The sequence below is a fragment of the Hypanus sabinus genome, chromosome 15, assembly GCF_030144855.1.
Source record: "Hypanus sabinus isolate sHypSab1 chromosome 15, sHypSab1.hap1, whole genome shotgun sequence".
NCBI classification, from domain to species: domain Eukaryota; kingdom Metazoa; phylum Chordata; class Chondrichthyes; order Myliobatiformes; family Dasyatidae; genus Hypanus; species Hypanus sabinus.
The window spans coordinates 86,111,676-86,400,033 of NC_082720.1; the positions used below are offsets into that span (position 1 = coordinate 86,111,676).

The 288,358-nt window shown below is 48.3% G+C and overlaps 4 protein-coding genes across 8 annotated transcripts in view; 3 read left to right on the forward strand and 1 right to left on the reverse strand.

The window, feature by feature from the left end:
* Positions 1 to 1,437, forward strand: part of anxa6 (annexin A6) — a 143,743-nt gene extending 142,306 nt beyond the window's left edge. For all 3 annotated transcript variants that reach the window (XM_059990661.1, XM_059990662.1, XM_059990663.1), the window contains one exon: positions 393 to 1,437. In XM_059990661.1, the coding sequence (XP_059846644.1) occupies positions 393 to 452 (60 nt within the window). In that variant the 3' untranslated portion in view covers positions 453 to 1,437. The remainder of the gene's footprint in view (positions 1 to 392) is intronic.
* Positions 1,438 to 61,425: 59,988 nt separating this feature from the next.
* On the forward strand, positions 61,426 to 198,351 carry tnip1 (TNFAIP3 interacting protein 1). Of its 3 annotated transcripts, none has more exons than XM_059990665.1 (18): positions 61,426 to 61,565; positions 102,588 to 102,792; positions 105,496 to 105,639; positions 116,291 to 116,385; positions 121,954 to 122,022; positions 134,342 to 134,536; positions 135,602 to 135,696; positions 139,999 to 140,113; positions 146,995 to 147,084; positions 147,864 to 147,929; positions 152,356 to 152,487; positions 176,564 to 176,692; positions 178,494 to 178,613; positions 182,373 to 182,498; positions 187,514 to 187,594; positions 191,983 to 192,156; positions 195,415 to 195,499; positions 198,151 to 198,351. In XM_059990665.1, the coding sequence occupies exons 2-18, from the start codon at positions 102,630 to 102,632 to the stop codon at positions 198,186 to 198,188; spliced, it is 1,917 nt and encodes a 638-aa protein (XP_059846648.1). In that variant the 5' UTR covers positions 61,426 to 61,565; positions 102,588 to 102,629; the 3' UTR covers positions 198,189 to 198,351. The 3 variants fall into 3 exon arrangements, with proteins under 3 accessions (XP_059846648.1, XP_059846647.1, XP_059846649.1); XM_059990664.1 differs by lacking the exon at positions 61,426 to 61,565 and adding an exon at positions 61,849 to 62,005; XM_059990666.1 differs by lacking the exons at positions 61,426 to 61,565; positions 187,514 to 187,594 and adding an exon at positions 61,850 to 62,005.
* Positions 198,352 to 213,136: 14,785 nt separating this feature from the next.
* On the reverse strand, positions 213,137 to 250,960 carry gpx3 (glutathione peroxidase 3). The gene is made up of 5 exons (XM_059990669.1): positions 250,817 to 250,960; positions 227,371 to 227,524; positions 224,629 to 224,746; positions 221,655 to 221,754; positions 213,137 to 214,206 (listed from the first exon to the last, which is right to left on the reverse strand). Exons 1-5 carry the CDS (start codon positions 250,886 to 250,888, stop codon positions 213,988 to 213,990), a joined length of 663 nt encoding a protein of 220 aa, XP_059846652.1. The 5' UTR covers positions 250,889 to 250,960; the 3' UTR covers positions 213,137 to 213,987.
* Positions 250,961 to 256,557: 5,597 nt separating this feature from the next.
* Positions 256,558 to 288,358, forward strand: part of dctn4 (dynactin 4) — a 139,312-nt gene continuing 107,511 nt past the window's right edge. Inside the window, exon 1 of the mRNA XM_059990668.1 lies at positions 256,558 to 256,742. The gene's annotated coding sequence lies outside the window, so the exon portion shown is untranslated. The remainder of the gene's footprint in view (positions 256,743 to 288,358) is intronic.

The window sequence follows — 288,358 nt, forward strand, 5'->3', positions numbered from 1 at the left end:
GACCAATAAACCGAAGCAATTTTCTTCTCTGGAGAGGGAGCAGAAGAGGTTTAGCAGGAAGATGCCTGGATTAAAGATTAAATTTGATTTTATTAGTCACGTGTGGAATCATTGAAACCGGCAGTGGAATGCATTGTTCTTGTCAATGGCCAACACAGTCTGAGGATGTGCTGGGGCAACCCGTAAGTGATGCATGGTTAGGGATGGTGAGTCGTGAACGTGTTATGTAGGTGACTCTTGCAAAATCCTCTCTGGTTTGATTTGACGCAAACAATGCATTTCACTGTAGGTTTCAACATGTGTGTCAAATAGAGCTAATCTTTCATCTTTGAAGGCATCAATCTCATCTGCATGGTGTGTTAAATAAATGCCCTTTCTGTGTTCGTTCCTAGAGTGATACGTCGGGGGACTACAGTAGTGTTCTTCTAGCGTTGTGTGGTGGAGAGGACTAGAAATGGTGCTTCCATCCTGTCGTGTTGGTGATGTCCTTGGCCGCAGGCAGAACGTCAGTACAGGAGCATCGTGGGACGAAGTGCCATCGTTTCCAATCCACCCCTTCCCGACCCCACAACCTATCCCCGCGGCAGGAGCCTAGGTTGGGGTCTTGCTGACCCCACGTGTGTCACTGTGCATGTGATTCTGCTCTCTTTGTTCCCAAAGCACCCAAATCCCCACCGGGACTCTGCCAGGAGGTCAGAACTCTCTGAACCGGCCCCAGTCCAGGAGTCGTCAAACTGCAGGGTCTGTGGATCGACCCCCTCTGGATCTGTCCAGGATCTCGCTCCTGCCATTGGTGGCCTGCAGTACCTGACCTTTGATCACTGCTTTTCATTGGTGGATTTTACCCTGTTCCTTTATCCCATGTCCCATCAGAAGACTGGACCCAGCCTTGCCCTCTCCGTAGGATCCCTGTTCTCCAACGGTCTGGGGTCATATTCTGCACCCTACTCCTGTGAAGACAACATGCTTCTCTCTCAGTCTTACATCCATTCCCCTCACCCTCATTCAGAATCCCACACATTCCTTCCTCAAAGTCCCCAACCCTTGGTGCCCCTGGTTCTGATGTCCCAGTACTTCATTGAAAGGAAAAGCTCTGTGAGTTAACTATCGGAGGTGATGGAAGATGAGGAAGGAGTGGGGAAGGCAGGTGAAATGAAGGAGTGAGATTCTGCAGCCACCTTTTTGGGAAATCCATCCATTTGGACTGGGTATCCCTTCTTGTCCCCGCCCCCAAACCTGGAGTTCTGAGTGCCTCTCTGCCTCTGGGATGACATCACCACTGATACCCCCACCCAATCCTGCTGGTGCCCCCCCAGCCGATTTCCCCATGGCTGTCTTCTGCACGCAATCTATGTTCCTCCTAGTGCTCCTTGAGCTTGCAAATCCGCCTGAGTTGTTTTATAAAATGGAAGAAGCCAATAAACATGTAAAGATCCACCTTGACTTTGCCTTCTATTTCTCTAAGAGGTCAAGAAGTAAAACCTTTTTCAAATGAGGGGACACAGTGGTCTATCTGTGTTAGCTATCAATTTCTCTGTCTTTCTGATCATCTGTCTATACGAGCTATATATCTGTCTGTCTATCCATCCTTCCTGTCTGTCTGTCTGTCTGTCCATCCATCTACCTGTCTGTCAATCCTGCCTGTCCATTCAGTCTGCTTGTCCAATCTATCAACCTGTCTTAACTGTATATTCTAACTACCTACCCTACCCTGCCTGCCCTCCCTAGCCACCTACCCTACCTACTCTCTCTGTCTATCTGACCTACCCTACCCCACCTACCCACCTACTCCACCTACCTATAGGTAGGGCATGAGAAGCACTGTCGACGTTTCGGGCCGAGACCCTTTGCATCAGGTAAGGGCCTCGGCCTGAAACGTCGACAGTGCTTCTCCCTATAGATGCTGCCTGGCCTGCTGTGTTCCACCAGCATTTTGTGTGTGTTGCTTGAACATCCTAGTAAATCTCTGCACCCTTTCTATGGTTTCCACTTCCTTCCTGTAGTGAGGTGACCAGGACTGAGCACAGTACTCCAAGTGGGGTCTGACCAGAATCCTATATAGCTGAAATCTCAATCTCAATCTCATGATTAATGAAGGCCAATGCACTGTACGCCTTCTTAACCACAGAGTCAACCTGCGCAGCAGCTTTTAGTGTCCTATGGACTCAGGGCCCCAAGATCCCTCTGATCCTCCACACTGTCAAGAGTCTTACCATTAATACTATATTCTGCCATCATATTTGACCTACCAAAATGAACCACCTCACACTTAACCTGGGTTGAACTCCATCTGCCACTTCTCAGCCCAGTTTTGCATCCCATCAATGTTCCGCTGTAACCTCTGACAGCCCTCCACACTATCCACAACACCTCAACCTTTGTGTCATCAGCAAAGTTACTAACCCATCCCTCCACTCAGTGGGAAGTTAAAACAGAAGACACTAAAACCCATAAGGGCATGGGGGGGGGGGTTAAAGATGGAATACAAAGGTAAGCTTGTTATCATTATCAAAGAGGATATATAAAGGATGAAAGAGAGGTGAATAGATATCAGACCACTGGAAAATGATGTTGGAGAGGTATTATGGGGGACAAGAAAATGGCAGATGAACTGAATCAGTCTTCACTGTGGAAGACACTAGCAGTCACCCAGAATTTCAAGAGTGTCAGGGAGCAGAAGTGAGTGCTGTTGCTATTACAAGGGAGAAAATGGTTGGGAAACTGAAAAGTCTTGAAGGTAGGTAGATGGACTACACCCCAGTTCTAAAAGAAGCAGCTAGAAGAGACTGTGGAGGCATTATTGGTGATCTTTCAAGAATCACTAGTTTCTAGAATGATTCCAGAGGACTGGAAAAATTGCAAATACCAATCCACTCTTCAAGAAGGAAAAGAGGCAGAAGAAAGGAAACTATAGACCAGTTAGTCTGACCTCAGTGGTTGGGAAGATGTTTGAAGATCTTGCCTGATAAATCTGTCAAAATTCTTTGAAGGGATAACAAGCAGGATAAACAAAGGAGAATTGATTGATGTTGTGTACTTGGATTTTCAGAAGACCTTTGAAAAGATGCCGCACATGAGGCTGCTTAGCAAGCCACGAGCTCATGGTATTACAGGAAAGATTCTAGTATGGACAGAGCATTGACTGACTGGCAGGAGGCAAACAGTGGGAATAAAGGGAACCTTTTTTGATTGGCTGCCAGTAACTAGTTGTGTTGCTTAGGTATTGGTGTTGAGACCACATGTTTTTACAAATGTTAATGATTTGGATGATGGAATTGATGGCGTTGTGGCCAAGTTTTCATTTGATACAAAAATAGGTGGAGGGACAGGAAATGGAGAGGAAGCAGGGAGACTAGAGAGGACAAGGACAGATCAGGAGAATGGACGAAGATGTGGCAGATGGAATAGAGTATCGGGAAGTGTATGGTCGTGCACTTTGGTAGAAGGAATACAAATGCAGACTATTTTCTAAACAAGCAGAAAATTCAAAAATCTGAGATGCAAAGGGAGTCCTTGTGCAGAATTCCCTGAAGGTTAATTTGCAGGTTGAGTCTGTGGTGAGGAAGGCAAATGCCATGTTAGTGTTCAGTTCGACTAGAATATAAAAGCAAAGGTAGTATCCTGAGACTTCATAAAGCATTGGTGAGGCTTCACTTGGAGAATTCTGAGCACTTCTGGGCTCCTCATGCTGACTTTGGAGAGGGTTCAGAGGAGGTTCACAAGACTTCCTGGGAATGAAAGACTAATGAAAAGTGATTGATGGCTCTTGGCCTTTCCTCACTGGAATTTAAAAGAATGAGAGGGATCTCATTGAAACCTATCAAATGTTGAAAGGCCTTGAGTGGATGTGGAGAGGATCTTTCCTATTTTGGTGGAGTCTAGGACCAGAGGACAGCATTAGAACAGAGGAATGTCCATTTAGAATGGAGATAAGGAGGGATTTCTTTAGCTAGAGAGTGGTGAATCTGTGGAACTTGTTGCTACGGGTGGCTGTGAAAGCCAGGACATTGGGTATATTTAACGCAGAGGTTGATAGATATTTGATTAGTCAAGGAGTGAAAGGTTACAGGGAGAAGGCAGGAGAATGGGGTTAGGATTGAAATGGATCCCCTGTGATGAAATGCTGGAACAGACTTGATAGGCTGAATGGCCTATTTCTGCTTCTATGTGTTATGGTCTTATGGTTGATCTATCTATCCACTCTCCCCTTTGCTACCTATCTACCAAGCATCAAATTCAATGTAAATTTATATTCAAAGTACAGTACTTGACTACAGATGTTGCATACCAACTGTCTATGTGATACACAAGTCAGTATGCCAGCTAGTGCAGTTTGATATGGAGAGCGAGCTGTTGCCCATGTAGCAAGCTCCCTCTCGCCCTGAACCTGACAAATTCAAAGGAATGGCAGAGACCTATAGGTTTCGGCACCAGTGGCATCGCAAGAGTTGCCGCTCAGCATTGAACTCAATGTAGGACTGCTTCAGGGACTCCAGCTCCATTTTTTCCTCGAGGTTTACTCCGGAATCCTTCCCCATGAGTGGGTGTAGCAGAAGATTGAGATCAGAGTTTTCCCTCTCCCAGATGATCTGCCAACCACAGCTGATGAGCCCATCTACCCGAAGCGACTGTTTAAGGCGCCAGTGACCTGTGTTTGTCCGTTCTCCTGTCAGTGGAAATGGATAGTTAAGACACACGTGAAGGTGAGCAGATACACTTAGATATCAGAGGCTATTTCAGACACAAGATGCATTTTAATAGGTAGTGGGAGCTTATTCCCCACTACCTCCCCTGGCTATGACAACCTTAAGGAACAGTTGTCTAACAGCCTCTTTAACACCACTATCATATCTGCTTCCACCACCTTCCCTGGCAGCACACCATTCTCTGTGTTTTTTAAAAAAACTTTCTCCTCAGATCTCCTTTAAACTTTCCACCTCACACCCCCTGATGTTTGACATATCTACCTTGAGAATAGGATTCTGTCCACTCAATCTACACCTCTCATAACCTTATAAACCTCTCATTAGGTCTCCTCTCAGCCTCTGATGCTCCAGGGAGTATAACCCAAGTTTGTTTTATATTTTATATATTTTTAATTTTTTCATAGAGATACAGCATGGAATAGGCCCTCTGGCCACACCACCCAGCAATTCCCTGATTTAAACTCAGCCTAGTCACAGGACAATTTACAATGAGCAATTAACCTACCGACTGGTATGTCTTTGGGAGAAAACCAGAGCACTTGGAGGAAACCGGCATGGTCACAGGGAGAACGTACAAACTGCTTACAGAGAGCAGAGTGGGAATCGAACTCGGGTCACCTGTAGTGTAAAGCATTGTGCTAACCACTACACTACCGTGCTGTCCATAATCCATCTAATCCAGGTAGTATTCTGGTAAACACAAGATGCTGGAAATCCAGAGTAACATGCACAAAGTGATCAAGAAATTCGGCAATTCAGGCAGCGTGCTGGTGAAGGTTAAACTGCCAAGAAGTTCATTGGGGTCTTCCTCCACCTATTTGTGACATTTACCGGGAAGGGCCCAAAGTATTGTTGAGGATCCCTACCACCATCCCACAATCTCTCTGACCCACTACCGTCAGGAAGGAGGTACAGGAGCATCAGGGCTAGGACTGCCAGACTGGGTAACAGCTTCTTGCCCCGGGCTGTGAGACGAGTGAATACCCTGTCACCACTGAGGTCTCGTCACTCGGACAGCGAGCTGTTTACTGTTCACTATAGTGTTTACTGTTTACCTATGCTACACCTTACTACATGCATATTGAGTTATAATGTATTTGTGGTAATATTTTGCTTTATTTGCTGTGTGTAATGTATGCGTTGTAGGTGCACTGCAATACAGAGAAATGTTAATTTGTTTGGTTGTACGTATGTACAGTCCGATGGCAATAAACTTCACCTTGAACTTGAGCTTGAACTTGGCCTGACATCGAATGATTATTCATTTCCATCGATTCTGCCTGACCTGCTGAGTACCTCCAGCACTTTGTATGTGTGTTGTTCTGAATTTCTAGCATCTACAGAACTCTGGTGTTCATGTTTAAAATAATGATTTCTGGTTGCCCCTCTGAGCTAACAGCAAGTTTCAGCAATAGAACATGGAACAGTACAGGCCCTTCAGCCCACAGTATCGTGCTGACCTTCTAACCTACTCTAAGCTCATTCTAACCCTTCTTTCATCCATGTTTCTATCATTCAAATGCCTGTCTAAGGATCTCTAAAATGCCCAACCTGCCAGAGCATTCCATGTGCCACCGCTCTGTGTTTAAAGCAACATACCTCTGATTTATTTTCCTCTAATCACCTTAAAATAATGCCCCTTCATATCAGCCAGTTCTGCCCTGGGGGAAAAAAATTCTGACTGTCCACTCTGTCCAAACCTCATATCATCTTGTACACCTCTATCAAGTCACCTCTCATCCCCCTTTACTCCAAAGAGATGAGCCCCAGTTGACTCAACCTATTCTTAGAAAGCTTCCACATTCTTCCTATAATGAGATGGCCAGAACTGAATGCAATATTCCAAGTGTGATCTCACCAGGGTTTTAAGGAGCTGTAACATTACCTCATGGCTCTGGAACTCAGATGAAAAGAAGAGATGATTATCAGCCCAGTGAGTTGCAATGTTCTGGGAGTGGGTTAACAGGAGATTGCAAAAGAAAATTGGAGAAGGAACATAGTGAAGAGAATGGGGAAAGAACATTGAGTCACATGATAATCACAATGTGCTGGATAAGGCTACGATTCTGTCATTGGTGAACTTCAGCTGAATCTTCACAGGCAAGTTCCAGGAGGATGAGAAAAAACAGAATTATGATTAAAAGTACTGAGGGTTTGCACACAGCTCAACAGGAAGTAATTTTTTTGTATCAGATCAGTTCTGCAAATTGCTAAACAGAATCTTTTCACACGTGGAGCTAATCTTAACTCTGGAAAGCCCCAAATGACGAAATGTCCCATCCTTCACCTGATGGTCTTGTCTGTGTCATTCTGTGGTGGGCTGAAGCACTTAGGTTTGAATTGTTTCTCAAGCTCTGAGAGATGCCTTTTGTCTTTAGTGTATTAAAATTCTTGACAAAAGGGAACAGGCTGTTCAGCCCATCAAATCTGTGCTAGCTACTAGAGAGTTCCCAAAGCAGCAGCCGCTCAAAGATAGCGTCCCCCCTGTAGTTTTAGGACTATTGGATGTATGTAGTGGTTAGCACAACAGGTTCAATCCCAGCCACTGCCTGTAAGGAGGTTGCACTTTCTTCCCATGATGGCATTGTTTCCGCTTTGTGGTCCTGTTTCTTCCCACATTACAGAGACGTATGGGTTAGGGTCAGTGAGTTGTGGGCATGCTGCCGCAAGTATGGTGACACTCGTGGGCTGCGCCCAGCACATTAATTTCATTTATTTCGAGCAACCGAGTACAAAAGGCCCTTCTGACCCACCCAGCAGCCCGCCGGTTTAGCCCCAGCCTATTCACAGGAAAATTCACATGACCAATTAACCTACGAACCTGTATATCTTTGGACTGTGGGAGGAAACCAGAGCACCTGGAGGAAACCCAAATGGCCAAAGGGAGGACATTCAGACTCCTTACAGACAAAATCGGAACTGAACCCCAAACTCCAATGCCCTGATCTGTAACAGTGTCACTCGAACCCCTGAGCTATTGGAACACCACATCCTCAGACAGTGTGGGTCATTGACACAAATGATGCATTTCACTGCATGGTTTGATGTGTTGAGCTGAACTTTATTAATATGATGAAACAGATGCTTGACCTCACAATCTACCTCATTATGACCTTGCACCTTATTGTCTGCCTGCACTGCACTTTCTCTGTAACTGTGACACTTTATTCTGCATTCTGTTATTGTTTTTCCTTGTTCTACCCCAATGCACTGTGTAATGATCTGATCTGTAGGAACAGCACACAAGCACCACGTTTTTCACTGTGTCTTGGTACATAAGCCAACTAACCAACTTGTCCTAGGTCCGTTTTCGTACAATCCTACAACCATGAGGCATCGAATATCTTCGGAGATGCAAGTAAGTTCAGATGCTGGAATCCAGAGCCACAAACAAATTGCTGGAGAAACCCAGCAAGTCGGGCAGCATCTATGGAGGAGAATGAACAGTTGACATTTTGTGTGGAGACTCTGTCTTCATGGATAGTATTTTGTGTCCCACTCCAAAACAGAAGGACATCAAGACACACTCAGCAGCCTCTTCATTAGGCACGTAGAAACATAGAAAACCCACAGTACAATATAGGCCCTTCGGCCCACAAAGTTGTGCCGAACACATCCCTTGTGTAACGGTGTTGACTTGTGCCGAACAGGTAACCGGTTTGTTAATGAAAATATACAACCAGCCAGTCGTGTGGCAGACTTGGTCAACCATGCAGACGTGGTCAAGAGGTTCAGACCAAACATCGGAATGTGGAAGAAATGTGATCTAAGTGACTTTGACTGTGGAATGGTTGTTGGTATCGGGCAAAGCAGTTTGAGTATCTCAGAAACTGCCGATCTCCTGGGATTTTCACTCACAATGCTCTAGTTTACAGAAAAAGCTATGAGAAACAAATCATCCGGTGAATGGCAGTTCTGTGGGTGAAAATGCCTTGTTAATGAGAGAGGTCAGAGGAGAATGGTCAGACTGAAAGGAAGGTGACAGAAACTCAGATAACCACGCAATACAACAGTGGTGTGCAGAAAAGCATCTCTGAATGGACTAACCGTTGAAACTTGAGGTGGATGGGCCGCGAACACGCACTCAGTGGCTGCTCTATTAGGTATAGGAGGTCCCACATAAAGGGGCCACTGAGCGTATGTTTCAGTTGTGTGGCCGCTGTTTATCTGACACTTCGTGTCTCTGATGCTGTTGCAAGAAAGTTTTTCATTGCACCTGTGCACACACAGACTTGTGCAGACGATATTAAGAGAACTCAATTTTAACTGACATATCTGGCACTCGGCCAAGATTTCTAAAAAGAGAAAAAGCACTTTGTTGTTGGCAGATTGGATGATTGTAAAGAACATTTATATAGTTGGTGGTGTCTTGATAACATGCCAGCCTTCAATTTCTGAATACCTAACCCATTAGAGCACTTCCTAAGGGGATTCCCACCAGTACTACCCAATAATGCCTGCCAGGTGCATATCACGAGACACACACACTCACGATGCTGTGTGGACCACAGGGTGACTAACTCAGACGGTTCGAGTCTCTCGCTGGATCAGATCATTTAACTCAGTTCAGTTCAGTTCAGTTCAGTTTCATTTATTGTCATTTAGAAACCACAAATGCAACGCAGCATCCCCTCTCCTCAGCTGCGTTGCAGGCCTGTAGTTTCACCAGGAAATTGGCTGTGTTGGAGGCCTGTACTTACACCAGGAGATCGGCTGTAATGAAAGCCTGTAGTTTTACAGGAGGTTGGTTGTGTTGGAGGCCTGTAGTTTCACCAGGAGACTGGCTGTGTTGGAGGCCTGTACTTACACCAGGAGATCGGCTGTAATGAAAGCCTGTAGTTTTACAGGAGGTTGGCTGTGCTGGAGGCCTGTAGTTTTTTTGTAATTTATTTTTTATTGAAGTTCATCATCAAATAAACATTTCCATAAGATGTATTTCAGATATTGTACATGTATATTATATAATATATGCCACAAATCTCCACAAAGTATTTATCTGAGGTATACTCTTATAGAAAAGAGAGGAAAGAAAGAACAAGCAAAAGGAGAAAGCTATGTACAAGTAGGGAGTGATCTTTTTTTTTACAACAGATTCATTGATTTGTGAGAATAAAATCAGGCCTATGAGGCATTATGTAGTTAAACAATTTTTCCCAGTATGAGGCAAATTGTTCCAACTTATGAGTAACAGATGCTGTTATCTTCTCCATTTTGTAAATGTCCATTGTAATTTCCATCCATGTATTTAAAGTTGGGCTCTCCTGTGATAACCATTTCCTAGTAAGAGTCTTTTTACCAGCCACCTGCAGTGTATTCATTAAATATTTATCTCTTTTCAACCATTCTTGAGGTATATACCCAAAATATATGGTCTTACTTTCTAAGGGTATTTCACATTTAAAGATGTCTTGTAGGGCATTGTGTATCCCACTCCAAAAGTCTTTGATAATGGGGCACTCCCAGAAAATATGATAATGATTTGCATTTTGATTTCCGCAATTACACCAGCAAACAGGGAGGTTACTATCATAATGGGATTTCTGAGAGGGTGTAATAAAATATCTTATCAAGTTTTTCCATCCAAACTCCCTCCATTTCTGTGAACTGGTACACTTCCATTGATACCTCCATATTATTGTCCATTCTTCCTCAGATATAATTATCCCTCCTTCCTTCTCCCATTTTGCTTTAATGTATGAAGTCGAATGTGTTTTAAGATTTGACAAACCCTTATACATGCTTGAAATGATTCTACTAGCGTTATCTGAATTAAATGCTTTTCTAAATAGCTCCATCAAACATGTACTTGCCTTGGTTACATTTTAACTGTCCTATTAACATATTGTCACAACTGTAAATACTGATAAAAGTCTTGTTTTTCTAATAAGTGTTTCTCTTTAAGTGTTTCAAAACTGAACAGTGTTCCTTCTTTCATTATATTGCAAAGAATTGTTATTCCTTTAGCTGTCCAGTCCTTAAATCTAACATTCAGCTTATTCGGCGTAAAATTCGAGTCATATGCACACCATTTAAGAATTGCAATATCTCCCTCTAGTTTATATTTTTTTTATAATAGTTTTCCAAATTTTAAGAGTCAATTTCACCCATGGGTTATCAATAGTATTTATGTACCTTTGCAGGTTGTTATCAGCCAAAAATTGCTTGTATGGGGATGGGAAGTACCCGCTCCTCAATGTTTTTCCATTGAGAGTCATATGATGGGTTACACCAACACATCACAGCTCTCAACTGTGCTGCAAAATAATAATCTCTAAGAGAAGGCAAGCCCCATCCCCCCCTTTTCCTTGGCTAATTAAAAAGTTTTGAGATGAACTCTAGGCCTTTTACCCTGCCAAATATACCTTGATAGCATCTTGTTCCATTCATTGAATTGATTTTGTTTAATCTCTATTGGTAGGGTCTGAAAGGGATATAATAGTCTGGGCAGTATATTCATTTTAATAGACTCAATCCTTGAACTGAGACTGAAAAAAGGAATTAGGTTCCATCTTGTTATATCTTCCGTTATTTATATATATATATAGTCTGATAATTGCATTCTGATAATTTTGCCAAATCTTTTGGCATAATGATACCCAAATATTTGAAAGACTCTGTTTGCCATGACCAGGGATATCTACTTTCAATTTCTCTTGGTGAGCTATAGTTATATGAAAGTAGTTGGGTTTTATCTATGTTGATCTTGTATCCTGGTAATTGACCATATTATTCAAACAATTGCATCAATTTAGGTAAAGAGTACATTGGTTGCCCTAGATAGATCAAAATGTCATCTGCGTAACAGGCCAATTTATGCTCTGACTCTTTAATAGTAATTCCCCTGATATCTTCATTTTGTCTGATGTATTGAGCTAATGGTTCCAGATGTAATGTGAAATGTAGTGGTGACCATGCACAACCCTGTCTCGTGCCCCTTTCTAGGGTAAGACTATTTGATAAATATCCATTGATTTTAATCCCAGCAGTAGGGTTGTCATACAGTGCCTGTATGGTTTTAATAGTTGTGTCATGGAAACCAAATCTATGTAAAACTCTATAAAGAAAATACTAATTAACCGAATCAAATGCTTTTTCAGTGTCCACGCTTATCACTATTGCTTCGATTTTATTTTTTTGTATATGATCCATAATGTGAAGTGTCCTTCATATATTGTCTTGAGTCTGGCGTTGTCGTATAAAACCTGTCTGATCATTATGTATCAGTATGGGTAGAAACTCTTCTAATCATTTGGCCGTGATGGAGGTAAATAATCTATAATCTACATTAAGAACAGATATTGATCTAAATGACCCACATTCCACTTTATCCTTGCCTTCTTTCGGTATAGCTGAGATTATCACTTCCTTCCAACTGGGTGGCATTTGTGCCTTTTTTAGAGCCCAGTTCAGTGTGGGGAGTAAAGCAGGAATTAACTCATTTTTAAATTCTTTGTTCCACTCTGCCGTATACCCATCTGATCCTGGTGACTTGCTTAATTTAAGCCTACTAATTGCAGCTTTTAGTTCAACTTCGGTTATGTCAGTAGTCATCATTCTATTGTGTTCTTCATTTAAAGTGGGTAACTCTAGAGAATCAGGAAGGTGTCAATTTGAGTTATGCTTCCGCCTGGAACTTTGGAATATAGAGTTTTGTAAAACACTTCAAAAGCTTCTTGAATTACACTTAGCTTTTTTTTATCATTTTCGTTCCTGGATCCCTAACTCTACGAATAGGATTTTCTGCTATCTTTTTTTTCAGTTTCCACACCAGTGTTTTTATAGACTTAGATCCACTTTCATAATGTCTCTTTTTCAGAAACATTAAATTTTCCTGATTTCTTGCATAGCTGAACTATTAATTTCATTCCTAATTTTTAAAATTTCCTCTAATGTATCCTGTGCCAAATTCAATTTGTGTCTTTTCTCTAGTTCCTTCTGCCTATTTTGTAATTCCTCTAACATTTTAGTCCTTATTTTTTTCTTAGATGAAGATATCGCTATAATTTACCCTCTTAAAACAGCCTTCAGAGTATCCCATAGAATGGGCGGTGAAGCCTTTCCCTTATCATTGAATTCTAAGTAAAGACCAATTTCTTTTTTAATTTGTTCCTTAAAGTAGGGACTATTGAGTAGACTTGGATTTAGTTTCCAAATAGCATTCTTTGGTTGTAGGTCAAAATCAACAGATAAATATAAAGGTGCATGGTCACTTACATCTATTGTCCCAATTCCACAGGTGTTTATTTTGTCTTTGTCTTTTCCAAATGTTATGAAATAGTCTATCCTTGTATATACAGAATGGGGGTCAGAATAATGAGTGTAATCCCTACTGTTGGGGAAAAGGTTCCTCCATATATCAATTAGACCAACATCCTCAAAAAGTGTATTAACTTTCTTATGTAAGGATTTTGTTTCATAGGTTCTTCTATTGGGTTTTCAAAATTTAGCTTGTTTGAGATAAGAATAGCAACTCCTCTCCTATGTCCTGATTTATATGAGGAGAAAATCAAATTAGTGAAGCCCATTCTCTTTAGTTTTCCATGCTCATTATCACTTAAGTGAGTTTCCTGTAAGTTTACTACATGGGTTTGTTCTTTTTTTATTTTGGATAGAATTTTACTGCATTTGATTGGATTTAACAGCCCATTGACATTAAAAGAAATGAATTTTACTTTGTCCTTAGCCATATGTATTTATCTGTCAATATATAATTGAGATTAGCAGAATAAAACTTAATCGATCTGCTCCCTGAACAAATAAGAACCAAGAAACGCAAATAATTTTAAAAAAGGCAACAAAGGTGTAATTCCAAGGCTGAGGTCTCTAGTAAATGACCCTGGGTTGAGCTAGAGGAAATGTCTAGCTGTGGGGGATAACCCCTCCTACTTGTGAGTTGAGGGCCCCCATTGCAGTACCCATAAAAGTAAGTGAACAAATCTGTGTCCATTACACAGAAAAGATTTCCCTGTGTTTTCCTCCCATATATATATATTCTCATTTAGGTGGGGAGAAAGGAGTGAATGAGTGAATAAAAAAGAATAATTGAGTAATATAAAATCCACATTATAATAAGTATTTCTTGTGATAGGTATAGCACTGGCTATTTTTGCTTCTGTTTAGCTTCTCAACACTTTTAAAGTTAGCCAAACCCTACAGCTCTTCTGGAGGGGGTGAAGGCAGTCTTCGGAAAACTCACAGTCTCTTCCTGATATACTTCTCCTGCCCTCCTCCCATTCCCCGCTTTCTCGATTCTCTCACTATTTCCCAAGCAGAGCGGATAACTGCTCAGCCAGGCTTTCCCTCGGTTTGATCACGCTGACGGGCAACCCTCTGTCCTTCATGTCTGTAGTCGCCTCTTCCACTGTCTGATACAGTTGGATCCCATCTTCATAAAACACTCGCAGTTTAGCAGGGTACGGAGTTTGGAATCTAATCTTTCCTTGCTTTAATATTCGCTTTACTTCAGAGTATCCTTTATGTAGGACTGGCAGGGGGTAACATCAATCAAAATATATTAATTTCCTGTCCACAAACACCCTTTTCTTTCCCCAGCTCTTCGTAGAATCTCCGCCTTGGTATTCTATCGAAGGAATCTAATTACTATTGAGTGTGAGTGTGGCTTATCTTCTCTGTCTCCAGTAGACCTCGGGATGAGTGCATGATGCACCCTCTCAATTTCAAGCTCCATAGTCGAAGGAATCTTCAGTGTGTCTCACAGCGACTTTCCTACAAACTCCATTATAGACAAACCCTCCATTGTATATCCTGATATTTTTCTGCCTCTGCCACCGCTATTTTTTGATTGACATTGGCGAGCTCTGACTTGATATCATTTAGTTGCTGTTTTATATCTTTTTGGAATCTCCGTATCTCTTTCAGAATTTTTTTTATATTTGCCGCTTCGCCTGAACGAGGCCCAACGTCAGCCTCGCTACCACACGTTTGGGTAGGAGAGCCGCTCGCTGCACCCTTCTCGTCCACAGGCTCCGCGCTGATGCTTTTTTTAAATCTCCATTCTCTTTCACCATTCTTGCCCCCCCTTATCAATTCAGATATTTTCGAAAGATCTTATATTTGATGGATTAACGGGGCAAAATATGCGTTTTTCCAGAGGAGCTATTGATTTAAGCTGCCATTCTGGATGATGACATCACCGGAACCTCCTGTAACTACAGGCCTCCAATACAGACAAACTCCTGGTGTAACTACAGGCCTCCAACACAGCCAGACTCCTGGTGTAACTACAGGCCTCCAACACAGCCAGACTCCTATGGGCCTCCAGGAGGTTCCGGGATAATAAATCAGCCACAATGGAATGAAGGAGCAGGTTTGATGGGCCAAATGGCGTAAAATGCTATTATATCTTTTGGTGTAATGGTGTGGGCCCAAAGTGCCTGTTCCCATGGCTGTACAGTTCTCTGAGCTTCTGATGACATGCAGCGACAGAGAAAGGTCAAAGTGTGAAGTGCATGACCTCCAGTTATAAGAAAACTAGAAACGCTGTGATGTCTGATGGCGACAGGAGGCCCATGTGGGAGAGTTTTTAAAGTGGAAAAGCCATTGCGCTGCGACAGTTACAATCTCTCGATCTCGGAAGTCTGGCTCCAGTGGTGCAAGGAGTCAGAACAATTGTGGCTTCCTTGGTTGCAGTCTGTACCTAGTCATGCTCTTCGTTCTCCGCGGGGCATTGCAGAGCCATTCCTGGCCTTTGGATCTCACTAATGGCCTCGTCCGCTGGACCGTGGCTCCGTCTCACCGGGGGATGAGGCCCTCCAGCTATCCTCACCTGGTTTAGGCTGCCTGTCGAAGTGAGAGCTGAGTACCCGGTGAGCGCTCTGTCCCGGAGTGGACGCCACAAGCCCCTTAACCAGAGATGCCACCCCACCAACACACCCGAACTAGAAATAAGAAGGGGTTTACATATCAGAGGGGGGCAGCATGGGCAAAGTGTGGTGAAGTGAACGGACAGAATGCCTGGGAGAGGCTGGAACCCGGCTTGCTGCACAGTGACACGTAAAGTTAAAGGGTGTTGGGTTTGTGATCCAGACGTTCTGCAAAAGTCAAGAATGAGGCATAATACATTGCCAGCAATTTTAGGTGAACAACAAAAGAGGAGCTGAGAAGAAAGAAATGACAAAAGATGGGTGTCTCTCATACTGGAGAGAGCATTCCAGTGGCATCAATTAGCCTATGCAGCAGCCAGGTTTAAGTAGCATAACATTTGCTACTGAAAGCTAAGAAGTTTCTAGAAAAATACAAAAGCAACTGCACTATAATTATGTCACTGAACAATTCCATGTACTTAGGTTATTATATAAAAATACAAGCAAAGCAAAGTTAAGCTCCAAAAGAAACAACCATTCTACACTTCCATCCAGCAAGGCCATAGGACCAGAATTGGGCCATTCGGCCCATTGAGTTTGTCCACCATTCCATCATGGCTGATCCATTTCCTTCACAGTCCCAGTGTCCTGTCTTCCTCCCTGTACACCGTCAGACAGACAGACGTACTTTATTGATCCCAAGGGAAATTGGGTTTCGTTACAGTCGCACCAACCAAGAATAGTGCAGAAATATAGCAACATAAATAAAACCATAAATTAAATAATAATAATAAGTACATTATGCCAAGTGGAAATAAGTCCAGGACCAGCCTATTGGCTCAGGGTGTCTGACACTCCGAGGGAGGAGTTGTAAAGTTTGATGGCCACAGGCAGGAATGATTTCCTATGATGCTCAGAGTTACAACTCGGTGGAATGAGTCTCTGGCTGAATGTACTCCTGTGCCTACCCAGTACATTATGGAGTGGATGGGAGACATTGTCCAAGATGACATGCAACTTGGACTGCATCCTCTTTTCAGACACCGCCGTCAGAGAGCCCAGTTCCACCCCCACAACATCACTGGCCTTACGAATGAGTTTGTTGATTCTACACAACAGCAAACATGATAGCACTGGCCACCACAGCCTCATAGAACATCCTCAGCATCGTCCAGCAGATGTTAAAGGACCTCAGTCTCCTCAGGAAATAGAGACGGCTCTGAGCCTTCTTGTAGACAACCTCAGTGTTCTTTGACCAGTCCAGTTTATTGTCCATTCGTATCCCCAGGTATTTGTAATCCTCCACCATGTCCACTCTGCCCCCTTGGATGGAAACAGGGGTCACCGCCCTGACCAATCAAGAACCTATCAACCTCTGTCTTTAACATACATAAAGACTAGGCCTCTACAGCTGCCTGTGGCAACCAATTCTACAGATCCACTACTCACCGGGTAAAGAAATTCCTCCTTATCTCCATTCTAAAAGGATGCCCCTCTATTCTGAGACTATGTCCTCCTGTCTTAGACTCTCCCACCATAGGATACATCCTCTCCATGTCCACTCTATCAAGGCCTTTCAACATTCGCTAGGTTTACATGAGATCTCTCCCCTCATTCTTCTGAGTTTCGGTGAGCGCAGGCCAGGAGACATCAAATGCTCCTCATATGATAAGCCCTTCAATCTGAAATCATTCTGCAGCCTCACTGCTGCCTCAAAACTAACTGCCCCCTACCTACAAACTTGGCCACAAAGCCATCAATTCCTTAACCCAAATCATTGACATATAATGTAAAAAGAAGCAGTCCCAACCACTAGACACTGGCAGCCAACCAGAAAAGGCTCCCTTTGTTCCGACTCTTTGCCTCCTGCCAATCAGCCACTGCTTTATCCATGCTAGAATCTTCCCTGTAATAACATGGGTTCATAGCTTGTTAAGCAGCCTCATGAGTGGCACTTTGTCAAAGGCCTTCTGAAAATCCAAGAACACAACATCACCCAATTCTTTTTTGTTTATCTTGACTGCTATTTCTTCAAAGAATGCCAACAAATTTGTCAGTCAAGATTTTCCCTTGAGGAAACCGTGCTGACTATGGCTTATTTTAACATGTGCCTCCAAGTTCCCTGAAACCACATCCCTTAGCAATTGAGTCCTACATCTGCATAATCACTGAAGTCAGACTAACTGGCCTATAATTTCCATTCTTCTTCCTCTCTCCCTCTTGAAGAGTGGAGTGACATTTGCAATTTTCCACTCCTCTGGAGCCATTCCAGAATCTAGTGATTCTTGAAAGATTATTACTAATGCCTCCACAATCTCTTCAGCCACCTCCTTCAGAACACTGAGGTGTAGACCATCTGGTCCAGGTGACTTATCCACCTTCAGACCTTTCAGTTTCTGAAGCACTTTCTCCTAAGTAATGGCAGCTTCACACACTTCCGCCCCTGACACTCTCAGCACACTGCTAGTGATTTTCACAGTGAAGACGAATGCACAATACTTATTCACTTCACCCACCTTTTCCTTGTCACCCATCACAACCTCTCCAGCGTTATTTTCCAGAGGTCTGGTTTCTACTCTTGCCTCTCTTTTACACTTTATATATCTGAACAACTCTTGGTATCCTCTCAATAATATTATTGGCTAGCTTAACTTCATATTCCATCTTTTCCTTCTTTATGTCTTTTGAAATTACCTTCTACTGGCTTTTAAAAGCTTCCCAATCTTCTATCTTTCACTAATTTTTGCTCTATTGTATGCCCTCCCTTTGGCTTTTATGCTGACTTCTCCTGTCAGACATGGTCACATCATCATGTTTTTAGAACACTACCTCTCCTTTGGGGCGTATCTATTCTGCACCTTCTGAATTGCTCCCAGAAATTTCAGCCTTGCTGCATTTCCATCATCCCTGCTAGTGTTCCCTTCCAATCAATTTTGGCCAGCTCTCCTGGTTCTATAATTCCTTTTCCTCCACTGTTATACTGATACATCTAACTTTAGCTTCCGCTTCTCAAATTTCAGGGTGAATTTGATCATATTATAATCACTTATCCCTAAGGGTTCCTTTACCTTAAGCTCTCTAATCAACTCTGTTTCACTTACCCACCCTCAATTCTCTTAAAGCCCACCAACGACAGTCATGAAGCAGAGAACTTGAAATATCTGTGACACCCTGGTTTCTCCCTACTCTGTCTCCTGGTCCAAGCTGACCACTTATTATGCCACTCTAACCTTTGTTATACATCAATCAATAGTTTAAGAGAATCTGTTCAACAAAGCCCAAGGATTAGACCCTCATACTCGGAGAATGTACGGGCCTCTGAGGCTCCACAAAACAGGACCTTAGGATTTAATATCACATTGGAGAGTAAATTGATTTATTACTGTCATAATTACTGAGATTCAGAAAAAATCTGTCTTGCATATTGTTCATACAGATCAGATCATTATAAAACCATAAAACATAGGAGCAGAATTAGGCCATTTGGCACATTGAGCCTGCTCCGCCATTCAATCATGGCTGATCCCTTTTTTTCCCTCCTCAGCACCTCACCCTGGCCTTCTCCCCGAAACTTCTAATGGCATGTCCGGTCAAGAGCCTATCAAGCTCCACCTTAAATACACCCAATGACCTGGCCTTCATAGCTGCCTGTGGTAATCAATTCCACAAATTCACCACCTCTGGCTAAAGAAATTTCTCTGCATCTCTGTTTTAAGTGGACACCCCTCTATCCTGAGGCTGTGCCCTCTTGTCCTAGACTCCCACACCATGGGAAACATCCTTTCCACATCTACTCTGTCTAGGTCTTTCAACATTCAAAAGGTTTCAATGAGAACCCCCCTCATCCTTCTAAATTCCAATGAGTGCAGACCTAGACCTATTAAATATTCCTCATATGATAACCCTTTCACTCCCAGAATCATCCTTGTGAACCTCCTCTGAACTCTCTCCAATACCAGCACATCTTTTTTTACAGGAGGAGCCCAAAACTGTTCACAATACTTAAAGTGAGGCCTGACCAGTGCCTTATTAAGCCTCAGCATCACATCCCTGCTCTTATATTCTAGATCTCTTAAAATGACCAGTAACATTGCATTTGCCTTCCTCACTGACAACCCAATTGCAAGTTCATCTTCAGGGTGTTCTGCACAAGGACTCTCAAGTCCCTCTGCATCACAGATTATTTGGATTTTATTCCCATTTAAAAAATAATCTGCACATTTATTTCTACTATCAAAGTGCATGACCATGTATTTTCCAACATTGTATTTCTTTTGCTACTTCCTTGTCTATTCTCCTAATCTGTCTAAGTCCTTCTGCAGCCTACCTGTTTCCTCAACGCTACCTGCCCCTCCACCAATCTTCGTATCATCTGCAAACTTGGCAACAAAGCCATCTATTCCATCATCTAAATCGTTGATATACAGCATAAAAAGAAGTGGTCCCAACACCAACCCCTGAGGAACACCACTAGTCACTGGCAGCCAACCAGAAAAGGATCCTTTTATTCCCATTCACTGCCTCCTACCAATCAGCTAATCCTCTAACCATGTCAGTAACTTTCCTGTAATACCATGGGTTCTTAACTTGGAAATCAGCCTCATGTGTTGCATCTTGTCAAAGGCTTCTGAAAGTCCAAATATACAACATCCACTGCATTCCCTTTATCCATCCTACTTGTAATCTCCTCAAAGAATTCCACCAGGTTCCTCAGGCAGGATTTTCCCTTAAGGAAACCATGCTGACTTTGTCCTATCTTGTCCTGTGACACCAAGTACTCTATAACCTCATCCTTAACAATTGGCTCTAACAGCTTCCCAGATAGGTCAGGCTAATTGGTTCATAATTTCCTTTCTGTTGCCTTCTTCCTTTCTTACAGAGTGGAGTGACATTTGCAATTTTCCAGTCCTCTGGCACCATGCCAGAGTCCAATGATTATTGAAAGATCATTTCTAATGTCACCACAATTTCTAGCGCTACCTCTTTCAGAACCCTAGGGTGCAGTCCATCTGGTCCGGGTGACTTACGTACCTTTAGATCTTTCAGCTTTTTGAGCACCTTCTCTCTCGTAATAGTAACTGCACCCACTTCTCTTCCTTCACACACTACACCATCAGGCACACTGCTCGTGTCTTCCACAGTGAAAACTGATGCAAAATATCATCTGCCATATCCTTCTCCAGCCTCATTTTCTAGCGGTCCTATATCCACTCTCATCTCTCTTTTTTTTTACATACTTGTAAAAGCTTTTATTGTCCACTTTGATATTGTTTGCTAGCTTGCTTTTATGTCTCATCTTTTCCCTCCTAACAACTCTTTTAGTTGCTTTCTATAGGTTTTTCAAAGTCTCCCAATCCTATTCACTTTTACTTTGTTGTATGCCCTCTATTTTGCTTTTATATTAACTTTGACTTCCCTTGTCAGTCACGGTTGTATTGTTTTGCTATTTGAGTTTTTCTTTGTTTTTGGAATACATCGATCCAGGACATTCCTCATTTTTCCCAGAAACTCATGCCATTGCTGCTCTGCTGACATCCCTGTCAGCAGCTCCTTCCAATTTACTTTGGCCAATTCCTCTCTCATTCCACTGTAATTTCCTTTACTCCACTGAGATACTGTTATGTCAACACAGTGTATTGAAGTAGAAGGTCAGATAATAACAGAATGCAGAATAAAGTGTTACCAATACAGTTGCAGTCCATCTTGTTGTACTAGGGTACCATTCAACATTCTGATAACAGTGGGGTAGAAGCTGTCCTCTAACCTGGTGGGACATGCTTTCAGGCTTTTGTATCTTCTGCCCGACGGGAGAGGAGAGAGAATGTCTGTGGCGGGTGGGGTCTTTGCTTCTGCCGGCTGCTTTACTGAGACAGTGGGAAGTGTAGACAGAGTCCGTGGAGGGGAGGCTGGTTTCTGTGATGTGTCCACGACTCTCTGTAGTTTCCTGTGGTCATGGGCAGAGCCGTTGCTATACCGAGCAGGGTGCGTCAAGATAGGATACTGTCTATGGTGTATCAAAAAAAGTTGGAGAAAGTCACTAGGGACATGTCTAACCTCAAATATGAGCTCAAATATTCATCGTTTCTGGCATTAAGTTCCATATTCTCAGCATTCCAGCCACATTCCTCTAGCTGGAATGAAACTAAACCCTATTTACCCATGTCTGGGATTTTGTTAACCTACCCCTGTTGGATTGGGGAGGGTTACCGTCTGGGGACTGATTGAAGCTCTGGGCCTGTACTCACTGGGGTGCTGAAAGATCTCACCCCTTGCTGGAGGTCAAGTGGGAAAAATAAAGTTCAGCTGCAGTGGATGCTGTTCTTGTTACCTCCAGGAAACATGACCTCAAAGTGTTGACACGTACCCGACACTATTGTCGAACTGTTGTTCCCACCAGGGCACGGGGGAGTGAGAGACACGTAAAGATGCACGCACAGACACACACACTGAGAAAGAAAGCAGAGTGAGAGAGATACATGGGGACAGATAGGCAGGCAGAGACAGAGAGGTAGACACACACTGAGACAGAGAGAGAAAACAAAACGGGGAGAAAGAGAGAGAGAGACAGACACGCGTAAGTGCACACAGAAAGACAGACAAAGAGAAAGAGAGGGGGAGAGAGAGAGAGAGAGAGAAAAAGAAAGAAAGAATGAATATGAATGAATGGATGGTTTGGAAATCCCCACCAGTCTTTAATTTCTAGGTATTTGGAAACACTTTGCATCCCTGTAGACCAAGACTGCCTCTCACTTGGGGGAGAGCTTCAGAAAAGAAACTCAGTTAAAAACAAGACCGTGGTGCAGGGGTTGACCTTTGGAGCAAATCTGTGGGCTGAAACCCCAGCTCTGTGTTAAGCGAACCAGCCTTCTGCACACCCCCTCAAACCTCCCCCATACCTTCCATCCCGTATCACCCGCCTCCCTACGTTTTGTGTGCTAACGTCACTCCGCCTCATGACCATTGGCTCGCTGGGTGTGTCAGAGGACATTGAACAATCAGACACAGGCACTTCAGCCCACAAAGAGGTGGCATGGTTAGCCTAATGCCAATGATCACGGGATGGGGTTCACATCCCCCTGCTGCCTGTAAGGAGTTTAGACGTTCTTTTTGTGACTAAGGGGTTTCCTCCAGGTGCTCCGGTTTCCTCCCACATTCCAAAGACGTGTGGGGTAGAGGTTAGTAAGCTGTGTTGGCACTGGAAGTGTGGCGACATTGAGGCCTGCGACCAGCACATCCTCGGGCTGACGCAAAAAGATTCATTTTACTGCATATTTCAATGTACATTTGACCAATAAGGTTAATCTTTGATCTATCTAAACTTTTTAAGAATTACACCCTCAAGTCCCCTTCAAATCCTTCCTCTCACCATAAAACTCTCACCATAAAACCAAAAGGTATTGCTACCCTGCAAAGGAAAAAGAATGTAACTATTTATGTCCCTTGTTTTGTTAGATGTTCTCTCTGGCCACTCCTCAGCCTCCTTTGTTCCAGGGACAAGTTCACTCTATCTAATATTGAAAGGTCAAGATTGAGTGGATGTGGAGAAGGCGTTTCCTACAGTGGGGGAGTCCAGAACCAGAGGGCACGATAAATGCTCAATATGTTGCTGGATCCTCTCTCCCATTCTGATTTGTCTCCCTGTTTCTGGCTGCTGAGGTATCTCCTGACACACATCCATTCAAGGTGAGAGTGCTGGCATTGGAGAGGTTCAGAGATGAGATTCATAGGAATGATAGGGTTAATGAATAAGGAGCGTTTGATGGCTCTGGGCCTGTACTCACTGGAAGTTAGAAGAATGAGGGGGGAATTTCTTTGAAACACATGGGATATTGGATGGCCAAGAGGAGAGAGGATGTGGATTACAAATTACAGCAGGAGATAGAAAAGGCGTGTCAGAAAGACAATGCCATGATAATCGTTGGGGATTTTAACATGAAAGTGGATTGGGAAAACCGGCCAGTACTGGACCTCAATAGAGAGAATTTGTAGAATGTCTAAGGGATGGCTTTTTAGAACAGCTTATTTTGAGCCCACTAGGGGATTGAATGTGCTGGATTGGGTGTTATGTAATGTTCCCAAAGGGGATAAGAGAGCTTAAAGTTAAGGAACCCTTGGGGAACAGTGATCACAATATGATCGAGTTCACTTTGAAACTTCAGGAGAAACTAAATTCCAATGTGTCAGTATTTCAGTGGAATAAAGGAAATTAAAATGACACGAGAGGGGAACTGGTCAGTATTTACTGGAAAGAGACACCAGCAGGAAGGACAGCAGAGCAGCAATGGTTGGAGTTTCTGTGAAAAATGAGAGAAGTGCAAGAGATATATCCAAATAAGAAGAAATTTTCAAAGGGAAGAAGGACACTACCATGGCTGACAACTGAAGTCAGAGCCAAAATAAAAGCAAAAGAGAGGGCATACAAGGAAGTCAAAGTTAATGGGAAGGTTGAGGATTGGGGAGCTTTTAAAAACTTGCAGAAAGAAACTAAGAAGATCATTAAGAAGGAAAAGATAAATTATGAAGGGAAGCTGATGACTAATATCAAAGAAGATACTAAAAGCCTTTTTAAGGATATAAAGGGTAAAAGAGAGTTGAGGATATATATAGGACCAATAGAAAGTGCTGCTGGAAATATTGTAATGAGAGACGCAGAGAGGGCAGAGGGACTGAATGTGTATTTGGCATCAGTCTTCACAGTGGAAGATGTCTACAGTATACCGGACATTTAAGAGTGTCAGGGAAGTGAAGTATGTGCAGTGAAAATTACGACCGAGATGGTGCTCAGGGAGCTTAATGGTCTGAGGATGGATAAATCTCCTGGACCTGATGGAATGCACCCTAGGGTTCTGAAGGATGTAGTTGGAGAGATTGTGGAGACATTAACGATGATCTTTCAAGAATTGATAGATTCTGGCATTGTACTGGATGACTAGAAAATTGCAAATGTTTCTCCACCATTTAAGAAGGGTGGGAGGCAGCAGAAAGGAAACTAAAGACCTGTTAGCCAAACATCAGTGGTTGGGAAGTTGTTGGAATCAATTGTTAGGGATGATTTTACAGAGTACCTGGAGGCAATTGACAAGATAGGCCAAAGCCAGCATGGTTTCCTGAAATGAAAATCCTGCCTGACTAGAGCAAATGAAATCATGGGTGCATCATTGGCTATTGGCAGAAACCAGAGAGAGGGAATAAAGGGATCCTATTTCGGCTGGCTCCTAACTGGTTAGAAGAATGAAGGCGGGGTGGGGGATGTCGTTAAAATGTATTGACTTTCAAAAGGCCGAAGTAAAGTGAATCTAGGGAGGATGATTCCTACAATGGGAGAGTTTACAACCAGAGGGCACAGCCTGAGAACAGAGGGACACCATTTGGAACAAAGGTGAGGAAGACTGGCACATTGACTCAGGGCATGGGGCAGCTGGAATACATGGTTAATTAAAGCCTAGAATTCCATGCACTCAGTTTCTGAAAAAACTGCAACTCGTTTCTGCACGTATGCCGTCTGAGCTCCACTTGCAGTTTCTGTCTTACTGATTATTGGAAAACATCCAAGAAATTGCAAAGTAAAACAATAATCTGCAGAGAAGCATTTGGGAACTCGATCAGTGAAGGTTCTGGCATGCTACACCACCACAGGAATGACGGAATCAAAAGCAGAACTGTCCACCAGACTTCCCTCTGTCACCAGACCAGAACCTTCCACCCATCCTTCCCTCCATCACCATACCAGAACCTTCCACCTGTCCTTCCCTCTGTGACCACACCAGAACCTTCCACCCATCCTTCCCTCCATCACCATTCCAGAACCTTCCACCAGTCCTTCCCTCTGTCACAATACCAGAACCTTCCACCCATCCTTCCCTCCATCATCACACCAGAACCTTCCACCCATCCTTCCCTCCATCACCATACCAGAACCTTCCACCAGTCCTTCCCTCAGTCACCATACCAGAACCTTCCACCTGTCCTTCCCTCTGTCACCACACCAGAACCTTCCACCTGTCCTTCCCTCTGTCACCACACCAGAACCTTCCAGCCATCCTTCCCTCTGTCACCATTCCAGAACCTTCCACCAGTCCTTCCCTCTGTCACCACACCAGAACCTTCCACCCATCCTTCCCTCCATCACCACACCAGAACCTTCCACCCATCCTTCCCACCATCACCACACCAGAACCTTCCACCAGTCCTTCCCTCTGTCACCAGACCAGAACCTTCCACCCATCCTTCCCTCCATCACCATTCCAGAACCTTCCACCAGTCCTTCCCTCTGTGACCACACCAGTACCTTCCACCAGTCCTTCCCTCTGTCACCATTCCAGAACCTTCCACCAGTCCTTCCCTCTGTCACCATACCGGAACCTTCCACCAGCCCTTCCCTCTGTCACCATAACAGAACCTTCCACCTGTCCTTCCCTCTGTCACCATACCAGAACCTTCCACCAGTCCTTCCCTCTGTCACCAGACCAGAACCTTCCACCCATCCTTCCCTCCATCACCATACCAGAACCTTCCACCAGTCCTTCCCTCCATCACCATTCCAGAACCTTCCACCCATCCTTCCCTCCATCACCATACCAGAACCTTCCACCAGTCCTTCCCTCTGTCACAATACCGGACACGATCTCCCGGTGGCCACCAGCCAATCACGAAAGCCTCGATTTGAGTACATGTGCTACAACAAATGGTTGGACCAACTCAGGATGTTGTTTTTCTCTGGAGCAGCAGAGCTTTATAAAATTATGAGTGGCACAGATGAAGTAGACAGATGATAGCATTTTCTCCAGGGTTGAAATGCCTAGTATGAAAGGGCATGTATTTAATGTGAGAGAGGGTAATTTCAAAGGAGATGTGAGGGTCCATTTTTCTTCACACAGAGAGTGGAGGGTGTCTGGAATATGCTGCCTGGGGTCGGGTTAGAGGCAGATAATTAGGGACTTTTGAGAGACATTCACATCAATGTGAGGAAAGTTGAAAGATATGGACATTGTGTAGGCAGATAGATTGCTCACTTGGTTTCTCATCTGTACAACATTGTGGGCCAAATGTTCTGTTCTCTGTTCTCACAGGGCTGTGTAGTCGTACCGTGGAGAGAATTCACAGTGGTTATATCACCGTCTGGTGTGGAGGTGCCCATGGGCAGGATTGGAAAAAGTTGCAAACATTTTTAAACCCAGCCAGCTCCATCATGTGCACTCCCCTCTCCAGCACTGAAGAGCCAAACACAAGAGATTCTACAGACTGGCACACACAAAGTGCCGGAGGAACTCAGCAGGTCAGGCAGCATCTCTGGAAAGGAATAAACAGTTGAGGTTTTGCGCCGAGACATTCATTATGGAATTTTAACTCTGCCTGCCTCAGAAAGGGAGAATATTCATTCCTATCTCCTTTTGATCATCCTTTCTTTATTCACTCAAGAGAGGCAAATCCACTGTGACTGTAACTCGGGAGCCCAGTTACTGCACAGTACTGTAGGAATTTTATGTGTTACACTGTACTGCTGCCTCAAAGAAGAACAAACTCCATGACATATTTGAGTGATGATAAACCTGATTCTGATAGGGGTCTCTATGTTGGACTGAGAGTCGGAAGGGGGCAGGGAGAGGGGAATCATGTTTGGGAAAAGGGGAAGGGAGAGGGGAGGGAATGGGAAGCACTGGAGAGACATTCTGTAATTGTTTGGAATCAAATGACCTTGCCTGGTGTCTCAGGGCTGGGTGTGTTTGCACACACACCAACAGCCTCCCCTCATCATTCCTTCTCTGACACCTATCCCATACCCCTCCCTCATCATTCCCAACATCCTTACTTTCCTCTAGCTTTACAAACTTGCTCTCCGCTCCACATTGTCAAAACTCTTACACACCCCAGCTCTGTGTGTGTGTGTGTGTGTGTGTGTGTGTGTGTTCCTGCTCCCTCTCCTCTCCTTGCCTCCTTCCCACTCTCAGTCCACAATAGAGACCCATATCAGTATCAGGTTTATCATCACTCATGCATGCCATGATTTTTTTTGCAGCACAGTACTATGCAAAAGTCTTGAGCTCCCTGGCTATATCTATGTGCCTAAGACTTTTGCACACTATGTTGTGAAACTTATGGAGAGGAATAAACAGTTGGCACAGGATTATTCTGGATTTCTCGTATTGACATTGACAGCAGGTGTCAGAAGAAAAACTTGTTAAAGAATTGCCAAATATTAAGATTGTAGATTTAAGGCGAGAAGGGGAAAGGTGCTCCTGTTTTCTCCCACATTCCAAAGACGTATGGCTGAGGTTAGTAAGTTGTGGGCATGCTATGTTGGCTCTGGAAGTGTGGTGACACTTGCAGCCTGTCTCAATCACATTGTCAGACTGCGTTGGCCATTACCACAAATGACACATTGCACTATATGTTTTGATGTACCTGTGATAAATAAAGCTAAGCTTTAACTTTTTATCTTTGATAACTTCAAAGCAGATGTGCGGGGTTTACACAGAGAATGGTGCGTGCCTGGAACGTGCTGCCAGGGGAGAAAGTGGGAGCAGACACAATTGCAAATTTCCAGGGGAATTTAATTATATTTCATTCAGTTTATTGTCATTCAACTGTACACATATATATCACCAAATGAAACAACGTTCCTCCAGACCAGGGTGAATAACACAGTACATATAAACCCATCCACTGGACATAAAGTAATATTACCTACAGGAAGTAATGTAATTACTAAACACAAGGGATTCTGCTGGAAACACACACAGAAATGCCTCCTTTTCTGCCACGGTGGGGCAGCTCTCAGGGTGGAGGCCCCGTGTTCCATCTGGGTAGCCCCCAGCCTGGTGACTTCTCCTTCAGGTGTTTTATTTCCTGCCCCCTTTCCTCTTCTTCTGTCCCCCTCTCTGGCCTCGTGCCTCTTCTCCTCACTTGTCCATCAGCTGGGCAGAAGACGTGCAAAGAGCCACACACATAACAAGGGATGGGGCATTTGCAGTTAGGATCTGATTGTGGAGTAAAACAGAGGATAGATTAAAGGAGACTTGAGTAATCATGCTACTCTTTAGTGCAGTTCATTTGGGGCATCGTGGTGGCATAGTACAATGCTTTACAGTAGCAGTGGCCAGGGTTCAAATCCCGCCGTTGTCTGTAAGGAATTGTAGGTTCTCCCGGCAACACGTGGGTTCCTCCAGGTGCTCTGGTTTCCTCCCACAGTCCAAAGATGTACTGGTTAGTAGGCTAATTGTAAATGATTCTGTGATAGGAATAGGAATAAATCAGGGGTTGCTGGACAGTGTGACTCAAAATGGCAGAAGGTCTTGGTCCATGCTCTTTCCCAGGGCTGAAATGGCTAACATAAGGGGGCATAGTTTTACAGTGCTTGGAATCAGGTACAAGGGGGATGTCAGAGGTAAGTTTTTCACACAGAGAGTGCTGGGTGCGTGGAATGCACTGTCAGTGACGGTGGTAGGGTTTTAAGAGACTCTTAGATGAGTGAGCAACCTTAGCAAAATAGAGGGCAATGCAGCAGGGAAATTCTTGGCAGTTTCTAGAGTAGGTTACATGGTCAGCACAACATTGTGGGCTGAAGGGCCTGTAATGAGCTGTAGATTTCTGTGTTCTATGTAAATCTCAATAAATAAATATTTTTTCAAAGGGTTCCCTGAAGTTTAACTTGCAGATTTGAAGGCAAATGCAATGTGAGCATTCATTTCAAGAGGACTGGAATATAAAAGCAAGGATGTAATGCTGTGGCTCTATAAGTCATTGGTCAGAATGCACGGAGTATTGTGAGCAGTTTCGGGCCCCTAATCTGAGAAACGATGTGCTGGCATTGCAGAGGGTCTGGAAGAGGTTCATGAGAATGCTTCTGGGAATGAAAGGGTTAACATACAAAGAGTGTTTAATGACTCTGGGTCTGTATTTGCTGGAATGAAGGGGATCTCATTGAAACCTATTGAATGTTGAAAGGCCTTGACAGAGTGGATGCGGAGAGAATGTTCCCAAATAGTGGGGAAGTCTGGGACCAGAGGGCACAGCCTCAGAATAGAGGGACATCTATTTAGAACAGAGATGAGGAGGAATTTCTTTAGCCCGAGGGTGGTGAATCTGTGGAACTCATTGCCACAAATGGCTGTGGAGGCCAAGTCATTGGGTGTATTTAAAACGAAGGTTGATAGGTTCTTGATTAGGCAGGGTGTCAAAGGTTATGGGGAGAATGCCGGAGAATGGGGTTGAGAGGGATAATAAAACAGCCATGATTGAACGACAGAGCAGACTCAATGAGCTGAATGGCCTAATTCTGCTCCTGTGTCTTATGTCTAAACAGTGGAGGAACTCAGCAGGTCAGGCAGCATTTACGGAGAGGAATAAACAGTCAATATTACGGGCCAAGTCCCTTCATCAGGACTGGAAATGGAGGGGGAAGATGCCAGAATATGAAGGTGGGCGGAGGAGGAGGACAAGATAGAAGGTCAAAGGTGAGACCAGGAGAGGGTGGGAAAATGGATGGGGTGGGGGGGTTTAAGGCCTCTGTCAAATGCAGCTGGTCAGGTGGCAGAGAGAAGGCGTTGACCATAGGACTCTGACTAAATTATTCCAGGGACAACTGGAAAACCAGCTTCTACCTTCCTTGAATTCTGCAGATGCTTTGAAAATAACCAAAACGTGCAAAACACAAACTCTCCCGTCTTGGTAAAAACAAGAAGTTCTGCAGATGCTGGAAATTCAGAGCAACCTGCACATGACACTGGATGAACTCAGCAGGTCAGGCAGCATCTATGGAAAGGACGTTTCAGGCCGAGACCCTTCATGAGGACTGGAGAAGGATGAGGGAAGAAGCTAGAATAACAAAAAGAGGGAGAAGGGTTAGGATGACAAGCGAGAAGGTGGGGCAGCACAATAGTGGAGTGGTTAGCATAATGTTTTACCGTACCTGCGACCCAGGTTCAATTCCCACCATTGCCTGTAAGACATTCTTACGTTCTCCCAGTGACCAGTGGGTTTCCTCCAAGTGCTCCTGTTCCCTCCCGCAGTACAAAGATGCACAGGTTGGTAGGTTATTTGGTCATTGTAGATTGACCCTGGCCTGGGCAGTGTGGCTCAAAGGACCAAAAGGGACTGCTCCACATTGTACCTCAATAAAAATAAATGAATAAGCTGATAGGTGAAGCCAGGTGGGTAGGGGAAGGGAATGAAGTAAGAACCTGGGAGGTGATAGGTGGGGAAGGCAAAGGGCTGAAGATGAAGGAATCTGATAGGAGAAGAGAGTGGACCATGGGAGAAAGGGAAGGAGAAGGGGCACCAGCAGAAGGTGTTGGGCAGGTGAGGAGGTGAGAAAGGGTGAGAAGGGAGACAAAATGGGGAATGGGAAAAGGCAGAACATGATGGGGAACAAGTTAGATGCCCAACAATCTCAAGAACCACACGATGGGATTATTGGCCTGTGAGAGTGACATGGGTTTGTGAGTTAGTGTTCATGGGTTCAATGTCCATTCAAAAATCTGATAATGGAGGAGAAGGACCTGTTCCTGAATCATTGAGTGAGTGTCTTGTCCCTCCTCCCTAATGATAGCAATGAGTAAAGTGTATAATCTGAGTGATGGGGTCCTCAATGACAGATGCCGCCTTTTGGAGGCATCACGTTTTGAAGATCTGGCGGGACGAGTGCCCATGATGGAGCTGACTGAAGCTATAAGTCTCTGCAGCTTTTTCCAACCCTGCACAGTGGCCCCTCGACATCCAACAGTCGTGCAAGAGGTAGAATGGTCTCCACCGTAATCACTGATGAACTCACTCTCTCTAAGGGTGCTAGTCATTTCAGCACTTACAACAGATACAAGGTCAACTGCTGGTAAGTGGGGTTAGTATGCATGAGCTGGGCCAAAAGGCCTCTTTCTGTGCAGTACAACATCACTCTAGGAACAGTGAAGAGGAAAGGTTATTGCAAGGCCACGGGGAAAAAGGACTGGAAGCAAATTGATGAGATTGCTTTACCATGGGCTGGCATGGGCTCAAAGGGCCAATGAGACTCATCTTTTAAAGCAGGTGTATCAAACGGGGAGAAGGCAGGAGAATGGGCTTGGGGGGGGGGGATAATAAATCAGCCGTGATGCAATGATGGGGCAGATTCAATGGGCTGAATGGCCCAGTTCTGCTCCAATGTCTTGGGATATTTTATAATTCTTCATTTTAACCCAGTACCTTGTTACCAAAAACAACTCACATTGGCTCCTTCAAAGGCTCTAGAGGAATGTAAGATTTGAAAGGTGTTAGAGAAATACAAACTCTTTTTAAACAGAACATCTAATTAATTCAGGTCAAGTTGAATTCATCGGTGAGGTGCAGCTACAAAGAAAAACTTACTTGCAACAGCAACACAGGGCAGGTAGGTGCAGCCAACAGACTGAACAAAAATTATACACCCGAATCTGAATCAAGGTCAATATGTCATGAAATTTGTTGTTACGTGGCCACAGTTCATTGCAATACAAACTAATATAGAAAAAAACTGTGAATTACAGTAAGTGTGTGTGTATATATATATATACACACACACATACACATACAGTGCCTATAAAAAGTATTCACCTCCCTTGGAAGTTTTCATGCTTTATTGTTTTACAACATTGAATCACAATGGATTTAATTTGCAAACAAGAAAATCTGCAGATGCTGGAAGTCCAAGCAACACACACAAAATGCTGGAGGCACTCAGCAGGCCAGGCAGCATCTATGGAAAAGAGTCCAGTCAACCTTGTCATCCGAGACACTTCAGCATTTTGTGTGTGTTGCTTGGATTTAAATTGGGATTTTTTTTTGACATGGGTCAACAGAAGAAGCCTCTTTCGTGTCAAAATGAAAACAAGTCTCTATAAATATAAAATAGAAAAATAATTGAATGCATTCACACCCCCCATTTAATATGAAACACCAAATCATCACTAGTGCAGCCAATTGGTTTTGGAAGTCACCTAATTGGTTAAATGGAAATCTGTGTGCAGTCAAGGTGTTTCAATTGACTGTAGTGAAAAAACAGCTGTATCTGGAAGTTCCAGCTACCAGTGAGTCAGTATCCTGGCAAAAACTACACCATGAAGACAAAAGAACACTCCAAACAACTCCGCAAGAAGCTTATTGAAAAGCACAAGCCAGGAAATGGATACAAGAAAATTTCCAAATCACTGACTATCCAGTCATCAAGAAATGGAAGGGAAATGGCACAGCTGTAAATCTGCCTAGAGCAGGCCGTCCTCAAAAACAAGACTGAGCAAGAAGGGAACTAGCGAGGCATACAACAAATGATGGTCGCAGCTTTCTGGAAGAGTGGCAAAGAGAAAGCCATTGTTGAACAAAACGCACATGAAATCTCGGCTTGAGTTTACCAGAAGACATGTGTGAGACTCTGAAGTCAGCTGGAAGAAGGTTCTATGGCCTGATGAAACCAAAATGGAGCTTAAACCAAACACCGCATGTCAGCAAAAACCCACTGTTGCCGTTTGTCCGTCGTGGTCGTCGATGAAGACCTCGACACCATTAGTCACGCTGAGACTGGATGCGGTGTGTCCGAAGATGACCGGTTCGGGCACGGAATGTCCTGGCACATGTTGGGCAGACGTGTGTAGGCACTGCAGTTGTTGCGCTGGTGGCTCCGGACTTGCGCAACTGGCGTTTATGCGGCGCTTCAGCCGTGCGCCTCTCTCCGTGCGCTTGGCAGCCCTTGCCGATGAGGCCGCACCAGGTAGGGCAGTTTTGTGCCAGTGTCTCCCAGGTGGTCGTGTCCATGTCAAGTGACTTCGGGGAGGCCTTTAGTGTGTCTATGTAACGTTTCTTCTTCCCCAAAAAGGAACTTGGAATGTGCTCGTCCGGCATACGGATGACATGACCTGACTACCGGGTCTGTGCTCTCATCAGCAGTGTGTGGACTTGCTCTGGAGAGAACCTCAGTGTCTGGAACTTTGTCTCGCCATCTGATGCCTGATATTCTGCGAAGCCGAGTCGTGTGGAAATGGTTGGGCTGTCTTGCATGCCTTCGATACACAGTCCACGTTTCGCAGGCGCACAGGAGGGTAGTGAGTACCCCGATCTTCAGTTGTGTTGCTGGGCTGATTCCTCGGCGTTCCCATAGAGTGGAGCGCAGTCGACCGAAGGCAGAACTTGCTTTTGCTATTCTGCAGTTAACTTCTGTATCAATAGTCACTGCTCGGGAGAGGGTGCGGCCAAGGTTAGTAAACTGGTCCACGGCCTGTAGTTTCTCTCCTTTGATTGTGATTTTGGGTTCTGTGTGCGGAGCGTGAGGAGCAGGCTGGTGCGTGACTTCGGTCTTCGTGATGTTGATGGCGAGTCCAAAGTGGTCACAGGCCATGGAGAATTTGTCCATATTGACTTGCGTCTCTGGCTCTGAGCCAGCGTACAGGGCGCAGTCATCTGCAAAGAGGGAGTCTCTCAGAACAGTCTCCTTCACTTTGGTAACAGCTTGAAGAGCTTCCCACCCACTCTGTACTTGAGGCTGATTCCAGCGGAAGACGTCATTCAGCATGGCAGTGTGGGTGCGAGCACGCAGCCCTGTTTGACGCCATTGGTGACTGGGAATGCCTCGGAGGATTCTCCGCCGTCCAGCACTCTGGCCATCGTGAAACTGGCGTACCATCTGAGTGAATTAGGCGGGGCAGCTGAACTTTGCCACGATCCTCCACAGGCCTTGTCGGCAGACGGTGTTCGTGAGGTCCGCAGAAGTTGTGTAGAGTTCGGGATTCTGCTCCTGACACTCCTCCTGAAGTCAGCGCACGGCAAAAATCACGTCCGTGGTCCCACGACCTTTGCGAAGGCCACACTGTGACTCTTGGCAGCAGGCCCAGCTCCGGAAGGGTGACCAGGCGATTTAGCAGGACTCGTGCAAGAGTCTTCGTGCGATGCAGACAGCGAGATTCACGTACTTGAACAACTCGGCGAGTTTCTCTAAAGTACGGCACCACCGGCTTTGTAGATCTCTGCAGGTACGGTGTCTGCCCCTGGGGCTTTGCCACTGGATGGCTGGCTGACAGCTTTCGTGACTTCGGCTGCTACCGGTGGGTCCCACGGCGCTGTTGACATCGACCTGGGGAATCCTGTCTATCGCCGCATCGTTGATAGATGACGGTCGGCTGAGGACGGCCCATCTCTGCAGGATCTGAGCCTTCTCTGTAATGGAGGGGGGAGCTCCCGAGAGACCGAGGTCCGTGGAGAGTGTTGAGGGCTTCATAGAATCGTTTCAAGTGTTTCTGTCAGCGGATCCCTGTATTTCACCTGCATTTCACGCAGTTTATTCTGGACTGTCCTGCAAGCACTGGTAAAGGCGTTTTCCTTGGCAGCTGATGATGGGTCGTTCTGATGAAGGCGGTGCTTTTCAACAAGTGGAGCCTGTATCTCCTCTTCGTTCTCATCGAGCCAGTCACGCTGCTCGCGGGGAGAGGGCCCTGGTATCTTCAGTGCGGATGAACGGACCGCATCCCTGAAGCGTTCTCAGCCTGCAAGATGGAGGTCAGCAAGCTCGGTTTCTGAGTCTTCAGCCAGTGCTGAAGCAATGCTGGGGTTCTTCAGCCTGGCCACGCTGATTCTTTTCGTAGCCTTGCTTCCTCGTGGTCGCCTCCTGAGTCTGATGCGGAGCTTCATTTTGGAGACAATGAGCCTGTGCTCTGTCCAGCCGTCAGCGCCACACACGGCCTTGGTCACTCCGACATCCTGCCTGTCTTCTCTCCTCACAATGACATGGTCGCTGAGATGCCAATGCTTAGAGCGGGGGTGCATCCGGGAGGTCTTGTTACGGGTAGGCAGGCGGGAAGTTGCGTTGGTGATGAGATGTGTGCTGCACAGGTCTTCAGTAAGAGCAGGCCGTCCCTGTTAACACTTGCCCACTCCATGTTTACCAATGACTCCCCGCCGGGCTGCAGAATCGCACCCTACTCTTGCATTGAAGTTGCCGAGCAAGATCAGCTTGTCAGTGCCGCTCACTGCTGATAGCAGGGCGTCTAGTTCTTCACTGAACCCGTCTTTCCTCTCGTCCCGGTTGGTCATTGTGGGGACATAGGTGCTGATCAGGGTGGCTTGACTTCTGTAGCGTCATGATCCGGTCGTTCACACCCTTGGGGAGACTGGCAAGGTTCCCAACAAGGTGACTCCTGACGGCGAATCCAACTCCCGCATCATGACACCCATCGCTGCCGCGACCGCTCCAGAAAATAGTGTCTCCACCTCCGGTTTCAGTCAGCCGGCAAGACGAGCCTCACTCAGGGCTGCTTTGTCAACGTGTATCTTGCAATGTTGTTCTGTTCTTCTATCTGGTCGGTTTGCTGTGGGGTTGTCCAATACCATGCGCATGGTCCAAGTGCCAATGATGGGCGGTGTCACCCTGCGTTTTGTTGTGTTGGATGGGATCCCCGCCAGCCGCGGTAAACTGGCCAGGGTGTCATGAAGCAGGCAATGTTTAGGGCCCCTTTTCCAGCCCCTTCCTCATACTGCGGAGGTGAGCAGGGTATTCCTGAAGAGGGCTGCTCAGTAGACGCGAGTTTCACTGCTGCTTCCGTCAGACCTGAGCCGCCTGTGTGCAAGTCCGTGACTACAGCTCCTGGTGTATCCACGCCTGCCTCTTCGTCGCTCGCCCATCGCCAAAGGACTTCAAAGGTTAGAAGGTGGTGATAATGGTGTCGAGACTAGCGCTAGATTTGGATTTAAGTAAGGGAGAATTGCGCAGGGACTGCCTCACTCTCCCTTCCCAATTCCCATCCGGATCCAGTGGCAAGACAAGAGTCGAGGCGGCTGGAGATGGGACCAGGCACAGTGTCCTGTCCTGCTCTACGCGTTCCACGAAGCATGCAGAGACAGCCTTCCATTGGTCTCGTCCGCTCAACCCGCCAGAGTCCGCCTTCACAAACCGAGGGTTTGAGACCCGTCAGCTACCCTCACCTGGTTTAGCCGGCTTGTCGAAGCCGCTGCCCGGGGTGTGGCCGCTGTCGCGTGCAAACAGCTACGGGGAGCCACGGGTGAGAGCTGAGTGCCAGGTGGGGACCAAGGTGGACAAACCGCCTGAAAAGGACGCGACATGTTCCTCCACCAGAGGTGCTACCCCTCCCTGACACCCCATACACCCCTAAAAACCCACTACCCCTACCGTGAAGCACGGTGGTAGCTGTATCACGCTGTGGGGATGCTTCACTGCAGCAGGCCCTGGAAGACTTGTGAAGTGAGAGGGGTAAAATGAATGCAGCAAAATACAGGGAAATCCTGGAGGAAAACCTGATTCAGTCTGAAAGAGAACTGAGACTTGGGAGAAGATTTGTTTTCCAGCAAGACAATGACCCCAGGCATAAAGCCAAAGTTACACAGGAATGGCTTAAAAACAACAAAGTTAATATCTTGGAGTGGCCAAGTCAGAGTCCAGACCTCAACCCATTTGAAGATGTGTGGCTGGAATTGAAAAGGACTGTTCACTCACGATCCCCGTGCAATCTGACAGAGGCTGAGCAGTTTTGTAAAGAATGGGGGAAAATTGCAGTGTCCAGATGTGCAAAGCTGATAGAGACCTATCCACACAGACTAGAGGCTGTAATTGCAGCCAAAGGTGCTTCTACTAAATACTGACTGGAAGGGGAAGAATATTTATGTAAGCAATTATTTTGTGTTTATTAATTGTAATACATTTAAATCAATTTGTAGAAATATGTTTTTCACTTTGACATGAAAGAGTCTTTTCTTCAGTTTCAAAAAAGCCAAATTAAATCCACTGTGATTCAATGTTTAAAACAATAACACATGAAGACTTCCGGGGGGGGGGGTGAATACAGTGCATTAAAAAAGTATGTAGTTGGGTTGAGATGCCTCAGGTAGCATCTGCAGAGAGAGAAGCAGTGTTAAAAATTTAAGATCTGAGGTCCAGAGTTAACAAAAATGTCAACAGACGTACAGGAAAATTTTATCTCATTTGGCGATCACACAGTGCAGATCAGAGATGACATCTTCCCCCTTGTAGACAATCAACCCTGCATTCTAACTGGTTGCAGCACTGTCTGGTACGGAGGGGCCACTGCATAGGATTGGACAAAGCTTCAGAAAGCTGTAAACTCTGCCAGATCTCTCATGGCACCAGCCTCCTCAGCATCAAGGACAGCTTCAAAAGGCAATACCTCAAAATTGTAGGATCTGCCATTAAGAACCTTCATCACCCAGGACATGCCCTCTTCTCATTAAGAAGGAGGTACAAGAGCCTGAAGACACTCACTCAAAGATTCAGGAACAGCTTCTTCCCCTCTGCCGTCAGATTCCTGAAAGAACAATGAACCCATGAACACTACCTCACTACTTTTTCCTTTTGCCCTCATTTGCACTACTTGTTTAATTTTTTATATGCATTTCTTATTGTAATTTATATGTTTTTAATTATAATGTATTGCAATTGTACTGCTGCCAGAAAACAACAAATTTAATGACATATGCCAGTACTATTAAACCTGATTCTGATTTTGAATCTGAGCCAGATTTATCATCAGTGATCAGCTCCAATTTACCCACCAGTACAATGGGTCCACAACAGATGCCATTTCATTGGATTTTCAGTCAATCTTGCACCATCTGGACAGCAAAGATGCAAACATCAGGATGCGCTTTATCGACTACAGCTCAGAATTCAATACCATCACCACCCCCAAAACTAATCATTAAGCTTCAAGATGTTTCCTTCTGCAGATTGGATGTTGGATTTCCTCACCTGCAGACCCCACGCAGTTTGGATTGGCAACAACATCTCCTCCACAATCTCCATCAGCACAGGTGCACCATGGGGCTGCGTGCTCTGCTCACATTACTCTTATGACTGTGTGGTTAAGTACAGCTCCAATGCTGTACTCAAGTTTGCTGATGAAACCACTGTCGTTGGCTGAATCAAAGGTGATGACAAGTCAGCATATAGGAGAGAGATTGAAAACCTGGCTGAGTGGTGCCACAACAACAACCTCTTAGTCAATGTCAGCAAGACCAAGGAGCTGATTATCGACTTCAGGAGGCAGAAACCTGACAGGCGATTCTGCGGATGCGGGAAAGCAACTCGGATGGTAGTTTGCCTCCCAGGTGCCAGGGTCCAGGATGTTTCGGATCACGTCCAAGATATACTGTGGTGGGAGGGAAAACAGCCAGAGGTTGTGGTACACATTGGTACCAATGAAATAGGTAGGAAAAGTGAAGAAGTCCTGAAAAAAGACTACAGGGAGTTAGGAAGGAAGTTGAGAAGCAGGACCACAAAGGAAGTAATCTTGAGATGACTGCCTGTGTCACGCGACAGTGAGAATAGGAATAGAATGAGGTGGAGGATAAATGTGTGGCTGAGGGATTGGAGCAGGGGGCAGGGATTCAGATTTCTGGATCATTGGGACCTCTTTTGGGGCAGGTGTGACCTGTACAAAAAGGACAGGGAAAAAGCTCTTGAATCCCAGGGGGACCAATATCCTGGCAGGGAGGTTTGTTAAGGTGACTGGGGCAAGTTTAAACAAGGGTGGGAACTGAAATGAAGAGACTGAGGAAGAGGCGGTTGGCTCACAAATAGAGAAAGCTTGTGGACAGTGTGAGAGGGAGGCTAGGCAGGTGATAGAGAAGGGACTCAGTCAGACCGAAGGTTTGAGATGTGTCTATTTTAATGCAAGGAGTGTTATGAACAAAGCAGATGAGCTTAGAGTGTGGATCAGTACTTGGAGATATGATGTGGTGGCCATTACAGAGACTTGGATGGCTCAGGGACAGGAATGGTGACTTCAAGTGCCGGGTTTTAGATGTTTCAGAAAGGACAGGGAGGGAGGTAAAAGAGGTGGGGGCGTGTCACTGTTGATCAGAGATAGTGTCACGGCTGCAGAAAAGGTGGACGTCATGGAGGGATTGTCTACGGAGTCTCTGTGGGTGGAAGTTAGGAACAGGAAGGGGTCAATAACTTTACTGGGTGTTTTTTATATGCTGCCCAACAGTAACAGGGATATCAAGGTGCAGATAGGGAAACAGATCCTGGAAAGGTGTAATAATAACAGAGTTGTTGTGATGGAAGGTTTTAATTTCCCAAATATCGATTGGCATCTCCATAGCAAGGTGTTTAGATGGGGTGAAGTTTGTTAGGTGTGTTCAGGAAGGTTTCTTGACACAATATGTAGATAAGCCTACAAGAGATAGAGGCTGTACTAGATTTGGTATTGGGAAATGAACCTGGTCAGGTGTCAGATCTCAGTGGGAGAGCATTTTGGAGATAGTGTTCATAATTCTGTCTCCTTTACAATAGCATTGGAGAGAGATAGGAACAGATAAGTTAGAAAAGCATTTAATTGATGTAAGGGGAATTATCAGGCTATCAGGCAGGAAATTGGAGGCTTAAATTGGAAACAGATGTTTTCAGGGAAAAGTACAGAAGAAATGTGGCAAATGTTCAGGGGATATTTGTGTGGAGTTCTGCATAGGTACGTTCTAATGAGACAGGGAAGTTATGGTAGGGTATAGAAACCATGGTGTACAAGGGCTGTAATAAATATGGTCAAGAAGAAAAGAAAAGCTTACAAAAGGTTCAGAGAGCTAGGAAATGTTAGAGATCTAGAAGATCATAAGGTTAACAGGAAGGAGCTTAAGAAAGAAATTAGGAGAGCCAGAAGGGGCCATGAGAAGGACTGGGCAGGCAGGATTAAGGAAAACCCCAAGGCATTCTATAAGTATGTGAAGAACAAGAGGATAAGACATGAAAGAATAGGATCTATCAAGTATGACAGTGGGAAAGTGTGTACGGAACCGGAGGAAATAGCAGAGGTACTTAATGAATACTTTACCTCAGTATTCACAATGGAAAAGGATCTTGGTGATTGTAGTGATGACTTTCAGCAGACTGTAAAGCTTGAGCATATAGATATTAAGAAAGAGGATGTGCTGGAGCTTTTGGAAAGCATCAAGTTGGATATGTTGCCAGGAACGGATGAGATGTACCTTAGGATACTGCGGGAGGCGAGTGAGAAGATTGCTGACCCTCTGGTGATGATCTTTGCATCATCAATGGGGACGAGAGAGGTTCTGGAGGATTGGAGGGTTGCAAATGTTGTTCCTTTATTCAAGAAAGGGAGTTAGAGATAGCCCAGGAAATTACAGACCAGTGAGTCTTACCTCAGTGGTTGGTAAGTTGATGGAGAAGATCCTGACAGGCAGGATTTATGAACATTTGGAGAGGCATAATATGATTAGGAGTAGTCAGCATGGCTTTGTCAAGGGCAGGTCGTGCCTTACGAGCCTGATTGAATTTTTTGAGGATGTGACTAAACACATTGATGAAGGAAGAGCAGTAGATATAGTGTATATAGATTTCAGCAAGGCATTTGATAAGGTACCCCATGCAAGGCTTATTGAGAAAGTAAAGAGGCATGGGATCCAAGGGGACATTGATTTGTGAATCCAGAACTGGCTTTCCCACAGAAGGCAAAGACTGGTTGTAGACAGGTCATATAACCTTAACCATATAACAATTACAGCATGGAAACAGGCCATCTCAGCCCTTCTAGTCCATGCCGAATGCTTACTCTCACCTAGTCCCACCAACCTGCACTCAGCCCATAACTCTCCATTACTTTCCTGTCCATATACCTATCCAATTTTTTGTTTAAATGACATAATGGAACCTGCCTCTACCACTTCTATGGAAGCTCATTTCACACAGCTACCACTCTCTGAGTAAAGAAGTTCCCCCTCATGTTACCCCTAAACTTTTGCTCCTTAACTCTCAACTCATGTCCTCTTGTTTGAATCTCCCCTAAAAGCCTATCCACGTCAACTCTATCTATCCCCCTCATAATTTTAAATACCTCTATCAAGTCCCCCCTCAACCTTCCACACTCCAAAGAATAAAGACCTAACTTGTTCAACCTTTCTCTGTAAATTAGGTGCTGAAACCTAGGTAACATTCTAGTAAATCTCCTCTGTACTCTCTCTATTTTGTTGACATCTTTCCTATAATTCAGTGACCAGAACTGTACACAATACTCCAAATTTGGCCTCACTCAAATTACATCCCACAATAACATTACATCCCAACTCCTATACTCAATGCTCTGATTTATAAAGTCCAGCATACCAAAAGCTTTCTTCACCACCCTCTCCACATGAGATTCCACCTTCAGGTAACTATGCACCATTATTCCTAGATCACTCTGTTCTATTGTGTTCTTCAATGCCCTACCATTTACCATGTATGTCCTATTTTGATTATTCCTACCAAAATGTAGCACCTCACACTTATCAGCATTAAACTCCATCTGCCATCTTTCAGCCCACTCTTAAAACTGGCCTAAATCTCTCTGCAAGCTTTGAAAACCTACTTCATTGTCCACAACAGCACCTATCTTGGTATCATCTGCATACTTACTCATCTAATTTACCACCCCATCATCCAGATCATTAATGTATATGACAAACAACATTGGATCCAGTACAGATTGCTAAGGCACACCGCTAGTCACCGGCCTCCAACCTGACAAACAGTTATCCACCACTACTCTCTGGCATCTCCCATCCAGCCACTGTTGAATCCATTTTACTACTTCAATATTAATACCTAATGATTGAACCTTCCTAACTAACCTTCTGTGTAGAACCTTGTCAAAGGCCTTACATATAGACACAATCCACTGCTTTACCCTCGTCAACTTTCCTAGTAACCTCTTCAAAAAATTCAATAAGATTGAATTCAATATTCTGCATGGAGGTCGGTCACCAGTGGTGTGCCTCAGGGATCTGTTCTGGGACCCTTACTCTTCGTGATTTTTATAAATGACCTGGATGAGGAAGTGGAGGGATGGGTTAGTACATTTGCTGATGTCACAAAGGTTGGAGGTGTTGTGGATAGTGTGGAGGGCTGTCAGAGGTTACAGCGGGACATTGATGGGATGCGAAACTGGGCTGAGAAGTGGCAGATGGAATTCGACCCAGATAAGTGTGAGGTGGTTCATTTTGGTTAGTCAAATATGATGGCAGAATATAGTATTAATGGTAAGACTCTTGGCAGTGTGGAGGATCAGAGGGATCTTGGGGTCCGAGTCTATTGGACACTCAAAGCAACTGCACAGGTTGACTCTGTGGTTAAGAAGGCATATGGTGTATTGGCCTTCATCAACTGTGAGATTGAGTTTAGAAGCTGAGAGGTAATGTTGCAGCTATATAGGGCCCTGGTCAGACCCCACTTGGATTACTGTGCTCAGTTCTGGTCGCCTCACTACAGGAAGGATGTGGAAGCCATAGAAGTGGTGCAGAGGAGATTTACAAGGATGTTGCCTGGATTGGGGAGCATGCCTTATGAGAATAGGTTGAGGGAACTTGGCCTTTTCTCCTTGGAGCGACAGAGGATGAGAGGTGACCTGATAGAGGTGTATAAGATGATGAGAGGCATTGATCATGTGGATAGTCAGAGGCTTTTTCCCAGGGCTGAAATGGTTGCCACAAGAGGACACAGGTTCAAGGTGCTGGGGAGTAGGTACAGAGGAGATGTCAGGGGTAAGTTTTTTACTCAGAGAGTGGTGACTGTGTGGAATGGGCTGCCGGCAACGGTGGTGGAGGCAGATATGATGGGGTCTTTTAAGAGACTTTTAGATAGGTACATGGAGTTTAGAAAAATAGAGGGTGATGGGTAAGCCTAGTAATTTCTAAGGTAGGGACAAGTTCGGCATAACTTTGTGGGATGAAGGGCCTGTATTGTGCTGTAGGTTTTCTATGTTTCTATAGTTCTAAAACCAGAGGTCCATGAGCAAAAATAGAGGATCAGTTGTGGAGAGGGTCAGCAGCTTTAAATTCCTTGGTGTTAATGTTTTAGAGGTCCTGTCCTGGGTCCAGCACACAAGTGCAATTATGAAGAAAGGACAGCAGCACCTCAGCTTCCTTGGGAGTTTGTGGAGATTCAGCGTGACATCTGGAACTTTGACAAACTTCTATAGCTGTGCAGAGTATATTGACTGGCTGCATCACGGCTTGGTATGGGAACACCAGTACCTTTGAATGGAAAATCCCACAAAAAGTAGTGGATACGGCCCTCCTCACCATTGAGCACATCTGCACGAAGCATTATTGCAAGAAAGCTGCATCCATCATCAGGGACCCCCACCACCCAGGACACGCTCCCTTCTCACTGCTACCGTCAGGAAGGAGGGACAGGAGCCACAGGACCCACGCCACCAGGTTCTGGAGCAGTTATTATCCCCCATCCATCAGGATCATGAACCATAGGGGATAACGTCACTCATCTTCACTTGCCCCATCACTGAACTATTCCCACAACTTCTGGACTCACTTTCAAGGGCTCATTTCATGTTCACAATACTAATTGCTTAATTATTTTTTTTTCTTTTTCTTTTTGTATTTGCACAGTTTGTCATCTTTTGCACACTGGTTGTCTGCCCTCTTGGTGTGGTCTTTCACTGACTCTATTATCATTATTGGATTTGTTGAGTATGCCCATAAGAAAATGAATCTCAGGTTGTATATGGTGACATGTATGGTGGTTGCCTGTCATGTCTGAAGTTGACAGGAAACCTGTGTGGGAGAGTTTATGAAGTGGAAAGGCTGTTGTATGAGGCAGTTCCATTCTCTCAATCTCAGAAGCCCAAGTCCAGTGTTACAAACTGGTGTCGTCCTTGATTGCAGTGGATGACCATGACATCTGTGCCCCGTCACGCCCTTCGCTCTCCATGGAGGGTTGTAGTACTGCCTTCCTGGCGGTTGGACCTCACTGTAGCTCTCATCCGCCCAGTCCGCCAGAGCTGACCTAGAATGCTTGGTCAAGCATGTCCCTGTTCTCCTGGGCTATAAGGACCACTGGCTCTCCTCACCTCATTTCGCTCGCTTGTCAAAGTGGTGGCCACTGTCACATGCAGGATTGCTACTTGGAGCCACAGGTGAGAGCTGAGTGTCCAGTGGGTCTCAAAGGTGGGTGAGCTGCCCTGGAATAGACACAGCACGCCCCTCGACTGGAGGGGTTACTCCTCCCTGGACACCCCACACATGTTCTTTGATAATAAATTTACTTTGAACTTTAAAGCCATAAAATTTACAATAAATTAGAACACAATTAAAAAGTAGAAAGACGGGATAAGGAGATACTGTTTGTGTTCATCATCGGTTTAGAAATCAGATGGCAGAGAGGAAGAAGCTGTTCCTGAATTGTTGAGTGTGTCTGTCCCTTCTCCCCAATGGTATTATTAAGAAGAGGGCATTTCCCAGATGGTGAGGGAGGGTCCATAATGATGGATGCCACCTCCTGAAGATGTCCTCGATGATGGGGAGGTTTGGGCGCATAATGGAGCTGGCTGTGTTTACAATCCTCTGCAGCTTTTCCCAATCTTGTGTGTTGGCATGTCCGTACCAGATAGCCATACAACCAGTTCGGGCAGTGGTCCACAGACCCCTCAGATAATGGTAAAGCTCCATGGCATTAAAAAGGCTGGGAACCCCTGAGTTCTCAGGAGTTCATCTGTTGAAATTAAGATGAGAAATGCATAAAAATCTAAGTAAGTAATGCAAAATGGGAGCAAAATAGTGAGGTAGTGTTCATGGGTCACGGACCGTTCAGAAAGCTGATGGCGGAGCCAAAGAAGCTGCTCCCAAACCACTGAGTGTGTGTCCTCAGTCCCCTGTGCCTCCTCCATGATGGTAGTAATGAGAAGAGGGCATGTTCTGGGTGGTGACCTTCTTGAGTTACCATTTCTTGAAGATGTGCTTGGTGGCGGTGGTGGGGGGGTGGGGGTTGTGGCTGAGTTCACAAGCCACTGCATGCCAGGCTTATCTGGCAGTCGTGAGGTTGTTCCCGCAGATGCAGTCGCCAGTAATGACTCAGAACCTACTGGGGAGGCATGGGGAGAAACCAAACGATTATTAAGAAACTCTCCCATGATTTCAAATATAACCCTTGCTATTTGAAGCGAAGTTTTTCAGAACAGTGATGACTCTCAGCCCCTGTGATAAGGAAATTGACCTAATGCACTGTGCCTTTTCCACTTCCTTGCTTCTGAAAGCTTTGCTCCGAGAAAAGTTCTGCCTGATGTCAGCAGAGTCCAAAGACACTTTCCCCCGTCACTGAGTCTCCAAATGCCCACTGAATCCCCTCCCACAATCCAGAGACACTCTCCCCTGTCACTGAGTCTCCCCATGCCCACTGAATCCCCTCCCACAACCCACGGACACTCTCCCACGTCACTGTCTCCAAATGCCCACTGAATCCCCTCCCACAACCCACGGACACTCTCCCACGTCACTGTCTCCAAATGCCCACTGAATCCCCTCCCACAACCCACGGACACTCTCCCCCGTCACTGAGTCTCCCCATGCCCGCTGAATCCCCTCCCACAATCCAGAGACACTCTCCCCGTCACTGCGTTTCCAAATGCCCACTGAATCCCCTCCCACAACCCACGGACACTCTCCCACGTCACTGAGTCTCCCCATGCCCGCTGAATCCCCTCCCACAACCCACGGACACTCTCCCCCGTCACTGAGTCTCCAAATGCCCACTGAATCCCCTCCCACAATCCAGAGACACTCTCCCCTGTCACTGAGTCTCCAAATGCCCACTGAATCCCCTCCCACAACCCACGGACACTCTCCCCCGTCACTGAGTCTCCAAATGCCCACTGAATCCCCTCCCACAACCCACGGAAACGCTTCCCCATCACTGAGTCTCCAAATGCCCACTGAATCCCCTCCCACAACCCACGGACACTTTCCCCCGTCACTGAGTCTCCAAATGCCCACTGAATCCCCTCCCACAGCCCGCAGACACTCTCCCACGTCACTGAGTCTCCCCATGCCCACTGAATCCCCTCCCGCAACCCACGGACACTCTCCCACGTCACTGTCTCCAAATGCCCACTGAATCCCCTCCCACAATCCAGAGACACTCTCCCCGTCACTGAGTTTCCAAATGCCCACTGAATCCCCTCCCACAACCCAGAGACACTCTCCCCTGTCACTGAGTCTCCCCATGCCCACTGAATCCCCTCCCACAACCCATGGACACTCTCCCACGTCACTGTCTCCAAATGCCCACTGAATCCCCTCCCACAATCCAGAGACACTCTCCCCGTCACTGAGTTTCCCCATGCCCGCTGAATCCCCTCCCACAATCCAGAGACACTCTCCCCTGTCACTGAGTCTCCAAGTGCCCACTGAATCCCCTCCCACAGCCCGCAGACACTCTTCCCATCCTGGAATTTAAGAGACAACTAGTCAGACATTTGCACAAGCTGGGAATGGAGAAATATGGACCATGTAGAGAGAAGTTGCTTAGATTGACATCATTGTAAATTGGTAACTTGGTATATTAATGTCACATGTACTGAGATACAGTGAGAATCCTGTCTTGCACACTGTCCATACTGATCAGATCATCACATAGAGCACTGGGGTAGAACAAGGGGAAACAATAACATACTGAACAGCATTTTCACACACACACAGTGGCCACTTTATTAGATACACCTGTCCACCTGCTTGTTAATGCAAATATCTAGTCAGCCAATCATGTGACAGCAACTCAATGCATTAAAAATATGTAGACATCGTCAAGATGTTCTGTTGTCATTCAGACCAAACATCAGAATTGGGAAGAAATGTGATCTAAGTGACTTTGACCGTGGAATGATTGTCGGTGCCAGACAGGGTGGTTTGAGTATCTCAGAAACTGCTGATCTCCTGGGATTTTCACTCACCACAGTCTCTAGAGTTTACGTAGAATGATGTGAAAATGAAAAAAAAAACATCCAGTGACTGGTGGTTCTGTGGGCAAAAATGTTTATTTTAAACTTTGGTAATGGCCCCAACCCCTCCCTCTTTCACCATTCCCTTATCCCTCTCTCACCTCATCTCCTTACCTGCCCATCGCCTCCCTCTGGTGCTCCTCCCCCTCTTCTTCCTTCCATGGCCTCTGTCCTCTCCGATCAGATTCCCCCTTCTCCAGCCCTGCATCTCTTTCGCCAATTAACTTCCCAGCTCTTTACTTCACCTTCCCTCGTCCTAGTTTCACCTATCACCTGTGGTTCTCCTCCCCTCACCTCACCTTCTAACTCTGACTCCTCATCGCTTTTTTCTCCAGTCCTGATGAAGGGTCTCAGACCAAAACGATGACTGGACTCTTCCATGGATGCTGCCTGGCCTGCTGAGTTCCTGAAGCATTTTGTGTGTGTTGCTCGGATTTCCTCCAAATGCAGATTTTCTCTTGTTTGCCATTTCACTGTATCTTTTGATGTCCACGTGACAAATAAAGCTAAATTCTTTGTCTTTGAAAAGTTCATCAGAAGAGATTGCATAATAGTTTGAACATAATACCCAACAGAACCAAGTCTCGTGGTCTTTATCACGTCAAGGATCCAGCCCTGCACAAATGATGACTTTCCCTCTGTACATCGGAGAATCAGGTTCAGTAATTTTCCATTGGTCACAATGAACTCCAAGAGAGGTTGTGTTTCTTCAAGAATGCTTCGGGACGTACTGTTCTTCCCTCTGTCTGTATAGAATTCTCTTCCTGTGACACAGTTTGGAATAGTGTGAAAAGCAGAACTATGCTGCATAATGTTATTCTGCCTAAAGGTGCAGGCATGGGCATCAGTTCTGCCAGCCTCTTCGTTGTCTATGTGGAGAACGTGTTCCAAGCCTTCCCCAACTCTTTCTACACTACACTGATAACTGCATTGGTGCTGCTTCGTGCACCCATGTTCAGCTCATCGATTTCATCAACTTTGCTTCCAACTTCCACCCTGCCCCTAAATTCACTTAGTCCACTTTTGACATCCCCCTTCCCCTTTCTCGATCTCTCTGTCTCCATCTCTGGAGACACATTGTTGACCAACACCTTTTACAAACCTACCAATTCCCACGGTTACCTTGACTATACCTCTCCCCATCCCATCTCCTGTAAAAATGCCATTCCCTTTTCTCAGTTCCTTTGTCTCCACCACACCTGTTACCAGGATGAGGCTTTCCTTTCTAGGACATCAAAGAACCGGATTTCCCTTCCTCACCTGTATCTCCTCTGTCCCCTGGACATCCATGCTCACTCCATCTTCCCGTTGCCTTAACATGTATAGAGTTCCCCCTGTCCTCACCGACTACCCCATCAGCCTCCGTATCCAGCACATGATTCTCTGCAACTTCCACCACCTTCAACAGGATCCCACCATCAAACACATCCTTACCTCCCCCACTCTCCACTTTCCACAGGGGTCACTTTCTCGGTCAGGCCTTGTCCATTCTTCCTTCCCCCACTGATCTCATCCTGGCACTTACCCTGCAAACAGCCCAAGGGCTACACTTGCCCAAACATTACCTCCCTCGACTCCAGTCAGGGCCCCAAACGCATCTTCCAGGCAAGGCAACACTTCATGTGCAAATCTTTTGGAGTCATCTACTCTATCCAGCGCTCCAATGTGGTCCCCTCCACACTGGTGAGACCCTTGGTAGATTGGGGACCACTTGGTTGAGCGCCTCTGCTCCATCCAACAAAAAAAACAGAAGACCTATCCCCATTCACATTTCGACATGAGGTCCTCAGCCTCCTCTACTACCACAAGGAACTCAATCCCAGGACAGAGCAGCAACACCTCATATTCTGTCTAGACAGCCTCCATTCTGACGGCAGCCACATCAATTTTTCCAACTTCTGGTATTTTCCCCCCTCAATTTCAATTTCCCACTCTGGCCTCTTCTCCTCACTTGTTTATCACCTCCCCCGGTTCCCTTCCTCCTTCCTTTTCTCCCATGGTCCACTCTCCTCTCCTATCAGATTCCTTCTTCTCCAGCTTGTTACCTTTTTCACCTATCACCTCCCAACTTCTCACTTCATCCCCGACCCCCACCCATCCACCTTCCCCCTCACCTGGTCTCTCCTATCACCTCCCAGTGTCTCACTTCATCCCCCTCCCCACCCACCCACCTTCCCCCTCACCTGGTCTCACCTATCACCTCCCAGTGTCTCACTTCATCCCCCTCCCCACCCACCGACCTTCCCCCTCACCTGGTCTCACCTATCACCTCCCAGTGTCTCACTTCATCCCCCTCCCCACCCACCGACCTTCCCCCTCACCTGGTCTCACCTATCACCTCCCAGTGTCTCACTTCATCCCCCTCACCTGGTCTCACCTATCACCTCCCAGTGTCTCACTTCATCCCCTCCCCCACCCACCCATCTTCCCCCGCACCTGGTCTCACCTATCACCTCCCAGTGTCTCACGTCATCCCCTTCCTCACCCACCCACCTTCCCCTCACCTGGTCTCACCTATCACCTCCCAGTGTCTCACTTCATCCCCCTTCCTCACCCACCTACCTTCCCCCTCACCTGGTCTCACCTATCACCTCCCAGTGTCTCACTTCATCCCCTCCCTCACCGACCTTCCCCCTCACCTGGTCTCACCTATCACCTCCCAGTGTCTCACTTCATCCCCCTCCCCCACCCACCCACCTTCCCCCACACCTGGTCTCACCTATCACCTCCCAGTGTCTCACTTCATCCTGTCCCCCACCCACCTACCTTCCCCCTCATCTGGTCTCACCTATCACCTCTCAGTGTTTCACTTCATCCCCCCTCCCCACCCACCCACCTTCCCCCTCACCTGGTCTCACCTACCACCTCCCTGTGTCTCACTTCATCCCCCTCCCCACCCACCCACCTTCCCCCTCACCTGGTCTCACCTATCACCTCCCAGTGTCTCACTTCATCCCCCTGCCCACCCACCCACCTTCCCCCTCACCTGGTCTCACCTATCACCTCCCAGTGTCTCACTTCATCCCCTCCCCCACCCACCGACCTTCCCCCTCACCTGGTCTCACCTATCACCTCCCAGTGTCTCACTTCATCCCCCTCCCCACCCACCTACCTTCCTCCTCATCTGGTCTCACCTATCACCTTTCAGTGTTTCACTTCATCCCCCTCCCCCACCCACCCACCTTCCCCCTCACCTGGTCTCACCTATCACCTCCCAGTGTCTCACTTCATCCCCTCCCCCACCCACCGACCTTCCCCCTCACCTGGTCTCACCTATCACCTCCCAGTGTCTCACTTCATCCCCCTCCCCACCCACCCACGTTCCCCCTCACCTGGTCTCACCTATCACCTCCCAGTGTCTCACTTCATCCCCCTTCCCCCTCACCTGGTCTCACCTATCACCTCCCAGTGTCTCACTTCATCCCCTCCCCACCCACCCACCTTCCCCCTCATCTGGTCTCACCTATCACCTCCCAGTGTTTCACTTCATCCCCCTCCCTCACCCACCTTCCCCCTCACCTGGTCTCACCTATCACCTCCCAGTGTCTCACTTCATCCCCCTCCCTCACCCACCTTCCCCCTCACCTGGTCTCACCTATCACCTCCCAGTGTCTCACTTCATCCCCTCCCTCACCCACCCACCTTCCCCCTCACCTGGTCTCTCCTATCACCTCCCAGTGTCTCACTTCATCCCCTCCCTCACCCACCCACCTTCCCCCTCACCTGGTCTCACCTATCACCTGCCAATGTCTCACTTCATCCCCCTCACCCACCCACCTTCCCCCTCACCTGGTCTCACCTATCACCTCCCAGTGTCTCACTTCATCCCCTCCCTCACCCACCCACCTCCCCCCTCACCTGGTCTCACCTATCACCTCCCAGAGTCTCATTTCATCCCCCTCCCCTCCCCTCCCCTCCCCACCTTCTCCCTCACATGGTCTCTCCTATCACCTCCCAGTGTCTCACTTCATCCCCCTCCCCCCCACCCACCTTCCCCCTCACCTGGTCTCACCTATCACCTCCCAGTGTCTCACTTCATCCCCTCCCCCACCCACCCACCTTCACCCTCACCTGGTCTCACCTATCACCTCCCAGTGTCTCACTTCATCCCCCCCCCACCCACCCACCTTCCCCCTCACCTGGTCTCACCTATCACCTCCCAGTGTCTCACTTCATCCCCCTCCCCACCCACCCACCTTCACCCTCACCTGGTCTCTCCTATCACCTCCCAGTGTCTCACCACCCCCCTCCCCCACCCACCTTCCCCCTCACCTGGTCTCACCTATCACCTCCCAGTGTCTCACTTCATCCCTCTCCCCCATCCACCTTCCCCCTCACATGGTCTCACCTGTCACCTCCCAGTGTCTCACGTCGTCCCCCTCCCCACCCACCCACCTTCCCCCTCACCTGGTCTCACCTGTCACCTCCCAGTGTCTCACTTCATCCCCCTCCCCACCCACCCACCTTCCCCCTCACCTGGTCTCTCCTATCACCTCCCAGTGTCTCACTTCACCCCCCTCCCCCACCCACCTTCCCCCTCACCTGGTCTCACCTATCACCTCCCAGTGTCTCACTTCATCCCTCTCCCCCATCCACCTTCCCCCTCACCTGGTCTCACCTGTCACCTCCCAGTGTCTCACTTCATCCCCCTCCCCCACCCACCTTCCCCCTCACCTGGTCTCACCTATCACCTCCCAGTGTCTCACGTCGTCCCCCTCCCCACCCACCCACCTTCCCCCTCACCTGGTCTCACCTGTCACCTCCCAGTGTCTCACTTCATCCCCCTCCCCACCCACCCACCTTCCCCCTCACCTGGTCTCACCTATCACCTCCCAGTGTCTCACTTCATCCCCTCCCCACCCACCCACCTTCCCCCTCACCAAGTCTCACCTATCACCTCCCAGTGTCTCACTTCATCCCCCACCCACCCACCCACCTTCCCCCCCACCTGGTCTCACCTATCACCTCCCAGTGTCTCACTTCATCCCCCTCCCCTACCCACCCACCTTCCCCCTCACCTGGTCTCACCTGTCACCTCCCAGTGTCTCACTTCATCCCCCTCCCCACCCACCCATCTTCCCCCTCACCTGGTCTCACCTATCATCTCCCAGTGTCTCACTTCATCCCCTCCCCACCCACCCATCTTCCCCCTCACCTGGTCTCACCTGTCACCTCCCAGTGTCTCACTTCCTCCCCTCCCCCACCCACCCACCTTCCCCCTCACCTGGTCTCACCTATCACCTCCCAGTGTCTCACTTCATCCCTTCCCCCACCCACCCACCTTCCCCCTCACCTGGTCTCACCTATCACCTCCCAGTGTCTCACTTCATCCTCCTCCCCACCCACCCACCCACCTTCCCCCTCACCTGGTCTCACCTATCACCACCCAGTGTCTCACTTCATCCCCCTCCCCACCCACCCACCTTCCCCCTCACCTGGTCTCACCTATCACCTCCCAGTGTCTCACTTCATCCCCTCCCTCACCGACCTTCCCCCTCACCTGGTCTCACCTATCACCTCCCAGTGTCTCACTTCATCCCCCTCCCCCACCCACCCACCTTCCCCCACACCTGGTCTCACCTATCACCTCCCAGTGTCTCACTTCATCCTGTCCCCCACCCACCTACCTTCCCCCTCATCTGGTCTCACCTATCACCTCTCAGTGTTTCACTTCATCCCCCCTCCCCACCCACCCACCTTCCCCCTCACCTGCCTCACCTACCACCTCCCTGTGTCTCACTTCATCCCCCTCCCCACCCACCCACCTTCCCCCTCACCTGGTCTCACCTATCACCTCCCAGTGTCTCACTTCATCCCCCTCCCCACCCACCCACCTTCCCCCTCACCTGGTCTCACCTATCACCTCCCAGTGTCTCACTTCATCCCCTCCCCCACCCACCGACCTTCCCCCTCACCTGGTCTCACCTATCACCTCCCAGTGTCTCACTTCATCCCCCTCCCCACCCACCTACCTTCCTCCTCATCTGGTCTCACCTATCACCTTTCAGTGTTTCACTTCATCCCCCTCCCCCACCCACCCACCTTCCCCCTCACCTGGTCTCACCTATCACCTCCCAGTGTCTCACTTCATCCCCCTCCCCACCCACCCACGTTCCCCCTCACCTGGTCTCACCTATCACCTCCCAGTGTCTCACTTCATCCCCCTTCCCCCTCACCTGGTCTCACCTATCACCTCCCAGTGTCTCACTTCATCCCCTCCCCACCCACCCACCTTCCCCCTCATCTGGTCTCACCTATCACCTCCCAGTGTTTCACTTCATCCCCCTCCCTCACCCACCTTCCCCCTCACCTGGTCTCACCTATCACCTCCCAGTGTCTCACTTCATCCCCCTCCCTCACCCACCTTCCCCCTCACCTGGTCTCACCTATCACCTCCCAGTGTCTCACTTCATCCCCTCCCTCACCCACCCACCTTCCCCCTCACCTGGTCTCTCCTATCACCTCCCAGTGTCTCACTTCATCCCCTCCCTCACCCACCCACCTCCCCCCTCACCTGGTCTCACCTATCACCTCCCAGAGTCTCATTTCATCCCCCTCCCCTCCCCTCCCCTCCCCACCTTCTCCCTCACATGGTCTCTCCTATCACCTCCCAGTGTCTCACTTCATCCCCCTCCCCCCCACCCACCTTCCCCCTCACCTGGTCTCACCTATCACCTCCCAGTGTCTCACTTCATCCCCTCCCCCACCCACCCACCTTCACCCTCACCTGGTCTCACCTATCACCTCCCAGTGTCTCACTTCATCCCCCCCCCACCCACCCACCTTCCCCCTCACCTGGTCTCACCTATCACCTCCCAGAGTCTCACTTCATCCCCTCCCCCACCCACCGACCTTCCCCCTCACCTGGTCTCACCTATCACCTCCCAGTGTCTCACTTCATCCCCCTCCCCACCCACCTACCTTCCTCCTCATCTGGTCTCACCTATCACCTTTCAGTGTTTCACTTCATCCCCCTCCCCCACCCACCGACCTTCCCCCTCACCTGGTCTCACCTATCACCTCCCAGTGTCTCACTTCATCCCCCTCCCCACCCACCCACGTTCCCCCTCACCTGGTCTCACCTATCACCTCCCAGTGTCTCACTTCATCCCCCTTCCCCCTCACCTGGTCTCACCTATCACCTCCCAGTGTCTCACTTCATCCCCTCCCCACCCACCCACCTTCCCCCTCATCTGGTCTCACCTATCACCTCCCAGTGTCTCACTTCATCCCCCCCCCACCCACCCACCTTCCCCCTCACCTGGTCTCACCTATCACCTCCCAGTGTCTCACTTCATCCCCTCCCCCACCCACCGACCTTCCCCCTCACCTGGTCTCACCTATCACCTCCCAGTGTCTCACTTCATCCCCCTCCCCACCCACCCACCTTCCCCCTCACCTGGTCTCACCTATCACCTCCCAGTGTCTCACTTCATCCCCTCCCTCACCGACCTTCCCCCTCACCTGGTCTCACCTATCACCTCCCAGTGTCTCACTTCATCCCCCTCCCCCACCCACCCACCTTCCCCCACACCTGGTCTCACCTATCACCTCCCAGTGTCTCACTTCATCCTGTCCCCCACCCACCTACCTTCCCCCTCATCTGGTCTCACCTGTCACCTCCCAGTGTCTCACTTCCTCCCCTCCCCCACCCACCCACCTTCCCCCTCACCTGGTCTCACCTATCACCTCCCAGTGTCTCACTTCATCCCTTCCCCCACCCACCCACCTTCCCCCTCACCTGGTCTCACCTATCACCTCCCAGTGTCTCACTTCATCCTCCTCCCCACCCACCCACCCACCTTCCCCCTCACCTGGTCTCACCTATCACCACCCAGTGTCTCACTTCATCCCCCTCCCCACCCACCCACCTTCCCCCTCACCTGGTCTCACCTATCACCTCCCAGTGTCTCACTTCATCCCCTCCCTCACCGACCTTCCCCCTCACCTGGTCTCACCTATCACCTCCCAGTGTCTCACTTCATCCCCCTCCCCCACCCACCCACCTTCCCCCACACCTGGTCTCACCTATCACCTCCCAGTGTCTCACTTCATCCTGTCCCCCACCCACCTACCTTCCCCCTCATCTGGTCTCACCTATCACCTCTCAGTGTTTCACTTCATCCCCCCTCCCCACCCACCCACCTTCCCCCTCACCTGGTCTCACCTACCACCTCCCTGTGTCTCACTTCATCCCCCTCCCCACCCACCCACCTTCCCCCTCACCTGGTCTCACCTATCACCTCCCAGTGTCTCACTTCATCCCCCTCCCCACCCACCCACCTTCCCCCTCACCTGGTCTCACCTATCACCTCCCAGTGTCTCACTTCATCCCCTCCCCCACCCACCGACCTTCCCCCTCACCTGGTCTCACCTATCACCTCCCAGTGTCTCACTTCATCCCCCTCCCCACCCACCTACCTTCCTCCTCATCTGGTCTCACCTATCACCTTTCAGTGTTTCACTTCATCCCCCTCCCCCACCCACCCACCTTCCCCCTCACCTGGTCTCACCTATCACCTCCCAGTGTCTCACTTCATCCCCCTCCCCACCCACCCACGTTCCCCCTCACCTGGTCTCACCTATCACCTCCCAGTGTCTCACTTCATCCCCCTTCCCCCTCACCTGGTCTCACCTATCACCTCCCAGTGTCTCACTTCATCCCCTCCCCACCCACCCACCTTCCCCCTCATCTGGTCTCACCTATCACCTCCCAGTGTTTCACTTCATCCCCCTCCCTCACCCACCTTCCCCCTCACCTGGTCTCACCTATCACCTCCCAGTGTCTCACTTCATCCCCCTCCCTCACCCACCTTCCCCCTCACCTGGTCTCACCTATCACCTCCCAGTGTCTCACTTCATCCCCTCCCCCACCCACCGACCTTCCCCCTCACCTGGTCTCACCTATCACCTCCCAGTGTCTCACTTCATCCCCCTCCCCACCCACCTACCTTCCTCCTCATCTGGTCTCACCTATCACCTTTCAGTGTTTCACTTCATCCCCCTCCCCCACCCACCGACCTTCCCCCTCACCTGGTCTCACCTATCACCTCCCAGTGTCTCACTTCATCCCCCTCCCCACCCACCCACGTTCCCCCTCACCTGGTCTCACCTATCACCTCCCAGTGTCTCACTTCATCCCCCTTCCCCCTCACCTGGTCTCACCTATCACCTCCCAGTGTCTCACTTCATCCCCTCCCCACCCACCCACCTTCCCCCTCATCTGGTCTCACCTATCACCTCCCAGTGTTTCACTTCATCCCCCTCCCTCACCCACCTTCCCCCTCACCTGGTCTCACCTATCACCTCCCAGTGTCTCACTTCATCCCCCTCCCTCACCCACCTTCCCCCTCACCTGGTCTCACCTATCACCTCCCAGTGTCTCACTTCATCCCCTCCCTCACCCACCCACCTTCCCCCTCACCTGGTCTCTCCTATCACCTCCCAGTGTCTCACTTCATCCCCTCCCTCACCCACCCACCTTCCCCCTCACCTGGTCTCACCTATCACCTGCCAATGTCTCACTTCATCCCCCTCACCCACCCACCTTCCCCCTCACCTGGTCTCACCTATCACCTCCCAGTGTCTCACTTCATCCCCTCCCTCACCCACCCACCTCCCCCCTCACCTGGTCTCACCTATCACCTCCCAGAGTCTCATTTCATCCCCCTCCCCTCCCCTCCCCTCCCCACCTTCTCCCTCACATGGTCTCTCCTATCACCTCCCAGTGTCTCACTTCATCCCCCTCCCCCCCACCCACCTTCCCCCTCACCTGGTCTCACCTATCACCTCCCAGTGTCTCACTTCATCCCCTCCCCCACCCACCCACCTTCACCCTCACCTGGTCTCACCTATCACCTCCCAGTGTCTCACTTCATCCCCCCCCCACCCACCCACCTTCCCCCTCACCTGGTCTCACCTATCACCTCCCAGTGTCTCACTTCATCCCCCTCCCCACCCACCCACCTTCACCCTCACCTGGTCTCTCCTATCACCTCCCAGTGTCTCACCACCCCCCTCCCCCACCCACCTTCCCCCTCACCTGGTCTCACCTATCACCTCCCAGTGTCTCACTTCATCCCTCTCCCCCATCCACCTTCCCCCTCACATGGTCTCACCTGTCACCTCCCAGTGTCTCACGTCGTCCCCCTCCCCACCCACCCACCTTCCCCCTCACCTGGTCTCACCTGTCACCTCCCAGTGTCTCACTTCATCCCCCTCACCACCCACCCACCTTCCCCCTCACCTGGTCTCACCTATCACCTCCCAGTGTCTCACTTCATTCCCCCTCCCCACCCACCCACCTTCCCCCTCACCTGGTCTCTCCTATCACCTCCCAGTGTCTCACTTCACCCCCCTCCCCCACCCACCTTCCCCCTCACCTGGTCTCACCTATCACCTCCCAGTGTCTCACTTCATCCCTCTCCCCCATCCACCTTCCCCCTCACCTGGTCTCACCTGTCACCTCCCAGTGTCTCACTTCATCCCCCTCCCCCACCCACCTTCCCCCTCACCTGGTCTCACCTATCACCTCCCAGTGTCTCACGTCGTCCCCCTCCCCACCCACCCACCTTCCCCCTCACCTGGTCTCACCTGTCACCTCCCAGTGTCTCACTTCATCCCCCTCCCCACCCACCCACCTTCCCCCTCACCTGGTCTCACCTATCACCTCCCAGTGTCTCACTTCATCCCCCTCCCTCACCCACCCAACTTCCCCCTCACCTGGTCTCACCTATCACCTCCCAGTGTCTCACTTCATCCCCTCCCCCACCCACCCACCTTCCCCTCACCTGGTCTCACCTATCACCTCCCAGTGTCTCACTTCATCCCCTCCCCCACCCACCCACCTTCCCCTCACCTGGTCTCACCTATCACCTCCCAGTGACTCACTTCATCCCCCTCCCCACCCACCTTCCCCCTCACCTGGTCTCACCTATCACCTCCCTGTGTCTCACTTCATCACCCTCCCCACCCACCTTCCCCCTCACCTGTTCTCTCCTATCACCTCCCAGTGTCTCACTTCATCCTCCTCCCCACCCACCCATCTTCCCCCTCACCTGGTCTCACCTCCCAGTGTCTCACTTCATCCCCCTCCCCACCCACCCACCTTCCCCCTCACCTGGTCTCACCTATCACCTCCCAGTGTCTCACTTCATCCCCCTCCCCCACCCACCCACCTTCCCCTCACCTGGTCTCACCTATCACCTCCCAGCTTGTCTCCTCCTACTGCTCCCTACTTTCTTAATATAACTTCTTCCCCCTTCCTTTCCAGTCCTGAGGAAGGGTATTAGCTCGGAACTTCGACTGTTTATTCATTTCTATAGCTGCAATGAATTCCAGAGATTCACCATCCTCTGACTAATAAATTCCTCCTCATCTCTGTTCTGAAGGTATGTCTTTGTATTCTGAGGTTGTACCCTCTTGTCCAAGACTCTCCCACTATAAGAAATATCCTCTCCACATCCACTCTATCCAGGTCTTTCAATATTCCATCGTTTTCAATGAGATTCCCCCTCATTCTTCTAAACTCCAGCAAGTACAGGCCCCGAGCCATTTAATACTGCTCAGATGTTAACTCTTTCATCCCCAGAATCATCTGCGTGAACCTGCTCTGGACTCTGTCCAATTTCCAGCACATCCTTTCATAGATAAGGGGCCCAAAATTGCTCACAATACTCCAAGTGAGGTCTGCCCAATGCCTTATAAAGCCTCAGTATTACACTCTAGCTCTTGTATTCTAGTCCTCTCAAAATGAGTACTAACATTGCATTTTTGTTATTTACTTATTTATTGAGAAATAGCACAGAACTGACCCTTCAAGCTGCACCGGCCAGCAATCTCCCAAATTAATCCTAACTTAATCAGGGGTTAATTTATAATCACCAATTAACCTACCGTCTTTGGACTGTGGGAGGAAACTGGATCACCCGGAGCAAACCCACATGGTCATGGGGAGAACGTCCAAACAACTCCTTACGGGCAGCAGCAGGAATTGAACCTGTGTCACTGGTACTGGAAAGCAATGTGCTAACCACTAAACTACCTGATAAGGTACCCCATGCAAGGCTTAGTGAGAAAGTAAGGCGGCATGGGATCCAAGGGGAACTTGCTTTGAAGATCTAGATCTAGAACTGGCTTGTCCACAGAAGGCAAAGAGAGGTTGTAGACGGGTCATATTCTGCATGGAGGTCGGTAACCAGTGGTGTGCTTCAGGGATCCCTTACTCTTTGTGATTTTTATAAATGACCTGGATGAGGAAGTGGAGGGATGGGTTAGTAAATTTGCTGATGACACAAAGGTTGGGGGTGTTGTGAATAGTGTGGAGGGCTGTCAGAGGTTACAGTGGGATATTGATGGGATGCAAAACTGGGTTGAGAAGTGGCAGATGGAGTTCAACCCAGATAAGTGTGAGGTGGTTCATTTTGGTAGGTCAAATATGATGGCAGAATATAGTATTAATGGTAAGACTCTTGGCAGTGTGGAGGATCGGAGGGATCTTGGGGTCCGAGTCCATAGGACGCTCAAAGCAGCTGTGCAGGTTGACTCTGTGGTTAAGAAGGCATATGGTGTATTGGCCTTCATCAATCGTGGAATTGAATTTAGGAGGTAATGTTACAGCTATATAGGACCCTGGTCAGACCCCACTCGGAGTACTGTGCTCAATTCTGATCACCTTGCTACAGGAAGGATGTGCAAACCATAGAAGTGGTGCAGAGGAAATTTACAAGGATGTTGCCTGGATTGGGGAGCATGCCTAATGAGAAAAGGTTGAGTGAACTCGGCCTTTCTTCCTTGGGGCAACGGAGGATGAGAGGTGACCTGACAGAGGTGTATAAGATGATGAGAGGCATTGATCCTGTGGATAATCAGAGGTTTTTCTCAGCGCTGAAACAGCTAACATGAGAGGGCAGAGTTTTAAGGTGCTGGGGAGTAGGTACAGAGGAAATGTCAGGGGTAAGTTTTTTATATAGAGAGTGGTGAGTGCGTGGAATGGGCTGCCAGCGACGGTGGTGGAGGTGGATACAATAGGGTCTTTTAAGAGACAGGTACATGGAGCTCAGAAAAATAGAGGGCAATGAGTAACCCTGGGTAATTTCTAAAATAAGTACATGCTCAGCACAGCATTGTGGGCTGATGGGCCTGTATTGTGCTGCCGGTTTTCAGCGTTTCTCCTACCCGCCATTCCCTCCGTGGATTATCCACACCCACTGTGTGTTGCTCTTGAGGTATAAACCGTTCCTTGGGCGCGGCGTGACTGGAAGGTGCTATATAAATGCAGTGTAAGAAGAGAGAAAGTACTCAATACCATAACTCTGCAGGTGTTGGTGGGGCTGAGTAAGGTCAATGTTAAAAGAAAATTTGTTATCAAAGGACATGTATGTCACCATATACATATGTACTTGAGATTCATTTCCATGTGGGCATAATCAGTAAATCCAATAACCATAATGGACTCAATGGAAGACCAACCAACAAGGTGCACAGCCAGTGTGCAAAAGACTGTGCAAATACAGTGAGAAAAATAATGCTTGTTATATAATATTACCGGATAAACAAGCAAGAATAACTTACTGAATAGATATAGCTGTTCCCACAAAACATACAGAAATCACTAACTGAAAAACACCAGAAATGTGCTAAATTAAGAGAGGAAATTGAAAGACTTTGGAACATGAACAGGGTATATATTGTCCCGATAGTAATATCCACACAATAGCATTAAATAATTCGGCCTACACAGTAATATTTATCTGAATCTCCAGAAAACCGCTATACTACACACCACTAGAAGGTACCTAGCAATTGAGAAATTAGTGTGTTTGGCTATGCGCGTACCTCAGGTTTCACCAACTTGAGCTGAGAGAAAAAAATAAACAATTAATATGGAGAACATGAGATGAAGAGTCATCGTGAAGCCGAGGAAAAAATACGCAGCACCATAACTGCAGGTGTTTCGCGGTGGGGGGAGGGGTTGGGAGGACAAAAGGTTTTTTTTTATTCCCGAAGAGAACATTTGTAATTCGACCAGTTATGAAATAGTTTCCTTCGCCTTCTTTGTTTCGAAATGTTTCTGCGGAAACTCTTGCAGTCGGCAGGAAGTTGTGAGAAAGATATCTCGGGCGCTTTTCATAACCCTCGCCGACCAGCGTTGCGTAAAACAAAAAAGCGGAGGGGGAAAGGAAGAGGGTGATTTACCTCAATGCGAGGAAATTCTTTGCAATCAGTGACAAAGTACTGAAGAGCGATTTCATTCGTGCAAGTCATTACATCACAGCCTGCTAACGGAGGTCAGTTTTGGTTTCCCACTCTGGAATGAACTGGAAAAAATAATTGCGAAAAGCTTTTGTTTGAAATTGCCTTGTAAATTATACAACACGTAGAGTGAGGCTGTTTTGAAGAGTAACTTGTAATTGTATTATCCTATTGTCTCATTTTCTTAAAAGCAGATGCTTTTGCAAACATTTTCCTTTTAGTATTTTGTTATTAATTATATAAAACCCGGAAACTGACTTTTAAACGCGGAGGGCCCGCCTCCTCGCCCCCCCCCCCGGGGTTTCACTCTGATTGGTGGACTCCGCCTGCCAATCACCACGGTTTGACGTCGACGAGGAAGCGCGTGCCAAGGTGGGGGGATTCCCTGGGTGAGAGTGCGCAGGCGCCGGCTCCCGTAGGACTGGCCCTACTCGGTCCGCATCGCCAGGCAGCCGGAGCATCGGAAAGGAGCCAGGTATGGTATGGGGTTGGCTTGAGGGGAGGAGGAGGTAAGGAGAAGGTTGGCGAAGATGCCAGGGCTGGGCTTTGTACCGCCGCCGGGCGTCCTTTGGTCGTGCAATGCAATGTATGTGTGTGTGTTTGTGCGTACACCAGCTAGACGGGCCGAATGCCTTGTTGATTGTCCACCCTTTGGTATAGTTCCAGCGTTGGGTCCAAGATATCACGAGATATCAAACCCCGACTGAGCAGAGGACGGGGATCCCGGAGGGTGGAGAGAGTCCGTGAGATGATCCCGGAGGATTGAAGAATGTCCAGCGATTTAGGGAATGCAAGAAGAATCTCCACCCTCTCCTCCCTTCCCACACCCCCTCGGGCTCCGAAACAGGAGTTGACAGGCGCGGTCAACTGAATCAAAGGCTTAACATCTCAATTCAACATTCTGGTGAAGAGGTTTTGGTCCCTAACAGTTGAGGTTAGCTGCTCCATAGATGCTGTCCGATTTCTGAGTTCCTCCAGCTGTGTGTGTGTGTTACTCTGGGAAGCTTGCTACCCTCCCCTCGAAATGGTCTCTCGGTTATCTTGTTTTGGTTCTTGGTTGCAGAGGGAATTTTATTTTACTATCTTACAGAGTTAGGAAAGTGGGAGAGGAGAAGGCGGGATTAGGAAAGGAATTTCAGAGGAAAGGGCAGAGGAGATGTTGGTAGGGTGAAGGAAATCTAACTTGTCACAACATGGGAGATCGGCAGGTGAGACCTGGACTCTGAATCGGAATCACAACTGGCAGATGTGAAATCTGTTGTTTTGCAGCAGCATTACATAAAATATTTAAAAACCTATAGGTTACAGTAAGACGTATATTAAATAGTGCAAAAAGAAAGTGAAACATTGTGAGGTAGTGCTCATTGAGAGTGGAGGAGAAGAAGCTATTTTAAACTTGGTGTTTGCAACAGAATCATCTAGTGAAAGGTACGGTGGAGGAAAGAGTTAAATGTTCTGAGTGAATTTGCATTTCTAAAACCTCAGAGTGGCCTTTCCTCTTTGTTGTGATGTGGTGCAAGGCAGTACTCGCAGAGTAGGATCCCACAAACAGAGTTGATTGGTGATCAGTGGATGAGAGATAACTGTTGGCCAGGAAACTGGGGGGAGAATTCCTCCCCACTGGGAGGATGACATGAACATTACATTTGTCAAACCTCTGGTAATCTTCCCCCTCCCTTCCCCATTTCGGTTCCCCTCTCCTCACCTGCCCAGCACCACCCTCTGATGCCCCTCCTCCTTCCCTTTCTCCCATGGTCTATTCTCTCCAATCAGCTTCTTTCTTCTTCAGACCTTTATCTCTTCCACCTATTACCTCTCAGCTTCTCACTTCCCCTCCCCCACTCCACCTGGTCTCACATCTCCTTCCACTCCCCCCACCTTCTTTTTCTGGCCTCTTCCCCCTTTCTTTCCGGTCCTGAAGAAGGGTTTTGGCCCAAGACGTTAACCGTTTGTTCCATTGCAGAGGTGCTGCCGGATCCTGGGTTCCTGCAGCATTGTGTCTGTGTGTGAATTTCCCCCCCCCCCCCCCCCCCCCCCCCCCCCCCCCCCCCCCCCCCCCCCCCGATGGGACCTTTCAGAGCTGAGGAGCTGGCGGGGCCTGGATCAGTCAATCCAGTTGACAAGCAGCACTTACTAACTGCACCTCAAGTTCAATATCCTCATTGGCCTGGAGTGTGGTTTTGAGATGCCTTGGAACTGATGCCTCTGTCAGCTCTTCAAAGCTATGGTAAAGGTCCACCTACGGTGCTGCTGGGGAGGGAGTTTAGGATGTTTATAGAGTTATAGAGTCTTCGGCCCAACTCGTCCATACTGATCATATGACTGTACTTGGTCCCTCTGAACATTTCCTGTCCCTGTAGCTCTCTAAATGTCTTCTAGATGTAGTTTAGTTAGAGATACTGTTCCCTTCCAGCCCAGTAGCCCACCGATTTAACCCTAACCTAATCACAGGACAATTTACAATGAGTAATTAACCTACGAACCAGTAATCCTTGAATTGGGAAAAGGAACTGGGAGCACCCGGAGGAAATGCACGCATTCTACTGGGAGGACGTTCCAGCTCCTTATGGACAGCGCCAGAATTGAACTCTGAGCTCCTGAACTGTCATGTCATCCCACCAGCTGCTATGCTACTGTGGCGCCACCCCCCCCCCCCCAAACCCTTCCTCTGCCAGCTCGCTACGTGTACCCACCGTCCTCTGACAAGTTGCATCTCCATCTGGTATGGATGCAGTCGAGTGTCAGACCGGAAGTCCCTACAAAGGACTGTGAGAATGGCTGAGAGCATCATAGGAGTCTCCCTACCGTCCACCACGGACATTTGTCAGGAGCGCTGTGTACGCAGGGCCCTTAGTATTATTAAAGGTCTCACCCATCCATCCAGCATCCTCTTTGACTTCCTACCATCAGGCAGGAGACTATGATGCCTAAAGATGAGAACAGTCAGGATTGGAAACAGTTACTTCCCTCAGGCCATTAGGCGTGAATTCCCTGCCACATCCCATTCGAAGTGTCATCGGTTAATCTGTTCTGCGCCTTACAATAGTTAATCTTATTGAACTTTATTATTTATGTGTGCTTCATCTGTAGATTTTATCTTTACCTGTATAAGTGATTGTGTGGAATGTGTGTTTTGCGTACATCCGTGCTTTATGCCCTGGTTTGAAGAAACGCCGTGTTTCTATATGCATTGTATGATTATACGCATTACATACATGACAATAACTACATGTATGTAGTTAAATGGCAGTAAAGCTGACTTGACTCTGTGTGCAGGGGAAAGGTTTACCCCCCCCCCCCCCCCCCATAGTTTCAGTCTCTCCCTTGTTGTGGATTGTCGGTGTTTTTGAAGGATCCAAACTGGAGTGGAAGTTGATCCTAGCGTGTTCAGATTCTGGCTAACTGCTCAAAAGCAGGAGGTAATATTCATCACCAGCTGAAAGCCCACCCATCCCCTTGGCTTCGGTATCACAGTCAGGTTTACTGTCACTCACATATTACGTGAAATTTGTTGTTTTGCAACAGCAGTACCATGTGATACATAAAAAGTACGATAAGCTACAATAAGATATACAGTGGATTCTGGTTAATTGGGACACACTGTGACCGGTAAATATTGGCCCAATTAAGTGGCTGGCCAAATAGTCAGTTTCATGGAAATAGTTATAAAGATATAAAAAGTACAAACTACTGTTAATCTCCAAATCTTCATTTCATCGTAACATTTAAGATGATTGTTGATACCTTCAAATTCTTCGTAGTGCCTGATTTGTTGAAGTAGTGAAATTGTTTTCGTATTCGTTCCTGGCTGTTTCTGGCATCTCCCAGTCTGAATGCTTGAAACTGCAGTTAGAAAAACAGTTCTGAATTGCCTTACCAATTATTTCTCTCCAACCATCAGTGAAAAAAGTCACTGCTTTTTGAACACAAACAAACACAAGTGATGTTTGAAAAACTTCCCTAGGAACAGTGTAGATGGTCACACAAGTGCACATGGGTAATGCTAGTGAGGAACTGTTTGGCACCAGCCTCCTATCCCAATTAAGTGGCAACATGTGCCAAATAAACTAACGGTCTCCCAGCTGTTCTTTTCATTTGTTTTTGTTCTTTGCGAGTTGTCCCAAGTAAGCTGCTTCCTCAATTAACCAATGGCCCAATTAACTGGAACAGTTGTATATAAAAACATTAATTAAATAAGTTGTGTAAAAAGAGAACAAAAATACTGAGGTAGCGTTGATGAGTTCATTGTCTGTTCAGGAATCTTCATTGCCCCCCGATGTGAGTAGAGGTAGTCCTTGTTGGATTCTGGTGCTTTTCTGATTCAAAGGATCATTGGAAGTCAAAGATGAGGCATAAAACCTGTTTTTATGGACTTTTAAAATTTAATATTATAGCTGTTGGGTGATGGGATGGTGATGCGTCTCTACCAAAGGAGGTGTAAGGTGCTGCTTCCCTCTACTGGCCTGGGGGTCGCCCTTGGGCAAGGTGTAGCCCCTTCCCCCCCCCATTAGGGTCACGTGAAGCTATCAGAGCAGCCGGTACAGATCACTAGTCCTGGTGATGCAACCACTGACACCAGGCAGACAATCTCTGAAGAGTTTTGATAATGACTGGTGTCACCCATCTTGTAAAGACACTGCCCAGAAGAAGGCAATGGCAAATGGCAAATTTGCCAAGAACAACCGTGGTCTTAGACCATGCTCACCCATGTCATATGACCAGGCTCATGATGACATGAGTGTGAGGGAGGGGTGTCACTCTGCACAGGGCACAACATGTGGACGACGGCACCTGAGGCATATGGAATTGTATCTATAGAATAAGCACTCTTGGATTATTGTGTTCAGTCTCAGGACGTGAATGGCAGATACAAAAGGGCATAGTTTTAGGTGATTGGTGGAAAGTGTAGGGTGGATGTCAGAGGTGGGTATTTTACACAGAGTGGCAGGTGTGTGCAACACATTGCCAGGGTGGTGGTAGAGGCAGATACATTCGGGTTATTTAAGAAACTCTTAGATAGGCAAATGGATGGTAGAAAAAAGCAGGGCTATGTGGGAGGAAAGGGTTAGATTAATGGAGTATGTTAAAAGGTGGCACAACATGTGGGCCGAAGGGCCTGCGCTGTACTGTTCTATGTTGTACGTAATAGTTAACCTGCCTAATGATTCCAGGAATGAAAGGGTTGAAGTATGAGACGTGTTTGATGACTGGGCCTATGCTGACTGGAGCTCAGATGACTGAGGAGGGATCTCTTTGAACCTAGATCCTAGATACAGAGGATGTGGAAAGGATGTCTCCTGTAGCGGGGGAATCTAGAACCAGGAGGCACAGCCTCAGAATCGAGGTTCATCTATTTAGAACTGATGAGGAGTTTCATTAGTCATATGGTGGACCTACCGTAATCTATGTAAAAAACAACAAACTGGCGCTGCCTCTTGCACGCATGCTGAGCTCATTGACTTCATTAACTTTGCCTCCAACTTTCACCTTGCCCTCAAATTTACCTGGTCCATTATCGACACCTTCCTCCCCTTTCTTGATCTTTCCGTCTCTGGAGACGGCCTATCTACTGATATCTACTATAAGCCTACAGACTCTCACAGCTACCTGGACTATTCCTCTTCCCACCCTGTCTCTTGCAAAAAGGCTATCCCCTTCTCACAATTCCTCCGTCTCCACCACATCTGCTCTCAGGATGAGGCTTTTCATTCCAGAACGAAGGAGATGTCTTCCTTTTTTAAACAAAGGGGCTTCCCTTCTTCCACCATCAACTCTGCTCTCAAATGCATCTCTCCCATTTCCCGCACATCTGCCCTCACCCCATCCGCCCGCCACCCCACTCAGGATAGGGTTCCCCTTGTCCTCACCTACCACCCCACCAGCCTCCGGGTCCAATGTATAATTCTCCGTAACTTCCGCCACCTCCAATGGAATCTCACTACCAAGCACATCTTTCCCTCCTTCCCTCTTTCTGCTTTCCGTAGGGATTGCTCCCTACGCGACTCCCTTGTCCAATAGAAAGGCTGGCGACCGAGAATTGACGTATGGGTTAGGGTTAAGTTGTGGACGCGCTGTGTTGGCACTGGAATACGTGGCAATACGTTGGCTGTAGCCAGCATATCCTCGGACTGTGCTGGTCGTTGACACAAGCAATGTGTTACTTCTCATCAGTTCTAAATAGATGTCCCTCGATTCTGAGGCTGGGCCTCCTGGTTCTAGACTCCCCCGCTATAGCAACATGTGACAAATAAAACTAATCCTCAAAAGAATGTGAGCTGGAGGCAGACAGAGGGGAAAAAGCCAGAAACACGTGGAGAGGAGGCTGTGATCTTATTGATGGCTAAGGGGCCTTTTGCTTGCTCCCATTTTATTGAATGGCTTTGTTTGCGCATAGGCAGATTAATGGTTCGGCACAGACAAGATGGGCTGAAGGGCATGTTTCTGCGCTGTAGTGTATTATGACTCCATCTGCAATTTCAGAAAATGTCCCTTAAAGCAGGAGTTCCTAACTTTTTGTACACTGGGGACTCTCACCATGAAGTGAGGGTCCGTGTCCCCAGGTTGGGAAACGCTACCTTAAAAGCTTCTGTCCTTCCCTGAATCCCAGTGAACCCAGAGCACGGAACATGAGATTGAGTGATTGTATTGGTTCGTAACCAGCCCTTGTGGAGTTTTCCCTGTTAATTCACTGTGCGGGTGAGCCTGCTTCACTCTCTGACATTGATGAAGTGATGGTAGATATGGTGGTTGGCCATCTTGCCGTGAGAACGTGACGGTTTCCCCTTCGTTTGTTTGACGACAAGATCCCATGGACACCGAGTCGAGGTTTCTGTCCACGTCCCGTGGTACAGCAAAGGGCTTTTCGGAGAGATTCTCGTAACTACAAATCCTCTGCTGCTCTTAGAACTCTCAAGGGATTATTGAAAACAGAGTGGTGAGACTGTTTAACCCCTTGAGGCTGCCCTCCTGTTCACAGGTGAACTTAAGTTCAAGTTGTCTTATGACGAACTCTAGTATCTTACCAAAAGTCCAGTGACTTTCAGCTAATGTATTTTGACTGTCAGCTGCCTACTCAAGTGGAGAGTTCCACATTTACTGCTGCTTGAACGCTCACTTTCCACAGGGGTCCCTGTGTTCTTGATTTTCCCATTTGCTCCTTTGCTTATCAAGAACCTATCAACCTCCGTTTTAAATATACCCAAATAACTTGGCCTCCACAGCCATCTATGACAATGAATCCACAGATTCACCAGCCTCTGAATAAAGAACTTCCTCCTCATCTCTGTTCTAAAGGGATGTCTTTCTACTCTGAGGCTGTGCCCTCTGATCCTAGACTCCCCCCACAGTTGGAAACATCCACTCTATCTAGGCCTTTCAATATGTGATAGGTGTCAATGAAATTGCCCCTCATTGTTCGAGACTCCAGTAGCTACAGACCCAGAGTCATCAAACACTCCTCCTATGTTAACCCTTTCGTTCCCAGGAACCACGCCTGGACGCTCTCCAATGCCAGCACATCCTTTCTTAGATAAGGGGCCCAAAGTTGCTCGCAATACTTCAAGTGTGGTCTGACCATAAAGCCTCAGCATCACGTCCTTGCGTTTATATTCTAGTCCTCTTGAAATGAATGCTAACGTTGCATCTGCCTTCCTCACCACCAACTGAACCTACAAGTTAACCTTCAGGGAATTTGCTCCCTGTTTAGAAAATAGTCAGTACCTTTATTCCTTCTACCAAGCTCCATGTTTTCTCTGTGTTGCTCTGTCCCTGCCTCATCCCCACCACCCCATCCTCGTATAACCAATAGCTTCTATCCTGCTGTTGTCAGACACTTGAACGGACTTGTCACAGGCTAAAAGCTGAACTCTTGACCTCACAATCTATCTCGTTATGACCTTGCACCTTATTGTCTGCCTGCATTGCACTTTCTCTGTAACTGTGACACTTTATTCTGCATTCTGTTTTCCTTTATACTACCTTGATGTCATTACGTATGAAATGATCTGTCTGGATGGCACGTTAACAAAAGCTTTTCACTGTATGTGCACACAAAAGTACATCGTATTCACTATAGTAGATCAACTATCAAATGGAAAATTGATCAGCGCTGTGAAAAAGTAAATTAAGTTAATTTGATAAATTTATCATGTGTACCAAGGTACAGTGAAAAAGTTAGTTCTGCATACCAAGCAACTTGACTCACCCCGTCACTGAAATGTCCTCACATTCTATGGCTCATGTTCAAGGACTCTTCACCTTGTGTGCTCAGAACTTACTGCCCGTTATCCTGCTGGCATTTAGGGCAGCAATGAAGGTCCTCCTCCTCTGTCTGTCTTGGCCATTCGGATGTAGAAGGATCCTTCGTTGCTGTTTCCCTAAAGGTTTTTGTTTTACCAGTCAGGGTTGTTAGCCAGAGCTGAACCCCCGAATCTGAAGGATTAGTGGACCACTTGTGGTCTTGTCTCTGCCCTTTGACCTGTTCAGCTTGCGTGAGCCTATCAAGAGCCAAAGCATAAAATCCAGACTCCAGCCAGCATCTCTCTCTGCGTCATTGAGGCTTGAAATCTTCCAAACCACAGCAAGGTTGTGGTCTTCTTGGAGGCATGTTCTCATTATTTATTGCTTACTTATTTATTATTACTATTTTCTCCTTTTTATATTTGCAGAGTGTGTTGTCTTTTGCACACTGATTCAACGCCTAAGTTGGTGTGGTCTTTCATTGATTATTTTGTGGTTATTATTGTACTATGGATTTGTTGATATGCCCACAAGAAAATGAATCTCAGAGTTGTATATAGTAACATCGATGTACTTTAATAATATATTTACTTTGAACTTTGAACCATCACTACAGATCATTTCTTTACGATGGAATGGTGAGGTAGAACAAGGGAAAACAATAACAGAATGCAGAATAAAGCGTTACAGAGATAGTCCTGTGGGCACAAGGGCATTGAGGTCAAGAATCCATTTTATCGTACTAGGGAACCTTCAAGTCTGATAACAGCAGGATGGAAGCTGTCCTTGGGCCTGGTGGGACGTGCTTTCACTGATAACAGTGGGGTAGAAGCTGTCCTTGGGCCTGGTGGGACGTGCTTTCACTGATAACAGTGGGGTAGAAGCTGTCCTTGGGCCTGGTGGGACGTGCTTTCACTGATAACAGTGGGGTAGAAGCTGTCCTTTGGCCTGGTGGGACGTGCTTTCACTGATAACAGTGGGGTAGAAGCTGTCCTTGGGCCTGGTGGGACGTGCTTTCACTGATAACAGTGGGGTAGAAGCTGTCCTTGGGCCTGGTGGGACGTGCTTTCACTGATAACAGTGGGGTAGAAGCTGTCCTTGGGCCTGGTGGGACGTGCTCTCACTGATAACAGTGGGGTAGAAGCTGTCCTTGGGCTTGGTGGGACGTGCTCTCACTGATAACAGTGGGGTAGAAGCTGTCCTTGGGCCTGGTGGGATGTGCTTTCACTGATAACAGTGGGGTAGAAACTGTCCTTGGGCCTGGTGGGACGTGCTTTCACTGATAACAGTGGGGTAGAAGCTGTCCTTGGGCCTGGTGGGACGTGCTTTCACTGATAACAGTGGGGTAGAAGCTGTCCTTGGGCCTGGTGGGACGTGCTTTCACTGATAACAGTGGGGTAGAAGCTGTCCTTGGGCCTGGTGGGACGTGCTTTCACTGATAACAGTGGGGTAGAAGCTGTCCTTGGGCCTGGTGGGACGTGCTCTCACTGATAACAGTGGGGTAGAAGCTGTCCTTGGGCCTGGTGGGACGTGCTTTCACTGATAACAGTGGGGTAGAAGCTGTCCTTGGGCCTGGTGGGACGTGCTTTCACTGATAACAGTGGGGTAGAAACTGTCCTTGGGCCTGGTGGGACGTGCTTTCACTGATAACAGTGGGGTAGAAGCTGTCCCTGGGCCTGGTGGGACGTGCTTTCACTGATAACAGTGGGGTAGAAGCTGTCCCTGGGCCTGGTGGGACGTGCTTTCACTGATAACAGTGGGGTAGAAGCTGTCCTTGGGCCTGGTGGGACGTGCTCTCACTGATAACAGTGGGGTAGAAGCTGTCCTTGGGCCTGGTGGGACGTGCTTTCACTGATAACAGTGGGGTAGAAACTGTCCTTGGGCCTGGTGGGACGTGCTTTCACTGATAACAGTGGGGTAGAAGCTGTCCTTGGCCCTGGTGGGACGTGCTTTCACTGATAACAGTGGGGTAGAAGCTGTCCTTGGGCCTGGTGGGACGTGCTTTCACTGATAACAGTGGGGTAGAAGCTGTCCTTGGGCCTGGTGGGACGTGCTTTCACTGATAACAGTGGGGTAGAAGCTGTCCTTGGGCCTGGTGGGATGTACTCTCAGTGATAACAGTGGGGTAGAAGCTGTCCTTGGGCCTGGTGGGACGTGCTTTCACTGATAACAGTGGGGTAGAAGCTGTCCTTGGGCCTGGTGGGATGTGCTTTCACTGATAACAGTGGGGTAGAAGCTGTCCTTGGGCCTGGTGGGACGTGCTTTCACTGATAACAGTGGGGCAGAAGCTGTCCTTGGGCCTGGTGGGACGTGCTTTCACTGATAACAGCGGGGTAGAAGCTGTCCTTGGGCCTGGTGGGACGTGCTTTCACTGATAACAGTGGGGTAGAAGCTGTCCTTGGGCCTGGTGGGATGTGCTTTCACTGATAACAGTGGGATTGAAACTGTCCTTGGGCCTGGTGGGACGTGCTCTCACTGATAACAGTGGGGTAGAGGCTGTCCTTGGGCCTGGTGGGACGTGCTTTCTCTGATAACAGTGGGGTAGAAGCTGTCCTTGGGCCTGGTGGGAGGTGCTTTCACTGATAACAGTGGGGTAGAAGCTGTCCTTGGGTCTGGTGGGACGTGCTTTCACTGATAACAGTGGGGTAGAATCTGTCCTTGTGTCTGGTGGGACGTGCTTTCACTGATAACGGTGGGGTAGAAGCTGTCCTTGGGCCTGGTGGGACGTGCTTTCACTGATAACAGTGGGGTAGAAACTGTCCTTGGGCCTGGTGGGACGTGCTTTCACTGATAACAGTGGGGTAGAAGCTGTCCCTGGGCCTGGTGGGACGTGCTTTCACTGATAACAGTGGGGTAGAAGCTGTCCCTGGGCCTGGTGGGACGTGCTTTCACTGATAACAGTGGGGTAGAAGCTGTCCTTGGGCCTGGTGGGACGTGCTCTCACTGATAACAGTGGGGTAGAAGCTGTCCTTGGGCCTGGTGGGACGTGCTTTCACTGATAACAGTGGGGTAGAAACTGTCCTTGGGCCTGGTGGGACGTGCTTTCACTGATAACAGTGGGGTAGAAGCTGTCCTTGGCCCTGGTGGGACGTGCTTTCACTGATAACAGTGGGGTAGAAGCTGTCCTTGGGCCTGGTGGGACGTGCTTTCACTGATAACAGTGGGGTAGAAGCTGTCCTTGGGCCTGGTGGGACGTGCTTTCACTGATAACAGTGGGGTAGAAGCTGTCCTTGGGCCTGGTGGGATGTACTCTCAGTGATAACAGTGGGGTAGAAGCTGTCCTTGGGCCTGGTGGGACGTGCTTTCACTGATAACAGTGGGGTAGAAGCTGTCCTTGGGCCTGGTGGGATGTGCTTTCACTGATAACAGTGGGGTAGAAGCTGTCCTTGGGCCTGGTGGGACGTGCTTTCACTGATAACAGTGGGGCAGAAGCTGTCCTTGGGCCTGGTGGGACGTGCTTTCACTGATAACAGCGGGGTAGAAGCTGTCCTTGGGCCTGGTGGGACGTGCTTTCACTGATAACAGTGGGGTAGAAGCTGTCCTTGGGCCTGGTGGGATGTGCTTTCACTGATAACAGTGGGATTGAAACTGTCCTTGGGCCTGGTGGGACGTGCTCTCACTGATAACAGTGGGGTAGAGGCTGTCCTTGGGCCTGGTGGGACGTGCTTTCTCTGATAACAGTGGGGTAGAAGCTGTCCTTGGGCCTGGTGGGAGGTGCTTTCACTGATAACAGTGGGGTAGAAGCTGTCCTTGGGTCTGGTGGGACGTGCTTTCACTGATAACAGTGGGGTAGAATCTGTCCTTGTGTCTGGTGGGACGTGCTTTCACTGATAACGGTGGGGTAGAAGCTGTCCTTGGGCCTGGTGGGACGTGCTTTCACTGATAACAGTGGGGTAGAAGCTGTCCTTGGGCCTGGTGGGACGTGCTTTCACTGATAACAGTGGGGTAGAAGCTGTCCTTGGGCCTGGTGGGACGTGCTCTCACTGATAACAGTGGGGTAGAAGCTGTCCTTGGGCCTGGTGGGACGTGCTTTCACTGATAACAGTGGGGTAGAAGCTGTCCTTGGGCCTGGTGGGACGTGCTCTCACTGATAACAGTGGGGTAGAAGCTGTCCTTGGGCCTGGTGGGACGTGCTTTCACTGATAACAGTGGGGTAGAAACTGTCCTTGGGCCTGGTGGGACGTGCTTTCACTGATAACAGTGGGGTAGAAGCTGTCCTTGGCCCTGGTGGGACGTGCTTTCACTGATAACAGTGGGGTAGAAGCTGTCCTTGGGCCTGGTGGGACGTGCTTTCACTGATAACAGTGGGGTAGAAGCTGTCCTTGGGCCTGGTGGGACGTGCTTTCACTGATAACAGTGGGGTAGAAGCTGTCCTTGGGCCTGGTGGGATGTACTCTCAGTGATAACAGTGGGGTAGAAGCTGTCCTTGGGCCTGGTGGGACGTGCTTTCACTGATAACAGTGGGGTAGAAGCTGTCCTTGGGCCTGGTGGGATGTGCTTTCACTGATAACAGTGGGGTAGAAGCTGTCCTTGGGCCTGGTGGGACGTGCTTTCACTGATAACAGTGGGGCAGAAGCTGTCCTTGGGCCTGGTGGGACGTGCTTTCACTGATAACAGCGGGGTAGAAGCTGTCCTTGGGCCTGGTGGGACGTGCTTTCACTGATAACAGTGGGGTAGAAGCTGTCCTTGGGCCTGGTGGGATGTGCTTTCACTGATAACAGTGGGATTGAAACTGTCCTTGGGCCTGGTGGGACGTGCTCTCACTGATAACAGTGGGGTAGAGGCTGTCCTTGGGCCTGGTGGGACGTGCTTTCTCTGATAACAGTGGGGTAGAAGCTGTCCTTGGGCCTGGTGGGAGGTGCTTTCACTGATAACAGTGGGGTAGAAGCTGTCCTTGGGTCTGGTGGGACGTGCTTTCACTGATAACAGTGGGGTAGAATCTGTCCTTGTGTCTGGTGGGACGTGCTTTCACTGATAACGGTGGGGTAGAAGCTGTCCTTGGGCCTGGTGGGACGTGCTTTCACTGATAACAGTGGGGTAGAAGCTGTCCTTGGGCCTGGTGGGACGTGCTTTCACTGATAACAGTGGGGTAGAAGCTGTCCTTGGGCCTGGTGGGACGTGCTTTCACTGATAACAGTGGGGTAGAAGCTGTCCTTGGGCCTGGTGGGACATGCTTTCACTGATAACAGTGGGGTAGATGCTCTCCTTGGGCCTGGTGGGATGTGGTTTGAGGCTTTTGTATCTTCTGCCCGATGGGAGAGGGGAGAAGAGAGAATTCATGTGACATGGAATCGATTACCATTCTCTTTCTTGCACAGCTCAAATATGTTGTGTTCTATGAAGCAACCCTTTAACTGTTTGAAATATTTTGAGATGTTTGGACTATCTCTCTTCTGCCATAACTTGTGAGCAGCTGGCCTTTTCCCTTGGGTCGAAATATCCAGTGCTAGACGGCATACACTTAAGGTGGGAGGGAAGGAGGTGGGTGCGACTTTGTTTTACACAGAGTGGGGGGGATGCTTCGAATGAGCCACCATTGATGACGGAAGCAGATATAATGGAGTCATTTCTGAAGAAGGGTCTCGGCCTGAAGCATCGAATGTTTACGCTTTTCCACAGATGCCGAGTTCTCCATGGATTTCCAGCATCTGCAGACTTTCTTGTGTTGCATATATGACAGTGTTGTTTAAGAGGCTCAAAGTAAATTTATTATGGAAGTACAGTTTATATGTCATATACAACCTTCAGGCATAGAGAATTACAGTACAGAAACAGGCCCATCAGCCCATTTAGTCTGTGACGAACCATTTAAACTGCCTCGTCCCATTGACATTCATCTTCTGAGAAAAGTGAATGAACAGGGAACGAACAGATATGGACATTGTGTAGGCAGAAGGGATTAGTTTAGTTGGAAATTTCATTACTAGTTTAATTTGTTTAGCACAACTTTGTGGGCTGAATAGTGTTTCTGTGCTGTACTCTTCCATGAAAAGTTAAAGATAAAGACAATCTTTCTGATCTTTTATTTGTCACATGTACAGTGAAACATGGTGTTTTGCTTCAGTGACTAATGCAGTCCGAGGATGTGCTGGGGCACCCGCGAATGTCGCCGTGCTTCTGGTGCCAACGTGGAGTGCCCGCAAGGTACTAACCGTAACCATACATTTTTGGACGGTGGGTGGAAACTGGAGCACCCTGAGGAAACCCAGGTGGTCACGGGGAGAATGTACCAGCTCCTTGCAGGCAGTGGCGGGAGTTGGACCCCGATCTTATCGCTGGCACTGTTCAGCCTGGTGCTAACTGCTGTGCTACCGTGCCACCCCAAAGCTATGAATTTATAAACCTCCATCAGGTCTTCGCTTGCCCTCGGGTGCTCCAGAAAGAACAATCCTAGTTTGTCCCATCTCATAACCTCTAATCCAGGCAATGCTTGGCTACGCAGGTTGATAGGGTGATGTAGATATGGTGTACCTGCCTTTCCTGGGTTGACGAACTGAGTTCAAGAGTCTGGAAGTTGTGTTGCAGCTTTATAAAACTCTGGTTAGGCCACATCTGGTCTATTGCAAACAGTTCTGGTCACCACATTATAAGAAAGATATCGAGAGGATGTGGGCAATTTGCTAGGATGCCGCCTGGATTAGAGGGCATGTGCTAAAATGTGAGGTTGGACAAATTTGGGCTGTTTCCTCTGAAATAGTGGAGGCTGAGGAGAGATCTGATAGCGGTTTATAAGATTATGAGAGGCACAGATAGAGTACAGTATCTTCTTCCCAGGGTTGAAATGTCTGATACCAGAGGGAATGCATTGAAGGTAAGGGGAGGTCCCGGACCCCTTGCTTGATAGTATTGGTCCATGGCATAAAAACGGTTGGGAACCCATGATGTAAGGTGGCGGGGGGGGGGGGGGGGTGGGGGGGTGGGGAGGAAGTTCAAAGGAGATATGAGAGGCAAATTTTATGGCGTAGAGTGAGTGGTGCCTGGAATACCCTACCTAGGCTGGTTGTGGAGATAGATGCAGTTGAGGTATCAAAAGTCGTATGGAGCAGCGGCTTCCAACCTGGGGTCCACGGACCCCTTGTTATTATCAAGGTACATGTATGTTATCACTTACAACACTGATATTCATATTCTTGTGGGCGTTCACAGTAAATAAAAAGAAACACAAAAGAATCAAAACAGTATGTGAAAGAGAAGTCCGGCAAGCTGTGCACATCTACAGAGTGTCCATCCATAATCAGAGACCCCACCACCCGGGCCGCGCTCTCATCTCACCGCTGCATCCATAATCAGAGACCCCACCACCCGGGCCGCGCTCTCATCTCACCGCTGCATCCATAATCAGAGACCCCACCACCCGGGCCGCGCTCTCTTCTCACCGCTGCATCCATAGTCAGAGACCCCACCACCATTCAGGCCGCGCTCTCATCTCACCGCTGCATCCATAATCAGAGACCCCACCACCCAGGCCGCGCTCTCATCTCACCGCTGCATCCATAGTCAGAGACCCCACCACCCGGGCCGCGCTCTCTTCTCACCGCTGCATCCATAATCAGAGACCCCACCACCCAGGCCGCGCTCTCATCTCACCGCTGCATCCATAATCAGAGACCCCACCACCCGGGCCGCGCTCTCATCTCACCGCTGCATCCATAATCAGAGACCCCACCACCCAGGCCGCGCTCTCATCTCACCGCTGCATCCATAGTCAGAGACCCCACCACACAGGCCGCGCTCTCATCTCACCACTGCATCCATAGTCAGAGACCCCACCACCCAGGCCGTGCACTCATCTCACCGCTGCATCCATAATCAGAGACCCCACCACCCAGGCCGCGCTCTCATCTCACCGCTGCATCCATAGTCAGAGACCCCACCACCCAGGCCGCGCTCTCATCTCACCGCTGCATCCATAATCAGAGACCCCACCACCCAGGCCGCGCTCTCATCTCACCGCTGCATCCATAGTCAGAGACCCCACCACCCAGGCCGTGCACTCATCTCACCGCTGCATCCATAGTCAGAGACCCCACCACCCAGGCCACGCTCTCATCTCACGGCTGCATCCATAGTCAGAGACCCCACCACCCAGGCCGCGCTCTCATCTCACCGCTGCATCCATAGTCAGAGACCCCACCACCCAGGCCGCGCTCTCATCTCACCGCTGCATCCATAATCAGAGACCCCACCACCCAGGCCGCGCTCTCATCTCACCGCTGCATCCATAATCAGAGACCCCACCACCCAGGCCGCGCTCTCATCTCACCGCTGCATCCATAATCAGAGACCCCACCACCCAGGCCGCGCTCTCATCTCACCGCTGCATCCATAGTCAGAGACCCCACCACCCAGGCCGCGCTCTCATCTCACCGCTGCATCCATAATCAGAGACCCCACCACCCAGGCCGCGCTCTCATCTCACCGCTGCATCCATAATCAGAGACCCCACCATTCAGGCCGCGCTCTCATCTCACCGCTGCATCCATAATCAGAGACCCCACCACCCGGGCCGCGCTCTCATCTCACCGCTGCATCCATTGTCAGAGACCCCACCACCCAGGCCGCGCTCTCATCTCACCGCTGCATCCACCGTCAGGGACCCCCACCACCCGGGCCGCGCTCTCTTCTCACTGCTGTCATCCACCGTCAGGGGCCCCCACCACCCGGGCCACGCTCTCTTCTCACTGCTGTCATCCACCGTCAGGGACCCCCACCACCCAGGCCACGCTCACTTCTCACTGCTGCCATCCATCGTCAGGGACCCCCATCACCCAGGCCACGCTCTCATCTCACCGCTGCATCCATAATCAGAGACCCCACCACTCGGGCCGCGCTCTCTTCTCACTGCTGACATCCATCGTCAGGGACCCCCACCACCCGGGCCACGCTCTCTTCTCACTGCTGACATCCATCGTCAGGGACCCCCACCACCCGGGCCACGCTCTCTTCTCACTGCTGACATCCATCGTCAGGGACCCCCACCACCCGGGCCACGCTCTCTTCTCACTGCTGACATCCATCGTCAGGGACCCCCATCACCCGGGCCGCGCTCTCTTCTCACTGCTGCCATCCATCATCAGGGACCGCCACCACCCAGGCCACGCTCTCATCTCACCGCTGCATCCATAATCAGAGACCCCACCACCCGGGCCGCGCTCTCTTCTCACTGCTGCCATCCACCGTCAGGGACCCCCACCACCCGGGCCACGCTCTCTTCTCACTGCTGACATCCATCGTCAGGGACCCCCACCACCTGGGCCACGCTCTCTTCTCACTGCTGTCATCCACCATCAGGGGCCCCCACCACCCGGGCCGCGCTCTCTTCTCACTGCTGACATCCATCGTCAGCGACCCCCACCACCCGGGCCACGCTCTCTTCTCACTGCTGTCATCCACTGTCAGGGACCCCCACCACCCGGGCCACGCTCTCTTCTCACTGCTGTCATCCACCGTCAGGGACCCCCACCACCTGGGCCACGCTCTCTTCTCACCACTGCATCCATAATCAGAGACCCCACCACCCGGGCCGCGCTCTCTTCTCACTGCTGCCATCCATCATCAGGGACCCCCACCACCCGGGCCGCGCTCTCTTCTCACTGCTGCCATCCATCGTCAGGGACCCCCACCACCCGGGCCACGCTCTCTTCTCACTGCTGACATCCATCGTCAGGGACCCCCACCACCCGGGCCACGCTCTCTTCTCACTGCTGTCATCCACTGTCAGGGACCCCCACCACCCGGGCCACGCTCTCTTCTCACTGCTGTCATCCACTGTCAGGGACCCCCACCACCCGGGCCACGCTCTCTTCTCATTGCTGTCATCCCTCATCAGGGACCCCCACCACCCGGGCCACGCTCTCTTCTCACTGCTGACATCCATCGTCAGTGACCCCCACCACCCGGGCCACGCTCTCTTCTCACTGCTGTCATCCATGGTCAGGGACCCCCACCACCCGGGCCACGCTCTCTTCTCACTGCTGCCATCCATCGTCAGGGACCCCCACCACCCGGGCCACGCTCTCTTCTCACTGCTGACATCCATCGTCAGGGACCCCCACCACCCGGGCCACGCTCTCTTCTCACCGCTGTCATCCACTGTCAGGGACCCCCACCACCCGGGCCACGCTCTCTTCTCACTGCTGTCATCCATGGTCAGGGACCCCCATCACCCGGGCCACGCTCTCTTCTCACTGCTGACATCCATCGTCAGGGACCCCCACCACCCGGGCCACTCTCTCTTCTCACTGCTGTCATCCACCGTCAGGGACCCCCACCACCCGGGCCACGCTCTCTTCTCACTGCTGTCATCCCTCATCAGGGACCCCCACCACCCGGGCCACGCTCTCTTCTCACTACTGTCATCCATGGTCAGGGACCCCCACCACCCGGGCCACGCTGTCTTCTCACCGCTGTCATCCACCGTCAGGGACCCCCACCACCCGGGCCACGCTCTCTTCTCACTGCTGACATCCATCGTCAGTGACCCCCACCACCCGGGCCACGCTCTCTTCTCACTGCTGACATCCATCGTCAGGGACCCCCACCACCTGGGCCACGCTCTCTTCTCACTGCTGCCATCCATCGTCAGGGGCCCCCACAACCCAGGCCACGTTCTCTTCTCACTGCTGTCATCCACCGTCAGGGACCCCCACCACCCGGGCCACGCTCTCTTCTCACTGCTGTCATCCACCATCAGGGGCCCCCACCACCCGGGCCACGCTCTCTTCTCACCGCTGTCATCCACTGTCAGGGACCCCCACCACCCGGGCCACGCTCTCTTCTCACTGCTGTCATCCACCGTCAGGGACCCCCACCACCCGGGCCACGCTCTCTTCTCACTGTTGTCATCCCTCATCAGGGACCCCCACCACCCGGGCCACGCTCTCTTCTCACTGCTGACATCCATCGTCAGGGACCCCCACCACCCGGGCCACGCTCTCTTCTCACTGCTGACATCCATCGTCAGGGACCCCCACCACCGGGGCCACGCTCTCTTCTCACTGCTGACATCCATCGTCAGTGACCCCCACCACCCGGGCCATGCTCTCTTCTCACTGCTGCCATCCATCGTCAGGGACCCCCACCACCCGGGCCACGCTCTCTTCTCACTGCTGTCATCCACCGTCAGGGACCCCCACCACCCGGGCCACGCTCTCTTCTCACTGCTGACATCCATCGTCAGTGACCCCCACCACCCGGGCCACGCTCTCTTCTCACTGCTGTCATCCACCGTCAGGGACCCCCATCACCCGGGCCACGCTCTCTTCTCACTGCTGTCATCCATCGTCAGGGACCCCCACCACCCAGGCCAGGCTCTCTTCTCACCGCTGCATCCATAATCAGAGACCCCACCACCCAGGCCACGCTCTCATCTCACCGCTGCCATCAGGAGCATCAGGACCCCCACCACCAAGTTGAGGAACAGTTATTACTCCTCAACCATCAGCCTGCTGAACCAGAGGGGATAACTTCACTCAACTTCACACATCTATCACTGAACTGTTCCCGCAACCTATGGACTCGCTTCCAACACTCTGCATCTCATGTTCTGGATATTTATTGTTTATTTCTTTATTATTATTGTTATTTTTATATTTGCAGTTTGTTGTCTTGTGCACACTGGATGTCCACCCTGTCGGTGTTGTCTTTCATGGATTCTCTTATGGTTTTGGACTTATTATGCCCACAAAAGTTGAGTTTCAGGGTTGTACATGGTGACAATAAATTTACTTTGAAGTTTGAAAGACCAAAAAAGAAAAAATGAGAAAATACTAATAATAAATAAATCAGCAATAAATATTGAGAACATGATTTTCAGAGTCCTTAAAAGTGAGTACATGGGTTGTGGAATCAGTTCAGTGTTATGATAAATGAAGTTATCCATGCTGGTTCAGGAGCCTGATGGTTGAAGGGTAATAATTGTTGCTGAAGGTGGTGTTGTGGGTCCTGAGGCTCCTGTATCTCTTGTCCAATAGCAGCAGTGAGTAGAGAGCACGGCCTGGATGGTGTGGGTCCTGAGGCTCCTGTACCTCCTTCCTGATACCTGCAGTGATTAGAGAGCACGACCTGGATGGTGTGGGTCCTGAGGCTCCTGTATCTCCCTCCCGATACCTGCAGTGATTAGAGAGCACGACCTGGATGGTGTGGGTCCTGAGGCTCCTGTATCTCCCTCCCGATAACTGCAGTGATTAGAGAGCACGCCCTGGATTGTGTGGGTCCTGAGGCTCCTGTACCTCCCTCCCAATACCTGCAGTGATTAGAGAGCACGGCCTGGATGGTGTGGGTCCTGAGGCTCCTGTACCTCCCTCCCAATACCTGCAAGTGAGTAGAGAGCACGGCCTGGATGGTGTGGGTCCTGAGGCTCCTGTACCTCCCTCCCGATACCTGCAGTGATTAGAGAGCACGGCCTGGATGGTGTGGGTCCTGAGGCTCCTGTACCTCCCTCCCGATACCTGCAGTGAGTAGAGAGCACGGCCTGGATGGTGTGGGTCCTGAAGCTCCTGTACCTCCCTCCCAATACCTGCAGTGAGTAGAGAGCACGGCCTGGATGGTGTGGGTCCTGAGGCTCCTGTACCTCCCTCCCAATACCTGCAGTGATTAGAGAGCACGACCTGGATGGTGTGGGTCCTGAGGCTCCTGTACCTCCCTCCCGATACCTGCAGTGATTAGAGAGCACGGCCTGGATGGTGTGGGTCCTGAGGCTCCTGTACCTCCCTCCCGATACCTGCAGTGATTAGAGAGCACGCCCTGGATGGTGTGGGTCCTGAGGCTCCTGTACCTACTTCCTGATACCTGCAGTGATTAGAGAGCACGGCCTGGATGGTGTGGGTCCTGAGGCTCCTGTACCTACTTCCTGATACCTGCAGTGATTAGAGAGCACGGCCTGGATGGTGTGGGTCCTGAGGCTCCTGTACCTCCCTCCCGATACCTGCAGTGATTAGAGAGCACGGCCTGGATGGTGTGGGTCCTGAGGCTCCTGTATCTCCCTCCCGATACCTGCAGTGATTAGAGAGCACGGCCTGGATGGTGTGGGTCCTGAGGCTCCTGTACCTCCCTCCCGATACCTGCTGCGAGAAGAGTATTCCTGATTGCTATAACAGATTATAATACATAATATTAAATTATATATATTTTTATTATATTTACTTTGATTTGTTCTCCAGGGTGCACGACGGGCAGAATCAAATATTGCTGTGATGATCATGCGCTGTAGTATCAATTGTTTGGTGACAGTACAGTAAAGATGACAGAAGCTGCTTAACCTGCCTCTGTTGGTTCTTTTGAACACCTCCCTAAATGTTTCTACTCCATGTCTCCCTGCATATATCATGCCGATGGTTATCCATCCAGTTTCCCTTTTAAAAGTTCCCGTTTGTTCTTTCTCTTTGCTCTTCACTTTCAGGAGAGGAACCATATTCCTGTCTGCTTAATATAGAACAGTACAGCACATGAACAGGGCCTTGGGCCCACTACATTGTCCCAAAACAATTAAATTAGTAATCAGATGGCCAACTAAACTAATCTCTACTGCCTACACAATGTCCATTGTTCTCACATTCAAGTGTCTATCTAAAAGTCTCTTAAAAGTTGCTGACGTATCTGCCTCTGCCCCCATTCCAGGCACCCACCACTCCCTGTGCTTTAAAAAAACACAAAACCTGCCCCTCATATCTCCTTTGAAATTACCCCCTCTCACCTTAAATGCACGCCCTCTGGTATTAGGCATTTCAACCCTGGGAGAAAGATACTGAATGTTTTTCTGTGGCTCACGTAATTTTATAAACCTCTATCAGATCTCCCCTCAGCTGCCATCTCTCCAGAGAAAACTACCCAAGTTTTTTTCCAGTCTCTCATTATAGCACACGCTTTGTAATCCAGGTAGCATCCTGGTAAATCACCTCTGCGCCCTCAACGTCCTTCCCAGAACAGTATGCAGTACTCCAGATGCAGACTAACTAGAGTTTTATAACGCTGCATCATAACTTCCTGACTTTTGAACTCAGTGCATCAACTAACAAAGGCAAACATGTCAGGGGCCATAAACTCGGAATCTCAGATCCCTTTGCTCAACAACAGTGTTAAGGGCCTCACCCTCAACACGGTACTGCCTCTTTACATTTAAAACAAAAGATTCTCCTCCTCCTCATTTTTCTGTCAGTCTTAAAGCACAACAGGATAAAAACAGGCCCTCCAGCCCTTCTGGAAGACCACTGTATAGAAGGAGAGTTGTGCATAGAAGGAAGATGAGCCAGAGGGAAGTAGTTGGCAGGTGAGGGAAAGAGGGCGGATGAGAGGGGAGCCAGGGGAATGGAGAAAGGGAGAAATTCCTGGAAGTTGGAGAAATGGATGCTCATGTTGTCACGTTGGAGGCTATCTAAATGGGAAGTGTGGTGGTGTTACCACGTAAACACAAGAGATTCTGCAGCTGCTGGAAATCTAGAGCAACACACACTAAATGCTGGAGGATTTCAGCAGGTCGATGGAGAGGAATAAGTAGTTGACATTTCAGGCCGAGACTTTCATCAGGATTGACCAGTATCAGCTGCTGTGTTTCTGACCCTTATGGAAGCTGTTATTCACATTTACTCTGGCAGCTTCGTGTGTAATCTTGACTGTATGTGCGTTGTCCTGCCATTTTGTGGCGGAGAGGCTTGTGAGATCTCGAAAGCTATGACACCTGGAGCTTAGCCCCTGGTAGGGTCACCCATGGCGGTAACGTCAAGGGGGAGGTTTCAGACGGTGAGCAATCTCACCAAGAGCTCAGCGGTGGAACTGGCGGAAGGTGATGACGCAGAAGGCCACTGGACCCTGACCCCGCTCTAGGTCAAGGGTCGTGTGGTGGCTGGCCGCACATCAGTCTCTCCATGTTGAGCAAAGTCATGCACAGGCTTGCTCCATTCAGGGAATCCACCTGTATATTGGATCAGCCCCCACAACTACCTGAAGACCCCCCCAAAGGAGCATCAGACTGGACTCGTGTCTACTAATCCCCACCTCTCACTATGAAGGACACTCCTTGCCTCCCTCCTCCCCAGACTGTCCTCAGTTCCTAACTACGGTAGTTTATTTTTATGAGGAATTGAGTTATAGGGAAAGGATGAATAGGTTAAAACTTTTTTCGCTGGAGAGTAGGAGAATGAGGGGAGATTTGATAGAGATGTACAAAATTATGAGGGGTATTGATAGGGCAAATGCAAGCAGGCTTTTTCCACTGAGGTTGGATGAGACTAGAACTAGAGGTCATGGGTTAAGGGTGAAAGGGGAACCTGAGGGGGAACTTATTCGCCCAGAGAGCGGTGTGAGCGTGGAACGAGCTGCTAGAGGAAGTGGTGGATGTGGGTTCGATTGTGACATTTAAGATGGAGGGCTATGGGCTGGGCAGAATAACGGTTTGGGCTGAAGGGCCTGTTTCTATGACGCCCACAGTCTGTCTGCAATTTCCAGAGTCCCTGTGGAAAAGGAATTTCTATTCAAGCCCTTGATGTTGAGCTGTTGGTGTTGGACGTTGAGCACACTGCATGTGGCTGAGGCCTTGGGACTTTTGCCCGTCTTGGGAAAGGCCCTGATTGAATTGTGTGCATTGGGTTCATTCATGGGAAACCACAGGGTGGGGGTAGGGCTTGCAGATGGGAGGGGGGGTGTAGCAGGAAGAGAGGCACAGGCTCTTATTTCTTGAAGTGGTTTCTTTGAAAACTGCCAGATCAGGTTTCAAAGTCAAGGGGCTTCAAGGTAAATAAGCAATCAAGGAAAGTAACAGCTGTGAACAAGGCCATTCTGCCCACATTTCACTGCCAGCCCTTGCGAATGAGTAGGAGTATACATTCTTAAAGATTAGATTAGCTTTATTTGCCACCGGTGTGTGCCGAAACACAATGGCGCACCATAGAATTTGTGAAAAATGATACATAGTTGTTCGTCCTCATTTGTGAATAGTTTTACATAAATTATATTGTATTTCTTTATGTTCCTGTGAATGCCTGCCAGAAAATGATTCTCAGGTGATGTATACATACCATGATAACAAAATTACTTTGAAATTTGTTTGCATCAATGCCGCAGCCCGCAAGTGGGAGGAAACCAGAACACCAGGAGGAACGCTGCATGGTCATAGGGAGAGCAAACTCCTTACAGGCAACAGTGGAAATTGAACTGTGTGAGCCTAGTGGTACTGTAAAGTGTTGTGCTAACCACTACACAACTGTGACTCCCGTGAAGGTACAGCCCTGGTGACAATTGCTGGAGAGGACTTTGGGCTGGATTGAAGCACAGAGCCTGGGCCCAAGAGAGACAAAAACCCCCCAATATTTAGCTGATTTAAGTGCCAAGCCAGATTATAAAGATTAAGATTTTGAGGTCGCAGGCAGGGGACGAACTGGTGTTCAGCTCACTGCTCAGAGAGGCTTTACGCACCTCAGCACTGAACTGTCTGTGACTGTGGCCTGCAGCCATTGACACTCACCTCAGCACTGAACTGTCTGTGTGACTGTGGCCTGCAGCCATTGACACTCACTTCACACTGAACTGTCTGTGTGACTGTGGCCTGCAGCCATTGACACTCACCTCAGCACTGAACTGTCTGTGACTGTGGCCTGCAGCCATTGACACTCACTTCACACTGAACTGTCTGTGTGACTGTGGCCTGCAGCCATTGACACTCCCCTCAGCACTGAACTGTCAGTGTGACTGTGGCCTGCAGCCATTGACACTCAGCTCAGCACTGAACTGTCTGTGTGACTGTGGCCTGCAGCCATTGACACTCACCTCAGCACTGAACTGTCTGTGTGACTGTGGCCTGCAGCCATTGACACTCACCTCAGCACTGAACTGTCTGAGTGACTGTGGCCTGCAGCCATTGACACTCACCTCAGCACTGAACTGTCTGAGTGACTGTGGCCTGCAGCCATTGACACTCACTTCACACTGAACTGTCAGTGTGACTGTGGCCTGCAGCCATTGACACTCACCTCAGCACTGAACTGTCTGAGTGACTGTGGCCTGCAGCCATTGACACTCACCTCAGCACTGAACTGTCTCTGTGACTGTGGCCTGCAGCCATTAACACTCACCTCAGCACTGAACTGTCTCCGTGACTGTGGTCTGCAGCCATTAACACTCACCTCAGCACTGAACTGTCTGTGTTACTGTGGCCTGCAGCCATTGACACTCACCTCAGCACTGAACTGTCTGTGACTGTGGCCTGCAGCCATTGACACTCACCTCAGCACTGAACTGTCTGAGTGACTGTGGCCTGCAGCCATTGACACTCACCTCAGCACTGAACTGTCTGTGACTGTGGCCTGCAGCCATTGACACTCACCTCAGCACTGAACTGTCTGTGTGACTGTGGCCTGCAGCCATTGACACTCACCTCAGCATTGAACTGTCTGTGACTGTGGCCTGCAGCCATTGACACTCCTCTCAGCACTGAACTGTCAGAGTGACTGTGGCCTGCAGCCATTGACACTCACCTCAGCATTGAACTGTCTGTGACTGTGGCCTGCAGCCATTGACACTCACCTCAGCACTGAACTGTCTGTGACTGTGGCCTGCAGCCATTGACACTCACCTCAGCACTGAACTGTCTGTGACTGTGGCCTGCAGCCATTGACACTCACCTCAGCACTGAACTGTCTGTGACTGTGGCCTGCAGCCATTGACACTCACCTCAGCACTGAACTGTCTGTGTGACTGTGGCCTGCAGCCAGTGACACTCACCTCAGCATTGAACTGTCTGTGACTGTGTCCTGCAGCCATTGACACTCACCTCAGCACTGAACTGTCTGTGACTGTGGCCTGCAGCCATTGACACTCACCTCAGCACTGAACTGTCTGTGACTGTGGCCTGCAGCCATTGACACTCACCTCAGCACTGAACTGTCTGTGACTGTGGCCTGCAGCCATTGACACTCACCTCAGCACTGAACTGTCTGTGACTGTGGCCTGCAACCATTGACACTCACCTCAGCACTAAACTGTCAGAGTGACTGTGGCCTGCAGCCATTGACACTCACCTCAGCATTGAACTGTCTGTGTGACTGTGGCCTGCAGCCATTGACACTCACCTCAGCACTGAACTGTCTGTGACTGTGGCCTGCAGCCATTGACACTCACCTCAGCACTGAACTGTCTCCGTGACTGTGGCCTGCAGCCATTGACACTCACCTCAGCACTGAACTGTCTCCGTGACTGTGGCCTGCAGCCATTGACACTCACCTCAGCACTGAACTGTCTCCGTGACTGTGGTCTGCAGCCAATGACACTCACCTCAGCACTGAACTGTCTGTGTTACTGTGGCCTGCAGCCATTGACACTCACCTCAGCACTGAACTGTCTGTGACTGTGGCCTGCAGCCATTGACACTCACCTCAGCACTGAACTGTCTGCGTGACAGTGGCCTGCAGCCATTGACACTCACCTCAGCACTGAACTGACTGTGTTACTGTGGCCTGCAGCCAATGACACTCACCTCAGCACTGAACTGTCTGTGTGACTGTGGCCTGCAGCCATTGACACTCACCTCAGCACTGAACTGTCTGTGACTGTGGCCTGCAGCCATTGACACTCACCTCAGCACTGAACTGTCAGAGTGACTGTGGCCTGCAGTCATTGACACTCACCTCAGCACTGAACTGTCTGTGTGACTGTGGCCTGCAGCCATTGACACTCACCTCAGCACTGAACTGTCTCTGTGACTGTGGCCTGCAGCCATTGACACTCACCTCAGCACTGAACTGTCTGTGACTGTGGCCTGCAGCCATTGACACTCACCTCAGCACTGAACTGTCTCCGTGACTGTGGCCTGCAGCCATTGACACTCACCTCAGCACTGAACTGTCTGTGACTGTGGCCTGCAGCCATTGACACTCACCTCAGCACTGAACTGTCTGTGACTGTGGACCCACTCTTGGGGGCTCTGTGGTTCATGTTCTCTCTGTTATTTGTTTACTTTTAATAAGAAAGAGTTTTTTTGCTCTTTGAATATTTGATTAACTTTTTTGTGTGTGGTTTTTCTTGGATTCTGTGGCGTTTCTTTGTTTTGTGACTGCCAGCAAGAAGGCTGTCTTTGGTATGCATACTCTGATAATAAATGTACTTTGTTATGTCCAAATAAGTGTTGGACATTCAGTATTACACCTTCAGTTTCTGCCTGAAAGCTGCAGGGTTTCATGTGCAGCTTTCTGGTGCGGAGCGTGTTATGCACACGCAGAACGAGGACAATGACAGAGTTGTAGAATTCAGTGCTTTTGCTGAGTCCTGTTTGTGACAATTCACGTTGGGCAACTTGCAGTGCAGGTGCTACGAGCCAGGCTTGCCAAGATGAAAGAACGTGTGCACTTGAAAGCCTGCTCCGAAGGCTTTCGAGAGAGAACCTTCTGTGTGTTGGAGCATCAATCAGTTCACCGCACGATCAATCAGCCACGTGTGCACTTGCCACATTCTCGCAGTCAGTCCTGTAAAACTTGTTATCAAAGTTCACAACCCTGAGATTCATTTTCTTGTGGACATGCATAGTAATTCCAAGAAACACAGTAATATCAATGAAAAACCATACCCCATGAGACAAACACCCAGTGTACACAAGACAACAAACTGTGCAAATATAAAAAGAAAATAATAATAATAAATTAGCAATTAATATCGAGAAAATGAGATGAAGAGTTCTCGAAAGTGAATCCATTGGTTGTGGGAACCATTCAGTGATATGACATGAAGACGTATGAAGTTGAGTGAGGTTACCCCCGCTGGTTCAGGAGCCTGATGTTTGAGGGGTAATATCTGTTTCTGAACCCGGTGGTGAGGGTCCTGAGACTCCTGTACCTCCTTCCTGATGGCAGCAGTGAGAAGAGAGCGTGGCCTGGGCGGTGGGGATCCCTGATGGATGCTGCTTTCCTGCGACAGTGCTCTGTGCAGATGTCCTCAATTTGCACAATCCGTTGTCTTCTGCGGCTTTCCATGTGTTTCTTTCTATTTACTGTGAATGCTGCAAGAAAATATATGTCAGGGCTGCTTAGATAACACATGTACTTTGAGCTTTGAACACAGCAACGGACTGCGCACCGAACACGAAGCCAGATTAAACTCAATCTCTTCACCCTGTGGATGTGCTCAATGGTGGGGAGAGCTGTGCCCGTGATGGCCTGGATGGTGGATGCTGCTTTGCTGTGGCCACACTCTCCTGTAGACATGCTCACTGATGGAGACACGGGCACACTGAATCCACCCCGTCCCTTGTTGGATCCCAATGCTTTAATCTGAAGTTCTTTTGAGTTACTCCAGTGGTCGGGGTCGACCATGGATGGTGTGTCCCAGCTGTCTACATGATACACAAGCCAGGTCAGTACGATACGGAAAGCAAGCTGTTGCCCGTGCAGCAGACTCCCCCTCTCCACTCAAATAAACCAATCCAGCTTGGCACCAGCAGGAGTTGCCATTCAGCGCCAAACTCAACGTACAACTGCCTTAGGGACTCTAGCTCCAGATTTTACTCCCAAAGCCCTCCCCATGCTGGATATGGACACAAGGCAGTGGTTCTTAGGGTCCTTTTGGAAGTCAGGAAATGGGCACAAAGCTTGTTGCTTCATGGTAGTTAAAGAGTGGATAAAACAAAGTGAAATTGAAATAGACAGTGATAGAGGTTCACAAAATGAAGAGAGAGAGAGAGAGAGAGAGAGAAAGCTAAGATTAAGATGGTGCTCCCTTATAGTCAGCTATTTTTTTACGACAGTGATCAGGAAAAGTCCATTCAAGTTTGTAGATAAGAGTTAGCCAATTAGAAAGTCATTATTAAAAATAATGAAGAATTGTACTTTGTATAATAACTAGAGGCATATTAAACTTGTAATGCTTGCTATTACCACAAGGAAGTTTGCTCGGTAGTTACAGAAGTAGTTGTATAAAAATACAAGCATGTAATTGGTAAACTGCAAAGAAAATAACAATCAAAGGGTCTAATCTAAGAATTGAGCAGTTGGATTTAACACCCTCCACCTCCTGTTTACACAGACCTAATGAAGATCTGAAGACTTCTGTCTGGAAGTCAGGAATCATCTGTTCTCTGGCATCTATTCTGCCCCACTAAAAAAAATATTTTGGGATTGCATTCAAGAAGTCCTGATGCACAGTCCCAACCAAAACCAATGTTCATCCCTCTCCCTCCACAGATGCTGCTTGACCTTCTGTGTTCTTCCAGCAACTTATTTCTTGCTCCTGATTTCAGCATCTTATAGTATTAGCAAGGAATCCGGTCCTTGGCCCATCTAGACTGTGCCAACGTGACCTTCTGCCTAGTTCCACCTACCTGCAGCTGCACCATAGCCCTTTATACCCCTCCCATTCATGCACCCGTCCAAACTTCTATTAAATGTTACAATTGGACCTGCATCCACCACTTCCACTGGCAGCTCGTTCCATGCTCTCACCACCCTCCGAGTGAAGAAGGGCCCTACTCTTTCCTTTGCAATATTCCATCTGCCGCTTATTCTCCTAATCTCTCGGCCTCCCTGTTTCCTCAATGCTACCTGTCCCTTCACCTACCTTGATGACACTGGCAAACTTGACCACGAAACCATCAGTTCCGTCATCTAGATCATATTTTGTAACGTTCCCGTTGTCACCCTCAGTGTGGTGGAAGGTACTGTATGACAAAGAACAAAAGCCAAAGTAGGCATTTGATCCATTGAGTCTGCGCCACCATTCCATCACGGCTGATTTATCATCCCTCTCAACCCCATTCTCCTGCCTTTCCCCCATAACCTTTGACACCCTGACTAATCAAGAACCTGTCAACCTCCACTTTAAGTATACTCGCCCTTCACAATTGCCTGTAGCAAGGAATTCTACAGATTCACCATGCTCTGGCTAAAGAAATTCCTCCTTGTCTCTGTTCCAAATGAATGCCCCTCTGTTCTGAGGCTGTGTCCTCTGGTCCTGGACTCCCCCACTAAAGGAAACATCCTCTTCATGTCCACTCTATCAGGACCTTTCAATGTTTGCTCGGTTTCAATGAGATCCCCACCACCCCTCATTCTTCTAAACTCCAGTGAGTACCGGCCCAGAGTCTTCAAATGCCCTTCATATGTTAACCCTTTCATTCCCAGAATCATTCACTTGAATTTCCTCTGGATCCTGTCCAGATAAAGGGCCCAAAATTGCTCTCAATGCTCCAAGTGTGGTCTGAGCGGTGCTTTGTAAGGTCTCCGCTTTATATCCTCACTCCTATATTCCAGTCCTCTCAAAACGAATACTAACTCCCCTCAACAATGCTACCCTGACTGTGGATCCTCTTGAGACGATGTTGCAATGCAAAGGGGGAAGTACATGCAGTGGCCACTTTATTAGGTACAGGAGTGGGCCCTCTGCTACTGTAGCCCATCCACTATCAGGCTCGATGTGTTGTGCATTCAGAAATGCTCTGCTGCACACCACCGTTGTAATGAGTTGTTATTTGAGTTACTGTCGCCTTCCTGTCAGTTAGAACCCATCTGCCCATTCTCCTCTGACCTCTCTCATTAACGAGGCGTTTTCACCCACAGAACTGACACACAATGGATTTTTTTTGTTTTTGTTTTTTTCACACCATTCCCTGTAAACCCTAGACAGTGTTATCTGTGAAAATCCCAGGAGATCAGCAGTTTCTGAGATACTCGAACCACCCCGTCTGGCACCAACAATCATTCCCCAGTCAGATTTACTTGGATCACATTTCTTCCCCATTCCGATGTTTGCTCTGAACATCATTTGAACTTCTTGACCATGTCTGCATGCTTTTATGCATTGAGTTGCTGCCACATGATTGGCTGATTAGATATTTGCATTAACGAGCTGGTGTACCTAATAAAGTGACAAGAAATTTGTTGTTTTGCGGCAGCAGTACAGTGTGGTACATAAAAAAGTTATTAAAAGTTTCAAGAAGAATATATTAAAAATAGTGCAAAAAGAGTAATATACTGAGGTAGTGTTCCTGGGTTCATGGTCCATTCAGAAATCTGATGGTGGAGGGGAGGATGCTTCAGGCTCTTGTACCTCCTCCCCGACGGTAGCAATGACAAAAGGCATGACATGGGTGATGGGTTGAATGCCGCCTTTTGAGTACACTGTCTCGACGTTTCAGAGGCTAGAACCGATAGACAGATGCTTTATTGATCCCAAAGGAAATTAGAGTCACAGTCGCATTTCAAGTTAACAGCTGTACAATAATAGAAGAGAAGTAAGAAGAATAAATAAAAAATAAGTTACCTTAGACAGTCTAACAGGACGGGTCATCACTTCCCCGGCTATAGATTGACTCATTATAGAGCCTAACGGCCGAGGGTAAGAGTGACCTCATGTGGGGCTCTTTGGAGCAGCACAGTTGTCTCAGTCTGTTATTGACAGTGTTTCTCTGTTCAGCCAGGGTGGCGTGCAGAGAGTGAGAAACATTGTCCGGAATCGCCAGGATTTTCCGTAGGGTCCTTTGTTCTACCACAGCCTCCAGTGTGACCAGTTTGACTCCTAGAACAGAGCCAGCTTTTCTAATCAGTTTATTGAGCCTGTTGGCATCACCCGTGTTGATGCCATTGCCCCAGCACACCACTGCATAGAAGATTGTTCTGGCGACAACAGACTGGTAGAACGTGTGAAGGAGAGGCCAGCAGACTCCAAAGCACCTCAGTCTCGTCAGGAAGCTGAGGCGACTCTGGCCCTTCTTGTCCACAGGCTCTGTGTTGGTGCTCCACTCAAGTCTTCATCCAGCTGCACCTCCATGTACTTGTAGATCCTCACCACAGCCATATCCTTACCATCAATTTAGGCTCAGTCTTTCTAAAGACCAATCAGTGATGTGAATGAGTGTTATTTTGTTAGGAACTGCCTCAAGCAGACAGTGTCTGTGTGAGAAAATGCAGTAAGTGCTTTGGTTTTGTCTAGCCGCTTCCACTTGCCTAGTACGAAGCCACATGTGAGGTTTAAAAGAGTTTCCCATAGTTTGTTTGCATGTTGATCAACTGAGGAAGATAAACGACGTCATTCATTCACCACCCGCTGCTTTCGTTATGGGTCATTGTGCAGCTGAAGGCTGCATCATAATCTCCCATTGCTGCTCTTGTCCACCCTTCACTCCTCCCTGCTCGTCTCCCCCACCTCCTGATCTCATGCCTCTAGAGATGATGTAGCAACTCAAAGGGGAATCACCTCAGTTTGTTTACTAATTTATTTGGTTCAGCATAACATCAAAGGCCATAAGGACACTATTACTATAGATCAGAAGAGGTAAGAGCAGAATTAGGCCATTTGGCCAATCAAGTCTGCTCTGCTATTCAACCGTGGCTGATCCTTTTATTTTTCCCTCCTCAGCCCCACTCCCCGACCTTCTCCCCATAAACTTGATGCCATGGCCAATCTGGAACTTGCCAACCTCACCTTAAACACACCAACGACCCGGCCTCCACAGTTGCCCATGGTAACAAATTCCACAGATTCACCACCCTCTGGCTAAAGAAACTCCTCCTCATCGCCATTCTAAAAGGAAGCCTCTTTATTCTGAGGCAGTCCTCTGGTCTCCCACCATAGGAAACATCCTCTCCCCATCCGCTCTATTGAGGCTTTCAACATTCAACAGGTTTCAGAAGGATCATCCCTGAATTCCACTGAGGGGAGGCCCAGAGCCCTCAAACGCTCGTCATATGAAAACCCTGTCAATCCCGGAATCATTTTTGTGAGCCTCCTTTCAATTGGTTGTTGTGATTTGTCCTGCAATAAGGCGAGGGTTAAATCGGTGGGTTGCTGGGCAGTGCAGCTCAGTGGACGGAGTGGCTTGTTCTGTGTTGTACATCTAAATAAAAGTAAAAGCTTCGCTAGTGACTGTGATGAGAGTGGTGGGTGTGAAATTATCCACGTACAAAGTCACTGTTATACGAGCCACTCAAACACAAACTCTCCATGTGCCTTTGTACTTTATTTATCCGCCTGCACTGCACTTTCTCTTGGGCCGTAACACTTTCTTCTGCTTTCTCTGACTCTCCTCTTGTACCGCTACCCCTGCAACGCCGCTGGTCTCTGCCGTTCCGATGGATTAAACAGCCGTCTGAAGAGGGGCTTCAAAGTCTGTTTATCGTCAACATCTGTACGTAGTGCACAACCCTGAGATTCGTCCACCCGCAGACAGTCACGAAGCAGAGAAGCACCGTGGAACCCGTTCAGAGGAAACAGCAAATACCCAATGCACAAAACGCTACAAATCACGCAAATGACAAAATATGAGCGCATATTAAATGTCAAACCACAGAGTCCTTGAACCAATCTAGGAGTGTTCCGTTCAATTCAATTTAGCACTGTGTCATTGATTGACTGCAGGCTGCAGAACCGGTCCGCCCTGATCAAAATAGCAATTAAATAAAAGTAGTCGCAAAAACATCATAACATGAACTGCAGAGTCACCTTAAAAACTAGTCCAATCCACAAGCCGCACCAATCAAACTTAGCCCAGTCCCAAGACTCCTGCACTTCCCTCCGGCAGCAGAGAGGGAGAGAGCGACTGGTCAAACACAGGCAGACGCTGCTGAACACCCGCTCGTCTTCAGCTTATCCTTGTTGATTTCAACCTTGCTCGACACTTTAATCAGCGAGTTGGTCAGGAATTGGAGCTGATCAACTCATCATTCGCTCACATACTCCGTTGTCAACCACGCCGAATTCCCTCAGAGACGACGAGGGAGTGTCAGTCGGTCCAAAAACAAATATCAAAGTGTAAATGGCAGGCTCCAATCGCACGCAGATTAGTTAAAAGAGGAAGGAGGAGGACAAATGTAGATTTGTGAGCCGTCTGTGGGAAGTCTATGAATTGCATTGGTCACCGGTGCCACCTCAGAAGCCTGCGGAGTGAGAAGAGCTGGCTCTCCACGTTGTACTGCCCAGACGTGTTGACTTTGGTGCTGTCAGCAAGGATGTAACATCCATGGGCAACCGCGACCACTGGAGGGCCTTACTTACTGCATCCATGCGCTTGTACGCAGAACAGTCGATGTGGGTGGCACGCCAGTAAAAGCTTTTTACTGTGTCTCGGCACACGTGACGGTAATAAGCAACACACAGATTGCTGGAGGAACTCAGGTCAGGCAACAGCTGTAACCAGCCAACATTTTGGCCCGAGACCCTGCTTCTTATATATGTGCATCGTACAAAAAGAGCGCGAAAATAGTGTTTGTGGGTTCTTTATCCATTCAGAAATCTGATGGCAGAGGAGAAGGAACTGTTCCTGAAACTCTGAGTTTGCATCTTCAGGCTCCTGTGCCACCACCTTGATGGTAGCGATGGTAAGAGATCATGACCTGGGTGACTGGGTCCTTCATGAAGGATGAAGATGTTCTCGATGCTGGGGAGGCCAGTGGCCGTGATGGAGCCGGCCGGGTTTACAAGCCTCTTCACATGACTATTTCTATCTTTTTCCTTTTTAGGATTTTTTTCCCCTGGATGCTGAGCAGGCTTAGTGGCTGTGGACTTTCAGAGACTCTGCTTGCTGATAAGTTGTTTGCATGATTTGTTCTTTGTCACACATTGTACGTTTGATGGTCTTTATCTTTTTTGTGAGTTCTTTAGTGTTTCTTTGTTGCCTGCGAGCAGATGTTACACAGTATTGTGTTTGTCCACGTGGAGCGGAGAGCAAGTTTGTAAATCCGGTGGGAGCAAAGGATGTTGGGAATGGTGAGGGTGGAGCACCACAGGAGGGGTGTGGCACAGGTGGCAGAGAAGGAGTGCCAGGGGTGGGGAATGGTGCGGGCGCAGACACACCCAGCCCTAAGACACCAGGCAAGGTCATTTGATTCCAAACGATTGGTTTATTGATCATTCCAGAACGTCTCTCTGGTGCTTCCCGCTCCCTCCCCTCTCCCTCCCCTCTCCCTTCCCTTTTTTCCAACCATGATTTCCTTCTCCCTGCCCCCTTCCCACTCTCAGTCCTCAATAGAGACCCAGATCAGAATCAGGTTTATCATCACTCACACGTTTTTGTGTGGCAAAGGTACCGATACTGTGCAATAGTCTGTGGCACAAGAGTTATGTATAAGTGCCTCAGACTTGCACAGTGCGGTACATACTTTGAAATAAATGTACTTTGAACTTTGGAGGCCATTCAGCGGGTGCTATCCACTTGCCCGTTTATGTGCTGACTTCTATAGTGAGTTTTGGTTTCATTTTGTGACAGTGGTTATGTTCCCAGGAGGTTTTGGCATTCTGGTTGTAGAAGCAGTGAGCTCCTTCTGCTATGTAAATACTTTATCAAGGCTGGTTAATAAACCTTATCAGTCTTGCATGTTCCTGGATATCAGAACTATTTTTTCAGCATGCATTTTCATGGCTTTATCTCTAGCAGTGATTGACGGCTCTGGGCCAGTACTCACTGGAGTGTAGAAGAATGAGGGAGGATGTCATTGAATCCTGTTGAATACTGAGAGGCCTCGATAGTGTGGATGTGGAGAGGATGTTTCCTGCAGTGGGGGAGTCTGGAACAAGAGGGCACAGCCTCGGAATAGAGGGATGGATGGCCTTTTAGAACAGAGCTAAGGAATTTCTTTAGGCAGAGTGTGGTAAATCTATGGACTTCATTGCCACAGATGGCTGTAGAGGCCAAACCATTAAGTATCTATAAAGCAGATGTTTACTGACCTCTGGCTAAAGAAAATCTCTCCATATCCACTCTCTCCAGCCTTTCAATATTTGATAGCTTTCAATGAGACCCCCTTGCATTCTTCTGAACGTCAGTGAGTACAGGCCCAGAGCCAGCAAACTCCTCCATATGTTAACCCTTTAATTCCCTCTGGACTCTCTCCTTTCTTTGATATGGGGTCCAAAACTGCTCACAATCCTCCAAGTGTGCTCTGATAAGTTGGGAGGATTCTCTGGGCATTAAAGGGCAATGTCATGAATTTATTTTAAATGTGTTTTGTTTCCATTTTCTTCAGAAATGCTTTCTGCTTCATTTTCAAAGAATTTTGGGTGGGGGAACAGTGATTGAACGGGGGGGGGGTTTATTTTATTTAGAGATACAGCACGGAATAGGCTGTTCCAGCACAATGAGCTGCACCACGCAGCACCCCGCCTAATGACAGGACAGTCTGCAGTGAGCAGTTAACGTACTGCCCAGTCTGTCTTTAGAATGTGGGAGGAAACTGGAGCACCCAGAGGAAACCCACTCATTCTATGCAGAGGGCACACGTTTGAACTGAACTCTGAACTCCGATGCTCTGTAATAGCGATGTGCTAACTGCTTTAGGTTTAAGTGCTTCTAGGTGGTCAGCATGATCCTGATAGGCCGAAGGGCCTGCCTCACTATTGTGTGAGGCCATTCGACCCATTGCATCCATGCTTCCTCTTTCTGGTTTCTCTCTCCCACTACGACTTCCTTTGCATTGCCAATCCATTATGTTTGTATCTCAAGTTCAAGTTTAATTGTCATTCAGCCGAGCATGAATACCGATGAATAAAGCCAAGTGAGACAGTGTTCCTTTGGGGCCAAGGTGCAAAACATAATTCCAACAGTCCTACACAGAACAAGGCACCTACAGCCCTTGTACAATAGCAGTAACCATACAGTCACACAAGTGTAGTCCAAGTCCCTGAGTCCGTGAATGTTGCAGCAGTCAAATACGACCCACTGAGTCAAATGTCTTCCACTGGCCAAATGCTGGAGTTCAGCCGTAACTTCAACATGGATGCCACGCCACACCGACTGCAATGCCTCTCTCCCTGGCAGCTGCAAACAGGTGACACCCTGGCCTGAGGCCTAGTCCTGTCTACAACTGAAACCACGCAGATCCACCCCCACCCCCCCCAGCCGCTGTCATTCCCACAAATAAACTAGTGAACCAGACTTGCAGCGTTCCACATTACCAACGTTCAGCAGGGTCTTGTGATCACAAGACTAGCGACAGAGATGATCGCTCGTTGTTAGACCTCACGCCTCCATCGTGCACCCACTCTGACACCTCTCTGATGCAGGCAGCACCACGAGCCACACCATTGCAACTCCTTCAATTTCTCCAGCGAGCAACTCGCTGATGGGGGTAGACCTGCAGTACTTTAAGGTCTTAAAGTCCAGCAGGATCTTGCGATCGTAAAAAAAAATACAGTAACACCTTTGGTTGGCCCTGTAGATGCTGCTGCGTCTCAGTGTACAGCCATCTTACAGGAAGAAGGCCACTTGGCCCATTGCATCATACTAGCTCCCGTGGGATCAATCTGATTCAGGTTTATCGTTGTGAAATTTGTTCTTTTGTCGCAGCAGTACAGTGCAAAATGTAACAAAATTTAGCAAGTTACAATACGACAAGTATCAGAGTTGATGCAAGTAGGATTGATTGATGAATCGATTGGGGCTCCTCCACCCTGAGGCTGGGGACTGAGAGCTTAATGCTAAAAAGGAGGTGACTTTATTCAGTCGATTGCTAATTGATCCAGGCTGCCACTGAGATCAGCAGTGGCATTCAAAATTGTCGAGGTCGTCCTTTCACGAACGCGGGAAAGGAGCCGTTCTCTCCTTCGTAGTCTGTGAAGGCAGAGATGTGATTCGGGTAAAGGGAGGTGGCCGTGTTTGGTCTCCTGTTGTCCATTCAGAAAGACTTTGTTGGATCTGGATCTCTGTTTATTTTCTGATCCTTGTGATTCTTCCGGGAGTCAAAAATGGTGAGAAATTAACGATAGATTATTTTAGAGTACATACAAATACTGAGCAAACTAAATGTGGAGCTGAGAAACGATGCTGAGAGGTGAATGTGAAGACAAAAGAATAAAGAAGCAAATGATGGTGCTTCTGAAAAATCCATCACTTTTATAGATAAGTAAGAAATTCCTTAGACAGGAATAAACTAGTTCATAGGCTGCATAAATAAAACAATTACATTACATGGATAATGTTCTCATACTTGGCCAATGAAAAGTGAGAAATGGCTGTAGTGCTTTCTGTCAGTGAGTGGGGATGAACCACCACAGACTGAAAAATACAGGAGTTTGTTAAAATGTACAAATCTTAAAAAAAAGTATTATTCAAAAAAAACAGTGGTTTCCACAACTCTGAGAACTTTCCAAGAAAAAATATTGAGAAATAAATAAGATTCCATCTTCGTCATCCACCTATAATCTCCCTGCTGAAGTTCAATTTCTGTTTATTGTCACCAACATTTTACAACCCCTGTGTGTGGTGACCTCTCCAGTCAGACCTCCCAAACTGGCTCAGATTTTTCGGCGTCTATTTCCCTCTGATATCCGTGTGCAATTCCAGTTCTGGGTCCTGGATCATCCTCTTGATGAGGAGGGATATCTTTAGTCGTAAGGTGGTGAATCTGTGGAATTCATTGCCACACATGGCTGGAGATGCCAAGTCATTGAATATATTTGTAGCAGAAAGGTACATATAATTCCCACATTACACAGAAAGTAATACTACCACAAGAATATTAACAAATAATAAGGAACATTTATGACCCAAGTTAAAAAGAGAACAGTATAATGCTAAGATGCAGTATAAACAGCATTCTGTGTGCAGCAGGGTGGAGATACATCTTTACCAAAGGAGGTGTAAGGCGTTCCCTCCCCCTGCTAGCCCACAGGTCACCCTTGGACAAGGTGTAGCACCTGCATAACCCCCGATCAGGGTCACGTGAATCCATAGGAGCAGGTGATACATATCGCAAGTCCTGGTTATGTGACCACTGACGCCAGGCAGACAATCTCTGAAGAGCAGTGATAATGGCTGGGATCACCTGTCTTGTAAAGACACTGCCCAGAGAAGGAAATGGCAAACCACTTCTGTAGAAAAATTTGCCAAGAACAACCGTGGTCATTGAAAGACTCTGGACCCCCGCCCCCCCCCCCCCCAACCGCCACAACATCCATACAACATGGCACATAATGATGATGATGTACCAGATTTCCAGTCTCCTGTGTGCTCTTGAGAGCATTTCTTAGTTGATAGATTAGCTTGATTTGCCACAAATACATTGAAACACACGGTGAAATGCATTGTTTGCGTCAACAACCAACACAGTCCGAGGATGTGCTGGGGCAGCCTGCAAGTGTTGCCTTGCATCTGGCTTTAAAATAACACGCCCACAGCTCACTAACCCTAACCTGGACGTCTTTTGGAATATCGGAGGAAACCCACATCGTCACGGGGAGAACGTACAACCTCCTTCCAGACCGTGGTGGGAATTGAACCCGGGTCACTGGTGCTGATCTGAGGGAATGAATGACCACACACTCCGAGCCCTCGGTCACTCTCCCATCTCCCGTCCTGCTTTCTCAAAGTTCAATGTAAATTTACTATCAAAGTACGTATGTGTCGCCATATGTAAACCTGAGACTCATTTTATTGCAGGCATTCACAGCAGAACAAAGAATTACAATAAAATCATTGGAAAAACTACACACAAAGATTGACAAACAACCGATGTGCAAATATGAAAAAAAAGTAAATAAAATAACACTGAGAACATGAGATATAGAGTCTGTAGGTTGTGGGATCAGTTCAGAGTTGAGGTGAGTGAAGTTATCCCCGCTGGTTTAGGAACCTGGTGGTTGAGGGTTAATAACTATTCCTGAAGCTGGTGGTGTGGGTCCTGGGACTCCTGTGCCTCCTTCCTGATGGCAGCAGCGAGAGGAAAACCTGGCCTGGATGTTCCCACGACCTCTCCGACTGTCACTGCACCCCGGAGAGCAGTCTTGTTCTCTGTGAGCTGATGACTGCCTAATTTTAGGTGTCTGTTGCTATTCCAATCCAGTTCCCTGGAAGTGCAGCGGGAATAAGCCTAGGAATGACAGGCCAGCAAGTGATGCCAGTGGAATTGGTTTATTGTCATGTGTACTGACAAAGTGCAGAGAAACGCACGCAAAATGCTGGCGGAACTCAGCAGATCAGTCAAGTCACTTCTTATTGTCATTTTGACCATAACTGCTGGAACAGTACAGAGTAAAAACAAAACAATGTTTTTCAGGACCATGGTGTTACATGAAATGATACAAAAACTACTGAACTACGTAAAAAAAACACAGAAAATAAAACTACACTAGACTATAAAACCTACCCAGGATGGCATAAAGTGCACAAAACAGTGCAGGCATTACAATAAATAATAAACAAGACAATGGGCACAGTAGAGGGCAGTAAGTTGGTGTCAGTCCAGGCTCTGGGTATTGAGGAGTCTGATGGAGAGTCCTCAATCAGAGGCAGCGTCTGTGGAGAGGAATAAACAGAGACTGACAAAAACAAGCCTTATTTTCCCCTGGGTGCAGCAGTTTTCTCCTTCGTAACGAGGGGCCGTAGATCTAAGGTTGGGGGGGTAGATTTAAAGGGCCCCTGAGGGGCAACATTTTGTACACAGAGGGTGGTGGGTGCATGAGGGGAAGTGGTCAAGCTGGGTACAATTACACTATCCAAAGGACACTTGGGCAGGTTCATGGATGGTGTAGAAGGACCCGGACCAGATGTGGAGACACTAGACAAGTTGGTCGGCGTGGACGAGTTGGGCAGGAGGACCTGCTGCCGTGTCCTGCGTGCCGCACAGCGGTGGCCAGACCAGACCCGTAAACACAGTGGCCCCGGGGAGGTCTCAGGCTGGGGCGATGCTCCGGAGTCTGTCAACTGCATGGCACGAGTTTGGTCTGTGTGTGTGTGAGCGTAGCGTAGGGACATCTGTGTGGGTGGGGTGATGTACTCTGTGTCTACGTAGGGTCAGGCACTGTGTGCATATGTAGGATGGGGGGGATCTTTGTGTGAGAGAGAGAGTGTGTGTACACAGGATGGAGGGGAGGACTGTGGGACCCTGCACAGTCACTGACCTGCACCTTGCTCCCCACAGTGATGAGGAGGGCTGTCTGTGGATGAGAAGCCTCAAGGTGCCATGGAAGCTAGGATCCCCCACCGAATCTACGACCCCGGTGGGAATGGCTCTGGGTCCCCAGTGGGCATCAGCAGTGAGCCACCACACTCGCCCACCTCCTACCAGCAGCTGGTCGCCGAGAACAATGTCCTGAAGGAGCGAATGAAAGGCTTGGAGAGCTTGGGTAAGAAATCTGCAGCTTTAGCTCTTCCTATTTCAGTTCCTTCCACTCTAGGTTAAAGCCTAGACGGACGACCATGCCCAATTCTCCCTTGCCAGACCCCAGTTAGACTTAATTTTCAGGTTCATAATTCCAAAAATGCGCCCAGACCTCCAGAAAATTTCCATTCATTTGAGGGTTTTAGGTTGATGGTCATGGGCTCACACCCCCAGGGATAAATTTTAAACTTCTGCAGGAAATCATAAAACAAGAGATTCCACAGATGCTGGACACCAAAGCAACACACACGGAGACCCGACAGAGACTGGGGGGACTGCTTTATCGAGAACGCTTCAAAAGGCAAGATCTCTAAGTAGCAATCCACTTCGATCTGATGTCCCATTCCCATTCTGTCAGGTTGGTCCATGGCCACCTCTACTCCCACGAAACACCCAATCTCAGATTGGAGGAGCAACACCTCATGCCATCTGCGTAGCCTCCAACCTGACAGTATAACCATCGATTTCTCCAACCTCCGTTCATTTCTCCCTCCCTCCTCATTCCTTTCTCTCCCCCACCTACTTATTCTGGCCCCTTCCTTTCCAGACCCGATGAAGGATCTCGGCCCCAAACATCAACTGTTTATTCCCCTCCAGAGATGCTGCCTGACCTGCTGAGTTCCTCCCATAAATCATGAACAAAAAGAGATTCTGCAGATGCTGGAAATCCAGAGCAACACACACAAAATACTGGAGGAACTCAGCAGGTCAGACAGCGTTCTCTTTAGAACTGAATAAACAGTTGGCGTTTCGGGCCAAGACCCTTCAAAAGGATCGGAAAGGAAGCAGGAAGAAGCCAGAATAAGGTGGTGAGGGAGGGGTGGGTTGTGCAGGAATGCAAGCTGGTTAAAGACGAATCCTCCTTCAGCCTTTTACCTTTCTCACCTCACTTCCTAACTTCCCACTTCATCCCCGACCTTGCACCTAAACCCAGTCTCATCTTGTATGCCTTGAATATATTGCAAAAGGAGAGCAAACTACCAAGATGGTGTTCATGAGTCAGCTCATTGTCCGTTCGGAAATCTGATGGCCTTGGAGAAGAAGCTGTTCTTGCAACATTGAGTCTGTGCCTTCGGACCGCTGTACCTCCTTCCTGATGGTCGCAATGAGAAGAGGGCATGTCCTGGGTGATGGGAGTCCTTAATGATGGATTTTGTGATGTCGCACAGTCACACGGTAGAGAGTGGGATAGTGGAGAAGGTTGGTGGGTTGGGGAGAGATGGAGAATAATGGAATAGAAACACTCTTATGGGTGGGGTCATAGAATGATTTGACAGTGTTGTATGTATGAAAATACGTTCTCTTAAACCTACTGCACCAGGGTGATTAAACTGGAGAGAGTGCGGAAAAAATTCCCAGGTGACTTATAACTGGATCTTGGTCTTCTTGACAAAAAGACCTCAGTCAGTGTGAGTTGGCAGCAACATTTCTAGCTCCATCACACTGAGCACTGGTGCCTGCAGGGTTGTGTCATCAGTCCGCTGCGTTTAAAGCTGCTCACTCACGACTGCACGGCCAGATCCAGCTCAAACCGCATCATCAGGTTCACTGATACCCGAGTGGTTGCCCTCATCAGCCACAGCGATGAGTCGGCAGGGAGAGAGGAGGTTGAGAGGCTTGGGAATGGTGCAAGAACAGTAACCTGGGTCTCAGTATGGACAAGGCAAAAGAGATGACTTCAAAAGTGTGGACTTCAGGAAGGTATGCACCAACCATGCTCCTTTCATATCAAAGGCTCTGCCGTGGGGCAAGTGAAGGCCACGAAGTTCCTTGGTGTGCCGATAACGGATGATCTAACCTGGACCCACAACACCTCCTCACTAGTGAAGAAGGCACAGCAGTGTCTACACTTTCTGGGGAGGCAGAGGCACGCAAGGGTCCTCGTCCCCATTCTGGCAACTTTCTGCGGAGGCAGCATCGTTGTGTGGTACAGAAGTTGCAAGGCATTGGACCCCAGAGGATACAGAGGATCTACAGAGGATATTTAAAAACTGCTGAGAAGCTCCCTCTATTTGTGACATTTACCAGGAGCATTGTACCTGTAGGGCCCAAAGCATTGTTGTCCACCCGTCCTACAATCTCTCTGACCCACTACCATCAGGAAGGAGGTGCAGGAGCATCAGGACTAGGACTGCCCGACTGGACAGCAACTTAAAGGAGCAGTCATAGTTACTTAAGGCCCTTCTGTTCGAAACGTCTCACCAAGTAAAACCAAACCTTAACTTCCCTGTGTCCAAAAACAAAATGCCCAAAGTTCTTCACACCAGTCCTGGTGACAAGATGAGGGGTTGGGGGTGAGGTGGCAATATTTGCATGTTGGTAGTGTGGGGAGGGACTGGGGAGAGTATCCATGGGCTGTGGGAGGGGATTCAGTGGGTGTAGGATCAGTGATGAGGGAGAGTCCGTGGACTGTGGGAGGGGAGAGTTGGTGATGGGGGGGGTGTCTGTGGGCTGCAGGAGGGGATTCAGTGGGTGTGGGGGGAGAGTTGGTGACGGGGGGTGTCTGTGGGCTGCGGGAGAGGATTCAGTAGGTGGGGAGGGAGGAGTTGGTGATGGGGCTGTGTCCATGGCCTTTGGAAGGAGCATGCTTGATAAATTGAGAGTTATCCATGTTCTTGGTGTTCAGCACAATCTGCGCTCTCTCTCTCTCTCTCTCTCGGTCACCCAGGCAACCTCCTGGAGGAGTCTCAGTCCGAAGCCTCCAAGCTGAAGCAGAAGGTGGAGGAGCTGGTGCGTCAGGAGGTCCTCAGGTCTGGCATCAGCCTGTCACCCCAGGAGGGTCAGAGTCCGGTGGTCACTGCTGTTGGAGAAGGTATGTGGATTCTCCCAGCTCAGAACGCAGTCACCCCCACCATTCCCCAACCCCCGGTCTGGCCTTTGCCCTGGGTCCATAGAGCCATAGATCACTACAGCACAGAACAGGCCCTTCAGCCCATCTAGTGTGAAGAGGTTCCGGAGCCTGAAGTCACTCAGAGTTTCAGGAACCGATTTTTCCCCTCCACCATCAGGTTTCTGAATGTGCAGTGAATCCATGAACACTACTCCATTTTTACTCTCTCTTTAACTTAATTTATATATATTCTTGTAATTTATAATTTTTTTTAAATTATGATGTATTTCAAAGTTCTGTTATCACAACACAACACATTTCATGATGTATGCCAGTGATATCAAATCTGATTCTGACTGATGGAACACGCTCGATGGGCTGAGTGGTCTAATTTGTACATATGTCTTATGATCTTATTTTAGTTATACTTCCCACTTCCATGTGACATGTCTGTCCACAGACACAGTGACCTAGACACACTGATGGACAGACACACAGAGAGACACTGACGGTCAGTCACACAGAGAGACACTGACAGACAGACATTCACAGACACACTGATGGACAGTCACACAGAGACACACTGATGGACAGATACACAGAGACACACTGACGGTTAGTCACACAGAGACACACTGATGGGCAGTCACACAGAGACACACTGACGGACAGTCACACAGAGACACACTGACGGTCAGTCACACAGAGACACACTGACGGTCAGTCACACAGAGACACACTGACGGGCAGTCACACAGAGACACACTGACGGTCAGTCACACAGAGAGACACTGACGGTCAGTCACACAGAGACACACTGACGGTCAGTCACACAGAGACACACTGACGGTCAGTCACACAGAGACACACTGACGGTCAGTCACACAGAGACACACTGACGGACAGACACACAGAGACACACTGACGGTCAGTCACACAGAGACACACTGACGGACAGACACACAGAGACACACTGATGGACAGATACACAGAGACACACTGACGGTTAGTCACACAGAGACACACTGACGGGCAGTCACACAGAGACACACTGACGGGCAGTCACACAGAGAGACACTGACGGACAGTCACACAGAGACACTGATGGACAGTCACACAGAGAGACACTGACGGTTAGTCACACAGAGACACACTGACGGTCAGTCACACAGAGAGACACTGACGGTCAGTCACACAGAGAGACACTGACGGACAGACACACAGAGACACACTGACGGACAGACACACAGACACACTGACGGTCAGTCACACAGAGACACACTGACGGTCAGTCACACAGACACACTGATGGACAGTCACACAGAGACACACTGACGGACAGACACACAGAGACACACTGATGGACAGATACACAGAGACACACTGACGGTTAGTCACACAGAGACACACTGACGGGCAGTCACACAGAGACACACTGACGGTCAGTCACACAGACACACTGATGGACAGTCACACAGAGACACACTGATGGACAGATACACAGAGACACACTGACGGTTAGTCACACAGAGACACACTGACGGGCAGTCACACAGAGACACACTGACGGGCAGTCACACAGAGACACACTGACGGGCAGTCACACAGAGACACACTGACGGGCAGTCACACAGAGACACACTGACGGGCAGTCACACAGAGACACACTGACGGGCAGTCACACAGAGACACACTGACGGTCAGTCACACAGAGAGACACTGACGGACAGTCACACAGAGACACACTGACGGACAGACACACAGAGACACACTGACGGTCAGTCACACAGAGACACACTGACGGTCAGTCACACAGAGAGACACTGACAGACAGACATTCACAGACACACTGATGGACAGTCACACAGAGACACACTGATGGACAGATACACAGAGACACACTGACGGTTAGTCACACAGAGACACACTGATGGGCAGTCACACAGAGACACACTGACGGTCAGTCACACAGAGACACACTGACGGTCAGTCACACAGAGACACACTGACGGTCAGTCACACAGAGACACACTGACGGACAGTCACACAGAGACACACTGACGGTCAGTCACACAGAGAGACACTGACGGTCAGTCACACAGAGAGACACTGACGGTCAGTCACACAGAGACACACTGACGGACAGTCACACAGAGACACACTGACGGTCAGTCACACAGAGACACACTGATGGACAGTCACACAGAGACACACTGACGGTCAGTCACACAGAGACACACTGACGGTCAGTCACACAGAGACACACTGACGGACAGTCACACAGAGACACACTGACGGTCAGTCACACAGAGACACACTGACGGTCAGTCACACAGAGAGACACTGACGGTCAGTCACACAGAGACACACTGACGGTCAGTCACACAGAGACACACTGACGGTCAGTCACACAGAGACACACTGACGGTCAGTCACACAGAGAGACACTGACGGTAAGTCACACAGAGACACACTGATGGACAGTCACACAGAGAGACACTGATGGACAGTCACACAGAGAGACACTGATGGTCAGTCACACAGAGAGACACTGACGGTCAGTCACACAGAGACACACTGACGGTCAGTCACACAGAGACACACTGACGGTCAGTCACACAGAGACACACTGACGGTCAGTCACACAGAGAGACACTGACGGACAGACACACAGAGACACGCTGACGGTCAGTCACACAGAGACACGCTGACGGTCAGTCACACAGAGACACGCTGACGGACAGTCACACAGAGAGACACTGACGGGCAGTCACACAGAGAGACACTGACGGGCAGTCACACAGAGACACACTGACGGACAGTCACACAGAGACACACTGACGGTCAGTCACACAGAGAGACACTGACGGTCAGTCACACAGAGACACACTGACGGTCAGTCACACAGAGACACACTGATGGACAGTCACACAGAGACACACTGACGGACAGACACACAGAGACACGCTGATGGTCAGTCACACAGAGACACGCTGCCGGACAGTCACACAGAGAGACACTGACAGACAGACACACAGAGACACACTGACGGTCAGTCACACAGAGACACACTGACGGTCAGTCACACAGAGAGACACTGACGGACAGTCACACAGAGAGACACTGACAGACAGACATTCACAGACACACTGATGGACAGTCACACAGAGACACACTGATGGATAGATACACAGAGACACACTGACGGTTAGTCACACAGAGACACACTGACGGACAGTCACACAGAGACACACTGACGGACAGACACACAGAGACACGCTGACGGTCAGTCACACAGAGACACACTGACGGACAGACACACAGAGACACACTGACGGTCAGTCACACAGAGACACTGACGGTCAGTCACACAGAGAGACACTGACGGTCAGTCACACAGAGAGACACTGACGGACAGTCACACAGAGACACACTGACGGTCAGTCACACAGAGACACTGACGGTCAGTCACACAGAGAGACACTGACGGTCAGTCACACAGAGACACACTGACGGTCAGTCACACAGAGAGACACTGACGGACAGTCACACAGAGACACACTGATGGACAGACACACAGACACACTGATGGACAGTCACACAGAGACACACTGACGGGCAGTCACACAGAGACACACTGACGGACAGACACACAGAGACACACTGACGGTCAGTCACACAGAGACACACTGACGGTCAGTCACACAGAGAGACACTGACGGACAGACACACAGAGACACGCTGACGGTCAGTCACACAGAGACACGCTGACGGTCAGTCACACAGAGACACGCTGACGGACAGTCACACAGAGAGACACTGACGGGCAGTCACACAGAGAGACACTGACGGGCAGTCACACAGAGACACACTGACGGACAGTCACACAGAGACACACTGACGGTCAGTCACACAGAGAGACACTGACGGTCAGTCACACAGAGACACACTGACGGTCAGTCACACAGAGACACACTGATGGACAGTCACACAGAGACACACTGACGGACAGACACACAGAGACACGCTGATGGTCAGTCACACAGAGACACGCTGCCGGACAGTCACACAGAGAGACACTGACAGACAGACACACAGAGACACACTGACGGTCAGTCACACAGAGACACACTGACGGTCAGTCACACAGAGAGACACTGACGGTCAGTCACACAGAGACACACTGACGGTCAGTCACACAGAGACACACTGACGGTCAGTCACACAGAGACACACTGACGGTCAGTCACACAGAGACACACTGACGGACAGACACACAGAGACACACTGACGGTCAGTCACACAGAGACACACTGACGGACAGACACACAGAGACACACTGATGGACAGATACACAGAGACACACTGACGGTTAGTCACACAGAGACACACTGACGGGCAGTCACACAGAGACACACTGACGGGCAGTCACACAGAGAGACACTGACGGACAGTCACACAGAGACACTGATGGACAGTCACACAGAGAGACACTGACGGTTAGTCACACAGAGACACACTGACGGTCAGTCACACAGAGAGACACTGACGGTCAGTCACACAGAGAGACACTGACGGACAGACACACAGAGACACACTGACGGACAGACACACAGACACACTGACGGTCAGTCACACAGAGACACACTGACGGTCAGTCACACAGACACACTGATGGACAGTCACACAGAGACACACTGACGGACAGACACACAGAGACACACTGATGGACAGATACACAGAGACACACTGACGGTTAGTCACACAGAGACACACTGACGGGCAGTCACACAGAGACACACTGACGGTCAGTCACACAGACACACTGATGGACAGTCACACAGAGACACACTGATGGACAGATACACAGAGACACACTGACGGTTAGTCACACAGAGACACACTGACGGGCAGTCACACAGAGACACACTGACGGGCAGTCACACAGAGACACACTGACGGGCAGTCACACAGAGACACACTGACGGGCAGTCACACAGAGACACACTGACGGGCAGTCACACAGAGACACACTGACGGGCAGTCACACAGAGACACACTGACGGTCAGTCACACAGAGAGACACTGACGGACAGTCACACAGAGACACACTGACGGACAGACACACAGAGACACACTGACGGTCAGTCACACAGAGACACACTGACGGTCAGTCACACAGAGAGACACTGACAGACAGACATTCACAGACACACTGATGGACAGTCACACAGAGACACACTGATGGACAGATACACAGAGACACACTGACGGTTAGTCACACAGAGACACACTGATGGGCAGTCACACAGAGACACACTGACGGTCAGTCACACAGAGACACACTGACGGTCAGTCACACAGAGACACACTGACGGTCAGTCACACAGAGACACACTGACGGTCAGTCACACAGAGACACACTGACGGACAGTCACACAGAGACACACTGACGGTCAGTCACACAGAGAGACACTGACGGTCAGTCACACAGAGAGACACTGACGGTCAGTCACACAGAGACACACTGACGGACAGTCACACAGAGACACACTGACGGTCAGTCACACAGAGACACACTGATGGACAGTCACACAGAGACACACTGACGGTCAGTCACACAGAGACACACTGACGGTCAGTCACACAGAGACACACTGACGGACAGTCACACAGAGACACACTGACGGTCAGTCACACAGAGACACACTGACGGTCAGTCACACAGAGAGACACTGACGGTCAGTCACACAGAGACACACTGACGGTCAGTCACACAGAGACACACTGACGGTCAGTCACACAGAGAGACACTGACGGTAAGTCACACAGAGACACACTGATGGACAGTCACACAGAGAGACACTGATGGACAGTCACACAGAGAGACACTGATGGTCAGTCACACAGAGAGACACTGACGGTCAGTCACACAGAGACACACTGACGGTCAGTCACACAGAGACACACTGACGGTCAGTCACACAGAGACACACTGACGGTCAGTCACACAGAGAGACACTGACGGACAGACACACAGAGACACGCTGACGGTCAGTCACACAGAGACACGCTGACGGTCAGTCACACAGAGACACGCTGACGGACAGTCACACAGAGAGACACTGACGGGCAGTCACACAGAGAGACACTGACGGGCAGTCACACAGAGACACACTGACGGACAGTCACACAGAGACACACTGACGGTCAGTCACACAGAGAGACACTGACGGTCAGTCACACAGAGACACACTGACGGTCAGTCACACAGAGACACACTGATGGACAGTCACACAGAGACACACTGACGGACAGACACACAGAGACACGCTGATGGTCAGTCACACAGAGACACGCTGCCGGACAGTCACACAGAGAGACACTGACAGACAGACACACAGAGACACACTGACGGTCAGTCACACAGAGACACACTGACGGTCAGTCACACAGAGAGACACTGACGGACAGTCACACAGAGAGACACTGACAGACAGACATTCACAGACACACTGATGGACAGTCACACAGAGACACACTGATGGATAGATACACAGAGACACACTGACGGTTAGTCACACAGAGACACACTGACGGACAGTCACACAGAGACACACTGACGGACAGACACACAGAGACACGCTGACGGTCAGTCACACAGAGACACACTGACGGACAGACACACAGAGACACACTGACGGTCAGTCACACAGAGACACTGACGGTCAGTCACACAGAGAGACACTGACGGTCAGTCACACAGAGAGACACTGACGGACAGTCACACAGAGACACACTGACGGTCAGTCACACAGAGACACTGACGGTCAGTCACACAGAGAGACACTGACGGTCAGTCACACAGAGACACACTGACGGTCAGTCACACAGAGAGACACTGACGGACAGTCACACAGAGACACACTGATGGACAGACACACAGACACACTGATGGACAGTCACACAGAGACACACTGACGGGCAGTCACACAGAGACACACTGACGGACAGACACACAGAGACACACTGATGGACAGTCACACAGAGACACACTGATGGACAGACACACAGAGACACGCTGACGGTCAGTCACACAGAGAGACACTGACGGTCAGTCACACAGAGACACACTGACGGTCAGTCACACAGAGACACACTGATGGACAGACACACAGAGACACTGATGGTCAGTCACACAGAGACACACTGACGGTCAGTCACACAGAGACACTGATGGTCAGTCACACAGAGACACACTGATGGACAGACACACAGAGACACACTGATGGACAGACACACAGAGACACGCTGACGGTCAGTCACACAGAGAGACACTGACGGTCAGTCACACAGAGACACACTGACGGTCAGTCACACAGAGACACACTGACGGTCAGTCACACAGAGAGACACTGACGGTCAGTCACACAGAGACACGCTGATGGACAGAGACACAGAGACACACTGACGGTCAGTCACACAGAGACACACTGACGGTCAGTCACACAGAGACACGCTGATGGACAGAGACACAGAGACACACTGACGGTCAGTCACACAGAGACACACTGACGGTCAGTCACACAGAGAGACACTGACGGTCAGTCACACAGAGACACACTGACACTCTCTCGAGCCGTGAGCCCGTGGCCTTATGAGCTGCACCTCTCCTCTGACTCTCTCTTGTTCAGCAGAAGGTGTCGAGTGCAAATTGGGTCTCTTAACTGTTAATACATCATCGTTTCTGTCTGTCAGTGTTTGGGAACTGTGTGGGCAATGCACCGGGAAGGAATCCAGCTGCTCTTTCTCTAAAGCCTTCAGGAGGGAGTTTTCATTTTTTATTTATCGAGTTACCACGTGGAATATGGCCCTTCTGGCCCTTTGAACTGCACTGCCCGGCAACCCCTGATTTAACGCTAATAATCACAGGTCAATTTACAGTGGCCAATTAACCTACCACCTGATACGTCTTTGGACTGTGGGAGGAAACCCACACGGTCACAGGGAGAATGTACAAACCCCTTACAGACAGTGGCGGGATTTGAACCCCGGTCGCTGGTGCTGTAAAACGTTGCACTAACCGTGATGGTACCATGCTGCCCGGTGTCTTTTGTACATAGTTGTTTTTCATTCTTTGTTAATTATTGTTTTTCATAAATTGGAGTCATAGAAAAGTACAGCCCAGAAACAGGCCGTTTGCCCATCTAGTCCATGCTGAAACCATTTAAACTGCTACTGCCATTGACCTGCACCATGACCCTAGCCCTCCATATCCTTACCATCCATGTACTTATCCAAACTTGTCTTAAATGTTGAAATCAAACTCACTTGCATTATGTGTGCTAGCAGCTTGTCTACACCCTCAGGACCCTCAGAAGAAGTTTCACCTCGTTCCCCTTAAACTTCTCACCTTTCACCCTTAACCCATGACCTCTAGTTCTAATCTCAGCCAACCTCAGTGGAAAAAGCCTGCTTGCATTTGCCCTATCTATACCCCTCATAATTTTGCATGTCTCTATCAAATCTCCTCTCAATCTTTTACATTCTGGGGAATAAAGTCCTAACCTATTCAATCTTTCCCAGTAACTCAGGTCCTCCAGACTTGGCAACATCCTTGTAAGTTTTCTCTGTACTCGATCAACCTTGCTTACCTATTTCCCGTAAGTAGGTGACCGAAACTACACACAACACTCCAAATCAGGCCTCAAACCAACATCTTACACAACTTCAACATAACATCCCATCTCCTGTACCCAGTACATTGATTTATGAAGGCCAATGTGCCAAAGGATTTCTTTGTGACCCATCTACCTGTGACAGCACTTTCAATGGATTATGGACCTGTATTCACGGATTCCTTTGTTCTACCACACTCCTTAGTGTCCTCATACTTGTCTGCATTAAATTCCATCTGCCATTTTTCAGCCCATATTTCCATTGAATCCAGATCCCTCTGCAAACCGTGATGGCCTTCCTCACTGTCCATTACACCCCAATCTTGGTGTCTTCTGTAAATTTGCTGATCTGGTTAACCACATTATCATCTAGACCAGGGGTGGGCAAACTTTTTGACTTGTGGGCCACAAAGGGTTCTAAAATTTGACAGGGGGGCCGGACCAGGAGCAGATGGACGGAGTGTTTTGGTAATACACCTCATAAGAGAAAATAAAATATCATGGGATATGTAGAAAACGTGCTTTAATTTCAATTGAAAATGAACAAATGCATTACAACAAAATATCTGTCTTTGAAGTCCCATGGTATTTAGCTATTTATTGAAATGTCTTTTAAAACACTGAAAATTAAATGAATAAAATACAGCTTTTTTTAATAGTAACAGTTATTATTTTAAAGCACTGAAGATTCTGTTATCCTTCAAGATATTATCATCATCACTCTCCTCCTGACTGTCTTTATTTCAAAAACGGTAGGAGATGCAGGTCTACTTGTCCTGCTCCTTCTTATTCAATTATCCCCTGTGCCAAAACTCAACAACGACCCGCACAATGACAAAGCAGGGAGAGCGCGCTGGAGCTGAGCTCTGTGCTCGCAAATCCCCGCAGGCGATCTCTCTTAGCCGGAACACTGTCTAATTGTGAGCCGGTTCGGATGTGCCAGGAAATGGGTCGCCACAAGGTCACAAAGTAAAGCGCAAATGTGGAGTAATACGCTGCACCTCAACAAAGGTCAATGTATATAGAGTGCGTCATCTATTGGGAAAACGCCAGAATTGCGGGGAAAAAACGTTAACAAGGTTTATTAATATAATTTCATCAAGTTCTGCGGGCCGGATTAAAAAGCTTAATGGGCCGCATATGGCCCGCGGGCCGTAGTTTGCCCATGCCTGATCTAGACAATAGACAATAGGTGCAGAAGTAGACCATACGGCCCCTCGAGTCTGCACCGCCATTCTGAGATCATGGCTGATCATTCACTATCAATACCCAGTCCCTGCCTTGACCCCATATCCCTTGATTCCCCTATCCATCAGATATCTATCTAGCTCCTTCTTGAACGCATCCAGAGAATTGGCCTCCACCGTCTTCCGAGGCAGTGCATTCCACACCTCCACAACTCTCTGGGAGAAGAAGTTCTTCCTCAACTCTGTTTTAAATAACTGACCTCTTATTCTCAATCCATGCCCTCTGGTACTGGACTCTCCCAACATCTGGAACATATTTCCTGACTCAATCCTATCAAATCCTTGATATCAAATCTCGATCATTGGTTATAGATGAGAGTAGAAATTCTATTGTATTTATTTATATGTAAATGGCTGCAAGAAAATCAATCTGAGGGTAGTATATGGTGATGATAATTATACCACGAATATTGAACTTGAACCCAACCACAATCTATTCAGCTGCTACCATCTGGGAAACGGTACCGCAGCATAAAAGCCAGGACCAACAGGCTCCGGGACAGCTTCTTCCACCAGACCATCAGACTGATAAATTCACACTGACAGTTGCACTCTCTATTACATTGACTGTTCTATTTATTATAAATTACTATGATCGCACATTGCACATTTAGATGGAGATGTAACAAAGATTTTTACTCCTCGTGTATGTGAAGGATGTAGGAGATAAAGTCAATTCAATTCAATGAACTGTCGCGACTTTTGTAGATTTTGTGCAGGTGTGCCCACAGCCACCGTCTCGAGGATCGGACCAGTCTGGGAAATCAGCAGATGTCAAGACCGAAGAGAAGCCTGCGTCCAGTGTGAGTGTAGAGTCCTCATAAAGTCCTGTGCCTGACCCATCCCGTGGACTCTCCCTGTTCTTCTCAATGACCCACCCACCCTGTAGGTCCCAGTTCTTGTCTGGTCTTAGAGTCATAGAGCAGTACCGCACAGAAATAGGCCCTTCAGCCCATCTAGTCCATTCCGATCTATTAATCTGCCTCGTCCCATTGATCCACACCTGGACTATAACCCTCCATATCGCCCTCAATGTAGTTACCCAAGATCCTCTTAAATATTGCAATCAAACTGACACCCATTGCTGTGCTAGCAGCTCGTTCCACACTCGCACTACCCTCTGAGTGAAGACGTTCCTCATCGTGTTTGTTTATTTTGAGGTACAGCGTGGAATAGGCCGATCCTGTCCTTCGAGCCTCGTGCCCAGCAACCCCTAATTTAATCCCAACCTTGGAGTATCGTGAGCAGTTTTGGGCCCCATATCTAAGGAAGGATGTGCTGCATTGGAGAGGGTCCAGGGGAGGTTCACAGAAATGATTCCAGGGATGAAAGGGTTGATATATGGGCTTCAATTGATGGGTCTGGGTCTCTACTTGCTGGAGTTTAGAAGAATGAGGGGGAATCTCATTCAAATCTATCAACTATTGAAAGGCCTCACTATGTTTCCTCTAGTGGAGAAGAATAGACCCCTCAGAATAGAGGGACGTCCATTTAGAGAGGAGATGAAGTAGAATTTCTATAGGCAGACAATGGTGAATCTGTGGAATTGGTTGCTGTGGAGACCAGCTCACTGGGTGCATTTCAAGCAGAGGCCGATGGGTTCTTGATTAGTCAGGGCATGAAGTGTTATGGGAAGATGGCAGGATAATGGGATTGAGAGAGAAATGGATCAGAAATGATGAAATAGCAGAGCAGACTTGATGGGCTGAATGGCCTAATTCTGCTGCTATGTCTTATGGGCTTATGATCTAGTCACAGACAACCTACAATGACAAGTTAGCTGACCTGCTGTGGCTTCGGACTGTGGGAGGAAACCGGAGCACCCAGAGACAAGCCACGCATTCTGCGGGCAGACGTACAGACTCCTTACAGACGATGTCGGAATTGAACTCTGAACTCCCAATGCCCTGAGCTGTAATAGTGCCGCACTACCGTAGTGCCCCCTTAAATATTTCACCTTTCGCCCTCAACCTATGACCTCTAGTCTGGTCTCCCCCAACCTCAGTGGCAAGGTGCAAGTGTTTGGGGAAGGCATGTTGACCATATTCAAAAGGTGCAAGTGTTTGGGAAAGGCATGTTGACCATATTCAAAAGGTGCAAGTGTTTGGGAAAGGCATGTTGACCATATTCAAAAGGTATCTGGCTGGGTTCATGTAGCCTCCAACCTGACGGCTTGAGTAATTTCTCCCTTTCTCCACTCCCCACTCTGGCTCCCCTCTTACCCGTCCTGTCCCCTCACCTCCCCCGGCTCACCTTCCTTCCACACTCTATCCTCCTACTGTACTGAGGTCATATAGAAGGGCTGAAGGGTCTGTTTTTAATCTTGAAGCACTTTACAACTCTGAGCGAAAAATGAGGAGGAGGAGAATCTTTTGTTTTAAATGTAAAGAGGCAGTACACTATCGAGGGCGAGGCCCTTAAGAGCGTGGATGAGCAGAGGGACTTGGGGTCCAAGTTCGTAGCTCCCTGATTGTGGCTACACAGGTTGCTATGGTGGTTAAGAAGGCAGATGGCATGCTTGCCTTTGTTAGTTGAAGCATCGAGTTAAAGGTCAGGAAGTTAGGTGGTAGCTTTATAAAACACATCTGGTTGCTTTCAGTTTCAGCACTGAAATTGCTTTCAATGCTGGTTGCCTCATTATGGGAGGGGTTTTGAGGATGTTCCCTCAATTAGATGGGTTAGAGGTCAGATAAACTTGGGTTGTTTTCTCTGGAGCAGTGGAGGCTGAGGGGAGACCTGATAGAGGTTTACTAGATTGAGAGATTCAGATAAAATAGACAGCCAGTATTTTTTCCCAGGGTCGAAATGTCTAATACCAGAGGCTTACATTTAAGGTGAGAGAGCGAAAGTTCAACAGAGATGTGTGTGGCAAGTTTTTTTACAGAGAGAGAGGTTGATCCTGGAATGCGCTGAGAGGGGTAGTGGAGGTAAATACGATAGAGATGTTTAAAATGGAAGGAGATGGGCATTGTGAAGACAAAAGGGTTAATTTAGTTTGCGACAACACTGTGAGCCAAAGGGCCTGTTCCTGTGATGTACGTCTTTTGTGTTCTATGTCCCAAGTCCTGAGGATTGAGATATCTGGGTTATCCTCGTTCTCTCACCCTTCCACTCCGACCCTTGACACTGAGCCTTGGCCTTTCACCTTTCCACTGGGCTGAGGCACTGACTGTAGAGGGGAGGCTGGCTTCCACTGAAGTGCTGAGCTGTGTTCACAACTCTGCAATTTCTTGTGGTATTCTGGTAACCTATTAAAAGACCTAGATAGAGTGGATGTGGAGAGGAAATTTCCTACAGTAGGTGAGTCTAGCACCAGACGCAGTAACATCTGAATAGAAGAATGTCCCTTTAGAGAGATGAGGAGGAGATTATTTAGCCAGAGGGTGGTGAATCTGTGGAATTTATTGCCTCAGATGGGTGTGGAGGCCAAGTCATTGGGTATATTTAAAGAGGAGGTTGATACTTTCTTGATTAGTCAGGGTGTCAAAGGTTACGGGGAGAAGCAGATGAATGGGATTGAGGGGGAAATTAAATCAGCCATGATGGAATGGTGGAGCAGATTCAATGGACCGAATGGCATAACCCTGCTCCTATGTCTTATGGGCTTGTGGGCAGTGCAGTTGCCGTACCAAGTTGTGACAGATCCAGTTAGGGTGGTTTTCTGAAAGCGCTATCTGACTGGAAGTGATTCACTCAACAAACATCTCGCACTCTTTACAGGAGAGACTACCTCGTGTTCTGGTGAGGCAGCTGCGTCTATATTTTTCCTGCCCCGATGTCTGTGCAACCTGAATACACCTGCAGGAGGGTTGATCTGTTAGATCGTAGGACCTAGCAGTCCCATGGTATTGTAGCAGTTGGTACTATGCTATTACAGCTTGGGGTATCAGTTCAGAGTTCAGTTCTGACGCTTCGGTAAAGTTTGTGTGTCCTTCGTGTGAGTGCGCGAGTTTCTTCCGGGTGCTCCAGTTTCCTCCCACAGTCCATAGACAAACTGGTTAATGGGTTAATTGGTCATTGTCAATTGTCCTGTGATTAGACTAGGGTTAAAACCATGGGGTACAGGAGCAGAATTAGGCCACTTAGCCCATTAAGTCTGCTCTCCCATTTCATCATGGCTGATCCACTTTCCCTCTCAGCCCCAATTTCCTCCCTGTCCCCCCATCCCTACAACCCCCGTATCCCCTCGTGCCCTCATGAATCAAGAACCTCTGCCTTAAATGTACCCAATGACGTGGCCTCCACAACCAGCTGTGACAACGAATTCCACAGATTCGCCACTCTCTGGCTAAAGAAATTCCTCCTCACCTCCGTTCTGAAAGAAGTCCCTCTATCCTGAGGCTGTGTCCTCTGGTCTTGGACTCCCCCAGCGTAGGAACCATCCTCTCCACATCCACTCTATCAAGGCCTTTCACCATTCCACCCCCTCATTCATCTGAATTGTAGTGGGAACAGGAGGGTGGGTTACTGGCTGGAGAGGCTCAGTGTGCCAGGAGGGCCTGGTCCTCACTGTGTCCCTTTAAGAACATTATAACACAGTACAGGCCCTTTGGCCCACAATGTTGTGCTGACCCTGTTCTAAGATCAATCTAACCCTTCCCTCCCACATAACCTTCCACTTTTCTATCATGCATGTGCCCATTTAAGAGGTTCTGAAAGGTCCCGAATGCATCCGCTTCGGCAACCAAGATACCAAACTAAAGTCATCCAATTTGCCTGTGTGAACCCCAATCCCTCTAAACCTTCTTTTTATGCCCTGGACCCCTACTGTTAACTGATGGGTTCATGCACCCGAGCGTGAGAATTACAGCTCTAACCTCTCCTTATTCATGTTGTACCTGTCCAACAGTCTTTCAGATAGCAAGGGTACAGGGCATTACGCCCATCCAGTCCGACTGCCCACAGTGCCCACCCAGCTAGTCCCAGTTTCCTGTGTTCGGCTCCCATCCTCCCCCCACATCTCCACATAGCTGCCCAAATGCTTCTGAAATGATACTGTTGTACCTGTCTCATCCACTTCTTCTTGTAGCTGGTTCTGGCATTTATAACAACCGAGTGGAAGCCTATTCAACCCAGCAGGTTCCTGCCAACCCCTTGGGGAAGCAGTACAACCATTTCCCAATTGGAAGTGGTTTATTATTGTCACATGTACTGAGAAACAGTGAATAGCTTGACTTACATCAGATCATTACACCGTGCACTGAGGCAGAACAAGGGAAAACAATAACAGAAAGCAGAATAAAGTGTCACAGTTACAGAGAAAGTGCAGTGCAGGCAGACAATAAGGTGTGAGGTCATAATGAGGTCGATTGTGAGATCAAGAGTCCACCTTATCATACAAAAGGTCCATTAAAGAGTCTGCTACCAGTGGGGTAGAAGCTGTCCTTGGGCCTGGTGGGATGTGCTTTCACTGATAACAGTGGGGTAGAAGCTGTCCTTGGGCCTGGTGGGACGTGCTTTCACTGATAACAGTGGGGTAGAAGCTGTCCTTGGGCCTGGTGGGATGTGCTTTCACTGATAACAGTGGGGTAGAAGCTGTCCTTGGGCCTGGTGGGACATGCTTTCACTGATCACAGTGGGGTAGAAGCTGACCTTGGGCCTGGTGGGACGTGCTTTCACTGATAACAGTGGGGTAGAAGCTGTCCTTGGGCCTGGTGGGACGTGCTTTCACTGATAACAGTGGGGTAGAAGCTGTCCTTGGGCCTGGTGGGACGTGCTTTCTCTGATAACAGTGGGGTAGAAGCTGTCCTTGGGCCTGGTGGGACCTGCTTTCAGGCTTTTGTATCTTCTGCCCGACGGGAGAGGAGAGAGAATGTCTGGGGAGGGTGGGGTCTTTGATTCTGCCGGCTGCTTTACTGAGACAGTGAGAAGTGTAGACAGAGTCCGTGGAGGGGAGGCTGGTTTCTGTGACGTGTCCTGCAGTTTCCTGCAGTTATGGGGAGAGTAGTTGCAAAACCAAGCAGCTAAGGATAGGATGCTTTCTAGGGTGCATCTGTAAAGACTGGTTTTTGGTTACATGTCAAATTTCTTAACTTGTCCTTTCTCACACGCGAGTCTTCAGCCGCCTGGACTGGCTTACAGCAGCTGATTCACCAGTCCAGGTGTTCCCTGGATGTGGGAGTCAACTGGAATGCGCAGGAGAAACCCACGTTGGGTCGCCTGTCTGCTGGGGAGCTGGTGCCAGGGAGCCTAGAGCTGTCCGCTCTTCCTCGTTTGCACCCCAGCACCTCTATTACTGCCCTTCACCCCCAAACCCCCCACCGTTAACGGAAAGCACCCGGAAATGCTGGGCAATGACTGCACTCAACCGCGTTCCGCTGAGCTAGCGTGGCCCCTGCGACTTGTGAACTGTCACCTTTGTGCTTCCACAGGGCTCCTCGTCCGAGTTTGAGGTGGTGAACTCCATTGACAAGAATGAAGCCCAGGCGCAGGACCACCAGGTGAGACTGGCCCTTGTCAGAAGCGAAGGGGAGGAGCCTTGCGGCTCGTGTGGTGTCCGTTCAACCGTGATTTAGCCCTAACCTAATCAAGGGACAAATTGCAATGACAAATTAACTTACCCGGTACGTCTTTGACTGTAGGAGGAAACTGGAGCACCCAGAGAAAGTCCAGCCATTCTGTGAGGTAAACTTACAGAGGACGCTAGGATTGAACTCCAGAGTCTGACGGCCCAAGCGGTAAAGTGCCGCACTAACCACTTCGCTACTGTGGCACTATGCCCAGTGTCCGGTATCAGAATCACTGTGACGCTTGTTGTTTTACAGCTGCAAGGCTTAAGAAGTACTGTAAATTAGTGGGGCAACACCATAGCGTAGAGGTTAGCGATACGATATTTCAGCGCCAGTGATCCGAGATCAGTTCCTGCCACTGTCTGTAAGGAGTTTGTACTCAGTTTCCTCCGGGTGCTCCAGCTTCCTCCCACATTCCAGAGACGTACGGGTTAGCGTTCATGAATCATGGGCATGATATGTTGGTACTGGAGGTGTAGTGACACTACCAGGCCGCCCCAGCACATCCTCGGGCCGTGTTGATGCAAACAGCACACTTACTTCGCTGTGACAGATAACGTGAGTCATTCTACTGCAACATACAGGAATAATGATCAACAGACATAAAATGCTGGGGGAGCTCAGTGGCATTGGAAAGGAATGAACGGTCGTCGTTTTGGGCAAAGACCTTCCCAGGCCACAATGTGAACTGTTTATTCATCTGCACAGATGTTGCCTGACCTACTGAAATCCTCCAGCATTTTGTGTGTGTTGCTCAAGTTTTCCAGCGTCTGCAGAATCTCTTGTGTCTGAGAGCTGGGTGATGCTTGGCTTGTCCTGCATCTCCTCATCTGGTCCCTGATTCCCTTTGTATCTTTAATCTCCTTGGGGTTCTGCTTCCCCCTTGCTTCCCTCTGGGTCACAGTGTCTGTACCAACCATGGCTGGGTCCAGGATGTTGCCCGGATTAGAGGGCATGAGCTATAATGAGAGGTTGAACAAACTTGGACTATTTCCTCTGGGGCGGCAGAGGCTAGGAGAGATCTGATAGAGGTTTATAAGATTATGAGAGGCATAGACAGAGTGGGCAGACAGTATCTGTATACTCTCTCTATGGGGTTGGTAATGTTGAGGTTAGCATAACGCTTTTACGGTACCAACGACCAGGGTTCAATTCCCACTGCTGTCCGTAAGGACTTTGCACATTCTCCCCACAATCACGTGGATTTTCTCAGGGTCTCCTCCCATGTTACAAAGACGAGCGGGATAGCAGTGCAATTGGTCACACGGATATAATTGTTCCGTGTGGACTCTTTGGGATGTATCCCTAAATAAAGCCATGGAAAAGACGGCAAAAAAGTGCAGTGCAGGTAAACGATAAAGTGCGAGATCATAATGCCTTAGATTATGAGGTCAAGAGTCCGCCTTATTGTACAGGAATCTGATAACAGTGGGGTAGAAGCTGTCCTTGGGCCTGGTGAGATGTGCTTTCACTGATAACAGTGGGGTAGAAGCTGTCCTTGGGCCTGGTGAGATGTGCTTTCACTGATAACAGTGGGGTAGAAGCCGTCCTTGGGCCTGGTGGGACGTGCTCTCACTGATAACAGTGGGGTAGAAGCTGTCCTTGGGCCTGGTGGGACGTGCTTTCACTGATAACAGTGGGGTAGAAACTGTCCTTGGGCCTGGTGGGACGTGCTTTCACTGATGACAGTGGGATAGAAACTGTCCTTGGGCCTGGTGGGACGTGCTTTCACTGATGACAGTGGGATAGAAACTGTCCTTGGGCCTGGTGGGACGTGCTTTCACTGATAACAGTGGGGTAGAAACTGTCCTTGGGCCTGGTGGGACGTGCTTTCACTGATGACAGTGGGATAGAAACTGTCCTTGGGCCTGGTGGGACGTGCTTTCACTGATAACAGTGGGGTAGAAGCTGTCCTTGGGCCTGGTGGGACGTGCTTTCACTGATAACAGTGGGGTAGAAACTGTCCTTGGGCCTGGTGGGACGTGCTTTCACTGATGACAGTGGGATAGAAACTGTCCTTGGGCCTGGTGGGACGTGCTTTCACTGATAACAGTGGGGTAGAAGCTGTCCTTGGGCCTGGTGGGACGTGCTTTCACTGATAACAGTGGGGTAGAAGCTGTCCTTGTGCCTGGTGGGACGTGCTTTCACTGATAACAGTGGGGTAGAAGCTGTCCTTGGGCCTGGTGGGACGTGCTTTCACTGATAACAGTGGGCTAGAAGCTGTCCTTGGGCCTGGTGGGACGTGCTTTCACTGATAACAGTGGGGTAGAAGCTGTCCTTGTGCCTGGTGGGACGTGCTTTCACTGATAACAGTGGGGTAGAAGCTGTCCTTGGGCCTGGTGGGACGTGCTTTCACTGATAACAGTGGGCTAGAAGCTGTCCTTGGGCCTGGTGGGACGTGCTTTCACTGATAACAGTGGGCTAGAAGCTGTCCTTGGGTCTGGTGGGACGTGCTTTCACTGATAACAGTGGGCTAGAAGCTGTCCTTGGGCCTGGTGGGACGTGCTTTCTCTGATAACAGTGGGGTAGAAGCTGTCCTTGGGCCTGGTGGGACCTGCTTTCACTGATAACAGTGGGGTAGAATCTGTCCTTGGGCCTGCTGGGACGTGCTTTCACTGATAACAGTGGGGTAGAAGCTGTCCTTGGGCCTGGTGGGACGTGCTTTCACTGATAACAGTGGGGTAGAAGCTGTCCTTGGGCCTGGTGGGACGTGCTTTCTCTGATAACAGTGGGGTAGAAGCTGTCCTTGGGCCTGGTGGGATGTGCTTTCACTGATAACAGTGGGGTAGAAGCTGTCCTTGGGCCTGGTGGGACGTGCTCTCACTGATAACAGTGGGGTAGAAGCTGTCCTTGGGCCTGGTGGGACGTGCTTTTACTGATAACAGTGGGGTAGAAGCTGTCCTTGGGCCTGGTGGGATGTGCTTTCACTGATAACAGTGGGGTAGAAGCTGTCCTTGGGCCTGGTGGGACGTGCTCTCACTGATAACAGTGGGGTAGAAGCTGTCCTTGGGCCTGATGGGACGTGCTCTCACTGATAACAGTGGGGTAGAAGCTGTCCTCTAGCCTGGTGGGACGTGCTTTCAGGCTTTTGTATCTTCTACCCGACGGGAGAAGAGAGAATGTCTGTGGTGGGTGGGGTCTTTGATTCTACCGGCTGCTTTACTGAGACAGTGGGAAGTGTAGACAGAGTCTGGGGAGGGGAGGCTGGTTTCCGTGATGTACTGAGCTGTGTCCTCTCAGTCTATCATGTTACGACCTTGCACCTACTGTCTGCCTGCACTGCACTTTCTCTGTAACTGTTACACTTTATTCTGCATCCTGTTATTGTTTTCTCTTGTTCTTCTACCTCAATGCACTGTGTAATGATCTGATCTGTCTGAACAGAATGCACAACAAACTTTTCACTGTATCTCAGTACATGTGACAATAATAAACCATTTCCAATTACACCTCTTGGCCTCCGTCACTTCTGGGGAAAGGAGTCTCACTCTCTTCGGTCCTACTGTCCCAGGCACATCTGTGTTAATTCTTTCTGCACCCTCTTCAGCTGAATGACATCCTTCCCACGGTGGGATGAGCACTACCTGCCCCAAGCGTGGACATCCCTCCCACTGTATTCGCTGCCCTGACCAGTGAAAAGTGGTGAACACAGCTCGGTCCGTCACAGGTGAAGCCCGTGCCCTGGAGTGACGTGTCCTGCCAACTGATGGTGCGTGGGTGTTATTGGCAAGAGCATGCGGTCTGCAGATGTACACGTGCATGCAGTCAGGTTTCCCTTCCACTAGATGGCAGCACCGATGGAACAGGCCAGCCCCCAACCCAGCATAGACGCCGCCTCACGATGTTGAAAAATCAGTTACACAAGATTTAAACAAGCTAGCTTTCTCTTAAGCATGATACAGATACATAGATCCTTGAATGCAGCAATGCAGGTAGGCAGGCAGTTGGCACACTGGCGGTCAAATATGTCTTGAATCTTGCCTGACAAAGCTGTTGGAATTCTTTGAAGATAAAACAAGCAGGATAGATAAAGGAAAATCCGTTGATACGTACTTGGATTTTCAGAAAGCCTTTGCACACGAGGCTGCTCAACAAGCTCTGAACCCGTGGTATTGCAGGAAAGATTCGAGCATGGATAGAGCAGTGACTGATTGGTCGGAGGCAAAGAGTGGGAATAAAGGGGCCCTATTCTGTTTGGCTACTGGTGACTAGTGGCGTTCCACAGGGGTCTGTGTTGGGACCGCCTCTTTTAGTGTTATACATTCTTTTAGTGTTATATATTCTTTTAGTGTTTTATGACAGAATTGATAGCTTTGTTGCAAAGTTTGCGGATGATGCAAATATAGGTGGAGGGGATAGTAGTTCAGAGGAAGTAGAGAGACTACAGAAGGACTTGGACAGATGAGGAGAATAAGCAAAGAAATGGCAGATGGAATACAGAATCAGGAAGTGTACGGTCATGCGCTTTGGTAGAAGAAATAAGGGTATTTTCTGTTTTCTAAATGGAGAGAAAATTCAAAAGTCTGAGGTGCAAAGGAATTAATTTGCAGGTTGAGTCTGTGGTGAGGAAGGCAAATGCAATGTTAGCATTCATTTCAAGAGGACAAGAATATAAAAGAACATATAATGTTGAAAGGCAACATGAGTGAATCTGCAGATGCTGGAAATAAATAAAAACACAAATTTCTGGCAGAACTCAGCAGGCCAGACAGCATCTATGGGAGGAGGTAGTGACGACATTTCGGGCCAAATTCCTTCATCAGGAGTGAAGTAACATGGGATGGTCGAGGGGGAATAAGAAGTGGGGGAGGGAGGGATGAAGTAGAGAGCTGGGAAGTGATAGGCTGAAGGGAAATGGGCTGGGGGAAGGTGGAGAATTTACCACCCTCGACCACCACTCTTCTCCGCCTTGCGGAATTAGTCCTCACCCTTAACAATTTCTCCTTTGGCTCCTCCCACTTCCTCCAAACTAAAGGTGTAGCCATGGGCACCCGCATGGGTCCTAGCTATGGCTGCCTTTTTGTCGGCCATGTGGAGCAATCTGTGTTCCAGGCCTACAGCGGAATCCGTCCTCCCTTTTTCTTTGGTTATATCGACGATTGCAGCGGCGCTGCTTCCTGCACGCATGCTGAGCTCGTCAACTTCATTAACTTTGCCTCCAACTTTCACCCCGCCCTCAAATTCACCTGGTCTATTTCCGACACCTCCCTCCCCTTTCTCGATCTTTCTGTTTCTATCTCTGGAGACGGCCTATCCACCGACATCTACTACAAGCCTACAGACTCTCACAGCTACCTGGACTATTCCTCCTCCCACCCTGTCTCCTGCAAAAATGCTATCCCTTTCTCTCAATTCCTCCGCCTCCGCTGCATCTGCTCTCAGGATGAGGCCTTTCATTCTAGGACAAAGGAGATGTCTTCCTTTTTTAAAGAAAGGGGCTTCCCTTCGTCCACTATCAACTCTGCCCTGCATCGCGTCTCCTGTATTTCACGCACCTCTGCCCTCACCCCATCCCCCTGCCAGCCCACCAGGGTTAGAGTCCCCCTGGTCCTCACCTATCACCCTACCAGCCTACAGATCCAACGTATAATCCTCCGTATAAAGTGTTGATAGGAGGTTGATAGGTTTCTTGTTTGGCCAAGGCATGAAGGAATATGGGGGGAAGACGAGCTTGGAGCTGAGAGGAAAAATGGATCAGCCATGGTGATATAGAACAGATTTGATGGGCCAAATGACTTTCTCTTCATACCACACTGTCCTTGCTTGAGTATTGACACTGTGGGGTAGAAGCTGTCCTTGGGCCTGGTGGGACGTGTTTTCAGGGTTTTGTATCTTCTGCCCGATGGGAGGGGGGGGGGGGGAAGAAAGAATGTTCAGGATGGGTGGGGTTTTACACCTTGGTCCCAGAGGAAGTCTGTTGTTTTGTTTCATGTGTATTTATGTACATTTGAATGATAATTAAAGTTGAACTTTATTAGTCTTGGGGATGTTGGTTGGTGCCTGGATGTGCGTAGTGCAATGCTGCTAGTTAGTATTTAACGTAATGTGTGAGTCATAGGACTCGCTGGCTGTGTGCAAGTATGCTCCACTTAAAACAGAACAGAAATCCCAAGATGAAGCAACTGCACAGATGGAGTTGGCCAAACTCTTTAAAGGGACCTCGAGCAAAGTATCAAATATTTAACCAGTCAGGCATTGCGAAATGAGAGTTAATATTTTGGATTAATTTGTAATTGATTTCGAGGGTGGCATAGCCGTGCATTGTAGTCTCCTGACCTGTTAAGTTCCTCCAGCACTTTGTGTGTGTTGTATCCAGACAGGATGCTTTCTATGGTGCATCAAGGGTCAAGAGGTCATGTCAGCTTTTTCTAGCCTCCTGAAGAAATAGAAGTGTTGGTGAGCTCTCTCGGCCGTGACGTTAATGTGAGCAATGGTTAGCACATGTTAGTATAACGCTTTATGGTGCTAGCAATCAGGGTTCAATTCCCATCGCAGCCTGGGGAAAGTTTGGCCAAAATCAGGCCTATATGGCAGTGGTCAAACCTGAGATGGACACAGATGCATGTGTGAAGGACAGTACGTTGGCATAGTGGTTAGTGTAACACCTTACAGTGCCAACAATTGGGGTTCAATTCCTGCTGCTACCTGTAAGGAGGTTATACGTTCTTCCCTTAATTGCATGGCTTTCCTCCGAGTGCTCCAGTTTCCTCCCACATTCCAAAGACGTGCAGTGAGAGTGAGCGTTGGTGACGGAAATGTGGCGACACTCGCGGGCTGCCAAAGCACAATCCTCGCCAAGTTGATTTGATGCAAGCCACCACATTTCACTATGTGTTTTGATGCATGTGTGGCACGTAAAGCTAACCTTTAAACCTTGCGTGCTCCAAGATAGAGTGAAAAGCTCTGTTTGGATGCCATCCAGACAGATTGCTCTATATGCTAGTCCAGAATCAGGGACATAGATTTAGGGTGAAAGGGGGAAGATTTAAAAGAGACCCGCGGGGCAGCTTTCTCACACAAAGGGTGGTGAGTCTATGGAACGAGCTGGCAAAGGGAGTGGTTGAGAACGGCCCAACAGTATTGCTTAAGAATCACTTTGGCAGATACATGGGGTTTGGAGGGATCTGGCTGAAGACGGGAAACTGCCATGTCTGGGTGGGCACCCTGGTCAGCATGGCCTGCTTAGGCCAAAGGGCCTACATCCACACTGTATTGCTTCGGTGACTCTATTGGTGCATTGAGGTAGTACAAAACGAAAAGAGGTTGGTAATTATAGTGCTAGTTGCAGTTTTAGAGTGTTGTAGTGCAGGTCTCCCCTCTCCCATTGGGCAGAAGATACAAAAGCCTGAAAGCACGACCCACCAGGCCCAAGGACAGCTTCTACCCAACTGTTACCAGTGAAAGCACGTCCCACCAGGCCCAAGGACAGCTTCTACCCCACTGTTATCAGTGAAAGCACGTCCCACCAGGCCCAAGGACAGCTTCTATGCCTCTGTTATCAGTGAGAGCACGTCCCACCAGGCCCAAGGACAGCTTCTACCCCACTGTTATCAGTGAAAGCACGTCCCACCAGGCCCAAGGACAGCTTCTACCCCACTGTTATCAGTGAAAGCAAGTCCCACCAGGCCCAAGGACAGCTTCTACCCCACTGTTATCAATGAAAGCACGTCCCACCAGGCCCAAGGACAGCTTCTACCCCACTGTTATCAGTGAAAGCACATCCCACCAGGCCCAAGGATGCTTCTACCCCACTGTTACCATTGAAAGCACGTCCTACCAGGCCCAAGGACAGCTTCTACCCCACTGTTATCAGACCATTGAATGGTTCCCTAGTGCAATAAGATGGACTCTTGACCTCACAATCTATCTCGTTACGATCTTGCACTTACCATTTACCTGCACTGCACTTCCTCTGTAGAACAGAGAATGTGGAACAATACAGTACTCTATAGGTCCTTCAGCCCACAATGTTGTACCAAACTTTTAATCTGCTCTGAGGTTAATCTAACCCTTCCACATAGCCCTTCATCTTTATTTCAACCACGTGCATATCTCAGACTTTTTACACTTTATTCTGCATTCTGCTATTGTTTTACTTTGTTATATAGCCATGCATTGTATAATAATCTGATCTGTAAGCCCAATTGAACCATTTCTGCTGACAGGAGAAGGTGATGCCTTAAAACCAATCGCTTCTGGCAGATTAAGCAGTGAACACTTTGAATACAATGTGGCAGGGAGTTCAGAAGCCTAATGGCCTGAGGGAAGAAACTATTTCTTATCCCGACCATTCTTGTTTCTTACCGATTGTAGTCTCCTGCCTGATGGTAGGAAGTCAAAGAGGATGCTGGATGGACGGGTGAGACCTTTAATAATACTAAGGGCCCTGTGTATCCAGTGCTCCTGATAAACGTTCTTGATGGATGGCAGTTAGGGAGACGCATATGTTGTATCTAAATGGAGAGAAAACACAAAAAAATGAGGATTTGGGAGACCTTGTACAGGATTTGCTGAAGGTTAATTTACAGTTTGAGTCTGTGATGTAGAAGGCAAGGTTAGCACTTATTTCAAGAGGACTAGAATATAAAAGCAAGGATGTAATTTTGAGACTTTATAAAGCATTGGTGAGGCCTCACTTGGATTATTGAGAGGCGTTTTGGGCCTCTTATCTTGGGAAAGATGTGCTGAAACCAGAGAGGATTCAAAGGAGGTTCACAAAAATGATTCCAGGATTGAATGGGTTGTCATGTGAAGTCGGTTTGATGACTCTGGGCCAGTATTCACTGGAATTCAGAAGAATGAGGGGTGACCTCACTGAAACCTATCGAATGGTGAAAAGCCTTGAAAGAGTGGATGTGGAGAGGAGGTTTCCTGCGGTGGCAAACTCTTAAGACCAGAGGATACAGCCTCAGAATAGAGGGGCAGTTTTTTAGAATGGAGATGAGGAATTTCTTTAGCCAGAGAGTGGTGAATCTGTGAAATTCATTGCCACAGGAGGCTGTGGAGACCAAGTCTGTATGTATATTTAAGGCAGAGGTTGTTAGATTCTTGATTGGTCAGAGCATGAAGGGATACGGGGAGAAAGCAGGAGATGTGGGGCTGAGAGGAAAAGGTACTTGGCGATTAAAGTCTGATTCTGATTCTGAAAATGGTGGAGCAGACTTGATGGGCCAAATGGCCTAATTTGGCTCCTAAACCTTACGGTCTTATGATCCTCTGAGCCATTCTCAGACAGAGGTGCAACTTGTCAGGACGCTCTCAGTGGTACTCCTGTAAAACGCAGTTAAGATGGCGGGGAGCGGCCTCACTTGCCTCAATCTCTTCAGGAAGTGGAGGTGCTGCTCAGGGAGGTGATACTCAGGAACCAGGTGAAGTTATCTCTGATCTGGATGCGCAGGAACTTGGTGCACTGACCTCCCTCTATTGAGGAGCCATGTATTCACGGGGTTGTCAGGGGTTGCTGGGGTGGCACAGCTCTCAGGACTAGGAGGGTCTATTTTCTAAATAAATATGTACAGGATACCAGCAGGAAATTAGTTGTTAAAATGCAAAGCAAATATCAGTTAACAGTCGAATCTATGAATTAAACAGTTGCCACGAGCACAAACAGTAGGCAAGAACAGCTGTTTTGCGTCAGTTGGTAATGCGGATGCCAGATCGGGAAGTTTAGTCAGAGTCAGTTTGAGGAACAGCAACAAACAGGGGCTTGAATAGAGGAACTAAGCATTGAAAGCTGCCAAAGAAGGAACTGATTTGGTGGAAGTTTTGGGGGGTGGGGAAGGTTGGTACCCGTGGTCCCAGGTTACAGCTGGGTTCCCTTCCTGAGGATTGTTAGTGACAATTCAGAAAACATAGCTGCATATAGAGTTTGCACTGGCATAAAGCACCTACAAAGGTCAGCAAATCCATCCCCTGGGTCCAGAGGAGGCTCACGAGAATGATTCTGAGATGAAATGTATGAGGAGTATTTGATTGCTCTGGGCCTGTGGTGGCATCCGTTAGTCTCGCGAGACCATGGATCTGTGCCTGGAAAGTTTACTCGAATGTCCTTTCCAAGGCGCAGGCCCGGGCAAGGTTTTACGGAAGACCGGCAGTTACTCATGCAGCGAGTCTCCCCTCTCCACACCACCGATGTAGTCCAAGGGAAGGGCAAAGGCCGATACAGCTTGGCACCAGTGTCGTCTCGGGAGTTGCCAGACTGCTTCAGGGACTCCAGCTCCGGATTTGTCCCAGGGTTTACTCCCGAAGCCTTTCCCATGAGCGGAGGTTTGAAATCAAAGTTTTCCCTCTCTTAGATGGACCGCCTTCCCAGGCTGACGAGCTCCATCTACCTGATCTGGGCCTGTACTCACTGGAATTTTAAAAAATGAGGGGGGTTATGTTACTGAAACCTATTGAATATTGGAAGTCCTAGATAGAGTGGATGAGGAGAGATTGTTTCCGATACTGGGGGAGTCTAGGACCAGAGGGCACTGTCTCAGAATAGAGGAACATCTCTTTAGAACAGAGATGAAGAGGAATTTCTTTAGCCAGAGGATGGTGAATCTGGAATTAATTACCACAGACAGTTGTGGAGGCCAAGTCATTGGGTATATTTAAAGCGATTTTAGGACACCACAGGTTATGGTGGAAGGCAGGAGAATGGGGTTGAGAGGGATAATAAATTAGCCATGATCGAATGCCGGAGCAGACCCAATGGGCTGATTGGCCTAATTCTGCTCCTATATCTTATGATCTCCCAAGCACCGGCTTGAGCGTATGGGTGATCGTAACCCTGGGGGTGACTTGCATGTCTCAGATTGTTCGGTATGTTCTTCCTCCTCCCCCTTCCTGAGGTCCGTGATCAGGTGGTTTTACTGACGTTGAGTGGGACGTTGTTAATAAGGTTGGCCTTATTTCTCGCGTTGACCCACACAGTGAAGTACACTGCTTGCATCGACTACCTACACAGTCCGAGGATGTGCTGGGGGAGCCCGCAAGAGTCACCAAGTTTCAGGGACCAACACAGCACGTCCACAACTCACCAACACTGACTTGTGCTGTGGAGCTTCGGAGAGTGGGGGGGACCCGAGCTCCCGCAGAAAATCCCCACGTTCGCACGTACGCCCTCCTTACAGACTGCAGTGGGAATCGAACTCCTATCGCGGTTGCTGTAAAGCGTTACGCTAACGCTACTCTACCATCCGACCATGGTTCACTGTCCACCTCTGGGCTGGGAGTTGCCCAACAGGGCTCATTTTGGCCGAGTGGTTGGCGTTGGAACCTGTGACTCCATAGCTGCTGTCAGGAGTCCTGTGGGTTGTCTCCCTGGGCCTGTGTCATGAGGGTCCAGCGATGAGCTCCTGGGGCCTTTGGATGACTACACGGTTTTATTTTTGACAGAAATACCTTTATTACAAATTATATTCTACAATACCACAACAGTAATAAAGACTAACACAATCACTAACATATATCATCATCATCATTATGTGCCATGTGTAATGATGTGGGTGATCGGGGTCTTGCATCTGCCTTTAATTAAGTTCCTATAAGCTCTTTGAAACTTTTGCCTGCCCATCCCTTGTGTAACTCATGACTGCCCTATGCTGCCAACCGTGACATTTTCTTCCATCAATTTTTCCAGTCGCTGCAAAATGTTTGTGCTTCTCTTTCCTCAGAATGTGTCCCAGAAATTCCAACTACCACTGCCTGATTGATGATATCAGCTCTCTTATTCTGGCTAACATGCACTAAATTAAATTAAAATGTTCCCATCTCTGTCACTGACGACGTTTATCCCCTGTGGTGCCCAGAATTCCCACAATGCATCCGTGGCCGCTGCGCGTTCCCTATCCGTGGTAACCCGGACACAGATGTACTCCAGGAGCGTCGCCAGGCACTCTGCCCAGGCAGAACCCTCTGCTGCCCACGTCCAGGTCCCATGGATAGATACCTTTGCCAGCCCCAGCACCGAGTTTAGTAAGACATCCTCACCCCACTTTGCCCCAAGTAAGTATGGCGGTGCTAAAATGAACCAGAAAGAGACGTGTAGCATCTGCAGATAGGAAAAATGATCTACTTAATGTAGTATGCCCACAACTCGCTAGCCCTACCCCATACGCTCTTTTAGAATATGGGAGGAAACCCAGATCACCTGATAGAGACCCACGCGGTCATGGCGCGAGCGTGCAAACTCCTGACAGACAGCGGCAGGAATCGAACCCCGATCGGTGATCGCTGACCTGCCTGTCTTTCCTTCTCCATCCAGGATGTTCTTCAGCAGCTGGCGAACGAGGATGGAAACCTGTCGGTTCATCTGCAGCGACTGGAGAGCTCCCTCAGCGTGTTTGCCGAGGAGACCAACAAGAAGCACCTGATAGCCCACCTGGGCCGAATGGCCGTCGAGTTCAATCGACTCTCTTCCAAAGTGCAGAAGAATGAGTGTAAGACGGCCATCCTGCAGGTAGGGGGCAGTAATCCTCTTCAGCACAGGTCAGGTGTAGAGTAAAGATCCCAGCACACTGTTCAAATGTTAGAACAGAGGAAACAAGACAGTACTGTACAGGAACAGGCCCTCGGCCCACAGTGGTGTGCCAAACCAATTAAAATAGTAATCAAATGGATAAATCAACTAATCCTTTCTCCCTACACAATGTCCATATCCCACCATTTTCCTCACATGCATGTGCCTATCTAAAGGTCTGTTACACGTCCCAAATGTATCTGCCTCTACCACCAACCCAGGCAGCACATTCCGGAAACCCGCCACTCAATGTTTAAAAAAAACTTGTCCTGCACATCTCCTTTGAAATTAGTGTTCAAGGGTTCATGGGACGTTCAGAAATCAAAATCACTGATAACTGATGTATGTCATGAAATTTGATGTTGCAGCAAAACAGTGCGATACATAAAACATGCTGTAAGTTATCAAAGTAAATAAATATTGCAAAAGACAGAATGAGGACTGTTCAGAAGTTTACTGGTGGAGGGAAGAAGCTGTCCCGAAAACTTTGAGTGCGTGTCCCTCTTCCCTGACGGTAGTAACGAGGAGAGAACATGTCCTGGATGGTGGGCCAAACACGGGGAAGTAGGATGTGTAGATAGATGGTTTGGTCAGCACGGGCGAGTTGGGCCAAAGGGCCTGTTTCCAATCTGTATAACTCAATAGCTGTTTCCATCAAGGTGAAGTTCCTTCACATGCTGTGTTCTCTCTCTCTCTCTCTCTCTCTCTCGTGTTCCCGTCTCCCTGTGTCCATGTGTGCCTCGGTGACCGTGTGTGTGTGTCTCTGGTCCTCTGTGTTGTGTGTGTGTGTGTGTGTGTGTGTGTGTGTGTCTCTGTGTCTATCTGTCTGAGTCTGTCTTTGTGTATCTGTGTTTGTGTCTGTCTGTCTGTGCGTGTGTGTCTGTGCCTCTGTGTGTGTGTGTGTGTGCCTGTGCCTGTGTGTGTGTGTGTGTGTGTGTGTGACTGTGTGTGTATCTGGGGGGGGGGGGTGTTGTCTCTGTGCCTGTGTCTGTCTGCCTGTTCCAGACTCTGTGTAGGCAGCTACAGACAGAAAACGAAGACCTCCGAAGGAAACTGGATAGTGACCTCGAGCGCAAGAACCAGATGTTGGCCAAGATGAAGTGAGTCTGCACTTGCTTCCCCACCCTGGGACCTCCCGACGTTTCTCAACTTCTATAATGTAGGGAAAGCATTGGAGATTTCCAGAGAGAGGCAGGTGGCCGTGACAAGACCACTTCTTGTGGCTGTTGTAGATCATTTGGGATCGATGCTAGCTGAGATGGCACTACTGAAATTCATTAGAATTGCATCTGCAGGTCTTCCGTGTCTACTGAATGGCTGTGACTTTTCAGTACAAAAACAGGCCTTTTGGCCCATCTAATCTATACAAACCAAGATCTCCATTATAAGCTAGTCCCATTTGCTTGCATTTAGCCCATATTCCTCTAAAGTTCTCATCCTTTTTTATGCCATGGGACCCTACCATTAACCAGGGTTCCGTGTACCCAGGTTGGGACCCCCTGGTCTAGACCTTTCCCATCTGTCCAAGTGTCTTTATGAATGCTATTTCCTCTACCTGAACCACTTCTTCAGGCAGCTCGTTCCATAGACTGACAACCCTCTCTGGGTGAAAAAGTTGTCTCTCACGCCCCTATTAAATCTCTCACCTCAAACCTACTCTTTATTCTTTTCTATAGAAGCTGCCTGACCTACTAAGTTCCTCTAGCATTTTGAGTGTGTGCCCTCTAGATCTCAACACCGAGAGAAAAACTATGTGCATTCACCCTGTCTTAAATCTCTGTTAGGTCACTCCTTGTTCTCATACACTCCAAAAGGAAAAAAATCCCATCCTGGACAACCTCTCTCCATAACTCAGTCCCCCAAGACAAGTCCCAGTCTTGTATCCTCTCTCCATAACTCAGTCCCTCAAGAGAAGTCCCAGTCTGGTATCCTCTCTCCATAACTCAGTCCCTCAAAACAAGTCCCAGTCTGGTATCCTCTCTCTATAACTCAGTCCCTCAAGAGAAGTCCCAGTCTGGTATCCTCTCTCCATAACTCAGTCCCCCAAGACAAGTCCCAGTCTGGTATCCTCTCTCTATAACTCAGTCCCTCAAGAGAAGTCCCAGTCTGGTATCCTCTCTCCATAACTCAGTCCCCCAAGACAAGTCCCAGTCTGGTATCCTCTCTCTATAACTCAGTCCCTCAAGAGAAGTCCCAGTCTGGTATCCTCTCTCCATAACTCAGTCCCTCAAAACAAGTCCCAGTCTGGTATCCTCTCTCCATAACTCAGTCCCTCAAAACAAGTCCCAGTCTGGTATCCTCTCTCCATAACTCAGTCCCTCAAGTCCTGGCAATTTCTTTACAAATCTTTTCTGTACTCTTTCCAGCATAATGGCATCTTTCTTAGAGCAGAGCGACCAAACCTGATCACAATACTCAATATGCAGCTTCACAAACATCTGGAACTATTTCTTTGATACGATGCCCTGACCTTTGGCCAGTGTGCCAAGAGCTGCCTTCACCACCCTGTCTACCTGTGAGCCCACTTGCAGAGATCCATGTACTTAAAACCCTGAGGTGTAGGTGCAGGATTAGGCTATTCAGCCCATCGAGTCTGCTCCACCATTCCATTGTGGCTGATATGTTATTTCTTCTCAACCCCACTCTCCTGTCTTCTCCCTGTAACCTTTGTCGTCATGACGAATCAGAAACCTACCAACCTCCATTTTAAATAAACCCAATGACCTAGACTCCACCATGATGTGTGGCAATGAATTCTGTAGATTCACCACACTCTGGCTAAAGAAATTCCTCCTCATCTCTTTACTAAATAGACATCCCTCTATTCTGAGGCTGTGCCCTCTGTTCCTAGACTCCCCCACTGTAGGAAACATCTTCTCCAAATTCATTCTGTCAAGGCCTGTCAATATTCAGTAGGTTTCAATGAGATCCTCTCTCATTCTTCTAAACTCCAGTGGGTCCAGGCGCAGAGTCATCAAACACTCCTTATGTATTAATCCTTTTATTCATGAGATCCTTGGACCCTCCCCAATGCCAGCACATCTTTTGGATACGGGGTCTAAAACTGCTGAGCCCAAAGTTACATTCTAGTATTCTTGAAATGAATGCTAACATTGCATTTGGCTTCCTCACCACAGACACAACCTGTAAGTTAACCTTTAGGGAGTCCTGCACAAGGACTCCCAAGTTGCCTTATACCTCTGATTTTTTGAATTTTCTCCTTGTTTTATTCCCACTTCCAGTTCCTTGGCTTGTGTCACCACCTGAAGCCTTGGTTTAACATCTTATCTGAACGATGCCAAGTTTGATGATGCGGCATTGCAGTTGGACCTGGCATCTGAGCCCAGAACCCTGCTGATCTTGTAGAATTGTGTGATACAGAGCAGGCCCTTCAGCCCATCTAGTCCATGCAGAACTCTTTCTGTCTAGTCCCATTGACCCGCACCCAGATCAAAGTCCTCCATACCCCTCATATGCATGTACTTATCCAGTCTACTCTTAAATGTTGAAATCGTACCTGCATCCACCACTTCCACACTCTCACCACCCTCTGAGTGAAGAAGTTCTCCCTCAGGTTGCCCTTAAACATTTCACTTTTAATCTATGACCTCTAGTTCTAATCTTATCCAACTTCTGTGGAAAAAGACTGCTTGCATTTACCCAATCTATATCCCTCATAATTTTGTATATCTCTTTCTTCTTTATAAATCTTTTTATTAATTAAAAAAGTGTGTGTGTGTGTGTATGTATGTATGTGTATATATATACACATATAAATAAACAGGAGAATTATCTCAAATATCTATATCAATAACAATTTATATAAAAGGTAAAATAAACATTATCAAGATCATACATAGTATTAATCTAATAGTATGTAATAAAGAATAAGATAATCGATTCTCCTCATCATTTCATGAAAAGAAGAAAAAAGATAAAGAAACATATAATTTTAATATATTGTATATCTCTATCAGATTTCCCCTCATTCTCCACGTTCTAAGGAATAAAGAATTCACTGGTCTCCTTACATATTCTGGTTGTGGAGGTGGTTCACGAAGTTGATTCCAGAGATGAAGGGGTTAGCCGATGCGAAGATATGGGGTTGCCTGGGACTCTACTCGCTGGAATTCAGAAGAATGGGGGGGTGGTCTTTGAGAAACATAGGACTGGGAGCAGGAGTCAGCATCCGGCCCAACAAGAATGCTCCACCATTCAGTAAGATCATAAAGATTCAGAAAGGGTAAGATGAGGGAACACAAGCCAATCCTCTTAGAGGTGTCAGAGGGAGAGAAAGAGTGTGAGTGTGAAAGATTTCAAGTTCGTGGGTGTCAGTACCCCTGAGGATCTAACCTGGTCCCAGCATATTGATGTAGCTGTGGAAAAGGCAAGACAATGGCTACATTTCAGCAGGAGTTTGAGGAGATTTGCTTTGTCACTTGAAACCTACTGACGTACTGTGGGGAGCATTCGAACCGCTTGCAATACCGTCTGGTTTGGGGAGGTGGGGCTACTGCGCAGGATCATGGAAAGCTACAGAGAATTGTAAAATTAGTCAACTCCGTCATGAGTACTAGCCTCCGTAGTATCCGAGGCATCTCCAAGAAGCAATGCCTTAGTGAGGCAGCATCCATTATTAAGGACACCTATCACCCAGGACTTGAATACATGCCCCCTTGTCATTGCTTGATGGGCTGAATGGCCGACTGTTGTTTGTAGTCCTTAGGTTCATGTTGAATGGTGGAACAGGCTCAACAGACTGGATGGCTGACTCCTGCTCCCAGTCCTTACGTTCTTACTGAATGACAGACAGACATACTTTATTGATCCCGAGGGAAATTGGGTTTCGTTACAGTCGCACCAACTAAGAATAGTGAACAAATATAGCAACATAAAATCATAAATAATTAAATAATAATAAGTAAATTATGCCAAATGGAAATTAGTCCAGGACCAGCCTTTTGGCTCAGGGTGTCTGACATTCCGAGGGAGGAGTTGTAAAGTTTGATGGCCACAGGTAGGAATGGGGAAGCAAGCTCGATGGGCAGAATGGCCGACTCCTGCTCCTAGTCCTTATTGAATGGGGAATCAAGCTCGACAGGCCAGATGGCCAACTCCTGTACCTGTTTTGGATGTTCTTATGAAGAAATGGATATGTTAGGATGGTGTGTGACTTTGTGTTCATCTGTATTTTGTCCTTGCAGGGATTGGAGAGAGTTGTAATGGGTTTATTATTGTCACATGTACTGAGATACAGTGAAAAGATGGTATTTCATACTGTTCATACAGATCAGATTGTTACACAGTGCATTGACGTAGAATTATAACAATGCAGAATAAAGTGTATAAAATAGGGAGAATGTGCGGCACAATACAGTTGTCCTTCTCTTTGTTCTTTGAAGATGTGAACATTTGAAGCTGAAGGAGTTGATGGTGGAGAAGGAGAAGATACAGCAAGCAGAGGCATCCAAGGCGAGCTCTGCTGAGCTGTTGATGCAGCAGAACGACTTACCACAGGTTTGTGACCAGAGACGCGAAGCCCCTATGTCCCTCCTCCTGTCAACCTTGCTCCAAGCAGACAGCAGAGCAGAGGTACAGAAGACTACAAGACGCAGGAGCAGAATTAGGCCATTTGGTCCATTGAGTCTGTTCTACCATTCAATCATGGTTGATTTATTATCCTTGCAACACACAGAAAAATTCTGGAGGAACTTAGCAGGTCAGGCAACATCTGTGGAAATGAATAAACAGTAGATGCTTTGGGCTGAATCCCTTCTTCAGGACTGAAAAGGAAGGGGGAAGATGCAGGAATGAAAAGGTGGGGGGGAGGGGAAGATGGAAAAGTTAGAAGGTGATAGATGAAGCCAGATTGGTGGAAAAGGTAAAGGGCTATGATAGTCATGGGGATTTCAATATACAGGTAGATTGGGAAAATCAGGTTGGTGCTGGATCCCAAGAGAGGGAAGTTTTAGAATGCAAGTTGAGAAGGAGAAGCTAAAATCAGAGGTGTCACTATTACAGTGCAATAAAGGAATTACAGAGGCATGAGAGGGGGGGTGGCCAATATTGATTGGAAGGGAACACTAGCAGGGATGACAGTGAAGCAGCGATAGCTGGAGTTTCTGGGAACAGTTTGGAAGGCGCAGGATACATACATCCCAAAGAAGTAGTAGTGTTCTAAAGGGAGGATGTGTGTGTGGACACACAAACACACCAAACAACTGAACTGAGCTGAACATCCCTAGAATGTTTCAATGACTCTATGGTTTGGTGTTTTATCTTGTGATTTTTGCTCATTTTATACTGTGAACAATTTGTTCTTTTTTTTAACGTGTTGGGTGTCTGATGTTTCCTTTGAACGGGTTCCATGGGGTTTCTTTGTTTCGTGGCTGTCTGTGGGGAAGATGAATCTCAGGGTTGTACACTGCATACAGACTTTGATAATAAATGTACCTTGTACAGCCTCAGAATAGAGGGATGTCCATCTAGGCCAGAGGAGAGCAGGGATCTCTTCGGCCAGAGGCTGGTGAACCTGCAGAACTGATTGCCACAGACGGCTGTGGGGTCCAAGTCATTGGCTATGTTTAAAGCAGAGGCTGACACGTTTTTGATCAGTCAAAGATTAGATTAGGGTGTCAACGGTTGTGGGGTGAAGGCAAGAGAATGGGGTTGAGAGGCATAATCAATCAGACATGATGAAATGGTGGAGCAGACTCGATGGGCCAAATGGCCCAATTCTGCTCCAGCGTCTTACGATCTTTCATGCAACACACAGATCCCATCGTTGCAAACGAAACAGCCCACACACAATGCTGGAGGAGCTCTGCAGGTCAGGCATTATCTGTGGAGAGGAATGGACAGTAGGTGTTTGGGGTGAGTCCCTTCGTCACTGCGTGTACCTCTCTCTGGTCTCCCGGCCTGAGGAAGGATGCACTGTCTTTGAGACACACACAATACATATGTATTTCTCCCTCAATTTCAGGCCCTCTACCAGAGGCCTGGGAGCCTGAGGGCTCTGCACAGCATCCTTGCTGTTCCTAGTAGTGTGCTTTTCTGGACCGAGATCTCAGATGTTAATCCCGGGGTTTGCTGGAGCCGCTTTCCCAGGTGTCACAGTTCCAAGTGTTCCTGTCACCACTGGGATTACGCTTTAAACCTTCCACATCCTTTCTATCTGCTCTTTCAAAACCTGGTATTTCTCCAGCTTCTCATATTCTTTCTTCCTGATGCTCCTGACATTTGGGATTGCCACATCTTTTCCTATTGCTTTCTTCTGTTCCTTGTCCAGTATTACTGTGTCTGGGTGGTTGGCCAGTACCTGCTTATCAGTCTGCATTGGGAAGTACCACAGGATCTTAGCTCTGTCATTCTCCACTGCCTTCTCGGGCGTTTCCCATTTGGACTTGGGAGTGTCCGATCCACACTCAGCACAGATGTTCCTGTACACAATTTCTGCAACTTCAGTGTATGCCGTTCAGTGCATGCTGTCCCTGCCTGCATCTCACACCCTGTTACTACGTGCTGGATAGTTTCAGTGGATTCCCTGTACAGCCTGCATCGTGGGTCTTGTCTGGTGTGATAGACCCCTGCTTCTATTGTCCTTGTGCTCAGCACCTGTTCTTCTGCAGCCATGAGCATCACCTCTGTGCTGTCCCACCGCCCTGCCATTTCCAGCCATTGGTAGGAATTTCCTATGGCAGCCATCTCTGATACCTGGTGATTACTTTATTACTTTACTGCTTTATTGTCGCTAATCAATTGGTACTAGAGTGTACGATCATCACTGCAATATTTGATTCTGTGCTTCGCACTCCCTGGAGTACAAATCGATAGTAAATATAATTAAAAATTTAAATTATAAATCATAAATAAAAAATAGAAAAAGGAAAGTAAGGTAGTGCAAGTCAGGTCCGGATATTTGGAAGGTACGGCCCAGATCCGAGTCAGGATCCATTCATCAGTCTTATCACAGTTGGAAAGAAGCTGTTCCCAAATCTGGCCGTACGAGTCTTCAAACTCCTGAACCTGGTGATGATACATCCCGTACAGTGGCTTGTCCTGCTATGGCCTCTGGTCCTCTGGCTCTGCTTCACCCACTTCCATTTCCATATCCTCTGCCTGGCATCTGAGGCATTCTCCTAGCAGGCTGTCCTTAGGGGCCATCTTCCTGACGTACTCATGGACGTTTCGTATTTCTTCTAGGACTGTGGCCTTGACACTTCCAAGCCGGTCTTCCTTTATTCCGGTGGGAGTGCAGTCACTCGACGTTAGACTTTGGACGGAATCCTCCATGTATTGTTCATAGTTTCTGGGTCTTGATGTCAGTGGCTACCAATTCTTTCCTTGGCCGGCACCCTTTTGCAGCCAGGTATCTGATGACTGGTAGGGTGAATGTGTTGATGGCTCTGATCTGGTTTTCACAAGTTGTCTCACTCTTTGGAGGTACTTGGATGTTACAGCCTTCCTTGTGTCCTCATTGTGGCTCCAATGCATCTGCAGGATCTCCAGGTATTTGTAGCTGGCCTGTACATGTGGTATGAGGCTTTCAGGTAACTCGACTCCTTCAGCCTTCATGAGCTTACTTGTGCTATCGGCTTTGAGTTAGCTTCTAGCATTGTCCTCCAACGGTCCATCGAATTCTTGATGAAGGTCCCTAGTGTCTTGTTGACCTTGTATGGAGACAGACATTCCAGGATCCATGTGTGGGGCATTGAGTGGTGTGCTTTCTGTCGTCCATCCAGGCTGTGCTTACGTTGGTTTGCCTGGGATTAGGCCCTTGTGTGACTGCTTTGTTTATCAGGAATTGGTGCTTGTAATCTCTGGTTCCATTACCAATGAGTGGGCTCAGGGACTTACAGACATGTTCCTTCAGCTTGGTGGCTGTGATGCCTGATAGAAGCTTCCATGATATGACAGGCAGGTTATAGGCTGGTAGTTTGATGGTGTTGCTCCTTTGTGAGAATTTTTCACTATGAGTACTGTCCTTCCTTCAGTTATCCAGTCACTCGGTGAGCCTGCTTCATGTAGCTGCCAGCTGTGTATGTAATACCGTTAGTTTTTCCATCCAGTGGGTGTGGATCATGTCTGACCCTGGTCCTGACCAAGGGTCTTGGCCCGAAATGTCAACTGTACTTCTCCCTATAGATGCTGCCTGGCCTGCTGCGTTCCACCAGCATTTTGTGTGTGTTGTTTGACCCTGGTGATGTCCAGTTCTTCATACTTGCGGCCTGTTGCTGGACATTTCCTGCTGTGATGGTGTCTGGCTCTTCCTCAGAGATCCCAGAGGCTTGCTTGTAGGTCTTTCAGCCATTGGGCACTGGTGTTTTGTGATGCTTCTCTCTCCCAAATACTCTTCCCGTACTCCTCAGTTGCTGTTTTGGTTGGTTCATGTACTGGCGTGTTGTTGTTCTGGAATTGTGTGAATGCTTTTCCTTGTTCTTTGGAGAAGAGTGCATTTATCTGCGTGACCTCTGCGTCCTTAGTGTACCTCTGTAGTCTGGTGGCCAGAGCTGTTAACTGTCGTTTGGCAGTTCTCAGGGCTTCGGCTATGGACATACCTCTGTACTTCCTTAGCAGCCAATATGAATCTTCGGTCTTCCCACTCTTCTGCAGCTTAGTTAGTCTGCTGACCGATGTCCCTGTGGTTTTCATCTTGGCTTCCAAGCACATGTGGGACTCTGACAACCACAAGGACCGCCGTTCACACTCACAGAAAAACAACTGGTGACCCAGCGATCAAACGTTGTCAACAGAGGATTGCTATCGCATCTTGCATTGGAAGACATACCATCACAACGCACCACTGCAACATCATCGCCGAACCGATCGGATCGGGAAACGCGAGTTCAAATCACACCTCCACAAATCACAGATGGCACGAAGATAATAGTATCACAGGAGATGTAAGTTCGGTCCTCACCTCGGGGCACATCGACACTGGCTGCTGCAATCAGAGAGAGAGTCACAGCTAAACTGGCGACTGCCAGTCAATGAACTCAGCTCCCCACAAAGTGATAAATTCCAACAGACAGCTTATTTGAAGTAGCCAATGAAGCCCAACTCACAATTGTGACCTCCAATAAATCTGTGACCGATAATCTGATACATGCATCGGCAGCAGCAGTCCTAGAAATGCGGAGCTACAAAATGAGCTACAGTAGAGAGTACTGTTATACTGTTGGAGACAAGACGAACAGTCTCACACCTTCAGGGTCCTGTACCTCCTTCCTCATGGTAGCATAAGAGAGGGCACAACTCTAGTGATGGAGGTCCTTAATGATGAACGCCTTGTTTTTGACTCATCGTTTCTTGAAGACTGGGGTCGAGGAGGAGAAATAAAAGGATCAGCCATGATTGAATGGTAGAGTAGACTCGCTGGGCCATTTGGCCTAATTCTGCTCCTATGTCTTATGGTCTTTTGTCCTGAATGCTATGGGGTTATCTATGAGGAGAGACTGAGTCGCCTAGGACTAATCTCACTGGAAGTCAGAAGAATGACTTGCAGAGTTCCTTCAGCATTTTCTCTGTCGGTGTATGTGGTTTAGTTTTCGCTGGTAGGATCTCTATGTTGCCAGTGAGACCCGCATTTATTCCCCCTGGGAAGGTGGGAATGAGCCATGTTCTTGAACCGTACAACAGCACGGCACAAGAACAGGCCTTTCAGCCTACAATGTTGTGTAAGACTAATCAAGATAGTGACATCTAATTAATCTACTCCCTTCTACCCACACAATATTCGTATCCCTCCATTCTCTGCAGTTAACATGCCTACCTAAATGACTCTTAAATGCTGCTGGGTGTCCCAGTTCCCTCTCACATTCCATAGATGATTGGGTTAGGGTTAGTAAGTTGTGGGCACGCTACATTGGTGTGGGGAGCATGGCGGCACTCCCATGTTCCCCTAAGTGACACATTTCACTGTCTGATCTGATGTGCCCGTGAGAAATGCGCCGCTAAAGAACAACTTTTGAATACAAAATTTGGCTCCAAAGGGAAATATATAAGATGAAGGGTCTCGGCTAAAAATGTTGGCTGTTTATTCATTTCCGTAGATGTTGAGTTCCTCCGGCATTTTGTGTGTTACTCTGGGTTTCCAGCATCTGCAGAATCCCTTGTGTTTGTCTGTTTGCCTCTTCCTGCCGGAGAAGCTTGCTGATGTATCCATTCCCAACCCAGCCTGCAGAGGGAGGTTGTTCACCGATGCCGTCTCATGTGCACAGACAGTGATCTGACATTGTGAACAGTGTTCATGGAAGCTGCCAGATGCTGGCATCCTGTCAGGCAGAACTAATTCTCCTGAGCCCGATTGTTCTGTTTACAGTCTCGGGACGATTCCTCCACACAATGCACCTACAGAATTTGCTTAGCAAACAAGCATCATTTTCAGCTAAGCCAGGCACTGAAATGTAGATTCCTGGGAACGGCAACCTTTAGCCATTTCCAACACTAATGTTTCTGCATCGGTGAAGACGAGAGCATGCTGTGGTTCAGAGAGACTTGGGAGTGCTTGTGCGTGAAACACACGAGGCTCGTTTGCAGGAGCAGCAGGCTATCACGAAGGCCTTCATTGCTAGAGGGGTTGTATTTAAGAGCAGGGAGGTTATGCTGCAGCTCTACCGGGCACAGGTGAGGCTGCAGTTAGCAACACACACAGAGAATGCTGGAGGAACTCAGCGGGTCAGGCAGCATCCATGGAAACGTACAGTGTTTTCAGGGCTGGAAAAAAAAAGATGAGAATGCGAGGGCAGGGGAGGAAGAAATACAAGGTGGTAGGTGAGGGAAGGGTGAAGTACAGAGCTGGGAAGTTGATAGGTGAAAGAGATAAAGGACTGGAGAAGGGGGGAATCTGATAGGAGAGGGCAGAAGACCATGGACAAAAGGGAAGGGTGATGTCAACAGCAATCAACCCGATGTAATGAAACAAGTATATTAGGGACTTTTGAGAGTCTCTTAGACAGGCACGGAGAACTAGAGGGGATAACTCAACTCACCTCATCACTGAACTGTTCCCACAACCCATGGACTCACTTTCAAGGGCTTTTCATCTTGTGTTCTTGATATTTATTGCTTATTTATTTACTATTGCAGATTTTTTTCTTTTTCTGTTTGCAGTTTGCTGTCTTTTGAGGTGTTTGTCCATCTTGTGTGTGGCTTTCCGTTGATTCTATTGAGTTTTTTGTATTTGCTATGAACGCCCGCAAGAAAATGAATCTCTAGGTTGCTGAAGTGTACGTACTTTGAACAGGGGTGAAGGAAAACGAAGGGCAGTGCGGGGGGGAAGGGTTTGAGTGATCATGGAGAAGATTAAAAGGTCAGTACAGCATTGTGGGCCAAAGGGCCTGTTCTGTTCCATGACACATGTTCTATGTAAATCTAACTGGGTTGTACTTTCCCCCCAGAATGCCAAAGCAGGAGAGCGGCCACCTGACAGAAATTCAATGGAGATCTTGGAGAAGAAAGTGGCAGCGTTGGAAGTACAAAGGAAAGAGGCAAGTGCTGGGAAATGGAGACTTACCCATGGCATGGAAGGGGGTGAACGTGCTCCCTTTATTCCACCCACCCACCCATTACTTCATTGGTCAAGGCGAAGAGTACAGTAACTGAGGCATAACCTTCAACTGGGCAAGACGTTGGTGAGACTCAACTTGGAGAACTGTAACACACACAAAATGCTGGAGGAACTCAGCAGGTCAGGCAGCATCTATGGAGAGGAATGAACAGGCAACATTTTGGGCAGAAGCCCTTTATCAGGTTTGGACAGGAAGGAGGAAGTTGCCAGAATAAAAAAATGGGAGAGGGAACTGACAACAAGCAAGAAGGCAATAGGTCAAGACAGGTGGGGGGGTGGGGTGAAGTAAGAAGCTGGGAGGTGATATGTGGAAAATGTTGAAGAAAGAGGAATCTGATAGGAGAGGAGAATGGCCCATAAAGTACCATGTCTGATTCTGGTTGCCCAGCTATAGGAAGGGAGTCATTAAGGTGGAGAGGGTACAGAAAAATTTCACAAATATATCACCAGGATTGGAGCGCTTGAGTTAGGACTTCATTTCCTCCCCTAGGAGGCTGAGCGATTGCCTTCTGCAATCGAGGTATTGTAAAATTGTGAGAGGTACAGATAGAGTAAATGCAATCAGGTTTTTTCCACTGAGGTTGGTTGAGACTACAACTGGAGGTCATGGGTTAAGAGTGGAAGGTGCATGGCCTATCTTCAGCGATGCAAACGGGCATGTTTTGCGAGCTGTAATAATGTTGTGTTTTCTGTCTCCAGCTGTTGGACGTGAATAAACAGTGGGATCTGCAGTTCCGGGGAATGAAACATCTGTATGAACAGAAGGTAAACTCAAGCCCGGCAGCGTCATGTGGGCCAAATGATGGTGTGGGGTGAGCTGAGAAACGGCCTGGAGTGGGGAGGACAGGCCCTGTAGCCTGCAGAACCCATGCTGTGGAGATGAGTCCATGGCCAGATCAGCCATGATCTTATTGAATGGCAAAGCAGGCTTGACAGGCCGGATGGCCGACTCCTGCTCCTATTTCTTACATTCTTATGCCAAACACCAGCCACTCGTTACATCCCTTCGTCTTCTCCCACACTCCCGTCAGGCTGATAGGGTGGTTAAGATGCTGAATGGTGTGTTGGCCTTTACTAGTCAGGAGATTGAGCACATGGATGCTAGAAAGATGGAGGGTGATGTGGGAGGGAAGGGTCAGATTGATCTTAGAGACGGTTAAAATGTCGGCATGATGAAGGCCCTGTACTGTACTGTAATGTTCTTTGAGGTTCTCCGTTGATCAGGCTTGGCCATGGATCCCAACTGTCTACCTGTCTGGACAGTAGGATATGGAGAGCTCCCCTCTCCTCGCTGCCAATGAACCCAAAGGAACGACAGAGACCGATATAGTTTGCCACCAGTGGGATTGCAGGTGTTGTGTGAATGAAATCGCTGGAGAAAATTACTGGTAGATACAAAGCAGCTTCTTTATTCAACAAAGCAAGACACAGCAGGCATCATACGGAGACTCTTTCGGTGGCTCGATATTTATGTGCTAAACACAAAGGAATCAGAATCTGGTTTATTATCACAGGCATATGCCGTGAAATTTGTTAACTTAGCAGCAGCAGTTCAATGCAGTACATAATCTAGCAGAGAGAGAAATAATAAATAAAATAAAACATAATAAATAAACAAGTAAATCAATTCTGTATATTGAATAGATTTTTTTTTAATGTGCAAAAACTGAAATACTGTATATTAAAAAAGTGAGGTAGTGTCCAAAGCTTCAATGTCCATTTAGGAATCAGATGGCAGAGGGGAAGAAGCTGTTCCTGAATCGCTGAGTGTGTGCCTTCAGGCTTCTGTACCTCCTACCTGATGGTAACAGTGAGAAAAGGGCATGCCCTGGCTGCTGGAGGTCTTTAATAATGGACGCTGCCTTTCTGAGACACTGCTCCCTAAAGATGTCCTGGGTACTTTGTAGGCTAGTTCCCAAGATGGAGCTGACTAGATTTAAAACCTTCTGCAGCTTCTTTCAGTCCTGTGCAGTAGCCCCTCCATTCCAGACAGTGATGCAGCCTGTCAGAATGCTCTCCGCGGTACAACTATAGAAGTTCTTGAGCGTATTTGTTGGCATGCCAAATCGCTTCAAACTCCTAATGAAGTATAGCCTCTCTCTTGCCTTCTTTATAACTGCATCGATATGTTGGGACCAGGTTAGATCCTCAGAGATCTTGACACCCAGGAACCTGAAACTGCTCACTCTCTCCACTTCTGATCCCTCTATGAGGATTGGTATGTGTTCCTTCATCTTACCCTTCCTGAAGTCCACAATCAGCTCTTTCATCTTACTGACGTTGAGTGCCAGGTTGTTGCTGCGGCACCACTCCACTAGTTGGCATATCTCACTCCTGTATGCCCTCTTGTCACCACCTGAGATTCTAACAACAACGGTTGTATCGTCAGCAAATTTGTAGATGGTATTTGAGCTATGCCTAGCCACACAGTCATGTGTATATAGACAGTAGAGCAGTGGGCTAATCACACACCCCTGAGGTGCACCAGTGTTGATCATCAGCGAAGAGGATATGTTATCACCAATCCGCACAGACTGTGGTCTTCCAGTTAGGAAGTTGAGGATCCAATTGCAGAGGGAGGTACAAATGCCCAGGTTCTGCAACTTCTCAATCAGGATTGTGGGAATAATGATATTAATTGCTGAGCTATAGTCGAACAGCATCCTGACGTAGGTGTTTGTGTTGTCTAGGTGGTCTGAAGCCGTGTGGAGAGCCATTAAGATTGTGTCTGCTGTTGACCTTTTGTGGCGATAGGCAAATTGCAATGGGTCCAGGTCCTTGTTGAGGCAGGAGTTCAGTCTGGTCATGACCGACCTCTCAAAGCATTTCATCATTGTAGATGTGAGTGCTACCGGGCGATAGTCATTAAGGTAACTCACATTATTCTTCTTAGGCACTGGTACAATTGTTGCCTTTTTGAAGCAAGTGGGAACTTCTGCCCGTAGCAGGGAGAAGTTGAAAAGTATATACAGTGCTTTCTTTTGATACAAACTTCACGCCTTCTGATTCTGACGCCAGCATCATCTGGACTGGGATTCACAGCTTTTTTAGGAGTGTCTTGTTCCAGATTGAATCCACTATACATTTTCAAGGAGCAGAAGACTAGTAGCCAAGAACATTTGCTAAATGTAAATGAGCTAAACCTGAAAGTCACTGTAACAGCAGAAATGCCACTTAGCGTTGAACTCAATGTAAGGCTGCCCGCTCCGGATTTTTCCCTCGCCATTTACTCCGGAAGCCTTCCCCATGAGTGGGTGTAGCCACAAAGCAGTGGAGGTTTGAGATCAGAGGTTTCCTTCTCCGAGGTGAGCTGCCGACCATGGCTGACTAGCCTGATCTGCCCAAAATGACTGGTTTTAAGGCACCACTAACTCGCTTTTGCTCCATCCCCGTCAGTAGAATCGGTTCCACCGGGCTTAGTAGCTGAGCCACACGTGACGGCCAGGAGCTGGGCCTGGTTGTCAGAGGCTGTTTGAGATGCACAGGATTGGAAGCATTTAACATATAGTGGGAACATATCCCCACTACCTCCCCTGGCTATGACAACCTTAAGGATCCTGTATTGTTCTGTGAAACTGGAGACACTTGGAAGAATGTGCACATCACCAAACAAGGTGATGATAGGACAGTACAGGTCATTCGGTCCTCACCCTTTAACCTACTCCAAGATCAATCTAACCCTCCATTTCTCTATCATCCATCTGCCCAGCTAAGCGTCCCTTAAACATCCCTAATGTATCGGTGTCTGCCACCACCCCGGCAGGGTGGTCCACTTACCCACCCGTCTCTGTGTCAAAACCTACCTCTGACATCCCCCTATACTTTCCTCCAAACACCTTAAAATAATGCCCCTTGTATCAGCCATTGCCAACCTGGGAAAAAGTCTCTGGCTGTCCACTTGATCTAAGCTTCCTATCATCTCGTACACCTCTATCGAGTCACCTCTCATTCACCTTCTCTCCAAAGAGAAAAGCCCAACCTCACTCACCTCTCCTCAGAAGACATGCTGTCCAATCCAGGCAGCATCCTGGTGAATCTCCTCTGCACCCTCTCTAATCCAGACAGCATCCTGGTAAATCTCCTCTGCACCCTCTCTAATCCAGGCAGCATCCTGGTAAATCTCCTCTGCACCCTCTCTAATCCAGGCAGCATCCTGGTGAATCTCCTCTGCACCCTCTCTAATCCAGGCAGCATCCTGGTGAATCTCCTCTGCACCCTCTCTAATCCAGGCAGCATCCTGGTGAATCTCCTCTGCACCCTCTCTAATCCAGGCAGCATCCTGGTAAATCTCCTCTGCACCCTCTCTAATCCAGGCAGCATCCTGGTGAATCTCCTCTGCACCCTCTCTAATCCAGGCAGCATCCTGGTAAATCTCCTCTGCACCCTCTCTAATCCAGGCAGCATCCTGGTAAATCTCCTCTGCACCCTCTCTAATCCAGGCAGCATCCTGCCAAATCTCCTCTGCACCCTCTCTAATCCAGGCAGTATCCTCGTGAATCTCCTCTGCACCCTCTCTAATCCAGGCAGCATCCTGGTGAATCTCCTCTGCACCCTCTCTAATCCAGGCAGCATCCTGGTAAATCTCCTCTGCACCCTCTCTAATCCAGGCAGCATCCTGGTAAATCTCCTCTGCACCCTCTCTAATCCAGGCAGCATCCTGGTAAATCTCCTCTGCACCCTCTCTAATCCAGGCAGCATCCTGGTGAATCTCCTCTGCATCCTCTCTAATCCAGGCAGCATCCTGGTGAATCTCCTCTGCACTCTCTCTAATCCAGGCAGCATCCTGGTGAATCTCCTCTGCATCCTGTCGAAAGCTTCCACATCCTTCCTATGATGAGGTGACCAGAACTGAACACAACACTCCCAAGTGTGGTCTCACCAGGGTTTATGGAGCTGTAACGTTACCTCACGCCTCTTGAACTCAATCCCTGACTAATGAATGCCAAACAGCATACACTTTCTTAACAACCCTACCAACTTGTGTGGCAACTATAAGGGATCCATGGAGGTGAACCCCAGGTTCCCTCTGTTTCTCCACACTGTTAAGAATCTGCCGTTAACCCTGTATTCTGCCTTCCGAGTGAACCATTTCCCACTGCTCTAAACTGAGCATCGGCTGACTTCTGTTGGCCGGGTCGCGGCGCGGGCTGGTGTTACTGGGCTGTCCAGCTTGACTCTGGTCTCGCCACAGATCGTGAACCTGAGGCAGCGGCTGGCCTCGGCGCAGAGGGAGCTGACCGAGAGGGAGAGTGCCTGTGACGAGAGGCAACGGGACTTTGACAGGAAGCTGCTGTTGGCTAAATCCAAGCTCGATAATGGAGAGGTACAGTCACGGCACGTTCCACCTCCCATCCCGTCACCCTTGGGTCTCCCTCCCCCCTATCCCCCACTCACCCTCTGGTCTCTTCAACATCTCCACACCCTCTGGTCTTCTCCCCCACGCAAAGCCCTCTAACCCTCTAATCTTTTCACCCCCCCCCTTACCCTGCCTCCCTCTGGACTCCTCAGCCTCTGCGTTTTGCATCGTGAAGATTACACGCGACTCCTTGTCGGCCGATTGAGTTGGTATCGTTGTCAGGGTGGGCTTATTGCCATGTGCACGGGTATGGTGGGGTACAGGATCAGCAGCATCACAGGTAGAGATGCCACCCGGGACAGGGCATCTCCTTGGGTCGCTCACACTGTGACGAGAAAGACTACACCGCAAAAAATCCCATAATCACACTGCTCCTTTGCTGACGTCAGGTTAGGGTTGAGCAAGTCAGTTCAAAAGTTCAAAGGAAATGTATTATAAAAGTGCATGATGTCACTGTATGCCACCCTGAGATTCATTTTCTTGTGGGCACTCACAGTAAACCTGTAGAATAATACACCGCTTAACGCTGGTGTGGAGTGCTTACACAGGGAAATCAGAGCCATGCCAGGTCATTATAACATTACATAAATGGACATGCGTGCCCGATTTAAAAAAAAAATCAAACTGGAAACGCATGATATTATTTTATATACACACAGTAGTTCACGGAGTAGCAAACACAGAAACAGGCCGAACCCATACATCCGCAGAGCAGCAACACGTGGCAGCAGGAGGGAACCGGGTGGGGGTTACGTCCCAGAGAGGAGGGAACCGGGTGGGGGTTACATCCCAGAGAGGAGGGAACCGGGTGGGGGTTACATCCCAGAGAGGAGGGAACCGGGTGGGGGTTACATCCCAGAGAGGAGGGAACCGGGTGGGGGTTACGTCCCAGAGAGGAGGGAACCTGGTGGGGGTTACGTCCCAGAGAGGAGGGAACCGGGTGGAGGTTACGTCCCAGAGAGGAGGGAACCGGGTGGAGGTTACATCCCAGAGAGGAGGGAACCGGGTGGAGGTTACACCCCAGAGAGGAGGGAACCGGGCGGGGGTTACATCCCAGAGAGGAGGGAACCGGGTGGGGGTTACATCCCAGAGAGGAGGGAACCGGGTGGAGGTTACATCCCAGAGAGGAGGGAACCGGGCGGGGGTTACATCCCAGAGAGGAGGGAACCGGGTGGAGGTTACATCCCAGAGAGGAGGGAACCGGGTGGAGGTTACGTCCCAGAGAGGAGGGAACCGGGTGGGGGTTACGTCCCAGAGAGGAGGGAACCGGGTGGGGGTTACGTCCCAGAGAGGAGGGAACCGGGTGGGAGTTACATCCCAGAGGGGAGGGAACCGGGTGGGGGTTACGTCCCAGAGGGGAGGGAACCGGGTGGGGGTTACGTCCCAGAGAGGAGGGAACCGGGTGGGGGTTACGTCCCAGAGGGGAGGGAACCGGGTGGGGGTTACGTCCCAGAGGGGAGGGAACCAGGTGGAGGTTACATCCCAGAGAGGAGGGAACCGGGTGGAGGTTACGTCCCAGAGAGGAGGGAACCGGGTGGGGGTTACGTCCCAGAGGAGGGAACCGGGTGGGGGTTACATCCCAGAGAGGAGGGAACCGGGTGGGGGTTACGTCCCAGAGAGGAGGGAACCGGGTGGAGGTTACGTCCCAGAGAGGAGGGAACCGGGTGGAGGTTACGTCCCAGAGAGGAGGGAACCGGGTGGGGGTTACGTCCCAGAGGAGGGAACCGGGTGGGGGTTACATCCCAGAGAGGAGGGAACCGGGTGGGGGTTACGTCCCAGAGAGGAGGGAACCGGGTGGGGTTACGTCCCAGAGGGGAGGGAACCGGGTGGAGGTTACATCCCAGAGAGGAGGGAACCGGGTGGGGGTTACGTCCCAGAGAGGAGGGAACCGGGTGGAGGTTACGTCCCAGAGAGGAGGGAACCGGGTGGGGGTTACATCCCAGAGAGGAGGGAACCGGGTGGAGGTTACGTCCCAGAGAGGAGGGAACCGGGTGGGGGTTACGTCCCAGAGAGGAGGGAACCGGGTGGGGGTTACGTCCCAGAGAGGAGGGAACCGGGTGGGGGTTACGTCCCAGAGGGGAGGGAACCGGGTGGAGGTTACGTCTCTACAGAGGGACCAGCTGTGGATCGTCCTCTAACTTTGGCCTCTTCGAGTAGGCGTCGATATTTGACGCCTTTTCTTGTTTCCCCTCACGAAGCTGCTCTCGGTCGCAGGAGGTCACATTGAAATTAGCTCTGATTGCTTCGCTCCAGTCTGGGCCATTATCAATTTACACTGCAGATTTCAAAGAGGCAGCAACGTCAACCTGATGCTCAGCAGCTTCCAGGCGCCGTGTCGCGTGCACTCTCACTGAACATCTTCGATGCGTTACCCTTGCTGGAGACTGCAGGCAGTTTTCCAGACATTGTGGGTGGGAAAAAGATGGAATAGGTTAGCAAGGGAGCAACAACGTTCAGACACGGTGGGGGCGGGGTGGTGGAGGCAGAGCGTGAACTAGTACCTGATTGGCTGTGAGTGGCTCAGGCTGAATGTGAAGCGCTCCCATTGGCTGATTGAATGTTCACTGGAAGAGCAGACCTCTTGGGATGTTCCAGCTGTTTAGAATGATTTTTTGTCAATTTCGAAGATTTCAGTAAAGAATTGAATAACTGCATTGTAACAAATCAGTGCTATGTTGGGGGGGGGGGTGGTCTGAGTGTAATCATAACACAATCAGTGAGAGACAGCACCAACTTTGTATTCGACCAAAGTGCAGAAGACAAGCTGTGCAAATACAAAAAGAAAGAAATAATAATTAGTAAATCAACAATAAATATTCAGAACAGGATATGAAGTTCAGTGATGGGCCAAGTTCAATGGTTCATTTATTGTCAGAGTATGTATCCATATACAACTCTGAGATTGATCTTTTCCAGAAAGCCGCGGAATAAAGGAAGAACATGAGTCACATGGAGAGAAATATCAAACCACCGCCTCCCCCCAGCACACAAAAGAACGGCATCCCAATCATAAGCACACAGACCCCCTCACCCCGCACAACACTGAGTCCCAAGTCCCCTCCCCTTGCGCAAGCCCTCCCCAATCCCCCTCTCCCACTCAAAACACAGGAACATTGACCCCCCCCAATCCCCCACTCCCACACAAAACACAGGAACATTGACCCCCCCCCATCCCCCTCTCCCACTCAAAACACAGGAACATTGACCCCCCCAATCCCTCACTCCCACTCAAAACACAGGAACATTGACCCCCCCAATCCCCCTCTCCCACTCAAAACACAGGAACATTGACCCCCCCAATCCCCCTCTCCCACATAAAACACAGGAACATTGACCCCCCCAATCCCCCTCTCCCACACAAAACACAAGAACATTGACCCCCCCAATCCCTCACTCCCACTCAAAACACAGGAACATTGACCCCCCGCCAATCCCCCTCTCCCACTCAAAACACAGGAACATTGACCCCCCCATCCCCCTCTCCCACTCAAAACACAAGAACATTGACCCGCACCCCCAATCACTCACTCCCACACAAAACACAGGAACATTGACCCCCCCAATCCCTCACTCCCACTCAAAACACAGGAACATTGACCCCCCCAATCCCTCTCTCCCACTCAAAACACAGGAACATTGACCCCCCCAATCCCTCTTTCCCACTCAAAACACAGGAACATTGACCCCCCCAATCCCCCTCTCCCACTCAAAACACAAGAACATTGACCCCCCCCAGTCCCCCTCTCCCACTCAAAACACAGGAACATTGACCCCCCCCATTCCCCCCTCCCACTCAAAACACAGGAACATTGACCCGCCCCAATCCCCCACTCCCACACAAAACACAGGAACATTGACCCCCCCAATCCCTCACTCCCACTCAAAACACAGGAACATTGACCCGCCCAATCCCCCTCTCCCACTCAAAACACAGGAACATTGACCCCCCCCATCCCCCTCTCCCACTCAAAACACAGGAACATTGACCCCCCCCAATCCCCCACTCCCACACAAAACACAGGAACATTGACCCCCCCAATCCCCCTCTCCCACTCAAAACACAGGAACATTGACCCCCCCCAATCCCCCTCTCCCACTCAAAACACAGGAACATTGACCCCCCCCAATCCCCCACTCCCACACAAAACACAGGAACATTGACCCCCCCAATCCCCCTCTCCCACTCAAAACACAGGAACATTGACCCCCCCAATCCCCCTCTCCCACTCAAAACACAGGAACATTGATCCCCCAGTCCCCCACTCCCACACAAAACACAGGAACATTGACCCCCCCAATCCCCCTCTCCCACTCAAAACACAGGAACATTGACCACCCCAATCCCTCACTCCCACACAAAACACAGGAACATTGACCCCCCCAATCCCTCACTCCCACACAAAACACAGGAACATTGACCCCCCCCCAATCCCCCTCTTCCACTCAAAACACAGGAACATTGACCCCCCCAATCCCTCACTCCCACACAATACACAGGAACATTGACCCCCCCAATCCCCCTCTCCCACACAAAACACAGGAACATTGACCCCCCCCCAATCCCTCACTCCCACACAAAACACAGGAACATTGACCACCCCCCAATCCCTCATTCCCACACAAAACACAGGAACATTGACCCCCCCCCAATCCCTAACTCCCACACAAAACACAGGAACATTGAACCCCCCAATCCCTCACTCCCACTCAAAACACAGGAACATTGACCCCCCCAATCCCTCACTCTCACACAAAACACAGGAACATTGACCCCCCCCATCCCCCTCTCCCACTCAAAACACAGGAACATTGATCCCCCCAATCCCTCACTCCCACTCAAAACACAGGAACATTGACCCCCCCAATCCCCCTCTCCCACTCAAAACACAGGAACATTGACCCCCCCAATCCCCCTCTCCCACTCAAAACACAGGAACATTGACCCCCCCAATCCCCCTCTCCCACACAAAACTCAGGAACATTGACCCCCCCCCAATCCCTCACTCCCACTCAAAACACAGGAACATTGACCCCCCCCAATCCCCCTCTCCCACTCAAAACACAAGAACATTGACCCCCCCAATCCCTCACTCCCACTCAAAACACAGGAACATTGACCCCCTCCCAATCCCCCTCTCCCACTCAAAACACAGGAACATTGACCCCCCCATCCCCCTCTCCCACACAATACACAGGAACATTGACACCCCCAATCCCTCACTCCCACACAAAACACAGGAACATTAACCCCCCCCAATCCCTCTCTCCCACTCAAAGCACAGGAACATTGACCCCCTCAATCCCTCACTCCCACTCAAAACACAAGAACATTGACCCGCCCCCCCAATCCCTCACTCCCACACAAAACACAGGAACATTGACCCCCCCAATCCCTCTCTCCCACTCAAAACACAGGAACATTGACCCCCCCCCCCAATCCCTCACTCCCACTCAAAACACAAGAACATTTACCCGCCCCCCCAATCCCTCACTCCCACACAAAACACAAGAACATTGACCCCCCCCAATCCCTCACTCCCACACAAAACACAGGAACATTGACCCCCCCAATCCCTCTCTCCCACTCAAAACACAGGAACATTGACCCCCCCCCCAATCCCTCACTCCCACTCAAAACACAAGAACATTGACCCGCCCCCCCAATCCCTCACTCCCACACAAAACACAAGAACATTGACCCCCCCCCAATCCCTCACTCCCACACAAAACACAGGAACTTTGACCCCCCCAATCCCTCACTCCCACACAAAACACAGGAACATTGACCCCCCCAATCCCTCACTCCCACACAAAACACAGGAACATTGACCCCCCCCATCCCCCTCTCCCACACAAAACACAGGAACATTGACCCTCCCAATCCCTCACTCCCACTCAAAACACAGGAACATTGACCCCCCCCCAATCCCTCACTCCTACTCAAAACACAGGAACATTGACCCCCCCAATCCCCCCGCCCACTCAAAACACAGGAACATTGACCCCCCCCCAATCCCTCCCACTCAAAACACAGGAACATTGACCCCCCCAATCCCTCACTCCCACTCAAAACACAGGAACATTGACACCGCCAATCCCCCTCTCCCACTCAAAACACAGGAACATTGACCCCCCCAATCCCTCACTCCCACACAAAACACAGGAACATTGACCCCCCCCAATCCCCCTCTCCCACTCAAAACACAGGAACATTGACCCCCCCCAATCCCCCTCTCCCACACAAAACACAGGAACATTGACCCCCCCCAATCCCCCTCTCCCACTCAAAACACAGGAACATTGACCCCCCCCAATCCCCCTCTCCCACACAAAACACAGGAACATTGACCCCCCCAATCCCCCTCTCCCACACAAAACACAGGAACATTGACCCCCCCAATCCCTCACTCCCACTCAAAACACAGGAACATTGACCCCCCCAATCCCCCTCTCCCACACAAAACACAGGAACATTGACCCCCCCAATCCCTCACTCCCACTCAAAACACAGGAACATTGACCCCCCCCAATCCCCCTCTCCCACTCAAAACACAGGAACATTGACCCCCCCAATCCCCCTCTCCCACACAAAGCACAGGAATATTGACACCCCCAATCCCTCACTCCCACTCAAAACACAGGAACATTGACCCCCCCAATCCCCCTCTCCCACACAAAACACAGGAACATCGACCCCCCACAATCCCCCTCTCCCACTGAAAACACAAGAACATTGACCCCCCCCAATCCCCCTCTCCCACACAAAACACAGGAACATTGACCCCCCCCAATCCCTCACTCCCACACAAAACACAGGAACATTGACCCTCCCCCAATCCCTAACTCCCACACAAAACACAGGAACATCGACCCCCCCCAATCCCCCTCTCCCACACAAAGCACAGGAACATTGACCCCCCCAATCCCCCTCTCCCACACAAAACACAGGAACATCGACCCCCCCCCAATCCCCCTCTCCCACTCAAAACACAGGAACATTGACCCCCCCCAATCCCCCTCTCCCACACAAAACACAGTAACATTGACCCCCCCCAATCCCTCACTCCCACACAAAACACAGGAACATTGACCCCCCCAATCCCTCACTCCCACACAAAACACAGGAACATCGACCCCCCACAATCCCCCTCTCCCACTGAAAACACAAGAACATTGACCCCCCCAATCCCCCTCTCCCACACAAAGCACAGGAACATTGACACCCCCAATCCCCCTCTCCCACACAAAACACAGGAACATCGACCCCCCCAATCCCCCTCTCCCACTCAAAACACAGGAACATTGACCCCCCCCATCCCCCTCTCCCACACAAAACACAGGAACATCGACCCCCCCCAATCCCCCTCTCCCACTCAAAACACAAGAACATTGACCCCCCCAATCCCCCTCTCCCACACAAAACACAGGAACATCGACCCCCCCCAATCCCCCTCTCCCACACAAAGCACAGGAACATTGACCCCCCCAATCCCCCTCTCCCACACAAAACACAGGAACATCGACCCCCCCCCAATCCCCCTCTCCCACTCAAAACACAGGAACATTGACCCCCCCAATCCCTCACACCCACTCAAAACACAGGAACATTGACCCCCCCAATCCCCCTCTCCCACTCAAAACACAGGAACATTGACCCCCCCCATCCCCCTCTCCCACACAAAACACAGGAACATTGACCCCCCCAATCCCTCACTCCCACTCAAAACACAGGAACATTGACCCCCCCCCAATCCCCCTCTCCCACTCAAAACACAGGAACATTGACCCCCCCAATCCCTCACTCCCACACAAAACACAGGAACTTTGACCCCCCCAATCCCCCTCTCCCACACAAAACACAGGAACTTTGACCCCCCCAATCCCCCTCTCCCACACAAAACACAGGAACATTGACCCCCCCCAATCCCCCTCTCCCACTCAAAACACAGGAACATTGACCCCCCCCCATCCCCCTCTCCCACTCAAAACACAGGAACATTGACCCCCCCAATCCCTCACTCCCACACAAAACACAGGAACATTGACCCCCCCCAATCCCCCTCTCCCACTCAAAACACAGGAACATTGACCCCCCCCAATCCCCCTCTCCCACACAAAACACAGGAACATTGACCCCCCCCAATCCCCCTCTCCCACTCAAAACACAGGAACATTGACCCCCCCCAATCCCCCTCTCCCACACAAAACACAGGAACATTGACCCCCCCCAATCCCCCTCTCCCACACAAAACACAGGAACATTGACCCCCCCAATCCCTCACTCCCACTCAAAACACAGGAACATTGACCCCCCCCAATCCCCCTCTCCCACACAAAACACAGGAACATTGACCCCCCCAATCCCTCACTCCCACTCAAAACACAGGAACATTGACCCCCCCCAATCCCCCTCTCCCACTCAAAACACAGGAACATTGACCCCCCCAATCCCCCTCTCCCACACAAAGCACAGGAATATTGACCCCCCCAATCCCTCACTCCCACTCAAAACACAGGAACATTGACCCCCCCAATCCCCCTCTCCCACACAAAACACAGGAACATCGACCCCCCACAATCCCCCTCTCCCACTGAAAACACAAGAACATTGACCCCCCCAATCCCCCTCTCCCACACAAAACACAGGAACATTGACCCCCCCAATCCCTCACTCCCACTCAAAACACAAGAACATTGACCCGCACCCCCAATCACTCACTCCCACACAAAACACAGGAACATTAACCCCCCCAATCCCTCACTCCCACTCAAAACACAGGAACATTGACCCCCCCAATCCCCCTCTCCCACTCAAAACACAGGAACATTGACCCCCCCCATCCCCCTCTCCCACACAAAACACAGGAACATCGACCCCCCCAATCCCCCTCTCCCACTCAAAACACAGGAACATTGACCCCCCCAATCCCCCTCTCCCACACAAAGCACAGGAATATTGACACCCCCAATCCCTCACTCCCACTCAAAACACAGGAACATTGACCCCCCCAATCCCCCTCTCCCACACAAAACACAGGAACATCGACCCCCCACAATCCCCCTCTCCCACTGAAAACACAAGAACATTGACCCCCACCAATCCCCCTCTCCCACACAAAACACAGGAACATTGACCCCCCCAATCCCTCACTCCCACACAAAACACAGGAACATTGACCCTCCCCCAATCCCTAACTCCCACACAAAACACAGGAACATCGACCCCCCCCAATCCCCCTCTCCCACACAAAGCACAGGAACATTGACCCCCCCAATCCCCCTCTCCCACACAAAACACAGGAACATCGACCCCCCCCCAATCCCCCTCTCCCACTCAAAACACAGGAACATTGACCCCCCCCAATCCCCCTCTCCCACACAAAACACAGGAACATTGACCCCCCCCAATCCCTCACTCCCACACAAAACACAGGAACATTGACCCCCCCAATCCCTCACTCCCACACAAAACACAGGAACATCGACCCCCCACAATCCCCCTCTCCCACTGAAAACACAAGAACATTGACCCCCCCAATCCCCCTCTCCCACACAAAGCACAGGAACATTGACCCCCCCAATCCCCCTCTCCCACACAAAACACAGGAACATCGACCCCCCCAATCCCCCTCTCCCACTCAAAACACAGGAACATTGACCCCCCCCATCCCCCTCTCCCACACAAAACACAGGAACATCGACCCCCCCCCAATCCCCCTCTCCCACTCAAAACACAAGAACATTGACCCCCCCAATCCCCCTCTCCCACACAAAACACAGGAACATCGACCCCCCCCAATCCCCCTCTCCCACACAAAGCACAGGAACATTGACCCCCCCAATCCCCCTCTCCCACACAAAACACAGGAACATCGACCCCCCCCCAATCCCCCTCTCCCACTCAAAACACAGGAACATTGACCCCCCCAATCCCTCACACCCACTCAAAACACAGGAACATTGACCCCCCCAATCCCCCTCTCCCACTCAAAACACAGGAACATTGACCCCCCCCATCCCCCTCTCCCACACAAAACACAGGAACATTGACCCCCCCAATCCCTCACTCCCACTCAAAACACAGGAACATTGACCCCCCCCCAATCCCCCTCTCCCACTCAAAACACAGGAACATTGACCCCCCCAATCCCTCACTCCCACACAAAACACAGGAACTTTGACCCCCCCAATCCCCCTCTCCCACACAAAACACAGGAACTTTGACCCCCCCAATCCCCCTCTCCCACACAAAACACAGGAACATTGACCCCCCCCAATCCCCCTCTCCCACTCAAAACACAGGAACATTGACCCCCCCCCATCCCCCTCTCCCACTCAAAGCACAGGAACATTGACCCCCCCAATCCCTCACTCCCACACAAAACACAGGAACATTGACCCCCCCCAATCCCCCTCTCCCACTCAAAACACAGGAACATTGACCCCCCCCCAATCCCCCTCTCCCACACAAAACACAGGAACATTGACCCCCCCCAATCCCCCTCTCCCACTCAAAACACAGGAACATTGACCCCCCCCCAATCCCCCTCTCCCACACAAAACACAGGAACATTGACCCCCCCCAATCCCCCTCTCCCACACAAAACACAGGAACATTGACCCCCCCAATCCCTCACTCCCACTCAAAACACAGGAACATTGACCCCCCCCAATCCCCCTCTCCCACACAAAACACAGGAACATTGACCCCCCCAATCCCTCACTCCCACTCAAAACACAGGAACATTGACCCCCCCCAATCCCCCTCTCCCACTCAAAACACAGGAACATTGACCCCCCCAATCCCCCTCTCCCACACAAAGCACAGGAATATTGACCCCCCCAATCCCTCACTCCCACTCAAAACACAGGAACATTGACCCCCCCAATCCCCCTCTCCCACACAAAACACAGGAACATCGACCCCCCACAATCCCCCTCTCCCACTGAAAACACAAGAACATTGACCCCCCCAATCCCCCTCTCCCACACAAAACACAGGAACATTGACCCCCCCAATCCCTCACTCCCACTCAAAACACAAGAACATTGACCCGCACCCCCAATCACTCACTCCCACACAAAACACAGGAACATTAACCCCCCCAATCCCTCACTCCCACTCAAAACACAGGAACATTGACCCCCCCAATCCCCCTCTCCCACTCAAAACACAGGAACATTGACCCCCCCCATCCCCCTCTCCCACACAAAACACAGGAACATCGACCCCCCCCAATCCCCCTCTCCCACTCAAAACACAAGAACATTGACCCCCCCAATCCCCCTCTCCCACACAAAACACAGGAACATCGACCCCCCCCAATCCCCCTCTCCCACACAAAGCACAGGAACATTGACCCCCCCCAATCCCCCTCTCCCACACAAAACACAGGAACATTGACCCCCCCACAATCCCCCTCTCCCACTCAAAACACAGGAACATTGACCCCCCCAATCCCTCACTCCCACTCAAAACACAGGAACATTGAACCCCCAATCCCCCTCTCCCACTCAAAACACAGGAACATTGACCCCCCCCCATCCCCCTCTCCCACACAAAACACAGGAACATTGACCCACCCAATCCCTCACTCCCACACAAAACACAGGAACATTGACCCGCCCCCCCAATCCCTCACTCCCACACAAAACACAGGAACATTGACCCCCCCCAATCCCTCTCTCCCACTCAAAACACAGGAACATTGACCCCCTCAATCCCTCACTCCCACTCAAAACACAAGAACATTGACCCGCCCCCCCAATCCCTCACTCCCACAGAAAACACAAGAACATTGACCCGCCCAATCCCCCTCACTCCCACACAAAACACAGGAACATTGACCCCCCCCCAATCCCTAACTCCCACACAATACACAGGAACATTGACCCCCCCCAATCCCTCACTCCCACACAATACACAGGAACATTGACCCCCCCCCAATCCCCCTCTCCCACACAAAACACAGGAACATCGACCCCCCCCCCCAATCCCCCTCTCCCATTCAAAACACAGGAACATTGACCCCCCCAATCCCTCACTCCCACTCAAAACACAGGAACATTGACCCCCCCAATCCCCCTCTCCCACTCAAAACACAGGAACATTGACCCCCCCCATCCCCCCCTCCCACACAAAACACAGGAACATTGACCCCTCCAATCCCTCACTCCCACACAAAACACAGGAACATCGACCCCCCCCAATCCCCCTCTCCCACACAAAGCACAGGAACATTGACCCCCCCAATCCCCCTCTCCCACACAAAACACAGGAACATCGACCCCCCCCCAATCCCCCTCTCCCACTCAAAACACAGGAACATTGACCCCCCCCAATCCACCTCTCCCACACAAAACACAGGAACATTGACCCCCCCCAATCCCTCACTCCCACACAAAACACAGGAACATTGACCCCCCCAATCCCTCACTCCCACACAAAACACAGGAACATCGACCCCCCACAATCCCCCTCTCCCACACAAAACACAGGAACATCGACCCCCCCCATCCCCCTCTCCCACACAAAACACAGGAACATCGACCCCCCCCAATCCCCCTCTCCCACTCAAAACACAAGAACATTGACCCCCCCAATCCCCCTCTCCCACACAAAACACAGGAACATCGACCCCCCCCAATCCCCCTCTCCCACACAAAGCACAGGAACATTGACCCCCCCAATCCCCCTCTCCCACACAAAACACAGGAACATCGACCCCCCCCAATCCCCCTCTCCCACTCAAAACACAGGAACATTGACCCCCCCAATCCCTCACACCCACTCAAAACACAGGAACATTGACCCCCCCAATCCCCCTCTCCCACTCAAAACACAGGAACATTGACCCCCCCCATCCCCCTCTCCCACACAAAACACAGGAACATCGACCCCCCCAATCCCCCTCTCCCACTCAAAACACAGGAACATTGACCCCCCCCAATCCCCCTCTCCCACTCAAAACACAGGAACATTGACCCCCCCAATCCCCCTCTCCCACACAAAGCACAGGAATATTGACACCCCCAATCCCTCACTCCCACTCAAAACACAGGAACATTGACCCCCCCAATCCCCCTCTCCCACACAAAACACAGGAACATCGACCCCCCACAATCCCCCTCTCCCACTGAAAACACAAGAACATTGACCCCCCCAATCCCCCTCTCCCACTCAAAACACAGGAACATCGACCCCCCCCAATCCCCCTCTCCCACTCAAAACACAAGAACATTGACCCCCCCAATCCCCCTCTCCCACACAAAACACAGGAACATCGACCCCCCCCAATCCCCCTCTCCCACACAAAGCACAGGAACATTGACCCCCCCAATCCCCCTCTCCCACACAAAACACAGGAACATTGACCCCCCCACAATCCCCCTCTCCCACTCAAAACACAGGAACATTGACCCCCCCAATCCCTCACTCCCACTCAAAACACAGGAACATTGAACCCCCAATCCCCCTCTCCCACTCAAAACACAGGAACATTGACCCCCCCCATCCCCCTCTCCCACACAAAACACAGGAACATTGACCCACCCAATCCCTCACTCCCACACAAAACACAGGAACATTGACCCGCCCCCCCAATCCCTCACTCCCACACAAAACACAGGAACATTGACCCCCCCCAATCCCTCTCTCCCACTCAAAACACAGGAACATTGACCCCCTCAATCCCTCACTCCCACTCAAAACACAAGAACATTGACCCACCCCCCCAATCCCTCACTCCCACAGAAAACACAAGAACATTGACCCGCCCAATCCCCCTCACTCCCACACAAAACACAGGAACATTGACCCCCCCCCAATCCCTAACTCCCACACAATACACAGGAACATTGACCCCCCCCAATCCCTCACTCCCACACAATACACAGGAACATTGACCCCCCCCAATCCCCCTCTCCCACACAAAACACAGGAACATCGACCCCCCCCCCAATCCCCCTCTCCCATTCAAAACACAGGAACATTGACCCCCCCAATCCCTCACTCCCACTCAAAACACAGGAACATTGACCCCCCCAATCCCCCTCTCCCACTCAAAACACAGGAACATTGACCCCCCCCATCCCCCCCTCCCACACAAAACACAGGAACATTGACCCCTCCAATCCCTCACTCCCACACAAAACACAGGAACATCGACCCCCCCCAATCCCCTCTCCCACACAAAGCACAGGAACATTGACCCCCCCAATCCCCCTCTCCCACACAAAACACAGGAACATCGACCCCCCCCCAATCCCCCTCTCCCACTCAAAACACAGGAACATTGACCCCCCCCAATCCACCTCTCCCACACAAAACACAGGAACATTGACCCCCCCCAATCCCTCACTCCCACACAAAACACAGGAACATTGACCCCCCCAATCCCTCACTCCCACACAAAACACAGGAACATCGACCCCCCACAATCCCCCTCTCCCACACAAAACACAGGAACATCGACCCCCCCCATCCCCTCTCCCACACAAAACACAGGAACATCGACCCCCCCCAATCCCCCTCTCCCACTCAAAACACAAGAACATTGACCCCCCAATCCCCCTCTCCCACACAAAACACAGGAACATCGACCCCCCCCAATCCCCTCTCCACACAAAGCACAGGAACATTGATCCCCCCAATCCCCTCTCCCACACAAAACACAGGAACATCGACCCCCCCCAATCCCCCTCTCCCACTCAAAACACAGGAACATTGACCCCCCCAATCCCTCACACCCACTCAAAACACAGGAACATTGACCCCCCAATCCCCTCTCCCACTCAAAACACAGGAACATTGACCCCCCCCATCCCCCTCTCCCACACAAAACACAGGAACATCGACCCCCCCAATCCCCCTCTCCCACTCAAAACACAGGAACATTGACCCCCCCAATCCCCTCTCCCACTCAAAACACAGGAACATTGACCCCCCCAATCCCCCTCTCCCACACAAAGCACAGAATATTGACACCCCCAATCCCTCACTCCCACTCAAAACACAGGAACATTGACCCCCCCAATCCCCCTCTCCCACACAAAACACAGGAACATCGACCCCCCACAATCCCCCTCTCCCACTGAAAACACAAGAACATTGACCCCCCCAATCCCCCTCTCCCACACAAAACACAGGAACATCGACCCCCCCCAATCCCCCTCTCCCACACAAAGCACAGGAACATTGACCCCCCATCCCCCTCTCCCACACAAAACACAGGAACATTGACCCCCCCCATCCCCCTCTCCCACACAAAACACAGGAACATTGACCCCCCAATCCCTCACTCCCACACAAAACACAGGAACATTGACCCCCCCCCAATCCCTAACTCCCACACAAAACACAGAAACATTGACCCCCCCAATCCCTCACTCCAACACAAAACACAGGAATATTGACCCCCCCAATCCCCCTCTCCCACTCAAAACACAGGAACATTGACCCCCCCCAATCCCCCTCTCCCACACAAAACACAGGAACATTGACCCCCCCCAATCCCTCACTCCCACACAAACACAGGAACATTGACCCCCCCAATCCCTCACTCCCACTCAAAACACACGAACATTGACCCCCCCCAATCCCCCTCTCCCACTCAAAACACAGGAACATTGACCCCTCCCAATCCCCCTCTCCCACACAAAACACAGGAACATTGACCCCCCCCAATCCCCCTCTCCCACTCAAAACACAGGAACATTGACCCCCCCCCAATCCCCCTCTCCACTCAAAACACAGGAACATTGACCCCCCAATCCTCACTCCCACACAAAACACAGGAACATTGACCCCCCCCAATCCCCCTCTCCCACTCAAAACACAGGAACATTGACCCCCCCCAATCCCCCTCTCCCACACAAAACACAGGAACATTGACCCCCCCAATCCCCCTCTCCCACTCAAAACACAGGAACATTGACCCCTGCCCAATCCCCCTCTCCCACACAAAACACAGGAACATTGACCCCCCCCAATCCCCCTCTCCCACACAAAACACAGGAACATTGACCCCCCCAATCCCTCACTCCCACTCAAAACACAGGAACATTGACCCCCCCAATCCCCCTCTCCCACACAAAACACAGGAACATTGACCCCCCCAATCCCTCACTCCCACTCAAAACACAGGAACATTGACCCCCCCAATCCCCCTCTCCCACTCAAAACACAGGAACATTGACCCCCCCAATCCCCCTCTCCCACACAAAGCACAGGAATATTGACCCCCCCAATCCCTCACTCCCACTCAAAACACAGGAACATTGACCCCCCCAATCCCCCTCTCACCACACAAAACACAGGAACATCGACCCCCCACAATCCCCCTCTCCCACACAAAACACAGGAACATTGACCCCCCCCAATCCCCCTCTCCCACTCAAAACACAGGAACATTGACCCCCCCCAATCCCCCTCTCCCACACAAAACACAGGAACATTGACCCCCCCCAATCCCCCTCTCCACACAAAACACAGGAACATTGACCCCCCCAATCCCTCACTCCCACTCAAAACACAGGAACATTGACCCCCCCAATCCCCCTCTCCCACACAAAACACAGGAACATTGACCCCCCCAATCCCTCACTCCCACTCAAAACACAGGAACATTGACCCCCCCCAATCCCCCTCTCCCACTCAAAACACAGGAACATTGACCCCCCCAATCCCCCTCTCCCACACAAAGCACAGGAATATTGACCCCCCCAATCCCTCACTCCCACTCAAAACACAGGAACATTGACCCCCCCAATCCCCCTCTCCCACACAAAACACAGGAACATCGACCCCCCACAATCCCCCTCTCCCACTGAAAACACAACAACATTGACCCCCCCAATCCCCCTCTCCCACACAAAACACAGGAACATTGACCCCCCCAATCCCTCACTCCCATTCAAAACACAAGAACATTGACCCGCACCCCCAATCACTCACTCCCACACAAAACACAGGAACATTGACCCCCCCAATCCCTCACTCCCACTCAAAACACAGGAACATTGACCCCCCCAATCCCCCTCTCCCACTCAAAACACAGGAACATTGACACCCCCCATCCCCCTCTCCCACACAAAACACAGGAACATCGACCCCCCCCAATCCCCCTCTCCCACTCAAAACACAAGAACATTGACCCCCCCAATCCCCCTCTCCCACACAAAACACAGGAACATTGACCCCCCCAATCCCCCTCTCCCACACAAAACACAGGAACATCGACCCCCCCCCAATCCCCCTCTCCCACTCAAAACACAGGAACATTGACCCCCCCAATCCCTCACACCCACTCAAAACACAAGAACATTGACCCGCCCCCCCCAATCCCTCACTCCCACAGAAAACACAAGAACATTGACCCGCCCAATCCCCCTCACTCCCACAGAAAACACAGGAACATTGACCCCACCCCCCAATCCCTAACTCCCACACAATACACAGGAACATTGACCCCCCCCAATCCCTCACTCCCACACAATACACAGGAACATTGACCCCCCCCAATCCCCCTCTCCCACACAAAACACAGGAACATTGACCCCCCCAATCCCTCACTCCCACTCAAAACACAAGAACATTGACCCCCCCCAATCCCCCTCTCCCACACAAAACACAGGAACATTGACCCCCCCAATCCCTCACTCCCACACAATACACAGGAACATTGACCCCCCCCCAATCCCTAACTCCCACACAAAACACAGGAACATTGACCCCCCCCCAATCCCTAACTCCCACACAATACACAGGAACATTGACCCCCCCCCAATCCCTCACTCCCACACAAAACACAGGAACATTGACCCCCCCAATCCCTCACTCCCACACAAAACACAGGAACATTGACCCCCCCCCAATCCCTAACTCCCACACAAAACACAGGAACATTGACCCCCCCCAATCCCTCACTCCCACACAAAACAAAGGAACATTGACCCCCCCCAATCCTTAACTCCCACACAAAACACAGGAACATTGACCCCCCCCAATCCCTCTCTCCCACTCAAAACACAGGAACATTGACCCCCCCAATCCCTCACTCCCACTCAAAACACAAGAACATTGACCCGCCCCCCCAATCCCTCACTCCCACACAAAACACAGGAACATTGACCCCCCCAATCCCCCTCTCCCACACAAAATACAGGAACATTGACCCCCCAATCCCTCTCTCCCACTCAAAACACAGGAACATTGACCCCCTCAATCCCTCACTCCCACTCAAAACACCAGAACATTGACCCGCCCCCCCCCAATCCCTCACTCCCACACAAAACACAGGAACATTGACCCCCCCAATCCCTCTCTCCCACTCAAAACACAGGAACATTGACCCCCCAATCCCTCACTCCCACTCAAAACACAAGAACATTGACCCGCCCCCCCAATCCCTCACTCCCACTCAAAACACAGGAACATTGACCCCCCCAATCCCTCACTCCCACTCAAAACACAGGAACATTGACCCCCCCCAATCCCCCTCTCCCACACAAAACACAGGAACATTGACCCCCCCAATTCCTCACTCCCACTCAAAACACAGGAACATTGACCCCCCCCAATCCCCCTCTCCCACACAAAACACAGGAACATTGACCCCCCCAATCACTCTCTCCCACACAATACACAGGAACATTGACCCCCCCAATCCCTCTCTCCCACACAAAACACAGGAACATTGACCCCCCCCATCCACCTCTCCCACACAAAACACAGGAACATTGACCCCCCCAATCCCTCACTCCCACACAAAACACAGGAACATTGACCCCCCCAATCCCCCTCACTCCCACACAAAACACAGGAACATTGACCCCCCCAATCCCTCACTCCCACACAAAACACAGGAACATTGACCCCCCCCATCCCCCTCTCCCACACAAAACACAGGAACATTGACCCTCCCAATCCCTCACTCCCACTCAAAACACAGGAACATTGACCCCCCCCCCCAATCCCTCACTCCCACTCAAAACACAGGAACATTGACCCCCCCAATCCCCCCGCCCACTCAAAATACAGGAACATTGACCCCCCCATCCCCCTCTCCCACTCAAAACACAGGAACATTGACCCCCCCCCAATCCCTCACTCCCACTCAAAACACAGGAACATTGACCCCCCCAATCCCCCTCTCCCACTCAAAACACAGGAACATTGACCCCCCACCCCCCAATCCCTCACTCCCACTCAAAACACAGGAACATTGACCCCCCCAATCCCTCACTCCCACACAAAACACAGGAACATTGACCCCCCCATCCCACTCTCCCACTCAAAACACAGGAACATTGACCCCCCCCCAATCCCTCACTCCCACTCAAAATACAGGAACATTGACCCCCCCAATCCCTCACTCCCACACAAAACACAGGAACATTGACCCCCCCAATCCCTCACTCCCACTCAAAACACAGGAACATTGACCCCCCCAATCCCTCACTCCCACACAAAACACAGGAACATTGACCCCCCCCAATCCCTCACTCCCACACAAAACACAGGAACATTGACCCCCCCCCAATCCCCCTCTCCCACACAACACACAGGAACATTGACCACCCCCCCCCAATCCCTCACTCCCACACAAAACACAGGAACATTGACCCCCCCCAATCCCCCTCTCCCACATAAAACACAGGAACATTGACCCCCCCAATCCCCCTCTCCTACACAAAACACAGGAACATTGACCCCCCCAGTCCCCCTCTCCCACTCAAAACACAGGAACATTGACCCCCCCAATCCCTCACTCCCACTCAAAACACAGGAACATTGACCCGCCCAAACCCCTCTCCCACTCAAAACACAGGAACATTGACCCCCCCCCAATCCCTCACTCCCACACAAATCACAGGAACATTGACCCCCCCATCTCCCTCTCCCACTCAAAACACAGGAACATTGACCCCCCCCCCAATCCCCCACTCCCACACAAAACACAGGAACATTGACCCCCCCAATCCCCCTCTCCCACTCAAAACACAGGAACACTGACCCCCCCAATCCCCCTCTCCCACTCAAAACACAGGAACATTGACCCCCCAATCCCTCACTCCCACACAAAACACAGGAACAATGACCCCCCCAATCCCCCTCTCCCACACAAAACACAGGAACATTGACCCCCCCCCCAATCCCCCTCTCCCACTCAAAACACAGGAACATTGACCCCCCCCAATCCCTCACTCCCACACAAAACACAGGAACATTGACCCGCCCAATCCCCCTCTCCCACTCAAAACACAGGAACATTGACCCCCCCCCAATCCCTCACTCCCACACAAATCACAGGAACATTGACCCCCCCATCCCCCTCTCCCACTCAAAACACAGGAACATTGACCCCCCCCAATCCCCCTCTCCCACTCAAAACACAGGAACATTGACCCCCCCAATCCCCCTCTCCCACTCAAAACACAGGAACATTGACCCCCCAATCCCTCACTCCCACACAAAACACAGGAACAATGACCCCCCCAATCCCCCTCTCCCACACAAAACACAGGAACATTGACCCCCCCCCAATCCCCCTGTCCCACTCAAAACACAGGAACATTGACCCCCCCCAATCCCTCACTCCCACACAAAACACAGGAACATTGACCCCCCCAATCCCCCTCTCCCACACAAAACACAGGAACATTGACCCCCCCCAATCCCCCTCTCCCACACAAAACACATGAACATTGACCCCCCCCAATCCCTCTCTCCCACACAAAACACAAGAACTTTGACCCGCCCCCCAATCCTGCTCTCCCACACAAAACACAGGAACATTGACCCCCCCAATCCCTCACTCCCACTCAAAACACAGGAACATTGACCCCCCCCAATCCCTCTCTCCCACACAAAACACAAGAACTTTGACCCGCCCCCCAATCCTCCTCTCCCACTCAAAACACAAGAACATTGACCCCCCCAATCCCGCTCTCCCACACAAAACACAAGAACATTGACCCCCCCAATCCCGCTCTCCCACACAAAACACAAGAACATTGACCCCCCCCAATCCCCCTCTCCCACACAAAACACAAGAACATTGACCCCCCCCAATCCCGCTCTCCCACACAAAACACAAGAACTTTGACCCCCCCCAATCCCTCACTCCCACACAAAACACAGGAACATTGACCCCCCCCAATCCTCCTCTCCCACTCAAAACACAGGAACATTGACCCCCCCCATCCCTCACTCCCACACAAAACACAGGAACATTGACCCCCCCATCCCTCACTCCCACACAAAACACAGGAACATTGACCCCCCCAATCCCTCACTCCCACTCAAAACACAGGAACATTGACCCCCCCCCCAATCCCCCTCTCCCACACAAAACACAAGAACATTGACCCGTCCCCCAATCCTCCTCTCCCACACAAAACACAGGAACATTGACCCCCCCAATCCTCCTCTCCCACACAACAAATTGGAAGAGGAACAGGTGAAAAACCCAGAATATAAAAACCCAGTCTGAAAAAGTGCACAGTCCAGAAACAGAATAGTCCAATCTGTAACACAGAACCACAGTACCATCCTCCTTCCTCAATGAAAGAGAGAGACACTGAGCACAGAGGCCAACTCGCCTGCCACAGTGAGGCACACAGCGTTAGGCCGCTCACACACTCCTCAACAGTGATGAAAAGGAAAGTTTCGGGGCAAATGAAGTTAAATGAAGTTGTGCCCTTTGCTTCTGCATCCTGAACCTGTTGCTGTGAGTCCTGAGACTCCTTCACCACTTCCTGATGGCACCAGTGAGTCGAGAGCCATGACTTGGGTGGTGGAGTCCCTGGTGATGGATGCTGCTTTCCTACAGCACCATTTCAGTTGGTGTGCTCAGTGGTGACGTCTTTACCCGTGATGGAATGGCCTGTATCCACGACGACTTGTAGGATTTTCCATTCAAGGGTATTGGTATTTCCCTACCAGGCTGTGATGTATCCAGTCAACATACTCTCCACCACAAATCTATAGAAGTTTCTCAAAGTGTTCAACTGAATAGTTGAAGTGAATTAGTCATTCCTGAACCCGGTGTTGTGGGATATCATGTTTCTGTACCCCTTTCCCAAGGGGAGCTGTGAGAAAAGGATATGGTCCGTATGGTGGGGAGGGTGTGCTTGTGATGGATCGGGCTGTGCCCACCTCTCTCTTGTGTTCAGTTTTGGTCTCCAAATTTGAGGAAGGACATTCTTGCTATTGAGGGAGTGCAGCATAGGTTCCCGAGGTTGATTCCCGGGATGGCGGGACTGTCATATGTTGAAAGACTGGAGCGACTGGGCTTGTATACACTGGAATTTAGAAGGATGAGAGGGGATCTGATTGAAACATGTAAGATTATTAAGGGATTGGCCACGCTAGAGGCAGGAGACATGTTCCCGATGTTGGGGGAGTCCAGAACCAGGGGCCACAGTTTAAGAATAAGGGGTAGGCCATTTAGAATGGAGTTGAGAAAAAACTTTTTCACCCAGAGAGCTGTGGATCTATGGAATGCTCTGCCTCAGAAGGCAGTGGAGGCCAATTCTCTGGATGCTTTCAAAAAAGAGTTAGTTAGAGCTCTTAAAGATAGTGGAGTCAAGGGATATGGGGAGAAGGCAGGAACAGGGTATTGATTGGGGATGATCAGTCATGATCACAGTGAATGATGGTGCTGGCTCGAAGGGCTGAATGGCCTACTCCTGCACCTGTTGTCTATTGTCTATCAGCAGCCTCTTGTGCTTCTGTGTGTTGGGACTGCCATAAGGTTATAAGATAAGATTAGCTTTATTTGTCACAAGTGCATCGAAACATACAGTGAAGTACGTTGTTTGTGTCTTGAAATCTTCCCCCCTCCTTCCAAGTACCTGATTAACTGTATATATTCAATATGATTAAGAGAAGCATAGAGAGAGTAGACAAGCAATATCTTTTCCCCAGGGTCAAAATGTCTAATACCAGAGGACATGCATTTAAAGTGAGAGGGGTGATTTTGAAGGAGGTGTGAGGAGAAAGCTTTTTAACATAGAGGGTGGATGCGGAATTGTGTTGCTGGGGATGATGGTAGAGGTAGATGGGCACTTTTAAGAGATGTTTAGATAGGCGCGTGAATGTAAGGAAATGGAAGGATGTGGACATTGTGTAGGCAGAGGGGATTAGTATAGTTAGCCATTTGATTTCTAATTTAACCGGTTCAGCACAGCATTGTGGGCTGAAGGGCCTGTTCATGTGTTGTACTGGTCTATGTTCTTTGTTCTAAGTAAATATGGCTTTAAAATTTTGATATCTAAATACGTTGTCATTTACTGAGGTATGATCTCATTATGGCCATACTCTGTTGATGTAAATTGCTATTATGCCTTAATTGTACTGGACGTGGTGTCAGTAACTGATAGGAACAGACGATGACTAACATTGCCTCTAGAACACTAACTAACCCTAACCCGTACGTCCTTGGACTGTGGGAGGAAAGCGGATCACCCAGAGGAAAGCCACACGGTCACTGGGAGAGTGTACAAACCTCACAGACAGCAGTGGGAATTGAACCCCTGATCCTACAGCTGGCACTGGATGTTGCTACCACACCAGTCGAGAGCATTTGGTGATGTGCTAAATCTCCATAAGGCTTTTGAGAAAGTGGGCAAGACAGAAGTGTAGCTCTTCACAGTGCCAGCCACCCAGGTTTCAAATCTGATCATTGTCTATAAGGGGTTTGCATGTTTTCCCAGTGACCGTTGGGTTTCCTTTGGGTGCTCTGGTTTCCTCCCACAGGCCAAAGCTAAGTAGGTTAGCTTCAGTAAGTTGTGGGCATGCTATTGTTGGCACTGGAAGCATGGTAACACTTGTGGGCTGCCCTAGGAGAATCCTCGCTGATTTGATTTGATGCAAACGGCTCATTTCCTGTTTATGTCTTGATGTGACAAATTAAGCTAATCCCTTTAATCCCCTCCCACTCTTGGGACACTGTGAAGGGTCAGGGGCAGCAGGGGCAGGACCTTGTGCACACAGAAAATGTATCACCTCATTCACCACCTCTCCATCTTACCTCCTCAGACTGAAAAGGAGAAATTTTTGGCGGAGATTAAAACACTGAAGCAGGAGAACCAGTGTCTGAGGGATCAGCTGATACCCCTGACCAAGCAGCGAGAGTGTCAGGAGAAGGAGATCCAGCGTCTCAACAAGGTAGGTGACCTCGGCTTTACAATGGGGTGTCTCTCCTCCACATCTCCCCATCTCGGGCCTCCTGTGCTTCTCCTCATCTTGGGGCTTCCTTGAGCCCCCTCCACTCCTCGGCCCCTCTCTGAGTCAAGGGCTCCCCCTTTGCCCCTGCCTATTTCAGGACCCTGTCCGTCCCTCCCTGTCTCGGGACCCCCTTTGCCTCTGATCTCTCTTCTCTCCCCATTTCACCCAAGCTGGGGAGAAGGCATCTCTATCTACATGGAGGGACTCCCACGGGTGTGCTAGGGACAGCTATTGCTGCAAATTCCAGCGCCAATGCGATGCTGAGAACAGTCAGAACACCAATCAGACTCTTCCGCCCATCATGGCTGTGCTTGCCATCTGCACCAGTTCAAGGTCAAGTTTAATTGTCATTCAACCGTACGGGCATATGGGTAAACAAAACAGCATTCCTCTAGACCAGGGTTCCCAATCTGGGGTCCAGGAACCCCTTGCTTAATGACAGGGGTCCGTGGCATAAAAAAGTTAGGAACCCCTGCTCTGAAGCCAGGGTGTAAACACAGTATATACACAGTCACATAGCACTAATACTGTAGGTACAATAGTACACACAGTCACACACAGCACAAATACTGTAGGTACAATAGCACACACAGTCACGCACCACAAATACTGTAGGTGCAATAGTACACACAGTCACACAGCACTAATACTGTAGGTACAATAGCACACACAGTCACACACAGCACAAATACTGTAGGTACAATAGCACACACAGTCACACACAGCACAAATACTGTAGGTACAATAGCACACACAGTCACACACAGCACAAATACTGTAGGTACAATAGCACACCCAGTCACACACCACAAATACTGTAGGTACAATAGTACACACAGTCACACAGCACTAATACTGTAGGTACAATAGCACACCCAGTCACACACCACAAATACTGTAGGTACAATAGTACACACAGTCACACAGCACTAATACTGTAGGTACAATAGTACACACAGTCACATAGCACTAATACTGTAGGTACAACAGTACACACAGTCACACACAGCACAAATACTGTAGGTACAATAGCACACCCAGTCACACACCACAAATACTGTAGGTGCAATAGTACACACAGTCACACAGCACTAATACTGTAGGTACAATAGCACACACAGTCACACACAGCACAAATACTGTAGGTACAATAGCACACACAGTCACACACACAGCACAAATACTGTAGGTACAATAGCACACACAGTCACATACCACAAATACTGTAGTGTGCAATTCCCACTGCTGTCTGTAAGGAGTTTGTACGTTCTCCCCGTGACCCTGTGGGTTTTCTCCAGGTGCTCCAGTTTCCTCTCACTGTCCTAAGAAGTACCGGTTAGTAGGTTAATTGGTCCTTGTACATTGTCCTGCGATTAGGCCAGGGTTAAATGGGTGGGTAGCTGGGTAGCTCGTTGGGCCACAAGGGCCTGTTCCGCACTGTATCTCTTTTAAAACATATATAGTCCCTGAGTGTCATGGCATGTAAATTGATGGTGCATGGAATGTTGTCCTGTAGCCACGTTTCTGCAAGAACAAGCATGCAGCAGTTCCTCATCTCTCTCAGGGTGGGTCACAGATGAGGGCAAATCCACTCCACACTTTGTGTGAACTGGAGAGCAGCCCTGATCGAGAGCCAGCATGCATGGGCCAGCCCCTTTACGAATCCCCTCAACTACACCTTGGCCGGTAATCGTTTTGACTCACGTGGCCTCCCTAGTGATGGAAGCTCTCCTCTCCGCAGGCTTTGGAGGAGGTGCTATCGCTGCAGTCAGCCGCACCCATGTTCACTGGCACCGGAGACCCTTGCATCAACACCAGGCGCAACGAGCAGCTGACGCAGATCGAGGTCCTCAAACAGCAGGTGAGGAGACGCGCCCAGCCCCAGCTCTCCCAGGCGCGGGGGCAGTACCGGACAGGCGCTGAGTGCATAGTGCGGTTCTGGGTCGAGCAAGGCCTGGCGAGCTGGTGGTGGGAAGAGGGAGGTTAGGGTATTCGGAATCAGTTAGTCATGGTGCCGTACTGTGATACGGTTATGAGAAGCACGAGTAGAGGGGACAGGCAGTCCCAAGAGTTGCTGCCAGACCTGCTGCGTTAGAACATAGAACAGCACAGGCCTTTCGGCCCACAATACTGTACTGACATGTAAAAAGCAGCAGAGGAGCAGGTAGTGTTGAGGAAGTAGGGAATCTGTAAGAGGACTTAGATGAGGAGAATGGACAAAGGAGTGGCAGATGGAATACAATGTACGGAAGTGTAAGGTCATGCACTTTGGTAGAAGGACTAAAGGTGTGGACTAATTACTAAAAAGGGAGAACATTCAAAAGTTAGAGGTGCAGGACTTGGCAGTCCTCGTGCAGGATTCCCCCAAGGTTCATTTCCAGGTTGAATCAGCGGTAAGGAAGGCGAATGCAATGTTAGCATTTATTTCAAGAGGACTAGAATATAAAAGCAAGGATGTAATGCTGAGGTTTTATAAGGAATCTGCCAGACTGTAATTGGAGTATTGTGAGCAGCTTTGGGCCCCTTTATCTAGGAAAAGGGGTGCTGGCATTGGGGAGGAGGTTCATGAGAATTAACCCAAAGATGAAAGGGTTAACATAAGAGGAACATTTGATGGCTCTGGAGTTTAGAAGAATGAGAGGGGATCAAATTGAAACCTCTCAAATATTGACAGACCTAGATGGAGTGGATGTGGCGAGGATGTCTTCTATAGTCGGAGAGTGTAGGACCAGAGGACGCAACCTCAGAATAGCAGAATGACCTTTAGAACAGAGGTGAATCTCTTTAGCCAGAGAGTGGTGAACCTGTGGAATTCATTTCCTCGACAGCTGTGGAAGCCCAGTTATTGGGTATATTTAAAGCTTAGGGTGTCAAAGATTAAGGGGAGAAGACAAGAGAATGGGTTTGAGAGAGATAGTAAATCAACCATGATAGACTGGTGGAGGAGACTCGATGGGCTGAATGGCCTAACTCTACTCCTTTCTTATGGTCTAAACCTACTCCAAGGTCAATCTAACCCTTCCCTCAAACACAACCCATAACTCTCAATTTTTCTTTCATCCATGTGCCTATCTAAGAATCTCTTAAATGCCCCTGATGTATCTGCCTCTACCACCACCCCTGACAGGGTGTTCCACACACCCACCAGTCTCAGTGTACAAAAATAAAACTTAACTCTGACATCGCCCCTAAACTTTGCTGCACTCACCTTAAAAGGATGCCCTTTCATATTGGGTATTGTCACCCTGGGGAGAAAAGGTTGTCCACTCTTTACTTACCTCTTGTCATCTTGCACATTTCTATCTAGTCACCTCTCATCCTCCTTCACGCCAAACGGAGGAGTCCGAACTTGCTCAGCCTACCCTCAGAAGACAGGCTCTTCAATCCAGGCAGCATCCTGGTAAACCTCCTCTGTGCCCTCTCAAAAGCTTCCGCATTCTTCCTGTAATGAGGTGACCAGGACTGAACACAATTCTCACAGTGTTGTCGGAAGGTTCTCCACCATCTTGTGTGCATTGCTCAACAATGGTAACCACTTTGTCAGCTGTGAATTGTTCAAAGGCAGCACCACAATTAGAGGCAAATGGTTTTGAGTGTTGTGCACTCCAGGGGTTCTTGGGAAGCCGCAGTGGAGCAGTGGTCAGTGTGTTCTATTGCAGCTCAAGGTGTGGGACTTCACAGTTCAGTTCTAGTATCGTCTGTAAGGAGTTTGTACGTTCTCCCTGTGACCACATGGGTTTCCTCCGGGTGCTCCGGTTTCCTCCCACAGTCCAAAGATGTACTGGTTAGAAGGTTAATTGTTCTTTGTAAATTCTCCTGTGATTAGGTCAGGGTTAAATGTGGGTTGCTGGGCAGTGGGGCTCGTTGGGCCGGACACACTCGTTCCGTGCTGTACCTGTAAGTAAATTATTGTGTGCAAATCTACACACCCTGCTATAGAGGGATGTGATTAAGATAGAGAGGGAACAGAAAGGAAAATTTATAAGAATGCTGATGTGAGAGTCTGCTCAAGCTGGAATCTGAAGCAACAAACAATCTAGAAGAACTTGGAAGATCATGCAGTATCTGTGGGAGGAAAAGAGCTGCCAACATTTTGGTTTGAAGCCTTACACCTGCACGAGGGTATTGATGGGGCTTGAGGGCCTGGGTTACGGGGAGAGAGTGGACAGGTCAGGTTTGATGAAGAGTCTCCGCCTGAAATGTCGACTCTTTATTCCCCTCCATAGATGCTGCCTGACCTGCTAAGTTCTCCGAGAAATATTGTGTGTGTTACTCAAGGTTTTCTTTCCTGGAGTGTGGGAGGCTGAGAGGTGATGTTATAGAGCAGGGGTTCCCAAACTATTTTTTGTGTCTTTAACTGGACGATCCATGGACCCCAGGTTGGAACCTCTGGCCGAGAAGGATGTAGACTCTTCAATTTTTCCCATGGTGGGATTTCCCAAAAGTTAGAGGCCACAGGGTTGAGGGGTGTGGGAAAAGTTTCAAAGGTGATCTGAGGTGCAAGGTATTAGTAGAGAGGGTGGTAAGTGTGTGGAATGAGCTGCCAGAGGAAGTGGTAGGTGTGGGAACAACTACGATGTTTAAAAGGTACATGGATTGGAAAGGTTGAGAAGTATGTGGGCCAAAGGCAAGCAAGTGGGGCTAGAATGGATGAGATGGGCCAATGGACCTGTTTCCATGCGCTACAATGCTATGATGCGAGACACCCAGTCAAGTCAAGTTTATTATCATTGAACTATATACGTGTATACTGTCAAACGAAACAACATATCTCTGGACCAGGGTGTAAAACACTGTGTCGTACACATAACACACAATAACTTACGAAAGTAAAGATAAAATGTACAGCTTTTCATTACAGAAAATCTTTCCTACCAAATGCAATAAGCATATACAACAGTTCATCTCTGTGTGACAGGAGAACACACATCATAGTGCAATAGTCTCTTTTTAATGATTTCGTACATTATTACTGCACATTGGTAAATTATTATTGTGTGTATTATTAGTCAGGTCTGCACATTCCTAAATGTGTTTTTTAATGTTGCTGCTCTAATGAAAGAATTTCCCACTCGGGATCAATAAAGTATTTGTTATTATGAATTACACATAAATAAAGTGCATGATTTAAAGGTACAGAACAGATTATCCGGTGACACTTCGAATGCGATGCGGCAGGAGGCTCAGAAGCCCAAAGCTCTGAGGGTAGAAGCTGTTTCCCATCATCACCATTCTTGTTTTTAGGCATCGGAGTCTCCTGCCTGACGGTAGAAAGCCAAAGAGGGTGCAGGGTGGACGGGTGATAGTCTGTCTTTGTGATGAATACAAGAGGTCGTGGTGCCTTTGGTTGGGGACAACTAAGAGAAGAGAAACAGGTTTCTCAGAAAGGATAGAAGTGTGGGGTGGATTTCCTCAGAGGTGTGAGCTGGGATGGAGCTATCTGGTTTGCTCTGAAAGAGTTAGTATGCCAGTGGTCCAAACGGTATTCCGTGGTGTCCCACCGACTTTCTCTGGCACCTCTCCAAGTGTCGGGGGTGTAACGTGGCGCATTTCCCAGTGACCCACAGTGACAGCCTTGGCCTTGGTCACCAGTGTCTGTTTACTGTCCACCCACTCCCAGGTGAAGATCTTCGAGGAGGATTTCCTGAGGGAGCGGAGTGACCGAGAGAGGATGAGTGAGGAGAAGGAGGAGCTGAGGCAAAAGCTGGAGAAGATCCAGGCGGAGATGATGATGCTCAACACTCAGGTACGGATACTGAGTATGCTGATGGACTAACTTGTCTCCCCCAGCCTCTCACCTCTCCCCTCACCGGTCTCCCCTTCCCAACCCCCCCCCCCACACCTCCTCGGCCCTCCTACACTTGGGTATGGATACTGAGTATGCTGATTGACAACATCACCTCCCCCAGCCTGTGACCTCTCCCCTCACCGGTCTCCCCTTCCCGTCTCATCTTCCCAGCCTCTGACCTCTCCCCTCACTGGTCTCCCCTTCCCATCTCATCTTCCCAGCCTGTGACCTCTCCCCTCACCGGTCTCCCCTTCCCGTCTCATCTTCCCAGCCTCTGACCTCTCCCCTTACCAGTCTCCCTTTCCCATCTCATCTTCCCAGCCTGTGACCTCTCCCCTCACCGGTCTCCCCTTCCCATCTCATCTTCCCAGCCTCTGACCTCTCCCCTTACCAGTCTCCCCTTCCCATCTTGTCTCCCCCAACCTCTGACCTCTCCCCTCACTGGGCTCCCCTTCCCAACCCCCCCAACCTCCTTGGCCCCCCTACACTCGTGTATGGATACTGAGTATGCTGATGGACAACATCGTCTCCCCCAGCCTGTGACCTCTCCCCTCACCGGTCTCCCCTTCCCGTCTCATCTTCCCAGCCTCTGACCTCTCCCCTCACCGGTCTCCCCTTCCCAACCCCCCCCCCCCACCTCCTCGGCCCTCCTACACTTGGGTATGGATACTGAGTATGCTGATTGACAACATCACCTCCCCCAGCCTGTGACCTCTCCCCTCACCGGTCTCCCCTTCCCGTCTCATCTTCCCAGCCTCTGACCTCTCCCCTTACCAGTCTCCCCTTCCCGTCTCATCTTCCCAGCCTCATCTTCCCAGCCTCTGACCTCTCCCCTTACCAGTCTCCCCTTCCCATCTTGTCTCCCCCAACCTCTGACCTCTCCCCTCACCGGTCTCCCCTTCCCGTCTCATCTTCCCAGCCTCTGACCTCTCCCCTTACCAGTCTCCCCTTCCCGTCTCATCTTCCCAGCCTCTGACCTCTCCCCTTACCAGTCTCCCCTTCCCATCTTTTCTCCCCCAACCTCTGACCTCTCCCCTCACTGGGCTCCCCTTCCCAACCCCCCCAACCTCCTTGGCCCCCCTACACTTGGGTATGGATACTGAGTATGCTGATGGACAACATCGTCTCCCCCAGCCTGTGACCTCTCCCCTCACCGGTCTCCCCTTCCCGTCTCATCTTCCCAGCCTCTGACCTCTCCCCTTACCAGTCTCCCCTTTCCATCTTGTCTCCCCCAACCTCTGACCTCTCCCCTCACCGGTCTCCCCTTCCCGTCTCATCTTCCCAGCCTGTGACCTCTCCCCTCACCGGTCTCCCCTTCCCGTCTCATCTTCCCAGCCTGTGACCTCTCCCCTCACCGGTCTCCCCTTCCCGTCTCATCTTCCCAGCCTCTGACCTCTCCCCTCACCGGTCTCCCCTTCCCATCTCATCTTCCCAGCCTGTGACCTCTCCCCTTACCAGTCTCCCCTTCCCATCTTGTCTCCCCCAACCTCTGACCTCTCCCCTCACCGGTCTCCCCTTCCCGTCTCATCTTCCCAGCCTGTGACCTCTCCGCTCACCGGTCTCCCCTTCCCGTCTCATCCTCCCAGCCTGTGACCTCTCCCCTCACCGGTCTCCCCTTCCCGTCTCATCTTCCCAGCCTCTGACCTCTCCCCTCACCGGTCTCCCCTTCCCATCTCATCTTCCCAGCCTGTGACCTCTCCCCTCACCGGTCTCCCCTTCCCGTCTCATCTTCCCAGCCTCTGACCTCTCCCCTCACCGGTCTCCCCTTCCCATCTCATCTTCCCAGCCTGTGACCTCTCCCCTCACCGGTCTCCCCTTCCCATCTCATCTTCCCAGCCTCTGACCTCTCCCCTCACCGGTCTCCCCTTCCTGTCTCATCTCCCACAGACTCTCGACTCACCTCTCCCCTCATTGGTCTCCACTTTCAACCCCACCCCCACCTCCTCAGCCTTCCTACATTTGTCTCCTCTGCTTTCATCACCACCTTGATGTCGAAACCCTCGGCCCTCTTCCCACTCTCTCTCTCATCCTGTTCCCATGTTCCTGCGGGTGGGATCCAGTATTCAGACGGACAGCACACCTGTAAGTGTGACGTAGGTGCAGTACCGCCCCTGGTGCGGGATTGTGTGGCTGTGGGTCCAACACTGGGGATAAGGATATAATTTATCATTTTTTTGTGACATCAACATCATCGAAACACACAATGAAATTCGGTGTTTACCTCAACAACCAACGCAGTCGGAGGATGTTCTGGGGACTGCGCAAGCTTTCAGCGCCAACATGGCGTGTCTATGATTTACTAAACTGCACGTCCTTGGAGGGAGGGAACCAGAGCACCCAGAGGAAACCGTACTGCACAGGGAGAGTCTATAATCCCTTTACAGTGACGGGAATTGAACCTGTGTCACGGGCGTGGAGTAACGTCACACTAACTGCCACTCTCCCTCATTCCAACATTTCCCAAAGGAGTGGGAAGAGCAGATGATTTAATGGGTTAGCTTTCAATGGCTGGTTACAAAAGGACCAGGTTGCACTTGAATCCGAGGGGGACCAATATTCTTGTGGGCAAGTTTACTGGAGCTGTTGGGAGTGGTTTAAACTAATATGGCAGGGGATGGGAACTGGTACGATCGAGCTGAGGATGAGCCAGCAGGTTTACAAGTAGATGATGGGTGTAACATAATGTAAGGAAGGACAAGCCAATGACTGGGTACAAATACAGACAGAGTTAAATGCAGGACTGAAGGTGCTGTATTTAAATGAATGTAGCATTCAGACTAAGGTGGATGAACTCAATTAGAAACTGGTTGGTTATGACATTGTGGGCATCACTGAGTTGTGTCTGAAAGAAGACTATTGTTCCAAGCTTAATATCGAAGGATATGCTTTGTATTGAAAGGACAGGCAGGAAGGCATAGGTGGTGGTGTGGCTCTATTGGTAAGAGATGGAATTACATTTTTAGAAAGAGGTGACACAGGGTCAGAGAATGTTGAATCTTTGTGGGTGGAGTTAAGAAACGCAAGGGTGAAAAACTAATATGGGAATTGTATATTGGCCTCCAAATAAGGAGGTTGAGATATAACTGACACGCACACAACATAGCACATGTAACTGACACACACAACACGGCACATGTAACTGACACAAAAAGTGAAATCATCACAACTAATAAAATGTATTCCAAAAGAATCTTGGGAAAGGTGGCTTTTTGATCAGAGGGCTTCTCTCTGCAGAGTTGGCCATTCAGCCCATCAAGTATGCTCTGCCATTAATCATGGCTGATCTATTTTCCATCTCAACCCCATTCTCCCTGTAACCCTGAAGCCCCCACTAAACAAGGACTTGTCAACCTCCACTTTAAATATACCCAATGACTTGGCCTCCACAACTGTCTGTAGCAATGAATTCCACAGATTCACCACTATCTGACTAAAGAAATTCATCATCATCTCAGTCCCCTGAGGCTGTGCCCTCCGGTTCTGGACTCCCCCAGTGTAGGAAACATCCTCTCCACATCCACTCTATCTAACATGATGTCCCAACTCTTACACTTTAGTGCCCTGACTGATGAAGACTTCTTCACCACTCTGTCTGACTTTGAAAGTTCCCCAAAACTGGGACAGTGTTTGGGGAACAGACTGGCGGTGTGTGTGAGGTGGAATGGAGTGTGTTGGTGTGTGTCAGGGACAGATGTGTTTGGGGAACGACTGACAGTGTATGTGGAGTGGTATGGAAGGTGTTGGTCTCTGGTGGGGGGGGTGGTCAGATGTGCTATATTTCACTCCAGCTGTGGCCGCTGCTTGTTCTGGTGTTCCCCTTCTATGCTCTGTGTATCATTACATTCTGGGAATATTGAATCTCACTGTTTGTCCCCATTCCCAAGACCTGGAATTTTCCTCAGACTTTTCCACTTGTACTCAACCAGTGTTTTTGTATAGTCATTAATAACCTCTCTTGTGCAGCATCTGTCCCCACAGATTTGCCCCTTGTTTCACCTATCCTGCCTATTCCGTCTGCCCTTCGCGTCCCCCACTGTCCACCTGCCCTTCACCAACCCCCTCAGTTCATCTGTCCTTCACGTTCCCCACTGTCCGCCTGACCTTCACCAACCCCCTCTGTCCGTCTGCCCACCAACCCCCTCAGCCCACCTGCCCTTCACCAACCCCCTCTGCCCACCTGCCCTTCACCAACCCCCTCTGCCCACCTGCCCTTCACCAACCCCCTCTGTCCATCTGCCCTTCACGTTCCCCACTGTCCGCCTGACCTTCACCAACCCCCTCTGTCCATCTGCCCTTCACATCCCCTACTGTCCACCTGCCCTTCACCAACCCCCTCAGTTCATCTGTCCTTCACGTCCCCCACTGTCGGCCTGTCCTTCACATCCCCCTCTGCCCGCCTGCCCTTCACCAACCCCCTCTGCCCGCCTGCCCTTCACACACCCCCTCTGCCCACCTGCCCTTCACCAACCCCCACTGTCCGCCTGCCCTTCACCAACCCCCTCTGTCCATCTGCCCTTCACATCCCCCACTGTCCGCCTGCCCTTCACCAACCCCCTCTGCCCGCCTGCCCTTCACCAACCCCCTCTGCCCGCCTGCCCTTCACACACCCCCTCTGCCCACCTGCCCTTCACACACCCCTCTGCCCACTTGCCCTTCACCAACCCCCTCTGCCCACCTGCCCTTCACGTTCCCCTCTGTCTGCCTGTCCTTCATATTCTTTTGTCTGTCTGCCTTCCCTTCATGCCCCTTCCATCTGTCCATTTGCCCTTCATGCCATCCCCTTATACCATTCTTCCCAACTCTCTGACCTCCTCAGCCCCCCCCGATTCTCCACTCCCTTCCTTTCCCCTTCTGTCTTTTGCCCTCCTTTCCTGTCTCCCCCTCTCTGACTGTAAGCTCCCGTGCTTCACCAGCTTTCTCTCTCGCTCTGTCCCGGCTCTAACCACATGCCTGCCCTGTCTGCTCTCTCTCAGCTGCGTGTTTATCAGGAAGATTTTCAGAAGGAGAAGTTGGAGAAGGAAATGATTCAGCGGCTGCTGACGGATCAGAAACAGGTATTGGAGTTAGTCACACTGTGGGGAGAAGGAGCGAAGATGTTCTGTGAGAGGCAAATAGCTAGTGTGGACTGGGTCGTGAATGCACCTTATTATTTGAGAACTGATTTGTGGTAATATCACTTTGTGTTGTGTGTGTGAGCTATATGTACCATGTTGTGCATCTTGGTCTGGAGGAATGGTGTTTCATTTGGTGGTGTACCTCTATGGGGCTCAGAATCAAGTTTAATATCACTGGCATCTGTCATAAAATCTGTTGTTTTGGCAGTGATACAGTGCAATACATAATTTTAAGAACTATAAATTACAACATGAAGTGTGTGTGTGTGTGTGTGTATATATAATTAAAGTAAATAAATAGTGCAAAAAGAGAGGGCACAGAACAGTGAGGGAGCGCCCGTGGTCCATTCAGAAATCTGATCGTAGAGGGAACAGTGAGGGAGCGCCCGTGGTCCATTCAGAAATCTGATCGTAGAGGGAACAGTGAGGGAGCGCTCGTGGTCCATTCAGGAATCCGATCGTAGAGGGAACAGTGAGGGAGCACCCATGGTCCATTCAGGAATCCGATCGTAGAGGGAACAGTGAGGGAGCGCTCGTGGTCCATTCAGGAATCCGATCGTAGAGGGAACAGTGAGGGAGCGCCCGTGGTCCATTCAGGAATCCGATCGTAGAGGGAACAGTGAGGGAGCGCCCGTGGTCCATTCAGGAATCCGATCGTAGAGGGAACAGTGAGGGAGCGCCCGTGGTCCATTCAGAAAACCGATCGTAGAGGGAACAGTGAGGGAGCGCCCGTGGTCCATTCAGGAATCCGATCGTAGAGGGAACAGTGAGGGAGAGCTCGTGGTCCATTCAGGAATCCGATCGTAGAGGGAACAGTGAGGGAGCGCTCGTGGTCCATTCAGGAATCCGATCGTAGAGGGAACAGTGAGGGAGCACCCGTGGTCCATTCAGAAATCTGATCGTAGAGGGAACAGTGAGGGAGCACCCGTGGTCCATTCAGGAATCCGATCGTAGAGGGAACAGTGAGGGAGCTCCCGTGGTCCATTCAGAAATCTGATCGTAGAGGGAACAGTGAGGGAGCGCTCGTGGTCCATTCTGAAATCTGATCGTAGAGGGAACAGTGAGGGAGCACCTGTGGTCCATTCAGGAATCCGATCCTAGAGGGAACAGTGAGGGAGCGCCCGTGGTCCATTCAGGAATCCGATCGTAGAGGGAACAGTGAGGGAGCGCTCGTGGTCCATTCAGAAATCTGATCGTAGAGGGAACAGTGAGGGAGCGCCCGTGGTCCATTCAGAAATCCGATCGTAGAGGGAACAGTGAGGGAGCGCTCGTGGTCCATTCAGGAATCCGATCGTAGAGGGAACAGTGAGGGAGCACCCGTGGTCCATTCAGAAATCTGATCGTAGAGGGAACAGTGAGGGAGCGCTCGTGGTCCATTCAGGAATCCGATCGTAGAGGGAACAGTGAGGGAGCGCTCAGCACTCATGGGTTTATGCTCCGTGAATCTGTTTGCAGAAGGGAAGAAGCTGTTGAATGGTAATAAACCTGAACTAAGGTGGCCCGAAGGTCCTGATTCTTCTCTGTGCCTCTCTAGTGTTGGAGCACCGTCCAGACTCCCCCACTATAGCAAATGTGCTCTCCATGTCTGCCCTGTCTAGTCCTTTCAATATTCGATAGGTTTCAATGAGATTTCCCCCCACCACCACCACCCACCATTCTTCTAAACTCCAGTGAGTACAGGTCCAGAGCCATCAAACACACCTCATATGTTAACCCTTTCATTCCTGGGATCATTCTCATTAACCTCCTCCGGACCCTCTTAAATCTGCGGGGTTCCTAAAATTACCAGCTCGACGAGCTTCAGCCTTGGTTCTGAGTTCTGGCAGCCAACCCACCGCCCTGTGCAGCTGTGATTCTGTAAGCTGCTGGCTATCGTGTTTATTTACACAAGGACTGTGCGTGGAAAAAGCAAATATTTGTCGCTGGCAAATGGAAGGCTGTGTCCCTGGCATCATGCAGGCTGTTGGGTCTGTGCCCGTTGAGATGGTCCAGCAAACGAGCTCAGCTTGAGGTTTTGTATTCTCTCACTGACGCCCCCTCGTCTGACCATCTGCCTTCTCTCAGCAGAGAGCAGACAGGCTGGGCCGTTGAAGGAGGCTGAGGTGTGATTATTTCTAAGATCATGTGTGATGTAGAGTAGGTACATTTGAAAGTGAAGATACTGTCATATGAATACTCAGGCCACTGAACAACCTGTAGCAAAGCACAGAAGTACAGGACTGTGCGAAACTCTTCAGCACATTTACACAACTGAGGTGTATATTGTTTGGAATCAAATGTACCGTAGTAATTTTATGTTTTGCAGTCTTTGCTTTCCTCACCACTGGCTCAACCTGCAAGTTAACCTTTAGAGAACCCTGAACAAGGTCTCCCAAGTCCCTTTGCACCTCTGATTTCTGAATTCTCTGCCCACTGAGAAATTAACTGCACCTTTTATTTTCCCCCCACTAAAGTTCTCTCTTTCCTCCATCTATCCACCAACCCTCCCTCATCCGGTTCATTGGTTCACTAGATACGGGGCCAAAGTTGCTCAATAAATGGAACTCAGCAGGTCAGGAGGCAGCGATGGAGGGAAATCAACCTGCAGGCTTGTACTTCTCCCCTCTCCCCACCTTCTTCTGGCCTCGGCCTCCTTCCTCCCCAGTCTCGACACGAAACGTCGACTGTTTATTTCCCTTCATACAGCACTGTGCAAATGCCTTCAGCACATACGAGTAGCGAGGAGGCCTAAGACTTTTGCACAGGACTGTAGTTGCAAAATAAAAACAAATTTCGTGACCTATGTGAGTGACAATAAACCTGATTCTGATGGGGGTCTCCATTGTGGACTGAGAGTGGGAAGGGAGCAGGGAGAGGGGAATCACGGTTGGGAAAAGGGGAAGGGAGAGGGGAGGGAGTGGGAAGCCCCAGAGAGACATTCTGTGATGATTGTTTGGAATTAAATGGCAACCTTGCCTGGTGACTTAGAACTGGGAAGGGGTGTCACACAACACCACCACCACACCCCCCACCCCCCGGCCTGAGGACCCCTGCTCTACCACCAGTCCCACACCCCTCCCGCAGCCTCCACCCTCACCATTCCCAACATCCTTTGCTGCCAGACTTACAAGCTCGCTCTACACTCCACAGTACTGGGTAAAAGTCTTGAGCAACTGAGCTATACAGATGCGCCTCCAACGTTTGCACAGAACTGTAAATAAAATCCAAATAAGTAGTGCAAAAATAATGTTCACGAGTTCATTGTCCGTTCAGAAATCTGATGGCTAGGGGGATGAAGCTGTTCCTAAAACATGGAGTGTGGGTCTTTAATGATGGACGCTATCTTTATGAGGCAGCTTTGTCAGCATAGTCCAGAAGGGTTTCTTGCTCTATGACTCTGTGATGCAGTTGAGGAGGGAGCTGAATCTTTGTTATTCTCTACCCTGGTGGAGGGTGGCGGCTTGGTAGCTGAATATGTGCAAGACAGGGACACTTATTGGACATAGAGTGAATTGGGGAACATGGGGCAACTGGTGCTGAGAGCAGTGATGGCTTTACAGATGGGCTGAATGGCTCACTCCAATGTGGGCCAGAGATTGCTCTCAATGGAGAGTTTGCTGTTGAAACACTCGGCACATGATTAACTCCCAGAGTAAAACTAGGTATGAGAGAAATGTAACTTCCTTCAGCTGAGTCCAAGCAACACACCACAAAATGCTGGAGGAACTCAGCAGGCCAGGCAGCATCTATGGAGAAGAGTAAACAGTCAACATTCATGCCTGGTCCTTCCGGCAGGGTCAGCAGAGTCCAGCATCTGCAGATCTCCTCTCGTTTCAGCTGAATGGAAGCAGGTTTATCAGCACTTAGATGGCGTTGAATTTCAAAGTTCAAAGTAAATTGATTACCAAAGTACGTAAATATCACAGTATGCAATCCTTAGATTCACTTCCTTGTGCGCATTCACAATAAATACAAAGAAACACAAGAGTCAATGAAAGATTGCACCCAGCAAGACAAGCACCAACGTGCAAAAGACAGCAAGCTGTGTGAAGACAAAAAGGAAGCATAATAATAAATAAGCAATAAATATCATGACCAGGGGATGGAGAGTGCTTGAAAGTGGATTCATAGGCTGTGGGAAAAGTTCAGTGTTGGGCTGCTCACACAAACTTCTGATGTCCTCGATGGTGGGAGGGTTGTACCTGTGATGGACTGGCTGAGTTTAGCCCTCTGCAGCCTCGTCTGATCCTGTGCAATGGCCCCTCCATACCAGCTGGTGATGTAACCTGTCAGAATGCTCTCCACGGAACATCTGCAGAAACATTTACGTCTCCTGCTTTGTTTGACAGGGTCTGAGCGAGAGGAGGGCATCAGATCCCCCTCCTGGAACACAAAGGATTTACTGCCCGCCCTTCCAGCTGCCATATGCCCCACTTGCCCACCATGGCCCCGTCTTCGGACCCTACGATCTGCAGATCCGCTACCCACCCTCGGCCTTACCTCCAGGTCACCCTCCCTTCCAGGTGAGTATCGATCCTATGCCTGGACTTGTCGTCATATCGTCACTGCTCGAAACCTGAGTGAACCAGAGGCTCACTCACTACTCCCTCCCCGCTCTCCACCATCCACTGTGAAATGTGAACTTTGAACCTTCCAGAACTCTGAGAGTCCTTTCCAGATGAGACAACCGTTGTCCAATGCATTTACACTCATTTTTGTGTCCGTTTTCCCTGACGTGGCCTCCTCTCTGTGAAACCTGACTGCCATAACCACCTGGATCTCCCAGTTGTTAGTCTACTTAATCTCTCCACATCCCCTCTCCACCCCACCCCGTTCCCCATGTCCGTGAGAATTCCTTCTCCATCCCACCCCGTTCCCCATGTCTGTGAGAATTCCCTCTCCACCCCACCCCGTTCCCCATGTCCGTGAGAATTCCCTCTCCACCCCACCCCATTCCCCATGTCCGTGAGAATTCCCTCTCCACCCCACCCCGTTCCCCATGGCCCTGGGAATTCCCTCTCAACCCCACCCCATTCCCCATGGCCCTGGGAATTCCCTCTCAACCCCACCCCGTTCCCCGTGGCTGTGAGAATTCCCTCTCCACCCCACCCCATTCCCCATGTCCGTGAGAATTCCCTCTCCACCCCACCCCGTTCCCCGTGGCTGTGAGAATTCCCTCTCCACCCCACCCCATTCCCCATGGCCCTGGGAATTCCCTCTCAACCCCACCCCGTTCCCCGTGGCTGTGAGAATTCCCTCTCCACCCCACCCCATTCCCCATGGCCCTGGGAATTCCCTCTCAACCCCACCCCGTTCCCCGTGGCTGTGAAAATTCCCTCTCCACCCCACCCCATTCCCCATGTCCGTGAGAATTCCCTCTCCACCCCACCCCATTCCCCATGTCCGTGAGAATTCCCTCTCCACCCCACCCCGTTCCCTGTTCCCCATATCCGTGAGAATTCCCTCTCCACCCCACCCCGTTCCCCGTGGCCATGAGAATTCCCTCTCAACCCCACCCTGTTCCCTGTGGCTGTGAGAATTCCCTCTCCACCCGACCCCGTTCCCCATGTCTGTGAGAATTCCCTCTCCACCCCACCACGTTCCCCATGTCCGTGAGAATTCCCTCTCCACCCCACCCCGTTCCCCATGTCCGTGAGAATTCCCTCTCCACCCCACCCCGTTCCCCATGTCCGTGAGAATTCCCTCTCCACCCCACCCCGTTCCCCATGTCCCTGAGAATTCCCTCTCCACCCCACCCCGTTCCCCATGTCCCTGAGAATTCCCTCTCCACCCCACCCCGTTCCCCATGTCCGTGAGAATTCCCTCTCCACCCGACCCCGTTCCCCATGTCCCTGAGAATTCCCTCTCCACCCCACCCCGTTCCCCATGTCCGTGAGAATTCCCTCTCCACCCCACCCCGTTCCCCATGTCCGTGAGAATTCCCTCTCCACCCGACCCCGTTCCCCATGTCCCTGAGAATTCCCTCTCCACCCCACCCCGTTCCCCATGTCCGTGAGAATTCCCTCTCCACCCCACCCCGTTCCCCATGTCCGTGAGAATTCCCTCTCAACCCCACCCTGTTCCCCATGGCCGTGAGAATTCCCTCTCCACCCCACCCCGTTCCCCATGTCCGTGAGAATTCCCTCTCCACCCCACCCCGTTCCCCGTGGCCATGAGAATTCCCTCTCAACCCCACCCTGTTCCCTGTGGCTGTGAGAATTCCCTCTCCACCCGACCCCGTTCCCCATGTCCGTGAGAATTCCCTCTCCACCCCACCCCGTTCCCCATGTCCGTGAGAATTCCCTCTCCACCCGACCCCGTTCCTCATGTCCCTGAGAATTCCCTCTCCACCCCACCCCGTTCCCCATGTCCGTGAGAATTCCCTCTCCACCCCACCCCGTTCCCCATGTCTGTGAGAATTCCCTCTCAACCCCACCCTGTTCCCCATGGCCGTGAGAATTCCCTCTCCACCCCACCCCGTTCCCCATGTCTGTGAGAATTCCCTCTCAACCCCACCCTGTTCCCCATGGCTGTGAGAATTCCCTCTCCACCCCACCCCATTCCCCATGGCCCTGGGAATTCCCTCTCAACCCCACCCCGTTCCCCGTGGCTGTGAGAATTCCCTCTCCACCCCACCCCATTCCCCATGTCCGTGAGAATTCCCTCTCCACCCCACCCCGTTCCCCGTGGCCGTGAGAATTCCCTCTCCACCCCACCCCGTTCCCCATGTCCGTGAGAATTCCCTCTCCACCCCACCCCGTTCCCCATGTCTGTGAGAATTCCCTCTCCACCCCACCCCGTTCCCCATGTCCGTGAGAATTCCCTCTCCACCCCACCCCGTTCCCCATGTCCGTGAGAATTCCCTCTCCACCCCACCCCGTACCCTGTTCCCCATGGCCCTGAGAATTCCCTCTCCACCCCACCCCGTTCCCCATGTCCGTGAGAATTCCCTCTCCACCCCACCCCGTACCCTGTTCCCCATGGCCCTGAGAATTCCCTCTCCACCCCACCCCGTTCCCTGTTCCCCATATCCGTGAGAATTCCCTCTCCACCCCACCCCGTTCCCCGTGGCCATGAGAATTCCCTCTCCATTCCACCCCGTTCCCTGTTCCCCATATCCGTGAGAATTCCCTCTCCACCCCACCCCGTTCCCCGTGGCTATGAGAATTCCCTCTCAACCCCACCCTGTTCCCCATGGCTGTGAGAATTCCCTCTCCACCCGACCCCGTTCCCCATGTCCGTGAGAATTCCCTCTCCACCCCACCCCGTTCCCCATGTCCGTGAGAATTCCCTCTCAACCCCACCCCATTCCCCATGTCCGTGAGAATTCCCTCTCCACCCCACCCCATTCCCCGTGGCCATGAGGTACAAGAGCAGAATTTGGCCATTCAGCCCATTGCATCTGTTCTGATATTCAGTCATGGCTGGTGACCATCACCGCTTCACCCATAAGATGTTGGAGTAGAATTAGGCCATTTGGCCCATCGAATCCTCTCCACTACTCAATTCTGCCTGATTTATTTTCTCAACCACATTCTCTCATCTTCTTCCTCTAATTCTTAACCTCTGTCTCGCCCCCTCTTTCGCCCCCCCCACTTATTTCCCAGTCCAGTCTTGATGAATGGTCTCAGCCTGAAATCAGCTGTTTATTCCTCTCCGTAGATGTTGCCTGACCTGCTGAGTCCCTCCTGAGTGTGTGTGTTTCTCCCTCTCTTTTCCCTCGTCCTGTTTCTCCAAATGATCATTAATTTATCCTCTTCATTCTCCCCACCACCCCGCAGCCGGAGTACCCCTGGAACGTGAGGTACACCCCTGCACGGGGTCAGCTCCCTGTGGAACCTGACAGAACAAAGACCGATGGGAAAGGTGGGGACTTGTTCCGTGGGTCAGAGGGGCTTTTGACTAAAGGGTCCCATACCGGGCGGCAAGGGTTTTGTACTGCGGTGGGGGGTGAGGGTCGTGTGCTGTGGGGGGGCTGAGGATCGTGTGCTGGGGGAGGGGGGAGGGTCATGTGCTGTGGGAGGGGCTGTCGGTAGGGATGTGCGGTGCTAACTGTGTTACTGTCTGAGGACGTCCCCAGATTGTTTTCTGCTGGTTTAGCTGACAGCTGTTGAAAACCCCTGGCAGTGAACTTTCCTGAAGACTTGCCCTATTGCCCCATACTATACTCAGTCAAAACAGCTGGAACTCTAATCCCTCTCCTGTGATATGACACAAGCTATCATCAACTCTTACAGCCAGTAATGGCACAGGGCAAATCATATGGGATAGCACTCTGCTCAGCCTGGCACTGTGAACAGCACAGACAAGTTGGGCTGAATGGCCTGTCTCCCTGCTATAATACTCCATGAGGTCAGAGAGCCACTGAGCACCACTTAGACAAACCTGAAGCTTACTGTCATCTGTTATATCGGTTTATCACTGCCACCTTCCCTGGAGAGTTGGGGAATAAGGCAAGTTTCGGTAGAGGTATACAACACAGAGGTAGTGTGCAAGCAAACTTTTTCCATTGTCAAAGTAAGTTTATTAACAAAGTACATGTTTGTCACCATGAACAACCCTGAGATTCGTTTTTAGTGGGCATACTCAATCCAACAAACACAATAGAATCAATGAAAGATCACAGCCCACAGGACGGACAAACAACCAGTGTGCACGAGGCAAGAAACTGCAAATAATAATAATAAATGTGTAATAGATACCAAGAACATGAGATGAAGAGTCCTTGAAAGTGAGTCCATTGGTTGTGGGAACAGTTCGGTGATGGGGCAAGTGAAGTAATGCCCGATGGTTGAGAGGTAGTCACTGCTGCTGGATCTGGTGGTGTGACGGATGGATGCACCTTCCTGTAGCACCATTTTGTGCAGATGTGCACAATATTGGGGAGGGCTTTACCTGTGACGGACCAGGCCGTACCCACTGCTTTTGAAGGATTTTTCATTCAACGAGCATCACCGAGGTTGGGTGAGACCATATTAGAGGCCATAGGTTAAGAGGAACCAGAAGGGGAACTTCTTCACTCAGCATGTGGTAAGAGTGTGGAACGAATTTGAGGGCCTGAGTTATAGAGAAAGTTTGAATAGGTTAGGAAACATTGAAGATTGAGGGCAGATTTGATAGAGGTATACAGAATTATGAGGGGTATAGATAGGGTAAATGGAAGCAGGCTGGGGTTGGGTGAGATTAGAACTGGAGACCATGGGTTAATGTTTAAGAGAACATGTTGGGAATTTCTTCACTTGGGGTGCTGAGAGGGTGGAACGAGCTGCCCCCGATAGTGGTGTGTGTGATTTTGATTTCAACAGTCAAGAGAAATGTGGAAAGGTACATTGATGGGAGGGGTATGGTCCAGCTGCAGGTCAATGGGAGTAGACTAGATCAGCCGTTTGACCTGTTTCTGTGCTCTGCTGATCTATGACTCGATGCCATTTCATGTTGTGAGATCTGTTTTTCAGCAGCATTACATTAAAAAAAACTATACGTTACAATAAGAAAGTGAAATGGGTAGTGCAAAAAGAGAGGAAAATAGGTTCATGGGTTCACGGACCGCTCGGGTGTCTGATGGCGAGGGGGAGAAGTTGTCCGTAAAATGTTGAGTGTGTGTCTTCAGGCTCCCTGGTGAGAAGAGTGCATGTCCGAGACGGACGCTGCCTTTCTGAGGCATCGCTTTTTGAAGATGCCCTCAACGCTGGGAAGATGGTGGAGCTGGCGGAGTTTACAACTTTCCGCAGCTTTTTCCAATCCTAAGCATTGTTATTGTTTGACCTCAGTGCACGGTGCGGTAATCTGATCTGTATGAACAGTGTGCAAGACAAGTTTCTCACTGTATCTCAGTACATGTGCCAATAATAAACTGATTTCAATAGTTTGCCAATCATTCACCACAGGAGCAGTCATCCCAGGGAGATGCTTCACTCCCCAGATTCAGGAGGCAACTTTATTTGTTACATCTACACTCAGTGGTGACTTCATTAGGTACACCTGTACGCCTGCTCATTAATGTGAATACCTAACCAGCCAATCACGTGGCAGCAACTCAATGCATAAAAGCGTGCAGACATGGCCAAGAGGTTCCGACCAAACATCAGAATGGGGAAGAAATGTGATCTGTGACTTTGACTGTGGAATGCCTGTTGGTGCCAGACAGGGTGGTTTGAGTATCTCAGAAACTGCTGATCTCCTGGGATTTTCATACATGACAGTATATGAAATGCCTTGTAAATGAGAGAGGTCAGAGGAGAATGGCCAGACTGGTTCAAGCTGACAGTAGCTCAAATAACCTCACATTACAACAGTGGTGTGAAGAAGAGCATCTCTGAACACACAACGCGTCGACCTTGAAGTGGACGGGTCACAAACCTTGAATAATGAACATACACCTAGTGGGCAGTTTAATGGTACAGGAGGTCCCGAATAAAGTGGCCACTGAGTGTGCATCGAACCATGAAGTGAAATACATTATTTACGTTAACATGATTAAAATGTTCTAATTTTATGTCCCCTTTTTCTCTCTACAGAGCCACCGATTATGGGACAGGGTAAGGGACAGCACTGAAGGACAGAGCACCCTGTCCCAATGCAGACACCGCCGTGCCCTTCGGAGACCATCACATCACCCTTCCACTGGAGGAGATGGAGTGTTCACAGCGGGATCGGGTGGGAAGACTACAACGGCACCTCAGCTTTGTACAGACTTCCACCTGCTTACTAACACCTGGAGATAGGGGAGGGGGTTCTCGAGAGGTGAGGAGGGAGGGAGGGTGTGTGCGTACGGAGATGAGTGGATTGGGAGGGCTGGGGAGGGTTTTAACTTGGCTTGTGTGCTTGTCAGCAGCCTTGGATTGTTAACTAAAATATTCAGGAAAAGTTGAAATTTGCTATTAATGTTTGCAGTTAAACAAATCAAAACTACTGGAACTGGGTTTCAGGTTCATTTATTTATCACTCGTACGTGGAAACGTACAGTGAAGTATGTCGCTTGCATTAGCGAGCAACACAGCTTAAGGATACGTCACTTCACATTCTGGCGCCCACAGTACTCGGAAGAATAAAGTTCAAAGTACAATCATTATCACAGAATCTATAAAGTACACAAACTTCAGATTTGTAGTCCGGCTGGCAGCCACAGAACAAAGAAACACCATGGAACCCGTTTAAAGAAAAGTCCCACACAATCCTAGAGCATCAAACACCCAGTGTATGGGGAGAGAAAGAACAAATCGTGCAAACAATAAAAAGTAGACAATTCACATTGACGGCAGAATCCCCGAGCGCTGTGCCCATCGCTGCAGGCCGCAGCTGCAAAATCAGTTCAGTGCAGCGCAGAACACAAAGCTAACATGTCCCGTTCCTCCCTCCCACACACACGGGCAGCCCTCAAACCTCATGACGGACAACTTTGTTCGCCCCAGCATAGGAAGGCTTTGGAGACGTGCAGAAGAGGTTTACCGGGACGCTACCTGGATAAGGGGGCACGTGCTGTAATGAGAGGGTGGACAAACTGGAACTGCAGAGGCTGAGGGGAGATCTGATAGAGGTTTATAAAATTATGAAAGGCACAGGTAGGCAGGGATGAAATGTCCAATACCAGAGGGTGAGAGGGGGTAATTTCAAAGGAGATGTGAGGGGCAGGTGATTTTACACAGAGTGGTGGATGACTGAAGAGTGCTGCCTCGGTGAGGGTGCAGGCAGAAGCAGGAAGAGCTTTTCAGAGATGTTTAGATAGGCAGATGAACGTGAAGGATATGGACATCGTGTAGGCAGATGAGATTAGTTGGCCATTTATTACTCATTTAATGGGTTGGGCACAACATTGTGCTGAAGAGCCTGTTTCTGTGCTGTACTGATCTACGCCAGGCCTCCGGACCTTCCTTCTCCAGGCCCCCTCCGCCCGGCTTTGACTTCCAGAATTCCAATCAACCCCGGGCCTTGACCTTTGGTATGTTTTCCATAAAGAAACAGAGGGTTGTGCTAAGTTCTTGCTCATTAAGACACTCATTCTAAGGTTCTCTCTGATCAAAAGGCCGCAGGCATTCTGTAGAACGTGGTCGTTTGGTCTTCTATTAACTTGCTGGTCGCTCTGTTAGTGGGAAGATACAGGATATTCCACTCAGCCTCCCTTTGAATGAGTTCCCCTTCATCATTCCCACTGCAAGGCAAGAAGATGTTGTCCATGTAGACTTCAGCATGTTTTTGACAAGTTCAACTCCCTCTTGGACAGAGCCAAGCATGGCTGTGAGTTGGGTTTGGGGCTAGAAAACCAAGAGCCACAGAAACATCAACAGGTGGTCCAAAGACCTCAGCCCTGGGAGAGGAAAGATCTTTGCTCAGAAGACTCTGAAGTTGTGTGACAAAAGCCACAGGACCAGAGGACTCTGTTGTTGAGCTGCTGTTGGATCAAGTTCGACAAGTTTCTCCATGGTAAGCTGGTCTGGAAGGTCAGATCAAAATACATTGAGCTGCAATAACTAACAAAACAAAGTGCAGTGCAGAAACCATAACGTACAAGTTCATAACGAAGTAGATTGTGAGACCAAGAGGTTCTTTCAGGAGTCTGATAACAGTGGGGTAGAAGCTGTCCTTGGGCCTGGTGGGACGTGCTTTCACAGATAACAGTGGGGTAGAAGCTGACCTTGGGCCTGGTGGGACGTGTTTTCACTGATAACAGTGGGGTAGAAGCTGTCCTTGGGCCTGGTGGGATGTGCTTTCACTGGTAACAGTGGGGTAGAAGCTGTCCTTGGGCCTGGTGGGACGTGCTTTCACTGATAACAGTGGGGTAGAAGCTGACCTTGGGCCTGGTGGGACGTGTTTTCACTGATAACAGTGGGGTAGAAGCTGTCCTTGGGCCTGGTGGGACGTGCTTTCACTGATAACAGTGGGGTAGAAGCTGTCCTTGGGCCTGGTGGGATGTGCTTTCCCTGATAACAGTGGGGTAGAAGCTGTCCTTGGGCTTAGTGGGAGGTGCTTTCACTGATAACAGTGGGGTAGAAGCTGTCCTTGGGCCTGGTGGGACGTGCTTTCACTGATAACAGTGGGCTAGAAGCTGTCCTTGGGCCTGGTGGGACGTGCTTTCCCTGATAACAGTGGGGTAGAAGCTGTCCTTGGGCCTGGTGGGACGTGCTTTCACTGATAACAGTGGGGTAGAAGCTGTCCTTGGGCCTGGTGGGACGTGCTTTCACTGATAACAGTGGGGTAGAAGCTGTCCTTGGGCCTGGTGGGACGTGTTCTCACTGATAACAGTGGGGTAGAAGCTGTCCTTGGTCCTGGTGGGACGTGCTTTCACTGATAACAGTGGGGTAGAAGCTGTCCTTGGGCCTGGTGGGACGTGTTCTCACTGATAACAGTGGGGTAAAAGCTGTCCTTGGGCCTGGTGGGATGTGCTTTCACTGATAACAGTGGGGTAGAAGCTGTCCTTGGGCCTGGTGGGACGTGCTTTCACTGATAACAGTGGGGTAGAAGCTGTCCTTGGGCCTGGTGGGACGTGCTTTCAGGCTTTTGTATCTTCTGCCCGATGGGAGGAGGGGGAAGAGAGAATGTCTGGGGTGGGTGGGATCTTTGATTCTACCGGCTGTTTTACTGAGACAGTGGGAAGTGTAGACAGAGTCTGTGGAGGGGAGGCTGGTTTCCGTGACGTGTCCACAACTCTCTGCAGTTTCCTGTGGTCACGGGCAGAGCAGTTGCTGTACCGAGCTGTGATGCACCCAGACAGAATGCTCTCTATGGTGCAATGTTAAAAGTTAAAATGCCAAAATTTCCTTAATTCTTCTGAAATTCTGCAGATGCTGGAAATGCAGAGCAACACACAACATGCTGGCAGGATCTCAGCAGGTCAGGGGAGGAATGAAGAGTTGATATTTCATTTCGAGACCTTTCCTCAGGATGCTGCTGAAGTCAAATACTGATGAAAGGTGTTGGCATGAAACATTGACTGTTTATTTCACTCCATAAATGCTGCTTGACCTGCTAAGTGTCTCCAGTATTTGTGTGTGTGTTGAAGGTCTGTCCCCTCTTGTTTCTGAGGCAAAAAGGTCTCCACATGTCTGCAGTAGAGATGAGGAGAAAACCAATTCAGAGGGTTTATAGAGTCATAGAACACTACAGCACAGAAACAGGAGCCTTCGGTCCCTCTCGCCTAGTCCGAATCATTAATCTGTCTCATCCCATCAACCTACACCCAGACCATCGGCGTCTATACCCCTACCATCAATGTAACTATCCAAATTTCCCTAAAATGTTGAAATCAAGCTTGCATTGCCACTTCTGCTGGCAACTTGTTCCACACTCTCACCACCCTCTGTGAAGAAGTTTCCCTTAGAAGTTTCACCTTTCACCCTTAACCCATGACCTCTAGTTCTCGTCTCACCCAACCTCATTGAAAAAAGCTTGCTTACATTTACCCTATCTATAATCCCTCATAATTTTGTATACTTCTGTCCAATCTCCTGTCAATCTGCATTCTTGAGAATAAAGTCCTAACCTATTTCAATCTTTCCTTATAACTAGGTCCTCAAGATGCGACAACATACTTATAAATTCTCTCTGTACTCTTTCAATCTTGCTTACTTTTTTCCTGGAGGTAGCTGACCAAAACTGCGCTCCAAATTAGGCCTCACCACCGTCTTCTAAAACTTCAACAAAACTTTCCGACTCACGCACTCAATACTTTGATCGAGGGCAGAAGGTAGCACAACACTTTATAATACAGGCGACCCAGGTTCAATTCCCACTACTGCCTGTAAGGAGTTTGTATGTTCTTCCCTTGGGTTTTCATCCAAGTGCTCTGGTTTCCTCCCACAATCCAAAGACATGAATTGGTTGTTGTAAATTGTCCCGTGATTTGGCTAGGATGAATTGGCAGATTGCTGGGCAGTGTGGCTCGAAGGGTCTACTTCCTGGTGTATGTCAATATATAAATAATAAAATTATGTGCCAAAAGCCTTCTGCACATCCATTGATTGCCACTTTCAATGAATTATGTACTTATATTATGGAACTGTGACGTTGTGGCCATTACAGAGACTTGGATGTCTCAGGAGCAGGAATGGCTGCTGAGTGTGACAGCTTTCAAAAAGAACAGAGAGGGAGGCAAAAGTGGTGGGAATGTTGCATTGATAAACGAGGGATAGTGTCATGGCTGTAGAAAAGGAAAGTCATGAAGGGATGGTGTACTGAGTCAGTGTGGGTGGAAATCAGAAACAGGAAAGGGGCAATAACTCTACTGGATGTTTTTATAGACCTCCCCCCCCCCAATAGTAACAGGGATATTGAGGAGCTGATAGGGAGGCAGATTCTGGAACAGAGCAATAATAATAGGGTTGTTGTAATGGGAGATTTTAGCTTCCCTAATATTGATTGGCATCTCCTTAGCGCAAGGAGTTTAGATGGGGTGGAGTTTTTAGGTGTGTTCAGGAAGGTTTCCTGATGCAACTAAGCCAATTAGAAGAGAGGCTGTATTTGATCTAGTATTGGGAAATGAACCGGGTCATGTACCAGATCTCTCGGTGGGAGAGCATTTTGGAGGTAGTGATCACAACTCTATCTCCTTCACCATGGTGCTGGAGAGGGGTAGAAGCGGATGATTTAGGAGAACATTTAATTTGGGTAAGGGGATATTTGATGCTTTTAAACAGGAACTTGGGAGCATAAATTAGGAGCAGATGTTCTCAGGGAAATGCATGGCAGAAGTGTGGCAAGTGCTCAGGGAACATTTACTTGCAGTTCTGCATGGGTATGTTCCATTCAAGCAGGGAAAGGATGGTAGGGTTAAAGAATGTAGAAAATCTAATTAAGAAGAAAAGAAAAATTTACAAAAGGTTCAAGAAACTAGATACTGTTGGAGCCCTAGAAAATTACAGGGTTGTTTGGAAAGAATTTAAGAATGAAATTAGGAGAGCCAGAAGGGGCCATGAGAAGGCCTTGATGAGTAGGATTAAGGAAAAACTCCAAGGCATTCTACAAGTATGTGAAGAGTAAGAGGATAAGACATGAAAAAATAGGACCAGTAAGGTGCAATAGTGGAAATGTGTGCATGTAGCTGGAGAAGGTAGCAGAGATACTTAATGAATACTTTGCTTCGGTGTTCACCTGGGAAAAAACCCTTGGCAATTGTAGGGATGACTTACGGCAGACTGAAAAGCTTGAGCATATAGACATTAAGAAAGAAGATGTGCTGGAGCTTTTGAAAGTATTAAGTTAGATAAGTCACCGGGACCGGATGAAATATACCCCAAGTTACTGTGGGAAGTGAAGGGCGAGATTGCTGAGCCTCTGGGAATGATCTTTGCATCGTCAATAGGAACGGGAGAAGTACCGGAGGAGGAATGGAGAGTTGCAAATGTTGTTCCCTTGTTCAAGAAAGAGAATAGAGATAACCCAGGAAATTATAGACCAGTGAGTCTGACTTCAGCGGTGGGCAAGTTGTTGGAGAAGATCCTGAAAAGTAGGACTTATGAGCATTTGGAGAGACATATTCTGATTAGGGATAGTTAGCATGGCTTTGTCAAAGGCAGGCCATGCCTTACGAGCCTGATTTAATTCTTTGAGGATGTAACAAAACACATTGATAAAGGTAGAGCAATGGATGTAGTGTATATAGATTTTGGTAAGGCATTTGATAAAGTTCCCCATGCAGGGCTCCTTCAGAAAGTAAGGAGACATGGGATCCAAGGAACCTTGCTTTGTGGATCCAGAACTGGCTTGCCCACAGAAGGCAAAAGGTGGTTGTGGATTGTTCATATTCTGCATGGAGGTCAGTGACCAGTGGTGTTCTGCAGGGATCTGTTCTGGGACCCTCCTCTTTGTGATTTTTATAAATTACTTGGATGAAGAAGTGGAAGGGTGGGTGAATAAGTTTGCTGATGACACAAAGGTTGGAGGTGTTGTGGATAGTGTGGAGGGTTGTCAGAGTTTACAGTGGGACATTGACAGGATGCAGAACTGGGCTGAGAAGAGACAGATGGACTTCAACCCAGATAAGAGTGAAGTGGTTCATTTTGGTAGGTCCAATTTGAAGACAGAATATAATATTAATGGTAAGACTCCTGGCAGTGTGGAGGAACTGGGAGATATTGGGGTCCATATCCGTAGGACACTCAAAGCTGCTGTGCAGGTTGCCAGTGTTGTTAAGAAGGCGTATAGTGTGTTGGCCTTCATCAACCGTGGGATTGAGTTCAAAAGCTGTGAGGTAATGTTACAGCTATATAAGACCTTGGTCAGACCCCACTTGGAGTACTTGTGTTCAGTTCTGGTCACCTCACTACAGGAATGATGTCGATACCATAGGGAGAGTGCAGAGGAGATTTACAAGGATGCCTGGATTGGAGGGTGTACCTTATGAGAATAGGTTGGGTGAACTTTTCTCCTTGGACCGATGGAGGATGAGGGGTGACCTGATAAGGTGTGTAAGATGATGAGAGGCATTGATCATGTGGATAGTCAGAGACTTTTTCCCAGGGCTGAAATGACTAACATGAAGGGGCATAGTTTTAGGTGCTTGGAAGTTGGTACTGAGGGGATGTCAGGAGTAAGTTTTTCACGGAGAGAGTGGTGGGTATGTGGAACGCACTGCCAGTAGCGGCGATGGAAGTGGATGTAATAGGCTCTTTTAAGAGCCTCTTAGATAGGTTCATGGAGCTTAGAAAAATAGAGGGCCATGTGGTAGGGAAATTCTAGGCAGTTTCGAGAGTAGGTGACATGGTCTGCACAACATTGTGGGCTGAAGGGCCTGTAATGTGCTGTAGATTTCTATGTTCTGTGTTCTATATTCCCACATCCCGTTGTTCTATCACGCTTCCCAATGCCCTACCATTCACTGTGAAAGACCTACCCTGCTTTGTCTTCCGAAAGTGCAAAGCTTCACGTCTGTCTACATTAAGTTCCATCTGGTCCAGATCTTGTGTCTGTCCACCAGACCCCCTCCCCCAGCTCCACGTTGCCAGTGCTGAGGTAACTGCCTTACATGCTGTGCGACTGATCTCATCGTCACCATGGTGATCTCCGATTCCTCGGCTGCGAGTGACGCCAAGGCATAGATAGACACTGCCACCCTTAATGGCTCAGACACAGGGGAATACAGGGGGGATGTCAGAGGTAAGATTGCCTTTACACAGAGTGGTGGCTACCTGGATTGCCCTGCCGGGGCTGGTGGTCGAGGCAGATACATTTCAGAATCTCTGCACATGGATGATAGAAAAATAAAGGGCAATGGGAATAAAATAAAAATAAAGGGAAGGGTTCTACTGATCCAGAAGTAGGTTAAGAAGTTGGCAGATCATTGTGGGCTGAAGCATCTGTACTGTGTTGTATAAAAGAGAAAGAGAGATTAGCTTCATTTGCCACATGTACATCGAAACATACAATGAAATGTGTCGTTTGGGTCAACAGCCTGCAAGCGATGCCATGCCTCTAGCACCAACTAGAGCCTACCAGCCCTATCCCACACATCTGTGTAATGTGGGTGGAAATGCAGGGGAAACTCACGGTCACAGGGAGAGTGTACAAACCCCTCGCGGTCTGCGGTGGGCTTTGAGCCGTGAAGTGTTACTCCAACCGCTATGCTACTGTGGCAGCAGGAAGCTCTCAGCGACTCGGTAACAAGATTCAAGATTGCATGGTACCACTTCCCGCACTCAGGTGTAAAGGAGAATGAAGTAATTGTTACTTTGGATCCGATGCAGCACAAAAAAACTCGATGAGATAAAGAATAAAAACACAAAGATTATAAATACATAAGATAGCTTAGATACGTAGATTGAGTGTATGTCCATTAGGTGACACTAGGCTGTCCGTAAGGTGACTGAAGGGAAATGATAAAGTAGTGGTGGGTGGAGCTGTTGATCAGCTTTACTGCCTGGGGAAAGAAACTGTTTTTGGTCAAGCAGGCAATTTGCTGTAGACAAGTAGACATCACTGTCTCAGCTGAGGCTAAATTCCTGCCTCCCAGCCAGCTTCTTAACGTACAGCCCTTGTTCAGTTTGGAGCGTGAAACAAAGGTCACATCACCGCACTAATTGCTGTTGCTATGCCAAAGCTGGTGACGTCATTATGTTCTCCAAGCTCAGTCAATGGACAAACACAAGAGATTCTGCAGATGCTGGAAATCTTGGGCAACACACACAAAAATACTGGGGGAGCTCAGTAGGTCAGGCAGCACCCCGATGAAGGGTCTCAGCCCGAAACGTTGACTCCCCTGTACCCCTCGCCCCCTCACCCCCATGCACAGATCTGCCTAACCGAAGCTGAAAAAAAGAACTTACAGGTTTGCTGCCCATCCCACGCGACAGTGAGAGTAAGAATAGGGTGATTTAGCAGGAGAATGCATGCCTGGAGAATTGGTGCAAGGGGCAGGGGCTCAGATTTATGAATTATTGGGATCTCTTCTGGGGAGGAAGGTATGACCTGTACGAAAAGGACACCTTAAGCCGAGGGGGTCCAATATCCTTGTGGGCAGGTTGGTAAGAGCTCTTTGGGTGGATTTAAACTCATTTGGCAGGGGATGGAAACTGGAGAGATGGTGCTGAGGATGAGGCAGTTTGTTTACAAGGAAAGTGTGTAGAGAGAGTCCTGGCAAGGAGAAAATGATGATAGTGTGGCGGCTCATTTCCTAGCGTAGCACACCGCTACAATAGGACAAAATTACAGTCAACAGCATGAGTTGCAATGTAAAAGATGGACAAAATCAAAAAAGGTGAATACAGGACTGAAGGTGTTTTATTCAAATGTGTGCAGTATATGGAATAAAGTCGGTGAACTTGTAGCACAGTTTCAGATTGGCATGATGTGGGCATCACTGAATCATGGCTGAAAGAAGATTCTAGCTGGGAGCTTAGTGAACAAGGACACACAATGTATTGAAAGGACAGACAGAAAGGCAGAGAGTGCAGTGTTGTTCTGTTGGTAAAAATGAAATCAAATCATCAGAAAGAGATGACAAAGGGTCGGAAGATGCTGAATGTTTGTGGATAGAGCTAAAGGTAAAAAGGCCTTGATGGGAGTTGTACATTGACCCCCAAACAGTAGTTAGGATGTCGTCTACAAATTACAACAGGAGATAGAAAATGCATACCAAAAGGGCAATGTTACAATAGTCATGTGGGACTTCAATATGCAGGTAGATTAGGAAAATTAGGTTGGTGCTGGATCTCAAGAGGGAGAATTACTAGAATGCCTGTGAGATGGCTTGTTAGAGCAGCTTGTGGTTGAGCCCACTAGGGGATTGGCTATTCTGGATGAATGATCTTTATTGTCATTATACATAGGTACAATGAAACTCTGTCTGGCTTCCTCTCAGGCAATTAAATAAAGTGGTAAATAAAAACAAGACAGTAATTGAAAACAGTATTAAATAGATAAGTAGCAGAAAATAAGTTGCAGCAGCACCAGAATGTCACAGTGATGCACAAAGTGCCGTTAGTGCAAGTGTTTGAGTCCTTGTGTGTGCTCACAGTTTCAGTCACTGTTCTGTGGGAGTGGTGTGATGGAGGCCACAGCTCTGGGGTAGAAGCTGTTCCTCACTCTGTTTGTTCTGGCTTTTAGTGTCCTGAACCTTTTGCTGGATGGCAGTGGGTCAAACAGGGAGTGGCCGGGGTGTGTGGTGTCTCTGGCTATGCTGATTGCTTTCCTCCTGAGTCTGCTGGAATAAATGGTGTCCAGTCCTGGGAGCTCCATCCTGACGATTCCCCGGGCCGCCTTCACCACGTGATGCGGGTCTCATCACTCAGCGGCCTGTGCAGCTGGCACACCACACTGTGGCACTGTTGGTCAGGATGGTTTGAATTGTGCTTCTGTAGAAGTTAAGCAACAGCTTTTGTGGGAGTTTGGCCTGTTTCAGCTTTCTGAGGAAGAAGAGTCTGCCTTTTTACAAGCAGCGAGGTGTTGCTGGTCCATGCCAGCTGCTTTGACAACATAACTCCAAGGAACTTCAGGTTTTCCACACTTTACACTACCTCTTCATGTATATGGGGGGGGGGGGGTGTACTCTGTCCTTTGATCTCCTGAAGTCAATGATCATCTCGTTTGTTTTAGAAGTGTTAATGACCAGGTCGTTTTCCTTACACCACTCCGTCAGATGATCCACTTCCAGCCCGTAGGCTGTTTCATCCTCGTCCAAGATCAGACCAACCATTGTGGTATCGTCCACAAATTTAATAATGGAGTTAGAGGTGTAGATGGGGCTGCAGTCATGTGTGAAGAGTGTGTAGAGCATAGGGCTCAGCACACAGCCCTGCGGGGTGCCTGTTTTTAAGATGTGGGTGGTGGAGTTGTGCTTACCAACTCTGACATGCTGTGGTCGGTCTGTGAGAAAGTCCATGACCCACGAGCACAGGGAGGAACCAAGGCCAAGAGTGTTCAGTTTGCTGACCAGTTCATGGGGGATGACTGTGTTAAATGCAGAACTGAAGTCCACGAATAGCATCCTCACGTAAGTGTTCGGTTCCTCTAAGTGAGTCAGACCAATTTGGAGGGCTGTTGTGACTGCATCCTCTGTGGAGTGGTTTGCCCGGATCAGGTGGGATTGTAGCCTTAATGTGTGAGAGCACAAGTCTCTCAAAGCACTTCGTGGCTATGGGTGTCATTCAGGCACTTCACAGCTGATTTTTTGGGCACTGGGATGATGGTGGAGGTTTTAAGGCATGTTGGAACAGTGAGAGGCTAAATATACTTGCAAACACCTCAGCAAGCTGGTCAGCACATGCTTTCAGTACCCGGCCGGGCACCCCGTCTGGGCCGGCTGCCTTCCTCGCATTCACTTTCCTCAGGGTGGACCTCACCGGATGATGCTTAAGGACCAGTGTGGACTCATCGTTAGGTGGGTTGATGAGTGGAGCAGCCTCCTCCCTCCGAGTATCAAAGTGGGCAAACAACTGGTTTAGAACATCAGGCAGTGTGGCATCATCATCTGGCAGCAGATTATTGGTTTTGCAGTCTGTCAGCGCCTTGATGCCTTTCCACAGACTGCGAGGGTTGTTGTTATCGAACTGATTTGCAATGCGCAATTTGTATTTGTGCTTTGCATCTCTGATGCCCCTGTGTGTTGCGCAATGAACTGGAATTAATTAGAGAGCTTAAGGTGAAAGAACCCTTATGGGCAAGTGATCATAATATGACCAAATTCACCCTGAAATTTGAGAAGGGGAAGCTAAAAAAAGATGTAATAGTATTACAGTGGATTAAAGGGAATTACAGAGGCATGAGAGAGGAGTTGGCCAGATTGATTGGAAAAGAACACTGGCAGGGATGACGGCAGAGCAGCAATGGCTGGAATTTCTGGAAGCAGTTTGGAAGGCACAGGGTATATACATCCCAAACAGGAAGAAGTATTCTACAGGAAAGATGGCACAACTGTGGAGAACAAGAGAAGTCAAAGAGATGGTGCTGCCCTCCAGTGTTCACTCAGCAGGAGACATCATGTTCGACTGCAGACTGCTGCAACATTCATGGACCCAGGGACTGGGACTGTATATATTTTTTGTGTCACTGTACTTTACCATTGTCTTATATGTGCTACATGGGCCTTGTGCTGTGTGTGACTGTTGGTACTGTGTGTTTTGCACCTTGGCCCTGGAAGAACATTGTCTTGTTTGGCTGTATTCATGGATATCCATGTATTGTTGAATGGCGTTTAAGTTTGAACTTGAACTTAACCTGCGCTGACGTCAGTTGTATCAATATATTGACGTTATCTGTCAGAGTACTGACTTCAATGGACTGGCGTCAGCTTTCTCTCTGTTCCTCTTTCTCTGTGAAATATTTCTTCTGAGCAGGCCAAATCTTCCTTCAGCCTCTTTGAATGTTATCATATCCTTCAGATAAGTAACCAGCTTCCCCATCTCTTTTCTTTCAAAGTTCAAAAGTTGAAAAATAAATTTATTAGCAAAATATCTATACGTCACCATACCCAGCCCTGAGATACATTTTCTTGTGGGCATTCATAGTAAACATTAAGCAACACAATAGAATCAATGAAAAACTGCAAAAAAAAACAGTCTGCAAAAGACATCAAACCAGGAAAATACAAAAAGTAATAAATAAATAATCAATAAATGACAAGTACATGAGATGAAGAGTGAGTCCATAGGCTGTGTGAACATTGGGATAGTGAAGATGAGTTGACCACACTCCCCTCCTAATCTATCCAGTTCCTCCTATGCCCACCCCAACCCTAAAAGCCTGATTCTTTTCCCTCCCCCAGGCAGCATCCTGGTGTATCTCCTCTGCACCCTCTCTAATCCAGGCAGCATCCTGGTGAATCTCCTCTGCACCCTCTCTAATCCAGGCAGCATCCTGGTGAATCTCCTCTGCACCCTCTCTAATCCAGGCAGCATCCTGGTGAATCTCCTCTGCACCCTCTCTAATCCAGGCAGCATCCTGGTGAATCTCCTCTGCACCCTCTCTAATCCAGGCAGCATCCTGGTGAATCTCCTCTGCACCCTCTCTAATCCAGGCAGCATCCTGGTGAACCTCCTCTGCACCCTCTCTAATCCAGGCAGCATCCTGGTGAATCTCCTCTGCACCCTCTCTAATCCAGGCAGCATCCTGGTGAATCTCCTCTGCACCCTCTCTAATCCAGGCAGCATCCTGGTGAATCTCCTCTGCACCCTCTCTAATCCAGGCAGCATCCTGGTGAATCTCCTCTACACCCTCTCTAATCCAGGCAGCATCCTGGTAAATCTCCTCTGCACCCTCTCTAATCCAGGCAGCATCCTGGTGAATCTCCTCTGCACCCTCTCTAATCCAGGCAGCATCCTGGTGAATCTCCTCTGCACCCTCTCTAATCCGGGCAACATCCTGGTGAATCTCCTCTGCACCCTCTCTAATCCGGGCAGCATCCTGGTGAATCTCCTCTGCACCCTCTCCAATCCGGGCAGCATCCTGGTGAATCTCCTCTGCACCCTCTCTAATCCAGGCAGCATCCTGGTGAATCTCCTCTGCACCCTCTCCAATCCAGGCAGCATCCTGGTGAATCTCCTCTGCACCCTCTCTAATCCAGGCAGCATCCTGGTGAATCCCCTCTGCACCCTCTCTAATCCAGGCAGCATCCTGGTGAATCCCCTCTGCACCCTCTCTAATCCAGGCAGCATCCTGGTGAATCCCCTCTGCACCCTCTCTAAAGCTTCCACATCCTCCCTGTAGTAAGGCAACAAGAACTTCTCTCCAGCCTTTCCAGATTATTTTTATTTTTAGTTTTTTTAGAGGTTACAGGCCCTTCCAACCCAATGAGCCTGTGTTGTCCAAGTAAACCCATGTGACAGCCCTCCATTGGTCAGGGTGGACCGCGGTTGTTACATCCTAGCTGATTACGTGATACCCAAGCCAGGCAGTACGATGTGGAGAACAAGCTGCTGCCCACCTCGCCGACTCCACGCAGCTGATGAACCCGAAGGAACGGTAGAGGTTGATTTAGTTCGACAACAGTGGCGATCAGAGATCTGAAATCAGAGCTTTCCTTCTCCGAGATGAGCTGACGAGCCCCATCGGCCCAAAGCGACTGGTTTTAAAGCCAGTAACCCACGTTTGTCGGTAGAAACGTTCCCGCCCAGCTTAGTAGCTAAGCCACACGCGAAGGCCAGGAGCTGGACTTGGTTGTCAGAGGCTGTTTGAGTAGTACGTCATTGTGAACATCTAGTAGGTGGTGGGAGCTCATCCCCATTACCACCCCTGGTTATGACAAGTTTAAGAAACCCTGTGACCAATTAACCTACTAACCTATGTGCCCTTGGAACGTGGGAGGAAACCCACGTGGTCATGGGCAGAATGTACAAACTCCTTAGAGACATCAGCAGAACGGAATCCGCATCAATGCCCTGAATGCCAACTGCTGCCCTTTAAATAGGGTCATAGAATCATAGAGTTAAATACAAAACAACACAGTAACAGGCCCTTTGGCCCATCTAGTCTATGCTGACTAGTCCCATTGACCTGCACCCAGCCCATACCCCTCCACACCTTTCCCTGTTGTGCACTTAATATTTCAGTAATATTTGACTGATATTGCAAATGTACAGTATTATTTGATTCTTGTTGAAGTAATTCATTCTGGTTATACATATGAAGTATGTGACTGGCATACGTCAGCATGCTACCACATTATATACGTATGCATCTCACCAGAAGTAAAAACTGATGTACACAAGTTATGCCCCAGACACCTTGTTTTCCTTCCAATTAGTATTGTATGTTTTGGAGTTATAAAGCGTAAAGATCCCATCCATGTACCCAACCAAATTTATCTTTAAATGATGAAATCAAACCCACATCCATTACTTGTGCTGGCAGCTTGTACCACACTCTCACCACCCTCTGAGTGAAGAAGCTCCCCCTCACGTTCCCCTTAAACATTTCACCTTTCACCCTTAACCCACGACCTCTAGTTGTAGTTTCTCCCAAACTCATTAATGATGTCTTTCTTAGAGCTGGGTGAATACGGGTTTGATCCTTGCATCAAAGCCTGACAGGTGTCCTGAAGAGATGGCTTCACCCTTCAGGAAGGAGTTCTCCAGGCCAGGCTGGCAATAGGGTGCTTTATTGTTAAATTCGATCAACTTCGAACAATGGCAACAGGAGGGGTGGAGGTATCGTAGACCGAGAGACAGTGTAGACCGCGCGGAGTTACAAGAAGCTCGAATGCACAAGAGCCTGACCCAAACTCGGCGCAAACTCGGACCAGAACTGGCCGCCAAGGCTGCTTGTAGATCTGATCGTCATTCTGCTGTTGTCTTCCCGTCAACTTCCTGCCCCCTTCCCCAGCCCCGCGGGAGCTCAGAGAAAAGCAAGGGGAAAAGTAGGTTTTCCACATGCATTGGACAGCGGTTCGATTTGGCCGAGGGAGTGTGGTACTTTGTGGGGGAGGAGGGAGTGACCAGAGACTCCCCTCCGTGTCAGTTCTCGAGCCGTTCATGGTAATGGACCGTGTGAGGGCGGAGGGAGGGAGGGAGGAGGTTGAAGGGGCGAAGGGGCCTTCAAGTGGAATGAAAAAGGAGAGTGAAGAAGAAATGTGAGATGAAGAGAAAGGGGTAAGGAGGAAGGAGGGGAAGGATGTAGGGGAGAGAGGATATATGGGTGGGAATAGAGGGCTGAGAGAGGGGAGAGAGAGGAGAGAGGGCAAGGTGGTTGAGAGATGTAGGGGAAAATAAGGAAAGAGGATTGGAACCTATCGATATTCGAAGTAGGGTGGGAATAAGTATGGATCTGTGGAGAAAGAGAAGTTTGGAAGGAGAGGGAGAGTGGGATGGAGGGAGGTACCAAGGGAGAGGTGGGGAGATAGGAGGCAGTGCAGTGGAAGAGGTGAGGAGGTAGAAACCCATTGAGCTAAATTGAACCATTGTCCAAGGATATGGGCAAAGTGCGTGGGGCAGCGTTTAGATGGCCCGTTGTAGCTGGTGCACGGTGCGTAAGTACTGGACGATGTCCTGCTTGACCTTGGAGACGGCCACTCTGGGGTGCCACCGCTGCACGGGTTTGCCATCGGGCCCGATGAGAAACTTCTCAAAGTTCCACTTGACGTCAGAGATCTTGAGCGGCTTCCAGTAGAGGTTGTCAGGGTCACCAAAACTATCACCCACCGGGGGGCAGGAGCTCTGTGGAGAGAAAGAGCAGGCGTTCAGGAGGAGCGCACGACTAATTAAATACTTTTCTCTAATGCCTCTCATCATCTTATACACCTCTATCAGGTCACCTCTCATCCTCTGTCGCTCCAAGGAGAAAAGGCCGAGCTCACCCAGCCTATTCCCATAAGGCATTCTCCCCAATCCAGGCAGCATCCTTGTAAATCTCCTCTGCACCCTTTCTATGGTTTCCACATCCTTCCTGTAGTAAGGTGACCAGAACTGAGCACAGTACTCCGAGTGAGGTCTGACCAGGGTCCTATATAGCTACCTCTCAGCTCTTAAACTCAATCCCACGATTGATGAAGGCCAATACACCACATGTCTTCTTAAGAGCCATCCTGCACAGCTGCTTTGAGAGTCCTATGGACTCCGACCTCAAGATCCCTCTGTTCCTCCACATTGTCAAGAGTCCTACCATTAATGCTATATTCTGCATCATGTTTGACGTGGGACAAAGCAACATAAAAACAAGCCCTTTGGCCCACAATGTTGTGCTGAACGGACCCGGGTACAATTCCCAATGCTCTCCATAAGGAATTTGTACATTTTCCCTATGACAATGTGAGTTTCCTCCGGAAGCTCCAGTTTTCTCCCACAGTCCAAAGACGTACGGGTTAGAAGGTTAATTGGCCACAGGGCACAGTCTCATTGGGCTGGTAGGGTACGTTACAATGCTCCGTTGCTAAATAAAATAAATAAGCGGTTAATTATACGCCCAACAGATCTAATCCTTTCTGCCCACACATCTGCATATCACTGCATTGTCTGCACATTCAGGTGCTGATCTACGAGCCTCTCGAACGCCTGTCATACTAATCACTGACACATTCCAGGCACACACCAGTCTCTGTGTAAAAACCACTTTGTCAGTCACCTCTCCTTTGAAATTACCCCTCACACCTGCAATGCACACCCTCTGGTACCAGACTTTTTGACCTGGGGTAAAAATTTTAAGCTTATATTTAAATTTTAGAGATTTAGTGCAGTGACAGGCCCTTCCTGCCGAATGAGCAATGGCGTCCAGTTACACCCGTGTGACCAATTAGACCAATAATCAGTACGTCTTTGGAATGTGGGAGCAAACCAGAGCACCAGGAGGAAACCCACAGGGTCATGGGAAGAACTTACAGACTCTTTACAGGTCGGTGGGACTAGGTGAGAGTAAGCGTTCAGCACGGACTACAGGGGCCGAGATGGCCTGTTTCTGTGCTGCTATGGTTATATATTGGTGGGATTTACAGTATCAATATTATGCTGACCGCTGCGTTAACATGCTGTCCAGCTCTCCACTCGATTTAAGCCTCTCAGAATCTGATAAAATTCCATCGGGTCTCCCTTCAGCTTCCAGAGGAAACAATCCAGATTTGTCCATCTCTCCTTCCAGAACCATAGAGAGCATCTTCTCCTTCCAGTACAGTACAGGGCATCCTCTCCTTCCAGAACAATAGAGAGCATCCTCTCCTTCCAGAACCATAGAGAGCATCCTCTCCTTCCAGAACCATAGAGAGCATCCTCCCCTTCCAGAACCATAGAGAGCATCCTCTCCTTCCAGAACCATAGAGAGCATCCTCTCCTTCCAGTACCATAGAGAGCATCCTCTCTAACCCAGTACTGTACAGAGCATCCTCTCCTTCCAGTACAGTACAGAGCATCCTCTCTAACCCAGCACTGTACAGAGAATCCTCTCTAGTCCGGTAGCATACAGAGCATCCTCCCTAATCCAGTACCGTACAGAACATCCTCTCAAATCCAGTACCGTACAGAACATCCTCTCTAGTCCGGTAGCATACAGAGCATCCTCTCTAATCCAGTAAAGTGCAGAGTATCCTCTCTAATCCAGTACTGTACAGAGTATCCTCTCTAATGCAGTGCCGTACAGAGCATCCTCTGTAATCCAGTATGGTACAGAGCATCTTGTCTAATCCAGTACGGTACAGAGCATCCTCTCTGATCCAGTACCGTACAGAGAATCCTTTCCTTCCAGTACCGTTACAGAGCATCCTCTCTAACCCAGTACAGGACAGAGCATCCTCTCTAATCCAGTACCGTACAGAGCATCTTGTCTAATCCAGTACGGTACAGAGCATCCTCTCTGATCCAGTACCGTACAGAGAATCCTTTCCTTCCAGTACCATACAGAGCATCCTCTCTAATCCAGTACCATACAGAGCATCCTCTCTAATCCAGTACCATACTGATCATTCTCTCCTTGCTGTACCGTACAGAACATCCTCTCTAGTCCGGTAGCATACAGAGCATCCTCTCTAATCCAGTACCGTACAGAGCATCCTCCTGATCCAGTGCCGTGCAGAGCATCCTCTCCTTCCAGTACCATACAGAGCATCCTGTATAATCCAGTAGCGTACAGAGTATCCTCTCCTTCCAGTACTGTACAGAGCATCCTCCCTAATCCTGTACCGTACAGAGCACCCTCTCTAATCCAGTACAGTACAGAGTATCCTCTCTGATCTAGTACCATACAGAGCATCTTGTCTAATCCAGTACGGTACAGAGCACCCTCTCTAATCCAGGAGTGTACAGAGCATCTTCTCTAATGCAATACTGTACAGAGCATCCTCTTTAATCCAGTACCATACAGAGCAGCCTCTCTAATCCAGTACGGTACAGAGCATCCCCTCGAATCCAGTACAGTACAGAACATCCTCTCTGATCCAGTACCATACAGAGTGTCCTCTCCTTCCAGTATTGTACAGAGCATCCTCTCTAATCCAGTACTGTACAGAACATCCTCTCTGATCCAGTACCGTACAGAGCATTCTGTATAATCCAGTAAAGTGCAGAGTATCCTCTCTAATGCAGTGTCATACAGAGCATCCTCTGTAATTCAGTACGGTACAGAGCATCCATTCTACTCCAGTACCGTTCATGGCATTCTCTCTAATCCAGTACCGTACAGATCATTCTCTCTAATCCAGTACCATTACAGAGCATCCTCTCCAATCCAGTACGGTACAGAGCGTCCTTTCCTTCCAGTACCATACAGTGCATCATCTCTAATCCAGTACCGTACAGCGCATCGTCTCTAATCCAGTACCATACAGAGCATTCTCTCTAATCCAGTACAGTGCAGAGCATCCAAAATAGAACAGGGAATCCTCTTGTTCCAGTATGGTACAGAGCATCATCTCTAATCCAGTACCATACAGGGCATCCTCTCTAATCCAGTACCATACACAGTATTGTCTCTAATCCAGTACTGTACAGAGCATCCTCTCCTTCCAGTACTGTATACAGCACCCTCTCTAATCCAGTATGGTACAGAGCATCCATTCTAGTCCAGTACCATACACAGTATGGTCTCTAATCCAGTACCATACACAGTATCGTCTCTAATCCAGTACCATACAGAGCATCCTCTCTAATCCACTACCATACAGAGCATTCATTTGAATCAAGTACCGTACACAGCATCTTCTCCAATCCATTATCGTATACAGCATCATCTCTAATCCAGTACTGTACAGAGCATCATCTCTAATCCAGTGCCGTACAGAGCATCCTCATTAATCCAGTAAAGTGCAGAGCACCCTCTCTAATCCAGTACCGTACACATCACCATCTCTAATCCCATACCATACAGAGCATCCTGTCTAATCCAGTACGATACAGAGCATCCTCTCCTTCCAGTACCGTACAAAGCATTGTCACTAATCCAGTACTGTACAGAGCATCCTGTCTAATCCAGTGCTGTACAGAGCATCCTCTCCTTCCAGTGCGGTACAGAGCATCCTCTCTAATGCAGTACTGTACAGAGCATCCTGTATAATCCAGTACGGTACAGAGCATCCTCTCTAATGCAGTACTGTACAGAGCATCCTCTGTAATCCAGTACGGTACAGAGCATCCTCTCTAATGCAGTACTGTACAGAGCATCCTCTCCTTCCAGTATTGTACAGAGCATCCTCTCTAATCCAGTACTGTACAGAACATCCTCTCTGATCCAGTACCGTACAGAGCATTCTGTATAATCCAGTAAAGTGCAGAGTATCCTCTCTAATGCAGTGTCATACAGAGCATCCTCTGTAATTCAGTACAGTACAGAGCATCCATTCTACTCCAGTACCGTTCATGGCATTCTCTCTAATCCAGTACCGTACAGATCATTCTCTCTAATCCAGTACCATTACAGAGCATCCTCTCCAATCCAGTACGGTACAGAGCGTCCTTTCCTTCCAGTACCATACAGTGCATCATCTCTAATCCAGTACCGTACAGCGCATCGTCTCTAATCCAGTACCATACAGAGCATTCTCTCTAATCCAGTACAGTGCAGAGCATCCAAAATAGAACAGGGAATCCTCTTGTTCCAGTATGGTACAGAGCATCATCTCTAATCCAGTACCATACAGGGCATCCTCTCTAATCCAGTACCATACACAGTATTGTCTCTAATCCAGTACTGTACAGAGCATCCTGTCTAATCCAGTGCTGTACAGAGCATCCTCTCCTTCCAGTGCGGTACAGAGCATCCTCTCTAATGCAGTACTGTACAGAGCATCCTGTATAATCCAGTACGGTACAGAGCATCCTCTCTAATGCAGTACTGTACAGAGCATCCTCTGTAATCCAGTACGGTACAGAGCATCCTCTCTAATGCAGTACTGTACAGAGCATCCTCTCCTTCCAGTATTGTACAGAGCATCCTCTCTAATCCAGTACTGTACAGAACATCCTCTCTGATCCAGTACCGTACAGAGCATTCTGTATAATCCAGTAAAGTGCAGAGTATCCTCTCTAATGCAGTGTCATACAGAGCATCCTCTGTAATTCAGTACAGTACAGAGCATCCATTCTACTCCAGTACCGTTCATGGCATTCTCTCTAATCCAGTACCGTACAGATCATTCTCTCTAATCCAGTACCATTACAGAGCATCCTCTCCAATCCAGTACGGTACAGAGCGTCCTTTCCTTCCAGTACCATACAGTGCATCATCTCTAATCCAGTACCGTACAGCGCATCGTCTCTAATCCAGTACCATACAGAGCATTCTCTCTAATCCAGTACAGTGCAGAGCATCCAAAATAGAACAGGGAATCCTCTTGTTCCAGTATGGTACAGAGCATCATCTCTAATCCAGTACCATACAGGGCATCCTCTCTAATCCAGTACCATACACAGTATTGTCTCTAATCCAGTACTGTACAGAGCATCCTCTCCTTCCAGTACTGTATACAGCACCCTCTCTAATCCAGTATGGTACAGAGCATCCATTCTAGTCCAGTACCATACACAGTATGGTCTCTAATCCAGTACCATACACAGTATCGTCTCTAATCCAGTACCATACAGAGCATCCTCTCTAATCCACTACCATACAGAGCATTCATTTGAATCAAGTACCGTACACAGCATCTTCTCCAATCCATTATCGTATACAGCATCATCTCTAATCCAGTACTGTACAGAGCATCATCTCTAATCCAGTGCCGTACAGAGCATCCTCATTAATCCAGTAAAGTGCAGAGCACCCTCTCTAATCCAGTACCGTACACATCACCATCTCTAATCCCATACCATACAGAGCATCCTGTCTAATCCAGTACGATACAGAGCATCCTCTCCTTCCAGTACCGTACAAAGCATTGTCACTAATCCAGTACTGTACAGAGCATCCTGTCTAATCCAGTGCTGTACAGAGCATCCTCTCCTTCCAGTGTGGTACAGAGCATCCTCTCTAATGCAGTACTGTACAGAGCATCCTGTATAATCCAGTACCGTGCAGAGCATAATCTCTAATCCAATATCGTACAGAGCATCCTCTCTAATCCAGTACTGTGCAGTGCATCCTCTGTAATCCAGTACGGTACAGAGCATCCTCTCTAATGCAGTACTGTACAGAGCATCCTCTCCTTCCAGTACTGTACAGGGCATCCTCTCTAATGCAGTACTGTACAGAGCATCCTGTATAATCCAGTACCGTGCAGAGCATAATCTCTAATCCAATATCGTACAGAGCATCCTCTCTAATCCAGTACTGTGCAGTGCATCCTCTGTAATCCAGTACGGTACAGAGCATCCTCTCTAATCCAGTACAGTAAAGGGCATCATTTCTAATCCAGTATCGTACAGAGCATCCTCTCTAATCCAGTACCGTGCAGAGCATAATCTCTAATCCAATATCGTACAGAGCATCCTCTCTAATCCAGTACAGTAAAGGGCATCATTTCTAATCCAGTACTGTACAGAACATCCTCCCTAATCCAGTACTGTACAGAGCATCCTCTCCATCCAGTACCGTACAGAGCATCCTCTCTAATCCAGTACCGTACAGAGCATCCTGTATAATCCAGTAGCGTACAGAGTATCCTCTCCTTCCAGTACTGTACAGAGCATCCTCCCTAATCCTGTACCGTACAGAGCACCCTCTCTAATCCAGTACAGTACAGAGCATCCTCTCTCATCCGGTAACATACAGAGCATACTCTCTAATCCAGTAAAGTGCAGAGCACCCTCTCAAATCCAGTACCGTACACATCACCCTCTCTAATCCCATACCATACAGAGCATCCTGTCTAATCCAGTACCATACAGAGCATCCTGTATAATCCAGTTGCGTAAAGAGTATCCTCTCCAATCCAGTACCATACAGAGCATCATCTCTAATCCAGTACCGTACAGAGCATCATCTCTAATCCAGTACCGTACAGAGCATCCTCTCCAATCCAGTACAGTACAAAGCATCATCTCTAATCCAGTACCGTACAGAGCAGCCTCTCTAATGCAGTACTGTACAGAACATCCATTCTAATCCAGTACTGTACAGCGCATCCGCTCTAATCCAGTACCATACACAGTATCGTCTCTAATCCGGTACCGTACAGAGCATCCTCTCCTTCCAGTACAGAGCAGAGCATCCTCTCTAATCCAGGCAGCATCCTAATGATCCTATGATTTACTTTGAGTTTTTCAGTGCAGGGGTTCCCAAGTTGCCTGTGCCATGGACCAAAACCACTAAGCAATGTGTCTGTGGATGCTGGGTTGGGGACCCCTGGCTTAGAAATTCAGTGCTGAATAGGCTTTTTTGGCTCTTCAAGCTGCACCACCCAGCAACCCCTAACAACACTGATTTAACCCGAATCTGATCCCAATGACTGATTAACCTGGCCTGTCTGCCTTTGGACTCTGGGCGGAAACCAGAGCACCTGGAGGAAACACACACACACACACTGTACAGACTTCCTTACAGATGACGCCAGGATTGAACTCGAACACCAGTGCCCTAAGCTGTAGCAATGTTGCGCTAGCTTCTGTGCTGCTGTGGCATCCCAACTCCACTCTCTGAAGACTCCACGTGCTTCCTGCAATGGGAGGGCAACTGGAACTGTTTGCAATACTCTCGGAGTGACCCTGCCAGAGTTAGGAGGGCTCTCCCATACTCTCTGAGACACACTCACCTTCAGATAGGTGAACAGGGGCTGCTCGTTCTCACCGTTCACGTCACCCTTCTGGAACAGCTGGAAGTTGGGCACGTAGCCTCTCCCCGGACGGACGTACCTGTGACCAGACAGCAAGGTGAAGTTGTGATGCAGTGCAGACCCCACCATTTAAAACTAAAGTGTGGCCCAACAGAATTCCTCCTATCCCATCTCATGTCAGAACATACCCTCACAGCCTCTCTGCTTCCTCACACTACAATGGATGTCCCCCACCGCGTCATTGTCAGAAGAACCACCAGCCAACTTCCCCATCTTCAGCCCAGCTTCATTACAGTTACTGGCCATTTTATTAGGTACACCATACAACTACTTGTTAATGCAAATAACTAATCAGCCAACCATGTAGCAGCAACTCCATGCCAAAAATCAGCATCAGCACCCGGACAGTCAGTACCGGTGCCCCCCAGGGATGTGGGCTCTCCCCACTGCTCTTCTCCCTTTACACTAATGACTGCACCTCACAGGATCCTTCTGTTAAACTCCCGAAGTTTGCAGATGCCACAACTGTCATTGGCCTTATCCGAGACGGTGATACAGACGGGAGGTGGATCGGCTGGCCCTCCGGTGTGGTCAGAACAGTCTGGAGCTAAATACGCTCAAGACTGCAGAGGTGACAGTGGACGTCAGGAGGAGCCCCCACTCACTATACTCAACAGTATTGTGTCTGCTGTGGAGACCTTCAGATTTCTGGGTGTCACAATCTCCCAGGACCTGGAGTGGACACCCAACGTGGACACTCTTATCAAAAAGGCTCAGCAAAGCTTGTATTTCCTATGTCAACTCAGGAAGTACAACCTGCCTCAGGAGCTGCTGATTCAATTCTATTCAGGAATACTCCAGTCCGTTCTCTGTTCGTTCATCACTGTCTGGTTTGAATCAGCTACCAAACAAGACAAAAATAGGTTCCAAAGAACCGTCAGGGCTGCAGAAAGGATTATTGGTGTGAAGCTGCCCTCGATCCAGAACTTATATGCATCTAGAGTCAGGAAGCGAGCAAGCAGCACTATTGTAGACCCATCACACCCTGGACATCACCTGTTCCAACTCCTTCCTTCTGGTAGGCGCTTTAGATCACTGTATGCCAGGACAAATAGCCAATAGGCAGTAGGTGCAGGAGTAGGCCATTTGGCCCTTCTAGCCAGCACCGCTATTCACTGTGATCATGGCTGATCATACACAATCAGTACCCCGTTCCTGCCCTCTCCCCATATCCCTTGACCCCACTATCTATAAGAGCTCTATCTAACTCTCTCTTGAATGCATCCAGAGACTTGGCCTCCACTGCCTTCTGGGGCAGAGCATTCCACATATCCACCACTCTCTGGGTGAAAAAGTTTTTCCGCATCTCTGTTCTAAATGGCCTACCCCTTATTCTTAAACTGTGGCCTCTAGTTCTGGACTCACCCATCAGCCGGAACATGCTTCCTGCCTCCAGCGTGTCCAATCCCTTAATAATCTTATATGTTGCAATCAGATCCCCTCTCATCCTTCTAAATTCCAGTGTATACAAGCCCAGTGACTCCAATCTTTCAACATATGACAGTCCCGCCATTCTGGGAATTAACCTTGTGAACCTACGCTGCACTCCCTCAATAGCAAGAATGTCCTTCCTCAAATTTGGAGACCAAAACTGCACACAATACTCCAGGTGGGGTCTCACCAGGGCCTTGTACAGCTGCAGAAGGACTTCTTTACTCCTATACTCAAATTCCCTTGTTATAAAAGCCAGCATGCCATTAGCTTTCTTCACTGCCTACTGTACCTGAATGCTTGCTTTCATTGACTGTACAAGAACACCTAGATCTCATTGTACTTCCCCTTTTCCTAACTTGACTCCATTTAGATAGTAATCTGCCTTCCTGTTCTTGCCACCAAAGTGGACAATTTCATATTAAACTGCATCTGCCATACATTTGCCCATTCACCTAGCCTGGCCAAGTCACCCTGCATTCTCATAACATCCTCCTGACATTTCACACTGCCACCCAGCTTTGTGTCATTGGCAAATTTGCTAATGTTACTTTTAATCCCTTCATTTAAATCATTAATGTATATTGTAAACAGCTGTGGTCCCAGCACCAAACCTTGCGGTACCCCACTGGTCACAGCCTGCCATTCCGAAAGGGACTCGTTAATCACTACTCTTTGTTTCCTGTCAGCCAGCCAATTTTCAATCCATGTCAGTACTCTGCCCCCAATACCATGTGCCCTTATTTTGCCCACTAATCTCCTATGTGGGACTTTATCAAATGCTTTCTAAAAGTCCAGGTACACTACATCCACTGGCTCTCCCTTGTCCATTTTCATAGTTACAGCCTCAAAAAACTCCAGAAGATTAGAAGAGAAGGACAAATAGGAACAGTTTAATTCCGAATGCCATCAGTCCTATGAACACTTGAATTTTAGTCTATTACAAATCAAGTCCACCTGTACATTCAGTGAGGTGGACCTCATTGTATATAGTTTATGATTATTTGCACTATTGTTTTTGTTTGCTTTTAATTCTGTACAGAGAGAGCTCAGGGAAACTGGCAATAAATTCCCTGTATGTGTCCTCATACTTGGCGATAACAAAGGATTCTGATTCGGATTCACAACAGTCTCTAGAGTTTACAGGAATGGTGTAAAACATTAAAAAAAATCCAGTGAGCAGCAGTTCTGTAGGTGTTACTGAGAATGGCCAGACTGGTTCAATCTGACAGGAAGGTGACAGTAACTCAAATAACTACTTGTTACAACAGTGGTGTGCAGAGAAGCATCTCACTGCAGTGGCTTGCAGTCTAGGAGTAGACAACCTGTCACTCACTCCCTTCTTCCCACCACGTACACTTGCTGGACTTTGCACCTCCACGCACACACACAAATTCCCATCAACGTGGCTCAACCAGCTCTGCAGAGCCACTCCAACGTCTCAGGAAGGTCTTCTACTTACTTCAACAAGGGATATATCTCCTGATTCCTTCCTGGTTCCTGCTTTCCAAACTGGTTGCAAGGGAAGGCGAGGATTGTGAATCTAAGCGGTTCCAGTTCTGTGTGTAGTGCATTCAGATCTGAGAAGGGATCAAACACATTGACCGTGAATCGGTGAATTGATTTATTTCTGTCACATGTACTGAGATACAGAGAAAAACTTGTCTTGCCTACTGTTCATACAGATCAGATCATTGCACAGTGTGTTAAGGTAGAACAAGGGAAAACAATAACAGAATGCAGAATAAAGTGTCACAGTTACAGAGAAAGTGCAGTGCAGGCAGACAATAAGGTGTAAGGTCATAATGAGGTAGATTGTGAGGTATTTACAAAGATAAGACCATAAGACGTAGGAACAGAATCAGCCTGTCAAGTCTGCTTCGCCATTTCATCATGGCTGATCCTGGATCCCATTCAATCCCACACACCTGCCCTCTCACCATATCCCTTGATGCCTGACCATTCAGGAATCTATCAACTTCTTCTTTGAATATACCCACGGACTTGATCTCAATCACAGTCTGTGGCAGAGCATTCCACAGATTCACCACTCTTCGGCTAAAAAAATTCCTCCTTACTTCTGTTCTAAAGGGTCGCCTCTCAGTTTTGTGACTGGATACCCCCACCATAGGAAACACCCTATGTTTCAATGAGATCCCCACCTGCATTATTCTAAATTCCAGCAAGAAGCTGCCAAATGCTTCTCATATGATAACTCCATCATTCTCAGAATCATCCTCCTGAACCTTCTCTGGACTCTCTCCAATGACAACTTATCCTTTTAAAGATAAGGGGCCCAAAACTGTTGACAATACTCAAAGTGCAGCCTGATTGGTGTCTTATAAAGGCTCAGCATTATCTCCTTGTTTTTATATTCTATTCCCCTTGAAATAAATGCCAACTTTTATTTGGGGATGGGAGAGGTTCCGGAGGATTGAAGGGTTGCGGGTGTTGTTCCCTTATTCAAGAAAGGGAGTAGAGGTAACCCAGGAAATTATAAACTGGTGAGTCTTACTTCAGTGGTTGGTAAGTTGTTGGAGAAGATCCTGAGAGGCAGGATTTATGAACATTTGGAGAGGTATAATATGATTAGGAATAGTCAACATGGCTTTGTCAAGGGCAGGTCGTGCCTTACCAGCCTGATTGAATTTTTTGAGGATGTGACTAAACACATTGATGAAGGTAGAGCAGTAGATGTAGTGCATATAGATTTCAGCAAGGCATTTGATAAGGTACCCCATGCACGGCTTGTTGAGAAAGTAAGGAGGCATGCGATCCAAGGGGACATTGGCTTTGTGGATCCAGAACTGGCTTGCCCACAGAAGGCAAAGAGTAGTTGTAGACGGGTCACATTCTGCATGGAGGTCGGTGACCAGTGGTGTGCCTCAGGGATCTGTCCTGGGACCTGTAGGTTTTCTATGTTTTCTATTACATTTGCCTTCTTTACCACAGACTTAACCTTTGAATTCACCTTCTGGGTGTCTTGCACAAGGACTCCCAAATCCCTTTGCCCCTCTGATGTTTGAACCTTCTCCCCATTTAGATGATAGTTTGCACTATTGTTCCTTTTACCAAATTAATTATCATACATTTCCCAACACTGTATTCCTTCTGCCACTTTTTTGCCCATTCTTTCAATTTGTCTAAGTCCTGTTGTGATTGTATTGTTTCCTCAGCACTACCTACCCTTCCACTTATCTTTGTATCATTGGCAAACTTTGGCACAAAGCCATCAATTTCATTATCTAAATCATTGACAAACAATGTGAAAAGTAGCGGTCTCAATACTGACCCCTGAGGGACACCACTAATCACTGGCAGCCAACCAGAAAAGCCCCCCCCCCCGTAGCAGTGCTACACGCAGCGCTGAAATAATGACACGTAGTCGATGAGCTGCAGTTGCAAAAGAGGTTTATTCAAACTTCGCAGCCTCACTTTAAAGCCTTCCTGTTCCCGCCCTCCCCGGGCAGGAATGCTGTAGGGGGCGCGTATTCACAGTCCCGTCCCGCGCGCAGGCTTTTCCCCTTGCTGGTGAAGCAGACTTGGCGCCCTCTTTGGGACTGGCCTCGATGCCAGCGCGCGCTGATTTGTGAGCCGGTTCGAGTGCGCTGGGAAGTGGGTCGCCACACCCCTTTATTTCCACTTTCTGCCTCCTGCCTGTCAGCCATTCCTCCATCCATGCCAGTATCTTTCCTGGAGCGCTATAGGGTTTTATTTTGTTAAGCAGACTCATGTGTGGCACCATATCAAATGCTTTCTGAAAATCCAAGTAAGTAACATCCACTGCCTCTCCTTTGTCCACCCTGCTGGTTACTTCCTCAAAGAATTCTAACAGATTATTCAGGCAAGATTTCCCTTCACAGAAAACATTATGACTTTGATTTATTTTATCATTAGCATCCTACTACCCCAAAACCTTATCCTTACTAATAGACTCCAACACTTTCCCGACCACTGTTAGGCTAACTGGCCTATAATTTCCTTTCTTTTGTCTTCCTCCCTTCTTAAAGAGTAGTTACATTTGCAATTTTCCAGTCCCCTGGGACCATGCCAGGATAAAGATCAGAGATGAGGAGGAATTTCTTCAACCAAAGGGTGGTCTTATGGCCTTAATCTTATTCTACTCTGGCAAAGAAGACTGACTATAAACCCTGACTATGGCTCTCACAGGTTTATATATTTTGAGCAGTAATCTCTTCCTTACCAACGTACTGTTGTGTCAATCCTCAGAACGTTGCCACGTTGATGATCAGCACAGTTTTCCCAGTGTATTCACTTAAAAGGATGTTCCTGCTCCCATTTAAAGCCATCGCCTGGTAGTCATAGATGGTGCCAGGAACAGATTTACAGTGAGATGTCTGCAAGAGCAAGAACCACAATAAAGTCAATAATTTCTCCCTCACACTTACCACTTCAGAAATAAATCAGGACGGCCAAAAGAAGGTTGCTCTAACAGAAGAAGTGAAGAAGAACCCCAAGTACATTCTACAATATATTAAGAGCAGAAGGGTAGCAGGGGACAAAATGAGTCCTCTGGAAGATCAGAGTGGTGATCTATGTGTTGTGCCAAAAGAGACGGGGAAGACCTTAAATAGATTTTTTTTTGCATCTGTGTTCACTCAAGATAAGATGTATAAGATGATGAGAGGTATTGATCGTGTGGATAGTCAGAGGCTTTTTCCCAGGGTTGAAATGGTTGCCACAAGAGGACACAGGTTTAAGGTGCTGGGGAGTAGGTACAGAGGCGATGTCAGGGGTAAGGTGTTTACTCAGAGTGGTGAGTGTGTGGAATGGGCTGCCAGCAACGGTGGTGGAGAAGGATACGATAGGGTCTTTTAAGACACTTTTGTATAGGTACATGGAGCATAGAAAAATAGAGGGCTATGGGTAACCCTAGGTAATTTCTAAAGTAACTACGTGTTTGGCACAGCTTTGTGGGCTGAAGGGCCTGTATCGTGCTGTAGGATTCTATGTTTCTAACCTATTGAGTCCGCTCCACCATTTCATCATGGCTGATCCTGGATCCCATTCAATCTCACACACCTGCCCTCTCACTATATGCCTTTATGCCTGACCATTCAGGAATCTATCAAATTCTGCCTTAAATATACCCACGGACTTGGCCTCCACTTCAGTCTGTGGCAGAGCATTCCACAGATTCACTGCTCTCAGGCTAAAAAAATTTCCTCCTTACCTCTGTTCTAAAAGGTCACCCCTCAATTTTGAGGCAGTGCCCTCGAGTTCTGGATACCCCCACCTGAGGAAACATTCTCTCCACATCCACCCTATCTAGTCCTTTAAACCTTTGGCATTGAAGACGAGGCAGTAAATTGAGTTAGACATTAGCTTTGCGGGGGGAGTGGCTGGTACCCCTCTGACTGGAGGCCTGTCTGGAGGATCTGAACCAGCCGGAAAAATGAGTTGATAAATGGCAGGTGGAATTTAATACAGATAATTGTGACCTGTCGTGCTTCGGTACGACAAATCAGGGTAGGATTTACACAGTGAACGATACCTCTCAGGTCTCGGCTCCCTTACCTTGTATCAAAACATCAACTATTTATTTCCCTCCATAGATCAAAGTTTCAAGTAAATTAATTATCAAAGTGCATATATTTCATAATATACAACACTGTGATTCATTTTCTTGAGCGCATACTCAATAAATCTAATAAACATAATAGAATCAATGGAAGACTGCACCAACTTAAATGTTCAGCCAGTGCAGAAGACAACAAAGTGTGCAAATACAAAAAGAAGCAATAATAATAAATAAATAAGCAATAAATATCAATAACATGAGATGAGGAGTCCTTGAAAGCGAGTTCATAAGTTGTGGGAACGTTTCACTGATGGGGTGAGTGAAGTTGAGTGCTGTTTCAAGAGCCTGATGGTTGAGGGGTAATAACTTGCTAATCAGCTGAGTTCCTCCAGAGTTTTGTGTGTGTTGCTCCGGATTTCCAGCATTTGCAGAATCTCGTGTTTACGTTCATTTCTTATAAACCTGCGAATTCTACTCTTCCCGAATCAGAATCAGGTTTATTATCATCGACACATATCATGAAATTTGTAGTAAAAGAGCAGAGTAATATAGTACAGTAATATAAAACTTAGTATAAATTCCAATAAGAAATATATATTTTAAAAATTTAAGTAAGTAGTGCAACTAAAGAGCTTCCACCATCCTTACAGATAAAGAACCAGCCAAAGTTGACAACTTATACGATCAATAAATGAGTTCCTCTCCTGTGTGACACACACAAACTCACAGGTAAGTCAGCATCTATGGAAAGGAAAGAACAGACAATGATTCTGGCCAAGGCCCTTCATCAGGACTTGGTCCGAAACAGTGATGTTGCGCTGACCTTTAACCTACTCCAAGGTCAATCTAACACTACACTCCCACATAACCCTCCAATTTTCTATCATCCATGTGCCTATCTAAGAGTTTCTTAAATGTCCCTAATGTATCTGTCTTTACCTCCACCTCTGGCAGCACACCCACCATTCTCTGTGTAAAATACCTAACTCTGACATCCCCCCCCAACTATATTTTCCTCCAATCTCCTTAAAATTATGTCCCCTGGTATTAGCCATTTCCGCCCTGGGAAAATGTCTCTGGCAGTCCACTCGATTTAGGTCTCTGTCAAGTCACCTCTCATCCTCCTTCACTCCAAGGAGAAAAGACCCAGCTCACTCAACCATTCCTCATAAAACAGGCTCTCTAATCCAGGCAGCATCCTGGTGAATCTCCTCGGCACCCTCTCTAATCCAGGCAGCATCCTGGTGAATCTCCTCTGCACCCTCTCTAATCCAGGCAGCATCCTGGTCAATCTCCTCTGCACCCTCTCTAATCCAGGCAGCATCCTGGTAAATCTCCTCTGCACCCTCTCTAATCCAAACAGCATCCTGGTGAATCTCCTCTGTACCCTCTCTAATCCATCAGCATCCTGGTGAATCTCCTCTGCACCCTCTCTAATCCAGGCAGCATCCTGGTAAATCTCCTCTGCACCCTCTCTAATCCAGGCAGCATCCTGGTAAATCTCCTCTGCACCCTCTCTAATCCAGGCAGCATCCTGGTAAATCTCCTCTGCATCCTCTCAAATCCAGACAGCATCCTGGTAAATCTCTTCTGCACCCTCTCTAATCCAGGCAGCATCCTGGTAAATCTCCTCTGCACCCTCTCTAATCCAGGCAGCATCCTGGTAAATCTCCTCTGCACCCTCTCTAATCCAGGCAGCGTCCTGGTAAATCTCCTCTGCACCCTCTCTAATCCAGGCAGCATCCTGATAAATCTCCTCTGCACCCTCTCTAATCCAGGCAGCATCCTGGTAAATCTCCTCTGCACCCTCTCTAATCCAGGCAGCATCCTGATAAATCTCCTCTGCACCCTCTCTAATCCAGGCAGCATCCTGGTGAACCTCCTCTGCACCCTCCCTAATCCAGCCAGCATCCTGGTCAATCTCTTCTGCATTCTCTCTAAAGCTTCCACATCCTTCCTGTAATGTGGCGACCAGAACCGAAAATAATATCCCAAGTGTGGTGTAACCAGGGCTTTATGGAGCTGTAACATTGCCTCACAGCTCTCGAGCTCATTCCCACAACTAAAGAAGGCCCCAACTAAGAACGTGCCGCCGTGGGTGGTGGTAGAGACAGATAAACCAGGGACATTTGAGAATCTCCAGAATAGGTGCATGGATGATAGAAATTGGGGGGCTATTCAGAAGGGAAGAGTTAGATTGGTTATGTTACCAGATATGACTTTGATATTCACTTTCTTGTAGGCATTTACAGGAAAATAAAGACATACAACAGAATTTATGAAAATCTATACATACACTAAAACAACAAACAACCAATGTGCAAAAGAAGACAAACTATGCAAATATAAATAAATAAATAAATAAATAAATAAATAGATAGATAAATACATAAATAGATAGATAGATAGATAGATAGATAGATAGATAGATAGATAGATAATACTGAGGATGTGAGTTGTAGAGGCTTTGAAAGTGAGTCCATAGGTTGTGGAATCGGTTCAGAGTTGAGGTGAGTGAAGTTATCTACACTGGTTCAGGACACCAGTGGTTGAAGGGTAATAACCTGGTGGTGTGGGACATAAGGCTCCTCTACCTCCTTCGATGGCTCTGGGCCTGTACTCACATCGAAACCTATTGAATATTGAAAGGTCTGGATAGAGTGGATGTGGAGAGGATGTTTCCTATGGCGGCAGAGTCTAGGACCAGAGGGCACAGATAGAGTGGATGTGGAGAGGATGTTTCCTATGGCGGCAGAGTCTAGGACCAGAGGGCACAGCCTCAGAATAGAGGGGCATCCATTTTGAACAGAGGTGAGGAGGAATTTCTTTAGCCAGAGGGTGGTGAATCTGTGGAATTCATTGCCACAGGTTGCTGTGGAGACCAAGGCTGGGGTTGAAAGACTCTTGATTAATCAGAGCATGAAGGGATACAGGGAGAAGGCAGGAGAGGGAAGGGGCAGAGAGGGAAATTGGATCAGCCAAGATGAAATGGAGGAGCAGACTTGAAGGCTGAAATGGCCTAATTCTGCTTCTATCATCCTCTGGTGTTATGGTTCTGCCGTAGCATCCTGTTAGGTTGTGCCATCCTAACTGCGCTGGTAACAGCTCACACGGTGGGCCACACTCTGGGTGGGGCTGTCTTATTTAATGGACAGTAAGTGTGCTCATTTCCAGCGTGTCCCAGCTCCTCGTGCCAGAGTCAGAGTTGTATGACAGGTATTACCAGTGGGTGCAATCTAACCTCTCGGAAACAAGCTCCAGTAAGCTGAAATATTGCAATATCCAGGTAATCTCTACCTGAGTGATTCAGCAATGGCTCAGGTGACTAAAATCATCCTTCACAAGGTACGTCAATCACTGGGTTCGTTTATCCCTAAGCCCACTCAGACCTACTGGTCCCGTTTGCCCACACTTGGCCCATATCCTTCAAGATGCCACTCCTTATAGACCGTGTTGGGGAACTGGAGCTGCAGCTCGATGACCTCCGGCTTGTTAGAGAAAGTGAAGCAGTGATGGACAGGAGCTCAGGGAGGTAGGTCTTGGTAGACAAGTGGGTGACCGTCAGGAGAGGGAAGGGAGAATGTCAGGTAGTGGAGGGCACCCCTGTGGCCATCCCTCTCAACAATAACTACTCCATTTTGGGTATTGTTGTGGGGGGGGGGGGAAGCGATCTACCTGGGGGAAGCAACAGCAGCTGTGTGAGTCTGGCCCTGTGGCTCAGAAGGGTAGGGAACTGAAGAGGAGGGCAGCAGTAATAGGGGACTCTATAGTCAGGGGGACAGACAGGTTTTTTGTGGACGTGAAAAAGAAACACAGATGGTACGTTGCCTCCCAGATGCCAGGGTCCACGATGTTCCTGGACATGTCCACAACATCCTGAAAAAGGAGGGTGAGCAGCCAGAAGTCATGGTACAGATTTGTACCAATGACATGGGGAGAAAAAGGAAGGAGGTCCTGAAAACAGAATAGAGGGAGTTGGGAAGGAAGCTGAGATGCAGAATCTCAAGGGTAGTAAACTCAGGGTGGCAGCCTGTGCCACATGACACTGAGGGTAGGAATAGAATGAGTTGGCAGATAAATGTGTGGCTAAAGAATTGGATTTCTGGATAATTGGGACCTCTTGTGGGGCAGGTGGGACCTGTACAAAAGGGATGGGTTGCACTTGAATCCGAGGGGGACCAATATTCTTGCGGGCAAGTTTACTGGAGCTGTTGGGAGTGGTTTAAACTAATATGGCAGGGGGATGGGAACCGGTACGATCGAGCTGAGGATGAGCCAGCAGGTTTACAAGTAGATGATGGGTGTAACATAATGTAAGGAAGGACAAGACAATGACTGGGTACAAATGCAGACAGAGCAAAGAGTTAACTTGTACCACAGAGGCAAATTTCAAAAAGGGCGAAGAATGCAGGACTGAAGGTAACAACGCACACAAAATGCTGGTGGAACGCAGCAGGCCAGGCAGCATCTATAGGGAGAAGCGTTGTCGACTTTTCAGGCCGAGACCCTTCATCAGGACTAACCGAAAGGAAAGATAGTAAGAGATTTGAAAGTAGTGAGGGGAGGGGGAAATGCAAAATGACAGGAGTAGACCGGAGGGGGTGGAATGAAGCTAAGAGCTGGAAAGGTGATTGGTGAAAGTGATACAGAGCTGGAGAAAGGAAAGGATCACGGGACAAGAGGCCTTGGAAGAAAGAAAGGGTGGGGAGCACTAGAGGGAGATGGAGAACAGGCAAACAACTAAATATGTCAGGGATGGGGTAAGAAGGGGAGGAGGGGCATTAACGGAAGTTAGAGAAGTCAATGTTCATGCCATCAGGTTGGGGACTACCCAGCCGGTATATAAGGTGTTGTTCCTCCAACCTGAGTGTGGCTTCATCTTGACAGTAGAGGAGGCCATGGATAGACATATCAGAATGGGAATGGGACACGGAATTAAAATGTGTGGCCACTGGGAGACCCTGCTTTCTCTGGTGGACCAAGCATAGGTGTTCCACGAAATGGTCTCCCAGTCTGCGTTGGGTCTCACCAATATATAAAAGGCCAAAAAGTCCTTCAGGACTGAAAGTGCTGTATTTAAATGTGCGTAGCATTCGGAATTAGGCAGATGAACTCATGGCTGAATTCAAAATTTGTCGGTATGACGTTGTGGGCATCACTGAGTCGTGGCTGAAAGAAGGCCAGAGTTGGGAGCTTAACATGTATTTTGAATTGAGAGGACAGGTGGGAAGGCATAGGCGGTGGTGTGTCTCTGTTGGTAAGAGATGGAATTATATCTTTATGTAACATGCTGCAAGGTTTCACTGATAGTGTAATGGTTTCTCTGTAGCAGCAATGTTTGGGTTATGACTAGAGTTGCTGTTGTTCTTTCTTGTGAGACTGGAAGAGAGATTTTCACGGAGAAGAAGGAAGACACATGTGGAGAGCTGGAAGACCACCGGACGGAGTGGCCTGGGAGCGAGGGTCCGAAGGTCGGTGATGCTTGGAGGAGGTCAATGGTGGACGATCACTTATCAGTCAGCTCCAACATTGCGCAACAGACTGTTTAATAAGATTGGACCCATTTTTTTTTAGTTTCTTTACTAACCATATAGTCCAAGTAAGAATTACAAAGCTTCATCGTTTAATCACATATAGCATACTGCTTGTTAATTCGGGTACTGATGTGTAACAGGGGACATATTGTGCAGCATCCACCCAAACGAGATTTCTTCAGTTTGGCCAGGCTGGGGGCTGTCACCCCCTATATTAAGCAAGCGAGGGTTGCATTTAGAAAGAGGTGACATAAGGTTAGAGAATGTTGAATCTTTGTCGGTGGAGTTAAGAAACTGAAAAGGTTAAAAAAAATTATATATCATACATAGACTGCAAATAATAGCCAAGGAGTGGGGTTGAGGTTGAAAAGGGAGCTGGAAAAGGCATGTAATAAGGGTAATGACACAACTCTGGAGGTGGGAGGGGAGGAGGGAGAAGGATGGGGAGATGGGGAGAGGGGGAGCTCATTAGAAGTTTGAGGAGATTTGGTACAAATTGTTATAGACGTACCGCAGAGAGCATTCTAACTTGATGCATCACCATCTGGCACGGAGACTTCAATGCGCGGGGTCACATGAGGAGGCAGAATATTGTAGACCCAGCCAGCTCCATCGTGGGCACAACCTTCCCCACCAGCGAGGACATCTTCAAGAGATGGTGCCTCAAAGATGGCAGCATCCACCATTAACGGCCTCCAGCACGCAGGACATGTCCTCATCTCATTAATTCAGGAACAGCTTTTACCCTCCACTGTCAGGTTTATGAATGGTCCATGAACTCTAACAGTATTCTTCATTTGCACAATTCATTCACCTATTTATAGTGAATTGTGGTAATTTCCTGCATTGCATTTTACTGCTGCCACAGAACAACCAATTTCATGACATGTACCAGTGATATCAGACCTGATTCCGATACTCTGATCTAACCACGTGGGTTTCCTCGGAGTGCTCCAGTTTCCTCCCACGTTCCAAAGATGGACAGGATCGCGTTAGTAACTTCCTAAGGGTTAGCGCGCTATGTTAGTGCTGGAAGCATGGCAACGTCTGCTGGCTGCCCTCAGCACATCCGCAGACTGTGTTGGTCGTTGACGCAATCAACACATTTCAAGACTCAAGATTCAAGACTGTTTAATGTCATTTCCAGCACACAAGTGTAAAGGAGAACAAAATCATTGCTACTCCGGGTCCTCCGATGCTGCACAAAAAAGCATGATTAGATAAAGAACGCAAAGATAAAAAACACAACATGGAGATGGCAGCTCTGGGTCTGTACTCACTGGAGTATAGCAGAATGGAGAGGGGGAGCTGAAACTACATTGAAACCTACCAAAACCAGATGCTGATGAATCTGTGGAATTCATTTCCTCGACGGCTGTGGAGGCCAAGTTATTGGGTATATTTAAAGCGGAGATGAAGAGGTTCTTGATTAGTCAGGGTGTCAAAGGCTCTGGTGGAAAGACTGAAGAATGGGGATGAGAGGGACAGTAAATCAGCCTTGCTGGAATAGTTGAGCGGGCTTGATGGGCCAAATTCTGCTCCTATGACTTACGGATCTGGTCCTTCCTGACACCTTTCTCTCTCTATGCATTGATGGTGGGTGGGCTGGTGCCAGCAATGCATTGGGCAGTTTTAACCACCCGTTGTAGAACCTCTCTGTCTGTCACACTGCAGTTTCTGTGATGCAGCATGTTAGGCTGCTCTCTACTGTGTGCTCCACCGTATGTTTCAATGTCCATGTGAGAAATAATGCCGAAAAATCTTTAATCTTCAAAGTGCTGAGGTTGTTTGCTCTGCTGATAACGCCAGATTGATCATTAAACAATGGGTAAATCCAGGATGTTTTCTCTGCACTGTTTGCTTTGTTACAGATCCGGGATCTGATTGGTTGAAAAGTTGTTTACCCATGTCAGATGATAGGTGAAGCTGGAGGTGTATTGGCTGACGTGGCAGAAAATAATTCAGTAGCTGCGTGTTCAATTGGCTGCATGCTGACCGACCTGTTCCTTGAGGCAATGCCCTACATACCACTGGTTTAACAGTCTCTGGTTACCTCTCACTATACCTCTCTGTATTTTTGCATTACATATTCAATTTTTCAAAGTTCAAAGTAAATTTCTTATCAAAGTATGTTCAGTGTATTTCAACACACAAGACCAGAAGGTACAGGAGTAGAACTAGGAGCAGGAGTCGGCCATCTGGCCCATCGAGCCTGAACTCCACTCAATAAGAAGAAAAGACCATGAGATATAGGAACCGAATTAGGACATTTGGTTGATCCAATTTTCCTCTCAACCCCAATCTTTTCCCTGTATCTCTCCTCTTCTCCTCACCTGCCCATCACCTCCCTCTGGGTCCCTTCCTCCTGCCCTTTCCCCCTTGGTCTACTCTCCTCTTCGATCAGATTCCTTGTTCTTCAGCCTTTACCTTTCCCACCTATCACCTGCCAGGTCTCACCCCATCCTCCTCCCCCACCTTCTTATTCCGGCTTCTGCCCCCTTCCTTCCCACTCTGGAGAAAGGTCTCCGCCCGAAACATCGACTATCTGTTCATCTTTACCGAGACAGACAGAGAGAGAGAGACAGACAGAGAGACAGGGAGAGTGAGAGAGAGAGAGGGAGAGGGAGGGAGAGAGAGAGAGAGAAAGGGGGAGAGAGAGAGAGAGAGGGAGAGGGAGGGAGAGTGAGAGAGGGGGGAGAGAGACAAACAGAGAGACAGGGAGAGGGAGAGAGAGAGAGAAAGAAAAAGGGAGAGAGCGAGAGAGAGAGAGAGAGATGGGGAGAGACAGGGAGAGAGAGAGCGTGAGAGCGAGCACGAGAGTGAGAGGGAGAGGGAAAGGCAGAAGGACATTCAGCCCTTTGTCTCTATCCTAGCTCTTCTCCATAACCTTGCAAATTTTCTGCAGTTGAAGTTTATGCATTTCCATGGTGGAAACCATCTCCTCCACACCCTATCAGATTCCAATCATACAATGGGACCAAGAGGTATTTCTCAGAGAACTGGGAAGATTCTCACTAAATCTTAACAAAATTGGGAGGTATTGAATTCAAGAACAATAATTCTTGGCATTTATTTCTAATTCCTCAGGTGTCTTTGAATGGAGTATCTTCATCGTTACAGCACAGGCCATTCGACTATCAGGTCCATTTTAGCTGCTAGTAATCCCATTGGTCCCATTTTCCAAAACTGTGTACAGTGCTCCATGTCTCACCACGCCCTGTACAACTGGAACAGAATCTTCCTGTCAATGATCCGTGCCACCTCTCCCACAATCTCTCTGGCACCCTACCATCAGGCAGGACATACCATAGCGTGAGGACAAGGTCTGTTCAGATGGAAAACAGCTTCTTCCCCCAGCCATGAGGCTAGTGAACTCTCTGTCCCCACCCAGGTCTCTTCATGTATGGAGCACCAGTAATGTTACACTGTCTACTTCTTAACTTGTGTCGTAAATGCACTTTATAATTTGTGTGATATTACTTTATTTTATTTATTTAGGGTTCTGGCCCTTCGACCTGCTCTGCCCAGCAATTCCCCAATTTAATCCAAGCCTAATTGTGGGACAGTTTACAATGACAGATTAAGCTACTAATCAGTACGCCTTTGGACTATGGGAGGATACCAGAGCGCCCAGAGGAAACCCACGCAGTCACGGGGAGAACGTACAAACTCCTCACCAGCAGCGGTGGGAATTGAACCCAGATCGCTGGTACTGGAAAACACTGTGCTCACCATTATGCTGGTACTGGAAAGTACTGTGCTCACTACTACACTGGCACTGGGAAGCAATGTGCTCACCATTACACTGGTACTGGAAAGTTATGTGCTCACCATTACACTGGTACTGGAAAGTGCTGTGCTCACTACTACACGGGCACTGGGAAGCAATGTGCTCACCATTACACTGGTACTGGAAAGCGCTGTGCTCACCACTACACTGGTACTGGAAAGCGCTGTGCTCACCACTACACTGGTACTGGAAAGCGCTGTGCTCACCATTACACTGGTACTGGAAAGCGCTGTGCTCACCATTACACTAGTACTGGAAAGCGCTGTGCTCACCATTACACTAGTACTGGAAAGCGCTGTGCTCACCATTACACTGGTACTGGAAAGCGCTGTGCTCACCATTACACTGGTACTGGAAAGCGCTGTGCTCACCATTACACTAGTACTGGAAAGCGCTGTGCTCACCATTACACTGGTACTGGAAAGCGCTGTGCTCACCATTACACTGGTACTGGAAAGCGCTGTGCTCACCATTACACTAGTACTGGAAAGCGCTGTGCTCACCATTACACTGGTACTGGAAAGCGCTGTGCTCACCATTACACTGGTACTGGAAAGCGCTGTGCTCACCATTACACTGGTACTGGAAAGCGCTGTGCTCACCATTACACTGGTAATGGAAAACGCTGTGCTCACCACTACACTGGTACTGGAAAGCGCTGTGCTCACCATTACACTGGTACTGGAAAGCGCTGTGCTCACCATTACACTGGTACTGGAAAGCGCTGTGCTCACCATTACACTAGTACTGGAAAGCGCTGTGCTCACCATTACACTAGTACTGGAAAGCGCTGTGCTCACCATTACACTGGTACTGGAAAGCGCTGTGCTCACCATTACACTGGTTCTGGAAAGCGCTGTGCTCACCATTACACTAGTACTGGAAAGCGCTGTGCTCACCATTACACTGGTACTGGAAAGCGCTGTGCTCACCAGTACACTGGTACTGGAAAACGCTGTGCTCACAATTACACTGGTACTGGAAAGCGCTGTGCTCACCACTACACTGGTACTGGAAAGCACTGTGCTCACCATTACACTGGTAATGGAAAGCGCTGTGCTCACCATTACACTGGTACTGGAAAGCGCTGTGCTCACCACTACACTGGTACTGGAAAGCGCTGTGCTCACCATTACACTAGTACTGGAAAGCGCTGTGCTCACCATTACACTGGTACTGGAAAGCGCTGTGCTCACCATTACACTAGTACTGGAAAGCGCTGTGCTCACCATTACACTAGTACTGGAAAGCGCTGTGCTCACCATTACACTAGTACTGGAAAGCGCTGTGCTCACCATTACACTGGTACTGGAAAGCGCTGTGCTCACCACTACACTGGTACTGGAAAGCGCTGTGCTCACCATTACACTAGTACTGGAAAGCGCTGTGCTCACCATTACACTGGTACTGGAAAGCGCTGTGCTCACCATTACACTAGTACTGGAAAGCGCTGTGCTCACCATTACACTAGTACTGGAAAGCGCTGTGCTCACCATTACACTAGTACTGGAAAGCGCTGTGCTCACCATTACACTGGTACTGGAAAGCGCTGTGCTCACCATTACACTGGTACTGGAAAGCGCTGTGCTCACCATTACACTAGTACTGGAAAGCGCTGTGCTCACCATTACACTGGTACTGGAAAGCGCTGTGCTCACCACTACACTGGTACTGGAAAGCGCTGAGCTCACCATTACACTAGTACTGGAAAGCGCTGTGCTCACCATTACACTGGTACTGGAAAGCGCTGTGCTCACCATTACACTAGTACTGGAAAGCGCTGTGCTCACCATTACACTAGTACTGGAAAGCGCTGTGCTCACCATTACACTAGTACTGGAAAGCGCTGTGCTCACCATTACACTGGTACTGGAAAGCGCTGTGCTCACCATTACACTGGTACTGGAAAGCGCTGTGCTCACCATTACACTAGTACTGGAAAGCGCTGTGCTCACCATTACACTGGTACTGGAAAGCGCTGTGCTCACCGTTACACTGGTACTGGAAGGCGCTGTGCTCACCATTACACTAGTACTGGAAAGCGCTGTGCTCACCATTACACTGGTACTGGAAAGCGCTGTGCTCACCATTACACTGGTACTGGAAAGCGCTGTGCTCACCATTACACTGGTACTGGAAAGCGCTGTGCTCACCACTACACTGGTACTGGAAAGCGCTGTGCTCACCATTACACTGGTACTGGAAAGCGCTGTGCTCACCATTACACTGGTACTGGAAAGCGCTGTGCTCACCATTACACTGGTACTGGAAAGCGCTGTGCTCACCATTACACTAGTACTGGAAAGCGCTGTGCTCACCATTACACTGGTAATGGAAAACGCTGTGCTCACCACTACACTGGTACTGGAAAGCGCTGTGCTCACCACTACACTGGTACTGGAAAGCGCTGTGCTCACCACTAAGCTAGCATATCACTCACACACATAGAGTAACACTGTGTGTTGTGTGCGGGTTATATGTACTGTTTGTTGCCCCTTGGTCCTGAGGAAAGTTGTGTTGTTTAATGGTATACATGCATACAGCTGAATGACAATAAGCTTGAGTTTGAACTGCTCAAAGCCTCCAGCTGTATTGCTATAAGTGCCAAATTGCCTTTTGCTTCCTTAAATACTTGTTTGACCTGTCTGCTAATATTGTGTGACTCATGCACCAGGTCACGTAGATCACTTGTTTGAACTTCCCTCCTTTGTGTTTATCTGTTCCGTTGAGAAATTAACTTAACTTCTGATCTATTTAATGACATTCTGGCAAACTGTACCACTGGGGGTTCAGAGACTGAAACATAACCCCCCAGGTTTAGGATCAGCTACTTCCCTTCAACCGTTCAGTTCTTGAACCAACCAGCACAATACCTAATCCCTACAGTTTAGCATCACAATGACTACCTTGATCACTTTGGACTAAGGTGGAGTCTCAGACTGAAACATTAACTGATATTTATATAGTTACTGTGTTTATTTATGGAGCTATGCAACGTGGAACAAGTCCTCACTGCCCAACAAGCTGCACCACCCAGCAACTCATCTATTTAACCCTAACCTAATCACAGGACACTTTACAATGACCAGTTAACCTACTAACCAGTACATCTTTGGACTGTGGGAGGAAACCAGAGCACTCAGAGGAAACCTACGCGCTCACATACAAACTTTCTTACAGAGGACGCCAAGACTGAAGTCTGAACTCCGACGCTCAGAGCTGTAATGGTGCCTCACTAATGTGATGCTCTTAATGAAGGATCTTGGCTGAAACGTCAAATGTTTATCCCCCTCCACAGATGCTGCCTGACCTGCTGAGTTCCTCTAGCATTTTAAGTGGGTTGCTCTGGATTTTTGTTAATTATTTTTGTTCTACTTTTGTTCTCTTGCAAGAATTGTGTGTAATTCATGTATATCTTGCAAATGCTGCTTATCTGATCACAAAAATACAACTGCAGATGCTGTGCATCAAAGAATACGTACACAATGCTGGAAGAACTCAGCAGGTCAGGCAGCATCAGTGAGAAAAGAGTAGCCAACGTTTTGGGTTCTCTGCTTATCTGATGCCCTGTGCCTGGGATGCTGCTACGTCAATTGTCTTTGCACTTGTGCTTACGTGTACTTGTGCAGATGACAACAAACCCGCCTTTGATTTTGATTTCAGGAAACACCTTTCCCAGCTCTTCAATCAGTTACCCACTCCACCTACACTCAGTGACCACTTTATCAGGTGCACCTGTACACCTGCTCATTAATTCAAATATCTACTCGGCCAATCGTGTGGCAGCAACTCAATGCATAAAGGAATGCAGACCTGGTTAAGAGGTTCGGATGTTGTTCAGATCAAACACCAGAATGGGAAGAAATGTGATTTAAGTGACTTCGACTGTGGAATGCCTGTTGGTGCCAGACAGGGTGGTTTGAGTATCTTAGAAACTGCTGATCTCCTAGGATTTTCACACACAACAGTCTCTAGAGTTTAGAGAGAATGCTGCAAAAAATGAAAATATCCAGGGAGTGTCAGTACTGTGGGTGAAAATGCCTTGTTAATGAGAGAGGTCAGAGGAGAATGGCCAGACTGGTTCAAGCTGACAGGAAGGTGACAGTAACTCTCATAACCACACGTTACATCAGTGGTGTGCAGAAGAGCATCTCCAAATGTACAACACATCGAACCTTGAGGTGGACAGGTACAGCAGCTGAAGACCATGAACATACACTCAGTGGCCACTTTATTAGTGCAGGAAGTACCTAATGAACGGGCCACTGAGTTTATATATCCCATTGCAGAGTCAATATACCATTCCACTTATTTTTCAAAATTCAAAGTTAAGTAAATTTTATTATCAAAGTACACAGAAGTCACCATATACAACCCTGGGATTCATTTTCCTGTAGGCATACTCAATAAATCTATAGAATAGTACCCATAACAGAATCAAAAAAAGACCATAAAACTTGGGTGTTCAACCAAAGCAGTAAATATTAAGCAATAAATTATGCCCCCTTGTATTAGTCATTTTCACCCTAGGAAAAAGTCTCTGGCTGTCCACTCGATCTATGCCTCTTATCAGTACGCCAATAAGCAATAAATATTGAGGACATGAGATGAAGAGTCCTTGAAAGTGAGTCGATAGATTGTGGGAACAGTTCAGTGATGGGGTGAGTAAAGTTATCCCCTCTGGTTCAAGAGCCTGAGGGGTATTAACTGTTCACTCAGGCGGTGAGAGTCCTGAGGCACCTGTACCTTCTTGCTGATGGCAGCAGTGAGAAGAGAGCGTGTCCCGTGCGGTGGGTCCACAGATGATGGATGTTGCTTTCCTGTGTTTCATGTAGATGTGCTCAGTGGTGGGGAGGGCTTTAGCCATCATGGCCTGGGCCGTATCCATTACTTTCTGCAGGATTTTCTGTCCAAGGGCACTGGTGTTTGCATTACCAGACTGAGACACAACCAGTCAATGTACACTCCACTACACATCTAAAACTTTGATAAACCTCCGTAGATGTCGTGTCAAAGCTTTGCAAACTTCTAAGGAAGTAGAGGCACTGCTCTAGTTCTCTCACAGCGCTCCAGCTTCCTCCTTTCGGCTTCCTGGTCTCGCTGGCATTGAGTAACAGGTTGTTTTCGTGGCACCAGTCAGCCAGATTCGCATCATCAACTAACTTGGAAACGTATATTTTGTTCCCTGCTCGAAGTAAACAACAAACAAAAATGAGGGCCAAGAACCGATCACTGTGATATTCCACAGATCTGTCCCTCCGGCCGGAAAAGGACACTGAATCCCAAACTTGACAGCCACGCCAGCGCACTTCCTACAATGCCTTGTGATCCTAATTTACACTCCAGCCTCTTGTCTGGAAATGTCAGATGCCCTTTCGAAATCTAAATGTACTACACCCAATGGTTTCCCCCAATCAACCCTCCCTGTCACATCTTTAACAGAGTCCGAGCAACTTTGCGGAGGAAATTTCCAGAATGCTGCCTGGATTAGAGAGCATGTCTCATGAGGAGAGGCTGAGCGAGCTAGGGATTTTCTCTTTGGAGTGAAGGAGGATGAGAGGTGACTCGATAGAGGTGTACAAGATGACAAGAGGCACAGATCGAGTAGACAGCCAGAGACTTTTTCCTAGGGTGAAAATGACTAATGCAATGGGGCATAATTTTAAGGTGATTGGAGGATGTCAGAGGGATGATGTTTACACAGAGAGTGGTGGGTGTTAGGAACGTACTGTCAGAGCTGGTGGCAGAGGCAGAAACATTCAGGATATTTAAGAGGCTCTTAGATGGCCACATGGGTGATAGAAAAATGATGGGTTGTGTGGGAGGGAAGAGTTAGATTGATTTTGGAGTAGGTTAAGAGGATTGGGGGCCAAAGGAGCTGGACTCTGCTGTAGTGTTCAATGTTTATGCTCTGACTTTGCCTCATACGAATTAACCTTCATAAAGACATGTTGACTATATTTCTTTTCCATAGTGATTCATTATTTGTGATTATTGACTCTAGCATCTTGGCAACAATCAATGTTTAGATCACCAAACCACTATTTCCCACCTCCTGTCTTTCTGAAAACAGAGAAGTGGAACTAGATTCAGTCTCTTATTGACACATATGTACCAAGATACAATGAAAACCTTGCCTCACATACAGGTCATACTGATTAATTCATTACACAGTGTATTAAATGGTAAAACAATAACTTATAACAGAGGATAAAGTGTAACAGCTGCAGAATGCATTCCATCTGGATGCATCCCGGCTCGGTACAGCAAAGGCTCTGCCCATGACCACGGGAAACTGCAGAGAGTTTGGACACCTCACAGAAACCAGCCTCCCCTCCACGGACTCTGTCTACACTTCCCACTGTCTCAGTACAGAATCAAAGACCCCACCCACCCCGGACATTCTCCCTTCTCCCCTCTCCTGTCGGGCAGAAGATACAAAAGCCTGAAATCTTCCCCAATGTGTCTGTAGCCTTTTCACTGGTGATCACCACTTTGTCAAGTCATAACTTACCGTCAGGACAGCCTCTACCCGCTGTTAGCAGTCTCTTGAACGGACCTCTTCTACAATAAGATGGACACTTAGCCTCACAATCTACCTCGTTAGACCTCGTTAGATCTACCTTGCACCTTATTGTCTGCCTGCACTGCACTTTCTCTGTAACTGTGACACTTTATTCTGCTTTCTGTTATTGTTTTCCCTTGTTCTACCTCAATGCACGGTGTAATGATCTGATCTGTATGAACAGAGTGCAAGACAAGTTCTTCACTGTATCTCGTACGTGTGACAATATAAATCTAATAATGAACCAAATAATCTGGCAGGTGTACCGCTTGGATTTGAACTTGAGTCTTTGATTACCAGCCCAGCGAATTACTGCAAATTACTGCACCAACCCTAGGATTACAGAGGTACTGATGTATTGCGACTGCATCACTGTCTGGCATGCGCAGGATTGGAAAAAGCTGCAGGAATTAGTAAACACATTCGGCTCCATCATGGGCACGAGCCTCCCCAGCATCGAGGACATCTTCAAAAGGAGATGACTCAAAAAGGTTTTATCCATCACTAAGGACCCTCACCACACCGAACACGCCCTTTTCTCCATCAAGGAGATGGTACAGGAGCCTGAAGACACACACCGTATGTTTCAATAACAGTTTCTTCCCCTCTGAACCCTTGAACAATGCCTCACTATTTTTTGCTCTCTTTTTCCAGTACTTATTTAGTTAACTTTTTAAAATATATTAATGATTGTAATATATAGATTTCTTTATTATTATGTATTGCAATGTGCTCTTTCATTCGTTATATTCTGTGTTGTATGACGTACGATTGTGGTCTTTAAATGGATGTAATTGCTCTTGGCAAATTTTTCTGCTGAAATGGTTTGCCATTGCTGCCTTCTGGGCAGTGTCTTTAGAAGACGGGTGACCGCAGACATTGTCAATATTCCTCAGAGATTGCCTGCCTGGCGTCAGTGGTCACATAACCAGGACGTGATCTGCTCCGGCTCCCCATGGCTTCACGTGACCCTGATCGGGGTCTAAGCAGGTGCTGCACTTTGCCCAAGGGTGACCTGCAGGCGAGCAGAGGGAAGGAGTGCCTTACCCCTCCTTAGGTAGAGATGTATCTCTACCTACCGCCCAGTGGAAAACAACTGCGCGAGAACAAGTTTCACAACATATGCCAGTGATATTAAACTTGATTCTGGTTGTGGATGGGGGCCCAGATATCAAAAGGCACAGACATGAATGGAAGAACAATGAAGGTAGGGAAGACGAGGGATTTGTAATTAGAGAGGAGCTGGCAAGAGTCAATCATTAAAAGCAGCTTTAAACTGTGCTGAATGTATTTGTGATTCAGTCTCCACCCTGGTTAAATATCGATGACATTACTAGTGCATTACAATGCCACAGCTCCTCACACACTAACATTCAAAGTTCAAAATAAATTTATTATCAAACTACATATTGTATATATCACTATATGCAACCCTGAGATTAATATTCTTGTGGGCATGCTCAATAAATACAATAACTGCAATAGAATCATTGAAAGACTGTGCCAACAGGACAAACAACCAATGGGTTGAATGAAGTTGAGTGTTTATCCCCTCTGGTTCAAGAGCCTGATGAATGAGGGGTAATAACCATTTCCGAATCTGGTTTGGGTCCTGGGGCTCCTGTACCTTCTTCCTGATGGCAGCAGTGAGAAGAGAGCATGGCCTGGGTGGTGGGGGCCCCTGATGATGGAGGCTGCTTTCCTGTGACAGCGCTCTATGTAGATGTGCTCAGTGGTGGGGAGGGCTTTACCTGTGATGGACTGGGCCGTATCTACTACCATTTGAAGGATTTTGTATTCAAGGTCGTTGGATTCCGTACCGGGCTGTGATGCAGCCCACCAATATTCTCCCACCACACATTTACTGGATAGTCAGAGTTATAGGTGTCATCTTCGCAAAGTTCTAAGGAAGTACAGCTCGGCCCAGGATAGGTCCTCTGAAATGATAACACCGAGGAATTTCAAGTTGCTGATCTTCCCCCACCTCCAATCTCCCATTGAGGACTGGTTCATGGACTTCCAATTTCTACCTCCTGAAGTCAATAATCAACTCTTTAGTCTTGCTGATGTTGATTAAGAGGTTGATGTTGTGGCACCACTCAGCCAGATTTTCAATTTCCCTCCTATATGCTGATTCATCACCACCTTTGATTCAGCCTATGACAGTGATGTCATCAGCAAGCTTAAATATGGCATTGGAGCTGTGCTTAACCTCGCAGTAAAGCAAGTGGAGCACACAACCTTGTGGAACACCTGTGCTCACGGAGATTGTGAAGGAGTTGTTGCCAATCCGAACTAACTGGGGTCAGCAGCTGAGGAAAACAAGGATCCAATTGCCCAAGAAGGTATTGATGCCAAGGTCTCATTGGTCATGGTGGATTTAAAATATGGAAGAGAAGGTTGAGCTCGAATGGGTCAAGGACATTGGAAGCAGGCAGAGCACTTGTCTTTGATCCTGCCATGTGCTTGGAGATGGAGGCTGCCATTTTGTGGAACTGCTCTACATCCTCCATTTTGTGAGATGGAGTTGCTTTGCTTTCTGTGTTTTAAAGTAGACACAGTAATATTCCAAATAAGAAGTTATTTGTGAGGTGTTCTTTGATGTAACCTAACATGCAAGTTTGTGAATGTTGGGGTTGGTGCCTGCCTGGAGTGATTCGACCTGGTACTGAAGCGAACAATGAGCCATAAATTACCGACTGTCACTTGCTGGGGAGAGGGCAATAAATGGATGCTGGCCTGGAGCAGAGCCAATTAAAAGGTGTCAAAGGTCAATCAGATGACCTACAGCCAATGAAACTGGAACGCAATATTTGAATTGGTAAGGAACGAGTATGAAAGTGGACACTTTGATTGTGCTGTCAGTGATCAGTCTCTCAAGAAACCCACCATCACAAGGAAGACTCCCACGTCAGGGGCTGGGCGGAGAAAGGATTGATCATCTGGCCAATGGAGATCCTTACTTCAATGTTACAAATCGGACAAGTGGTCTGACAGAGTATTGGTACAGAGGGGACAGTAGAATACATGTTCTAAGCTGTTGGCCCGGGGTCAATATAGTAATGTTGCTGTGTGCGCAGACACAATAAAGTGCCAGCTTTGATTAATTACGAGTTGTGAAGCGGATTTCCTAACCTAGATCCATCGACGAACGATCAACAGTCTAGGTGCTTATTGATTAGTTGTGATAGAATGACAGTATCGAATGCTGAGCTGTAATCGATAAAGACCATCCTGATGTGTGCACCTTTGCTGTCCCGATGGTCCAGGGTTGAGTGAGAAGCCAATGAAATGGCATCTGCTGTTGGCCTGTTGTGATGGTGGGCAAACTGAAATGGATCCAAGTTGCTTCTCGGCCAGGAGTTGATAGGGTTTAGTTTGCAAGTAGAGTTTGTAAATGGCTTGACAAAGTGGTTCAAAGTACACTTATTATCAAAGTATGTATACATTATACAATCTTGAGCTTCAACTCCTAACAGGCAGCCACAAAACAAAGAAACTCAAGAGAACCCATTAAAAAGAAGACAGCTAAACACACAATGTGCAGAGAGAGAAAAAAAACTGCAAGCAAGTAACATTTTGAATCGAAGTCCACAAGTTCAACGCAGAGCTGAGTAAACCTCTTGGAGCAGTGATCTGAACCAGCCCATCCCTTGCCTCGGACCCTGACTCCCGGATCTTTTCAATCTGGCCCAGACCTAAATCAAAGTCCAAACATTGACTTCTGTCAAATCGTTACACTCTGTGGCCTGGACTTCGATGCCTTGACTCAGCTTGTAACTGGCCTTTCCAATTTGGCATGGTGTTTAAGTCTCCATCCAAGCATCATGTTCAGTTGAATCATTATGCTCTGGTGCCCAGATCTTGCCACTTTGATTCAGTCTTCAGTTTAAGCACGGTGAGAAGCATTGATCGTGTGGATAGTCAGAGGCTTTTTCCCAGGGCTGAAATGGTTATCACGAGAGGGCACAGTTTTAAGGTGCTTAGAAGTAGGTACAGTGGAGATGTCAGGGCAAGTTTTTTTTTACGCAAAGACTGGTGAGTGCGTGGAATGGGCTGCCGGTGATGGTGGTGGCGGTGGGTATGATAGGGACTTTTCTCCTGGATGGGTACAAGGAGCTTAGAAAAATAGAGGGCTATGGGTAACCCTAGGTAATTTCTGAAGTAAGTACATGTTTGGCACAGCTTTGTGGGCCGAAGGGTTCCTGTTGTGCTGTAGGTTTTCTATATTAAACCGATGGAACCTCAGGTCCTCCTCCCTTGCACTGACACACCCACTACCCTGCCTTCTGGAGCCATCTTGATCTGCCTTCAAATCCAAAAGGGATTTTACAGACTTTTACTTGTGATGATCGTTTACCAGAAAAAATGTGTTTAACAAACTATTGAGTTGCTTTCCTTGTTTCGTTAGCCACTGGCCAGAAGTTTCTGAGGTTCACCAGTGCCATCTTAAACCGGTGCTCGCTGGGCAAAGTATACTTACATGTTGGAGAAGAAATACAACGTGTTTTACTGAGGAGAAATAATGTTTATAATTATTATTTTGATTCCTTGCTCTTTTTGAATCTGTGAAGTTTGTGTGTTTGTACACTGCTGGTTTGTCATTGTGCACAGTTTTACATCGATTCTGTTGTATCTCTTTGTACTTACTGTGAATGCCTGCAAGAAAATGAACTTCGGGGTTGTACGTGGTGACATATATGTACGTTGGTAATAAGTTTACTTATACTTTGAAACAAGAGTGAAAGTTAACAGCCGGTTTGAACCCCTGCATTTCTTCCTTTCAGTGGGGGTAACCCCAGTGTGGGCTGTGAGATTAGACAAGAGCCCATTCAGATCCACACGGGACAAATTTAAGCTTCTCACAGAGACCCGGCAGGGATTTGAGAATAGACCCAGTTTCTCAGATGGGGATGGGGACACTGCCTCACGCCTGAAGAGAGGGGTGAGAAGGAGGGTAGGGGTGAGAGGGTAAGAGAGGGGAGGAGGGAGAGAGGTGGGAGGGAGGGGGAGATACCGACACAATCCCTGGGACCCCTAACTAGTGACACACTGCCCCAGGATCTCCTGTAGATAATCACACACACACACACACGCACACACACACTCACCTGGGGTCAACGACACACACACACACACACATACACACACACACACACACTCACCTGGGGTCAACGACACACACTTACCCCTGCTCCCACCTTGTCATCCTTGCCCGATCTCACCGTGAGCAACATCTCAGAGCTCCCACAGATATCATGTTTTCCACCACAGGGGGTGGAGGGATCAAAAGGATAAAATGCAGGCAGATTATACACAAGGGATGGTGTAAATACCTTCTGTATTATCTGCCCAGGCAGTGATACATACAGTGCCTCCAGCCATTGAATATTTTCCATGCAGTTTCTCAGATGTTGGCTACAGTTGTCACAGAAGGTGGAAAGTAAAATGTCTGAATTTATGAAAGATATTCTGCGATTTACTCAAAGAAATGTTTTCCTATAAGTCTGACAAAGGAACACGAAGAGTCAGGACTTTAATAAAGCAACAATTCATTTTAAAATAACATTCACACTAACGACAGGAGTATTCATGATTGAAATACCACATGAGCATTTTCAGAAAAATATTGAAGCAAAGATAATTGTGCGAGAGGTTTACCCGAATGTTGGCTGGATTAGAGGGCATGTCCTTTCACCAGAGGTTGGACAAACTGGGGCTCCTTTCTCCAGCAGCAGAGGCTGAGGGGAGATCTGATAGAGGTTTATAAGATTTAAAGAGGCCAGAATTGAAATGTCTAATACCAGAGGGCATGCATTTAAAGTGAGGGGTAATTTCAAAGGAGATGAGAGGGGCAAGTTTTTTTACACAAAGAGTGGTGGGTGTCTGGAATTCACTGCCTGGGGTGGGGGTAGAGGCAGATACATAAGGGACTTTTAGGAACGTTTAGATAGGCAGATGAATGTGAGGAAAATGGAAGGACCTGGACATTGTGTGGACAGAAGAGATCAGTTGTCCATTTGATTACTAATTTAATTGGTTTGGCGCAACATAGTGAGCTGAATGGCCTGTTCCAGTGCTGTGCTGTACTGTTCTATGTTCTGAGATTAAAAACAACAAATTTCATGACATTTATAGTGATAATAAAGCCGATTCTGATTCTGAATCAGATAAAACTTGTACCGAAACACCCATACCCCATCATCACCCTGCTCCTACCTGGCTGGCTCCTGCCTGGATACATCCAAGCAGGGCGGAGAGGAGAAACCATCGCTTCTTGAATCTCTCCATTACATACACGCAGTCAGCATATCACAGCACGGCCTGAATCCACTCACTCCGGAGCTTCCAGCAAATGTTGTCCTTAATAAACAGAGAGCAGAGGTAGGCAGGGCTGCAGTCAGCCAATCAGGGAGAGAAGTCTGTCATCTATTCTGATGGAGATCACTGGGTGTAACCTTTAAAATATCACAGAGAAAAGGGACTCTGGTGGATGGAAGTGTTGCTGAGCAACTCGTTGCCAAATACTGACACACTCTGGAGAATTTCAGCATGTTCCCTGGGGCCCACATTATATACCAACACACCCTGGAGAATTTCAGCATGTTCCCCGGGACCCTCCCGTAAATACTGACACACTCCCCAGGACCCCCTGTAAATACCGATACACACCCCAGGATCCCCTGTAAATGTGGACACACACCCCGGGACCCCCTGTAAATACCGACACGCTCTGGAGACAAATACTGACATGTTCCTTGGGACCCCCTGTACATCCCCACCCTCTCCCAAGTCCCTCTGAAAACACCGACACACCCTCTGGGCGGGTTGAGGAAGCCACAGACAGTCCTTTTGGGAAAGCAGATCAGGACATGACCTTCAGAATGAACTGGAGTCTGTTAGGGAGAACCCAGAATTTCAGGTACCTAGGACCAGGCATTAGCGGGGGGAACCAATCGATCTGAGGAGAGAGAGAGCTTCGCACAGGTTGGGGAGAAGAGTTTGAAAAAGGATCACTTTGCGGGGATTGGTGCATTAGCAACGGACCAATTGATTTGCGATTCATTAGCAGCAGCAAACAAAAGTAAGACAGAGTCAAAGCTGAGCAGCCAGTGTAGGAGTGGGAACCTGAGACACAGGTAAGCAGTAGGTAAAGCTCTTGTAGTAGCTGCATTAAAAAATCACTAATTAACATCTAGTTCAATAAAGTAGGGGTGATGCCGGATCAGGTGAAGTGCAGTAGCTGGATGATGTGGGAGCTGGTGGACCCCATCGTGGTTGCTGGTGACCACACCTGCAGCAAGTGCTGGCTGCTCGAGGAACTCGGGCTCAAAGTTGATGAACTGGAATCTGAGCTTCAAACACTGAGGCACATCGGGGAGGGGGAGAGTTCCCTGGATTCTCTGTTTCAGGAGGTAGGCACACCCATTAGATTGGCGGCCTCAGATTCAGTCTGTGTTCAGGGACAAGAGGGTGTGACTGCGAGTGAGGTGGTTAGGAGGATTGAAGAGACAGTGCTGGAGGAGCTTCAGCCCTTGAGCTTGTCCAACAGGTCTGAGATTCCTGCTCCCTGTGTGGATGAGAGTGGGGCTGTAGGAAGGACAAGCAACCTAACTGTGGCACCGTAGTTCAGGGAGCCACTCAAGAGGGGGAGAGAAGAGAAATGTAGTTTTAATTGGGGATGGTATAGTCAGGGGAATAGACTGTGTTCTCTGTCACGAGGATAGAGTGTTCTGAAGGCTGTGTTGCCTGCCTGGTGCCCAGGTTTGGGACATCTTATCTGACCTGCAGAGGAATATGCACTGGGAGGGGAAAGATCTAGCTGTCGTGGTCCATGTGGTTACCAACAACATAGGTAGAATGAGGAAGGAGGTTCTGCTGAGGGAATTTGAGCAGCTAGGGACTAAATTAAAAAGCAGAACCAAAAAGGTAGTAAGCTCTGGAGCCACGTGCAAATTGGTACAGGGTCAGGAAGATTAGAGAGTTAAATGTGTGGCTCGGGATTGATGTGGGAGAAGTGGGTTTAAATTCATGGGAAATTGGCAGCAGTGTTGGGGGAAGGAGGGAGCTGTACCATTGGGACGCGCTCCACCTGAACCGTGATGGGGCCTGGATCCTGGTGAATCTCATAACTGGAGCTTTAAACTAAATAGTGGGGGATGGATTCAACAATTTGGATAAATCAAGTAATCAAGTAAATCATAATCAAGTATGGATAAAGTAAAAAAGAAAATTGTGGATAAAGACAAAGAAAAAAACAAAGATAAAAAAGAGAAAAGTAAGAGCAGAGTAAAGAAAAGTTAAATGCAAATGGATTACTAGAAGCACAATGAATGTAAGGGTACTTCATCTGAATCCCTGCAGTATTCAAAATAAGATCAGTGAACTTGTGGCACGGGTCAGTATAAAGGGGTCTGATTTAGTGGCCATTACAGAGATGTGGTTTCAGGGCAGAGAGGACTGGGAATTAAATATCCAAGGATATCGGGTATTACAGAAGGGTGGGCAGGAAGGTAAGGGAGGTAGGGTAGTGATCTTGATTAAAGAAGAGATCAGGGTGATAGTGAGAGATGGTATAAGAGCTAAGCAGCAGAATGTTGAATCCATCTGGGTAGAGATTAGGAATAGTAAAGGAAAAAAAAATCATTGGTGGGAGTTGCCTATCGGCCACTGAACTGTAACACTACAGTGGCACAGGCAATGAACACAGAAATATCTGAGGTGTGTAAGAATGGAACAGCAGTTATCATGGGAGACTTTAGCGCACGTAGATTGGGTGAATCAAGTTGGTCGAGGCAGTCTTGAGGAGGACTTCATAGAATGCATCCGTGATGGTTTTCTTGAACAGCAAGTTACTGAAACTACAGGGAATGTGCAAAGAGATAGGTAAAATTAGTGATCTTTTAGTTAGGGCTCCTCTTAGAAAGAGTGGTCTCAGTTTGATTGAGTTTCCCATAGGGTGCAATAGTTTGATTTAAAACCAGTGTATTATGCCTAAACAATGGAGGCTACAATGGGTTGAGGGAGGATTTGGCTGGTATTGACTGAGAACACAGGCCATATGGTGGGATAGTTGAGGAGCAGTGGAAGACTTTCAAAGAGATTGTTCATGGTGCTCAACAGTAGTATATTCCAGTTAAAAGCAAGGACAGTAAGGGTGGGAAGAGCCAGTCTTGGGTAACTGAGGAAATAAAAGAAGGCATCAAATTAAAATTGCATGCATACAAAGTCACCAAGAGTAGTGGGAAACTGGAAGATTGTGAAAACTTTAAAATGCAACTAAGTACCACTAAGGGAGCAATAAAGAAAGGGAAGCTGGATTATGAAAATAAACCAGCTCAAAATATAAAAACGGATAGTAGAAGTTTTTATAATTATATAAAGTGGAAAAGGGTGGCTAAAGTGAATGTAGGTCCCTTGGAGAACGAGAAGGGGGAATTAATATTGGGTATTGAGGAAATAGCCAAGGATTTGAATGACTATTTTGTGCCAGTCTTCATGGTGGAGGACACATCTAACATGCCAAAGAGGGATGTTTTGGATGCAATGGGAGGTGAGTACCTGGATTCAATAGCTATCACTAAAGAGGTGGTACTGAGGAAACTTACAGGCCTGAAGGTAGTTAAGTCCCCTGGTCCTGATAGAATGCATCCCAGGGTACTGAAAGAAATGGCAGAAGTTATAGTAGAGGCTTTAGTGATGATTTACCAAAGTTCTCAGGACTCTGGCAGATCCCGACAGATTGGAAGACAGCGAATATCACACCACTGTTCAAAAAAGGATGTATGAAAAAGGCAGGGAACTATAGGCCATTTAGCTTAACATCTGTAGTTGGCAAAGTGATTGAAGCTATCACTAAAGAAGAAATAGTGAGGTATCTGGAAAGAAAAGGATCCATCAGGCAGATGCAGCATGGATTCAGCAAACTGGTTGACAAACTTACTGGAGTCCTTTGAGGATATAACGAGCGCAGTGGATAGAGGGGAACAGATGGACGTTGTTTACTTGGATTTCCAGAGGGTGTTTGATAAGGTGCCACCTGAAAGGCTTACCATTAGGTTATGATGCATAGAGTTGGGGTGAAGTATTAGCATGGATAGAGGATTGGTTAACTAATAGAAAGCAGAGAGTTGGGATACATAGTCATTTCTTTGATTGGCAATCAGTGGTGAACAGTGTGTCACAGGGGTCGGTGCTGGGCCTAAAACTATTCACAATATACATTAACGATCTGGAAGAGGGGACTGAGTGTAGTGTATCTAAGTTTGCTGACGATACTAAATTGAGTGAAAAAGCAAATTGCACAGAAGATACGAAGAGTCTGCAGAGAGATATAGGTAGGTTAAGTGAGTGGGCAAGGGTCTGGCAAATGGAGTACAATGCTGGTAAATGCAAGGTCATCCAGTCTGAAAGGAGCATCATTTTGTGGACATACAATGAGTCTCTATGACTTTATACCCTGAACTGACACTAGGCACAGGAGTGTCAGTACATAAGGTGACTGACAGGAAGTGATAAAGTTGTGGTTGTTGGAGGTGTGTCAGGGTGGGTCAGTAGATGAAGGTGTTGATCAGCCTCACTGCCTGGGGATAGTGACTGTCTTTGAGTCTGGTGTTCATGGTGTGGATGCTACGTAGCCGCCTCCCTAATGGTGTGAACACACAGTCTTTTTCCTAGAGTTGGCTGATCAAGAACTAAAGGGCACAAGTTTGAGGTGAGAGGGAAACGATCTAATAGGAAAAAGAGGGGCAGGTTTTCCACCCCGAGGATTGTCAGTGAGCTGCCAGGGGAAGTGGCTGAGACAGGAGTATAGATTCGCTCAGACAGGTGCATGGATAGGACAGATTTACAAGGACATGGGCTAACAGCAGGTAAATGGGACCAAGTTACACAAGAATTTTCAAATAAATTTACTGTCAAAGTACGTATAAGTCACCATCTACATTATTACCTTGAGATTAATTTCTTATGGGCATCCACAGTAGAACAGAGAGAATCAATTAAATCTGACAAAATACAATGAGCAAAAAAAGGCAAACTGCAAAATGTATAAATAAGTAAACAGATAGATAAACAGAGAGATAGAACTCAGCCAGCTCCATCATAGGTACTCACCTTCCTGGCATCAAGAGCACCTTCAAAAGGCAATGCATCAAAAGGGCACCATCCATTATTAAGGACCATCATGTCCTCTTCTCGTGTCCACCATTCAGATGAGGGGGGAGCTACAGGAGCCTGAAGACACACACTTCAGGAACAGCTTCTTCCCCTCCGCCATCAGATTTCTGAACAGATAATGAACCCATGAACACTATCTCACGATGTTTTGCTCACCTTTTGCACTAATTTAATTTAATTTTTAAATACATTTCTTATTGTAACTTATAGTTTTTTATTATTATATATTGCAGTGGTAAACTGCTGCAAACAATGCATTTCATGACAGATGGTGGTGATATTAAACCTGATTCTGATTCTTAAGATAGGTAGAGAGGTAGAGATATGGATAGGTGGATAGAAAGATAGAGAGAGAGAGCAGGAAAGAGAGAAAGATCAATAGAAAGATAGACATGCAATCGCCCGGTCTAAGACCATGCTTTATTTTATTAATACAATTACGTTGGACATTGTATTTTTTATAGATTTTCTCAAAATACAATAAATATTCTTTTAAATATATTATACAACAGAGAATTTTATTTTTGCTGTTTAATCAGTTGGTTAATTTCGGCCTGTTGAATCAGCCAATAGGATTTGTCTTGTTAATATTTATTTTGGAGAGAGTGTGGGAAGAGAATGGGGGAGCCATTTTCCAGAGAAAGCACGAGATCAAAGGAGGGGAGAGAAGGAGAATGGAAATGGACGATGAACATCACAGAAGATCATGCTGAAACACTCACAGTACCCATTTGGAAGAACAGATACAGACGTCGGAAAATCCTCATGCACACAGTGTTCTCAGAAAAGGTGCATATAACTTTTAGTTAGCTAGTTGGCACCTGACCTTGGAGAAAGTTTGGCACCTTCTCATTGGACACTGCATGGATATTTGTTTAGTTTTTGTTTGAAATGGGTTTTTTTCCGTGCAGAATCGTTCGATACCACAAGTAAACAAAATGAAGCAAACTGGATTGATCACACCACAGTGAGTTCCAATGATTATGTGCTTAAGACTAAAGACTAATATACATGTAGTGGGTCCTTTCCCTTTATTTTGTTTGTTATAGTTTAAAATACTTTGGCAGTACAATTTTGATCAAAGTTTAAACTGGTGTGAGTTAAATTTTTGTTACCAGCCAAACTGAATTGTTGAATTATGTTGCGGTTAGTTTGAATTTGTAGTGATGGCTAACTTATTACAAGCCTACAGTCCTAGGGTTACATTTCTGGGGCTCTTCCAGGACGGATGTTTGTATGATCTAAAGCTGTATATTGGCTAACAATATATTTTTGTTATATTTTGTTCTATTTTGTCTATTTTGTTCTACTTTGTTCTATTCTGTCTATTTTGTTCAAGCCAGTGTAACACAAGTGATACTTTTTTGTGTAAATTGAAGTGTGTCATAATTAAGGTAATGTGATATGGATGCCATGAAATTTTGGTGTGATAAAATGCTCGTGAACTGCAAAATGTTTCTGGTGATCTTAGTAATGACACTTCAGTTAAAGCCTTGTATGTTGTAAAAGTTCTGGGAAAAGTTGCACTGATTGGTCAGCAGTTGAATAAATCAGTTGGCAAATATTTTGTGTTCGGCCAGACTTGTACTGACATGACTGAACTCACTCTGCCTGATGCGATGGGAATAATTGTAAGGCAGGGCCAATGCCTATTTATGTGTTTAGAGTTGCACAGAATGCAACTCCAGATGCTGCTGGGGGTGAAGATTTTCGGTTCAGGTTGCTCTCTTTTCTGAGGAATGAAGGGAAAACTCTGACCAAAGTTAAAAATCTATTAATTCCTTCAGCTGTTCATCAAATTCCGAGCTGGTGTCTGCTACACATCTCTGGTTGATAAATGTCAGTGTGTCTGCTGAGATTCAAGGTTATCAGAAGCTGAGAATGTTAGATAGAAATACAGAAACATAGAAAACCTACAGTACAATACAGGCCCTTTGTCCCACAATGCTGTGCCGATCATGTACTTATTTTAGCGATTACCTAGGATTACCCATAGCCCTCTATTTTTCTAAGTTCCATGCACTTATCCAAGAGTCTCTTAAAAGACCCGATTGTATCCGCCTCCACCATCATTGCCCAGCAGCCCATTCCACACACTCACTACTCTCTGTGTAAAAAACTGATAGCTCCTCTGTACTTATTTCCAAGTACCTTAAAACTGTGCCCTCTCATGTTAGCCATTTCAGCCCTGGGCAAAAGCCTCTGACTATCCACACGATCAATGCCTCTCATTATCTTATGCACCTCTATCAGGTCACCTCTCATCATCCGTCACTCCCAGGCAACATCCTTGTAAATCTCTTCTGCACCCTTTCTGTAGTTTCCCATAGTGAGGTGACCAGAACTGAGCACAGTACTCCAAGTGAGGTCTTACCAGGGTCCTATATAGCAGTAACATTACCTCTCCGTTCTTGAATTCAATCTCACAGTTGATGAAGGCCAAATCACCGTTTGCCTTCTTAACCAGAGTCAACCTGCGCAGCATCTTTGAGTGTCCTATGGACTAGGACCCCAAGATCCCTCTGATCCTCCACACTGCCACGAGTCTTACCATTAATACTATATTCTGCCATCATATTTGACCTACCAAAATGAACCACCTCACACTTATCTGGGTTGAACTCCATCTGCCACTTCTCAGCCCAGTTTTGCATTCTATCAATGTCCTGCTGTAACCTCTGACAGCCCTCCACACTATCCACAACACCTCCAACTTTTGTGTCATCAGCAAATTTACTAACCCATCCCTCCACTTCCTCATCCAGGTCATTTATAAAAATCACAAAGAGTAAGGGTCCCAGAACAGATCCCTGAGGCACTCCACTGGTCACCGACCTCCATGCAGAATATGACCCGTCTACAACCACTCTTTGTCTTCTGTGGGCAAGCCAGTTCTGGATCCACAAAGCAATGTCCCCTTGGATCCCATGTCTCCTTACTTTCTCAATAAGCCTTGCATGGGGTACCTTATCAAATGCCTTGCTGAAATCCATATACACTACATCTACTGCTCTTCCTTCATCAATGTGTTTAGTCACATCCTCAAAAAATTCAATCAGGCTCATAAGGCACGACCTGCCTTTGACAAAGCCATGCTGACTATTCCTAATCATATTATGCCTCTCCAAATGTTCATAAATCCTGCCTCTCAGGATCTTCTCCATCAACTTACCAACCACTGAAGTAAGACTCACTGGTCTATAATTTCCTGGGCTATCCCTGCTCCCTTTCTTGAATAATGTTCTCTGGAGTCAAAACCGCACCTATTTACTGGATGAATGGTAGTGCCCAGACAATATAAAGAAGCATATACTGGTAGAGGGGCTACTGCTGATATAGTGAGGTTCCTGAAGGCTGAAAATCCTTTAGCCACGTCAGTTAACTATATGTAGGCTCTGGAAAATGCTTTTGGCACGACTAAAAGTTCAGCTGATCTCAGGGTGAAGTTCAGACAGACATTCCAGGATAAAGGACAGAAGCTCTCTACTTACCTTTACGGATCAGATAAACTGTCGCACTACTTGTGCTGCCAAGGAAGCATTCAACTGACGTAAATCGCTTAAGAGTAGAGCAAGCTGGGAAGGATGTACTGTCACAAGACATGGTTGCTCTATAACCATAACCATATAACAATCACTGCACGGAAACAGGCCATCTCGGCCCTCCTAGTCCGTGCCGAACTCTTAATCTCACCTAGTCCCACCTACCCGCACTCAGCCCATAACCCTCCACTCCTTTCCTGTCCGTATCCCTATCCAATTTTACCTTAAATGACACAACTGAACTGGCCTCTACTACTTCTACAGGAAGCTCATTCCACACAGCTATCACTCTCTGAGTAAAGAAATACCCCCTCGTGTTTCCCTTAAACTTCTGCCCCCTAACTCTCAAATCATGTCCTCTCGTTTGAATCTCCCCTACTCTCAATGGAAACAGCCTATTCACGTCAACTCTATCTATCCCTCTCAAAATTTTAAATACCTCGATTAAATCCCCCCTCAACCTTCTACACTCCAATGAATAGAGACCTAACTTGTTCAACCTTTCTTCAACAAATGTCTTGGTTATCATGTATCATTACACCAGATACGCACAAGCTTTCCCCACCACGGTGGCCAAAGTGTTATGGGAGAAGCATTTCATTTATTTTCATTTCATCCTCCCCAGGCAGATACGTAGTAATCTGGGATGGAATTTCGAGAGTAGGCTCATACATGAGTTACCGAGCACGCTTGGAGTCGAAAAGCCGAGGACTATGCCTTATCAACTGTCTGAGGTAAATCGCTTAAGAGTAGAGCAAGCTGGAAGGGTGTACTGTCACAAGCTATGGCTGCTCTATGTACTCGAATGATCCACAAGATGCGTGATTCCCCATCTTTTACTGAGTTACTCAGAGGAGTCAGAGAGGAGGGAAATATGATTGAGGGGTGAATTGTTTCCGAAGGTGAGTATGTCTTCAGTCACAGCCTCTGTTGCTACAGTGACCCCTGAAGGAGAGTTTTTGAGAAATGAGGTGAAGAACATTAAAGCTGAGGTGACTTGCCCGATGCCTGCTAAGCGTGACATGTCCACTGGAAAACCAACCCACCTGTGAAGATCAAAAAGCAGACGAACACTGCTGCCAAGGCTTTCCCGACTGAGGATAGGTCTGGGATAGGGTGGGGGATCTTTCTGAGAATGCTGCCTACTCAGAGACGCTTTTGCAAATGTGCAAGCTTCTCCTCCACAGGATGTTGAGAATAAAAGAGGAACTGTGTGATATACTCAGTCTAACCCAGTCCTGGTGGAGTAGTTAGAGTGACTGGAACACCCACGTTTTCAGGAGCGCCCAGCACCCGAGCCATTCGTGTGGATGCTCCTGATGATCGGGAGGAAGAGTTCCTTTTGCTTGCAGGAGGTGCTGGTGAGACCTGAGCTGCAGAAATCTTCGGTTGTTTATTCTAACAGGATAAGGGTGATTGTCAGGAACACCTCAGGAAGAGATGCCACCCTCAGAGATGGCATGCAGATTGCATATCTCTTTCCTATGGTGGTAGCTTCTAGTCCTTCAGTGAAGAGAAACAGTCTCCTGCATCGGGAATTTGAGAGCTGTCTCATACAAGCAGGCTTGGAGCTGAGAATTCAAGGACCACGCCATATCATCTTCAAGGTGATCCTCAGTCTGAAAGATTGTTAGACATCGTTAGGAACTCTGATGTCAGAAAATAAAAGCAAGTGGATTCAGTGTTCTGGACATTTGGTATTCTGTTATAACTGTATTCAGAATGAAGCCAATGGCTACTCACCATACTATGTAATGTTTGCACATGAAGCAAGAGTACCTGTGTAGCTTTGTTTGGGAACCTTCAGTGAGGACTTGGCACAGAAAACTTATCTCAGTTATGTGTCCAATATGAGGAAAGAACTGCAAAAAGCTTGTGAGTTAACGGAGGTTTCAGCTAGAAAACAAAACCAGGAAAATCAGCTGTGATACGATCAAAGGATTAAACTTCTCTCAAATGATGCCTGGAGACAGAGTTCCAAAAAGAAGTTTAGGACTACAAGGGAAACACAAGATCTCCACACCTGCTGGATTTCCACACCTTATGTCATGGAGAGTCAGATGTCAAACTTGCCAGCTTTTCGGTTGAAACCAGAAGACTGAGATGGTCCTGTAAAAATTCTCCATTGGAACCGTCTTTTACCTCTAGAGCAGGGAGTACATATTGACCCAGAGTCTGCCATAGAACCTACAACTGGTGAAAGAACTCTGCAACAGAGAAAAGCTAAAGGAAAGAAACAAGCTGAAGATAAATCAAACAATAGTGTGGTTTTGGTGGAAAGACCAGATGAATCCATACCACATCCTAATTTCCTCATCTTCTGTGCTGACTCAGACGATGAGGAAATTGGGATGTGGTCTGACTTACCTTATGCAAACCTCCGAAGAGGAGTTGAGGGAGAGATCCAAGAACCATTCAGCCTAGTCCTAGGTATAGTGGGGACTACAAACACTGGACAACCAGAAGTGATATTAGATCATGATTGGAAACCTATATAATTGAAGATGAAGCCGAGTCTAGTCAGAGGGAAGGTATGAATGATAAGCAGGGTGAGACATCACAAAGTAAACACGGAAAATCTGGAGAAAAGACTGAAACTGATGAAGTAGTGACTGAGAATGAACTATTAAAGGAAGATGAAACTGAAGAAACTGGAATCGAGGTAAGAAGATCGCAGAGAATCAGGAAAACTGCAGATAGGCTGGCATATGACAGATCTGGAAATCAGGGTGTTGTGTCTATCCCAATGGTGAGATGTGCTACATCCATTTACAAATGAATTGGAGGCCCTGTAATCGCCTAATTAGACTGCTGCATCACTTGCTTGAGTACTGTCAGAAGATAAGTGTGAACATAACTTACTGAGTTTAAGTGCTGTGTTATTAATAATGGATTTGGTAAATTCTGTAGAATGTAATCCCCTGGTTTAAGACTATGTGTTATTTTATTAATACAATTATGCTATTGGGTATTTTTTGCGGAATTTCTCAAAATGCAGTAAGTGTTCCTTTAAATACAAAACACAATTGAGTATTTCATTTTTACTGTTTAAGATTTAAAAATCAGTTGGTTAAGTTGGGCTTTTTGAATTCACCAATAGGATTTGTCTTGTTAATTTTTTTTGGCGAGAATGTGGGAAAACAAAGAGGAAGCACTATGTAACTGATTCCAACGCGTACTCTACGTGCTAAAGACTAATATATACGTAATGGGTCCTTTTCCTTTATTGTGCTTGTTATGGTTTAAAATATTTTGTCAATACAATTTGGATCTAAATTCAAACTGGTGTGATTGAAACTATTGCTTCCTGGTGAATGCTACGTTTGCATGGGTGTGTCAGTAGTCCTATTGTTGCCTTCATTTTCCCTTAGAAGAAGCATTCAAACCTTTTTGTTTGTGTTCACCCCAGACGTGTTTATTCTTTGGAACTGGCCTTTTCATCGTTATTCCCCGTGCATTGTCAAGTTATGTTGCTGCTAGTCTGGCGTTACATATAGACAGATAATGCTGAGAACATGAGTTGTGGAGTCCCTTGAAAGTGAGTCCATAGGTTGTGGAATTTTGGTTGGCATGAACCAGCAGGGCCGAAGGGCCACAGAGGTGAGCTACCCTAGAGATGGATGTACATTGCTTACATCAGTATATGCATTATTGACTACTGCTCAGCGTTCAATACCAGCATCCTCTTAAAATTAATTAACAAGCTTCAAGACCTTGGCCTCAATAACTCCTTGTACAATTGGATGCTGGATTTCCCGGTCAGTTCAGATAAGCAACATCCCCTCCACAATCTCCATCAGTATAGGTGCACCAGACGGCTGTGTGCTTTGCCCCCTGCTCTACTCTCTTTACACTTATGAATGCGTGGCTAAGCACAGCCCCAAAGCTACGTTCAAGATTGTTAATGACACCAAAGTCTTAGGTTGAATCCTTTAATACCATCATTCCAAATAAACTGATTCCTAAGCTCCGGAACCTGGGTCTTAGCACTCAGATCTGCAGCTGGATCTTCAGCTTCCTCACAGACAGGGCCCAGGCTGTAAAGATAGGGGACAAGTTCTCCTCTACAATCACTCTGAGCACCGGTGTCCCACAAGGCTGTGTACTCAGTCCCCTGCTGTACACCCATGATTGTGTAGCCAAGTTTCCATCGAACTCAATATATAAGTTTGCTGATGACACCACAATTGCAGGCCGTATCTTGGGTAATGATGAGTCTGAGTACAGAGAGGAAATTAAAAACCTGGTGGCATGGTGTGAAGACAATAACCTATCTCTCAACGTCAGCAAGACGAAGGAATTGGTTGTTGACTTCAGAAGGAGTAACGGACCGCACGACCTCATCTACATCGGTGGTGCGCAGGTGGGACAGGTCAAAAGCTTTAAGTTCCGCGGTGTGAATATCGCAAATGACCTGACTTGTCTAACCAAGCAGAGTCCACTGCCAAGAAGGCCCACCAGCGCCTTTACTTCCTGAGAAAGCTGAAGAAATTTGGCCTGTCCCCTAAAACCCTCACTAATTTTTATAGATGCACCATAGAAAGCATTCTTCTAGGGTGCATCACAACCTGGTATGGAAGTTGTCCTGTCCAAGACCGGAAGAAGCTGCAGAAGATCGTGAACGTAGCCCAGCACATCACACAAACCAATCTTCCATCCTGGACTCATTTTACACTGCATGCTGTCGGAGCAGTGCTGCCAGGATAATCAAGGACACGACCCACCCAGCCAACACACTTTTTGTCCCTCTTCCCTCCGGGAGAAGGTTCAGGAGTTCGAAGATTCGTACGGCCAGATTTGGGAACAGCTTCTTTCCAACTGTGATAAGACTGCTGAACAGATCCTGACCCGGATCTGGGCCGTACCTTCCAAATATCCGGACCTGACTTGCACTACCTTACTTTCCCTTTTCTATTTTCTAATTATGATTTATAATTTAAATTTTTTATTATATTTACTTGGATTTGTACTTCAGGGAGCACAAAGCGCAGAATCAAATATCGCTGTGATGATTGTACGCTCCAGTACCAATTGTTTGGTGACAATAAAATAAAGTGAAGGTGCTAATGAGTCAGCATACGGAAGGGAGATTGGAAATCTGGCTGAGTGGTGCCACAACGACTCAATGTCAGCAACACTAAGTAACTGATTACTGACCTCAGGAGGAGTAAACGAGAAGTCTCTGAGCCAGTCCTCAGAGGACCAGAGGTGGAGGGGTCAGCAATGTTGTCATAATGGAGGACCTGCCCTGGGCCCAGCACACAGTGTAATTACAAAGAAAGCTCAGCAGCTCCTTTATTTCCTTAGGAGTTTGCAAAGATTTGGCCATGGCATGGCATCTAAAACTTTGACAAACTTATACAAATGTATTTTGGGGAGTAATATTGACAGGCTGCATGGCAGCCTGCTATGAAAACACTAATGTCCTTGAAGGGAAAATTATCCAAAAGGTAGGGGATATGGCCCAGTCCATCACAGGTAAAGCCTTCCCTACCATTGAGGAAATCTACACGGAGCATTGTCGCAGGAAAGCAGAATCCATCATCAAGGACCCTCACTACCCAGGCCACGCTCTCTTCATGCTGCTTCTGTTGGGAAGGTACAGGAACCTCAGGACTCGCACCATCAGGTTCAGAAACAGTTACTACCCCTTGGCCACAAGGCTCTTGAACCAAAGGGGATAACTTCACTCAACTTCACTTAAAATATTCCCACAATCTATAGACTCATTTACAAGGACTTTTCATCTCATGCTCTTTACATTTAATGTTTATTTATTTTTGTATTTGCACAGTTTGCTGTTTTTGGCACACTGGTCAAACGCCCAGGTTGGTGCGGCCGTTCACTGATTCTATTATGATCATTATCTCATGGATTTATTGAATATGCCCACAAAAAAATGAATTTCAGGATTTTATATTTATGATGTTTATGTAAGACTGTAAGACATAGGAGCAGGATTAGGCCATTCAGCCCATCAAGTCAGTTCTGCCATTTGATCATGGCTGATCCCAGATCCCATTCACTCCATACACCTCCCTTCTCGCCATATCCTTTGATGCCCTGACCAATCAGGAAATTATCAACTTCTGCTTTAAATATACCCACGGTCTTGGCCTCCATCGCAGTCTATGGCAGAGCACTCAACAGATTCCTCCTTACTTCTGTTCTAAAAGGTCGACTCTCAATTTTGAGGCTGTGCCCTCTAGTTCTGGATGCCCCCACCATAGGAAACATCCTCTCCAAATCCACCCTATCTAGTCCTTTCAACATTCGGTAGGTTTCAATGGGATCCCACTGCATTCTTCTAATTTCCAGTTAGTAGAGGCCCAAAGTTGCCAGATACACTTCATATGTTAACCCCTTCATTCCTGGAATCATCCTCATGAACCTCCTCTAGACTGTCTCAAATGACAACACATCTTTTCTGAGATATGGGGCCCAAAACTGTTGACAATACTCCAAGTGCAGCCTGACTAGTGTCTTATAAAGGCTCAGCATTATCTCCTTGCTTTTATATTCAATTCCCCTTGAAATAAATGCCAACATTGCATTTGCCTGCTTTACCACAGACTCAACCTGTAAATTAACCTTCTAGGAGTCTTGCACGAGGACTCCTAAATCTCCCTACACTTGTGATTTTGAACCTTCTCCCCATTTAGATAATTGTCTGCACTATTGTTCCTTTTACCAAAATGTATTACCATACATTTCCCAACACTGTATTCCATCTGACACTTTCCCCCCATTCTTCCAATTTGTCCAAGTCCTGCTGCAATTGCATTGCTTCCTCAGCACTACCGAGCCCTCCACCTATCTTTATGTCATCCGTAAACTTTGCCACAAGCCATCAATTTCACTATCTAAATTACTGATAAACCATGTGAAAAGTGGCAAAACAATACTAACCCCTGAGGAACACCAGTAGTCACTGGCAGCCAACCAGAAAAGCCCCTTTTATTCCCACACACTGCCTCCTGTCTGTCAGCCATTTCTCTATCCATGCCAGTATCTTTCCTGTAATGCCATTGGATTTTATCTTGTTAAGCAGCCTCATGTGTGGCACCTTATCAAATGCCTTCTGAAAATCCAAGTAACTGACATCACTGTCCTTTGTCCACCCTGCTTGTTACTTCTTCAAAGAATTCTAAAAGATTTTTCAGGCAAGATTTCCCTTTACAGAAACCATGCTGACTTTAATTTATTTTATCATTGGTCCTCAAGTATCATGAAACCTCGTCTTTAATAACAGACTCCAACACTTTCCCAACCACTGAGGTTAGGCTAACTGGCCTATAACTCTCCTCCCTTTTGTCTTCCTCCCTTCTTAAAGAGTGGAGTGACATTTGCAATTTTCCACTCCTCGGGGACCATGCCAGAATCAATTCTTGAAAGATCATGACCAATGTATCCATTATCTCTTCAGCAGCCTCTCTCAGGGCTCTGGGATGTCGTCCATCTGGTCAAAGTGACTTATCCACCTTAATACCTTACAGTTTGTCTAGCACTTTTTCTTTTGTAATAGCAATGGCACTTGCTCCTGCTCCCTGACACTCACAGACCTCTGGCACACTGCTAGTGTCTTACACAGTGAAGACAGATGCAAAGTACCCATTAAATTCATCTGCTGTTTCCTTGTCCCACATTACTACCTCACCAGCATCATCTTTCAGTAGTCCAATATCAACTCTCACCTCCCTTTTCCTCTTTATATCACTGAAAAAAGTTCTGGTAATCTGCTTTACATTAATGGCTCATTCACCCTCATATTTCATCGTTTCCCTTCTTATAGCTTTTTTAGTTGCCTTTTGTTGAATTTTAAAAGCTTCCCAATCATCCCACTTCCCACTCACTTTTGCTACCTTATAAAAGCCCTTTGCTTGGCTTTTATGCGGTCCTCAACTTCCCTTGTCTGCCACAGTTGCCTACTTCTGCCTTTTGAGAACTTCCTCCTGTGGGGCGTATCTATCCTGCGCCTTGTGAACTATTCCCAGAAACTTCAGCCATCTCTGTTCTGTCATCATCCTTGCCAGTATCCCCCTCCAATCCACCTGGACAAGCTCCTCTCTCAGGCCTCTGTAATTCCCTTTATTCCATTGTGATACTGATACCTGTGACTTGGGCTTCTCCCTCTCAAATTGCAGTATGAATTCAATCATATTATGATCACTGCCTCCTAAGGGTTCCTTTACGTTAAGATGACTAATAACATCTGGGTTACTACACCACACCCAAACTAAGACAGCCTTTCCCTAAGTAGGCTCAAGCACAAGTTGCTCTAAAAAGATATCCCATAGGCATTCAACAAATTCCCTCCCTTGCATTCTGACACCATCTTGACTTTCCCAATCCCCTTGTATATTGAAGTCCTCCACTACAACTGTGTCATTACCCTTATTACATCCTCTTTCCAGCTCCCTTTGCGATCTCAACCCATCTTGGCTACTATTTGGATGCAGATAAATGTGTGGCTGAGAAGTTGGTGCAGGAGGCAGGTCTTCAGGTTCTTGGATAATTGGGATCTCTTCTGGGGGAGGTATGACCTTTCCAAAAGTGATGGGTTGCACCTGAACCCAAGGGGGACCAATATTCTCGCGGGTAGGTTTGTTAGAGCTGTTGGGGAGGGTTTGAACTAACTTGGTGGGGGGGTGGGGGGTGAGAGCCCGAGTGAGGGGACTCAGGAAAGGACGGATGGTAAAAAATTAAAAATAACATGCAGTCAGATTGTCAGGAAGGGCAGGCAGGTGATTGGACGTCATTGCAGCCAACAAGCTGAGTCAAATCATTAGGAATGTAGAATCAGAAAGGATAGCAAATACGGTTCTCTAAATGTGTGTAGTATAAAAAATAACGTTGATAATCTTGTTGCAATATTACAGATTGTCAGGTGAGATGTTGTGGCCATCACTGAATCGTGGCTGAAGAATGGTTGTAGTTGGGAGCTGAATGTCCAAGGTTACACATTGTATCAGAGGGATAGGAAGGTAGGCAGAGGGGGTGGCGTGGCTCTGCTGGTAAAGAATGGCATCAAATCAGTAGAAAGATGTGACATAGGATCGGAAGATGTTGAATCCTTGTGGGTTGAGTTAAGAAACTGCAAGGGTAAAAGGACATTGATGCCAGTTACATACAGGCCTCCCAACAGTGGCTGGGAGGTGGACCACAGATTACAAAAGGAGTCAAAAGAGCAATGTTATGGTAGTCATGGGAGATTTTAACATGCAGGTCGATTGGGAATATCAGGTTGGTAATGGGTCTCGAGAGTGAGTTTGCTGTATGCCTGAGAGATAGCTTTTTAGAGCAGTTTGTCGTTGGCCCTGCTAGATGATCAGCTATACTGGATTGGGTGTTATGTACTGAACTGGAGGTGATTAGGGAGCTTAAGGTAAAAGAACCCTTAGGAACCACTGATCACAATATGATTTTCAACTTGAAATTTGACAGGCAGTGAGGGAAATTACCAGCTGGTGGTGCAGTGAGATCAGCGCCGGACTCCGGAGCGAAGGTTCGCGAGTTCAAATCCAGTCAGGCCGCTCACGAACACGCTTTCCATCCATGCCGGGTTGAGCGTCGAGCTCACAACTCAGCCTTGTAAACAAACACTGCGCTGTCAGAAGGACGTAGGGGACCACTCACAGAATCTTTCCTCCAAGACAATCACTTTGAAAAAAAAAGTGGTCGTCAAGGCTCTGGCAGAGTATGGTTCACCAAAAAAAGGGAAATTTCAATGGTATGAGAGGCCAAAGTAAATTGGAAGGAGCTGCAGAGCAGCAATGGTGTGCATTTCTGGGAAAACTGAGGAAGGTGCAGGATATGTGTATTCCAAAAATGAAGAGATACTCAAATGGGAAAATAGTTCAACCGTGGCTGACAAGGGAAGTCAAAGCTATTGTAAAAGCAAAAGAGAGGGCATACAACAAAGCAAAAATTAGTGGGAAGACAGAGGATTGGGAAGTGTTTAAAAACCTACAGAGAGCAACTAAAAAAATCATTAGAAGGGAAAAGCTGAACTATGAAAGCAAGCTAACAAATAATATCAAAGTGGATCGTAGAAGTTTTATCAAGTATGTTAAAAATAAAAGAGAAATGAGAGTGGATATAGGACCGCTAGTAAATCAGGCAGGAGAAATCATATCAAGAAACAAGGGGATAGCAGATGAACTAAATGAGTATTTTGCATCAGTCTTCACTGTGGAATACACGAGCAGTGTGCATGATGTTGTAGTGTGTGAGGGAAGAGAAGTGGGTGCAGTTATTGTTACAAGTGAGAAGGTGCTCAAAAAGCTGAAAGACCTATAGGTCACCTGGACCAGCGGAACTGCACCCTAGGGTTCTGAAAGAGATAACATTAGAGATAGTGGTGGCATTAGAAATTATCTTTCAAAAATCATTGGACTCTGACATGTGCCAGGGAACTGGAAATTGTAAATTTTACTCCACTCTTTAAGAAAGGAGGAAGGCAGCAGAAAGGAAATTATAGACCAGTTAGCCTGACATCAGTGGCTGGGAAGATGATAGAGTCAATGTTAAGGATGAGGTGATGGAATACTTGGTGACATAGGACGAGATAGTACAAAGTCAGCATGGTTTCCTTCAGGGAAAATCCTGCCTGATAAACCTGTTGGAATTCTATGAGATTACAAGTAGGATAGATAAAATAGATGTAGTGGATGTTGTATATTTGGACTTTCAGAAGGCCTTTGACAAGATGCCACACATGAGGCTGCTTAACAAGTTAAGAGCCGATGGTATTACAGGAAAGTTACTAACATGGTTAGAGCATTGGCTGATTGGTAGGAGGCAGCAAGTGGGAATAAAAGGATCCTTTTCTGGTTGGCTGCCAGTGACTAGAGGTGTTCCGTGGGGGTCAGTGTTGGGACCACTTATTTTTACACTGCATATAAATGATTTAGATGATGGAATAGATGGCTTTGTTGCCAAGTTTGCAGATGATACGAAGATTGATGGAGGGACAGGTAGGCTGCAAAAAGACTTAGACAGATTAGGAGAATAGACAAGAAAGTGGCAAATGAAATACAATGTTGGAAAATGCATGGTCATGCACTTTGGTAGTAGAAATAAATGTGCAGACTATTTTCTAAATGAGGAGAAAATCCAGGAATTTGAGATGCCGAGGGACTTGGGAGTCCTTGAGCAGAACACTTTGAAGATTAACTTACAAATTGAGTCAGTGGTGAGGAAGGCAAATGCCATGTTAGCATTCATTTCAAGAGGTCTAGAATACAAGAGTAGGGATGTGATGCTGAGGCTTTATAAGGCACTGGTGAGGCCTCACCTTGAGTATTGTAAACAGTTTTGGGCCCCTCATCTTAGAAAAGATGTACGGTATTGGAGAGGGTTCAGAGGAGGTTCACAAGGATGATTCCAGGAATGAAAGGGTTATCATACAAGGAACATTTAATGGCTCCGTGTCTGTACTTGCTGGAATTTAGAAGGATAAGGGGGGAATCTCATTGAAACCTTTCGGATGTTGAAAGGACTAGACAGAGAAGATGTGAAAAGGATGTTTCCCATGGTGGGAGAGTTTAGGACAAGAGGGTACAGCTTCCGGTTAGAGGGGCACGCTTTCAAAACAGAGATGTGGAGAAATTTCTTTAGCCAAGGGTGGTGAATATGTGGAATTTGTTCCCAAGTGCAGGTGTGGAAGCCAGGTCATTGGGTGTATTTAAGGCAGAGATTGACAAGTTCTTGATTGGACATGGCATCGAAGGCTATGGGGAGAAGGCCGGGAACAGAGGAAGAGATAGAAAAAAGGATCACACACAAAATGCTGGTGGAACACAGCAGGCTGGGCAGCATCTATAGGAAGGAGCACAGTCGACGTTTCAGACCGAGACCCTTTGTCAGGACTAACTGTTTTAATTTCAGTTTGTCCTGATGAAGGGTCTCGGCCCGAAACATCAACTGTGCCTCTTCCTATAGACGCTGCCTGGCCTGCTGCGTTCCACCAGCATTTTGTGTGTGTTGCCTGAATTTCCAGCATATGCGGATTTCCTTGTGTTTGCGGAAAAAGGATCAGCCATGATTCAATGATGGAGCAAACTCAATGGGCCAGGTAGCCTAATTCAACTCCTATGCCTTATGTCTTACTCCCATATAGGTATTTTTACCCCTGCAGTTTAACTCCACCCACGAAGATTCAACATTCTCTGACCCTATGTCACCTCATTCTAAAGACGTAATTCCATCTCTTACCTACAGAGCCACGCCACTGGTACTAAATATATCCTTTGATGTTGAACCCCCAACTATGTCCTTCTTTCAGCCACGACTCAGTGATGCCCACAACATCATACCAACCAATCTCTAATAGCGCCAACACACACAAAATGCTGGTGGAACGCAGCAGGCCAGGCAGCATCTATAGGGAGAAGCACTGTCGAAGGGTCTCGGCATGAAACGTCGATAGTGCTTCTCCTTATAGACACTGCCTGGCCTGCTGCATTCCACCAGCATTTTGTGTGTGTTGCCTGAATTTCCAGCATCTGTGGATTTCCTCGTGTTTGCTCAAATTGCGCCATGAGTTCATCCATCTTATTCCGAAAGCTACGCGCAAGCGCAATTGAATACAGCTCTTTCAGTCCTGTATACTTTGCCCTTGTGAATTTTGTCTCTGTGGTACAATTTAACTCTCTGCTCTGTCTGCAGTTGTACCCAATCATTGGCTTGTCCTTCCTTACATTCATATTCCATATTACATCATCTACTTGTAAACCTGCTGGTTCATCTGCAGCTCTGTCATACTGGGTCCCATCCCGCTCCTTTATTAGTTTAAACCACTCCCAAGAGCTCTAGCAAACCTACCCGGAAAAATATTGATCCCCCGCCCACCTCCCGGATTCAGGTGCAACCCGTCCTATTGTACAGGTCTCAGCTGCCCCAGAAGAGATCAGAAATCTGAATCTGTGCCCCCATTCTTTAGCCACACATTTATCTGCCACCTCATTCTATTCCTATCCTTATTGTCGTTTGGCACAGGCAGCAATCCTGAGGTTACTACCCTTGAGGTCCTGCTTCTCAGCTTCCTTCCTAACTCCCTGTGTTATTTTCTCGGGACATCCTCCCTTTTCCTACCTCTGTCGTTGGTACATATATACTTTGACAATGAATTTTCTTTGAGCTTTGAAGTTTTGTGAAGGATGATTTTGGTCACCTGAGCCATTGCTGAATCACTCAGGTAGAGATTACCTGGATATTGCAATATTTCAGCTTACTGGAGCTTGTTTCCGAGAGGTTAGATTGCACCCACTGGTAATACCTGTCATACAACTCTGACTCTGGCACGAGGAGCTGGGACACGCTGGAAATGAGCACACTTACTGTCCATTAAATAAGACAGCCCCACCCAGAGTGTGGCCCACCGTGTGAGCTGTTACCAGCGCAGTTAGGATGGCACAACCTAACAGGATGCTACGGCAGAACCATAACACCAGAGGATGGCACATTCCAAAAAAGCTTGTATCCAATAGTAGGCGTGGGAGTGGAACGGGAGAGGGGTCACTGTGCATATCAAGAATCAGAATCAGAATCAGGTTTAATATCACCAGGATGTGACGTGAAATTTGTTAACTTAGCAGCAGCAGTTCAATGCAATGCAAAATCTAGCAGAGAGAGAGAAATAATAATAAGAAATAAAATAAATATAATAATAAATAAACAAGTAAATCAAATATGTATATTGAATAGATTTTTTTAATGTGCAAATACAGAAATACTGTATATTAAAAAAAGTGAGGTAGTGTCCAAAGCTTCAATGTCCATTTTGGAATAAGATGGCAGGGGAGAAGAAGCTGTTCCTGAATCACTGAGTGTGTGCCTTCAAGCTTCTGTCTCTCCTACCTGATGGTAACAGTGAGAAAAGGGCATGCCCAGGGTGCTGGAGGTCCTTAAGAATGGACGCTGCCTTTCTGAGACACCGCTCCTTGAAGATGTCCTGGGTACTTTATAGGTTAGTGTCCAAGATGGCGCTGACTGAATTTACAACTTTCTTCAGCTTCTTTCAGTCCTGTGCAGTAGCCCCCCCCCCCACATACCAGACAGTGATGCAGCCTGTCAGAATGCTCTCCACGATACAACTATAGAAGTTTTTGAGTGTATTTGTTGACGTGCCAAATCTCTTCAAACTCCTAATAAAGTATAGCCGCTGTCTTGCCTTCTTTATAACTGTATCAATGTGTTGGGACCAGGTTAGATCCTCAGAGATCTTGACACCCAGGAACCTGAAACTGCTCACTCTCTCCACCTCTGATCCCTCTGTGAGGATTGGTATGTGTTCCTTCGTCTTACCCTTCCTGAAGTCCACAATCAGCTCTTTCGTCTTACTGACGTTGAGTGCCAGCTTGTTGCTCCGGCACCACTCCACTAGTTGTCATATCTCACTCCTGTTTGACCTCTCATCTCCATCTGAGATTCTACCAACAATGTTGCATCATCAGCAAATTTATAGATGTTATTTGAGCTATGCCTAGCCACACAGTCATGAGTATACAGTATAGAGAATAGAGCAGTTGGCTAAGCACACACTCCTGAGGTGCACCAGTGTTGATCGTCAGTGAGAAGGATATGTTCTCACCAATCCACACTGACTATGGTCTTCTGGTTAGGAAGTCGAGGATCCAATTGCAGAGGGAGTTACAGAGGCCCAGGTTCCACAACTTCTCAATCAGGACTGCGAGAATGATACTAATAAAAGTTGCATTATAGTCGATGAACAGCATCCTGACGTAGGTGTTTGTGCTGACAAGGTGGTCTAAGGCCGTGTGGAGAGCCACTGAGATTGTGCCTGCCATTGACCTGTTGTGTTGATAGGCAAATTGCAATGGGTCCAGGTCCTTGCTGAGGCAGGAATTCAGTTTAGTCATGACCAGCCTCTCAAAGCATTTCATCACTGTCGATGTGAGTGCTACTGGGTGATAGCCATTAAGGCAGCCCACATTATTTTGCTTAGGCACTGGTATAATTGTTGCCTTTTTGAAGTAAGTGGGAACTTCCACCCATAGCAGTGAGAGGTTGAAAATGTCCTTGAATACTCCCGCTAGTTGGTTGGCACAGGTTTTCAGAGCCTTACCAGGTACCCCATCGGGACCTTCTGCCTTGCGAGAGTTCACTCTCTTTAATGACAGTCTAACATCGGCCTCTGAGACGGAGATCACAGGGTCATCAGCTGCAGCAGGGATCTTCACAGCTGTAGTTGTGTTCTCCCTTTCAAAGCGGGCATAGAAGGCGTTGAGTTCATCTGGTAGTGAAGCATTACCGCCATTCATGCTATTGGGTTTCATTTTGCAGGAAGTGATGTCTTGCAAACTCTGCCAGAGTTGTTGTGCATCCAATATTGCCTCCAACCTCATTCAAAATGGTCTCTTCACCCTTGAAATAGCCCTCTGCAAGTCATATCTAGTTTTCTGGTACAGGCCTGGACCACCAGACTTGAATGCCACAGATATAGCCTTCAGCAGATAACGTACCACAGCTTTTGGTTTGGGAATGTACAGTAAGTCTTTGTAGGCACACACTCATCCACACAGGTTTTAACGATCCCAACACCAAGTCGCTCTCATGGGCCAAGATCCTGCAGTGTGGTTCTTGAGATAGTCGGTTTCCCGCCATCTTCTTTCTTTTTCCATTTCCCATTCTTTCTCCCCTCCTACCCTTTCTCCTACTTAGCTGCCTATCACCTCCTTCTGGTCCCCATCCTACTTTCCTTTCTCCAATGGTCCACTCTCTTCTCCTATCAGATTCCTCCTTCTTCAGTCCTTTACCTCTACCACCTATCACCTCCCAGTGTCTCACTTCATCCCCCTCCCCCACCCACCCACCTTCCCCCTCACCTGGTCTCACCTATCACCTCCCAGTGTCTCACTTCATCCCCCTCCCCCACCCACCCACCTTCCCCCTCACCTGGTCTCACCTATCACCTCCCAGTGTCTCACTTCATCCCCACCCCCACCCACCCACCTTCCCCCTCACCTGGTCTCACCTATCACCTCCCAGTGTCTCACTTCATCCCCCTCCTCACCCACCTACCTTCCCCCTCACCTGGTCTCACCTATCACCTCCCAGAGTCTCACTTCATCCCCTCCCCACCCACCCACCTTCCCCCTCACCTGGTCTCACCTATCACCTCCCAGTGTCACTTCATCCCCCTCCCCCACCCACCTACCTTCCCCCTCACCTGGTCTCACCTATCACCTCCTAGTGTCTCACTTCATCCCCTCCCCACCCACCCACCTTCCCCCTCACCTGGTCTCACCTATCACCTCCCAGAGTCTCACTTCATCCCCTCCCCACCCACCCACCTTCCCCCTCACCTGGTCTCACCTATCACCTCCCAGTGTCTCACTTCATCCCCCTCCCCACCCACCCACCTTCCCCCTCACCTGGTCTCACCTATCACCTCCCAGTGTCTCACTTCATCCCCCTCCCTCACCCAACCACCTTCCCGGTGGTGTGCCAATATCATGGTGGAGGACACATCTAACATGCCAAAGAGGGATGTTTTGGGTGCAATGGGAGGTGAGGACCTCGATTCAATAGCTATCACTAAAGAGGTGGTACTGAGGAAACTTGCAGGCCTGAAGGTAGTTAAGTCCCCTGGTCCTGATGGAATGCATCCCACGGTACTGAAAGAAATGGCAGAAGTTATAGTAGAGGCTTTAGTGATGACTTACCAAAGTTCTCTGGGCTCTAGCAGGTCCCAGCAGAATGGAAGACGGCAGATATCACACCACTGTTCAAAAAAGGATGCAGGCCAAAAGCATGGAACTATAGGCCAGTTAGCTTAACAACTGTAGTTAGTAAGATGCTTGAAGCCATCATTAAGGAAGAAATAGTGAGGTATCTGGAAAGAAATGGATCCATCAGGCAGACGCAGTATGGATTTAGCAAATCCAGGTCCTGTTTGACAAACTTACTGGAGTTCTTTGAGGATATAACAAGCACAGTGGATAGAGGGGAACAGATAGATGTTATTTACTTGGGTTTCCAGAAGGCGTTTGATAAGGTGCTGCATAAAAGACTTACACATAAGATAAGAATGCATAGAGCTGGGGGGTGATGCAGTACTCAAGGTGAGGCCTCACCAGTGCCTTATAAACCCTCAGCATCACATCCCTGCTCTTATATTCTACACCTCTTGGAATGAATGCTAACATTGCCTTCCTCACCACCAACTCAACCTGCATGTTAACGTTTAAGGTGTTCTGCGCTAGGACTCCCCACTCCCTTTGCACCTCAGATTCTTTACTTCTCGCTCCATTTAGAAAATAGCCTATGTTTTTATTTCTTCTACCAAAGTGCATGACCATATGCTTCCCGACACTGTATTCCATCTGCCACTTCTTTGCCCAATCTCCTAATCTGTCAATGTCCTTCTGCAGCCTCTCTTCTTCGTCAACACTACCTGCCCCTCCTCCTATCTTCGTAGCGTCTGCAGACTTGGCCTCAAATCCATCAGTTCCATCATCCAAGTTATTGACATATAATATAAAAAGGATCAGTCATGAGCTTTGCATTGTCCATGCATTGGGGTCTCCAGGCTAAACGGTGATATAACGAGCCAGAACGGTCTCCAAGGTACATCTGTAGAAATATGCATAGCAAATCATTTTAAATCCTGATGAACCATCGTCGTTGGTGTGCCTTCTTTGAGTTGGTCTGAAGATCCTGTTTCCTTACTGAATAGTTCTATGACTCGATGACCATCATCTTCTCAGGAACAAGTGATAATGAGCAAGGAATTATGCCCTTGCTTGCATCAGTAACTTCCTGTGAATGAGACAAACACTCACCAATCAAAATCTTTCTGGAACTCCAAATGACCAACTCAGCTGTCAAAGCTACTCCAGCAGCTGCCGCAACGTATTTGCATGTGTTTGGGCTCTGACACAAATCAGGGTATTTTTGTCATATCTATATTTTAATATGATTTGATTATAATCTTGCTAGTAGGTTTAATGTAGAATGACTTTGTCTTCTTATAGTAACAGGACACGTTGGGCTTGGAAATTCTGAATTCCTATTCCAGTGGTTGAGGTTATTAGATTTCCAGTTCAGGCTGGTGATTGTGCACAGTTTTGGTCTCATTATTTTAGATGGGAGTTGGGACACTGCCAACAGGCCCTGGGTCTCAAATACAAAGTCAAGTTTATTGACACCTGCAGAAGTCCATGTGTGCACAGGTGCAATGTAAAACTCACTTGCAGCAGCAACACCGGCATGTTTTACATCTTAGCAAAGCACACAAGATGCTGTAGGAACTCAGCAGGTCAGGCAGCATCCGTGGAGAGGAATAAACAGTCAACATTTCAGGCCAAAACTGTTCTTCGGGTCTGGAAATGAAGGGGTAATACGCCAGAATAAATAGGAGGGGAGAGGTGAAGGAGGATAGCTAGAAAGTACCGATACAGTGCAGCGTGGGCACCTCTGGCTCTTAGAGCTGTGCCACCCCAGCAACCACCGACAAACTCGATCCTAATCACGGGACAATTTACAATGACCAATGCCCCAGCAACCCCCGATGAGCCTGATTAACCCTAACCTAATCACGGGACAATTTACAACGACCAATGCCCCAGCAACCCCCGATGAGCCTGATTAACCCTAACCTAATCACGGGACAATTTACAACGACCAATGCCCCAGCAACCCCCGATGAGCCTGATTAACCCTAACCTAATCACGGGACAATTTACAACGACCAATCAACCTACCCCGTATGTCTTTGGACTGCAGGAGGAAACTGGAGCACCCGAGGGAAACCCACACAATCCGGTAGCAGGGTGTACTTACAGAATGGTGTTGAAATGGGAATCTGAGCTCTGGAATGTCCCGGGATGGAATATCCTCACGCTAACTGCTACGCTACCATAGCACAAAGCATCAGATAAGCAGCGTTCACAGGAAAAACAAACATGAACTACTGTTTTACAATAAAGATCACATTTAAACATAAAAGAAGTCCATTTGAGCACAAAGTGGTCCCAGCTTTGCTCAACTCTAGTGATTAGGGTTGTGCCCATTGGTGCAGGAACCGAATCGAGTGGAAAGACGTCATGAATCTGGTGATGTGGGACCATCCTTCTGGACCGCCTGCCTAACGGGAGCTGTGAGAAGGTGGCATGGCCTGGATGCTGGGGATTTTTGGTGATGAATGTGCCTCCTGTGGATTTTACTGATGGTGGGGGTGAGGTGTTGGGAAGAGTGCACCACTCTGCAGCTGCTTGCGTTCCTGAACGTTTGAGTTGCCAGACCGGACCCTGATGGAACCAATCGGGATATTTTCAATGGTACCTCTGTAGAAGTTTGTTCTGCTGTTTATTGAAAAGATGAATCTCAGACTGAGGTTCAGATTTATGTCATGTGCACATCAAAGCATACAGTGAAAGCCGTCGTTTGTATTAACAACAAAAAATCCGAGTATGTACTGGGGAGGTGGACAACCTTCAATGTCCATAAGATCATAGGATATGGAGCAGAATTAGGGCATTTGGCCCATCGAGTCTGCTCCACCATTTCATCATGGCTGATCCATTTTCTCTTTCAGCCCCAATCTCCTGCCTTCTCCCCAAGTCCCTTCATGCCTTGACAAATCTAGAATCTATCAATCTCTGCCTTAAATATGCATAAGGAATTGGCCTCCACAGGTGCCTGTGGCAATGAATTCCACAGATTCACCACTCTCTGGCTAAAGAAATTCCTCCTCATCTCCATTCTAAAAGGATCCGCTCTACTCTGAGGCTGTGTCCTCAGGTCCTGGGCTCTCCCACCAGAGGAAACATCCTCTCCACATCCACTCTATCAAGGCCTTTCACCATTCAGTAGGTTTCAACATTCTTCTGAATTCTAGTGAATACAAGCCCAGAGCCATCAAATACTTTTCATATGACAAGCCATTCAATCCTGGAATCATCTTCATGAACCTCCTTTGAACTCTCTCCAGTTTCAGCACATCCTTTCTAAGATAAGGGGCCCCAAACTGCTCTCAATACTCCAAGTGAGGCTCACAATGTGCCAGGTAAGCACAATCAAGAAAACCAAGTACCCTACACTTGTTGTCTCTACTCTTTATTCTGACAGGCACAAACAAGCTTTGTACTCTCAAAATTTCATTGTGAAGACCTTCCACTTATCCCACCCCCCAACACTCCTTCTCTGCCACTTGTCCCACACCCCTCCCATGGGGCTCCACCCTCGCCAACCCGACATCCTTTGTTCACTCGCTCTCCGCTCCATGTTGACAAGCACAGTACTGTGCAAAAGGTTTACACTCTCTAACTATATATATATGTGCCTAAGGCTTTTGCACAGTACTGTAGATGGTGGCATATATGAATTTTCATAATAAATTTACTTTGAACTTTGACTCTATGACTCTGAGACAAAGTGGGACCATGAGCTATGGGGAGCAGACAGAGGGATATAGGCAGGTCAACGGAAAGGGCAGAAGGGCGAGAGATAGAGTCATATACAGGCAGCCGCTGGTCCCAGGGGATCGTGGGTTTGCGCCTCTGGTGGTTTGGGTTAAGCAGTGTCTGCTGTGACCATGGAGTTCAATGCGGGAGTGACAGTCCGTGCCACACTGTACAGCTTGTTGTATCGGAGTGGTCTTGCACCTCAAGAGTCCCTTCTTTACCTCCTGCTTCCAGGCACACCTGTCCGAGGCGAGTGACTGCCACGTGTTGGTGCTAATACCAAGGGCCTTGAGGTGTCCTTGTAGTGCAGCCGGAGTCTTCCTGCTGGCTTCACTCCAGACTCCAGCTCCCCAAAGGGAAGGTCCTTCGGTATGCCCCATCTGCCGGGCACAGGGTGTGGCCAAGCCGGTGATTATGCCGCTGTTTGAGGAAGGTGAACATGGAGGTGGTGGCTGCTCTCTCAAGCACTGTGTTGTTGGTAAACCTTGTCTTCCCAAGTCTGCATCTGAGGCAGCGCATGCAGAAAGCACTGAGTCGCTGCTCTTGCTTTGCGCTCAGGGTCTGAATTTCACTGTCGTAGAGGAAAGTGCTCAGGATACAGGCTGTGTGCACCTGGACTCTGGTGCCCATGGTGAGTCTGTTGTTGGCCCAGACTCTCTTAGTCAACCTTGAGGTCGTGGCTGCTTTTCCGATGTGCTCGCTTTCGAGTGACTGGCTATCCGAGATTGTGGAGCTCAGGTACGGGAATTCGTGGACGACTTCTAGCTCATAGTCAACAACGTTAACAGCTGGCTTGTTGTCAACGACTTGCCCCATCGCCGATGCCTTATTCGGGCTGATAGTCGGGACGAGCTCTCTCAAAGCGGGTCATGAGTTCCTGCTGTGAGTGACTTGCGACAGCTGCGTCATTGGCAACAATCTGAGGAGCCTTATCTGCACTTTGGTCCTCGCTCTGAGTCTGGACAGTCTGAAGAGGTTTACGCCTGATCTTGAAACGGAGATAAATGCCCTCAGTGCCTCCCCAAAGGCAGACTTGAGCAGGACTGCAAAGAAGATGGCAAACAGCGTCAGAGCGAGGAGGCACGCCGTGATCATTCTGTAGTGATCAATAACCCTGCCTGGTGTCTCAGGTCTGGGTGTGTCTGCACTCCTGCCCCAGAAGCTCCTTCTCTGACACCTGTACCGCACCCCTCCCATGGCACTACACCCTCGCCTCTGCCTACATCCTTTGTTTCCACCAGGTTTACAAACAGTGTGTATGTGTGTGTGTATACATTTATATCAGCAGCCCACTCAGGGGCAGGAACAGGCCACAGTAACGAGCAGGTCGGGGATGCTCGTTTAAAAGTACGGAAGGGACGAACGGGACGGCCATTGTTAGGAGTAGGCCAGTGGGGCGAGTAGGGGTGTCAGGCCTTGACTCAAAGGAGGCTCAAAGAGGCTTGAAAGAGGCATTGGCTCTGGGGGAGCTTCTGTTGAGGTTCCCTTTATCCCTCTTGCTGTACCTAGTGTAGTAAATGGCCGTTGTGTGTCCTTCATGCCAGATGTTGGAGTCCTGGGAGACCCAGAGTTTCCCAGGGAACAACATCTGTGTGAAATGTATCCGGCTGCAGCTCCTTGAAAATGGTGTCAGGGATCTGGAGCAGCAGCTGGATGACTTTCGGCTTGTCGGGAGAGTGAGGAGATAATTGATCAGGGAAGTAGTCACTCCTACCTTGCAGGAGGCGAGCAGCTAGGTGACTGTCAGGAGTTAAAAATGAGACAGTGAATAGGCAGTTAGCACAGAATCATCCCTCTCAATAATAAGTATACCGTTCTGGATACTGCTGTGGGGGATAACCTCCCGGGGGACACCATGGAGACCAGGTTACTGACACTGAGCATGGGTCCATGGTGGAGAAGAGGGGAATGGTAGTGATAGGGATCTCATAGTAGGGAAACAGACAGGAGACTCTGTGGGTGTGAACAGGACACCCGAGGTAAGTGATCATAACATGATCTAATTCATCTGGAAATGAGGAAAGGAGAAGTTATAATCAGACGTATCAGTGTAACAGTGGAGTAAAGGGAAATACAGAGGCACGAGAGAGGAGCTAGCAGAATTCATTGGAAAAGAGCACTAGCAGGGATGGTGGCTCCAGGGCCTGATGCAGTGAGACATCCCCACAGCGTGATGCAGCCTCCACCGTGCTTCACAAGTAGTGATGGTGTGTTTCTGATGGTGTGTGGTGCCTGGCTCATGCCAGATATAGTGTTTAGTCTGATGACCTAAAAGCTCAATTTTGGTTTAATCAGCCCATAGAACCTTCCAGCTGGCTTCAGAGTCTCCCACATACCTTCTGGCAAACTCTAACTGAGATTTCTGAGAGTTTTTTCAGCAGTGGCTTTCTCTTTGCCACTCCCCCATAAAGCTGTGACTGGTGAAGCTCCCGGGTAACAGTTGTTGTATGCGCAGCCTCTCCCATCTCAGCCACTGAAGCTTGTAACCCCTCCAGAGTTGTCACAGGTCTGTTGGTGGCCTCCCTCACTAGTCCCTTCTTGCACGGTCACTCAGTTTTTGAGGATGGCCTGCTCTAGGCAGATTTACAGCTGCGCCATATTCTCTCCATTTCTTGATGGTTGATTTAACTGCTCTCCAAGGGATATTCACATTGGGATATCAAGACCAACACTAAGCTACTGAGCCACAAAGTTATAGCTCTCCCCTCCTTGCTACATGGAGTGGAGTCATGGACAACATACAGTAGGCGCATAAAATCCCTGGAGACTTACCATCCAAGATGCCTCTTCAAGGTTCTGAGAATTAGCTGGAAGAACAGACGTACTAACTGCAGTATCCTGGAGAAAGCCAACACTAAGTCAACACCAATTGCAATGAGTCGGCCACATCATCCATATGCCTGGCTCCCGTCTCCCTAAACAACTCCTGTTCAACTCAAGGATGCAAAGCGCAATCCGGAGGGCAGAAACAATGGTTCAAGGACAATATCAAGACCCACTTGAGGAAGTGCCACATCAACCGGAATGGATGGGCGAAATTAGCACAGGATAGGAAGGGCTGGAGGACTGTCTATGAGGGGACCACACAGCTGGCAAAATATCTCCACCATGCCGCTGAGACTAAGCAGCTTCAACATAAGGAGAGACCCAACCAGCTACATCCACCAACACTCAATGACCCACACCTGCCAACACTGCAATAAGACCGTGGTTCACGGATCGGCCTCTTCAGTCATCTCAGGACCCACAGGTGACCAGATCAACCGCCAAGAGAAGAGTTATACCCGACCGGCAACTGATCGCCGATGATGATGTCTGCAAGGGATATTCAGTGACTGAGTGACCTTTAGAAAAATAGAGAGGCTAATAGAGGGGTACGGTGAAGGGAAGTTTCCTAACAGGCAGCCACAAAACAAAGAAGCCCAAAAGAACCCATAAAAAAGACCATCAAACACTCCAACTTCCAGAGAGGCAAAAAATAATACAGATCATCCAAACACATAGCGCAAGCAGATAGTTCTGAACAAAGAGAGTGCAATGCCCATAGTTCAGCACAGAGCTGTGTAAACATTCATCAGCAGTGAGCTGAACTGGCCCCGACACCCTGACCTTTCCAATCCAGCCTGGCACCGAAATCGACGTCCAAACACCGGGTTCAATCACCTCGATGAACTCAGGGGCTCTGCTGCCTCAGTCTGACCCGCACCCAAACCCTCCCATTCGGCCCGGCACTTCAATCCATCGAACCTCACGTCGTTCTCACTCTCAACAATAGGCCCGCTACCTCGCCTCACCTCAATTATGCCAAACCACATCGAATTGCTTCCTTAAGGTTGTTGTAGCTGGGGGGTAGTAATAAATCCCTACCCCACTACCTATTCAATGATAATGATGATGGATTGGGTGATATACAGCAGTACCAAATAAAGGGGCTGTTTGACCCAAGATTTTAACGAGTTCCTTGGATAGGCATTCAGCCAAGCAAATGCAAGGTACTCCATTGAGGTAGAACAATGGAAAACAATAACAGAAAGCGGAATAAAATGTTACAGTTCCAGAGAAAGAGCAACACAGGCAGACGAAAAGGTGCAAGGCCATAGCGAGGCAGATTGTGAGGTCAGGAGTCTGTCTGGTCCATTCAGTAGTCCAGTGACAGTGGGGTAGAAGCTGACCTTGGGCCTGGTGCTACGTGTGTTCATGTGCCTGGGAAGCAGGAGAACAGAGAGTGACTGGGGTGGTGAAGTTTTATGCCTCATGTCTAAGAAAGGATGTGCTGGCATTGCAGAGGCTCCACAAAAGGGTCACAAGAACGAGATGGTTAACAAATAAGGGGTGTTTGATGGCTCTAGGCCTGAACTCTGGAGTTTAGAAGAGTAAGGGGGGAATCTCATTGAAACAGGCTGAATATTGAAAAGCCAAGATGGAGTGAATGTAGAGAGGACTTTTCCTGGAAAGTCCAAAGTAAATTTTATTATTGAAGCACATATATGTCACCATAAACACTGAGATTCATTTTCTTGCAGGCATCTCCATAAATCTATAGAATAGTAATTATAACAGAATCAGTGGAAGGGTGCTCAGAAAGGGCATTCAACCAGAGTGCAGAAGAGAACAAACTGCAAACACAAAATGAAGAGAACATGGCTTGAACGGTGTGTGTCCCTGATGTTGGACCCCACCGGTGGGAGGGAGGGTGCGAGTGGGTTCATCATCAGTGGGGGAGTCTAGGACCAGGGGTCACAGCCTCAGAATAGAGGGACGTCCATTTAGACCTGAGGTGACGAAACGTTTCTTTAGCCAGAGAGTGGGGAATCTGTGGAATTCATTGCCACAGATGGCCGTGCTGGCTGTCAATGAGTTTATTTTTTGCAAAGGTAGATAGGTTTTTGATTAGCTAGAACATGAAAGGTTATGAAGAGAAGGCAAGAGAATGGGGTTGAGAGGGTAATAAATCAGTCATGATTGAATGGGGAGCAGACTCGATGGGCCGAATGGACTAATTTTGTTCATGTGTTTTATGGTCTTAATGAAAGATTAGATTAACATGTTAACAGAACAGGAAAAAGTCTTCATCAACAGGGTTGTAAGATGCAGAGAAAGTTGTCGAAGTTTGGGCACATTCAGGGAGCTAACACAAATGCCACAGGTCTACTGAGAGAGGAGATGTGTGTCCTGGAGCTGCTGCAAGGATTGTAGGAGAAAGGGGTGGTAGAAAAAGTACAGGATATAAAGAGTTTTGGGAAGCAGTGGGAGAAACAGCACTTGGATCTGGATTATAGCACAGGGAGAGAGCATGGGCCTGCAGAGATCCAGCAGTAACATAGTCCACTCTTAAAGCTGAGGCTCTATAAAGCATTGGTCAGGCTGCACTTGGAGTACTGTGAGCAGTTTTGGGCTCCTTATCTAAGACAGGATGTGTGGGTCCAGGGGAGGTTCAGGATAGCAATCCCAGGATTGAAAGGGTTAATGTATGACGCGTGTTTGACGGCTCTGGGCCTATACTCACTGGAGTTTGTACAATGAGTGGGGGATCTAGTTAAAACCTATTGAATTTTGAAAGGCCTAGATAGAGTGGATGTGAAGAGGTATTTCACTAGTGGGGAGTCTAGGACCAGAGTTTACAGTTTAAGAATAGAAGGATGTCCCTTCAGAACAAGAATTTCCAGAGAGTGGTGAATCTGTGGGATTCATTGGCACAGATGGTTATCGAGGCCAAGTTAGTGGGTATTTAAAATGGGGGTTGATAGGTTCTTGATTAGTCAGGGTGTCAAAGATTACAGGGAGAAGGCAGGAGAATGGGATTGAGAGGGAAAATAAACCAGCCATGGTGGAATGGCGAAGCACACTCAATGGGCCGAATGGCTTGTGGTGTAACTTGTTTTTATAAAGAGACAAAGCTTGGCTTGTATTTAACACAAGGAGACACAAACAGAATTTATCAATTTAACACCAGAGATAATTTTAGGAGGCATTTCGCGCCTTACCCCATGACTACACGGTGTTGATCTGGTTGCCATGGTGATGCATCATTCAGTAGCTTCTCCGTATTCCATGGTCTGGTTGGGGGATGAGTGGATTCTTGCCTCTATCTGTGATCTTTGGCACAGGAGGAGGGATTGGTCTTCCAGATGGGTCTTGTGGCTGAGTTATCCCTCTCCCTCATCTGGTAGATTGGTAAATGTATCTATTATTGTCACACTTACCAAGGTATAGTGACTAACTTGTATAATTGAGAGCATAGAACAGTACAGCACATGAACAGGCCCTTCAGCCCACAATGTTGTGCCAAAGCATTTAAATTAGAAATCAAATGGCCAACTAAACTAATCCCCTCTGCCTACACAATGTCCATATCCTTCCATTTCCTTACATTCATGGGCCTGTCTAAACATTTTCTCAGGGCATCCTCTCTTCTCACTGCTGTCATCAGAAGGAAGATACAGGAGGCTCAGGATTCACACCCCCAGGTTCAGCAACATTTACTACCTCTCAGCCATCAGGCTATTGAACCAAAAAGGATAACTTCACTCAATGTCACTTGCCCCATCATTGAAACATTCCTACAACCTATGGACTCCCTTTCAAGGACTCTTCATCTCATGTTCTCAATATTAATTGCATATTTATTTATTAATATTATTTCTTTTTTTTGTATTTACACATTTTGTTACTTTTGGCACACTGATTGAACGCCCAAGTTGGTGCAGTCTTTCACTGATTCTGTTATGGTTATTATTCTATGGATTTATTGAGTATGCCTGCAAGACAATGAACCTCGGGGTTGTATATCATGATATATATGTATTTTGATAATAAATTTCAAGTCAAATCAAGTTTATTGTCATTTAACCATATACATGTATATAACATGTATATCCATGTAATTCTCATAGAAACATAACATTTCTTCAAACCAGCATGTAAAACACAATAGTACACATAACACACAATGACTTAAGGATAAAACCTACTGCTGAATCACACATAAATAACAAACTGAAGTGCATTAATATTAAATATTGTAAGGTACGGAACAGGTTAACCAGTGACACTTTGAATACGACGTGACAGGGAGTTCAGAAGGCTGTTCGCCTGGGGGAAGAAACAGTGTCTCATTGCGACCAATCTTGTTCTTATGCATCATAGTCTGCTACCCGGTGGCAGAAAGTCAAGGAGGATGCTGGATGGATGGGTGGATTTACCTTGAAATTTCAACTTTCAACTTTGAAAATCCCTGATGTATCTACCTCTACCACCAGGCCAGGCAGTGCATTAAGTCGCCCACTGTGTAAAAACCCTACCCCTCACATCTCCTTTGAACTTGCCCCCCTCCCTTAAATCCATGCCCTCTGGTATTAGACATTTTGGGAAAGACACTGTCTGCCCACTCTATCTATGCCTCTCATTATCTTGTATCAGATCTCCCCTCGGCCTCCGTGCTCTGGAGAAAACAACCCAAGCTAGTCCAGTCTTTCATGATAGCACATGCCCTCTCATCCAGGCAGCGTCCTGGTAAACCTCTTCTGCACTCTCTGCAAAGAGCTGTATGCAGTTCCCCACATGCAGCCTATCTAGAGTTTTATAAAGCTTCAACATAGCTTCATGACTTTTGGACTTGGACTTGGGCCCCAAGATCCCCCTGTTCCTCAACACTGTTAAGGGTCTTGCCTTTAATAGTGTACAGTCTCTTTACAGTTGGCCTGCCAAGGTACAACTCTTCACATTCGTCCAGGTTAAACTCCATCTGCCATTTCTTCGCCCATATCTGCAACTGGCCTATACCCTGTAGTATTCTTTGCCAGTCTTCTGCACTATCCACAGCACCGCCAATCTTTGTGTGATGGGGTGGCATGGGAATACAGAGGTTAGCACAATGCTTTACAATACCAGCGACAAGGGTTCAATTCCCGACGCTGTCTGTAAAGTGTTTGCACGTCCTTCCTTTGGAACGTGTGGGTTTGCTCCTGGTGGACTGGTTTCCTCCTACAGTCCAAAGACATACCTGTTAGTAGGTGAATTAGTCCTTGTCAATTATCATGTATTTAGGTTAGGGTTAAATCGGAAGCTGCTGGTCAGTGCAGTCCGAAGGTCCAGAAGGGTCTAACTAAATCATCTGCAAATATATCAACCAGTGCATTTATATACAGCACAAATGGCATAAGTCCCTTCACAGATCTCTGCGGAACTCCACTAATCAGAGACCTCCAGCTAGAATAGTCCCTTTGACCACTACTCTCTGACTTCCATTGGTTTACTATACAGAGGTACAGAATGGGAATAGGCCCTCCTGGCCCAACAAATTAGTCGCCTAATTACACCCATGTGACCAACTAACCTACTGACCCTTGTGGGGTGAAAGGGTAATAAACCAGCCACGATGAAATAGCAGAGCAGAGCAGACTCAATGGGCCAAATGGCTAAAATCTGCTCCCATATCTTATGGCCCTATCATTTTAAAGTGATTGGAGGAAAGTACAGGGGGGATGTCAGAGGCAAGGCTTTTTTCACACACAGAGCGGTGGGTGTGGGGAACACACTGCCAGGAGTGGTGACAGAGGCAGACACAATAGGAACATTTAAGACACTCTCTGATAGGCACGTGGATGACAAAA

Excerpts from the sequence above, each read along its gene's own strand:
- tnip1 (XM_059990665.1), top strand. The coding sequence starts at position 102,630 with ATGGAAGCTAGGATCCCCCACCGAATCTACGACCCCGGTGGGAATGGC. Across the intron at positions 140,114-146,994 it reads AGCAGAACGACTTACCACAG|AATGCCAAAGCAGGAGAGCG; the intron begins GTTTGTGACCAG and ends CTTTCCCCCCAG. Across the intron at positions 187,595-191,982 it reads TGCTGACGGATCAGAAACAG|GGTCTGAGCGAGAGGAGGGC; the intron begins GTATTGGAGTTA and ends TTTGTTTGACAG.